At 40.3% G+C, this 243,944-nt stretch overlaps 1 protein-coding gene across 1 annotated transcript; it reads left to right on the top strand.

Annotated features, from left to right (window-relative positions):
• Positions 1-12,261: 12,261 nt before the first annotated feature.
• COL28A1 (collagen type XXVIII alpha 1 chain) lies at positions 12,262-166,414 on the top strand. The gene is made up of 35 exons (XM_080818277.1): positions 12,262-12,399; positions 13,547-14,103; positions 20,129-20,149; positions 21,865-21,921; positions 24,431-24,484; positions 26,372-26,413; positions 30,967-30,993; positions 35,065-35,109; positions 37,696-37,740; positions 38,815-38,868; positions 53,472-53,540; positions 54,688-54,756; positions 61,628-61,696; positions 64,099-64,167; positions 67,680-67,748; positions 71,525-71,593; positions 72,930-72,998; positions 82,357-82,428; positions 83,166-83,234; positions 85,902-85,973; positions 89,033-89,101; positions 89,752-89,820; positions 94,763-94,831; positions 95,069-95,137; positions 108,591-108,659; positions 112,809-112,877; positions 142,328-142,396; positions 142,938-143,018; positions 143,110-143,145; positions 148,337-148,373; positions 149,957-150,511; positions 152,238-152,395; positions 162,695-162,896; positions 164,612-164,784; positions 166,143-166,414. The coding sequence occupies exons 1-34, from the start codon at positions 12,276-12,278 to the stop codon at positions 164,782-164,784; spliced, it is 3,447 nt and encodes a 1,148-aa protein (XP_080674403.1). The 5' UTR covers positions 12,262-12,275; the 3' UTR covers positions 166,143-166,414.
• Positions 166,415-243,944: the final 77,530 nt, after the last annotated feature.

Here is a 243,944-nt window from a genome sequence, read left to right as displayed (position 1 = left end):
ATTCCTCTCCATGTAACATGCACAAAACTTCTGGAATATAAAAAAGAAAGTTATCAACATGAGGATGTCCCCATTCTGGTCCAATATGTTTTCCCACTTGATCCCTTAACCCATGCACAATAATATACTGTAATAATGCTATTACCTATTATATTGCAATATACTTATATGGTTTGTGAATTCCTCGAGGCTGGGATACGTGTTACAGTCATCATTGTTCTCCTCATTAGTGTTGAATCAAAGTAAGGAATGCACGAAAAAAATTACACAAATATATGAATGCTTCCATTCCAACTCAAAAATTCAAATATTATTGTGAAAACAACATTGAAGGAAATGTCTTAAAATTCAGGTACTCCTGGGGTGCCTGGGTGGCTCAGTGGGTTAAAGCCTCTGCCTTCAGCTCAGGTCATGATCCCAGGGTCCTGGGATCGAGCCCCGCATTGGGCTCTCTGCTCAGCGGGAGCCTGCTTCCCCCCCTCTCTCTGCCTGCCTCTCTGCCTGCTTGTGATCTCTGTCAAATAAATAAATAAAATCTTAAAAAAAAAAATTCAGGTACTCCTACCATGCACAACTGTTTTCATTTCTCTTCCTCTTTCAGGATTTATCCATGCTCATATTTGTTTGAGTAATAAGAGGTTTTTTATTTGTTTGAGTAATAAGAAGTTAAAAATAGAACTGACCATGTCTAACAACGGGCCAAAGCCCCACTAGACTGGAACAGGACAACAGGTGATGAATATTCCCATGTTCCAAAGTAAGAAGCTACCATCTGCAGAGCTGGAACAGACTTCGTAGCCTGAAGACCCCAAGCGCTCCTAGAGGGGGTTCTGAACTGAAGTATCTGAGAGGGATTTCTTTAGAGAAATTCATTTCCAGAGTCTTTTTTTTTTCTTTCTTCATTTCCAGAGAGTCTTACTCCTAATCCCCTAGGAGAGATCTAAGGGCACTGCTGTCCTGAAGAGCTTGATCTGTGCAAATGGGAACAGAAACGTGGGCAGAGAACTTGTTGGTCTGCTGTCTGAGCCGTGCCTGAAAACTTGAAAGGCCAGCTGGTTGTTTTGAAGGTCAAGAGGTGAGAGGTGCATCTGTTGGGAAAACCTTCACTCCTGGGGTTTGTCAGGATAAACGATGTCTGGGCATGCCCTGTGGACAGGAGGAGGCCACAAGGGTGAGAGGCAGCACAGCGTAGTCAAATAAGAAGATTTTCTGGCAGAGTGAGTTGACTGAGCTGAGAGACCCTGGTGGGGTTCCATTAGTAAGAGGCTGGGGTCAAAGAAGGTGGAGTTGGACACCCACCAGAGAAGAGACCTGGCTGGCTTAAAAAAAAAAACATGGGATGAGAGCTCCCCAGTGACGCAGTCTCCAAAGAACGAGAGAGAGCTCCAAGATGGAGAAAGAGATCACTTTAATACATTCCAAAACCAGAACAAGGCAGTTTACTTAAGTCGTTCTTTCCTGCTGGTCTACCTGGAAGAGTCAGACTACTCTTCATGAGTACGCGAAAGGTAGAGTGGCCTTTCCCCACTGCAGGAAATTCCAGCCTGAAGCAAGCCCCAGCTGCGGAGAGGAGAATCTTCAAGCTCAGAGTCCTGGCTGCTACATAAGAATAGACATTTTGATGGTAGGAAACACATAGTTTTTATGATTAAATTTGAAAAAAGTGATTTTTATGCAAAAGATTGATCCAAAGACTCATGGCACCTGCCTGAGATATCATCCAAGTGGAAAAAAAAAATCCTGCCCTCAAAAATTGAAACAAAAGGACAGTGGGGAGTAAAATAAAGTTTTATGATGCATCCTATGGGGTCCTGTGTTTTCAATGGATTGATGACATTCACATGAAATCAGAATGAGCAAAATATTGTATGTAACTGAAATTTCTAGCCATTAATAAGTTAATGCAAATAATAAAATGTAATAATGAATTACAAAAAAGATTTTGCAACCTTATACCAAAATGTTAACTGCATGAACAGTGTGATGTTACACAGGGCTGAAGCCGACAGTTCTGTGGGTTGTGCATTAAATGCCTGCAGAAGAGTCATCTGCGTTGTGATTATTCTAACAGTTGTCAGGCAGTAAGAGCCTTGAGAACAAGGCACTTTTATAATATGGAGTATGATAATGTATGTTACATGTGTAATACTGTAAAGGGAATGATGGTATATGTCATGAGAAGCATGCATGTATAACATGGTGTATAAATTAAGTAAATGCTCAGATTTAAAATATTATTTTGTGATGATGGGTGTTGAGACAGGAAACGTGGGCCAATTGTTGTTACACTATCATCCCCATCATTCAGGAGAGGAGGTGTGAATTATGGGAGGAAAGAGTTACCAAAAGTTATGCACTTACATAAGTACCATAGAGATATGAAAACAAGGGCATACTTGCTTGTTAAAGAAAATGGAAATATCAGTCAGCATTCCTGTCAGAACTCCAGTCACGTATCAACTGCAACAAGAGATTGAGTAAGGATACAAGGATTTGGCAAAAATAAATGAAAACATTCTGTGAGAATCAACTTGCTATGTGGAATTTATAATACAGAAAATTGTATGTATTGTTTTATCTGTAAATTGCATACCACACACTCTATCAGCACATTTGTAATAAACTTATATAAACCTGTGAACACACACACCTTCTTCCAGAGAACCAGTTGTTAAATACTCTTCAGCAAACCACTGGATACTGTGCTTCTTCATTTCCTTCCCTTTCCTAGGCCAGTTAGGTCCTAAGCTCTTTGATTCTGCTTCCTCAGTATTTTTCAGAATTGTTCACTTCTTTCCATCCCCACTGCTGGTACATGAGAGCCTTATCTCTCACTGGTATTTTGCTACATTTGCTAATAGGTCTCTCAGTCTCCAGGCTTGCTTCTCTGCAATTAATTCTCCACACAGCCACAGAGTGATTTTCCTAAAATAAAAACGTGATCATGTGACTCCTCTGCTTAAAACTGTTCAGTGGCTCCTTGTTTTTTTCAAGATAAAGTCTAAACCCTTTAACATGCATCAAAGAATGCCTACTTGTCTTGTGCTCCCTGCATTTCCAGCCACCATGTCACCGTCTGGACTGGGTACCCTCTTCACAGATCTCTTTTTTATAGATACTATGGCACTAGATTGTCATTACCTGTTTGTTTGTTTTTTTTTTTGGCCAATATTTTGTTATGAATTTTTCAAACATACAAAAAAGTTGACAGAATTATAAACTTACTACCTACCAACTAGATTCCACAGCTAACATTTGATCTATAACTGACATATTTGTTTTCTCATATATCTGTCCGTCTACTCATGCCTTTACCCATTTTTTTAATATATGCGTTTCTTTCTTTAAAAAAAAAAAAAGGATTTTTATTTATTTATTTATTTATTTATTTGCAAGAGAGAGACAGAGACAGAGATAGCACGAGAGCATGAGCAGGGAGAAGGGAGAAGCAGGCTCTCTTCTGAGCAGGGAGCCCTACAAAGGGCTGGATCCCAGGACCCCAGGACCATGACCCAAGCTGAAGGCAGACACTTAATCAACTGATCCACCCAGGTGTCCCTCATGTGATGCATTTCAAAGTAAGCTGCAGGTAACTACACTTTTCTTCCAAACACAACAGCACAGTATCATTAATTAGCATTTGTCATTTGATTACTTAAAAAAATATTTTTGGTAAAGTTTGTCATTGCCTTTTACTTCCTTATCTTTTTCACTGGGCTGAAGTGACTGGATCTCATTTGTTTTCTATCCAGTGCCTCACACATAATAGGAGCTATATGTGCGTTAATGCTTGTTAAATAAATGCATTTGAGATTTCATCAGATGTTTCTTGATTTGTATGTAAGAGTAATTTTGTCATCTCCTTTGTCTTATCCTCTTATTCCTCTACCCAGAAAATTTTGTAGAAAGAAATTTACTTTCTACTTGTTCAGAATCATAGGCAGTTAAGAATTTTAAACTGTTAATGATAGTAGACAAGCTCTCACAATGTGTCTTTCCACAAAGATCCACAAGGTGGTGCCAAAATATCTTTTTTCAACCAATAGTTCCTGAGGACCCAGGTCAGTCCTAATTTGTTTACTTGGCATTTCTGAATTTGGTCAATTAACATAACAGATATTATATAATTAAGTAAAAATTACTTACATTAAAAAGTGTATGCATGCAATTTCAGAAGCTATAGTTCTGGATATAAACAATAAATAATAATTATAATAAGTACCTTATATTTGTGTAGAGTTTTATATTATTAAAATATTTTTCATATAGATATGAAAAGATAGAAAAAATATTAACTCACCTCAGGTTTCTTTCACTGTAAACTTTGTCCATGAAGAGTTTACTTTTAGTAAAGAATTTGTAAAAGAGCAGAAGAAACAAATTATTGCCCAGGAGAAACTATATAATTTAGGTGTAACTCAAAAAGCAGATGACTCTCTTACCTCAATTAGGGACAATGTTGTATAAACCAGGGTTGTAATGGGCTGATATAATGTGGGATAATAAGTTACTTAATGTTCTTAAAAGCATTTTAGTTCCAGAAATTTGATAGTTATTTTAAAAATTTCTTTTGTAGATTCTTATTAAATCCCAAATGGACTGAATAGAACATTCAAATGGGTATTGAGTTTCTGAAACTTATTCACACAGATAATGATATCTTTTTATATTACCGGCTATATTTTGATCAGTTATCAATAATATGCACCATTGGCCACAGATATCTGTGTAATAATCCCCAGCTACCCAGGCAAACCAACCCAAACCTAGAGGAGAAATTTCTTCAACTCAAGGTCCTAGCAATTGGTGTACATTGCCTTTGATGGCCCAGGCATTACAGTGAGATGTGAGACTCTTGATGTGCAGGAATTTAGCCCGTGCCAATTTTCCTGAGCCATTTGTCCCTAAAGTAAATCCGTTTTTTTCAAGCATAAATTGTTGGCCATAGACCAGCCTCCTTTTTCTCTTGCTGTGCCACAAGCCCAGATGGTGTAAAGGCCAAGAATCCTCCTGGGGCTTCAGGGTTAAGGAAAGATGCCCAGTTGCCTCACGAAGATAAACTCTATTCCCTCACCGACTCATAGCCCGGCCTTCGGGTGGGCCTCAACACCGGCCCTCTAGTTTCTAATCTGAGAAATGGAAGAATCAAACAAAAGTATTGTCTAAGTTTTCTTTCAGTTCTGAGATTCCATTCTTTGCCCCCAATATAAGAAAAGCTTAAATACCATCTGGTGGGGAAATCAATTCACCCAAATACAGTACAACACTTTCTAATACCTGAACGTAAATTCAACTGAATGAAAAATATAAAATATTTTCCCTATTAAAACAAAAGTTTGGTCAAGGCTCATATAGGTCCAACCTTTCCTTTCTGGTGGACTCTGCATGAAAAGGTTAAGACTGCCCTATCCACTGACTAAAAGGAATAATTTTAAAAAGAAAAATCCCGAACATTCAAACTTCTTTAAAGAAACATTTTAGTGATCCTAAGATCGGTACAGCGAGCTGTCACCGTGGTCCAGGCCATTGCATGTTGCATTTGGGATACAGTTATTCAAGCTGGGGACCAAACGACAAACAATGAAGCAAGACAGGCAGTAAACAATACAAACACAAGTGAGAGAGGGAAGTGGAAGAATCAGCTCAATCAGAATTTGGCTAGCGGAGGTTCCCTGTAGTCACACTGCTCCAGACTGAAGCAATGCCACAGTGCCTACCTTTTATGACCAATGATGATTTTCACTCCCTCTTGTCTTTGAATGTTTTCAGTCCTTCCCTTAGTTGATAGATAGGGCCAAATCCATTTTGGCGCTCTTCTCATTTCCTGATGAATGACGAGAGAGAAGGTCCAAGTCATTCTCTTGGAGCCAAGAAGAGTGGTAAATACAGAACTTTGGAGCTTTGGGGAAGATGTTAGAAATTCTTTTAAAAAAAAATCTACTATATTAAGATTTTTTACTGAAAAAAATATATAAGGGGACTTTTTTTTTTTTTAAAGATTTTATTTATTTATTTGACACAGAGAGAGAGATCACAAGTAGGCAGAGAGGCAGGAAGAGAAAGATGAGGAAGCAGGCCCCCTGCTGAGCAGAGAGCCCAATGCGGGGCTTGATCTCAGAACCATGCGATCATGACCTGAGCTGAAGGCAGAGGCTTTAACCCACTGAGCCACCCAGGCGCCCCAAAGGGGACTTCTAATGACAGATACTTTCCAAGTTGGGTAAAAAAGGTCTTTGACTTCTTTCACAGTTGATAATGTTCTTTTCTACTCGGGTCAGCGGTGAGAAAGGGGGCCAAAATTGGGAGGGGAGTGTGAAACATCGCCTTCTACCTTGGTCTTGATCCAGGTGTATAACTTCCATTCAAGTTCGAGCTGATATGTTACTAGCATTTTAGTATTAAATGCTAGTATTTTTATAGTATTATTTCTATAGTATAGAAATTATTTAGTATTTCTATGCTAGTGTTTAGTATTTCTATAACCTCATGCAGATAAAACCTTGTGGTATATACAAATCATCCCAGACTTAGATTCCTTTTAAATGTCTCTAGACCCCCAAATACCTTCACTATTGAAATGAAGATCTTGGCACTGGTACCAAAACAAATAAAGCCAACATAGACTCTACTATGGTAGAGTAAAATTTTTGAAAAAGTCGAAAAACAGATTTCTTGTCTAGCAGTGCTTTGGAAGAGAGCAACCTAATGTATCACGGTTCTCAAGTGATTGATGAGTACTAAAAAATTACTTTGAATAATCACTCATTTCATAAATATCTATTGAGTGCTCACTCTAGGCCATTACAGTAATAATAGAAAAATAGCGTGCTTCTTTCTTCTATAAAGACCGTGCTACAGCCAGCACTGTGTACTGCAAGTAATAGAAACATTAGAGATATTAAGGTAGATATTGTCAAGTGGGTGTATAAAGGAAGTAGGGCCCCTATAAGCAATAATAAAGACAGTGAAACTCTAAGCAAAAAAACAAGACTTTGCTACAGAATAACTGTCAGAGGGCATGGACCCCAAGTTGACTTTTCTAGCCATCACTGTTCTCCATGCACTCTAATTCGGACTGTGTATGTCCAGCTGCACACTAATTCAAGACCATCCATTAGGATTAAGGCTGCAGTCTTTACCCACGGCATCCTGTTTCTCTGGGGGCAAAACAAATTGCCTTATGTAAATGGAGAGGACACAAGATTTTCTTTGGAGTCATCTATCCAATCAACTTAGTGCTGATGGCCACGTCTGGGAATGAAAGGCAGCAAACCCTGTGTTCGGGTTATTCTGTTTGATTTTGGGGGATGGAGGGACAGGGATGAACAGGCAGGACTCCAACCTGTCCCTGACTTCAGTCAGAACAGTTCTGAAGCAAGGGGGCTTTAGTCCCTATCTACTCCAGGAGTTATCTGTTTGTTGCTTATAGGTATATTATTCTGCAAGTAGGTTCTCTACTCCAGAAAAAAAGGAGGTGACCTTCTGAAAAAAATGCCACTTCCTTGTCCCCTGAGTCTCTTCTCATAAAAGTGACAAGGTGGCTGACATCCACAGACTATTTAAAGTATAGTTGTGGCTGCATCCTGGGAAATTCCATTTGTCCTTCTGCACGGTGCCCCCTGTTTCTTCTGTTACCAAAGCCTCACAAAATTTCTTCAGTTCTTCAAAAACTGCTTTGTGGTGCAGAGACAATGAAAACATGAACATTCACATGGGTGTGTAATTTAATGATGCAGTAGTTGGTATAAGTGAGGCTCTGGGGTCAGCTACATCTGAGTTGAGATATCATTCGGGGATTCTCTAGCACTGGTAAGACAACCTCTGCCCCAATGTCCTCATCCTCAAATGTGTAAAAAACATGTAAACGTGTAAAAATGTGTAAAAAAGTGTAAATGTGTAAAACTGTATAAACGTGTAAAAACATGTCAAAGTGTAAAATCTCTGCAAGTACTGTCCCTCAGTGGTGTCTCCTTGGCAGGGGTAGGTGCCGTAAGGTGTATGAAGCACGTAGCACAGGGCCCTGCACCTGGTAAAGTGTTCATGAAAGAGAAGCTATTATTGTTACAATAAGCAGATTTGTAAACACCAAAATACCTTTCTGAGAAAGCTAGCTGATTTTAAATTATTGGGACATGAACATTTATATTGCCATCTCTGGTCATCGTGATACTCTCTATCTCTGTGGCAGTTTGTTGAGAAGCCTGTCTGTTCATTGTCTAGGAGTCGAGCGGCTTCTTGGCAGTAGGTTTTGCACTTAAAATGGGTTGTAACCGCAAGGTAAAAACCAGGAAAAAAGAGAATGGACCCACTTGAGTAACTACCTTTTCTGGGACAGAGTGCTCAGAATATTGACCACTGTAAACCTAGCTCTTGTGTTACAGTTTGGATGGATCTCGATCGCTAATTAAATTTACTCCCTCATTTCATAAATGGGAAGCTGAGGTCCCCATATGAGAGCAAGAACCAGGACTAAACTCAGATCACTTTTCCACTGAAGATTATATTGACATTTTATTATGAAATTTTTCAAAAATCACAGATGTAGAAACGCTACTGTGATGAACTTCTCTCTACTCTTCATTCAGCTTCAATAATTATCAATCCATTGCCTCTCCTGAAAAGCCAGTTTTGGGTCTGAGTGTGTTGTCACTTATGCTGCCTGACAGGACTGTTCAGAACCAATAACACACAGAGCACACCCCAGGCAGAGAAAGTGGAAACAGAAGGAGGACATGGTATGAGAATCAGCAGGCTGTCCCTAAATGCCTAAAATGTAGAAAATCTGCTCAAGTGATTTTTATAACAGTCTGGAGAACACAGGCTTGTTCTGAGAGGACACTGTTCCTTTAAATTACTTACTGATCCCACCCAGATCTTGCCCCCTGGCCAAATGCCTGACCACTCTTGCTTTAACTTAGGCTAATAAACACGAATAAAAGATTGCAAAACTGCCAAGACCAAAGACAATTTTTATTCCCACAGAACAGAACAATATCAAATAGCCAACTCCATCCCCAGCCATGGTCCTTGCTGTTGGCATTTACTTAATCAGTCTTTAATTCCTGTTTCACAAACGTTCTAAGGTAAGACATAATTGTTTTATTTTAATCACTTGAAATCAGATGGGACCATCTAGGCACTGTGGAAGACTAAGGGGTTTGCCTATTTATTATGTGAAGAAAGCTTATCCAAATTTTCTATCCTCTGCCATGACTTTAAATTAATTAATAGAAAAATAAAAATAATTGTTAAAATGTCAACACTTAAAATCTATTTCAAAGTTTAAAATTGATTTTTAATTTGCAGTCTACTACCTAGCATTGCAATGATGTTAATACCTTTTGGGACCTCTTTTTCTTAACTTGGAACATATTTTTATAACTCAGTATTAATTACAGAATATTTTATAATTTGGCTGGTTTGACCATTTGAATAAAGTCTTCTTTTGGTATTTTTATCTTTCTGTGCAAAAAAGGAGCTACAAACACTCTGGATACAATTGGCAAACTGTGCTGAAAGTATTCATTTTTGAAATATCACAAAATATACAGTCTCTTGGATTTATTGATTCTGATATTTACCCAAAATAAATCTTAGGCAAAAAAGGCAAATGTATGGCATTTGGTTAAAGATAATCATTGTTTCTGCATTTATAAAATACAAATTATAGTGAACATACAGGTTTATGTTTCTTGTATTTAGTTAATGGCATTTCCCTCCGAAACCTATTTTACTTGTATTTGGTATCTAAATGAGAGAAAAGTAAAAATTATTTTTAAAAAATGAGGCAGAATAAAACATGGCAAAAATGGTTAGAAATGGGTGTACTCTTACGATGCCAAACTAATAAAAAAAGAGATTTTAGGAAGGTAGTGGCACTAAAAAACCAAACGTAGAAGTGTGTGCTCTGGTTAATGTCAGTAAAGAGAAGGGACTAGCAAGACTGCTTTGGGGGTGCTGGGTAAAAAATACCAGCACAAACAGTAATGAAATATGAGACATACTGATGAGTGGTAAGGAGTAAGTGTGATAGTGAACGGTGGATATACAAAGCTTCAGGTAAGCATTCATGATTATATCCCCGCCCCCCCCCCCCCCCAAGAACCTGTAGGAGCCAGTGCTTAGTTTTAGGAAAGACAAGTGTTTATTTATTTATTTTTTAAATTTTTTATAAAGGTTTTTTTTGTTTTGTTTTTTGTTTTTAAAGATTTTATTTATCTATTTGACAGACAGAGATCACAAGTAGGCAGAGATGCAGGCAGAGAGAGAGGGGGAAGCAGACTCCCTGCTGAGCAGAGAGCCCTATGCAGGGCCCCATCCCAGGACCCTGGGATCATGACCTGAGCAGAAGGCAGAGGCTTTAACCCACTGAGCCACCCAGGCGCCCCAACAAGTGTTCATTTAAAGACAGCATTTCTAAAGCCAAAAATGTGGCCTACAAATGAGGGGAATGTGGTTTTCTGCTCAGCATCCTTCAGGGGAATCACCTTCTTTAGATTTTTGAAGAGTTGATCATGGAGCTTGTAAAATCTCTCTTATTTTTAATGAAATTAAATTCTCAGTCTCTTATTTCCAGAACTGCTGAGACACTTTTTGTAGTATGGGCTCAACAGAAGAGACAGGTTATATGTAATACCAGGGACACGGTGGTATTCCGCCTGCCTCCCCTCACCCCCTAACCCCGAAAATGCTATATAGCAGCTGTGTTTTGCTACATGGCCTTATTCTTATGCTAGTCTTCAGAGTTAAATGTGTACGTCCTTCTGTATTCTTCTCTTCGGTTAACAAGGAATTACTTTGGGGAGGGATGTCCTTGATGCGTTTTACTTCCTCAGCGAACGCCTTGTTCTTTTGTAACACCCAGATGTCATCATGTCTCAGCACACCTGGTCTGAAGAACCGTTGACGTTGGTCAATTGCCCCTGATGCCCTTGCCTTGCCCAGAGGTGCTTGACCCTACTGATACAGAGTCAGCTTCATACATTTCCCGCTAGACGATGTCAGCTGAGGAGCAGATGATGGCGTGGAGCCATCCTTTGGTTCATCCTCAACCCAACAGCTTTGATTCCTTTTTGGTTTTCTCCATCTGGCACGTATGAAAGGAGCCAGTCATCCATTCCCTTTCTCACTGCCTGTGCATATATTTCTACCCCCTACTCGAGCCTGGAAAAATCGTGCTCATGATTTCCCAGTTCCCATTCCCTGAAGGCAAAGTGAAGGAAAATGTGATTTCCTTTTCCAGAACTTTTGAAGTCAGTATGGTTTAAGAAAGAAAGCATTTCCAAACCATGCAGAACATTGGTTCAGAAAAAGCTTTCTTGTTCCTTCTCAAGTATACTGGGCTAGCCCCACATGATTCTTCTCTTGCCAGGGAGGCCCGTGGGTCTAAAAGTCATTTAGTGTAGAGCTGGGCATATTGAGACATGAAGATGGCTGTAGATTTTAAGACAGGATTGGATTTTTCATTGTTAATCTACCCAGAAAAATAGTTTCACAGGAATGGTCAGAGGAAGTGCTTCCTGATTTAAAGTCTTGTTTCCGTCCATCAGTTTTTCACTAGAAGAACAGTGTTGCTGAGCAAATCTATTATTTTTGCTCTCATACTCTCTTGATTCACTGGATATGTATGCAGCCATAGTCCAGCTTGGATCTCGGCTGTAGATGAAGTTTCCAAGTAAGAGTACAAAAAAGAAATGGTGTTCTATGGGAATTGGAAGGGCGATTTCATTTTTGACTTGGCTTTTGAGCTAACTGAAGTTGTGCATGTATTATTAAGACTGAAATGATGGTGGTTCTCTACTATCCTGTAAAAATATTGAGATTATCAGGAATTAGTTATAATGAAACAACCAAGTAGCAATCTGATATCACCTTGAAGAATGTGACAATGTCAAAACATACCCTGTATTTGAGCCATTGTCGTCATATAGAGTAGGACTGAAGTGTTTTTAAATGGTTTTCCCTACTCTCTGCTCCCCATAATAAAATGGGAAATTCAGATTACTTGGATGTAATTCTTTGACTATATAGAAACATGCACTCATAAATGTTTGGTTGTGGTGCCATGATTTACTTGGATTTGAATCTTTTAAAATCTTGATATACATGTTTTTCTGTAAATATGAATGAAAATCCTTTGCTCCTGTCACAAGCCAGTTTTCAATTCTGCTGGCTTAAAATTAGAAATAGCAAACACTGTATTTTATGGAAGTATTTACAACTGATTTTTCTATTAAAGGTGTTACAAGACAGATGACTTTCCACCATCTACCATAATGTGGAACAGAAATTTTGTCTTCTATCTCCTGCTTTTGCCAGCTTTTATGAGTCAAACAATGTATGGACAAAGAAAGAAAGGATCAAAGTCTAACTCCCTTGCAAGGAAAAATGATCTCCAGGGTAAAAAAAAACATGTTTTGGTTTTGTTTTTAATGATTAGTTTTAGCCTGTTAAAACACTAATATGAATTTTTCCAAATAGCAGTTGATGTAAATAACAAACCATATATGTAAACATATATGTATCATCCTATTTTAATATACTTATATTATGATAGTAATATACCCTCTATACTTACAGAGCATACTTACAAAAACATCAGGTGTTTCAGAGCCCTCGTACATTTATTATCTCATTTGAGCCTCACAGTAGCTTTGTAAAATGGGAGTGACAGAGACTGCCACTGTCATAGATACAGAAATTGAGGCCCAGAGACTTTAAGTGGCACATCCAAGGCCATTGGCAAATTAACAAGTAAGAGCTAGAATTCAAACTTAAGTTCTCTGCTTTTACGTTTCTTTCTCCCTCATTGCTACAATGTGATGTGTATAGTCATTTTCTCCCTTGATTTTAAAAGAAGCTACAAACCAAAACCCACCCACCCAAAACAAGATAGGACCTCACCAATGTGACACACAACCTGAGAATCAGGCAGAGCATTATTTACTTCTAGAAACTTTGCCCAGTATTTGTTGAATTTTAGGGGTGCCTGGGTGGCTCAATTGGTTAAGCGTCTGACCCTTGATTTTGGTTCAGGTCATGATCTCAGGGTCGTGAGACTTGAGCCCCAATGTTGTAAGATCAAGCCCCATGTCTGGCTTCAGGTTCCATGTGGAATCTGCTTGAGATTCTCTCTCTCCCTCTGCCTCTGCCCCTTCCCCCCCCATCTCTCTTTAAATAAATAAATAAAATTTTGAAAGTATATATTTGTTGAATTTTTAAACAATTGGAAAATACTCAAAATAGAATTTTGTTTATTTGTTTGCTTCTGACTTGCATGATTTTACAAGAGGCAAAGAATTTATAGATTTGGAAAGAGATTTAGTACTTTACAACTTAAACCCTACCTGCAAGATGCCTCTTTTTCACTCCCCTGTCCTGTCAAAACAAAACAAAACAAAAACAAAAACCCCCAAACCCCAAAACCCAAAAAGCCAAAAAAACCCAGCAAACACATACACATCACACTACCCAAGGGCTTTCCTGATGCTAAGTCATTTCATGGGGAGGAACAAATATTTTGCCTAACTTCTTTGTTCTATTTCAGACTCCACTTGCTTCATAGATGTTGTCTTCATTGTGGACAGCTCCGAAAGTTCTAAAATTATTCTCTTTGATAAACAGAAAGATTTTGTGGCTAGCTTGAGTGATGAGGTTTTCCAGTTGACCCCAGTTGGCACCTTGAAATACGACATCAAACTGGCAGCGCTTCAGTTTAGCAGCTCTGTCCAAATCGATCCACCTTTTTCTTCTTGGAAGGATCTGCAGACGTTTAAACAGAGGGTCAAGTCTATGAATTTCATTGGGCAAGGCACCTTCTCTTACTATGCCATCTCCAATGCCACTGGGCTACTTAAGAGAGAAGGGCGTAAAGATGGTGTGAAGGTGGCTTTGCTGATGACCGATGGCATTGACCATCCAAAGAATCCAGATGTTCAGAGTCTTTCTGAAGATGCCAGAACTGCAGGAATATTATTTATCACCATTGGACTTTCCACTGTAGTCAATGAAGCCAAACTTCGTTTGATATCTGGGGATTCATCCCGTGAACCCATTCCACTGTTAAGTGATCCAGCTCTTGTAGATAAAATTCGAGATCGCCTGGTAGGTACCAAATGAATTGGTTACATGTATATATTCCTGATCATAATATTGATACCTTGATTACAAATTCTGTAAGGATAGATAGTGGGTCAGAAGGATGAAGGAAAAAGAATCCACCTGGGAAATCGGTAGGAGAATCTTTCCGAAGTCTCTCTTCACTTCCTTGATAGTTTAAACCAGATAAACTGGGAAAGAACAAGGCTCATGCTCTGGAATTGCATTCCTAACTTTATTGCTAGCCAATGCTGGGGATTTTGGAAGAATTACTTTCCAGTCATACACTTCAGGCTCCTGTTTATACGTCCTGGGATCATGAACACTGCTGACTTACATTCAATTTGTGGTCAACTTGTGGTCTGCTATATTTGTACTAAGTTGATTTTTTCCCATTTAACATCTGCAGAAATATTTTGACTTGATGTCTTATACTGCTATATTATTCTACTCAAGCAAAGTTCATAGACTTCCAATTTTTTTTATTATGTCCTTGTTCTTGGGTATTAGCAGGCTCACCCATTAAAAATCACCTGTGACTTGCAGTCACCCAGTGGTTTCCTCCCTGCAGATCAATGAGTACCATTTGTTTGGTCTGATTAGTTGTGTCAATGCTTTTCTTTGTTGATCAGCTGTGTGTGAGATTCTTCCCTTTCTGCTTGGGAAAACACAAGGCAAAGCCATCAAAATAAAATCCCTCTTCACAGCGTTTCTCAAGAAAACTCCCGGAGAAAAAGTGGTTAATTTGTTAAGTGTTAAAAATTGATTTTTTAAAAAAAATATTGATTTTTTTTCTTTAGCAGAGAGCAGGGCAAATTTGTCCTTTATGGACTGAACATTTCATGTGGTTGTTTTCTATGGGTTGCAAAAAACCCTCAGCCTTGTTTTAGAGATTGTTTTGGCCCTTTTGTCCCTTCCCACAATCCTTTTCCTAACATTATTCTTTTAACTTACAAGTCAATATAAACTATAAGATAATAGCTAATAAGTTATTATTATAACTGTTGTTTTCAGCACAAGACATTGACTTTTTAAAAAAATCTAAATAATAGTTACCACAACTTGAGTGCTCTGTGTATTAGGCATTTTTCTAAGCACTTTACAGATTTTATTTTATTCAATGATTACAACAATCTTATGATGTAGGTAATATTATCCTCATTTTAGAGTTGAAAATGTAAGGACAGGCGAAGGCCCTGGGGTCTTCCTGCTTAATCCTGTGAAGTTATATTGGAAGGGGAAAATGGTCACTGTGTTTTAAGGTTTTCTGAGTCAGAGCTGCCTTGAAACAGTTAAGCATCAACTCTCTTCCAAAGTTCTATTGTTTCTAGCCTCTTTTTGTTGGGCATTGGGAGAGCTCTGCCTAGGCTTGAGATGAAGAATTCGGCCCCCTGGGGACATAGAATGAGGGTTCATCCTGAGCATCTCTCTCTGTCTCTCTCTCTGACTCTGTCTCTGTCTCTCTCTCTTTCTCTCTCTCTTTTTTTTTTCTTAAGATTTTATTTATTTATTTGACAGGAGAGAGACAGCTAGAGAGGAAACACAAGCAGGGGGCGTGGGAGAGGGAGAAGCAGGCTTCACACTGAGTAGGGAGCCCGATGCGGGGCTCCATCCCAGGACTCTGGGATCATGACCCGAGCTGAAGGCAGAAGCTTAACGACTGAGCCACCCAGGTACCCCCTGAACATCACTTTTGCATAGAAGGGAAATGTGAAGGGGTGCCTGGTTACCTGCCTACCGCTGCCTATGCCGTAATTTAAGCAGTCCTGACCACCGAACCCAAAACGGAAGATTCCAGATGTGTAGGAGAGAACCTTGGAGTTGAGATAACGAGTTGCCAGTTGCTGACTGTGGAAGATACAGGACAGGCAGCTCCTTGTTTGGCCAGTGGTATAGGCTGAGGAGGTTCCTACTGCTTCCTGACACATCCTCCTCGCAGAGAGCTCCTGCCCAACCCAGAGCACAGGATCTTGGCAATACACGTGAAGCAGGACTATTTGTCCGTTTCTGAGGAAACCGGAGAATGACCAAGTGTCCCCACGACCCTGCTCTTCCTTAGCATCCTGTGATTTCAGCTTGTTTGTTCAGATGGAAGCTCTATGAACAAGCCACTTCTCAGGAGAGGCTGCTTTCTGAACACTTTCAACATCCAAAGGGCTTATTAGGCCCTTCAGAGAACAATATACTGTTTCAATGTTTCAAATCGTCTCTGTGTAGGAGGCAGAACTTGAATCCTGATCAGGCCATTGGAAAAATTCCTCATCTCATCTATTTCTTGTACATCTTTAGGTGAATTCCTAAACTTTTCATTTTGAAATAATTATGTAGTTGACTTTTAAAAATAAGTTCATTAGGTATAATTTAAGTACAAAACTGCATCTACTTAAGGTACACAGGTCTCTGAGTTTTGATAGACATATACATTCACGAACCCACCAACGCGGGTAGGATACGGAACATGTCCGTCACCCCCAAACCTCTTCATGCCTCTTTACCAGACATCTTTCCCTGGCCTCTTAGCTCCTGATCTGATTTTGGCCACTTCAGATTAGTGTACACATTCTAGGCTTGTATACAAATAAGCTTATGCAGTGTGTACTCTGTTTCTGTCGCTTCTTACTCCTGGCATAATGATTTTTGGAATTCAGCTGGGCTGTTTTTTGCATCAGCAGTTTATTTTTTGTTGTTGTGGAGTAGACTTTAGTTGAATTTTAATGGACATGAGTGCCTGCAATGAATAGATCTTGCAGGATCCAAGACAAATCAAGAAATCATTCCCAACTCCTTGGCATCTCTAGGAAAAAGAATCATTTAAGAACCCCATGAAAACACTTCAGTTCTGAATAGCCTCAGAGAGACTTGATGACTCCACACGGAAGAGGATATAGACAATGTTTTAATACTATGTTATTATGATTTACGTAACGCTGTTGAAACCAAAGAAACAGTTTCAACCCAATGTCCATATATGTTAGGTGGTCTTTTAGAGGAGATTTTATGGAAGCTATGTGGCTACTACACTAAGCTGCAAATATCTTTTTGTCAAAGAGTTTGTCATCCTCACCTGTTAAGTTCTTTATTCTCATCCCATTTGCTATTGTACCAATGACTTTGACACCTTCCTTACGTTTCCTCTGTCCCTTTCTCATAGCATTGACCTCATACTCATTCACAAAATCGGCAGTTCCATTCTAGCCTTCTGCTTTTAAATATACACCATCATAAAACTCTTCCTCCATTAATAACATGCACCTTCTTTTGCTTTGGGGAGGTCTTGTCTATTTGTTCTTTCCATTTAGACTGTGGTATCCACCTAGGTCCTCATTGAACGTGCCCTTCCCTATGCCTTTGACCATGTTCTCCCAGCTGTCCTCCACATAACCTGCCTCTCTGCTTAAGTGAAAGCACTCACTTCATCCCAAGGTGTCCGGCTATGTCCACATGGGCCCTTTTTGTCCATTCTTTTTAAATATCCCTCCTCACTGCTTCCTTTGTCTTCCTGCTCACACTGACCTTTATGATTTTTTCCCTCATGACCTTTGATATACAGAACTGCATTCCATCAATGAGTTGGTCCTTTGCATTCTGCTCTTGGAAATTATCCAGAAAACCCACCTATTTCAAGAAAATGTCTTGTTACCCACCTCCCCACCCAGTCTGGGATCTCCTTCCCACGCTGCTTGTTGTGTGCTGTTTTCTGTCACTGGAGCTTATAGACTATAAGTGCCCTTAGGGATAGAGTTTTTTTTTGTTTGTTTGAAACAATCTTATCTATTGTGAGTCTTGGGTCCGTTTTTGTTTCCATAGGAATACAAATTCCAGCAAACACAAAATCAAATGAGTTCCAGAATTAGTTATGTTGTTATGGCTTTAAGCCCCATGACACATGTTTTTAAAGAGTTAATATGGCAAAGCAGAAATTAAATTTTCAAAGGAAAGGCTGAAAAAAGTATCAAATTATACATCAGGCAAAATAGCTAAATTCATGAGTTTAAAAATCGATGTTGGGTAATAGAAAAGTGTTGCTTATTATAAAAGGTTGTAAGGTAATAAAACTTTGGATTTTTATTTCAGCAGCTTTTTTTCAAATATTACAGTTTGACTTGAATTATTAGTTGTTTATTGTCTCTTGAACTCTTTTCAAATTCCTTTCTCTCTCTCTCCCTCCTAGAGAAACTAAATGTGTTTAAAATATTTTTAAAATTTGGATCATATTCTACATATCCACCTGCAACTAGCTTTTTCACTCAGTATCTTTGGAAAATTTTTTGTGTTGAAATATGTAGATCCAATGCATTCACCAGAACCACTGAATAATATTTCATTTATTGATCCATTCTAATATTGATGGATATTATTTCCAAATTCCAAAATTATTTCCAAATTTTCACTATTAAAAATGATGAATGCTGAAATATACAGGATCTACAAGAATTTCCCTAAGACTTGTCTGCAAGGAATGTCAGAATAACAGGTGGGAGCAAGGACATGTCTTGAGCAGCCTAGAAGTAAAGCAAACACATCTTCAGGTTTCTAGGCACGGCCACATGTTCTGGAGAGGGTAAATGCTATTTTACACCAAAACTGTCAGTATATCTGAATTCCCACTTCTTCCCATGACCTGCTAGTTCACAAAGATACAAGTATCTCAACTGCTTTCTGCCTGGATTTACATTGGCTGGAACTTCTAAATCACTGGGGTGGGGAGTGGGTGGGGGGGATGGGAGGAAAGAGGGCCAGAGGTAAGACTCTGAATTTTGTAGATAGGCTCTGTAGCCAGAGTTTTACAACTCCTGAGACAACATAGTCAAACTTTCTTGTTTTTCATGTACGTGGAAAATGACCTTCATGGATTATGGGTCTTGCCCAAGGCCACACAGCTAGTTAACAGTGGACACAGGATGAAAACCCTGGATGACACTTAATTCCCAACCTAATTTTTCCTCCCATTGCATCACAAGGACCACTTAAAGCATTTTGTTAAATCTTCTTTCTGTATTATTAGTTTGTATGGAAATAAAGGTAAAGGAAAAATAAAACTAAAGGGATGTGAGGTCCTCCCTAAGGTACAATTCTGACTTATCTTTAACTTCCTCATTACAACTTTCATTTTTAGTATCTTGCAACAAATATTCTAGTGATTTTTCCTCCCACTTTTATTTTATCATATGCAAATTAACCCTTCGATTTCATCATAAGGCATCAATCTGATCCACAGGTTTTACGTTATGGAAGCAATAATTCTATCTGTAAGCCTAGGTTAATTTCTTTCCCATGTTTGGCTTCAGACACGGCCGTCAGGACACTTGTCAGAAAATGCCCCACTAAGCTGAAATAGGGTAGGGAGGCTGGCATGTTAGACAAAAACCAGATTGTGAGTTTCTAATTTAAAGGAGCTTTGAAAAAAAATTCTGCTTAATTCATTTCTGTGTAGGTATAAAGTAGCACTTGATCTTGGTTAGGTGGTTTGGCCAAGTGTATGACCTTGGGCAAGTCACAGCCTTGCAGACCCACGTTTCCCTAGGGCAAGATGAGAGGTTGGACCTGATTGACTTCAAAGATTTATTGATATTTCATAAAATGATCACTCTGAAATTAATGTTTAATGCTGAAAAACAAATGCATGCATGTATAGAGATGGAAAAGCAAAAGAAGAGAAAACACAATTTTGTATCCTGGCTAAGTCTTTGTGAGTAAACATAAGAAATTTTTATTATGGCTTATTAAGCTGATAGCCAAATTACGGAGTTTGGAGAGCTGATAGACAGAAAGATAGAACATAGGATGAAACAAGATGAAATTCCTAGAAAACAGAATAATTTTTAATGTTAGCGCCCTTCATGTCTCTTATTATATGGCTGTGTTCCTTGGGTGCTTGGCAGGTAGGCTCTATTGCTTTTACAAGGTTAAAAAGCTGAATTGCTATCCTTCTTGGAAATTGCATATCCCATAGGGAATGATTAAGACTAATAAGAAGCTGGAAGCAGAACTATGAATCGAGTTAATGTTTTACTCTTTTTTTCTCTCCTAGGATATCTTATTTGAAGAGAAGGTAAGCACCACATGCTTTGATTACTATGAATTAACTCTCAAAGTCTGCATAATCAAATCAGCATTATAATTCACATTAGAAGATAAGGTTTGTCTGCATAGAAATGCTTAATTCCTTTAAAAATGAACCACTCTATTCTGAGGGAGCCATCTGATTTCTTTATGTTGCTAAGTCTACTACAGGTTTCAAAATCTGGAAAAAATAGGAAATATTTTAATATGATTTCAAAGAGTAATTTTAGACATCATTGATAACCAAATAGCATAGTTGTTTTGTTTTTTAAGATTTTATTTTTAAGTAACCTCTACACCCAAGCAGGGCTCTAACTCACAACTCCGAGATCAAGAGCTGCACACTCCACTGACTGAGTCAGCCAGGCACCCCGCAAAAGGCGTCGTTTCTGCTTATTTTGATATGACTTCCTTTGTTCTAAGCATGTCTCTGACACCAGCTCCTAATAGGGGTCCTCCACTTCGGGAGGTGTGCCTGCGTTTGGCTGGGATCCCTGGCCAAGAGAGACAGCTCAGAGTCTCGTGCTACTGCCTGGTGATTGAGTTTAAGCTCATTCTCCTTGACGGTGGCAAGCAAACCAAGTAGCAGAGGAAGCTGGCCAGTATCTGCTGGATGGTGCTTAGCACAATAGATGACCACCAGGTTACCAAGAACTTCTATACTGGACGTGTGTTTCTTAAAACAGAGTTTGGAACATGCAAACATTGTTGGATCAGCTGCTGATTAAGCATCAGGAAATTTACAAGGAGTATTGCATAAAATAATAGGAGCCAACCAAACCCTGCAGAGCACCACGCTTCCTCAAATGGTCAGATGCAGTATTACTTTAAGTACCACTGAGACAGGAAAGGACCCTGCCAATTAAACTATGATATAGCACCTTCTTGTAAGTGACAATTCTTGATTTTATACTTATGGTAAGAGTCCCTTTCGATTTATTTAGATATAGATTGTTAAACCCTCTATCACTTCTGTGTATACATATACAGGACAACTGAGGCAAACTAAATTGGTCATTTCTAAAACATCTTCGCATTCAGAGTCTGAATCTTCTGAATCACTTTTTGGCTCTGACGCCCTTCCTCCCCCACCCCCCCCCCCACTGGCCCCCAATATCAGCTTCTGGGCCATCAAAAACACTGGTGCTACAGCTTTTCTTGAGTGTTCTCCAGGAGCGTCTCTGGAGTTTTCTTCCATTTCATTCTGTGAGTTTTGATGTACATGGGCAGAAAATAACAACGTCATTATGATCAGGCCTGATTCAAAAAAGACTCATTCTTGATTTTAGACATGTTAAAATAAGGACAAATATATGTCCTGGAATTGATAAGATGTGGTGTGTCACAATGTTTTCCTTTAGGATTAAAGGAGTAGTTGATATTCGTATATTGAGCTTTGATGTGCCATAGAGAAGAGAAAAAGCAGAAGTTCCCCAAATCCACTGAAAATAGTTACTTTCTTTTTTCACTGGCAACTAGATGTCATGCATGTATTTTCGATGGGAGGTCTGTTTTATAGAACCATGGCAATGTTGACTAGCTTAGATCTGAGGTAGCCTAGAAGAATTGAAAAGGGAGAACAAAATCTCCGTAATTTGAAGGTAAAATTTTGTTGAGGGACTGTTCTATCTAGTTACATACTGAATAAGATCTGAAATGCTGCATTTTATTGTGTGTTAATATGGGATTTCATTCTTCATGCAGTGTGAACACAAGATTTGTGAGTGTGAGAAGGGGGATCCAGGTGACCCAGGGCCTCCTGTGAGTATGTTTCCACTTTGAATGGAGGGTCAAGTCAGGAACCCTAGTCACGATTTTTCTATTTACCTTGGAAATGCCAGGGCTGGTTTGCGCAGCTCAACAGCAGTGGTGTGCAAATAGCAGCAAACAGGGAAATGCTGTTTCTTTCTTCTATTCCTAAAGGGATACACTCTGTCCTTAGAAATAAGCCTGGGATTTTGCTGACTGAACAGAGGGCAGATTTGGTTTAAAATGATGAAATTGTTTTCACAAAGGATGTTCCAGCATCCCTTCTGATGTGACAATTGGGGCCAGAATTTCTCAACACTGGAGAGAAAATATAGGAAAAGAGATTATACAAACCCTCGGTGCTTTAGGGAAAGCTTTAGCCTACTCCGCCTAGAAACAAGTGACACAGATCTCCTCCCTGGAAGTGTGTGTGTCTTCGCGTGTATCCAAGAACAACACCAGGTGGCCTCTCGGGGAGGAAGCTGGTGAGAAAAGCTTTGGGGATTAGAGTGAATTCTGTGAAATGGAACTTGGCAACTAAAGGTTAAAGGCAGGATTTATTACGATGACTCAACTCTTGATAAAATAATCCCCAAAGAAGCGCTTCCTTTATATTCTGGTCTAACATCTGGGAGGGGACATGTATGCACTGGGAAGGTATTTGCAACAACATTGCCATGACTGGAGATACTGTGTATTTCTCTAACACATATCATCAAAGGCATCCATGCTGCTTAGTCAGTATTCCATTTACTTATGTGGTTTCAAACCCTATAGGTCAAAAGCTCAGTGGACATATTTCACAAAAATTGTGGATACAGTTTTTGAACAAATGCTTGTATTTGGGCACAGGGAAGAGAATGTGTACTGTGAATTTCTTAGACTAAGCCACATTTTCTCTTGAGACTCAGGTCCAAAGACTATACTTTTCAAATCATTCTACCAATTAGGGCATTAGAAAGTGGGGATGTTTGTCTTTTTTTTCTTTTTCCTAAAATGTTAAGTTAGATACATTACAGAACAGTATGGCAGCCAGTTGAAGCTGATTTTGGCTAAATTAAAGTTTTAATGTTCCCTTCTTATAAAGTCTTAGTTTATATTTCTTACACCAAGAAATTGCTGGGTGGGAAGGTTTGCTTGGGATTGTGTTTACTTGGGAAGGTTTACTTGGGATTGTGTTCAATTGTGTTTTAGGATGAACAGTAAGAAAATTCACAGTTGCTGAGCTAATCTGACAATTTCAATCACTCAGTATTGTTTGAGATTAGCTTAGCACTTTCTAAAAAGTAATACATATATATATATTTTTTCAAGATTTTATATATTTATTTGAGAGAGAGAGAGCGAGCACAGTAGTGGGGAAGAGGGGTAGCAGGAGAAGGAAAGCAGGCTCCCTGCTTAGCAGGGAGCATAATGTGGGGCTCGATCGCAGGACCCTGGGATCATGACCAGAGCCGGAGGCAAACACTTAACTAACTGAGCCACCCGGGCACACCAAACGTATCATTTTTAAAAAAAAGATTTTATTTATTTATTCTAGAGAGAGACAGAGGGAGAGCCCAAGCATGGGGAGGGACTGAGGGAAAGAGAGAATCTCAAGCAGATGCCCCATTGAATAAGGAACCCAACACGAGGCTCAATCCCAGGACCCGGAGATCATGACCTCAGCTGAAATCAAGATTTGGTTGCTTAACCAACTGAGCCACCCAGGCATCCTGCCATATATTTTTTTTAAACCAAAGTATAGTGGACACACAGTGTTATATTAGTTTCAGGTGTTCAACATACTGACTATACAAGTTTATATGTTATGCTGTGTTCCCTCCCGAGTGGAGCTACCCTCTGTCACCGAGCAGTGCGATTACAATACCATTGACTCTATTCCCTATGCTGCACCATACCATGTTTGAACTGGGATAGACATAAAACTAGCATTTACTGGGGCGCCTGGGTAGCTCAGTGGATTAAGCTTCTGCCTTCAGCTCAGGTCATGATCCCAGGCTCCTGGGATCGAGCCCCGCATTGGGCTCCCTGCTCAGTGGGGAGCCTGCTTCCCTTCCTCTCTCTCTGCCTACCACTCTGCCTACTTGTGATCTCTATCTGTCAAATAAATAAATAAAAATCTTTAATAAAAAAACAAACAAACTAGCATTTACTGAGTGTCCCTAAAACCAGTTCTCAGAAAAGCCAGGTTCCTGGGGTCTGAGAGTTGGAAAACATAACACCTTTCCGGAACAGGACTGGAACACTCTCTTCTCTCATCTTTGAAATTATCCCTTGGATATCAGACAAAGACAGTATCCTCTTTTGTGCAAATCTGGAGAATTTACCTGTTCAAGACAGTGCAGTCTTCCTGGTGTGTAGTAAAGGAGAGAATACAGTTGATTCTCTGCTTGGCAGGTTAAGTCTGCTTATAGTCTTCACTCCTTTTATGGGATGAAGCTGATCAGAAATTATTGTAATGTGTAAAAAACCAATAGGATGTGAGCTCAATATAATCTTTTTTTCCCTTTGCCTTCAGGGTACACATGGAAACCCAGGTATCAAAGGTGAGCGAGGACCAAAAGGAAACCCGGTAAATGAATAAACAGCTTTCCTTATAAACCACTGTATCTCTTTGTAGATTTATTTAAAGAACAAAAATGAAGAAAACAAAGAGCACTTTAGTATGTGTCAAGGCCAAAAATATGATGATTTCTGTGAAGATTACAGGATGCTTACTTCCTGTATTTTCTAACTGGGTTGTTTTAGCTTGCAAATCCTAAGTAATACATGACCATTTTAGTCAATAAGTCTAGGAAACCTAGGGATACTGAACAAATTGCAATCATACTTACATAGCGTTGGCTCAAATTAATTGCTACAATGTTCCATGAATTACTAATACATAGTTCATATCAGATTGACAATGACACTTAATGTTTTTTATAGATCCATTTTATGGAAAGCTGACCATTTCCATAAAATGGAAACCATTTCCATTTTATGGAAAGCTACCAGACCATCTTCAGGCATTTTCCCAATTCTTTTCTTTGTGTACCCATAAAACAACAACAACAACAACAACAACAAAAAAACTAGATTAATTCTAAAAAATCAGGTAATATTTCAGATGATGATCTACCAAGTTCAAGAGTGACTAAAAGAATCTTAGGGGAGAGAGATGATTATGTGAAAATTTATGGCAGAATTCTATGTAATGAAAAATAATAATTAAAATAAAGAGGAAAACAGAAATATTTGCACCAAATACAATGGATATTGGGTTAATTTATATAGTATATAAAGACTTTATAAAATGGATGAGAAAATATCAAGCCTCTAATAATCAAATGGTCAAAGGACCCAAATAATTTTCAAGAGAGGAAATAAAACCAGTAAATAAAGAAATAGAAAAACATTTAATTTCACTAGATAATTAATGAAATTTAGATAAAGACAATGAGGTATCCTTCGGTACTAATTATTCACACTTTAGAAACTTTGTAGTCCAGGGTTGTTGGGTGGTTTTTTTGCATGGAGAGGGGAGCAGTTTTCTAGTTCACATAGGGTTTTTTGTGTATGTGTATGCTTCAGATTTTTAAAAAAAATGACTGTTTTTGGTAGCACTTAACACAGAAATAAAATGAAAGTAATAGTAACCAGTGAGAGCAATGAGGTGATGAAACTGGTTTGCTCTTCATTGTAAAGGTAACTTGGTGCAAACATTTTGGAAAGCAATTAGACATTACATAAGAAGTATTCAAATATTCAAATTTTAACCCAATAGCTTCTCCTCTGAAACTGTGCTTAGGGAGGTAATGAAAAACAGAATAAGTTAGATGCATGAAAGTATTTTAGATGCATGAACCCCAATTGCTTGCTTGTCAAAGAAAAGGAATATGATGCATCCTTGGGTGTCCTTACAATACAAACACACACAATCCTACCCACTCATTATTTAGGTCTGAACTGATGCCATCATGTCTTCTTTTTTGTTTTGTTAAATACCTGCTTTAAATCTATGTTTACGTTTCATTTATTTAGCTTCCAATTTTGGGCCACATAATATATTTTCCTAAGTCTTGCTGAAATCAAGCAATTATTCTTAAGAACATTTTGGAAAACATTCCAAAGCCCCTTGGAGGAAAGCCAAAATGGCTGGCTCCGATGGGGTACAAGGCTGTATTTGAGAACAATGGCGGTGTTGTTAAACTGGGATGCAAAACTTGTCCTAAGCTGAGCAAATATACCTGGATCATGTGCCCCACGCATCTGACTTCGCTCCAAAGGACAAAGGCTATCTGAGCTGCTATTTTCTTCTCTAGATGGCATGGTGGAATGTCAATGGTAAAGGTCAAAGATTTTTTTTCCCCATGGGGTTAACCTGTTAATCTGGGAATTCTGAATAATGCATTTTATTGCACAGTCACTGTGCAAGCTGTGGAATTGTGACTGAGTTTCATTTGTTTGTTTGTCACAGGGTGATGCTCAAAAAGGGGAACCTGGAGAAAGAGGCCCGGGGGTATGTATACAACTGGAATGTCTTCCCAAGGAAGTAATCCAAGATGCTAGGATTCTGTAATTGATCATTGTGACCCCTCTACCACGAGTGCAAAAATGATTTCTATGTATGTGTGCTCTCAATGGCTCAGACAGGCAATCAGACAGATAGGATCTTAGAACTGGAGATGTGGGGAGAGAATGCTCTGCGCAACAGGAGTGAGGACGGACCGGGTAGTCAACCACAGGACGTTCTCTGATACTTAAGTGAGATTTGTGGGAGACTCAAATAAGAAAAATATCTTGCTTTGTGTCTTGTGTTTTTTTTTTCCCAATAAAGAATGATTTAAAAATTCTGTGAGCACAGAATTATATAATCTAAACTATGCTTCTGTAAATTGGATCTACAGACCCCTCCCAAAAGCTATCTTTCTAGCTGATGTATTATTCCTAAAGTTAGAAGATGTTAGAGATTGTCTGAGAGATAGTCACAGTAAATTTCTTCTTTTGCATTTTTCTGGGCAGTTTCAGTAAAGCAGCAAAGAGCAGGGAAGCATGCACCGTGAATTAAAAAAAAAGGCCATGTCACATTGTTCCTCCTGGCTGTCCCCTCGGTGAAAGCCCGGGGGTTGGATCCAGAGGTTTTAAAAACTGATCTCTTGGTGTTTTTAATCAACTTTACGAACAATGGAAATTCATTCAGAAATGTTAGCTATTCATTTAGGAAATATTTCTTACAGGAAGCATATTATTATTATTTATTAAAATAAAATTAAGACAAAACGCTTATATTTTTCAAAAAGCTTACTATGGGAGAGATGAAGATATTTAAAATAGCTACAATATTGGTTGCCAGAAGGGAGGTGGGGGGGTAGGCAAAATGGGTGAAGGGGAGCGAGAGGTATAGGCATCCAGTTATGGAATGAGTAAGTCACTAGGATAAAAGGTACAGCATACAAACCATAAAAGACTCTTAATCTCACAAAACAAACTGAGGGTTGCCAGTGGGAGAGGGGTAGGGAGAGGGTGGTGGGATTATGGACACTGGGGAAAGTATGTGCTATGGTGAGTGCTCTGAAGTGTGTAAACCTGGTGATTCACAGACCTGTACCCCTGGGGCTAATAATACATTATATGTTAACACATAGAATTTTGAAAACTTGTATGTGTTATCATGAACTTTTTTGATGAGTCTGGTGGCGATATTATTGAATGTGCTTCTAAAAATAATATTGTATAATAAAATCTGTTAAAATTGGGGGAAAAAAAAGGTACAGCATAGGGACTATAGTCAATGGTATCGTAATAGGGCTGTGTGGAGACAGATTATAACTACACTTGTGGTGAGCAGAACATAATGTAGAGAGAAACTGAATCACTATGTTTATACCTGAAACGAATGTAACATTGTGTATCGAGTATACCTTAATTAAAAAATAGCTACGTTATGAGGCAGAATGTAAAAATATTATAAATATTGCATGCACAAATTATTATGGGCACTCAGAGGATAGTGAAACCAGGGTAGGTTTTACAGGATGACTCCTGGAGCGTGAAGGATCATGACAGGCAAGGACAGAACAGAAGGGTGGAAGGCGGCTGGCGTTGCAGCTAGAGGGTGCCACGAGCAGCGACCTGGGGGAAGGCGATGTGTTGGAAAACGGTGAGGGGGGATGCCTGAAGACGAGTGTTGCCAGAAACAGTTGAAGGTCAGAGTGGGTGCTCCATGCTCTGCTAGGTGAGCGATTTATATGAGATGAAGCTCACAACCCAAGAGCCGTGTACTTGGAAGATCAATCTGGCCTGACTCTAAAGCAGAAATCGAAGGGGGAATAAGCAGAAGAAAGGAGCACTTATAAGGTTTTCTGTTACAGTCTGTACAAGAACAGGGATACTGGCTAAGGCTGCTTTGGACACTATGAAAGTCTCTAGCCATATGTGCTCACTGAACGGCTAGCCTGAATGGGGGTGTGCTGTAGGAGTAAAATACACAATGAATTTTGATGACTTAGTGCCAAAGAAAATGTAAAATATTTCAGTAATAACTTTTATACTGGTCATATGTTGAAATGTATTTCAGACCTGTGGGAATCAGTAAAAAAAATTATTATTATTATTATTATTGTTATTATTTTAGAGAGAGTGCATATGCATGCAAGAGTGGGGGGAGGGGCAGGGGCAGAGGGAGAGAGGGAATCTTAAGTAGGGTCCATGCCCAGCACAGAGCTGGACGCGGGGCTCAACCTCACAACTCTGAGATCATGACCTGAGCAGAAATCAGGCGTCGGACACTTAACCCACTGAACCACCCAGGGGCCCCTCAGTAAAATATATTGTTAAAATTTTGTTTCCACCTGTTCATTGTTGCTTTTTTAATGTGGCTATTAGGGAATTAAATTACATACGAGGCTCACACTCTATTGGACAGAACTGGGCACAATGATGATAGAATAGAAAAGAAGAGACCATTGTAAGAACCATGAAAAGGCTTTGGGGACTGACTCTGATTCATATAGTCAGCAAACATTTACTGAGCACGTGCTATATGCTTGGCCCTCTGTGAGCAAAACAGTCCCTATTTCACACAGTCTTCTAGCAGGGGGAGCAATAAACATACGAACAAATGAGATTTCGTCAGTGAGATGTGTTCTGGAAACATAAAACAAGGTCATGAGAGTGTTCTAGGCCAAGAGAGCAGTAGGTACAAAGACTCTTGAGTGGGAATAAGCCTGGAAGCCTGGAGAAATGGAAAGAAAGCCAAGACTTGGCAGAGTGGTGGTAGACAGGTTATGGAGATAGGCAGGGGTGGGTTACAGAGGGCCCTGCTGACTGACAGGGGTAGGGAGGATGGATTTAAAACCAAATGCAGTGAAAGCTGGTAGAGAATTTAAACTGGTTGGATTAGAGGAATGCAAGGAGCAGGTAGAGAGAAAAGATAATTATAAACTTTTGATTCTGTGTGATTTGAAATACGATGGTACCATTAATAGAAACAGGAAAGTCAGAAGGAAATTTGGCAGACTGATGAGTTCAGTTTTGGATATTTTAAATTTGAATGGTTTAAAACTAGTAATTAAGATGTCCTGAAAGGAAGGAAGGAAGGAAGCTGATAGTCACCAAACAATAAATTGAACCAGAGATTTCAGAAAGAAAAACGGGGCAGGGGGGAAGAGGATGCTATAAAAAGTAAGGTTTCTAGGCATCCGAAGTCTATATTCTTTTTAAAGTTTTAAACTTGCCTCTATTGACTTAGAATGTTTAAAACCTGAAAAAAAAAAAAGTAAGGTTCCTATTCATAAGCTATGTTGTCTCCTTCCTACATACAGTCTTAACTCTTTTAACATAAAATAATGACAGGATTTTAATATGGTTTTGTGCCGTCAGGGGTAGAGTCCCCGAGGCGGGAAGTCTAGCATTTTGTAGTTGCTGCAAACGTAAGTTGTCTTCATAAAGAACCCCAATTTGGCTGTCTATACTGTGGCCTTTAATTTGAAGCCCAGGATGAAAACTCAAACCCTTTCTGCTAATAAATATTTCCAAGATGAATTAAATTATAGTGTAACAATATTTTTGACTGTAGTTCTATTTTTATGTCCCATTTCTCAGTGACCGCTCATTTGGAGAGACGTGTTATTTCCTTCCCCAAGGTTTTCCTTTTTTGCCTTTTGTAAGAAAAGTCATACAAAACAGAATTCTCTAGTCTGACACGTGTAACTGCGATAATAGCTTGTTTATCCCGTTGGTTTCTGCAGCTCACTTAAACTATGTCTTACAATTCTATTTTCATACTTAAAAGCTATTGTCGTAGGAAAAAGACATGAAGCCCTATTTGGAAAAGGCTTGCTGTTGCTGAAAGTTGGTAATTTCGCAGTTCACTTAATATTCAGTAGCGTATTATTTAGAGGGCTCTTGGGCAGGGACACAATGGAAGAGGCTGTGCGGGAGTCCCCGGAGTGACACAGAAGAGGAGCAGAGGCACCGGCCCTGTAGTTAGCGGGAGATAAAATATAGGAACTTAAAGGTCACTGTCTCATTAGCGTTGATAAAGGGACCATTTGTTTCGTTGATGCTCTATATTCCAGGCCGAATTTGAAAGGAGGACCATAATGGATATAAATATTTATATACATTGGAAAGGCCATTATCTTAGCTCATTTTCAAAGCCCATTTCTCCAACAGCCTCTGTGGAACATTCTCAGCTGGGATGGTTCGTAGTTTAAAAGTCAATACAACAATTCTGAAAGGAGTATTATGGGTTGTCCTTTCTGCAACAAGTTTCAGTGTCTAACCTCTCCTTCAGCTGTGGACCCAAGGGTAAGGAACTGGGTTCGAAAAAAATATGTGGAACTGAGAATAGAATGTAATTAAGGGAAAAGTAGGTCCTTTTTTTCTCCCTTGTCAGCGCACATTCCCTAAGCTCATAGAGAATTAACATCGCTTAACATTTCCGTATGTGGTCTTCGTTTCCTTGACTTAAAAATGTGCTTTGTTATACTTTGTAAATGAAAAATATCAAATACTCCCTCCAACAATGTCTTCTAATATGTTTTACTCTTTCTTTCTTTTTTCAACTAGGGAATTCCTGGGTACAAGGGTGAGAAGGTAAGTTGGTAACAACCAATAGGGAGACCAGGATTTCAGAAAGAAAAAAAAACCTAACTGTATTTATGTACTTAATGAAAGTCGTTTTCCTTTATTTTTGTAAGTCTGGATTCCCTAAGTCTTAGATGTACTCTTAACTCTGTTAATACAAAATAATAGTAGAACTTAAGGTACAGGACATGTTGTAGGGGTGAAAGGCACCCTAAGATTCTTGAGATCAGGGTCCAGCCTCTTTCAGCTCTGCAAACACGAGAACCCCAATGTAACAGGCGTGCAACACAGATATCCAGACTCCAAGTTTCTACATATACATGGATGCATCAACAAGATGGTTAGGTTTCTTCCGTGCTGCCTCACTTCCTACAACACATAGACACTGGACCCTCTCACAGAATCAAGAAGATTTATCCTGGTGAAGAAATTAGGAACCGCTTAGTTCATACAGTCAGACATCTGGGTAGAGCTGGGTAGGGGTCTTGTAGGCCAGGGGCATAATTTTGACAAACAAAAGTTATGGGCTGGTGTGTTATTCTAGGATTCTTTGGCAGTTACAGGTTTGGAAACTGGAGGGGAGCTCCAGAACCTTTGAGTGTGTTCAATGGTTCATTCATAGTTTCATGCTACTGTTCTGTTAGCAGATTGTTTATCTGAAAGCAGAGTGTGCCTCTCTCATTCAGTCTGTCTACAACTTCAGACCCGGGTCAGAGATCTCGCTCTGGGTCTCCTCCGGCCTGAACCCCACTGGAGCCAGGAAGTTGAAGAGCAAGAGCTTGTGCCCCCTCGAACCTAGATAACCTAGGTAACCAAGACCCCAGAAGTCCCTGCAAAATGGCCTGGGCCTTCTTTGAGGGCAGATACAAACTTCTTTCCTCTGTCCATCTTTTTCCTGGGCCTGAGTGCAAAAAAAATGCAAGTCGTTTGTTGAGGCTGGAGGGGGCCCTGGTGGGAGCTTTGTTGTGCTGCTGCCTGGGACACCTGCGTGTGCATCGGTTCCACCTGTGGTGGAAGGAACCAGAAGTGGGGCGGAGTCAAGTGGGGGCAGGGCTGCAGGCTGTGGGCAAGGGGCTCTACTTGCCCATGGACCTCTGAAGAATATCAAAACTCTTTCATTTTGTATTCCTTTTGAAGGTAAATTTGTTGAAAGGGAAGTTAGAACATTAATAGTATACTAGCTTCATATATAGCTTTCAACAGTTTTGATACAGGGTATGTAGGCCTCCCCTTGCACTCTTGCCCTGGGCCCTTCATATATTAGAGGGGGGTCTACATACAGGCAAATAAATACATTCCCAGTCACTGGACGGGTTAAGTGCCTGTTTCTTCATCTGCATAGAACTGGATTAATGTAGGCTTCCTTAGTTTACAAGGTGGTTGGAGAATCAAATGGAATTATGGATGCGACAATGTATTATAAACTCTTTTCTGGTCTATAAATGTAAGGTGCTACCATGAAGAGGCAGGGAACAAATGTTAATACAGGAGAGTCAAGAATGTTTCAGGACTGTAAAATTGTCCTATATACAGTTGGAGAAAATTATCCAGGCCCTCCCATCTTGATTTATAATGTGAGCTACCCACAAACACTATATATATTTACACACACACACACATACACACACACACACACACACACATATTCATGTATATTTGTATATATGAAAAAACTCATTTAACCTTCTGGGAAATTACAGAATCACTGGTGGAGTTCTCATTGGGATAATACAAGTGTCAGAGTAAAGTGACCCTGAACCACTGACATTCAAACCAGAATTTGACCAGGAACAGCAGCATCAGAAATCAGAGGCTGGAAACAGAGCTAATTTGTTCAGAGCTTTCTGAAGCACTTGCTCTCTGAAACTGTGTAATTGTGGCCATTCCACAGGGATTACTGAGCCCACCAAAAAAGAAAACGCCTTTGCAGAGGCAAATAACATGAGTACAATATTTTCATTGATGGAAGCCTGCCCCCAAAACAAATGCTGGTCCTCAGGACCCTATAGCTAACAAATCTGTCTGGACAAGTGGAATGTGAATCCAGGCCAAAAGAATTTTGAGTGTATTTATGGTACTTTTCTGTTTTATATTTTGGTGCTTGACTCATTTTATTCCCATCCAACATTATTAAATTAATTGCTTTCTAACGGATTCTTCAAGAGTGATTTTCCATTTGCATTCAGAAATAAATGTTCAACTTGTTCTAAGTGAAAGCTCAGGTTTTCCTGGATCAGATTGACTCAGTTTGATGTGCCGAGAGAGCAGATTGCTTTTGAACAGAGGCATAGCTGGGTCGAGGAATTGCACCTCCTTCTTTCCTGCTCCTGATGCCAGCAACACCCCATGTAGTACCCGAGGCTAGTGTAAAGTAACTTGCAGACCATGGCAGGGTGGTTGATGAACATGGACCTGGGAATCTAACAGACTCAAGCCTGTGGTCATGGGCAAGCTATTTAATCTCTCTGAACATCCTTTGCCTCTCTCTCTCTCTAATCTAAAATAATCTGTTATGGAGATTAGCAGTAATGTAAAGGCTTTGGACTTTGGACCCTGACTGGTGGTTACAATCGTTATTTCCCTTCTTTAGAGCAGTGCTATTCCAAGTGTGCTCTGCCCATGTGTTGTCGGTCTGTGAACTGCTTGCTGGTATTTTGTGATGAGATAAAGCTTGCATCAGAATAGAAATCCACTGTATCACTAAATACACTGTTCAGCTGACATTCATTTTTCACCGTGTGAATCCTTTAATGGAGGCAGGGCACTGATGTTCACTGAGCCCAAGCTTCTAATGTCACGGTGTGGTGGCGCTTTGCGTAGTGTGCCTTAACGGCTCGTGGATTATACAGCAGTGGCAGAAAGACAGTAGTGAGGGCACTAGACTAGGAGTCACTGGCTGGCATGTACATGTAAGTAACTCATTTAACCTCTCCAGCTGAGTTGCCAGAGCTTAAAGATATGAATTGCTTTTAGGCAACATGGCCAGTGATATTGTAATAGTGTCGTATGGTTACAGATAGTCACTACACGGGGATGAGCACCGTGTCATATATAGAGAAGTTGAATCACTGTGATGTACACCTGAAACCAATGTAACCTTGTGTGTCAGTTATGCTCAAATAAAAGAAAAATTTAAAAGGAATTGCTTTGAGGTTCAGAAAAAAAATATGAAAGCAGTTGAACATTCTAACTTTAGTTGTTTTTCTAACTGCCTTTTATACCTTTTAGTTCTAATTACTCAGTCTTAGAAGTCTGATACAATGGATTGGTATTCAGAGGTCCCAATTCTCATTCTACTTGAGCAAGTTACTTAACCTTTGGAATCGCAAATTCTCAGCTATAAACTTGGGCTAATAATAGCTACGTCAGACAGTTGATGGCAGCTGAACCGAGATAAGGTCTGCAAAATAACATTGATCATAAACTGCAAAGCATAATTTACATGTTAGTTCTTTTTTTCCATTGCTATTCTAGGAAAGGCAGGACTGGAGAGTGAGATGATGGGAAGTAACAGCGTGCTTGCCACGCGGCCCATCCCCTCTTGTTAATTCCTCATGGCTCCTTTTCTCACCAACCCATGGCATGGTCTCAGGACCTTGCTCCTACTACTAACTGATCAAAGTTGGTACTCAGGATGGAGTATCATGTTGTGGAAAAAAACAGAGACTGTGAGTCTGAGCTACTTGATAGAGGGAAGTCATCTTGTTGAGCCTAAGTTTTCTCATCTCCAAAACAAAAGTGTAAACTGATCTCACTTAGCTGGGATATGGACTCAATTAAATCACACACACAAAGAGCATATGTTAGATGCTCAGTAAACCTTAGTTTCTGTCCTTTTAATTTCATCCACCTCTCAGCAACATTAAGCCTCACTAGGTGGTGTCACGGATTTGATTCTGTGAGTTAAGGATGACTCCTGGGTAAAACTTTTCAGAGGGTGATGCCCAAACAACCCACAACTGAGGATAAACATGTGTATGACCCAGCAAAGTGCTTATGTCACAAGAAATCTTTTTAAAAAATCCTAACCCCAAATGACTGCAAATGTCCTCTTATTTATTTCATTTATTTATTTTTCAGGGGGAAAGTGGACAATGTGGCAAACCAGGAATAAAAGGCGACAAAGTAAGGAACATGTTTTTAAAATGCTAACAACTGTGATCCCTTTGGGTCTGAGTTTCCTTAAGAGGAAATTCCTGGGATTCATTACCTTGCTTTCACTACTGGAGTTGGAAAGCCATTGGCTCCATTTTCAAATCTGTAAAACGTGAAGCAGAAAACAAAGCCATACCTAACTTTAGCTAATGGAGCCCCCACATGCCTTTCCTATGGACTTTTAAGACCTTGCCTTGTGGCCCCCTAACCTTTGAGGCCAGACCTACAGAATGTTATGGGGAAAAGAATAATTTAACCTGCAAAGTCAACCCAAGCTCCAATCTGGTCGAAGTGGAATTGTTTTTCAGATGTAAACACCGACAGTAAGCACTTTCCAAAATAGAGAGAAGAACTCTATGGAATAAGTTAATGAAATAATTATAAATAATGTGGCAGAACTAGGTAGAGACAGGGGTTTGAAATTTTGAAACTGCAGCAAGCCACAAGCAATTGGAATGGTATTTACCTTTCACTAAAAAATGAATATGAATAAAGTATTTAAACTGGAGACAACATTAAATACGGTAAGCAGTTCCTTAATGGACCAGAAATATACAGAGAGCACTTTGAAACGTAATGACAAAGGATCCAAAAATGTACAGAGTAAAAATTTCATTATAGTTAAGAACTGTGAACAGCATGCTACCAAGACACTCAACTCTTTCAATATCTGTGTCTTAATTACGGGAGAGAGACAAGGGGAAAAAAATGGGCAAAAGGTGAAAAGCAGAGAATAAGATAATGACACTGGCCTATGTAACTAACCATTTTAAATAGCCTGAGACTTTGTGAAAGCTTTTAAAGTACTATGGAGTTAAAGGCCAGATGGATCTGAAAAATGTAGCCTTGGTAATTATCTCTGGGCAAAATGAAACTGTAGTAATGAATAGATTCTGCCCGGAGGATAATTGAAAATGGGAGACAGACACAGACTTGAAAGTATAAAAGGAGGGACACAGAAGAACAAAAATGAGAGTGAAACAGTAACTGTGAAAACTATTTGAAATGAAAATGGCTGAAAAAGAGTTAATATCATATTTCGTTGACTAAGATGTCAGGGATTGTTAAATGTCCTATTATTTTCTGTGCCAGAAAGAAAGAAAAAGTGCTGTCAATTATAAACAGAAGATGGAATTGATGGTAAGACACATCTTAGTGTCAGAGATGTAAAAATCTGAAAAAAAAAAAAAAAAAAAAAAAAAGGGCATGACTAGAGTCAGGGAAATAGTGTCCTTGACATGAGGAGTTCATATAAGTTCATAAGTCAAACATGCAAAGAACTTGAAGAGACACGAACGAGGGAATATAAATGGTTAGTAAATGAAAAAAAAATCCAAATATATTAGCCATCAAATAAGTGAAATTAACACATGAAAATATTATTTCACTTATCAAATTAGCCAACCCTGAGACAATACGTAATACTCAGCACTGATGGGGAGTGTGTAAGGTGAAGATGTACACTCTCTACTCAGGGAATAAGAATGGAAATCTGAACAAACTCTATGGAGGGAAGTTTTGCTTTATCTTTCCATGTGTGGTGCGAGACATAAAAGAGAGTGAGAGAGCCTTGAATGTGCTCATTGTCTCTGTGTCTGTCATCCTCTTCCAGACCATCATCTTTAGGAATCCATCAGAAGAGGGACATGACTTATATACAAGGATGTTCATTATAATATTATTTAAAATAGTAATCATCAGAAACAATTTTAATGTCAATACTAGGGAAATGAGTAAGTAAAGTGTGATAGGTTCATATTCTTGAATATTATTCCATTACGTTTTTAATGACATGGAAAAATAGTTTTGATACAGTGGAAGACCAGATAAGAACGACACAAAGTTGCATATGCCCTTCAATCAAATTATTTAAAGAAACGTAATTATTGCATATATGGCCTAAAATGTTAACGGCAGTTGCTTCTGTGTGATTTTTCCTCCCCTGTTTCTTTGCTTTTTTCTATAATTGCTAAGGTTCATCTGTTATGAACAGGTTATATTTTGGTGAGAAAAAAAAAGCGAGAAAAGAGATAATAGACTGTACTATATTCTCATAAAAATAAATTTTAAAGGGTTTCCTAGTTATGGAACATATTGAAATACTTTCCATTAAAAGAGGGTTGAGTATAAACACTGTTCTGTTAAGTTGCATGTCTTGAAGATGGGCAGAAGAGTGATCTTATGGGGAAACTCACTACACTCTTCGTTGAACTGACTTTGCCTTATTGGAAAGAAACAATATTCCACTAAGTGTACTGCTTTCTAAAGAATCAAGATATAAATTCTTTACTCTGATCAAATTTTCAATATACAGGTGAAGGACTTACATCTAAAATTGTGTTTTCATGGAGTTTACTAAAGGGAAACTTGACCTCAAGTTGGCTTAATAATTAGGATCATTTTGTTAACAAAGCATCTGCATCTGTTGGCTTTGCTGTTTGGTTAATCTGGGAAGATTGGCCATTACTGAGAACACATTCCCTTCTCCTCCACCTAAAATCATTGCAGTTTGATAATGGATATTTAGAGCAACTTGCCATTCATTTTATTCCACAGGGATCCTTAGGACCACATGGACCAAAGGGACCCAGAGGACTTCAGGTAAGTCTGTGTCTGATTAGATTAGATTAAAATAATAGGATTAGAACCACCAGGGAAGCTCTTAAAACCCACTGTGCCCGTTTGCTGTCTCTGATAATTCAATCAGAATGTCTAGGGATTGAAGCCAGACATCAGTAGTTTTAAAGATTCCCAGGTGATTCCCATGTGCAACAAAGTTTGGCAATCACTGCCCTAATGTGAATAACTAATTCAGGCTCTCCAAAGATAGTTACCAGCAGATGAGTTTACTTAGAGGGATAAAAGTTTAAAACTTTGGGTCTAGGAATACTGATAAATCCAAAGCAATTAAAAACAGGATGTAACTATTTTTGCCTTGCTGCTGTAATATAGTTGGAAGAACTATGCATTTTATCTACATTACAGTATTTGTACTGTTCCATCTTTGTAAGTACTTAATGCTCGATAACATGGAGTTATTATTTAAGGCATTTATTTAAGTTAAACATATTCCAAGGATTTCGAAAAATAGTTTAGATCAGGTTTTTTTTTTTTTTCCCCCAGTCTGGGGAGCGGCCTGCTCTAAAGTTTTGATGGGGGGAGGGTATGTGTTAATTGCAGTATTTCAAAAAGTCTACTAAAAATTATAACATGACCCAAAATTTTCTAGACAGCATCTAGTTAACCATCAACTCCTTTGCTTTGGCCTAGAATTGTCTTGGGGCAGGGCAATAACTCTGGTTATCATGGGGTCATTGAAACTCCAACTTTCAGTTATAAACTGAATTTTTATTTATGTTAAATATAAATATTTTAAAATATTTTTTAAAGTGTTCATTCAAAATTTTTTGAAAAGAGTGTCCAGTAAGGTTGGCAACACAGAAAGCAAACACCTCGTGAATAAATGTTTGCTCTGAGCTTAAGTACTATTTTAGAAACAGCCTATAAGACATGAGCAATTTTATCTCATTCCACTTCCCAGTCACATGCAACCCCAAGGTAACCAGATTTGTAGTCTGACTCTAACTTCAGCATTTCTAGGGACCCTAATGAACAATTCCTTCCTGGTTGGCTTTTTGTATACAGAACTAATTCTTGGTTTTCACCTTGGAGCAGGGCATTAGTGGACCTCCAGGGGATCCAGGCCCGAAAGGATTTCAAGGCAATAAGGTAATCATACCCTTTGATTAAAGACAGGCAGAGTTCCTTTCCCCTAGTGAGCTATAGCGGTGTGTGTTTTTATTAAGCAGAAGGTAGTGGGCTCTTTGAGGATGTATCTTTGGCAATTAGAATGACCTGTAGATGTAGACACAGAATTGGATTCAAGTACATGCAGAAAGTCAGTGGCATAGATTTATCTATTATTATGTTACTCAAGGGTGCATTTATTAAATACAAGTCATTATTAAGAATCTTTGCGGTATTTCCTTCTTACTCCTGCTTTTTAGTCATTTTATGGTTCAGTAGAAACTGAAAAGCAGTAACAAATAACCAGTTCAAATCACTGTTTTTCCTCATACGTGATGTCAACTCAATATGTAGTTTATAAAGGAAGGAAATTTGTAAGGGTCATGCCAACAAAAATCAAGCTTTTAGAAATCTTTACAGGAGTGTAACCTCAACCGTCAGTACCAGGCTTGTGATGTCATTCCACAGATAAGCAGGTGAGATAGCAGAAGGGGTTGAGGAAGAGCCAAATAGAACCCAAAGATGGTATGGCTGGGATATTTAACAGATCTAGATATAAGGCTCTGTTTTTTAATGAGGGTGGCCATTAATTTGCTGAAAACAAGCTTTTTAGTACCTTTTAAACTCTTCTCAGTGCTCAGTAAATTTCATGGATATAGTAAATATCCAATAGTGTTGTTAGTCACCAGAGATCTGTGGAATTTGTGGTAGCAAGAACAGCAGAAGGTGCCCTCCCCAGTGGACACTAGAGAGAGCCAGTCTTTTAAGGGGGCTGTCAGATCGAAGCTGTGGGGAGCAGTTGGGCTACGTGAGTGTTCTTTTTCCAGAGAGAGGAAAGACAGTGACAAGTATAGCATTTTTAATGAGATAACGACAATGTGTGATTTCCCAGGCCACTTTTAATTGGCAAATTAAAATAGAATGAGCTTCTCAGTGGGAGTGTGCTTAAGCTTCATCTGGGGAAACTGCCTTTTCCAGTCCTTGCCTATGATTAATTCTCTCTGGGGAAAAGAAATGTATCTCTTGAATACTGAGTAGAAGTTTTTATAAAATTGCTTTGGCTGTGGGTAAGATTCTGAAGCAAGAAAAAAAAATATTTTGACAATCAACACTTACTTCTAGGATTCTTTAGTTACCTAAGATGAAAATTTTCATGTTTGTGAAAAAGAGGTTTAAAATCAGGGATCGGGGTTGGAGTTTGCAACAGTGACAGAATTATAGAATGTTTGAGCCACCAAGGATGTTTGAGATCATCCTGGCCCAAAGTTTTCATTTTGGGAAACGAGAACTGAAGTCTGGAAATCACGTGGCTGGCCTGAGGCAGAGGCACAAGTGGACTCATCAGCTTTGGAGATCACCCGTGGAGGACTGGGAGCAGGGCGGGTAGCTTGGGAGATGGTTAGTAGCAGTCCATCAAAAGGTGCCATCATTTGCTCCCTTCTATTCATGTTCCATACTATTACTATTCAGGTTTTTCTTTTAACAAAAAATTACTAACTTACTTATTTATTTTTAAGATTTTATTTATTTTTATTTGAGAGTGGGAGTGAGAGAGAGAGAGCATACAGGGAGAAGGAGAATTAAACTCCTTGCTGAGCAGAGAGCCCAATCTGATGCTTGATCCCAGGGATCATGACCTGAGCTGAAGGCAGACACTTAACCGACTGAGCCTCCCAGGCACCCCACATACACTTATTTAAACAGAATTTAGCTTTTAATTCCAACACTGCGTTAAGTCTTAGAATAAATATAGTTGAGTGTTTAGGGGAAGTTACAATTTTCTGAGGTGATAACATTTCATGCTTGAAAATTTCATGCTTTCACATCATCCTAAGTATTTGAATACTTTTTGTGAATTTTCCAAGGTCTTCTTAAAAATTTTTTTTTTTTTAAATTGTGGTTAAGGGGGCACTAGGATGTCTCAGGTAGTTAAGTGTCCGACTCTTGGTTTCAGCTCAGGTCATGATCTCAGGGTCATGAGATTGAGCCCCAGTAGGGCTCCATGCTCAACCTGGAGTCTGCTTGGGATTCTTTCCCTCTGCCCCTCTCCCTGTTCTGTCTCTCAAATAAAATAAATAAATAATATCTTGAAAAAATAAAAACAAATAAATTGTGGTAAAGGATACATAATATAAAATTACCACTTGGGTTTTAATCACACAATTCACCACCAGGTGAATGCACAAAGCTCATTTTCAATTGAAAAGATGTCCATATCTAGATGTCCAAATCTAGAAAACATCTAGATGTGAATGCACAAAGCTCGTTGTCAATGAAAAGATGTCCTTATCTAGAAAATCTTCATTTGCTGGGAGCAGATGAAGTGGGAATGGCTTTTTCTTTTTCCTTTTAGTAATATTTCTGGTTTAAGGTCACAAATTAAGTAGTCTCTTGACACATACTTTAAGACTATTACTAATTTCTACCTTTCTTTGGATCTGTCAACAAGAGATGCATACTGCATTGATCATTAATTTTTAAAAAAATTTATACATTTATTAGTATATTATCTTAAAAGTCAGAATTCAGGGAATGATTTCATCTTGTGTCTCAGAATGTACTTCTACATCTTGAAGACTTAATATACTTTTTTTCTCAATCTGGAAATAATGTTATGTTTATAATGACATTTCTTTTTATGCATTACCATCTAATTATAAAATGTTTTAAAGAAATTGCTATTGTAGGGGCACCTGGGTGGCTCAGTGGGTTAAAGCCTCTGCCTTCAGCTCAGGTCATGATCTCAGGGTCCTGGGATCGAGACCCGCATCGGGCTCTCTGCTCAGCAGGGAGCCTGCTTCCTCCTCTCTCTCTGCCTTTCTGCCTACTTGTGATCTCTGTCTGTCAAATAAATAAATAAAATCTTTAAAAAGAAAAAAAGAAATTGCTAGTGAAATTGTGCAAAAAATTCTCTAAAACCTAGTAATTCTGCATTTTCTAGTGGGCATGGGAGGATTATTTATTTTGAAACTTCTATAATAATCAATAGCATTTATTATATATTTACTATGTACAGGTAAATAGTTCTAAATACTCACTTAACATAATACCACCTTTTGAAGCATGACCTAGTCTTATCCCCATGATACAGATTAGGCTACTCAAGGAAAGAGAGGTTAGGCAATGGGTTCTAATCTATATAGCTGATAAGGGATAGAGCCAGGATTCAAACCCAGCCAGTCTGCTCTTAACCACCATATAATATTTATCTTCTTAGGAATGTTGCTGAATCTTCTGAGTATTTGACCTGAGATAAATGCATTTCTTTTGGACAGTATGGAAATTGCTTCTGTCCCCTTTCTCTTGTACTCTGGCTGGAAACAACAGTCTGTTGAGAGGTGCATTTCTATTTGGTTATAATGTTTATCTGAAAATGCAGGAAGAGAAGGATGGGAATCGCATGGGAAAAAGAAACCAGTAATGTGCATTTCAAATATTTTGTTTCTTAGGAAACTTTCGAACAGAAAACCTTTAGACTTGTAACACTTGCAAAGATTCCATAAGAGTTTCTAGATGGGGCCTGTCTATGTCCTTGAATTTATGAATGGTTTCTCTCATGAGCTACAGTCCTATTCTATTGCTCTAGTAGTTGGGTTTTTCTCATCAAAGCGTTTGCAGAAAGGTGGTCAAAGAACAAAAGGAAAAAATAGCGTGTGATAAATCAAGGAAAAATGTGATGCTGGCCCAGGTTTGCAAATCATTTCTGTCATTAATATTTTCCACATGTAAAATAGCGCCTATTTTGTCCTGAATGACCTTGTTGTCCTAGAAACAAAACATAGATGTTTCTCAGAATGACGCTGTGGCTCTCAGGCCACTTCAGCCTCCCCCATAGAAGAAGGTCATGCAGTGGCACTCATAAGAAGATCATCCCATCAGTCTCTAAAATCAATTAGCATAATAATCACACAAGGGCCTTATCCCTAGGACCAAAGGGAAAATGCAGTAACTCTGGAGAGAGCACAGTGCTCTTTCTGAGGAAAAAATGAGTACCTAAGAACCCTACCGCCAACTTCCAAGGCTATTGTGATGGTTCAGTTGCAACCCCATTTGGTCCTAGAATGGGCCCTCTCATAATGAGAAAAAATGGCTCAAGATTGGTAGGGCTTTCATATCACAGAGAACAAGTTACAAAATTAGTTTTGTACAAGTGAACACAGTAGAATGCTGGGTGTGCCAAACCCACATTAGGTAATTTTTGCCATTTCTTAATGTCTTTCTGAGGTTATTTTGGAAGGGTATTTCCTTCTCAGATCTCATGCAAACTGGCTCTTTCCAAGACCCTCTTTGTGCTCCTGGGAAGAGGGCCTGCTCACTGTAGCATGAGCAGAAAATAGCTTGTGACATATTGGAGTATTCTAGTACTAGAGCTTTAGTGCTAGGGCCAAAGAGCACTAGGAAATATCCCTAATAGGCTTTCCCAAGTCAAAGAACCACATGTTAATCCTCCAACAATTAGAAAGTCCATGATATTATATTCTGTATTAACTCATCTTAATGAATGAATTACCTTGCTTCTCATAATCGTTTACATTGTTTTACTCCAGGACATTTATATATTTCTGCAGGGCTTTTATCCCCTAAGACTTTTCTTCTTGTACTACAACCAAGTGTGAGAAACTCAGAGTCCTTTTATGTATGAGACTTTGTCTTAACTCACTTTTACTTCTGAGGTGACAAAACAAACAAACAAAAACAACAACAACAAAATGAACAAACAAACAAAAAAACCCAACAGAGTAGTAGCACCAGTCTTGTCCGTTTTAATAAATGGATATAATGAGGGTAAAAAATCTCCAGTGAATCAAGCATTGATCCATCCATCCACAATGAACAAAGGACCTCATATCCATGAATAAATGGGATCCACGCTTCAAGAGGAGTGCGGGCACATCAGTTAGATCACTCCATGGCTCTGCACCACACCATGATTCTTGGACCCCTATTCCTCCTTCTCTAACTCTGTCAAGGTTTCACCTAATTTCTTGAGGTTCCAAGCACAGTATGTATTTTTCATGTAGCTGGTATTCTTCTGAAGAAGTTTAATAAATAAAAACTAAATGTACAAATCCTAAAATTAAAACTATAAACATAGTAAACACCTCTACACAACAACCTGTTTTCTTCAAAATGCCCCCATGAAAAGAGGTCAACTTTAAAAAGAGGGCTGGAAAAAAAATAAAAATAAAAAGAGGGCTGGTTGTCAACCTTTATAATAGCTACTGGGAGAGCCCATGCACATATTTTTGGTAGCCGGTAGTTTCCTGTTAGTTTCTATGCATTATTCCTTTAAACATTGCTAGCCTTCTTTCAAATATGAACCATTGACAGGAGAATTGGACAAATACGTGCAGTTCCTTCACTGTTTAAAAAAAAAATCCAAGGCAGAGGCTCCAGTGACAATGTGGGTCGGGAGCACCACTGTCACATCTGATAGAAAAAATTATTATATGCAACAAAGAAGTATTTGCTGAATGAATGAGTGAATGAGTATTTAAATGGAATGAGTTGTCAACAGTAACCTACTGTAGAGAAGTCAAACAGGCAAAAACCTAAAAGAGTCATTTAGTTTGTCACCTTGAAATTATTGGGAATCTTTAAGGGAGTGGTTTTGATAAGAGAGCTTGGGGAGGTGACAAAGGAGAAGGATACAATAGCTAGGAATTCTGACCATTTTTCCAAGATATTGGGATAATAAAGGGAAACAGAAAAGTGTTGACATACCCATTAAAACCTCCTTGAATCTAATAATCAAATGTTTTCTTATACTTCCACTTTTTAAAAAGGGTTTTGTTTATTTATTTGAGTTAGAGACAGAGACAGAGAGAGCCCGAGGGGTTGGAGGGGCAGGCAGAGGGAAAAACAGACTCCTCACTGAGCAGGGAGCCCAACACAGGGCTCAATCCCAGGACCCTGAGATCATGACCTGAGGCAAAGGCAGGTACTTCACCAATTGAGCCACCCAGGTGCCCCTATACTTCCACTTTTTTTTTTTTAAGAGAGGCAAGAAGACTTGGGACTTATTATTTATTTGTTTATTTATTTTTACAATTTCAAATATACCACTTAAAATCTCATGTTTTCTATAACATCACTATTTTTGCTGGAACAGAATTATCATTAATGAAGATTAAGTAGTTTTAAAAATATATTCTTGTTTTGTTCATTATTTAAATACTTGATTCGACTCAATACTAGTTTTGCAACTTTAGAAGGTCAGCTCACTAAATGTACCCAATATTTCAGTTATGGTTTGGAAATAGTTCAACACTACAGATATGAACAACTATGAAGAATTTTAAACCTCCTCTTCAAACAAACAGGCTGTGTAGTTTTATTTCAGCTTTCACACAATTCAGAAATCTAACAATCTCCTGACATCATGATGTTGCTTTCAACCATAAAAAAAAAAAACATGATTTGAAATAGGATATAATTCCTTTTAACTTGATGCGACGCAAACCAAATGAAACATACATAGGAATCAACAATTCCTAGTATAGAGTAATTAATCAAAGAGAAAAACTTTAAAGTTATAGATCTCTTCACAGAATGACGATTTTTTGCTTCACTAAAGCATTTCAAGTCCGAGTACTTGAACACGTCAGCTTTTCCAATTGTCTCAAACCAATGATGGGCCTTCTGGTTCCCCGGGCAGCTAACAACTTTGAACAAGGTTGTGACTGCTCAGTATTGATACCCTTGTAAAGGGAAGAGTCCCTTTACAATTTTAATTATACATATCTGTTGAATGAAGATTGGAGACAAGCTGCCAAACTATGTGAATGTTTTCTCTTTGGAGATGTCAAAGTTTAAGTGCTATTTCTGTCTTGGGCCTAATTAAAGGGAAAAAAATCATGAGTAATCCAGCAATTGTTTTTGTGGAAAGGGCTTTGACCTACATGCACATCTGCCCACCCGGACTCTAAATGAGCTTATTAACTCATTTGACATGAGAAAACTGATAGTGACAACTTGAAATGGCTGCCAGAACATGTGGGATGTCAGTCAATGGCTTCAAGGCAGATGATTTTCATTCCCAAATCTCTGATGCATATGGTTCTCAGCAGGAGGGGTACGCTGCTGTGTGTGTGCGTGCATGTGCACATGCATACATGCATGCATGTGCACAGAGACTGCCAAGGTAAAAACTCTGATCGATCAAGAAGCCCCAAATGCTGCTAACGTAAAGGTGCTGAGTCTAACCCACATGCCCAGTCAAGCTGGGCACTAACGTGGAACTGATTCAGTTACTGCAGGGTCTTCAGAGGGATGTCAGAACTAGAAAAAAAAAAAAATCACATGCATGTCCCCAATTCAAGTAAATTGCAAAAGCATCGCAACAGGGAATATTAAGTTTATTCCAAGGGTAAGGCTTTTTTATTGCGGTAAAAGTCCAAGGAGTGTCTACCAGAGCTGAGATTCTTAAAAACTCTCCTGATGGGCTGCTAAGCAGTCCTTCCTTTTAGGGACAATGACACACAGTTCCTTAGATTTTATTATATGTGAAGTATGACTTTCCTAATAGGCTGACCATATGAATATCATTTTTATGGGTTGATCATGGTTGAATGTTATCAACTTCATGTGGTTTAATCTAATAGCAATCAAGAAAATGAGTTGAGTTATTAAAATCTGGTATAATACTACAATTTTCATTACATTTCCACCTAGTTCCAGCTAGGACTATATCTTGGCCATACTCGAATCATTCTGCAACTATCCTTCAAATCTTATTTTAAGCAGCATGCTCATCCACCATTTTCCTCCATTTGGAAAGTATGAGAATATTTGTCACAAGACTTAAAATATTAAAGTTGGTGCTACACTTATTTGGGAAGGAATAAAAAAAGAAGTTGCTAAAGTGTCTTTCTAATGTTAAGACCCCAAAGTGTGATTACATTGTTCATAATTGTATTATTCAAGAAGAGGTAAATTCTGTCCTCAAAAAATTCAGAGTCTTGGACAACCATTATTTGTTATCTTAGGGCAAGGAAAGATGTTGACTTTGGTTAGAGCTGATGCCAGGAATAAGGCATGTTGTGTTCTCCTAGCTGACTTCCCATACAGTGTAACCTTAGGAATTTGTTATTCCTTCAGCTGAAAAGAAAATGTTTAATTTTATTTGGGTAAGTTTGCAGGAGACACTGTGTGTAATAGGTACTTGATATCACTATGTAATTTATATATAGCTACTTTTGGTTGAAAACCTAACTAAATCAGAGGGAACTCCAAAGGAGCATCTCCCCATTCCCAACCCCCTCAGCTGAGACCTGTTTTGTTTCCAGTTTCCTCCAGCAGCTAGCATGGCACCAGCTCCCAAGCTGCTGCTCAGTAAGTGTTTGCTGCCTGAACGGTGGAGGGAATGTTATCAATTAGCTAAGTATTGACAGTGCAAAACTGAGCAAAGTCACATGACATCCTCCCCGCAATCGAGGGGGAGTTGTAATTATAATGAATCCTTAGAAAAAGAGGAAAATGGTGCTATCAATACGTCTAGGATAGGAATTTCACCTGATCAGAGAGGCCCTCTCTGAAGCTGTGTTGCTTAAAATAAGATTTGAAGGATGCGTAAGGGTTGACCAGGAAAAAAGGAAGGTAAGAACACCCCATATAGATAGAATAGCATGGGCTATGACCCTAGGGCAGAAGGGAGCCTGGCAAGGACAATGAACTGAACAAAGGTTAATGCTGCTAGGGTAGTGAGTGAAGAAGCCACTAGTTAACAGAAGGGACGGGAAAGCCCATGGGACCACACCATGCAGGGGCTCACAAGTCTTATAAAGAGCTCTGTCTTTTCCCGGGAGCAAAGGGAAGGTCCTTGAATGGTTTCACTTGGATTAAAGATAAAACTAAAATTAAGGGTTGCCTGGTTGGCTCAGTGATTTAAGCGTCTGTCTTTGGCTCAGGTATGACCTCAGGGTCCTGGGATTGAGGCCTGCATCAGGAATAAAAAAAAGTTGCTAAAGTGTTTTTCTAATGTTAAGACCCCAAACTGTGATTACATTGTTCATAATTGTATTATTCAAGAAGAGGTAAATTCTGTCTCTGCTCAGCAGCGGAGGCTTCTTCTCCCTCTCCCCACTGCTCAGGCTCTCTCTCTCTCTGGCTCTCTCTCTGTCATATAAGTAAATAAAATATTTGTAAAAAATTAAAAAAAAAACTAAAATTAAAAGATAGCGTTGGCAGCAATGGGAGGAATAAATTAAAGTGTGCTATGATGGATGTGTGTAGGGTACTAAAGACTTTGTTGTAGTCTGAACAAGAGGTGATCTTACTTTGAGGTAGACTAAAGAGGCATGTTAGAGGATTACAGAGGTAGAAGGATTTGAGAGAGGTTTAGAAGACATATGGAAAAGCGGTGGCGATGCATTACACATGGTGGGTAAGGGAGTGAGAGGTGTCAAGAATGATTCCTTCTGGCTTGACTCATGGAGGGATTGTGCTCTTCACTGAGACAGAGAATGCTGGAAGATGATCAGGTCTGTGAGGGGAAGAGTAGGAGTTTGTCTTTGGAGATGATGAGTTCCTTTTGAAATTCTCTTTCCTGACTTCTGTCACACTATTTTTGGAGTTCCCATTTCTTTTTCTCAGCCACTGTCTTCCTTAACTCCCCACAAGACATTTCTGTGGTCTTCCACTCCCACCCCACTTAATTGTTGGTACTCTCCATGGTTCTGACCTGAGCCTCTGGCCTCCTCAAACACTATTTAATACAGTAGCCACATGTGGTTACTGAGTCCCTGAAATGTGGCTAGTCTAAATGGAAATATGCTATAATTGTTAAATACACATAGGATTTCAAAGACACGTGTTAAATGATAAATAAAATCACTAATAAGATTTTTATATTGTTTATATGCTGAAATGATAATATTTTGGATACATTAAGCTAAACAAAATGTTATTACTTCCTTAATGTGGATATTAGAAAATTTAAAATTACATATGGGGCTCATTGTATATTTCTAGTGGACAGTGCTACTCTAGACAGTGACCGTATTATTGCCTTATTTTTGTCCATTTGAGCCCACAGAGCTGCTTATTGTCCCCAGAAATTTTCACATCATTTTATGCCTCATACTCTTTCCTTTTCCTGAACTTCTGTTCCTCTTCTTTTCTACCAGATTAGATATGATTCCTACTTTTTTTGTTCAGAGCAAATATCTCCTCTACTATACGAAAATTTTCAATTCCTTAAGGTAGAATTAAACATTTGTGCCTCATAGTCTTACATTCTCTCTTAATATCTTTATTATAGCTAATTCACATGCTCGTATTTACTTCTATATTGATTTGTCTTTCCAGCCAGATTGTAAATGTCTGCAAAGTTCAGGTGTAATCTGATTTATGTCAATAATTATGTAACTGGGTACTCAGTACCAGGGTGATGCTCAATGAAAGTCTGGTGAATAACAATTGACTCTATACATATTAAACAACTATCATGTGATTAGTTATGACTTAGATGTTTTATAGACAATATCTCACATCCTCTCAGCAGCCCTGCAAGATAGATATAATTATCCTCATTTTGCATATGGGGATCTTGCAGAACTCAAACTGTTAGTAAATTATAGAGCCAGGATTCAACAAGTTTGAATGGAAAAAAAGCCATTTTTCCCCCTGTGATTCCATGCATGGTGAAAATGGATTAAAAAGTGATGATTAGGGGCACCTGGGTGGCTCAGTGGGTTAAAGCCTCTGCCTTCAGCTCAGGTCATGATCCCAGGGTCCTGGGATCGAGCCCTACATTGGGCTCTCTGCTCTGCGGGGAGCCTGCTTCCTCCTCTCTCTCTCTGCCTGCCTTTCTGCCTACTTGTGATCTCTGTCTGTTAAATAAATAAATAAAATCTTAAAAAAAAAGTGATGATGATATCCCACATCATAAAATAAGGAAACAAACTCATTTCCTAAGATTATTAGAAGATTGAGTGACATAATATACCCATAGTGTCAGGGCAGTGCTTGGAAATATTAGGTTTTATTAAACATTGGCTTCCTTCAATGTTAAGGCCCATCACACAGGCATCCTTAATTTCTGAGGAAATGGTGGTTTTCCTAACCTCCTCAATACCCCTATCTATGTTTACGCTCATATAGAGGTCTTGAGAAACAAACCCCCTCCAGGGCTATCCACTTTAACTCAGTCCTCTTTGGATATGCTTCTGATGGTTAAAGAAAGTGAAGTAGAGAAATAACAAGTAACACTGGGACCATTCAACCTCTCTCTGTGTGTTTGTACTTACTGGTGAAGGTTGGGGTATGAATAATGGGCAATGTGGCCTTGGTGAACTTCTAGAAAATCATTGTGAGTAGAGTGTGATTCTTTTCTTCCTGTTCTGTCTTACCAAGTGATGGTATGTTACAATCAGGACCATTTCCTTTATCACCTGGGGAATCTTTGTAGGAAAGGGAAGGGAGAAGTATGAATGGGATAAAGATTAATTGTAGGCCAATGCTGGTCTGTAGGCCTTATGTTGAGATGCTAAGCTCCTGAGAAAGAAATTTAACCAACTGAAAGGTGAAGATATGTTGCTACTGAGCTGTGCTGAGGTAGGGAAAGTGATCCCTCTATAACCCTTAGATCCCTATACCTTCTTTAAAAAAGCAGTATTGAAAAATCGTTCCATGGCTATTGGTGCTTGACCAAAGGTGAAGGAAGCTCATGGCCTTAAGAGCAAGACAGTTGCTTCTCCTACTGATTTTGTTGATTAACATATTTCAAGTTAACAAAAGAACCAGTTCCTTGTCCATATTTAGAGGAAAACTTCTCACCAACCTGTGCTCTTGTTTGTTTTAGATCAAGCATACTGAAAAGTACTAAGTAGGGCAGAGCTTCCACTACTTAAAAAACTCAAACTCTCCTCCAAATATATACTATGTATATATAATGTAATATAATATAATATAATATAATATAATATAATACTTAAAAGCCTCTGATCCATTACAGAACCAAACTAATATAAAAGGGACAGGGAATGAATACAATAAGGAACTTAAGGCCTTATGTTATTATTATTTTAATGGTGTGTTTTATCTCTTAAATTGGTCCTTTGAGGTTAGGGGTGATGTCATAAACTTCCCTGTATTAACTTCATTACTGATCACAGAGTAAGTGCTTGGTGTTCCTTGAGCGATGGAAACAGTCACCCACACGCAATATAACTGACAAGACTGTGGCACAGGAAATTATAAGGAAAAGTTTCTTTGAAGTGAAAATTTGGAATCTAAATTAGGAAACTAAATATTCTCTAGCACTTTAACTTTGAGATCAAGAAAATAGCATCACATTGGGGAGAATCTTTATGTCTGATATTATTTGTGGAGAAAGTCCACGGCCAAGAACCTGTGAAAAAGAAGGGCAACTATCTGGCTGCTCCAGAAAATCTAACATACATAGAAAAATAATTACAACTTTGAATTTTAAAAAGAAAATTCAAGTTGATTTATCTACCAGATTGACTTATACTTAAAAGAGTGAAATAAGTTAAGCAGAGAGAGTCAATTATCACATGGTTTCATTTATCTGTGGAGCATAACAAATAACATGGAGGACAAGGGGAGATGGAGAGGAGAAGGGAGTTGGGGGAAATTGGAAGGGGAGATGAACCATGAGAGACTATGGACTCTGAAAAACAACCTGAGGGTTTTGAAGGGGCGGGGGGTGGGAGGTTGGGGGAACCAGGTAGTGGGTATTAGGGAGGGCACGGATTGCATGGAGCACTGGGTGTGGTGCAAAAACAGTGAATACTGTTACGCTGAAAAGAAATAAAAAATTAAAAAAAAAAAAAAAAGAATGAACTGAAGGTAACTTTAGATCCAATTCACCCAAGTGCCAAGGTGTCCTAAACTCATAATCAACTGATTTTGAGACAGGTTTTCTCTGTTATAATTTTGAGCCTGGGCATATCTTTTGGGGAGCTGATTTGACTCTGACACTTCTCTTTCCCCTTTGCAACTGAATAAAGTCCACAGACCTCCTTAAAGTAATGCCCCTACCATATCAATAGGACATACTAAGAGTCCTCTTCAAAATCACAAGCCTCCAGGGAAAACTGAGGCTTTCACATTGGTGAAAATTCTTTTGTTCCCCTCAATCTGGAGAAGGTTTGTCTCAACTTCTCATCTCATTTTACTGTTGATTAATATAAGGATGAAGAGAAAGAAAAATCTCTAAGTTGGATGAAAATTTAAATACCAAGGATTTATTAACTCAAACAAGAGAGTATTCAGAAATCTTCCTTCACATAAATTAGAGGTATATGTGTACATAAAGAATTAGAAGGAAATGCACCAGAAATTAGTAGTAGTTATAGATAGATAATTTAAAATTTTCTCTGTGTGCATGTTTTTCAATATATGGCAAATTTTCTGTAATGAAGGTATATTATTTTGGTAAACAGGAAAAATTAAAAAAAAAAAAGAAACTGTAATCAATAGTCACTCTCCTTTCCCCTGTCAACATGCCACATGACTGGAAATTTGAGAAACCTGCCATGTACCTGTGGATGATATTGAGGTGTGAGTTTGGGCAGGCCACATAACCTCTCTGGGACTCAGGTTCCTCACCTGTGAAATGTAGAAGTTTGAGTGCTTCTGTCTCATTTAGTTCTGTGATGCTTGAATTCTAGGACGGGCCTGCCACATAGCAGACTATTAACTGAAAATGCTGCTTCTGGCTTCTCGTAACTGACATCTTCATTAATTGTGGCTTACACCGTAAGAATTCTTGTTGTTTAGTAAACAGAAGGTTTGAAGGCAGGTAGCTCAATAAGGTTTTGTTTGATCAAGTTCAGTGAGGTTTTCTGGAGCTAGGACACTTCAAAATGTTTTTCTGCATAGTCCTCTGCAATGGTTGGCAGTCGTCTGAGAGACTGTTATCTCGTGGTTACAAGACAGCTATCATATCTCTTTCTCTTTGTGCTGAATATCCCCATATCTCATTTGTTGGAACTGAGCCACAAGGCCAAACAGTGGCAAAGGAAAGGAGATTCTAGACTTCCATTGAACCAATTACCATTCATCCTACAGCCCTGAGTGTAAAGACCTTTCTGTGGATGTGAACAGGTCAGGTTTCTAATAGCAGGAAAAGAAAGAGGAGAGGGGATGGTCATTGGGTAGGAAACAAAGGTGTCTGTCAGAAGCACATAATAAAAACCTGTTGAGCAAACAAGTCAGGGCTGCAGGATCCTAAAACTTTTGTTTTTGGGGGCTTCTTTCTCCATAAAACAATGTTAAAAATTATATATCACAACTGAGTTGGGAGAAAGACAAATTTGATCCAGACTGGATTCATTGTTATATATTCATTATTATTTTTTTAATTTTTTATTCTGATTTTAAACATCAATATGGAAACATTTTCATGGACCCTAGATATTGTGCCCACTGTGTGTAGTGGTTAATTCAATCCTGGGTCTATATTGTCCTTCCAGCTGGATTGTAAGCAATTTGAGGGCAGTGACTATGTCCTAGATTTCACTGTTGCCCTCAAAGCTCCTACCGCATCACTATACATCTAAGAGCTGTTGAACAAATACTGTTGAGTTGACCTAATGTGTAACTGTTTCTTCCTCCAGGGTGAACCAGGTCCCCCTGGTCCTTATGGTCCTCCAGGAGCCCCTGGTGTTGGACAGCAAGGAATTAAGGTAACAATTCTTGTCTTTTTCCCCATTGATGAGTACTGAATTTATTGCAGGGGCTGGGGAAGCTGTGATGTGAACTCTGCTCAGCTTTGCCCTCTAGAGACAAGGAGGCTGCCTGTAGAAGGTATTTACAGTCTGGGTGGTTGGCTTGGACACTGGGGCAGTTACCAAAAGAATAATCAATGTAATTTTTTTATTGGATGGAAATGAAAAATTTGTCTTGTCTCCAAATGCCCACCCTCTTGCCAACGTACATCTAGTTCTGTTGAGTTTTCATGGAATTTAAATGTTAAATTTAAATGCAAAATGTAAATGCAAAAGTGATATTGGGATGTGAAATATCTTAACATATGAACTATCACCTGTTCATGTTAAAGAAGCAGAGAGGGGGCAGAAACCAGAAAGACATAACACTGAATAGGTAGGTGTTGATAGAAAGGTTTGTAGGGAACTAGAAAGTACTATGACACCCAACCCCCCGGAGTGCTCTGGGTGCATCATGCAGGATGTCACACAGTATAAGTGCTTACTTTAAATGGCTTTTCTACATCATTGGGACAGTAAGACTTTGGTGCAGGACTAAGACAGAGAGCAGTACAAAAAAGGCTATTCTGGTATCATCAAGTATCACCATGGATAGCGTTGAAACAATAAGCATGCTGAGACTCCAGGGAAGGTGGAGTTTGTATCGGCAGAGCAATTGGGCAAAGATTCTGAAGGAGATCAAGGGTGAAATGGAACTGAAAGGAGGGGTAAAATGGAACAGGGTGGGGACAAGGAGAGGTGGCAATCCAGAATGGTGGTGAGAGGAGCAGGGAGCAGCACAAGCTTTGTTAGCTTGGTCCTCTCAGTGAACTCAAAGGAATCTAATGCAGTCCAGCCTGCCAATTGCTACACACACAATAGTTTCTGAAAGCTAAAATTGGTGTGTTGCCCTTACACAAGAAGGGATGATGAGCATTTTAGAGTAATTTGTTCACTTAAATTCAAGCTATTTCTCCTCCTCCAGAATGTTTTTTTTTATCTTTATGAATGTGAAAAGCTTGAGTATTTTGGAATATATCTTTGTTGAAATCTCCAGAGTATCTTGTGCTATGTATATTCTTTATCTAAAAACTCAAACTTTCACTTGATTATTTCTTTCTCTTAGGGGGAAAGAGGTCAGGAAGGAAGAACAGGGGCTCCAGGACCGATTGGCATTGGGGAGCCAGGCCAGCCAGTAAGTAGCAAGAAACTCTAGACGGAATAAAAAGGACAAATATAATTCTTATGTGCCCTTTGTGCTTAGACTAAATGGTTAAATTAAGCCCATGTTGCATCTTTTGGGATAACAAAAGATAATAATTATGCAAGGGCCAGATCCGAGTGTTATTTTTCCATAACACTTGAAATAGAACCCCCCCCCCCACACATGATATGTACAACTGGCTGTCTCTTACTGAAATCTCTTACAAGATTAATCAGCTTGTCCAAGAAGAAAAGAGATCTCATGTGTCAAAATCTCCTGGGGGTAGGAGAACTGGATTTAGACCTAAGGTCTATACTTTGTACCAACTTTCCTGGAGCTATGAGAAAAACATTGAGAATAAGGACGTTGCTCATTACCTAGCTTATGAGTATACTCTCAAGCTAGGACTGGTAAAGGTAGACAGGTAATACCTGTGTTATTTGCAGCTTCTAGCCTATGTAGCTGTGAAGTTTACTATTTTTGCAGAAGAGAATAAAAGTGTTTCTATCAAAAGAGATCTGGAGAAGAAATGAATAAAACATGACTATCCTAGTATAGAAATGCTCTTAACTTTTCAAGTAATCATTATTCTCCCAGAAAATAACAGTAAGTTACCCCCTGAGATACATATAAAAACAACTGGATTGGATCAGAAAAATTAATATTGTTAAAATGTCCATGCTACCTGAAACAATCTACAGATTGTATGGAATTCCTTTCAAAATTCCAATGGCATTTTTCATGGGAACAGAACAAACAACCTTAAAATTTGTATAGAACCACAAAAGATCTTGAATACCCAAAGCAACCTTGAGAAAGAGGAACAAAGGTGGAGGCGTCATACTTCCTGATTTCTAAATATACTACAAAGCTATAGCAATCAGAAGAGTATTGTATTGGCACAAAAACAGACACAGACCAACGGAACAGAGAGCCCAGAAGTAAACTCATACACGTATTGTCAATTAATTTACAACCAAGAAGCCAAGAATATACAATGGGGAAAGGAGAGTCTTACTTTAATAAATGGTCTTGGGTAAACTGGACCACTATCTTATACCATATACAAAAATTAACTCAAAATAGATTTGAGTCTTGAATGTAAGACCTGAAACTATAAAATTCTTAAAAGAAAACTTAAGCAGTAAGCTCCTTGATATAAGTCTTAGCAATGATGTCTTAAATACCCAAAGTAAAAGGAATAAAATAAAAAATAAACAAGTTGGGACTATATCAAACTAAAAAGCTTCTGCACATCAAAGAAAACCCTCAATAAAATAGAAAGACAATCTACTGAATGGTAGAAAATATTTTCAAATCATATATCTGATAATATCCAAAATATATAAAGAACTCATACAACTCAATAATAACAACAACAAAATTCAATTAAAAATCGGGCAGAAGACTCAAATAGATATTTTGCAAAGGTGTACAGATGACCAACAGGTACATGAAAAGATGCTCAACATCATTAGTTACAGGAAAATGCAAAGCAAAATCAAAATGAGGTATCACTTCATACCTGTTAGAATGGCTATTGTCAAAAATACAAGAATAACAAGTGTTGTTGAGGATGTGAAGAAGAGAGACCCCTCATGCATTGTTGGTGGAAATGTAATTTTATAGCTACTGTGGAAAACAATATGGAGGTTCTTCAAAAATTAAAAATAGAATTACTATATGATCCAGCCATTCCACTTTTGGGTATTTATTCAAAGAAAATAAAAGCACTAACTTGGAAACATTTATGCGCTCCCATGTTCATTGCTATTCATAATAGCCAATATAGGGAATCAGACTAAATGTTCATTGATGGATAAGTGGATAAAGAAATATATATATATATATATAAAATATAATTGAATACTATTGGATATAGATATCATTTTTATATATATGTATATACATATATATATAAATATATAATGGTTTACTATTTAGTCATAAAAAAGAATGAAGTCTTGCCATTTGCAACATGATGGACTCTGAAGACATTATACTAACTAAAGGAAGTCAGAGAAAAGCAAATACTATTTGCTCTCTCTTATATGTGGAGCCTTAAAAACAAAAAAGCCAAACCAACTCCACAGATACAAAGAACAAACAAAATCAATTTTATTTCTATATTCTAGTAACAGACACTTAGAAATAAAAATTTTAAATGTAATAGCATTTATAGTCATTAAAAAATAGAAATACTTGGGTGAAAATCTAATAAAACATGTGTAGGACTTGTATCCTAAAAACTACAAAGCACTAATGAATAATATAAAGGAATATTTAATAAATTGAGAGACACACCATGTTCATGGATTGAATACGTGATATCATAAAGCTGTCAATCTCCTTAAATTGATATAAAGTTTAATGTAAGTCTTTTAAATATTCTAGTAAAATTTTGTATAGATACAGAAAAGGTTATTTTAAGATTTATATGGAAAGTCAAAGGAATTAGAATAGTTAAAAACACTTTGCAAAAAGAATAAATTTGAGGAAAGTATTTTATTCACATCACTGTAGTAATCAAGATTGTGCAGTTCTGGTAGATCATAGAAATATGATCGGTGGGATAGAATAGAGAATCCAGATACAGAGCACACACTGATTTTTTGATAAAGGTGCAAAAACAATTTGATGGAGGAAGGATAACTTTTTCAGCAAATAGTGCTGGGTCGATTGGATATCCATACACCAAGAAAATGAACCTCAATTTAAGTAAGTTTCACACACATTTTATAAAAAATTAACTCAAAATGGCTCACAGACTTAAATGTGAAATGTACAACTATAAAACTTTTGAATAAAACATAAGAGAAAATCTTTGGGACCTGCGGCTTGGTGGGTTTCTTGGGCATATTATGAAAAACATGATCCAAAAAAGAAAAAAGTTGATTAGTTGGACTCCTGGAAAGTGGGAAATGTTTGTTCTATGACTCTGTTAAAAGTTTGAGAAGACAAGCTACCAACCAGGAAAAAGTATTTGCAAACCACATATCTGATGAAGGATTTATATTGAGATTATATAAATAGCGCTCAAAAGTCAATATTTTAAAAATCTGATTAGAAAGCACATATGTATTATACATATGTGTGTATTTTTATATACACATGTATATATACATATATCTACATGTATGTATATATGGTTATTGAACTTTTTAAAAAAAGATATTTATTTATTGAGAGAGAGAGAGCACGTGTACACAAGGTGTGGGAGAGGCAGAGGGACAAGCAGACTCCCTGCTGAGTGCTGAGCCCACTGGGGGGCCAATGAAGCCCATGTGGGGCTTGATATGGCCCATGCGGGGCTGGATCCCAGGATCCTGAGATCATGACCTGAGCCAAAGTCAGATGCTTAACCAACAAAGCCACCCAGGTTATTGAACTTTTAACACATGTCTTCTTAGCTAACAAGCTTAAGATATCATCTGTATTGGCACCTAATCCTACGAATAATGCACTGATCATAGACTTTTTGAGAGAGAGAGAGAGAGAGAGCAAGCATGCGCATAGGAGTAGTATGGTACAGAGGGAGAGAGAGAATCTTAAGCAGGCTCTATGTCCAGCACAGAGCCTAGGTTTATGAGCTTTATCTCAGCTTTAAATCTTTCCTTACTTTCCATGGAGTGAGCCAAAATCCTTGTTCCTGGTTCTCCCTCTTAGATTTTCTCGATGTATTTCCGCCACACAACCACACTCTTCCACCCAGGGTAGCCCCAAGCATCAGCTTCTATGTGTACCACCCCAGGGTGCCTTTATTTATTTATTTATTTATTTATTTATTTATTTTTGGGCCTCCAGTATGCCTTTAAAATTCATGTTAAAGAAAAATTTGTATTACTCTCCTTTTTGTTTGTAGCTAGAGAGTTTTCACAATACTGCTAGAACATGGAGTTCTTGTTTACTTTCGAAGCCACAATTATACAACTCAGAGTGACACTGTGATGCCTGTGGTTTAATTGGGAACTGAAATCATAACAAGGGTGGGGCAGATCGCAAGTAATGTATGAAAATGTTTTGCACCAAACTGTCATAATAAAAACCTGACATTGCAAGTTTTTAATTACTTAGAAGTAACATAAAGAGGGGTGCCTGGGTGGCTCAGTGGGTTAAGCCTCTGCCTTCAGCTCAGGTCATGATCTCAGGGTCCTGGGATCGAGCCCCACATCGGGCTCTCTGCTCCACAGGGAGCCTACTTCCCCCACCCCCTCTGCCTGCCTCTCTGCCTACTTGAGATCTCTCTCTGTCCAATAAATAAATAAAATCTTAAAAAAAAAAAGAAGTAACATAAAGACTTACTTTGGGACTGAAAAAGGTTCTGCTGAAAGTTCTTTTTGTTTGTTTGAATGATTTCAAGTGGTTTCCAGGTCGTGTTTTTTGTTTTTTGCTTTTTGTTTATTAGAGGCATTCGGGAGTAGTCAGATAAGACTGCGATAATTATGATTGCTTCTCATGACTTTTGAAAAGGACACCATGAGTTTTTTATGGAAGCATTTCTGTCTTTTAAAAAGAATCCCTCAGTATCCACCCCAAGTACCTGCTTTTTCTCATCTTCCCTTCTGTTCAGCTGGAAAATATGAGAATGTACTGATGATGTGGGACATTAGTTCATAGTAATTAAACCTTGATTCACTGCTTTTTTTTTTTTTAATGCCTTTAAGTGATTGCTCATGAGCATTAGTTCTCTGTTCTCAACAGTGTGAAACACACGGCTCCTCAAAGCCACCATTGTCTTCTCTTACCTTGGCTAGTCGACTCTGCAAATGCAGGGATGGAGGGAGAGTTTGGTGTTGATGCTGTGCAGCGGCCCATTCTCCATGTTGCCATTTTGCTTCCCGTAAACCATTCACTCTGAGGCTACCCTATTCATAAACATGCCCTGAAAGGACATTCTTGGCAATCACAAGATTCAAGTAAAATAATTTTGACAGTGATAGCCGATATTTATTGAGTTCTCAGTATGTAAAAGCTTTAAGTCTCTCTGATCTACTCCTTGTATTAACACCTGTTAATATGAGGTAGGTGCTGTTGTTACCACCATTATCATGAGGATGCTGAACTTTAGAGAGATTTAATTCTTTGTTGGAGATCACGCTGCTAGCACACAACAGAGCTGGGACTTGAACCCTGGTCCATATGACACCATAATAATATGCTTTCAATTACCATGAACGACTGTAAGCTCTGTGAGACAAAGGAGCAGGTCTATCTGCCGTTCCTCGAACTTAGCACAGTGCCTTGCACCCACTAGGCATTTGCTGAATGAATGGGAAAAAAAATTGAGTGAACTGGAAAAATACTTCTTCGCATTTAATGTAAATTGTGTTATTTTCATTCATTTTATCATTGGGAAAGAGGAATAATTTGTCAATTTTTTGTTTGTTTGTTAAATTACATGATGTTAACTAGGCACTTGCCTTTTTAGTTTGCAATCTAGTTTTCCTGCTTTTATTTATTTTTCCGCTAGTTAATCGCTCTAACATTAGAGCAAGCTGTCACGGATATTAGTGCTTTGATGAAGGTCCTGGGTTGTTAAAAGCTACGTTTCCCATCAGCATAGCAATTTAAATGGAATTAAATGTCAGCTTTTTCCTTTAATTAAAGTTTTTATGAAATGGGTAATGTATAAATACTGAAGAAGACTGTCTTTAAAATATAATATTTAGGGAAAGGCAAAAAAATTAACATGGGATACAATTAGCTTTCTTGTTTACAGATCTAAAACTATGATCGTTCACTGATTAATAAATGTTGCATCCTACGTCTGCTACAAGGCTTCCTGAGAAATCACCTCTCAGATTACCCTGGATGATTGCATATTGAGCCCCAGATCGTTTAGAGTGTCGGCAGTGTGCTGGCTTTGGAGTTTCTGGGCAACTCAGTAGACTTTATATCATCTTAGGTTCACTTCCCTGCCAAGCAAACCCTAAATATCTTTTTAGATCCCTCAGAGGAAAAGCTCCAGTTTGTGCTTCTAAGATTCTTGTTAGTTTCTTCTTCTTCTTCTTCTTCTTTTTTTTTTTTTTTGCTTTGTGAACTTCTGGCCAAGAATAAAGAGAGGGAGAATTTGTAGCCTTTTAAAAATTCCTACTTCAAGTGAATATCTTGCTGTTGTCTTTTATTTTTCAACTAGTATGTTTCCTGCCTGTCCACTTCAAAGCCCAAGACTCTTGTTTTTCTTTCCTTCTGTGGGAAGCTGTCACCTTTCTGAGTGCCCTTCTGAGCAAGTTACCTGAACTTCTTAATTTGAATCACTGAGATCGAAAACTGTGCTGCCCCTGAATGATGCTATCAAGATTCCCATTTGCACATAAACCTCCAGCGGAGTCCAGCAGTCCTTGAAAGAATTCAAGTTTGAATCCAAATGTATCAGGATAGAAATTAAAGATGTGTAAACAGAATTCAGTGCTTTCAAGCAGCTGTGCACTGATTTCTTCACGGAGCTCCCCTGATAATTTTCAATTATTTAATCACTCTGCAACCTTGTCCAGACCACACAGCCCTAGATTTTTAGACTTTCCTCAGAGGATCTATCTCCTAATCCTTATTCTGAAGCATCGCTTAATTCCCATTTTCCTCTAATTTGAGGACACGAGAATAGAACATCTTGTGCTAATTAAGTGGAAAGAGCTATGCAATGGCAATATTATTCTTCACCACTCTACGATTCTACTAATCAGTGTGGAGTTTACTAGAAGGATTCCCACTAATAACTTAAGTAGGACTATATCACCGCATCCAGTGTGAACCAAAATATAACCACTTGTCTCTTCCTTCCTTCTCCCTTCTCTCGCCGCCCCTCCCCCCCCATTCTCTCTTCCTCTCTCTTTTCCTGCTCCTCATTCCCTCTTCTACACAGGGTCCCCGTGGTCCTGAGGGAGCACCAGGAGAGAGGGGCTTACCAGGAGAAGGATTTCCAGGGCCAAAGGTAACAATACCTTCTGTACTATGAAAAAAATGCTTTGCCTTGCATGGTCATGATTTCCAACTTTAAAAAAATGTGTCCTAGCCAATTATCAGAAGTAAGTATTTTCTTGACCATCTTCACCCCATTAAATAAAGGAATATGTACATTTCCCTTAGCATGAAACTCTAGTGAAATTTGCAGTTATAAATAACTATTTGGCAGATTTTTACCTCATATAATTATGGTGTATGAAAGAAGAAAGCTCTCTTACTTTGTAGTCCTTAAACCACAGTGATAAGCAGTGTCTTCGTGTCCAGAAGAGAAGTTATGGAGCATAGCAATGCCAGAAGTTTCCTCACTGCTTTGTTTTGTGAAACACAGATAAGAATCTAATAAACCAGTTTGTAATCATATTGCCATTAGTATAATAAGAAAGAAATACAGGTGGGAGGACAGAACAGGAATTACCTTGTTATCATAAGGGGCAAAATGCTGTGAGAAACATACCTTTTACCTGGCAATTGAGGATTTAAATGTTTCTACTGCTTCCCATGTATAATTCTGGGCACTCAAGTTCCTCTGGACAGGTTGGCAAACTTGTTCTGTAAAGGGCCAGATGATAAATATTTTAGGCCGTGTGAGCAGTGTGGTATCTGTAAGGGCTGTACTTTGCTGGACCTATGGTCTAGGCTGGTTCCCCGCATCTACCAAAGACCACACAGGAAATGATTTTCCAAGACACTTTGGGCAGCATCAACAACATTTCAGAGTAAGCAAGAATACATTTTGCGATCCTTTCCCCTTCTTTTCTAAATTCTTTCTCCCAAACACACGTGCATGTGAACACACACACTGCCCTGAGAGGCACATGCTATTTTCTAAGCGTCCAAGAACTTCTACTTCAGCCGTTTGGTCAGGTTACTAAGATCTGGCCTTCTCCCGCCATCCTCATGCTCTAAAATATCATCTCATTCTTATCCTCTTCAGCCATGATCCATATAGAATATGGATTCTGTGAGAAACCTGAATCTCGACTACAGGGAGATCAATTAGTTAAAACCTAATTTATACTAAGCTGTGAATGACTACGGGCTTGGATTTTAAAAGAGGCCCTTGTTAACTGAATAACTTTAATTTGTCAACATCAAAGGGAATAATAATCTGTAGGATAAAGGGGACAGTCCAAATGCCCTGACCTAGCCAGAGTATCACTATCAGAAGACAGGCCAGCAGTTAGTGCTACATTTCAGTAAGTTTTTTAATACATAATTTCTTGAGGGTGTGTGTGTGTGTGTGTGTGTGTGTGTGTGATATAATAAATTTCTGTTTATGTGTAGTCAAAACAACCCAGGAAATTCAAATAGCCAAGGTTATTTCTCTTTATAACCTGTGAGGATTTTTAACATAAATAAGTAAATGAGAAGTGAATAAGTGAAAGACTAAGAAGCAGACTGAGGGCGAGTCTTAGTGACAGGTTCAACTGTACATCATAATGACACAGTCTCACTCATAATAACCCACAGCACTGCACCGCCCTGCATCTCGTCACAGAAAGAATCCATTATATTCAGCGTTACTTTAGGGTCAACTTATGTGATTATACTCTGTGGTAATTATCAGAAGAACCCATTAGTCACAATTCTTCATTCCCCATCCAGCAGGGTCAATGGGCGTTTTCTCTATGTGCTATTTGGGTTTACTTTCCAATGATGTAGAGCTGAAGTAAATAAGTTATGAATAAAGAGGTACTTAAAGGTATATTTTCCATTTTCCTAGGTTTCTTGCAAGTGTTCTCTGATGTTCTCTAGGTTTAAATAAACTCATGAAATGAATGCTATTCCTAATTAGTTATATGGTTTATTTTTCACACAAATGCACAAAATGTCATGACTTCATCGAGATTACATTATAACCAGAGCTATTCACATAGATTGTGTGACTTAGGAGCACATCCAAGAAGATTTTCTATGAATTGTTTTAAAACCAAATTTCCAATGAACATTTATAAAGTATGATATAAAGCATTGAGTGAGTAACTCAATATTAGCAAGTATTAGTTCATATGCTAATATGAGAGAAAGTTTTCATTCTGTGATGAATCTAGTCAAACAATGTTAAGGAAATGGAGAATTGATTCAGTTTGTTGTACAATATGATTAGTTAGGGCCCCCATTTCCAGCTATTTCTATCAGGAATGGAGCTCTTTTCCAACTTTAGTGATGCTGTGTATGTATTCTGTTTGGACAGATTCTTTTCCGTATAGGAGTATTAAAACTATATACATTTTGCAAGTTACAAATGTTTGGGTCAGCTAGAATTATCCATTTGTAATGAGCAGTGCATTTGGATGCTTTTGATGCTTCAACTATTTTTTAAATCCTGACTTTTATTAATATGCTGATATTTTTCCCACACGCTTTCAGGGTGAAAAAGGCTCTGAAGGACCAATTGGCCCACAAGGATTACAAGGCCTGTCAATCAAAGGGGACAAGGTACTGCATATAGAGTACACAATAGGAAAGATGCCAATAAAATTATTTATGTCCATTGTTCTTTATGCATTTACATTTATGGACTGTATTCAGCCTAATGACCATATCCCGCAGGTATCCAGTTAATTATAAATCAAGTATATGCAAGGTATATTATTATGTAGGATGAATTATGATCAAAAATATTCCTTCATGTTTACTTACAGTAATGTCTCATTTATTTGGGTTTTTGACTCCCAGTAAAACTATCTTCAACTAAGCAGCTTTAAAGTCGAACAATAGCAAAACAGACCTCTTCTTAGTAAAGAAAGTAGTTTTTAAAAGTGTATTGGCTTGACCCCATTACAGAATGTGTATGTCCATCCTTAGATGTTTGCTCAAAAAATATTACCTTAAAATGGGACTAAAATAGGAGGACTTATTCAAGAAAACTAGCACTGATGCTCTCTAACAAGGACCAAAAGGGATCCACCTATAGTTGAACAAAGTTCAGTTTATAGCTTCATTGCTATGAGGGAGGCCATAGACTATGGGGAACCTATCACTACTCAGAAAGAAGATGAAAGATTTCTTTTATAGGATTTGGGCTTTTGTTAGGTGATTTGCGGACATGTCTAAGAAGGTAGGGGTTGACTTTGGATTGGATGCTGTTAGACCTCATATCCATTTGGAGTCATTTATATGTTAATCTCTAAGCATATCATCACATTACATTACATTAGAATAATGATTTATATTCATGATTATAGGTGTTGTGTATAGATTTTGAATTACTTATTTCTTTTATTTACTGGAAGCTGTCTCTCTTAGGCATCTGTACTTAAATAGCAGAGATACTGGTAAATAGTGAATTATACAAATTTTAGTAGTAATATAGTTCTTGATTCAAACAGTTCAGTTCCAGCTCAAAAATACCCTAAAAATACATAAGACTTTCTTTCTTCCTTTGGAGCAGTGAGAACCAAGTACAACAGATCTATTGTTTTATGAGTTTAGTCAATTAACTTTTTCAGGTGTTGTCGTCATGGCATTTTTGCTTTTACACCTGGAGCTTATGCAAAGAAAATACATTGAAATATTGGACATTATCACATAGTAATCACAAGGCTTTCATTTGCTGTTCCCTCACCAAATCCTTATCCTTCTCTCTCTCTTCCTTTCCCCTTCTTTTCTATATAATATTAGATTTAAGCACTTTGGTGTAATTCAAGTGATAAGATAAGGGCTCTTAAAATACGTAATTAGTAAAACACAAAGAAGTGGTTTTGATACAGATATTAAATGTATATAATAATGCACAAAAGAGGATCCTTCTTATGTGTTCATTGAATATTTGCAGAATAGTGGTTATGAGTGGGTTCTGGAGTCAGAGAGAGTGAACTTGAATCTTGCCCTTGTCATCTAACGGTTGTGTGATACAAGGTACTTAACCTCATCTGAAAGATAGGGATGCCTACTTTCAGAGGGTTCTTGTGAGGACTGAGTGAGATAAAGCATGAAAAACATTTAGCACAGGGCCTGCCATGTAACACACAATCCAATTCTGAATCAGAATAATCCAGCTCTGAACTAGAACTTGAGTCCGGTACATTTTTCCTTCTAAGATATTTATTTAGACTGGGAGTTGACACAAGGTAAAACACTAAGAAGCATATTCCAGGGCATGTCTTAATGATGGGATCAGCTTGCTTGCTTGCTCCTTCCTTCCTTTTTTTCTTCCTTCCTTCCTTTCTCTCTCTCTTTTTCTCTCTCTCTTTCTTCCTTTCTTTCCTTCTTTCTCTCTCTCTCCTTCCTTTATTTCTTTCCCTCTCTCTCTCTCTTTTTCTTTCTTTCCTCCAGATTCCACGCTAAGCAGAGAGCACAACACAGGGCTTAAACTCACGATCCTGAGATCAAGACATGAGCTGAGATTAAGAGTTGGATGCTTAACAGACTGAACCACCCAGGTTCCTCTAATATTATGTGAAGTATGATCTAATGATACGGTTTTGTTCATAAAAACATTTATTTAGCCCAGACATTGGCAAACCATGGGGCTGGTTTTTTTATTTTCAGAAATAGTGTTTTTAATTTTTATTTATTTTTTAAAAGATTTTATTTATTTATTTGACAGACAGAGATCACAAGTAGGCAGAGAGGCAGGCGGGGGTATGGGGGGGAGCAGACTCCCCGCTGAGCAGAGAGCCAGACACGGGGCTCGATACCAGGACCCTGGGATCATGACCTAAGCCGAAGGCAGAGGCTTAACCCACTGAGCCACTCAGGTGCCCCAGAAATAGTGTTTTTAGAACACAGGCACATCTGTGCATTTAGATATTGTCTGTGGTTGCTTTTGCTTGACCAAAGCAGCATTCTTGACTTATGATAGAGACCTTAGTATGGCCCTCAAGAATAAAATGTTTACTGTCCAGCTGTTTAAGAACAAGTTCATGGATCCTGATGGAGCCTAAATACAACTGACATTTAAATGTCTGGGATGCTTGGTTAGCTCAGTTGGTAGAGCACATGACTCTTAATCTCAGGGCTGTGAGTTCAAACCCCACATTGGGCATGGAACCTTCTTCAAAGTATAAAAAATAAAACATGCATCTCTTTGTATCTTCGCTGTTCCGAGATATGCTAGGTGTCGTTCTTGCACTGGATGTTAGATCTGCTTAAAGTGCTTTTTTCTGTGATTCTACCTGGTTCTTTCCCTCTCCTCAGTGAGGCCATCCCTGTCCAGCTTATGCAAAACTGTAGCTTTCTCCACTTTCCCTGGTTTATTGTTCTCCTTAGCACTTACCCTTATTCAACATATTACTTATTTTATCTATTTATCTTGTTTACTATCTTCTGATTTTTCCTATTAAAATGTAAGCTCTGTAAGAAGAGAGATTTTTGGCTGTTTAGGTCACTGTTGTTTCCCCAGCATTTGGAAGATTTCCTGGCACATAATGGGCACTCGCAAGTATTTGTTGAAAGACACAAAGAATGAATGAATGATAGTGTTCTTTTTACTGATAACTCACTTTGTTTCCCAAATTTACATGGAAGGAAAAGGTGAGATTCCTTAATTCTGTTGCATTTACCTTAGATAATTTCTTAATTTTTAAACTGTATCTTAGCAAGATGTGGAGAGGAAAAGGTATTCAGAAAACAGTCACACATTTCTCTCTCAAGTCCTGACTTTCTTGGACCCTATGAATATTAGACTTTTAAATATTTCTACTATAATCCTAATAGGAAGTGTTTGTGTCATTATAACAACCATTTGGGAATTTTTGGTCCTTGTGAGAAAAATGATTGATAAATATAAACTGGTCCTAATATTCACCAGTGAAGACTACACAGTGAAAATATCATTCACTCTTTTGGCAAATTTGAACTATAAACTGTAAAGAAATAGAGCTTTCTAACTTTTTATGTTGAATCCCTTTATGGTATAGATAGATTTTAATTCAGCATAATTCAAGATTAGAAAAATATGGAAGAATGAGGTTTATTGTTATATTTCTGATTTATTTGCTCTACAGGGGGATTTGGGACCTGTGGGACCCCAGGGACCAATGGGCATCCCTGGAATCGGGAGTCAAGGGGAACAGGTAATCAGAGCTTTCTCTCTTTCCATTTGGTACAGAGCACTCTGACCGAGTCCTGGTGTTCACTGAAAGCCAGTCCTGCAAACACCTATGAGTATATTTGATAGTCAAAGTACAATGGAATATACAACCAAAAGTGAATGTAGGGAAGGAAAAAATGATTCTGTGAGATTTTATTTTTTAGAACTTCCAAAGATTAAAAAAATAAAATGTGTGTTTCTTGGGGCCCTGACTTTTAACAGACATGCCTAATTAATAGGATAAGAGTTTGAGAGTGATTTTATATTTTTAGGTTTCCTTAGGAGCAGTGGTTTATTTATCTGTTGGTTTGTGTGTTTTCCCCTTAAGGCTTTGCGAATGATTAAATCTCACTCTCTTCCAATGGCAAGGGAGTAGTATTTCCCACCCCCTAGCCATGGACCAATCTAAAAAAAGTATTAAACTTAAAACAAGGACCAGAATCAGAGGTAACTATTGAACTTAAAGGGCACTGTTACTGAACGGAAGCAAATCAGAGATAAGGTTTATCAACGACAATTGGCTTCTCTTGGTCAGAAAGAAGGAAAGCTCTCTGAGGATGTCTCTACACTCATGACCATAACTTTTGGAAAAGGGCAATTTTCTTAGATCTAAATAATATAAAGATAATGTAACAGTACTATCTACCTACAGAATCTCGTTTAATCAAAGTGATGAACAAATCCAAATTTATGCTGACTGTCCTCCTACATAGAAAGTAGACAGTTTGACTAAGATTTATGATTAAGGTGTGAATTATTCTGTTGCCTAGAGAATGAATAGTGCTTCCTTTATCTAGGACAGTGGGAAAAGAAGATTAAAAAAAAAAGAGAGAGAGAGAGATAATTCCAAATCTCATTGTTGACATTAACTCTGACTTTATTTCTAACCATCTTGAAATTAATTAGTGTTGTTGTTGTTGTTAATCCAAGCAACAACAAAGTTGGATATTTCTCCTTTTTCTATTGCCTTTCTCTTGATAGAGATCCTAGTGGTAATACATTAGGAGGATTAAGATGCAGGAAAAGGCAAGATAAGTCTCTTTATAACTGTTTAGATAATAATTAAGAGCTGGATGTTTTGATTATGCAAGGACTGTGGTTTGGGTATAGCACCAGGCAGTCTCAGACTTTGCAGTTTTCTTGCTGGTTTCAGCCAGGCTTATGTTCTGATCCTGGAAGTGGCTGGACAGTCCTGGGTCTTGTGGTCCTGGTGCTGAGTCACCACTATAGGGCTGAAAATGAGGTTCAAAGAAAGCCAAATCTTTCCAGATGGTCTGCAAATTCTGGACCTCCCACCTGCAACTTCCTGTTGCCTTTAATGCTGGTTCTTGGTGGCGGTTGTTGTTTTTCAGCTTTAAAAAAAATCTCTTTGACTTCTTTTGTTTTCTTACTTCTTTCTCTCCAAATTTCCAGGAGAAAATAATTTTTAAGGTAGACGTGACCATAGGGAGCTGACCCCTACTGGATAGGAGACTGAATAGAATGCATCATTTCTAAACTACTCTGAACAAGAAAGGAATTTGTTTGCCCTTTTAAGACAAATGGTTTAATTCCTACTTAAATGTAACCTCTGTTTATATAGTTATTCATTTTTCTTATCCTTAATTTGACATGTTTACCCATTGAATTACTGTTGTTATTAGATCTTGCTAATTCTCTTACAGAAATGATTTCCCCCACTCATCTGTTTTGGGGGAGCTCCTGTTTTCAGGAACATGTTGTTAATATGCCTCGAGGGGCCTGCAGATTTTCATGAAATGTTTGGAGGCTTGACCACTTCAACTCTGTTATAAATTGGAGTGAAAATAAAAATAACCACATTTACATGTGTGCACACATATATGCATGGATCTCTGAATTTTTTTGGTTCCTTTTTGCATATCATATTACTTACAGGTGAATGTAAAAGATTTTTTCTAATAACAACATTATGATTCCTTCTCATAATAACCTTAGCTTTATTAAACTGTTTAGACAGGTTCATCTTCATTAACAAGAGAAAATGATATTTATAATTAAAAAGTAAACAAACAGTTGTATCTTTCAGCTGGAAAAAAGGGGATACCACTTGTAATAAAATAATCATGTATCTGTCACCATTATTTACACAATCATGGCTCGTGGGGTGTGAGCAAAACAAAATTTTAGTCTTTCCTCATCAACCCTTTAAATATTTTTCAGTGGGGAAAGCTTTTTCTTTTTCTTCCTGCAGGAAGAAAATACCAACAAGTTACAAACTTTTCCTATCACTTTTAGGAAATAAAAAGCTATAGTGTTACCTCTAAGTTGTAACTCACGGTTTCAATTATATAATGAAAATTATCTAATCAATATATTAATTTTCCTTTAAATCTTCATTTATCTGGTATGAGCTATAGGGAGAACCTGCGGTCCGTGGGAAGGAATGTGCTTCTCATCCCTGCCAGGTCGAATCAAGGATGAGAGTAGAGGGGGAGGCCACAGAGGTTCTTTCTTGGCTTATCTATTGTCACATGGCTTTGGATCCTCTAGTCTTGACAGATGTTTGACAGTGAGTTTCCTTGTGGGGCTCCTGCATTGCTCCTGTGACTGCCACTCTTGGGACATGGATGATGGACTCTCTTCCTCCAGCTGTTTCTCCCCATCAGCCTCTGTTTTTCTGGCAGTCTATTCTATACTGATTCTCTCTGTTGGAATTCCACTGCTCCTCCAGGTCCTCTCGGACAGGATTCCAACGATTCCAGGCCAACCCTGTCTCTCACCTAGAGTCTATCTAGTCCACAGAAAAAAAACCTTGCATGACCTTTGCCCTGACCAACCCTGGATAGATGGGCTGATTCAACCCCAGCCCTCTCTCGGCCATCACCATCCATTTTAGCTTTCGCAGGTGCGAGTCAGACGCAGGTCCCTTGTGTTGCCAAGGCAGAAATAAAGCCAACAAGTGGTTTCACCGAAGCTCTTTCTAGAATGCAGTAAAGAGAGAAGCAACCCAAACCCCTCCCACTTTCTTCAAAGAAAACACTTTATAAGATTACCTTCTCCAAAGAAGAACTTATTAATCCTATCTCCTTCCCCTTTTTATACCCACAATGTGGGAATTTAGTGTTTGGACATTCTTCAGTTCGGTGTCTACAGACTAGCTTCTTAGAGCCTAAGGTCAAACCTTTGATTTAACATCCTGGTATATTGTGATTGAGACAGGTAGACTATAGGTTTGTCTGCATGGGACTGAAATGTGAAATAGGTTAACGAGAAGGAATTTTGTCTGATTTGGAACTCCAAGTTGGCATGGTGTCCCTGTTCATCAGGGTCTTCAGAGGTTCCATCTTCGTTCTTGGGTGTCTGTCCTTCTCAGGGTGTTTTCCTCACCCACATGATCCAGAATAGCCACTGCGTCTTCACTTCAGCGAAGGGGAATAGGGGAGGGGAAGGCATGCCTCTTCCTTTATTATGAATCAGCAATTGTACACCTCACTTCCATTTGTATCCCATTGGCGCGAATCCAGTCCATACGGCAACACCTGGCTGCACCAGGAACTGGGAAACATGGTCATTATTCTAGGCAGCCACGCAGGTGAGCTGCAATTCTCTTACTATGGAAGAAGGGGAGAATGCATATTATGGTTCCACTAGCAGCCTCTGCCATGCCATTTAGCAAATACTGAGTATGACTAATATATGATGGATGTGAACTCCATTTTCACGTTAAAGGGTCTGAAACCACTTTTATCCAAATTTCTTAATTTCACTAATTTTATTTTTAAACATTTTATTTTAAAGGGAATCCAGGGTCCTATGGGTCCACCTGGTCCACAAGGACCTCCAGGACAAGGCTCGCCTGGTTCCAAGGTAAATTTCTGAATGGGAGCAGAGTTTAATATATTTATGGTCTAATTGCTATTTCCTGGTCAGTAGCTAGTGCATTGGGAAAACAGCAGATGAAATGAACTTAAAAATCAGATTTCTACTGAATGCAAAATGGTACTAATATTTCTGATGGTTTAGTTAATGTGATATGTACTCTTCATACTTTTAGAAGCATTTATTTAGACAAACTTAATTTATTGTTTTCTTTATTACTTTTTTTCAAGGGATCCTCTTCTCACAGTAGAGGCTACCTGTGGGCTGGCTAATCCATTCTCACCAACTGTCCCACAGTAGGCTTACCTCCTGACACATTTAATTGAAGAGATGGAATCAAAAATAAAGAAAAATCATCTCTGAATGTGGGAATCATTTTATGTCCTAAATTAAAACTGTTATTTATCCCTTAGGGAGAGGCATGGCCCTTCTTATTTAACAAACTGTCCTTAATGTTGCTTCCAATGATCACTAACCATTGTTAAATAAATACTGCTCTGACAGTAGTCACCTTCCAGCACACTCCTTAGAGATAGCCATGTAAGAAGCAGCTCAGCGGCAGAATGTTACTGTCGTTGAGATTTTTGTATTGGGCTCATCATTGGAAGCTCAGGTTTTTCTCTCTGCTTATGATAGTGCTCTTGATTCACACTCATTCTGGTTCTCATGTGTCAATTTCAGTTGTTGTGGGATATAACTGCCTATCTTCCAGGTGCCCTACACCTTTTGAGTATGCTACCTAGCCTATATATAACTTTTTAGATTTTATTTATTTATTTGAGAAAGAAAGAGAGTGAGTGAGGTGGGGGGAGAAAGCACAAGTCAGGGGAGGGGCAGAGAGAGAGAGGGAGAAGCAGTCTTCCCACTGAACAAGGATCCTGACATGGGGCTCCATCCCAGGACCCTGAGATCATGGGACCATGAGTTGAAGGCAGACGCTTAACTGACTGAGCCACCCAGGTGCCTCTACCTACCCTATATTTTAAGCCAGACCATTATATATTCAAATTTGATAAAACTCCATCCACCTGAAGGGATGTTAGGCAAATACATATATTTGAATTATAGACAAACATATACTGAAATAGTATATATTAAAAATATTTTTTCATGTTTTATATTACTATATATTGTATTAATGTCAATAATATAACATCTATCTATTATGTATATATTTGAACACATATATATGAATTGAACACATAAAGCTCTGTTTTATCTTATTTTGTTGATACAAGAGAGCGCTTAGCTCTTAAAGCAGGAATATATTATTTTTATTTTGCTGCTATAATGACATCCTCTTCAAATACTCTTTCCTCACTAGGGAGAAGTAGGCCAGACAGGAGCTACAGGTCCTAGAGGACCAGTGGGAGTTGGAGTACAAGGCCCAAAGGTGAGCTGAGCATACCGATCAGAAACAGTTAGATAACTTACGTTATATTATGTAAAGTTTCATTGGTATCCAAATGCAATACAGGTCATGCATGTGTCATCTGTTATTTCATCAGAGAAGAATATTTATTCAGAAAAGGGTTTGATGCTCTGTGTAACCCTTATTGTTTAAGAAGAACCAAAAGTCTTAGTTTATTTTGAGGACTGCTACTGGATTTTATTCATATATTTATTAGTATCAAAGGCCCTCTTTTGGCACAGAGCAATTCTTGAAGAACATTCTTGTCTGCATATTATAAAACAGAGCACCTCGCACAGTAGGATTTCAGCAACAGTGCTTCCTCTGTCTTGTTTTGCGGTGGGCTCACGTTTCAGGTCTCGGCTCAAAAGCTACCTACTCAGAAAGTTGTTCCCTAAACCTAAAGTACGTCTCCCCCATTCCCGCGATGCAGTGATTTTCTATCTGAGCGTGCTGTTGCCTTTGCTTTTCCCCGACTCACCTCAACTGGCATGTTTTCTGCAATACTTTTCGTCTTACTAATCACTCAAGAAATGCAGTGCCCAACATTGGAGCCAACAGCCACATGTGGTTACTGAATGCCGGGAACGTGACAAGGGTGAAGTGAGATGTGTGGTTAGCATGAAACACACACTTGATTATGGAGCTTGACACAAAGAATGTGAACTACATCCCTAGTCCATTCGCAGATTGGTTACATACTGAAATGACATGATTTCAGATATATTGAGGTAAGTAAAATACATTATTAGGATTATTTTTACCTGTGTCTTTTAACAGGTGTGGCTGTTAATGAAGAATAGACATGTTACATGTACATAAATATATAATTACAAATGTGCTAATATAAATAACAAATACTAATATAAATAGTCATAATAGCTGCCACTATTGGTTTTGATGTGCCATGTAATAGCTAACTATGACATATACATCACCATACATATATGCAGTGTACCTATACATATGCACACATATGTTGTCATATGTGTGCCGATTTCAGAGAAACAACATAGGATAGTAAGGCTCAGCAGTTAGACTACCTAAGGCTAAATCCCAGTTTTGCCGTTAACTAGATGTGTAATTGTAAGCTTCTCTGACTTTAGAAAACGAAATATTTCAAACATACTCAATAGCGTGGAGGAAAACACAAAACCCCCGTGTATTCCACAAGCTAGCTTTATCATATGTTGACATTTTGCCATGTGTATTCTAGTTATTTTTCTAAGAAACATTACAGATATAGCTAGAGGCTCTGCCTCTGCTCCTGCCTCCCGTGACCCTGCGCTCCCTCACCAGACAAAATTATTACCATGACTTGGGTATTTATCATTCTTTTGAAGTTTTTTATAGTTTTCCCATGTATGTTTTTATCCATAAGCTACATATAGCTTTTTTGTGTTAAAGTTCTTAAACTTTACATAATGCATCATTCTGCCTTATATTTATATTCAGCCTCATGTCTTGTTTTCATATACCTTTTTAAAAAAGATTTTATTTATTTTTTTAATTTTTTTTTTTTTAGATTTTATTTATTTATTTGACAGATAGAGATCACAAGTAGGCAGAGAGGCAGGCAGAGAGAGAGAGGAGGAAGCAGTCTCCCTGCCGAGCAGAGAGCCCGACTCAGGGCTCGATCCTAGGACCCTGGGATCATGACCTGAGCCGAAGGCAGAGGCTTTAACCCACTGAGCTACCCAGGCACCCCAAAAAGATTTTATTTATTTATTTGAGAGAGAAAATGAGAGAGGGAGAGAGAGTATGAGAAGAGAGAGGGTCAGAGGGAGAAGCAGACTACCCACTGAGCAGGGGAGCCCAATGCGGGACTCCATCCTGGGACTCGAGGATCATGACCTGAGCTGAAGGGAGTTGCTTAACCAACTGAGCCACCCAGGCACCCTTCATATACCTTTAATTCATTCATTTTCACTGCTCTATGGTAGTCTATTGTATAAAAACTCATTTAAAATTTATCCATTTTCCTATCGATGGACATTTAAATTGCTTCCCATTTTTTGCGTTTGCCAACAATGTTGCCATAAACATTCTATGAGTTTCCTTTTGTGTAAGTCAGACTACAAGTTTCTCTCACTAGTTGGTGATAGATGCTATAAGTAGAATTGAAAGATCATAGGGTATGGGCAAGTTTCCAATTTTGATACCATGAAAATCCTGTCCAAAGTGGACAATGGGTCAAATGGTTCTGCCCATCCATTGTCCTCCTAACAGTATGTTCCTTTCTCTACCTTCTTGCCAACATGAAGCATGTACAATACATGTCATTATTTTAATTTCTATTCCCTGGTAACTGAACGGTTTTTGGATGCTTAATGGACTTTCAGCTTTTCTCTTTTGCAAATTCCTGTAAATATTCATTCTTTTTTTAGGTTTGGTGTTCCTTTCTTATTAAAGTTCTTTCTATATCTGGGTATTAATCCTTTGTTACTTGGGTTGCAGATATCTCCTGGGCTATGGCTTGTCTTTTTTACTTAGGGTACCTTTTACTATACAAAAGGTTGTAAGTTCTGATGTATTTCTATCCCATTATGGTCTGAGCTTTTTAAATATTATTTAGAAACATTTGTTGGCTCCAAAGTCACAAAGATGCTCATGTATTTTCTTCTTAAAATTTGGGGTTTTTGCTTTTTAATGTTTAGGTCTTTAGTCCACTTACCGTTTCTTTTTTGCATTTGGTATAACATAGCAACCTTTTTTACCCAGATGGACAACCAGATGTCCCTGCGCGGGTTACTGAATAGTCGGTCTTTGCTGCACTGTTGTATGTCAAGCTTCTCTATGTGTGAGGATCCATGCCTGAGCTCTCTTTTCGGCTCCATTTTCTATTTATGTCTTTCAGTGCTATGACTTCTCTGTCTTGATTATGATAGATTTGTAATAAGTTTTATCATCAATAGGGAAAAATACTCTCAACTTCTTTCCTGGTTACTCTTGACTCTAACATACTGCTTTTAGGATTGAGTTGTCAAATCTGACAGAATATTGCATTAGGATATACTCTTGGGATTGCATTGAATCTTTAGATTAAATATTGAGTCTTTCAAACCACAGCATAAAACTAATTTTTCAGGAAAATATTTGTCATTTTATCCACAAAGATCTTCTAGTTTTTTGGTTAAAAAGGTACATTGGAGAAATCTTTTGCAATTGTCAGTTGCTTCTTTTTCTACATCTTTTAATTAGCTATTGCAGGTCTGTTAGGGGAAGTATTTTGTTTGTGGTGGGGTTTTGCTTTGTTTGGGTATATTGATTTTTGTATTCAGGTAGCTGATAATATCTCTTATTATTTATAATTGTTTGTAAAGTCTAGCTTTTTTATTCCCTGTGTACATAGTCATATTGTGTGAAAATAAAAAACTGTTTTCTTTTAGTTCTTTTTCTTATTTGTTTTTAAAAATTTTACAGTGCTAGGATCTCCAGAGCAATGCTTAAAAGAAGTGACTTCAAAGGAAGTGCTTCTGAAATTTCACTTTAAAAAATATATATATTTTATTTGAGAGAGTGAGAGAGAGAGAGCACATTCCGAGAGGAGGGGCAGGGTACAAGTAGATTCTCCGCTGAGCAGGAAGCCTGAAGCGGGGCTGGATCCCAGGACCCCAAGATCATGACCTGAGCTGAAGGCAGATGCTTAACCAAATGCGCCACCCAGGTGCTCCTAAAATTTCACTTTTAAGTGTAACATTTGCTGTAGGTTTTTGCTAGACAACCTCTATTAGGTTAAGATAATTACCTACTGTTTCAATTGGACCAAAAGTTTCTTATTACTTATAAATGAGTATTGGATTTTATCTGATACTGCATCCACTACGATAATTGTTTTATGTTTCCCTTTTAACCTGTTCATAATGGCATATTACATTTCCAGAATTTTTAGTTGTTGAACCTTCCTGGCATTCTTGAGATAAACCCAACTGATCATGATATATAACTTTTTTATGATAGCAACTTAATCGACCAATCTTTTATTCAGGATTTTTACATCCATTTTAAATAATGTTATTTATTATGTGGTTGACATACAATAAAAGCACATGGTTAAAGTGTACACTTTGAGAAAACATATATGTGTATATGTGTTCTTTAAACCATCACCAAAACCCAATAATTAAAGTATCCATCATCTCCCCCACAACAAATTATTATGTGTCCCTTTGTAATACCATCCTTCCATCTCTCCCTAACTTCTCCTACTGATCTGCTTTGCAATCTCTGGTAACTATTGGTCTGCTTTATGTCATTATAGATTCATTTGTATTTCCTAGAATTTTATGTAAATGGAATAATATGCCGAATAATTTTTTTTTTCTGTCTTCTCTTTTACTCAGCAAAATTACTTTGAGGCCCATGTTTAACATTTAGGAATAGCTTTTTTGTTATTGTTCTTTTTATTGCTGAATAGTATTCCACTGTAGGAACATTTGTTCATCCATTCCTATGTTGAGGGAAATTTGGTTGTTTCCAGCTTTGGGATATTATAAATCTATTTTGAACAATTATGTGCATGTCTTTGTATGGAAATAAGTTTTCATTTTTCGGGGTAAGTGCCTAGAAGTGAAATGGCTGGGTCATATGGTAGGTATCTATTTAGCTTTTCAAGAAATTGCCAAATTTGTTTCCAAAACACTCTTTATTTTGTCTGTATTTTCATTGGGTATGGAATTCTAGGCTGATGGCTGTTTTCGTTTTGTTTTGTTTTTTTTTTTTTCTTTCTTTTGTTTTTCCTGTTTCTTTTAGTATGTTTGAAATGTTGTTCCGCTTTCTTCTCACTTGCATTGTTTCTGATGAGAAATCCTTTAGAATCTGCACATTCATTTCTCTACATGTTTCTGTCTGGCTACCTTTGAGATTTTCTCTGTATCACTAGTTTTAAGCCATGTGATTATAATGTGCCTTACTTTTGTTTTCTTCATACTTCTTGTGCTCAGGGTTCATTGATTTTCTTGGATCTGTGGGTTATTGATTTCATCAAATTTGTAAATATTAGGCCATTGTTTCTTGAAATATTCCCCACTCTCTGCCTTCACCCAGACAATGCCATGTTATTTAAATTTGGCTGCTTCACTGATATTCTGCTCATTCTTTTTTGGTCTCTTTTCTCTCTGTTTCATTTTAAATTGTTTTTATTGCTGTGTTTTTTCAGTTCATTAATCTGCTATGATGTCTAATTTTCTTTTAATTTTATCCAGGGTATGGTTTATCTCATACTTTGCAATTTTCAACTCTAGAAGTTCAATTCGTATCTTCCTATAACTTCCTGTCTCTATTTAATATATCTCAACTTTCCTCTGGTTTCTTGAACGTATGGAACATATGAATGCAGTACAATAACATTTAGGGTTCTTTTCTGTTATTCTATCACCTGTAATTTTCTTGGTAATTTTTTTTCCAGTTTCATTGAATGCCTGATAATTTTGGCAAGATGCCAAATTTGTGGATTTTACCTTTTGGGGGGTTAAACATTTTGTATCGCTACACATAACTTTGTATTTCTTTACGTGTCTTTGTTCCTGGATTTTTTTAAGTCGCTTGAAAACAGTTTGCACCTCTTGGTCTTGCTTTTAATCTTCCTTAGGTAAGAGAATTTGGTCTTGGGTTAATTTTTCTTGACTACTGAAGTAAGACATTTCTTAGAACTCTAATCTACCCTCAGAATTGTGAGATTTCCTTTCTTGTCACTGGAAGCAGGCACTATTTCTGGCCTGTTGCCAGTTGGTTGTTTTCTGGGTATTGGGTAGTTTCTTTGCACTGTGCTGACAGTATTTACTTGACTACATGAGGGGATACTCATCAGATCTTCACCGTTCTCTCTGTGTACCTTCTTCATATCAGGTATTCTAGTCCGTGAATTTCTAATACCTGGCTTACCTAGACTCCTACCTTTGTCTCCTTAAATTGGAGAGATTTCTGAACTTTCCCTGGGTTCTCTCTCCCTGCACATGGCCGGGAAACTCTACCCAGTCAGTAAATTAGGGAAATTACAGTATTTACCTGATTTGTTTCCCTGTCCCCAGGTATTATTATCCTCCATTACTTGGTATCTAGTGTCTTGAAAGATATTGTTTCATGTATTTTGTTTGGTTTTTAGGTGTGTCAGGGAAGAAATTGAATCTGGTCCCCATTCCGCCACTTGACTAGAAACTTACATGATACCTACATTCATGGGTAGTCTGATCTACAATTTAGTTTCCTTGTCCTACTATTGTATGACTTTAATTGAAATAAATTGGGTAGACTTCCCTCTTTTACTGTTTTTTGGAACTATTGTATGATAGGGAATACCTGTTCTTCAAAGAATAAAGAATTTGTAAGGCTTGCCTGTGGAACCAGCAGAGCCTCTGATCTTGGAAGGAGAGGCAATTAGAGACTTTCGATTGCTGATTCAATTTTTTAATGCTTCTGGTTTATTTAGCTTGCCCATTTCTCCTTATGTCATTTAAGTAATTCACATTTTTCTTAAAAGTTATTTATTAATGTTCTCCAATTGAAATTGTCACAGAAATTTTCTATGAATTAAAAAAATCTTTACTATGTATATACTTATATTTCCCTTTAATTCTTAATAGCACTTATCTGGGACTTTTCTTTTTTAGTGTTAGTAATTCCTGTTAGAGGTGTATTTATTAGTTTTTAAAAGATACTACCCTTTAATTTTGTTACTTTTCTTATTTTCAATTTTCAAATTTATTACTGTCTGCTCTCATCTTTACCATATCCTTCTACTTATTTTTAGGTTTACTGTTCTTTTTATTTTCACTAGTTTTTCTCTCTCTCTTTTTTTAGTTGAGTTTAGGTGAAATGACTTTCACTTGTCTTTAATATTTTTGCTCTTAATAAATACAGTAAGGATACTCTGGCACTGTTAGAAAGTAGCACATGTCATCTCCGAACATTTTACAGGGCATATTCTTAAATACAAATGAACTTGAAAGCAAGTAGCATGACTGAGTATCCGATTTGACATTGCACTTCTATGTTAGTTTCTTGGGGTTGCTGTAACAAAGAACCACAAACTGTGGTGCAACACAGCAGAAATTCGTCAAGTCACAATTCCAGAGGAAGTGGAGAACCAAAGTATTTGCAGAGTCATGCTTTCTCTAAAACCTGTAGGGAAGAATCTTTCCTTGCCTCTTCCTAGCTTCTGGTGCTAGCTCCCCATGCTTGGCATTCCGTGGCTTGTACCCACTCTTCTGCCATCAAGTGGAGTCCCCCACTTCATGTGTCTGCCTTTACATGGCTTTTGCTTCTTCTTCTTCTTCTTCTTTTGTAACAAATGCATTTTTTTTAGACTTATTTATTCAACAGAGAGAGAAAGCACAAGTATGGGGAGCAGCAGGCAGAGGGAAAGGGAAAGGGAGAAGCAGACTTCCCCATGTGGGGCTTGATCCCAGGACTCTGGGATCATGATCTGCTCTGATGGCAGATACTTAACTAACTGAGCCACCCAGGTGCCCCAATGTTTGCTGCTGCTTCTTCTTCTTCTTCTTCTTCTTCTTCTTCTTCGTCTTTTTAAAAGATTTTATTTATTTATTTGACAGAGGGAGAGAGATCACAAGTAGGCAGAGAGGCAGGCAGAGAGAGAGGGAGAAGCAGGCTCCCTGCTGAGCAGAGAGCCCGATGTGGGGCTCCATCCCAGGACCCTGAGATCATGACCTGAACTGAAGGCAGAAGCTTAACCCACTTAGCCCCCTAAGCGCTCCTGTTTGCTTCTTTTTATTTTTATAAGGACAACAGTCATGTTGAATTAGAGTCTACTCTCATCATGTCATCTTGGTTATGTCTACAAAGACCCTATTTCCAAATGAGGTCACATTCACAGGTACCAGGGGTTAGAACTTCAACATCCCATTTTTGGAGGTTTCAGTTCAACCCGAAAGAACATAATCCAAAACTGAGATCCAAAGAGATTAAGTAACTTGCCCAAGGTCAAAGAATTTAACTACTACTAGCTACTACTCAGATTTCTCCACTAATAGGCTTGTCCAAATATCGTAAGATACACTCTATTGGCAAGTACCTCAAAACGGTGGTGCATAAGTATGAATTTAAATCACAATAAATATGATACTTATAGATAAATACGAATTTCTGGGAAATAAAATCTTTGCTTAGGCAGCAACCTCTTCGACCTCAGCCGCAGCAACTTCTTCCTAGGAACATTGCCAAAGGCAAGGGAAGCAAGGGCAAAAATGAACTATTGGGATTTCATCAAGATCAAAAGCTTTTGCACAGCAAAGGAAACAATTAACAAAACCAAAAGACAACTGGCAGAATGGGAGAAGATATTTGCAAACGACATATCAGATAAAGGGCTAGTATCCAAAATCTAGAAAGGACTTCTCAAACTCAACACCCAAAGAACAAATAATCCAATCAAGAAATGGGCAGAGGACATGAACAGACATTTCTGCAGAGAAGACATCCAGATGGTCAACAGACACATGAAAAAATGCTCCACATCTCTTGGCATCAGGGAAATACAAATCAAAGCCACAATAAGATACCACCTCACACCAGTCAGAATGGCTAAAATTAACAAGTCAGGCAATGACAGATGCTGGCGAGGATGCGGAGAAAGGGGAACCCTCCTACACTGTTGGTGGGAATGCAAGCTGGTGCAACCACTCTGGAAAACAGCATGGAGGTTCCTCAAAAAGTTGAAAATAGAGCTACCCTATGACCCAGCAATTGCACTACTGGGTATTTACCCTAAAGATACAAATGTAGTGACCCAAAGGGGCATGTGCATCCGGATGTTTATAGCCGCAATGTCCACAATAGCCAAACTATGGAAAGAACCTAGATGTCCATCAACAGATGAATGGATAAAGAAGATGTGGAGATATATATATATATATATATATATATATATATATATACATACAATGGACTACTATGCAGCCATCAATAGAAATGAAATCTTGCCATTCTCGATGACGTGGATGGAACTAGAGGGTATTATGCTTAGCGAAATAAGTCAACTGGAGAGAGACAACTATCATATGATCTCCCTGATATGAGGAAGTGGAGATGCAACGTGGGGGGTTTGGGGGTAGGAAAAGAATAAATGAAACAAGATGGGATCGGGAGGGAGACAAACCATCAGGGAGTCTTAATGTCAGAAAACAAACTGAGGGTTGCTGGGGGGAGGGGGGTCGGGAGAGGGGGGTGGGGTTATGGACATTGGGGAAGGTATGTGCTATGGTGAGTGCTGTGAGGTGTGTAAACCTGGCGATTCACAGACCCCTGGGGCTAAAAATACATTATATGTTTATAAAACAATTAAAAATTTTAAATTAAAAAAAAATCTTTGCTTATCCACCAGGGGGAGCCAGGCTCCATAGGGCTCCCAGGACAACCCGGAGTACCGGGAGAGGATGGAGCTGCGGGGAAGAAGGTAACACTTGTTTTTATGTTACTAGAGTAAAAACTGTGAAACCTCACTGATACCTTGGTCCCACAGGATTTCATATTAGACCATCCAGGACAAACTTAGTCATTTTTAAGCAAACATTTCACAATTCTAAATTTCCCTTTTCACTTATTTTAGAGAGAAAGAGCGCCAGTTTAATGGCTGAATAATGTCTCATGCTCTCTGCTTTCTCTCTGGCATTTCAACCACGGCATTCTCCAGTGACCTAGTCCCTTTGGGATTCCTAGAAAGCCCTTTAATTGAAACCTTGAGAAAAACACTTTTTCCCCTCCAAAAAGAGAGTCTGTAAATCCATTCAGGAAGTAATTATAATGATTTTTTGAAGTATTATGAGTTGACATTTGAAATACTCATTTTTCAAGATAAGTAGAGAAAAACAGCAGATGGAAAGGCTGAAGGTCTTTCTCATTTTTTATTTTTTTTTAAAAACCAAACCATCAAATGTGAATTACGAGCCAAAGGAAAGTGAGCTTATCCTTTGAAAATTGGCTGAGAAATTGGACTTTTTCCTATTTCAGCTGCTCTGGGCTCAACTGGAGTTTGATATGAATTTATTAAAGTTGGTTAACTCCAAAATTAATTTTAAGACATTATTCTGGAGGGGCTCAGCAGAGAATCCACTGGCCATAAAAGGAGGCAAGGTGGGCTTGTACAAACTGTCCGTGGAGGGTTCACTCCCACATTAGTGTCATTTCCTTTAGGGAGAAGCAGGTCTTCCAGGAACGAGAGGCCCAGAAGGACCACCGGGAAAAGGACAGCCTGGCCCCAAGGTATGGAACTGAGAAGGTGTTGGGGAAAGCAGACTGCCCAAGAGACAGTTTAGGAGAAATTTGATTGCTATCCCTGCTATGTCTAATACGTTTACTTTGGGCTTAAAATTATGGCTCCAGCTTGTGCATTTGCAGAAGACAGCAAGTATGTATTATTCATTTTTATTTTCCTAAGATCTATCATAAAATCTATCCTAAGACCCGGCGACTAGGAAGAGTTCAACACAGGTTTTCTCAATAAATGGTCAGACTGACATTTTAAAACACATAGAAAAGAAGCCTTGAGATATATCCTTGAGACTTGAAAGTCCATACATTTTCTTCAAACATTTATAGTATCTCACACAGTAATAAGAAATATCACCTTATCGAAGGGAGGTTTCATTTTTACAACTTGGCATACATCTATCTTATACATCATAGAAATGCTGGTTGAATAAGGTCTTTATAAAGATGAGAATATCCAAATTCATTAATAGATCACTAGTGACATAACCTGCGGCTTCTAAGATACCAGATGTTCCTGTAGTTTTCATGTACAGTCATCAGTGTCCATATAAAGATTCTGCAGAATTATATATGAGCAAAATAAAAATAAAATCTGCATACTTATTAGAGTTGTATTTATAATTGCATTAAAATGATCAGTGAAAGCTTAAGAAGTCTACGTCTCGAGCAAATATTGAGTCCTTAACCTTAAATGTAAGAATTTGACATTTAAATATATTTGCAGAATTTCAAACCCTTTATTGATTTATCAGACCATGAGATCTCCCTCTCTCTTTTCTTTGTGAAAGTGAACAGAGAATACCTTTTTTATGTCCACCAAAAATACTTTTAGAAATGCGTGTCTATTAACGTTCAGGAGAACTGATGTTTTCTAGAATATACTTTTGGAAACCAGACCCCTTGGAGTTAATCACTGAAGCCAAAAGAATGAATGATGTCTCTGAGAAAGAGAGCTGAGGTTTGAATCCCACATTGTACAGTAGTTGGAGAAAAAAATATTCAGAAGAGCATGAAGATAAGCAGAATAGTTACCATGTTAGGGAAACGAAGGTGAGAGGGTTTCAAGAAGAAAGCACTTGGTGTTGTCAGATGCGCTGGAAAGAGAGGGCACTGGATGTGTAGCTCTGAGGGGGTTTGTGGCTTGTGGATGGTTATGGAGAAGAGTGATAGGAAGACGTTATGTGGCCCAGATACGCTACAGTTCAGCACAGGCACTTTATTACCTTTAATTGGGTTCCTACTGTTGTCTTCTGGGTTATTTAGGTCAGTAAATTAAGTTTGGGAGTGAATGCAGGAAAATAACTAGTTGCAGTTAGGTTTTGCTTCTGCTGGCAAATGATAATGATACGATAAGTTAAGGATACAATAACATGTGAGTGTTGTGCTTTTTTTTTTTTTTATCACCTGTGTCACTGCTCTTCATTTGTTTGGACCTTGGGGAGTTGATTACAATCTATAGGTAGGAGTTCACCTCTTCTCAAGGGAGTGTCTGCTTTGCTGATGACCTTGGGAACATGTCAGAAGTGTGAATTCTTGGAACTCAATGCAGACCTACTAAATCAGAAACTGTGGATGTGGGGCTCAGCGATCTGTGGGCTAACAAGCCCTCCACATGATTCTGAAGCATGCTTAAGTTTGAAAATAGTATAATAGTCATTTATGTCATAAAGGTTTCAGTGGCCTCATCAGCAAACCTCCAAATGTTATTCCTTCTTTGAGCCACATTTGGATATACTACCTTGCAATTGAGCCCTGATTTAATGATAGTTTTGTAATGCTGTGAGGGCCCTGCTGGAACGTAAGAAAATTTCTTCAGGGAAATACTAGCTTACACAACCAGGCTGAGGAACAGCCAGGGGGCAGTTTCTAACTGAGCTCCAGGTTAATGTGCACGCATCTTTCTACCAATAGAATTATCGATCTCATTTGGGAGACAGAGCTAGATTCCTTATTGAGGAAGAAATGGGGCTGGATTTGAAAAATCTGGGGTTTTTTGGTAGTAACATTTAGTATAGCTAGCTCTTTCGTGCTTCCCTTCCTTGTTGCCATCTTTACAATCTATAGATGTATAATTAAAAATTTTTTTCTTATTCAAGTATAATTAACACGTCTTATTAATTTTGGAGGTACAATATAGCGATTCAACAATTTGACACATTTCTCAGTGCTCAAGATACATGTACTCTTCATGCCTCCCACCGAGTTCACCCATCCTGCCACCCACCTCCCCTCTGGCAAATGCCCATTTGTTCTCTCTCTTGGAAAATATCTCATTTTATGTCTTAAAACTCAAGCAGCATTAAAGCTGAAAAAGCACATGTAGCTAGCTGTCTTCTCTGAAACTGCGAACGTCTCAGAAGCATGTGTTAATAAACCAATGCTGCAAAAGAACTGGGAATTCCAATTCAATTCCTCAACGAGAGATACTGAACTTAGATTTAAAAAAAAATCAAATTATATTCAATAAGTGGTAAAGATTGAACAATTCTGAAGTCATCCAGTCTGCTCAAGAACATTGACAAATCCTGTACAGCTGAGCTGGACTTGGGACACATGGCTTGGAAATCAGTGTGAGTTGAGAACGTGGTCCTGACAGGGTTGCTGTAAGAGCAAGGAGGGCTTGTTCATACACCTGTATTTTTATCACTATTTTGTCAGGGTGATGAAGGAAAGAAGGGGAGCAAAGGAAATCAAGGACAGAGGGGATTTTCAGGGCCTGAAGGGCCAAAGGTATGTTTCTTATATTCTCATTTATGCTCTGGGGAGATTGTAATTGTGTCTCGTTTTAATAGAACATTAGATTTCCACCACAAATGGGGACTCCCCGGTTCCTTCTCAACAAATCCAAATTAAAAAAAGGCTTTAGAAAACATACAATTTTGGGCCAAACAGGCTGGAATAAAGAGCCCATAAAATACGTGATCTTCACTGAAGCCTTTATGATACGTAGAGACCTTCTGTATGTCCATTCTTTCAAGTGACCACCAAATATTCAGAAGTTGGTATAAAGTTAGGACTGTCACAGGTACCGATTCTCTTCCATTTTGTTTTGCGAAATAACAACACGGTTCCAGACTGAGAGGCAAGGTGGGGGTGGTGAAGGACAGGGCTTCAGATGCAGGAGAGTAGGATTCTCCTGCTCTACCTGGAACCTTTTGGGACCAGCCACTTCAATCATAGAAAGCAATAACAGTGTCTATTTCTCAGGATTGCTATAAAGGCCGGAAGAGTTAATAAAGCACTGAGCACTATTCCTGGCACATAGCAAGTGTTTGGTACATGGAGCTATTCAGAGAGGGAAAAAAAATCATGACTGTGCAGTGAAAAGTAGGGGATCTATGACCTGATAAACTGACCAGGACCAGACGCTGAGGATGAAGTAAAGGAAATTGCAAGACAGGCAATCAGGTGTGTGTCCTGACTTAGCCGAAGAGAATATTGAGGTCATCTGGATGTGTCAGGAAACAGAAATTGCAAACCTAAGAGAGTTCAGGCTTCTAGGAAGATGCTAATTGTAAGGAGACATGGAGTATGTTGAAGGACCAGACTATTAAAGATACAAACAAATGTACAAAAACAGTACCGGCAAGATAAGAGCAGGTAGAAAGCAAATCACCCCCTGTCGACAAGCCATTAAGCTTCAGTGTCTGTCAGTATCACCTGGGAGTTTGTTACAAATCGGTATTTCTTGGCACCATGCCCAGACAGTGGGATTTTTAGAAAGTGGGTGGGTTCTACGTTTCTTAAATAACTGTCCCTGCTACAGGTAATTCAAGGAGCACAAGATGAGAAATGCCATTATATAAGGAAAGTGTTATATCAGTATTAATAACAGTGGTTATTCCTTATATCTTACTCTCTTCTTCAAAGAGTATTTTCCTGTATTTTGAAATAAAGCCCTTTTGATGAAGGGCTGCCATATTTTAAAGCATAGTCACAATTAAATATAGGGTCTTTAAAAGAATTACATACTATCTATATATATAATTTCATATTTTTAAAAAGTAATTGACTTTAAAAAACAAAAGAAGAGTAGAATAGATGAAATCTAGAAGCAAAACTTTGGTTAACCTGGTTTAATGAGAGTTTTAACAGGTTGATGTTTTATTCCTTTGCCATAGGATTGAATTGGGTGGTCATCTGTTGCCAGAATCCTGGCTGTGTCATGTGCCAGTGCCTTATAGGTTTGGAATTAAAGATTTGGCACATACGTGTGTGGCTGGAGCTGAGCCCCAGTGGGCTGGGGTGCTCAGCCTGTGGGTCTTACTGGATAATCAACACAGTGGGAGGCCTCAGCTGTGAAGGTAACTGTGGTCCAGGGCAGGAGTTATTAGCGGAGAGTCTAATTGATGGAGTCCCTCTCAGAGGAAACAGGGGGCCAAGTGAGCAGCTCCCACCACAGAGGACAGTTCAGACTCTAAAGCAAGGGGAAGGCACATTTCTTGGAAAGGCACAGATAATATTTCAGGCCTTGTGGCCAAAGGGCCAAATTGGGGGTGTTATGTAGTCACTTAAATAACAATGATTTAAAAATGGGAAAATTGGGGCACCTGGCTGGCTCAGTAGGTAAAGTATGTGACTCTGGATCTTGAGGTCATGAATTCAAGCCTCACACTGGTGTGGAGCCTACTTAAAAAAACAAAACAAAATATGAAAACCATTTTTAGCCCAAGGCTGTGTGAAACCTGGCAGAGGGCCATATTCAGTCTGAGGGTGGCACTTTGTCACACCTGCCCTACATCAGTAGTTTCCAAACTGATTGATAACAAATCCCTAACTAAGTCAAAATAAATTCGACCACACTTCAACATAGGTTTATTCTTTAATTGTAGTTTTTACTCATAAACTATAATAATATGCTATGAAATTTACATAAATAGTTGAAAATTTAGAAGAGATAAAAATTTATAATGAAGCCCTAATATTTTCTTCTAGTACCCCAAATGAGTCATTTTGAACACCGGGTAGGGTGTGTGTACCCTTTTTTAATGACAATTGCTTTGGATAGTGTCTTTAAGTGAGATAATTGTACCTATATCAGAATTCCCAAAGGGGCCTCATAAAACTCATATTCCTGGGCCCAGCCCCTAGATCTATTGAATTAAAATCTCTGGGGCTGAGACCTGACCCTAAATTTTATCAAACTCCTCTGATGATTTGAGGATCACTGGTCCAGAACCAGATGGGACAGAGATATTGTCTGAGTCTTTCTTGAGACTATTGAGACACACACACACAAAAAAAAGAAAGGAAAAGAAAAGACATTTTTAAATTTGAAATTCCATTGTTTTTACCATAAACTCCCTAGTTCTAAAAAAGTGATATGAGCTAAATTACAATGGAAGACCATGAAAAATAAAATAACAAAGGAAAATGTTAGAAGGAACTACAGAAACATTATTTACCTACCAAGTATACCCAAGAACTTATGTTGAAGAAAAGTGTTGTAATTGAACAAACATTTCCCTCTGAGTTCTGACATGCAATACAAAAGGGAAGCACCATGAATTACATAATTTTATTAACTAATAAAAGAATACACAAGGGATAAAAATTTCCTAATATTCAGAAACTAATTGAGTGCATTTATTAAAGGCCCTGAAATGTTCATCATCAAAAACTTTAGCAGTGGTTTAGCAAAAATGTTCAAATATTTTCACATTGGTCTGTGAAACAGGTCATAATATTTTAAAATGCTGGAAATATATTTCTATGTTTTTCCTAATATAATTCCTATATATGGTTTCTTTGCTTGTAATGTAATGAGTATTTTGCTCTTTTCTTTTTAGGGTGAACCAGGAATTATGGGCCCTTTTGGGATGCCTGGAGCATCAATCCCTGGACCACCTGGGCCAAAGGTATGCATTTTTGGGGGGGTGAGTGAGTGAATGAATGAATGATTGATTGAGTTATAACTTGGATCTTTGGCAGTTGGCGTGGGGAAAAATTCATGATATCAGTAAACTAGAATTTTAGTTTTGGAAGAACCACAAGATATTATCTGGTTCAACCTTGACATTTCACAAGTAAGCAAACTAAAGGCTAGCAGGAAATTGAAGATTAGAAACCAGCTTCCTTGCTCCTGGTCTTGAAGTTGTCACTTCACCATGAACTACCTCTACTAAATTCTAGACCCTAATGCAGGTAAAAATTTATTGTGTTTATTCAGAAGAATCCAGCAGGATTAATAACCAGAGAGTCTGGCAGAAAAGAAAACCACTCAGATTTAAGAGCTTTCCTGGGTATTCGTATAGTCTAAATATTTGAGTCTAGATAGCCACTTATTTCAGTGGCCTTTCTATAAACAGCTGTCACAGTCCTCAATGACAGGTTTTATTTGCTTGGTATTTGAAATCCCCCTCAAATATATTAGAAGAAGCTACTACCTCAAGATCTGAGACTGATAGATTAAGCCCTTTATAAATTGGCTCACTCTTTTGTGTTTTACGCTATTATGGTTTCTCCCACCATTTAAAGCCTGAAACTGAACATTATTTGAAATGTGCAGGGAGATAGAGGAGGACCAGGGATGCCTGGATTTAAAGGAGAACCAGGAATTGCTGTTCGAGGACCAAAGGTAGGCTTTGTTTGTGTTCTTTTTTCCCCTCTATAAGAGAGAAGAGAGGGGCACCTGGGTGGCTCAGTGGTTAGGGCCGCTGCCTCCGGCTCAGGTCATGATCTCAGGGTCCTGGGATCGAGCCCCAAATCGGGCTCCCTGCTCAGCGGGGAGCCTGCTTCCCTCTTTCTCTCTGCCTGCCTCTCTGCCTACTTGTGATATTTGTGTGTCAAATAAATAAATAAAATCTTAAAAAATATATATATATATATATATATATGAAGAGAGAGAGAAGGGGAAGGGGAATTAATGCACAGAAAATTGATAGTTGAGACTTTTCTCCTCACTCCACAATGATGGACTCTAATGTAAAAGTACACTATCATTGTTTTTAAAAATCAAGCCATCAGACGATCCATTTTTCATGAATGTGGAGGGATGATAGCTCCTATGGTTAGATTTTAGATGACTAAACATTTGTTTGAAGATGCTTCTTTTGTAATGTCTGTGAAATAAGAGATTATATGACCCGTAGGTTCCTTATTTACATATTAACGGCCTAGGTATCTCTTTCGTAAAACATTGTCCAAGAAGTTCATGTTTGGGAGCTTTACTGAATTAAATTTCTCTGCTTTGTTTTCCATCTTTCAGAGTTATTTTAAATGAAAATGCAAATAATCATAGGAGATGACAGTTTTAAGTAATCATATCTATTTTCCATGGCAACAAAGCACCATTTCCCGGCTCACACAAAACTCAGCATGACAGCAAAATTTAACATTCCAAATGTCACAAACACATCCCATCCCTGCTTATGAGAATGGGCTTCAGGGCTCCATAATCAGCACTGTATCGAATTAGTAGCATGTTTTTATGTGGTTTTGAAACTGGCTTTCGTTCTATCAGATTGCCTCTTCTGGATAAAAAGGATCCAGTACTAACATCAGTGATTTTCAAAACTTCAGAAAAGAAAGCTTGGAATCCTCTTTGAAATATAATGTGAAATCTCCTATATACTGTTATTAAGTTGGAGAGCTCCTTTTAAAGATGGAGGGAGGATCCTGACCTTCGTTGTTCCTAATCACTTCTTTAAAAATTTTTATTTATTTTTAAATTTCTTTTCAGTGTTCCAGAATTCATTGTTTATGCACCAACCCAGTGTTCCATGCAATATGTGACCTCCATAATACCCATCATCAGGCTCACCCAACCTCCCACCGCCCGCCCCTCCAAAACCCTCAGATTGTTTCTGAGTCCACCGTCTCTCATGGTTTGTCTCCCCCTCCGATTTCCCTCAACTCACTTCTCCTCTCCATCTCCCCATGTCCTCCATGTTATTCCTTATACTCCACAAGTGAAACCATATGATACTTGACTCTCTCTGCTTGACTTATTCCTAATCACTTTAACAGTTGTCCTTGCTAGAGTGACAGTTTACTGGTTTACTGGGGACACAGAAGGTTCTGGGATGTGGGATTTTCAAGCTAAAACAGAGCCAGTCCAGGGCAAACTAGAACAAGATTGTTGTCCCACTCCCCCGACCCTTAGGCACATGGCAACCCAAGCTATGTACGAGGCAAGGAGAAAATTCCAAATTTCCTCATGCTAAAACTATAGATATGGCCTCAATCAAGAATGTTTGGATGGCAATTTTCATATAGTTTGATAACTTCCTGAATCTGTGTATTCCTAGTTCCATGATTTAAAGCTACTTCTCTCTACTTATACTTTTCTTTACAATAAAAATAAAATCCAGTTAAATGTGCAGCCTAGATTTATAAAGATCCCCACCCCGTTTTTTACTGATCATTATTGGCATTGTTGGTGATGTATTTAATTGATGTGTTCCAACTCCTTACTCCACAATTTTTCTAATCCCTTGGCCTCTAACGATACTCCTTCTGTCATTCTTCCCTAGTGCACTACTTTTCTTTTTTTTTTTTTAAAGATTTTATTTATTTAACAGAGAGAGAGATCACAAGTAGGCAGAAAGGCTGGCAGAGAGAGAGGGGGAAGCAGGCTCCCTTCTGAGCAGAGAGCCCGATGTGGGGCTCGATCCCAGGACCCTGGGATCATGACCTGAGCCGAAGACAGAGACTTAACCCACTGAGCCACCCAGGCGCTCCTAGTGCACTACTTTTTAAGCTTTTGAAAGGTTAAATGCCTGATGGAAGTCTTGGCACGTAATTCAGTTTTGCATATGACTTCAGGGAGCTCCCAAGTCCTCCCCTAAAGTCTGTTATGAAACACCAGATTAAGATTTCTACCTTAATTTCTGCTGAATGAGAGAGACGCTTCAAATCACTCTGCAGGGCATTTTCTTAAATCCAGTGCATCAAGGCCAAGTGACAAAAATTCTCCCTATAAAAATATTATGAGGAGTCCGGAATAAAAATCTGAGACAGAGCAGTGCCCCTCTCCCTGCCCCCGATATTTCCTATGAACATGAGAAGTAACAAGCTAACTGAAATTTTTACAGGACGCAGGACACAGATCTCTAGGAAAAAAATGTTTAGTTGTAAACTATAAATGTTTTAACATTTTTTTCCTCCCAGTGTGGGTGCCAGTGGATAAACAGTAACAGCTGCTGATAATCTGTTATAGTCTTGAAATTTAGGAATAAAAACTGAAAATGAATTTTGATTCTGGTTTTCTTTTCCTTCCAACTTAACCAGGGAGCAGTTCCTGCTTTGTTTGGTTGTGGGCCTGTTCCTTGTGTGAGCATGGAAAGGAAGGGGCATCTTATTTGGGGACATGTCCATATGGAATGTTTAGGGCTTTAATCTGAAATATGGTTGGAATAGCACAAGAAATCCTTCTGAGATGTGATTGGTTAGTTTGTTGTGGCTAAGGATATGCCAAAATTCACTGCTCCCAAAGAACTTTTTTTGCTCTCTGTCACTTAACTGGAAGGGATCATCCTGTGTTTTTGTTGATGATAAACAGTCCATTACGTTTTTATAAGTGGTCTCATGTTTTCTAAAGATCATTCTTAAGAAGGTTCATCACATAAAACCAGTCTCAGATTTAATAGGAAAAAAGCAGCTATCGTATTCCTGGTTTTCTAAATAAACTTTTCTTTTTAATTTAATTTTTTTTTTATTTTAAAGATTTTTATTTATTTATTTGACAGACAGAGATCACAAGCAGGCAGAGAGGCAGGCAGAGAGAGAGAGGAAGGGAAGCAGGCTCCCCGCTGAGCAGAGAGCCCAATGCGGGGCTTGATCCCAGGACCCTGGGATCATGACCTGAGCCGAAAGCAGAGGCTTTAACCCACTGAGCCTCCCAGGTGCCCCTAAATAAACTTAACTTTTTTATTGCTTAAGGAGTATGCAGGTTTCCTCACCACCTCCCCCCTGCCCCTGGCAGGCATTCATTCCCAAAAGTAGAGCTAGGAACAACTTTGGGGAGTTGGGTTTGGGGCTACATTTGGCTTGGAATACTGGCAGTGTGATCAGAATGTGAGCTCTTTGCATATGAGGAAAGCATGGAGAGTTCTGTTACTTTTTCCAAAACACAGGTCTGCCAATGATCAGTTTCTTCCCACCATAAATATTTAGCTATATGAACAGCCTTAAATCAAAATAATTTATATGTGTTGACAAGGGCCATTAGAAGAGTTATCACAGTAACAGAACCGAATGTGATACAGAAAGAATTACACGTTTTAAATATAGTATAATAGATTTATATTTTCTAAACCTGAGAGTCTTCTTCATTTTTTTCTTCCCCTCTCTCCATTTTACTTTAGTCAGAAATTTCTTTGATCTGTGGGGCACCTGGGTGGCTTGGTCAGTTAAGTGACCGAGCCTTGGTTTCTGCTCAGGTCATGATCTCAGGGTCATGAGATGGAGCCCCAAGTTGGGCTCTGAGCTCAGCAGGGAGTCTGATTGAGATTCTCCCTCCCTTCCTCTCTAACCCTCCCCACTTTGCCCCCAATTGCACTCTCAAAAAAAAAAAAAAAAGCCTTTGATTTCCATCTGAAGGAGAGTTACACATCTCAGAAAATTCTGTTATTCAAAAGGCAGTAATCACGCTTTCCAGTCCCCTGTATAGGAGGCTAATTATAGCTACTATAGTTTTTGATGCTAAAGGTTACATGTAAAGCAATATTTAGGACTTCTTTCTGTCTCAAGATATGAATCACAAACTGTGTGTCCTATCTATTTATAGCTTTTTAAAAAAATAATCTGTTTTTAATTTTCATATGGGCTTATTTATTCCCTGTGTGATTCAGGCCCCACTGGAGAGGAAATTAGATGTAACACAACAATAGGTAGTGTTAATTATCTTATTTGACATTCAAAATTTTACGCTTGAAGATTTTGCTACATATTCTTTCCTTCTCTTCTTCTCATGCTATACCTATTAAAATTTCTCATTTTAATACTTGTCTACAATTTATGATATGAAAAAGTGTAATTTTATTTTTTATATTTTTATTTTTTTTAAAGATTTTATTTATTTATTTGACACAGATCATAAGTAGGCAGAGAGGCAGGCAGAGAGAGAGAGGGGGAAGCAGGCATCCCGCTGAGCAGAGAGCCTGATGTGGGGCTCAATCCCAGGACCCTGGGATCGTGACCTGAGCCGAAGGCAGAGGCTTTAACCCACTGGGCCACCCAGGCGCCCCAGAAAAAAATGTAATTTTAAAAATTAAAATATCACTGATCAGTCATTTTTAATTCCTATGAATATATTTCCTATAGAGGATTTTGTAAGGTTCACATATACTCCCTATATTCATTCCACGCTTCCCACCAAACGCAAGTGGGTAAGACTTATGAAGAGATACTTAAAACAAGTTGCTATATGTGGTAGACTTCCCTTCTAAAATTTTAAAAATCATTCCTTTGCACTTATCAAGTGCATGTTTGCCATAGAGAGTTGGTATTATGCTTAAGTTTTGCCAGATGTTTCATAATTTAGTCTTGTGATGTCACCCAGTGTTCAATTTATGCAGGGGGCCCAAGGACCTCGAGGACCAGTGGGTGCTCCAGGACTCAAAGGGGATGGCTATCCTGGCGTGGCTGTAAGTGTGGACATCACTGCAATTTCCTTCATTCCCACCCTCCTTCCCTCCCTCCCTCCCTCCCTCCCTCCCTTTCTTTCTTTTTTTCTTTCTTTCTTCCTTTCTTCCTTTCTTTCTTCCCTCCACGCACTCCTTTCTTCATCCATCCCTTCCTCCCTTCCTCCCTTCCTTCCTTCCTTCTTGATAAATACTGCGCATGACAAGGATGTTCACTCTTTCCTTATTATATTATCTCAGGGACCTCGGGGACTACCAGGACCCCCTGGGCCCATGGGCTTACGTGGAGTGGGAGACACCGGAGCAAAGGTAAGATTTTAAAGTAGGCAACATAGTAGCTTCTAAGAAGATGTTTTGTAGGTAAGTGACTTTGGTAATGGTGAAATTTTTAAATCAGACATAATAGAGGAGCAGCCGCGTCTAAAAAATTGATAGTTATTTATCTTCACCTATGGACTTCCTAGGGGAATTTACACAAATTTGAACATGGATTAATTTTGTGGATTTTCTCCTTCTTCTCTGGTAGCAACTCTCAGGTTCCTTTGATGCTTTGTTTTCTGTACCAAAGGCAGAGTTACGTCCAGAGCCCTCCTTCTCCTTTAGACATCTCTTCCCTGAGGTAATCTCATCCAGCCCCATGGTTTTAACCACTACTCATGGCTGATGCCTTTCAGATTTCTGTCTTTCCCCCTAAGCTCTGGTTGTACACATCTAGTTTCTTACCATATAACTTCTCTTGGATTTCTCAGAGACATCTCTAACCTAAGGCCCAAAATTTAATTTAATTTTGATTTTTACCTCATAGGCCTATAAATGGCACCACCCACCTCATTCATGCCCAAGCCAGGAGACTTGAGTCATTTTTGCCCCTTCCTTTTCCTCTCCCTCCATGTCTCGTCTTTTGGTAAATGTTGTCAGTTCTCTTTTCAAAATACATTTTGATTCTAGCTGCTTTTCTCCTTCTGCTTCACCAGGGCAGACCACCATCATCACTTGTCTGGGCCATTAAAATATCCCCTTCATGGGCCTTCCCTCTTCTACCTTGGCCCTTCTGTTACCTGCCAGGCAGAGCTGTCTTTTAAAACCATGAATCAGATCATAATACTTTCCTTCTCAAAAAACACTCTGATGGATTCTCTCTGCACTTAAAACAAGATCCTACCGCTTCCTATGACCTAAGTATCCCTTCACGACCTGATTATAGTTCCTACCCCTTCTCCTTTTTGTCTTTTGTGGGCTACCCTGGCCCACCCTATTTCAGTTCATTCTTGCTTCTGGGTCTTGGCTCCGTCAAGATGGCTCATTCTTAACGGCCACAGCTCAAATCTTGCCTAACCTGAGCCTGATCACCTAAACAAAGGACAATCGTCTCTCCCTTCACTCATCACTCTCACATGCCCCTGTGTACGTCCTCCACAGCAAAACCACTTTTTCAAACCATCTTGCTCATTTACTGTTCTGTGTGTCCCACCAGAGTATATGTTTTCCTGAAGGTAGGCTCTTTGTCTTGATCCCTGCCAAATTCCTGGCACCAGAAGTAGTCGTGCCACCCAGTAGGGGCTGGATAACATGTTGAGTGAATGGAAAGTGAATGAACGATCACTACTACCCTAAAGAGCAAATATGTCTGTAGAAACATATCTACTTAGTTTTTCAAGTGCTTCTGGGTCATTAGAGAGAGATGTTCTAATTGCTCAATGTCAACTTCTTGTTTTGATATTTTGGTCTCTGACCCAGCCTGTGGGAGAGACATCACCTTGCCGATGCTTCTGTACAGTGAGACAGGGGCCCTTTTGCCTTCTCCTTGGGACAATGAAAGGTGGGAGACCCATGGTGCTAAATATTGTCTGTAAAGGACAGCTTGACTCCTCCGTCTCTGTTAGCATAATCACGAGAGCCCAGGGAGAGGCTGTGTCTGAAAGTACTGTGTAAACTATATGTAAACTATACAGAGGAGCACACGTGAGATACTTTTATCAAGGTCTGGCTTGGTCTGACTCAGAACTGAATCCAATCCTCTAACATACCTTGACAGTGTCAATAAACCATACTGAAGGTATGAGATAAGGAAGCATACTTGGGTATGGTAGTATTCTTTTTTTTTCCTTAAAGCATAGTCATCTGTCAAATGTTAAAATTTAAAAACTGGAAGATATTTCAATATGTAAACTTTGCTGTTTCCTGCTCTGAGTGGAGCATGGTAAAAACTTTTGTTATTATATAAATTATTATGTAAATATTCCTTTAGTGAGAAAAGTAGAAACTTATTCAATATATGGCATGAAGTAAAATGTATTAAATAAATTAAATTAAATGTATTAAATGTATATTGGAATGTGTTTGTATTCTAATGGAAACATGATCATTTATACTTCCACTGAATAGGTTATTATATTTTAGATAATATACATAGTGTATACCTATGATATATATCTATATAGATATATATAGATAGATAGTCAATATCTATATATTTAGATAAGTATACATAGTATATACATATACATATAAATTATACTATTAAGTTACTGCTCTACATTTAGCAATGATTATAAAGGCAGGCAATTATACACAGAAAACATTTTTTTTAATTTGCTTCTTGTGAATATTCTATTATGTCAGGTCATTTAACATACAAACTAAAACATTTAGTAAATGATTCCATATACTGGTTTTCTCTGAAAGTCCCCTATATTCGCTATCATGTACATTTTAGGCGGAGGGAAGTCAAGAAAAAGCTTGTTCCTTCAAAATTTTATATTGCCTATTTCACTTTTTGAAACAACCAACATGTTGCCATAGATGTGTATTAAGGGAGACTCATTATCTCTGTTGGCCCACACAGAAGGCTGAGGGGAGGCAGCATCGGACAGCTCATTCCTAGCTGAGGGGAGGAGAGAATATTGGCTAGGATCTGCCTCCCCCCTTCCCCCATCCACTCTCAGCTGCCTTTCCTTTTTCTCTTTGACCTCATCCTGTGGCTGCTGAGAAAATATTTTATCCTGGAAATCGTGCAAGCTGGTCTTAGAATTAAAGAACTTGGATCACAAACTTGGAAATAAAGGAAATCCTAAAAGCAAACACCAGCTTTTAAATAATTTTCAATATCATCTCTCATCTTTGATAGAGGCCTTAAAGTCTTTATGTCATCTTTTTCTCTGAAGAAAACTTTTGGAAACACACACACACACACACACACACACAGAAGTAAAGAAAGAGAGATATTTAGAAAAGTTTAATTCCACCTAACTTTGTTCTCCTGGTTTGGTAAAGTGCAGGTGAGACCCTCAAAGTACCTAAAGGTGTCAATGGTAGTGAAAGCAATGGTCTCAAACGTGTGCAAAATTCACCTCCTTTCATTCTGACTTAAAATACCAGAGAAGTTGTAAGTATGTGGGAGTGTGTCTGTGTGTGTGTATAATTGTATAGAGATACATATCAGAAATGTTTTTCATTTAAACTCTATGTAGTCACCTTAAAATTCTGGCCTAAAAGTGCATTAACTTACAAAACACATGTGTTTTGAAATGAGGAAACCATTAAGGTTGACAATTTATCGTTGGTTTTGGTGCTATTTAGTTAAGGGCACATGTGTTTAGCATATGACACAGACATTAGAATCAAAGCTTCTATGTTTCAAAACCTATCAGAAGCAGTCCCTGACATCTTGTACCCTTGTGGTGCTCTCTGGCTTTTTTCCAAGTGGAAGAATTCCATATGACATCAGTGGTTATAGTACTTCTATATACAGTTACCTTCAATTGCATCTGAATTTTGACAAGGGCTTCTGAAAGACTTCTAACATTCTTATAAAAGCTACATTTCTAAGTAGATAGGAGATACAGTTTTAAAATCTGCTTTTGAAACATGCCTGGAAGAGAAACTGACAACTTATTTTTTTGCTGAATGGGAAGCGCTCACCTAGCACCCAGTTCCCAGAACCCAGACTTGTTTGTTGATGGGGAAGACAAACTCAAGGATCTTATTTCATGCTGCCTGTACTTTTTCACTGAACCCCTACAGACAAAAAAGATGCTTTGTGATTTGGGGACCATCATTATGTGACCCTCACCTGCCTTTGAGAAGCTCACTTGACTCTTTGCTCCCATATTTTCACCTGCAAAGTCTCAAGAGGTACATGGGACCCAGGGGCTGAGCTACTGATATCTCTGAGTGTGAGAGTTTACCCTTGGCCTCCTAGAAGAGACATGCAAGGAGTGGCTCTCCTGAGCTCCCTAAGGGCAGGTACATCCACGTACCTCTCTCATGCCACGTACCTCTCTCAGCTCTTTTAGCCCCCTTCGGCGTGCTAGTTTATCAGAGAAGAAGCCATTTCTTCCCTAAAACTTTGGAGCAGGTGAGCTGGGGCCAGCAAAGACAGTAAGCACAGAGGGGCTCTAACCTGCCTGTTAGGGCCCTCAAGGCGCCTCTTCACCATCAAGTGGTTGGAATAAATCTGCAGGCAGGAAGCATATGTTAGGTTGTTGCTATTATTATTGCATACTATGTCAATAGACATTATATACTACCTAAATATTTCCAGGATATCATTGCATTTTAAACTACTCCCTTGTTTTGTAGGTAAGGAGATAAGGAAGCAGAAAGGCTGAACACCTTGGTCCTTACAAGAAAAACAGTGTTGATACTATATTGTGTTCATGTGTAAGAAGGAGACTATGAATATGGATGAATGAATGCAAATGAAATGAATGAATAAATCAGAGCAGAGAGACTGACTTGCCCTGATCTGCAGATGCTTCATTTTCAAAGCTATCTTCTAGATATCTCAGCATACAGTGAGATTGTTTTACCTTTCTAGCCAGCCAACCTTTCCCATCGTCCAAACTTAAATTACATAAACATTAATGAGAGGCACAAACCCAAACCCAGAAGAGTTAAACATTTTTTAAAAGCTTTAAATATTTGCGTATTGTAAATACATGCTTTATTTGACAAAACTGGTCCATAGTCATAAATTAAAATGCAAGGCTCTGTGAAATTCCACCGAGTGTCATTATTCTAAAAATGTTCCCAGCATTTGAATTGCCCCTCTGTTCTCTGCAATGGCTCACATATGTGCACACCACCAACAGGCCGTGGCAGAACAGAGGAGCGATTCACACAGAACTGCATTAGGAATTTGTGAATTCCATTGGTGGACATGGACTGGACAAGAAACTCCATTTTGAACAGTCTCTGACAAGGAGGGCTGGCCTCGGATACAGACTTCATGACAGTGACGTTAAGTGTCTGCAACTACAAGTTGGAGTGGGAGAAACCCACCTCCCATAACAGGACTGCAAAATTGTGACAGGCAAGATAATCAGCTCAATACCAGGACTAATTAGAGCCAGAGCCATATCAAGTTGAAATACCAAGCAACTTGACCTTTAGATTTCAGAAAAGGTCTCATTCAAGACCAGGAAAACCTGACTAGGTGACTTTTCAAGGTTATTCCCCAATTTACTTGCATGCATGTTCTTTAAAATCAGAGCTGTATTTGGTCTGTGTTGTGACCTTCAAGGCTGCTTTCATCTCTCCTTGCTGTTTCTGCATTTCTCTCCCCAGCAGTACATACATACCACCTTTCCCTTCAGCCCTGGAGACACACAATAAATCCTCCTAGCATTGGTCACCCATCAACACATTTTTATTTTCAGTCCTTCAGACTAGAGGAGCTCTCCCTCTGTGGGAAACTATATTGAATATCATTACGAGAGAGCCTTCTCTTCTCTCTGTCATTAGGAACAATATCGGTATATCTATTTTCAAGATTCCCAATGTAGCTAAATAAGAAAGACTCTCTACCTCCCCAATGAGATTCTCAGCACCTTGGCACAGGGGAATCTTTTGTTCGTCTTTGATGAGTTGATTTTGAGAAAAGAAACAATCAACAAATCCTCTTCCTCTTCCAACCACCCCCCCCCCCGCCCAACCATCCTAAAGCAAGTTTTTAAATTATCATGGACTTTGAGATAATTGGGGGTGAATATTAAAGTTCTAGGAGAGAAATTAATTGGAAGAATGGAAATTATTTAAAATATTTTGAAAACACACTGGAAAAATATGCTAAAGCAAATGTTATGATCTGAGTGCCTGTTTTCTAGCACCTTCTTCATTATTTTCACATCTCCCTGATAACTGGGCTGGTAACTGTTCCTGTTTCCCTTTTCACATTAAAGGGTGTCGGTGAGAAGTGACTGAGTGCTGTGACAAAGGCCAGTCAACAACCAATATGCATTCTCAGTATCAAGTTGTCTATTCAGAAGCTTACAAAAAGCTAAATTTCCATGGCTGTCCTGGCAGGTATGGCAGAGTTACCAGACCAGTGCCTAAGTTCATTACAGAATCCATTCCAGAGCAGTGCTTATGTTTGCAGTAACTGGAGCCTTTGTAGTTAGATCTTAATTTTATTTAGAAGCCAGAAATGATGGCACCTGGGTGGCTTAGTTGGGTAAGTGACTGACTGCCTTCATCTCAGGTCATGATCCTTGAGTCCTGGGATGGAGTCCTACATCAGGCTCCCTGCTCAGCAGGGAGTCTGCTTCTCCCTCTGACCCTCCCCCTTCTCATGTTCTCTCTCTCATTCTTTGTCTCTCAAATAAATAGATAAAATCTTAAAAAAATACAAAGCCAGAAAGGAAGAAACATGAGGCAGTTTTTAATCATCACTTCGACTTATGACTTATTTTGAAACTCAATCGTTCCCTGGTTTCATCATTTGGTAGAATCTTGAGTACTATTCCTGGGAATTTTTTAGCAGCTCATTCTTTTCATAGTGAATTCAATTTGCTTTTCATTGTCCCCCTAGTAGAAAAGCATGAAATCCCTTTTAGAACAACTGTAACCTGCTTCCACAGTCCTCCCAAAGAGTGACAAGGACCTAACAGGCATAGATCAAGGGCGAAGCAAGGATTAGAGCCTCGTCTATGCGTGTGGTGGGGGTGGGGAGAAGGCAGTCTCACTGGGCTGCTTTGTCTTGAAGAGCACGATCTTCTCAAACATTGTATTTAAATCTTATAAAATCCAGAAGGTATAATAGATTGTTTTCTTTTCACTGCTCTAAGGGGACCTCTGTTACTTACTAGCTGTGTGACCTCAGCAAGTTACTTACTCTCCCTGGGACTTAGCCTCCTCCTCTGTGGTCTGGATAATGATGCCTACCTCACAGGCTTATTCTGAGAAATTAAAGGAAGAATGTCTATAAAACATTTGAATGAATTCTAACACACTGATGGCATAGTAGTCATCACAGTGTGCCTTACTCTGCCAAATCAAGTATATTGCAGTATGGATACAGAAAGAAAAAAAGAATTGGTGTAGATAGAAGATCTGGAAAGAGATTAAGTAAAGACATTGGGGTAAACCACAAAACTGAGCAGTGGCAACGATGGGGAGAGGGAGAGGCTAGCCTTAGACAGCTGGGCACTGTACATGTGGTGAGGTCCTCTCAGGGATGTGGTTATGAGGATGCTTTCTTTCCTCTCCTTGAGAGAGTGTGCCAACTGAATGTAGGAAAAGGACTTTGGAAAAGAGGAAAAGGACTTAGGAAAAGACCCATGTTCTTTGCATTAAATGGTAGCTGGAAGAAAGTCTAGGGAGACGTTAGCATTTTGCCTCCACCAAGAAGGGAGGTGGGCCCTGGAGTCTGACCTGGGTTTGGATTGCTGCTGGCTGCATGGTTTCTAGGAAATCATGTATCCTTATCTGGAAGTCTCAGTTTCCTTTCTATAAAATGAAGTAAGCTGATGTTGGGATAATGAATGAAAAGTACCTGCCACATAATACATTTAATAAATGTTAATTATTATTTATTATTAATTATTGTAATTTTAATGTTGCCAAAGCAAATGTTTACCAATGAGAAAAAAAGAATGAATGTGATAGTGCGTTTGGTTTATTTTCCTTTCTATTAAAAAGTGAAGTTTGCGGTATTAATGGTTCCCAGGGCCATCATAAGATTATGTATGATTTTTAAAGGTGTTGAAATCAACCACTCTGCAAGGTTATGGTCTAGGGGAAACTTTCACTGAATCATTTGTTAAATTCACATGTACAAGTACTACAGGGAGTTAGTTCTAAAGTTGGCCATTTCCTGTGAAAACAGAAGAAGTATCTCAAGTCTAGAATTCCTTTTGTGGGCCGAGAGGAAGCTCTGGGCAATCTAAATAGTTTTGTTTGTTTGCTTGTTTGTTTTGTGGATGGTAGGGGTAGGACTTAGGCTATGTGGTCTTACAAAATTGGTGGATATAGTCAAAAAGGGTAACTCCAGAATTTGCTTTCAGGGCTGTTTATTATCTCCTGATGCAAGGGCTCCCTCTGCAGGCACCAGTAACTCTCAGCTCCTGCATGGGAAGCTAAGTCCAGCTGTGCAAGTGCCTGTCCTAATTCCTTTTATTTGCGATTGTCATGCCATCCACTGACAATAGAATCACACGTCTGAAAGTGTCATGGTGAATGTATTTTGTAGGTACCACTGGTGCTGCATTGTGGCAGACCGGGTGCTATCAAATGGTAAAGTGAGTCTGGACCATGGTCCTCTTGTAGGCCCTCACTTGGTGCTGTGGCCTTCTACGGGCACATGGCCAAATGAACCAAAGACAGAATACATCTTCAAGACCGCATCATAGTAGGGAGACACTGTTTCTGTGGTTCCCATAGCTCATTAAGTACTTGATATTCCCATCTATTAAAAAGTATGGTACCTGGGGCTCCTGCGCGTGGCTCAGTGGGTTAAGTCTCTGCCTTCAGCTCAGGTCATGATCCCAGGGTCCTGGGATTGAGCCCTGCATGGGGCTCTCTGCTCAGCAGGGAGCCTGCTTCCCTCTCTCTCTCTGCCTGCCTCTCTGCCTACTTGTGATCTCTGTCTGTCAAATAAATAAAATCTTTATTAAAAAAAAAATATGGTACAGAAACACCGAGGGACAACCCTAAACCATGTTACAGACCAACTGTAATGTCTGCAGAGTATGTTAAGCTAAGACTTGATTTAAAGTCTGTCAGATAAATCAATGCATATATCAGATTCTATTTACCTAGGTCAAAAGATCATAAAAGATAATTTGGATAGATAAAAACAGCTATATGTCAACAATTACATGGATAAAGATGGACAGCTTATTTGAGGGAGACACTGTAGCATCATAGATGATGTGAGAAACATGCTATCAAAGTTCATTGGCCAAGGTTCAAGGACAGAAAGGGCAGTAAGGAGTCCACAATGTCTGCACTCAGCCTTCAGGCACCCCTACATGATGAGAGTCAGGGAAACTGAGTAAGAGAGAGAATGAATAGCACTAATAAACGCAGACAAGGCTGGCTTAAAGTACACTCACTCACAACTTATTTCAACTGTTTTTCCCACCTGGGCTCAGTGTGTGTGTGTGTGTGTGTGTGTGTGTGTGTGTGTGTGTTAGTATGACTGATACTAATAGAGAATGAAGTTTTAACTAAAATCTTCACAAGAAAAATACCATGAATTGTAGAGTGTTGAATTCTTTCTTTCTTTTTTTTTTTTTTAAGATTTTACTTATTTATTTGACAGACAGAGATCACAAGTAGGCAGAGAGGCAGGCAGAGAGAGAGGAAGGGAAGCAGGCTCCCCGCTGAGCAGAGAGCCCGATGCGGGGCTCGATCCCAGGACCCTGGGATCATGACCCGAGCTGAAGGCAGAGGCTTTAACCCACTGAGCCACCCAGGCGCCCCTGCTGAATTCTTTCTTAAGAGAAATATTACTCAATAAAAAAATCTCCTACCCTGTCTCCATATTCTAAAATTTTAAAAGGTGTGTAACATTTGGGACATAACCAAGAATGCACGAAAGATATGTATGTTCTAATGATACTGAATCCGCCCATGTGCTTTCATCCTTTGCCCATATTTCTATCTCTAAAATCTTGTATTCTTCTCCTTATTAACGGTGAACATCATGGCAACCTTTCCTCACCTTTATTGGTGAGGTTTTTATTGGATGTCATTCATGGATCGAAAATAATACGGTTATAAACATTTTATTATGAAGATTATTATGTGCATGTAGAAGTAGAAAGGCTAGTAAAATGAACTCCCATTTACCTGTCACACTTGAGCTAATATCAGTGTGTGGTCAATCCTGTTCTACCATCCTCTTCCCCTTCGTCCACTGCATTCCTCCAAAGCAAATCCCAGACATCTCCCATATAAAGGTTTAGCATTTATCTCTCAAATATAAAAGCTCTTTTTTAAAAAAAATTGCTGCAGTACCATTAGCAAACTTAAAAAACATTAGTAATTCCTCAGTATCATCAAATATCCAGTGTTCAGATTTATCAGCTTGTCTTACAAATTTGTTACAGTTGGCTTGTCTGAATTGGGATCCAAATGATGTCCACACATTGCATTCGATTGAGATGCTTCTTAAATCTTTTTTAAGCAATGGTTAGTCATCCTGTTTTTCCCTTGTGCTTTCTGTGTGGATGAGCTCCTTGTCCTTGAGGGTCTTGTCGATGCTATTCCTATGGTGTCGACATGTTTCTATGTCCTGTGGTTGTCAGATTTAGAGACTTGCTCAGATACAGGTCCTAATTTTCTTAGCAGAAGGCTTTCCAGGTGGGGTTGTGGACTCCCCATTGTGCCATATCCACCATACCCCCTTGGGGCTCTGTGTTTCCAACCTCATCAGGCAAGGGCCAAGGTGAATAGCAACACAAGAGGGAGCCATTGTATCTGGGGTGGTGTTCACGGTAGCCAGGCAAAGAAGAATTACTTTTGACAAAACATCAAATGGTTCTCGGTAGACTCTATTGAACTATGTTTACCTGGGTTCTGTTTGGCTGGCGGGCGTCAAAATGCAGCAAGTGTGTGAATCAGTCAGGGATAACTGGAGACTCTCCCCCAGTGAACTTATGCTCCCTCTGAAGGTATGTATCTTGAGTAAAGAGACTCAAGAAAGGAGAGACCACAGAAATGTATGTACAGGACACATCATGTTCTCTACTTGGAGTTCTTGATGATAAGTGATCATTTCAGCTGGGAGAAACTTTGGGTCACTCAAAGTTGGGAATCAGAAGGAGAGAGGTGTTAGGGAGATAATTAGTACCTGCGGTCACAAAAGCAGCTATGGACTATGAGGGAGAGATGGAGACAGGTGACCAGAATCATAAAAGTGACTTGCGGGCACAAGGGAAATAGGTAGTTATGAAATTAGAGATTAGAAGCATTAAGTTGGCAATGAAGTTTACATCTTTTCCTTTTCTTTTAAGGCCTTGTTTTCTCTTTAGGATTTATAAGTAGAAAGCAAAGTTAAATGAGGATGGGCTGTTTTGCTAGATAAACAATTTAATCATTTCTTATAATCTATGATTTTGCACTGTTGCAATCTAGAAGCTATTTAGCTCCTAACAGAATATGGATGAAATGGGACCTCAGGCAAAGAGCTTGGGAGATTTACCTTCAAAGCCTGGCTGGCTTTGGCTTCTTTCTTCTTCTTTATAATTTTGTTGAGACATATTTTATATATTCTAGAACTCACACACTCCAAGTGTATGTTTCAATGATTTTTAAAGGAAATTTAGCAAGTTGTAGGCCTTACTATAAATCAGTTTTAGAACATTTTCTCCCCCCCAATAAAATCCTTTGTGCCCATTTACAGTTAATCTTGCCCTAGTTCCTGCTCCTCATCCCAGGCAATCATGGATTTACTTTCTGTTTCTATAGATTTTCCTTTTCTGGACATTTCATACAAATGGAATAAAATATGTGGTCTCATAGATCAGGCTTCTTCCACTGAGAATAATGTTTTTGAGGTTCATGCATGTTGTAGCTTATAGCTGTGGTCCATTCCTTTTAATTGCTGAATATATCACCTTTTATAGTTGATAGGCATTTAGGTTGTTTCTAGTTTTTAGCCATTATGAATAATTCTGCTAAGAGCATTCATATGTAAGTCTTTGTGTGGACTTATGTTTTCATTACCCTTGGGTACAGGAGTGAAATTACGAGTATATGGTAAATCGATGTTGAACTTTTTTTTTTAAAAGATTTTATTTATTTATTTATTTGACAGAGAGAGAGATCACAAGTAGGCAGAGCAGCAGGCAGAGAGAGAGAGGAGGAAGCAGGCTCCCTGCTGAGCAGAGAGCCCGATGTGGGGCTCCATCCCAGGACCCTGGGATCATGACCTGAGCCGAAGGCAGAGGCTTTAACCCACTGAGCCACCCAGGCGCCCGATGTTGAACTTTTTAAGAAATTGCCAAACTGTTTTCCAAAGTGGCTGTACCAGCAACTTGCAAGCGCTCCTCCTTCTCCACGTCCTCCTAGTTCTGCTTGTCAATAGCTGTGCAACTTTAGACTAACTTTAGTTTTCTCTTTAATAAAACAGCTGGGGTGGGGGGCCTGAGTGGCTCAGTCCATTGAGCGTCTGACTCTTGGTTTCAGCTTAGGTCATGATCTTAGGGTTCTGGGATCGAGCCCCACATTGGGCTCTGTTCTCAGCCTGGAGTGTGCTTGAGATTCTCTCTTCCCTCTGCCCCTCCCGCTCCTGCTCTCTTTCTTTCTCTAAAACAAATAAATAAATCCTTAAAACAACAACAACAACAACACACAGCTGGGGTGAGGCATTAATATTTCCCAAGTGCCTCCTCAGCTAGATAGGCACAGTGGCACAAAAGAGGGAGCCATTTTATCTGGGGTGGGCTTCACAGGACCCAGGCAAAGAAGACAGTTATTTCCGGTAAAACACTGAATGGTTCTGGGTAAAATCTATTGAACTGTGTTTACACATACTTCAGGAGATTTGTGTATTGTGTGTTATGTGGTCATGATACAATAGATTGTGTGTCTCTATCACAGTCTCTAGACATTGTGATCGAGACACTCATATTCTTTGTCTTACTTCCCTGTCATCCCCAGGAAACCTAAGTGTGATTTTGTATATATCTGATGAATGTACTGAGGTTCAGAAACGTTAGATGAGTTAGTCATCGCTATAACACAGGGTCGTCGGGAGTACTGAATTACATCCAGTAACCTGTACGAACATGTGGGGCAGAGTCCTGGGTACACAGAAGGTGGCTAATGAAGAGATTTTAATTTCTGTACTTCTTCCCGTCGTTCACATCTCACACAGATCCAACCACAGGGCCTGAGCTACCCTAATCAGGGCCCACCACTCTTCTGGGCTAGTTGCCTGTTCTAAAAGGCTTTAGGGAATCTGCAAAGCTTGTGTAGAACTTATCCTGTAACCACAACTGCTTCCAGGGCAGAAATATCTCAAAGCTCATCCTTGACCCCTAATAGCATAATTTTTGTTGCATAAAACACTAAAAGCAACTAGTTCAGGATGGGGTTACAGCTTTCAATGGTTTCTTTTTATTCTCCTCTCTTCTTTCTCCCTCCACTCACAATGGCGGCACTTCTCCAAATTCCAGTGAAGGGAGTTATGAAAAAGTACCTTTGAGGTTGTTAAAAGTTAACCAACTTGATTGCTTTGAAATGGACCCGTATCAGTTGGCTGGAAGGTTACTTAAATGGCAATAAGAAATGAAAACAAAAGGTAACAACACTCCCTTTGTCAAGTAGAGGAAAGTGATCTGCGAGAAAAGGCACAATATCTTAGTCAAATTCAAGGATTTGGGTTTTAAAATATATTTTTATATATGAAAGTTTGTACAAAATATTTTTCACATGAAATATAAAATTTTATATAAACTATACAACATAAAGGTTTTTTTGTTGTTGTTGTTTGTTTCAGATCAGTAACTTGTCATTCATTGTGTCTTTTCAGGGAGAGCCTGGTGTCAGAGGCCCCCCAGGCCCCTCTGGGCCTCGGGGCATAGGAACCCAAGGGCCAAAGGTGAGTCTTTAAGTCTGTGCTCTGTGTGAAGTTCAGGTACCATCCGTGCCAAACGAGTGAACATTAACTTCATAGCACATGTTTATTTTAGTGTTGACTTATTTTTTCTGGAGTGCTGATGAGAAGTCTTATTTTTCTCATATTATGTAGCTTTCAAGAAAATAGATTGTTTAAGTGTACAAAGCCATTTACTTCCCCAAAAGAAATTAGAAAGTGTCTCTTAAGAAAGTGGTTGCAAAACGCTCAAAATATTTCCAGTTTTCTTAGAGGCCGTGCCATCATTAAGGAGCACATTTTCCCTCTAGTCAGAGGGGCCTCAGCTGGCCCTTCAACAGAATGCCTGCTAATCTGTCTGTTGTGTCAAATATGCATAGTCCACTCTGTCAGGGCCGCAGGGCCAGGGTCTAGATTTACTGTCCCCGTGGAAGGTGCGAGAAACTTCCTCAGGCTCCCTTTGCTGTCCTTTGCTTTGTCGTCTCCAATCTGGTGGTTATTCATCCTTTCCTTCTCATAATCCAGTGTTTTTCAATGAGGGAGACCTTGCCCTCCCTGGTTTGCCCTAGGGGAACATTTGGCGATGTCTGGAATCATTTCTGGGTGTCACAGCAGGGGGAGGAGTGCTGCTGGCATCTAGTGGGGAGGGGTCAGAGATGCTGCTAAACATCCTAGAGCGCACAGGACAGCCCCCAGCTCAACGTGGGAATAGCGCAGAGGTCCAAGAGCTGTGTTAACTCTTGATTCACGTGCTCAACAAATAGTTCTTTGATTTGTTCAGAAACTAAAATGAAGAGGTATCAGGCATGTTCATAGGGAAAACAGGTGTCAATGAGCCACTCATTACAAATTCAAATTTCAAATATCTATGTTTGTGACCAGAATGCACAGAAGTGAATTAGAGCCCCACATCAGAGAGGGCAGGGCAAAGAAGGCCTTATGAATCAAAGATTTTACTGAGGATCCTAGAACTACCAAGATTCTTAGTTTATCTTTTTTTGTCCATCGACTTCATTTTGGCAGTTGGTTTCTTTTTATTCCTAACTTTCTGGATCACTTTACATGGATAAAGATGCTCCCAAGATGTTCATAGTTGTTATCACTGGGTGGTAGAAAGAAGGGTCTATTTTTTCTTTGTTGTTGTCCTCTTTATTTCTGTTTTTAATTTTTTTTTTCAATGAGCAGGTGTTCCTCTCACAATTAGAAAAAAATAAAGCTTTTTCTGTAGTGGAAAGAAAAAAAAGGCCGACTTATACAGTAACTTCTATGAACCCAGCAGTTCTCAAAGCTTGTTCCATCAAAATTTAACTAGCAAACTTCTGGAATAAAAAAAGTTAAGCTAATCTCTCTATTGTGGGACTTCCTAGAGGCTTTAATGTATTTCTATGGGCATACTTGGAGACATTGTAGGTTCAGGTCAAGACTACCACAATAAAGAGAGTCCAATGAATGTTTTGATTTTGCAGTACATATAAAAGTTATGTTGCCCTTATATTCTAGTCTATTAAGGGTGTAATAGCGTTATGTCTAAAAAAACCCCCAATGATTATATCTTCATTAAAAATGCTTTATTGCTAAAAATGCTAACCATCATCTGAGCTTTCAGCAAGTTGTCATCTTTTTGCCGATGGAGGGTCTTGCCTCCATGTTGATGGCTGCTGACTGATGAAGAGTGTGGTTGTTGGAGGTCGGGGCGGCTGTGACAATTTCTGAAAATAAGACCACGATGAAGTTTGCCACCTTGGTTGACTTTTCCTTTCACAAATGACTTCTTTGTGGCATGCATTTGACAGCATTTTACCCAGAATAAAACTTCTTTCAAAGTTGGAGTCGTTCCTCCCAAACCCTGCCACTGCTTTATCAACTAAGTTTATGTAATTCTAAATCCTTTGTTATCCTTTCAGTGAATCTTCACATTTCTTACAAAACGTATTTCTTAAGTAAGAACTTTAAAGTCAGATTTACTCCTTGATCCATGGGCTGCAGAATGGATGCTGGCTTAGCAGCCATGGAAACATTAATCTCATCGTCCTCCTCCACCAAGAACTCTTGAGTGACTAGGTGCGTTGTCGATATTCTGAAAGCAATCTTCCGAGCAGCAGGCCTCCACAAGGGCTTAAAATATTCAGTAAACGATACTGTAAACAGAGGTGCTACCATCAGGCTTTGTTGTTCATTTATAAAACATAGAGTAGACTTAGCATACTTTTTAAGGGCCCTGGGATTTATGAAATGGCAAATGAGCACAGGCTTCGACTTACGTCCCCAGCTGTATCAGCCCCTAACAAGATGGTCAGCCTGTACTTCGAAGTTTTGAAGCCAGCCACTGACCTCTTCCTAGCTATCAAAGTCCTAGATGGCATCTTCTTCCAATCCAAGGCCATTTCATCTACGCTGAAAGTCTGCTGTTTAGCGCAGTCGCCGTCACTTACTCTCTGAGCTTGACCCGTTCACCTTGCTGCAGCTTCGGCAGCACCGGCCGTTCACCTCGTACTTTCACGTTAGGGAGAGGACTTCCTTCCTCGTGAACCAAGCTCTGCTAGCTTCCAACCTTCTTCTGCAGCTTCCTCGCCTCTCCCAGCCTCCAGAAAATTAAGAGAGTGGGGGTCTTGCTCTGGATTAGGCTTTGGCTTAAGGGAAAGTTACGGCTGGTTTGATCTGCCCAGACCACTAGAACGTTCTCCATGTCAGCAGGGAGGCTGTTCTGCTTTCTCAAACCTCATGAGTTCACTGGAGGAGCACTTTTCATTTCCTTCAAGAACTTTTCCTTTGCATTCACAATTTTGCTAAATGTTCAGAGCAAGAGGCCTACCTTTGGCCCTATCTTGGCTTTCGACATGCCTTCCTCACGAAGCTTAATCACTTTTAATTAATTAATTAAAATTTTTTTAAAAAAAGATTTTTATTTATTTATTTGGCAGACAGAGATCACAAGGAGGCAGAAAGAGAAAGGAGGAAGCAAGCTTCCTGCTGAGCAGAGAACCCGATGTGGGGCTCCATCCCAGGACCCTGAGATCATGGCCCGAGCCAAAGGCAGAGGCTTTAACCCACTGAGCCACCCAGGCACCCCTCTAGCTTTTCATTTAACGTGAGAGATATGTGACTCTTCCTTTCGCTTGAACACTTAGAGGACACTGTAGGGTTATTAATTGGTCTTATTTCAGTATTGTTGGCCGTAAGGGTGTAGGGAGGCCTGAGGGGAGGGAGAGACAGAGGGGAACGCTATGGAACACAGGGGAACAGCTGGTGGAACGATCAGAACTGTACTATGTTTGTCATCAACTTAGATATCTTAAATGGGTACAGTTCGTGGTGCCATTATAATAATAGTACCATCAAAGATCACTGATCAGAGATCACCATAAGCAATATAATAACAACGAAAAAGTCTGAAATATTGTGAGAATTATCAAAATGTGACACGGGGACAGAAAGTGAGCAAATGCTGTTGGAAAAATAGCATGGCTAGACTTGCCGGACACAGCGTGGCTACAAACCTTCAGTCTGTAAAAAAGCAGTATGTGGGGAGCCAAATAGGGAAGCACCAGGAAACAAGGTAGGCCTCTATGCACTTGGGGTCTCCAAGGAGAGGCACACACATGGTACAGAACACTTTCCAATCTCATTTGACCACAGAAGTCTTTCCTCAAGAAGCATGGAGTTCACTTATGTTGTAGAAAACACGTACTGGGAAATGAGGTACTTTTGCTTCATTGACCTATTTTCCTATCCACTGAATCTTTAACTGCAACCTCAGGGAATAGCACTCCATATGGAAATGGAGAAACACAGGAGAGGCTACGCGGAATTATGTGTGAGCAGTCTTCACAGCCCCAGTGTTCTTGGGGTTGGTGGTAGGGCAGCGAGAGGAGCCCAAGGAGACAAGAATACTGGACCAATGCTTCTGCTTAGGCCAAGCAGCTCTGCTTTGCCTTTTTACTTGAATTTGGATTATGCATAAGATTTTTGCAAGGGTTCTGTGGCTTAAAATTGGGGGGAAAACACTGTTTTATATAAGATATGATATAGCTTCATGGGGCACATGGATGTAGGTCCTGATCTGACCAAAGTAAGAAGGAAGCCAAGAGCAGTAATACATTGTTTCTTCCTGAATCTTCTCATACTTGTCTTCAATTTCTCTTCATCTTCCAACAGGGAGACATCGGGCAGAAAGGCTTGCCTGGCCCTCCTGGTGCCCCCGGCTATGGATTACAAGGAATTAAAGTAAGTGGATGCGATCGCTTGAGTCACATCTCAGTTCACGAAAATGATGAGAGAAGAGGTTGTGGGTAATATCAAACGTGGCTACTATGAAATGAATTTAATATGATCTTAGCAGTTAAAATGGCCTCCAATACTTAGAGACACAATCCAGAAGTGTAAAAATGTTCTAAGTGCATTCGTTCCACGAACATGAGACATTACCTAAATTGCTTGGTGAGACATTTAGGGGTTACAGTGGGTTTTTCGTCCCTGCTGGTCTCTGAGCCGAGTGGAGAACACATGCCCAGCTGTGTGTTCGCTCCCTGTCTCTGTCTCCGTCGTCTCTCGCCTTCCTCGCCAGTATCTTCCATCCTTAGCCCAGGGCTTCCTCGTCTTAGCTCACAGTGGAACCGCCTAGGGAGCACTATGAATAATACAGACGACCTAGCCCAGAAAAATGAGATCTGAATCTCCAGCGCTAGTGCTTGGACACTGTGGGTGTTCCATACGGGTGAAAGCCCCCAGGTGATTCTCCTGCACATCCAGGGTGAGAACTCCGGCTCTGGGCGCCGAGTCTATGTCATTGGAATTCACAGCTCCCTGGGTTCCTCACTCTTCCTGTCTCAACAGCCATAAGCCCATCCAGCAGTGAGGGACCGCCGGGGTGGCCCAGACCTTTATAGACAAAATATGGCATCTGAAGGCTGCTATGCAACCTCAAACAATATCCTCTTCTACATATCCTGTGTTGATTTATTGATTTTTAATTTTTATTTCTCACTGGCTCATTCTCCTTCCATTTTCTCCCAAAGAAACTTCTATTGTTTTTTACCACGCGTAAGCTTCGAAAATGAGTAATTCGTTTGCTAGATAATTGATATTGACTCTTAAAAAGTGGAAACATTCACAGTCAATTCTTTTTCAAATAGAATGTCCTAGGAAGTAGGAGGCAGTAGGAGCTTGAGATAATAATTGTGAAAAATGCTGTGTTGAAAATAAATCACCTGTTCCTGCATAGAGAGTGAGCTTATCGAGAGCCAAAGTCATGGAATCTGTGTTAGATCTTTCCCTCTACCACACAGCGTCTAGGGCTTCTGAGGTTGGTCTTCTGAACAACAGCTGCCCATCTGTGGGGCTGAAGATCAAGGGAACGCTTGACAGTTAGCCGGTCTTTTCACCATTAGCTCAACTCACACATGCTGGTAGTTCCTTATCATAATTGTTCAATCCAGTGCCAGCGTTGTCCTTTTTATTATCAGGGGAAAATCTTCCTTATTCCACAAGCAGCACCGTGGGTGGCACTTAATCCTCACTAACTCTGACTCTGGTTCCCTCCCTTCCTCACCACTTGTCCTTTTTTTATGATCCTCCCCGCCCCCAGGGTATGCTATGTTCAATGCCTGTCTTGAGGGAGATTCTAGGGTGAAGCCTACCACAACAGGGAGAGGGCCAAAATTAAAACTGTCACATATCCAGGGCGAGCAGAAATGAGATCATCTTTTCTTCCACTGAGGGCTGTGACCGGATCCTACTTGGCAGGGAGCCCTGACCAAGCCTGTCTCATAAAACCTCTCTAGGCTTATTGGATCACTTGGCATCCTGTCAACAGAGGGCAAACCTATTTTACTCAAGACTGCCACCTCATTTTCTTGACCCTGGGTCATACCACTGCTGTAAAAGGGAGGGCACTGAAAGATCTAGTTGTTGGTGTTCCTCTGAGTCATTTTAAGTCTAAGTGATGAGGGAAATATCATTTCTTATGTTCATTTGTTGACCTATTTCCTACCTCTTTCTAAACCCATCTGAATTAGTAAAACACTTCCGTTGGTATGTCGGTTGCTAAGTCTCTGATGGAAGGCCTTGTTGCTGTTGACCTTTAACACTGGGGTCTGATCCATGCCCTGTCTCTCATGCTGTCCCAACCCTGAGGAAAATAAGGGCTTGGGCTACAATCACAGAAGTGATTTGTTCCAGCACTTGCCTAACTTTGCTGCTCAAATATTGTGTCTTCAGGCCATCACTCATCAACCAACCAACGAACCAACCAACCAACAACCAATACTGGTTGAGCACCATCTTTGTCAGGCAAATAGCCTAAATGCAATATAAAATGGTGAATGAAGAGACGTGAATTTAGTCATGGCATTTATGGACTATAGGATAATCATACTCTGAGCTCAGAGAGTATGGAGGGGAGGCACATAGAATAAACTGGGTTTATAGTAAGCCAAAGTCACGAGTGTAGTCTGAATCCTAAGAGCAACTGAAAGTCAAGGAAGGATGACATGACCAGACAGGTATTAGAAAAGACTCACTCTGTCTACCATCTGTGGAATGGATGTACATGACTGCAAGGAATGTGGGTGCTGCTCTTCCCATGACCCCATGTATTCTCCTGATTCTCCAAGCAGAAGAGGGTGACATTCTGGTAACCCTCTCTTCCCACCTCTCCTGAAGCTCTGGGACCATACATGGGGAACATGAGGGCATGATGGGCCCACTCTCCTTAGGCACCAGGGCAGTCTCCTGCCGTTTCTCCACAGTCCCCACTCTGACTCGGCGGGCTCTGCACTACAGGGAAGCTCTGGCTCCTTCAGGGACTTCAGTGCTTTCTTTTAACTACTGATGTCTGTTGATCGAATGGATGACTATGAGATTATGGCTCCTTGGCCTTGGTCTTTCAGGTTCATGGCATAGGCCGGGAGGTGATTTGATGCCACTATCTTGTCCCATTGTGAACACTGACCATTCCACTAAATATGGACTATAGATCTGCCAGGAATCCTCCATGTGAAGTCAGGAGGGAGAAGAAATGGGGTGGGGTCTCAAGGGATTCCTTGTTCTGTCAATGAGCCCTTCTAGGGGCCAGGTAGGATATAATGAGAGGGTGGGCCAGTTTCCCTCTCTCCAGCTTTGTTGAAGTCAGTTCTGGGGTCCTGCTCAGCCCTGACATTGCTGTGGTACTTCTTCTCAGAGGATCAAAGGGTGGTTATACAAATAAGATTCCTGGTGGCACTCCTTGACTTTAGGAGTTTCTGAGGTAGATTTGTGGATTGGGCTCTACTATAACTCCCTACCCATAAACCATCTATTTATTAAAAAAAAAAAACATGCTTCCATGCCTCTGGCTTCCATTCTGCATTTAGGCCTGAACATGACCGATCCAGCCCTGGCTAAAGGAACTATCCCTGTCGTCAGGCTGGGCGAGCGGATGGGCTAATGGGTGGGCTAATGGTTATTTAGGCCGTGCCAGTGTGAGAAATAACCTCAGTAACATGCTGGGGAAATCTGGTGAATGTTATCTGGCAGAAATGCCAGTATCTCCAAAGTGGATAAATAGTGATGATTAGAGTGGTCACATGGTGTTAGAGTAAAGGATTAACCTCTAAAATGACTGGAACCCAGAAACGGAGGGAAACTCAATCCAGATGACCTCTCCCCTCTATATGGTGATCTCAAGGCATGATGGAAAGAAAATGAGCTTTAGAGCCTCACAGACCTTGGCCTGAACCTTGCTAGTTGTGTTAAGCTTGGCTGAAGCCTTGAGCTTCGGCTTCTGCATCTTTAAAATGGAGATAAGACAGACTATTTGACAAGGCACTGTGAAGCTAGAATTGTACAAAGTTCCCAATACACGGTACGGAGTACACAACCAGAGCTGGAGCTATGGAGTCAACAGATTTGAATCATGGCTTCCTGAGTACTATTACCTGGCCTCAGTTTTCATATCTGAGTAATGGGGATAATAATAGTACTATTATCTAAAGTTGTCACGAGAAAGAAATGAAATTAAGTGAGACTGTATGTGTAACACCTTAACACGGGTCTCGGCACATGGTTCCATATGCAGTAAATGTTTGTATTATTCACATTATTGTCCCTTCCTGCTTCCCTCCATTTCCACTAGTCCCTCTTGTATTTTCCAGGATGAAGGCCCAGCATCCTGGCATACAAATGATTTATGCTCTAAAAACATGAAATACTGGTTGCATGACTTAGTGTAGGCCTGGCTTTAGTACTAAATAAACCCCCAAATGAATAATGGCTCAAAAACAGTAGAGGTTTTTGCTCACTTAACGGGACAATGTAGGTGTTTCTTTTGGTGGGCAATTTTCCTTCATGTAGAATTTCAGAGAATTTCACCCTCCATTTATGCTTCCTCCTTGTGCTGGGCCCCTTTACCACTTAGACCCAGCAGGCAGACAAGGAGAGTGTGAAAGAGGCACACCTGCTTCTCCAAAGTCTTGATCAGGTGTTGACAACCTGTCACCTCTGTTCCATCTTATTGGCTGGAACCAGCGTCATGGAAAGGCCGTTCAGCTGTGAGCCCAGGAAGAAGAACCAGAGGTCTGGTGAAGAGCTGGCATTAATACCACACATAATTTAATGTTTCTAGGGAGGATGGCAACTTTAAAAGTATTTGTTGTTCTGAAGCATATTGCTGCTTCCAGAAGTGAACAGAAGACAAGAGTGGTCTCCATGGCAACTTCCAGAATGCTTTGTCACTGTCCTGAAACTGTGGGGGTACTGTTACCCGGGCTTCCAAAGACTGGGTTCAGCTTCATCATTCCTTTCATCCTAACTTCAAAAGAAAACCTTAGAGCCTTGATATTGTCTTGCTTATTTCATGTAGCCTCAGGAGCACCAAAGAATGATTTAGAAATTTGTCTTAAGCAGACAGACTGAGTACCAGCCACAGAGCTGGAGGAGGCTGGGGGTTTTCGGGACCAGGAAAGGAACAGAGAGAGCTCATTCCTGTCTGTGACAAAGCCAGGGCGAGAGGACAAGGGCCACCTGGAAGCTGGTAGCAGAGCCATGGTTCCAAAGTTGGGAGAGATGGTTCCATCAGAGGAGGGAGGCAGAGGTGGCACGAAGAGCTGATGTGAGGAATAAAGAAGAACCAGCAGCATAAGGCAGAGGTCCGAGCCTTAGGTGATTATCCAGGATACAATAGCATCTGAAACTCAGCTTGGGTGTGGTGGTGGCTGAGTTAGCAAAGCTTGCAGGACCCAGCGTGGGGACAGCCAGAAAGGAAATGGCTTCTTCCTCCAAAGCTCTCTGATTAGAAATTCAGGGTACAACCCAGAACTTTGTAAGATTCTTCCTTCCATGTTTAGGGTTAATGTCGTTTCTTAGGTACGTTTTTGTTTGTTTCGGCTGCATCAAAGTAACTGTGGTTCTCTAAACTCCCAGAGCCATTAACTGCAGCAAGTACTTTCGCCACCTTCTGAGATCCCTTCACCAGAAGGCTAAAGCTTGAAAGAATGTGAGTGTACTGTGGTGGAAGTCTCACACAACCTGGCAGCCTTCTGGTGGGCTCCTACCTATACCCGCCCGATCACTTTGAAAGTGTTTCCAAAACCTATTTGACTAGATTTTTGGTTAGAGTGGACCTGTTATTGCATGGAAAACTGCCCCCACTCAAAGGCCAAATAGAAATGATTTGTTGAAATGAAATTGACTTAAGGAGTAAAAAAATGAGACCTAATAAAAGTCAGGGGTAGATTCAATACACACCAAAGTTGCAAATTATCTGCGGAAAGGTTAAGAGGTATCGACATTTAGTCTTCCAAACTCATATGTGTGTGACGGTGTTAATACTACAAAAAGAGCAGTAGGCTTGGGTGGCTCAGCCGGTTAAGCGTCTGCCTTCAGCTCAGGTCATGATCCTAGGGTCCTGTTCCGCAGGAAGCCTGACTCTCCCTCTGCCTTCTGCTCCCCCTGCTTGTGCTCTTTCTCTCTCTCTCTCTCTGATAAATAAATTAATTAATTAATAAATAAACAAACAAATAAATAAATAAAATCTTTATGGAGAAAGATTATATTCCATGTATTATGCACAGAGATGTTAAGTAACGTATCCAATGTCACTCACCCGGGCTCCTCATGCGCCTCCCTGAGGTAATTGCGTGATGTGTAATAATCAAGTCAGGTTAGGTATCCAAAGGAGGAAAATGACTGGTTTGAGACTTTCAGAAGTGTCATTCAAAATTTCTATTTGCATCTTGAAATTAAAAGTTGGCCCTTCAAGATGGGAGACAGAGGTAGTGAGGTTACTTGTCCTGATAATCTAAATTTTTTAAAAGCGAGAGGGATTACAAAACATTTCTTTCCCCCTGAGAGCAGTTCTGTCAGAAGCGGGGGATTGGACTTAGTGAACTTCTGAGATCAGCGGCCAGACCTCCGACTAGGAATTCCAGCAGGCTCTGGGCTGGCAGGGTGGCGGCCGCGAAGGCTCTAATGACCGGCCCTGCCCCACACACAGTCAGAGGCTGACGGAGTCCCACCCAGCTGGCTCGTTGGGTGGGCGGACGTACTCCTTCCTTCTGCAAATCTCTGTGACAAATCAGTGAGGGCCAACTGGTATGTAATTTAAACTGTCTTTATGGTTTTACAAACATCTAAAGGACTTCACAATTATTGACTTTTTATTATCAGCAAATTTGCTTGTCTAGTTGTAGATAGGACTATCTCATTTTAAATATAAGATGTAACAGGAAATGAGGCGATTACCTGTTCAAGACCGGAAAAGCTCTAACAAAGCCAAGAGTACAGTTGGTGGCTCAAACAGATAGGCAATAAAGTTAGCCCCCAAATAATCTTTCTTTCATCTGAAGAGCAATTCTTCCATCAGCGATTCTTCAAAACTGCTTCTCACATCAGAAGGGTGGGAATCTATGTTCCTTTCTAAAAATCCTTTCCCCTTTTTAAGATTTACTCATTTTTAACTATTGTGTTTTCCCTTTACTTTTTTGGAATCTACTCATTTTTATCGCTCTTTTTCAGTATTTACTTTTGAAAAATACTCACTTTTACCTCAGAAAATACCCTTATTAACTTTTCTGATTCCTACAATAATTTCAAACACTAATTCCATCTCCTCTACCATATCATTATTTCTTCTCAGACCGGAATCACTCTCCTTCTGCCTGATGTGGATTCTTCAGAATTTCCTTTGGTTAAGGAGCCGCTACAGCAACCTCTCCATTCTTTTTGCCTGACACTAACTTCCTTTCTTTCTATCAATTTATTGATTTAAAGATTTATTTATTTATTTGAGAGAGAGGGTGTGATAGGGAGGGGCAAGAAGTAGGGGGAGAGAGAATGTCAAGCAGACTCCATGCTGAGCTCAGACCCCCAAGACAGGGCTCGATTCCACAACACTGAGATCAGGACCTGAGCCGATATTGAGAGACAGACGCTTAACCAACTGAGCCACCCAGGCGCCCCAAATCTATATCTATTTCTCCTTAATCTCTTCTTAAAAGATACTTTTCTGAGTATAGAACTCTAGGTACATAGCACTTCCTCTCAATGCAGGGAAGATTTTCCCATCAGTTGGTCCCCATTGTTGCTCTTGAGAAGTTACCTGTCATTCTAACTATTCCTTTGATGATAATTTGTCCCTGTGTCTATGACTTTTAATGCTTTCTCTTTTTATTTGGTGTTATCCAGTTTCACTATGATGTATCTAGTTGTAGATTTTTCTTTATGTATCTTGCTTAATCTTAATTTGTTAGAATTTTTGATTTTGTGGACTAGCGTTGTTGTTTTTTTTATCATTTCTGGGAAGCTCTCATCATCCCATTCTCAATCATTCTATAACATTATCCCTTTATATTGTTTTCATAGCACTATCAACATCTGAAAATATTTGTGATTTTTTTTTTGGTTTATTATCTGTCTTCTTTTGGTTAAAAAAATTTATTTTTTGAGAGCAGGGACTTTGTTTCTTTCATCCATGCCTAATTTCCCAGCACCTAGCAGAGTGTCTGGCATATAGGAGGCACTTAATAAATATTTATTTAATGAATGAACAAGGTAATAAATAGTTGAATGGATATATGAAGGTTATATGGTGGATGACGGTAAAGTTCCACCTGTAATCATACTGTTGACCCACAAAATGACTCATTTATATATCCTTTAACTCAATAAGCAATTACTAAATTCCATTATTAAGAGAACTCTAAACTTGTAAAATGAGAAATTCTTTTTAAAATCCTCGTGTTTAGCAGTGAGAGTACCTTACACTTACAGGCTGGTGTACTTGATTGGCCTAACAGATAGAAGAAGTTTACTTGAAATGCTGTATTTGGCTTTCTTGAAAATACATCTTTGTGACCAGATTATCTATTACTACAGTACAACAGGATCAGAGGGAATGATATCAAAGTAAAAGTATTCGTTTGATACAAAGGAACCTGAGGTGTTGTATCTGGTGGTTCTTCTATATACTCAGTGGGTTCTGCCTAGTGGGTAATCAGAGTATATATTCAGTAAGTCTTGATTGATCTGATCTAGGTTCTACTTTAAAGACCCTGACTAATAGATTAAGGAGATAAAGAGGAGGAAATTTAATTCATCATTACCTGTCACCAGACCAGACAATCTTGGTCCTCTTTTTTTTTTTTAAAGATTTTATTTATTTATTTGACAGAGATCACAAGTAGGCAGAGAGGCAGGCAGAGAGAGAGAGGAGGAAGCAGGCTCCCCGCAGAGCAGAGAGCCTGATGAGTGGGATCATGACCTGAGCCAAAGGCAGAGGCTTTAACCCACTGAGCCACCCAGGCACCCCTCCCATGATCCTCTTAAGATAATAATCAAGTCAGAAATAAACAAGGGACCCAGGGCCATCCAGTTGTTATATTTTCACAACTTTACCAGGAAGTAATTTTTACCAGGAAGTTTTAGCCTTGAAAATGGACAGATTTTCCTATGAGCTCATAGTCATAGAGATGACATTTCAAGAATACTAATACATTCATTATCAATTCCTATTCATCAGTGTAAGGACAGTGAGCTTTTTTGGAAAACTATTTATTGGGCATATGCAATTATGCCTTTAAATAGTAGCTCTTATATTGCAAAGGAGAAAATAGATTTTTAAGTTATTAGAATATTGGCCTTCTGAAAATTCTCCAGTTGGAGTCTGTCGGTTTTGAAAAGTGAAATCTGATGAGTCAGTAGTTCCCGCTGTGATTATTATGCCAATTTTAGAAAGAAATAAATCTTCCAGAGACCTCGGTCTGTCCTTTCCTCTTAAAATACCTTGCTGAGGTAATTTTGTGAAGTCAACACGTTTGCTGTGTTTTCCCGCTACACAGAAAATATATGCTAACACATATACTTAAATAATAGTGCACATACACTCTTTGCCAGGATTGTGAGATGAGTAACACTAACATGTCCTTCAAATAGGATCTCTTTTTATTCTGCATCTAAGTTTTAAAATCAGATGTTCTTTCTGCTCAAACTTAAGGATATTAACTCCAATATTTAGTCCTAGCTAGTTATACAAAATTCTATTTTCACAGTTCATTCAATAAAAATCTATTAAGCATATCTAAATATGCCAGACTCTGTTCTAGGTGGTTGGGGTGTATCATGAGCAAAAGAGACAAAGATTCTTGACTCATGGAAATTGCATTCTATTGCCAATAAATACAATAAATAAGTTCTATAGTATGTTTGAAGATGAAACTGGCATGGCAAAGAAAGGGAGAGCAGGGTGGGGGGATGTGATAAAGTTTTAAGTGGGATGAACTCATGAGAAGGTAACATTTGGACAAAGATCTGAAGGAGGTGAGGGAGGGGCTCTTGAGGATTTCTGAGGAAAGAGCATTCCAGGCAAAGAGAATAGCTTGTGTAAAGGCCCTGTTCTTGTGGGAAGGTGCCAGGCAGGTTCAAAAGAAGAGTGAAAGGACCTGTGTGGCTGGAGGTGAGGTCAGGAAGGTAACGACAGGAGGGCTGGAGTGGGCCAATTCATATCTAGCCAGGTAGGCCTTTGTAAGGACTTTGACTCTTATTCAGAGTCTTGTGGGGAGTTGTTTCTGGGTTCCAGCCAACACTGTGATTTGGTCTGACTTATTTTGTAAAAGAATGACTGTGACTGGTAGGCTGAGAATAGACTGTCTGAGGACCAAGACTGAACTAGGGAGGCTATTTAGGAATCCAGGCAATTACAAATGATATTTGAAAATCTGGGTTTTATAATCTAGTTCACATAAATTTAACTTCCTTGGAAAGGATTTATATCTAGTTGCCTGTATCTGAAAGTAGAAACATGTGACAAGAAACATTCTGGCACAATTGATGCCACACATATAAATCAGGTTGCAGATCTACCAACTGAGTTTAAGCTACTGAACCAAACTGAACTGCATTTTATATCTGGACTGTGTGCAAATGTAAGGAATCTTAACCCTAGAGATGTGTTTTCATTACACTTCTGGAGAAAACAAAGGTGGAATTTTCCTCTTGCCTTTTGACTCTCTCCCTTCCCTTTTTTTCTTTCTCCTCAGTCTATGATAACCATCTGCTGAAAACATGAGTGGTGAAATTACGAGGTTTAGGTCGTGGATGTGACAGAAATACCACTTGTTGCCTGACTTCCCTGCCAAATTCCAGTAAAAGAGAGTTCTGTCTTCTATTGGCTATTGGAAAACATTCTAGAATATACTTCTTAATAAACAAAACCCTCATCCATAGTAAAGATCTATAATTTTTTTCTATGAAGATTCTATAATTTTACTATATATATACTATTTTACTATATATATAATTTTACTATAAAGAATTTCTATAAAGATTCTGTAATTTTACTATTTTAAAAGATTTTATTTATTTGAGGGCAAAAGAGAGAGAGAGAGAGAGAGAGAGAGCGAGCACAGGCGGGGGAAGGGCAGAGAAAGAGAGAATCAGACTCTCCACTGAGCAGAGAGCCCGATGTGGGGCTCGATTCCAGGACCCTGGGATCATGACCTGAACTGAAGGCAGACATTTAACCAACTGAGCCACCCAGGCACCCCCGTTCTATAATTTTAAAAACCTTCACATAATTATATATCAAGAAAATTAATCTAAAGAGTTTTTAATGTATACCTAAAGACATAGCTTCAAAAGTTAGAAAGACTAAATAATAATAATAATAATAAGTTAGCAAGACTGTATAATCTGGGCATCCAATCTTAAGTCTTCTCAACCCCTCAGTTCTGGAAGTCTTTCAGTTCCTGTGTACCCTGGCCCCAGTGCTTCTGTGTATGCTCTCTCTCTTCCTGGAGAGATCCCTTTCACTCCCTACCTAATTAAAGAAGCTCATGCTTTTTTTTTTTTTTTTTTTTAACGTTGAAAGTATACAGCATAATGACTTTACCTACATACGTGATTACCGCAATTACTGTACTTAAAATCCGTATCTCATATAGATAAAAAATATAAAGTAAACGAAAAAGACATAAAAGATTTTCCCTTGTGATGAGAATGCTAAGGATTTACCTCTCAAATACATCATAAAACAGTATTAACTGTGATCATGTTGTATATTATATCCCTGATTCTTATCTCTCTTACAGCTGGATCTTTACACCTTTTGACCACATTTATTCACTCTCCTTACCTTTACTCCTTGCCTCTGTTGACCACAAATCTGCTTTCTTTTTCCATGAGTTTTTTTTTCTATTTTTTTGAAGATTCCATATAAAATGAAAAAAATACAGTATTTTTCTCTTTCTGAATTATTTCACTTAGCACAGTGCCCTCCAAATCCATCACTGTTGTCACAAATGGCAGGCTTTCCTTTTTTATGGCTGATTAATATTCCCATGTATATAACACAACTTCCTTATTCATTTATCAGTTGGTGGGCGTTCAGGTTTTCTGTCTTGCCTGTTAAAAATCATGCCTCCATGAACATGGAGTGCAGATATCTCTTTGACATTTTGTTTTCTATGGATATGTTCCTAGAAGTAGAATTTCTGGATCGTGTAATTGTATTTTTTAATTTTTAAAGGAAACTCCATACTGCTTTTCATAGTGACTGTACCAATCTGCAATCCTACCGACAATGGATGAGGTGTCCCTTTGCCCTAGCTCCTTGCCAGGATTTGTTATCACTTGTCTTTTTGATGATAGCTTTCTAACCAAGGTCAGGTGATACCTTATTGTGGTTTTTATTTGCATTTCCCTGATAAGCACTGAGTAATGTATAGAATTGTTGAATCATTATATTGTATACCTGAAACCAATAGAACACTGTATGTTAACTATATTGGAATTAAAATTAAGAACTGAGTAAAAAAATTACCATTGACTAAACAATAATAAATAAATCTAAAAATGTATTGATTTTCAGAGGTAAAGAAATGATCAACAAGATGCAAGGACATCCTACAGAACTAAAAAAAATTGTAAACCATACATTTGATAATTGGTTAATATCATAAATATAGAAAGAATTTATACAATTCAATAGCAAAGAACAAAACCAAATAATGGAATTAAACAATAAGCAAAAGTACTGAATGGACATTTTCCCAAAGAACATATGTGAACAGCTAGAGGGTAGAGGAAAAGATGCTGGACATTACTAACCATCAGGGAAAGAGGCTCACTCTTATTTCCATTTCAAGGTTCATATTAGGTAGCACTTCTCCCAGAAGCCTTCCCTTACACACCAAAATGAGCTCATTCCTTCTGAGCCATAGAATAAATATATTTATAATTTACCACTTCTCATTGTATGAGATAATGGCATTGCAACCAGACTTGACAAGAAACAGCAAAATATCCTCAGGGTTAACTCTATTTGCTTTGTTGATGATATCATACACTGGAAGTAAATCTTTTTTTTTTAGATTTTATTTATTTAATTGTCAGAGAGAGAGAGCACAAGCAGGCAGAGTGGCAGGCAAAGGTAGAGGGAGAAGCGGGCTCCCCACTGAACAAGGAGCCCAATGGGGACTTGATCCCAGGACCCTGGGATCCTGACCTGAGCCAAAGGCAGTCACTTGACTGACTGAGCCAGCCAGGCCCTGGGCATCCCTGGAAGTAAATCTTAATAATGTCAGCCAAGGTGGAAAACAAATAGTTCTCCAGATTATCCAGCTGTATTAATAGTAGATTCTGAAGTATGAATGAAAGGAACGGAGGGCTCAGGGCAATATGTCTCCCACTGGGAGAATCTCTTTACCACCTGTTTTTGCTTATTTTGTCAAAAACACTTTTTTGGGGCCATGTCCTTTGTCCTTCTTCACTCTGCATTTCTAGCCCATGACATTTCATCCTCCATGTTAAAAAGTGGGGTAGGAGGCACCTGGGTGGCTCAGTCAGTTAAATGACCAACTCTTCATCTTGGCTTGGGTCATGATCTCGGTTCCTGGGATCAGGCCCTCCTTTGCACACCATGCTCAGTGGGACATCTGCTTGATGATTCTCTCCCACTCTCCCTCTCCCTGCTTGTGTGCTCTCTTTCTAAAATAAATAAATAAGTCTTAAAAAAATAAGTGGGATAGAAGCTTAGGCAGTGGGTAGGAGGAATCGGGCATTCTTAATTAGGGATTTGTAATAAGAATCCAGGCCTGGCACACTCAAGGAGCATCAGTGACAGAATGACCAGACTACAGTGGGTCATGAACGAGATTATATTTGCATAGCGGAGCAACCTGATATAAGTCATGTTTTAAAAGGATGGTTCCAGCAGCATGTGGCAAATAGACTGTGGGGGTACAAAGACAAAGAGTTGAGATAGGAAGATATCACCAAAGTGCACGTGAGGGCTGGTGGTGGTTCAGCCGAACATGGTAATGGTAGAAATGGGAAGGGGTGGCTGGATTCTTGCCTGGATTTAAGGTATAAGATAAAGGAGTCAAGAATGACTAAGATTTTTGACCTGAGCCATTGAAAGGATAGGCTTGCCATTTTCTGAGCTGGGAGAGACTATAAGAAAATGGGGATGACTAAGTATGGAGAAAAATCAATTCACATCATCTGAAATTTAACTTTGAACATGTGAAGCTAAATCTTTAGTGGAGCTGTTAAATAATTATCTGGGGATAGAAATCTAGAGTTCAGAGGAGAGATCATCAACACAGGAGATATAAATTTGGTTTAACAATCTATTGATAGTGAAGTCTTGAGCATGGATGGGAACATGTGGGGAGTGATTGTAGAGAGATAGAGAAGAAAAGAGATCCAAGGAGCGGGCATGGGCCCTCAAGCCCTTGGCAGTTTGTATGATGAAGAGGACACAACAAAGGAGACTGAGAAGTAGTAGGCAGAGAACCAAGAGGAAGTGGGTCCTGGAAGCCAAGTGAGGAAGTATCTCAAGGAGCACATGGTCATCTAGTTTCAATGCTGCTGATTGTTTGAGAGGTGAAAAGTGGTCATTAGATTTGACAACACGGAAGTCATTAGTAACCTTGACAAGAGCCATGTGTACGCACACGCACACACACACACACACATACCCCATACTCACAGAGTAAAACATGGAAAAAATCTTAACAATTGAAGAGTTGGGGTGAAGGGAATATGGGATATCTTTGTATTATTATTGTAATTTTTCTGTAGTTTGAATTCAAATAAAAAACATAAAAATGAGACAATGGTAAGAGTAAAGGAAGGCAGAGCACGTCGGCAAGACTTTGAAAATAATGTCCCTAAAGATGGAATAGTAGAGTGATATGTGTGATTAAAGAAGTTTCTTTTTAAAGAATTATTTATTTATTTGAGAGAGAAGGGGCACCGAGGTGGCTCAGTTCATGATCTCAGGGTCCTGGGATTGAGTCCTGGCATCAGGCTCCCTGCTCAGTGGGGTGTCTGCTTCTCTCTCTCCCTCTGCCTGCCACACCACCTGCTTGTGCACTTTCTCTCTCTGACAAATAAATAGATAAATATTTATTTGAGGGGGGAGGAGAAGAGGAAGAGAGAGAGAAAAACTTAAGCAGACTCTGCTCACAAGGAACAAGATCTCATGACCCTGAGATGATGACCTGAGCTGAAACCAGGAATTGGACACTCAATGACTGTGCCACTCAGGTGTCCTAAGGAATTTTTTCTTAAAGATGGGAGAGATTGTATGTATGTATGTATGTATGTACATACATTGCAAGCTGATGGAAAAGATGTAATGAACAGGGCAATATTCATGATGCCAAAGAGAAAGCAGGTGCTAGAGGCATGCCTGTGATTTTTTTAAACTAGAAGAGGCTTCTATTAATTCCTCCCCCATCTCAAACAAGAATCTATTCTACAACGTTGTAAAGGGCATCTGGCCATTCACAATCTGCTTGGACACTCCAAGGATGGAAGGTTTGTACCTCTCTTATGTTTCCCAATGGACCTGTAACAAATTCAAGAAGCTTTGTTACTTTTTAAAAAAGAAAATAATTCAGACTGTATCTTTTTAAAATTAATGTAATTTTCTTTATTTTACTTAAAAATATGCTTGGATATCTTTGTCCTTCATTTTTTGAAAAAAAATTCATTATTTTCATCTATTGTTTTAATTTTTGATTGTGGTAAGAATACTTAGTATGAGATCTACCTACTTAAAAAATTTCTGCATGCACGGTATGGTATTGTTACCTGTAGGCATTATGTTGCGCAGCCCATCTTTAGAACTTACTCATCTTGCATAACTGAGACTTTTATGTCCATCAAACGATAGCCCATTCTCGCCCTCATCCTTGCTCCTGGCAACTACCATTCTACTCTGAGCGACTTGGACCATTGGGTCAGCTCACGTTGTGCAATCATGCAGTGTTTGTCCTTCTGTGACCAGCTTATTTCACTTAGCACTCCCCTGCTCACTGTGGCTCTATTCACAGTAGCCAAGATATGAGAACAACGTAAATGCCCATCGAGGCACAAATGGATGGAGAAGATGTGGTATATCCACACAATAGAGCATTATTCAGTCTCCCCAGAAGAAGGAAATTCTGCCGTATGCGGCCACATGAATCAACCTGGAGGACATTATGAGAAGTGAAATAAGCTTACCCTACTTTTACTCAAAGAATTTATGGGTCTCTAAATACTATTTCTTCAATCCCCATAGCCTATCCAGAAAGAGACTCATAGAAGAGCCCACCTGTTATGAATCCTTCGGTGAAAGATATTCTCTGAGAGGGTGATTAGTTGTTAGTCCTTTTTGTGCTTTTAATTCCTGGTAGAGGAAATCAGTTTCCAGAATGCCACTTGTCTCTCACTAGCTATAATCCTTTCTACAGGTAATAAAACTAGGAGGACAACACAGAGGTGTAAGTCCTGTAATTCACTTCTCAAACACAAGCATTTAAGAGCAGAATTTCCATTATGGCTTTTTGATGTCAGTATTGCCTCCAGCATTTCTCCACTGGAGGAAGAGTGATGGTAGAGCTGGGATGGCTGGGGCCCTGGGCAGGAGGGGTCTTAACATAGCAGACACTCTGCTTACGGTGACTTGGGCATCCCTGGTGTGGCCGCAGGAGACTGTGGGATAAAGTGTGGGGCCCATTCACCTTTAGGTCTGTTCTTCGGTGCACCACACAAGTTAACAGTTGTCACCAAACCTACTGATAGGAAATATAAGGACCTATGGGCCTATATGGGCCTAAGGACACACCTGACTGAATGTCACATCGGTATCTTCTTTTTGATATAAATAAACATGTCACATATAGTCTGAATAAGTTTCCCTTTCCCCAGAATCATACAGTGATGATATAAAGTAAACATCTTTACCAGCCTTCACACCTAAAAGTGTGACAGTCTAGACACATTCCTTGTGACAGCTGGAGCTGCTACCTTCTGCTTATGTATAAGGCTGCCTACTGTACTTTTAAAAAAAAAAAAAGATTTATCCATTTGATGAGAGAGAGAGAGAGAGACAGAAGGAGAGAGAGAGAGCACAAGCAGGGGGACCAACAGAGGGGGAAGGAGAAGCAGGCTCCCACTGGGCAGGGAGCCTGATGCAGGGCTCAACCCCAGGACCCTGGGATCATGACCTGCACTGAAGGCAGATGCTTAACCAACTGAGCCACCCAGGTGCCCCCCTACTGTACTTTTCTATTCATCTCAAGTACATACTGGACTCTCACCATGCATTTCCACTTGATGTTTCTTTTTCTTTTTTCTTTTTTAAAAAAGATTTTACTTATTTATTTGAGAGAGAGCATGAGTGGTGGGGAAGGGCAGAGGGAGAGGGAGAAACAGGCTCCCTGCTGAGCAGAGAGCCCGATGTGGGGCTTGATCCCAGGACTCTGGGAACATGACCTGAGTCGAAGGCAGACACCTAGTGGATTGAACCACGTAGGTGCCCCTCCACTTGGTGTTTCTAAAGTCCATGAACACCGAGGCCAGTTAACTCTAATTAGAATCTTCCCTTTGGCTACACGCCCAAGGATCATGGCTTGTACATTTTGGAATATTTGGAATTTTAAGGTTCATACCTCATGAGTATTGTTTGGCTTTTTATGGTCTCTATCCCAGGGGATTTCAACAAGGGGGTAGCACTGGCTTTAGAAAGAGGTAATTACCTGTTCATGTGAGATGATAGGATACTGGGGTGGTCTGGGACCCATCACTGGTTCAAAAACATTAACTGAACATTTACTATGTGCCAGGCATTGGGCTTAATCTTAGGATGAATCGACGCCCAGCGTCTAATAGATGGCCAGAGTGCAGTGAAGAACAAAGAACTACATCTTTATGAATTAAAGTTAAGAGGCCTACAGAGGAATGAAACTGGAAAAACACGCAGGGCCAGACTGTGAAGGATCGTGAGCACTAAGCTAAAGGGCTTCACCTGGGGCCTGTCAGTGACTCCCAGAGAGCGGCCCCGCCAGCTCTATCAGCATCGCCCAAAAAGCTATCGAAAATGCAAGTTCTTGGGCCCCACTTAGACCTAACGAATCAGTAACTCTTAGGGTGAAGATCAGTAAACCTTGTTTTCACACACTCTACAGATATTTTTGATAGATACCAAAGTTTAAGAACCATTGCTGATGATAGAAAACCCTGAAAGTGTTTATTTTAAAAACCCAGTGTTACCGTGACATAATTCACACACAAGTCACCTGTTTAAAGTACACGAGTCAGGGCACCTGGGTGGCTCAGTGGGTTAAAGCCTCTGCCTTCAGCTCAGGTCATGATCTCAGGGTCCTGGGATCGAGCCCTACATCAGGCTCTCTGCTCAACAGGGAGCCTGCTTCCTCCCTCTCTCTCTCTGCCTGCCTCTCTGCCTACTTGTGATCTCTGTCTGTCAAATAAATAAATAAAATCTTTTAAAAAATTAAAAAAAATAAATAAAGGGGCGCCTGGGTGGCTCAGTTGGTTGAGCGACTGCCTTTGGCTCAGGTCATGATCCCGGCTTCCAGGATCGAGTCCCGCATCGGGCTCCCAGCTCTTTGGGGAGTCTGCTTCTCCCTCTGATCCTCTCTCTCATGCTCTCTCTCACTCATTCTCTCTCAAATAAATAAATAAAATTTAAAAAATAAATAAATAAATAAAGTACCCGAGTCAATAATGTTTAGTGTTTTCACAGGTTGTGCAACTATCAACACCACCTAATTTCAGGACATTGTCATCACCCCCAAAAGAAACCCCTTATCCCATAATAGTCACCCACCCTCTAGTCCTTGACAACCATGAATCTACTTTCTGTCTCCGTGGACTTGCCAATTCAGGACATTTCATATAAACAGAATCGCACAACATGTAGTCTTTCTTGACTGGCATTTTTCCCCTTAACATTGTTGTCAAGGGTCATCCATGCTGATGGGGATGAAGGAGGCACATGTGATGGGCACTGGGTATTGTATGTAAATATCGAATCATGAAATTCTACACCCAAAGCTAATATTACACTGCTGGTTAACTAACTGGAAGTTAAATAAAAACTTAAATAAAAAGGGGTCCATCCATGTTGCATCCTTTGTATGGTCAAATAATATTCCATTGTGGAGTTATACCACATTTGTTTATCCATCTGTCCACTGATAATTATTTCTACTTTTTGGCTTTCATAAATACTGCTGTTATGAACATCCATGTGTAAGTTTTGTGTGGACACATGTTTTATTTGTCTCGGGTATATACCTCACCCTTTTTAAGGACAGGGGTGACTTGGTCAGCTGAGGGTTTCAGTATATGACAGCTTGGGACAGTGCTTCTCATCCCCCCGCCTCCACACCATTCCCATGTCCAGAACACCCATCATCAACTGTACTCATGATTCCCCTTTTAAATAGTGGTGTGGGGGTAAGAGGTGGGCTGTGCAGTTTGAAATACTCTCTTCCTTGCATGATAGCATCTCTTTCTCTTGTACCACAATTAAGAATCTTTGCTAGAGATGGATAGGAGCTGAAGTAAAGACGTGAATTAAACTATTATAACAGTTTAGCCCACAGGGGAGGAGAATCAGAACCAGGGAAAATTTAGAAGGGATGGACTTGTTGATTCTGAACCATTATCCTTAGTATCTCATAATCTTTTTCTGCCAGTCTCCAACTACACTGCAGAAGCAAAGTAATATATACCTTTGGTGTGAAATGTTATTTTTCTTTTTTTTAAAAGATTTTATTTATTTGAGACAGAGAGAGAGAGAGAGAGTGTACAAGTATGGAGGAGGGTCAGAAGGAGAGAGAGAAGCAGACTCCCTGCTGAGCAGAGAGCCCATGTGGGGCTCTATCCCAGGACCCTGAGCTCATGACCCAAGCCAAAGGCAGACATTCAACCAACTGAGCCACCCAGGTGCCCTGAAATATTATTTTTCAACATTGATTGTCTGCTAAAGGGAGAAAAGCTACAGAAAAGCACAGCTTCTCAAACTTTTTCTGCAAAACACAAAACCACCCTGAAAATAGCTCATGGCCCCCTCATTTTAACATTAAAATTTTCACTTTGTGACACTTGAAATACAAATGATTTCTGAGACAAATTATTTTTTGGTAATTTAATGCAAAATGACACGTGTTGTGGTCTGATCTGACAGAAGTGGAAGAAATGAGAACATTGGTGTCTATGTTAGTTTCCTGTGGCTGTTGTAGCAAATTAACGCACTCTTGGTTTAATACAACACAAGTGTATTCTTTTGTAGCTCTGGAGCCCAGAGGTCTAAAATGAAGCTCATGGGGCAAAAATCAAAATGTTGACAGGGAGGCTAGGAGATAATCTATTGCCTTGCCCACCCAGTGTCTAAAACCACACTATTGCGTTCTTTGGCTCATGTCTCCTTCCTCTGTCTGCCAAGCCAGTGATACGCATGTTTTCTCACCGACTCTGCTCTTTTCTGTTTCTCTCACGTGACCTTCTTCTCTTCTGTCTACCAAGTCTCCCTTTGTCGCCCTCCTGTAAGGATATCTATGATTGCATTTAGAGCCTAGGACCTGTATAATCTAGCATTATCTCCCCCTGGAGATCCTTAACTTAATCCCATCTGGCCAAACTTTTTTTTTTCCTTTCCCTATATGACATTCTCAGGTTCTGGGCATTAGGACTTGCATATCCTTGGGGACAATTATGCAGCTGGACCCAGTATCAAATCAGCAGAAAGGAGGCTTTGCCCTTTTCATGACTTCTGGATCAGTTCTTGTGTGTTAATGAACAGATCTATGGAAAAGAGAAGCATACTTGGAAAAGCATATACTTCATGGCATCCTTTCATTGGGCAGACTTGAACACTTGGTCCACTGGGCTAGGAGGCCCCGAAGCAGGAAGGCCCCAGTCCTGCTGCTGTAACCGCTGCCTCGGCCATACAGCTCAGCCTCTCCTGCTGTCCCCACACCTGGTCAGCTCTGCCCAAATGGCCGGGATGCAGCTCCGGAGGCCAGGTCAGCCATCTTGCTTCCAAGCACCTCCTTCAGCTGCCCCACGTCGTGAAATCTCTGCCAGCACTTCCACACATCTCTGTTTTGTTCTCTCTTTTCCATATTGATCCCCAAATGCTGCTCATGGAATTGGCCTTATATTAACCTAAGAGGCACCTATTCTGTGTGTGTGTTGGGTGGGGGTGGGGGGTTGTGAACCTAAACAAGACAGAATTTAGTGTGCATAGTGTCTAGACAACTTCTACCAAAAAGGTGGCCAGCTCCCACATCCACGCCATCTAGCTCAGTTTGATAAGCAGAGCCCTGAAATCGGTACCTCAGGAGGTAGAAACACGAATAAGATGAAGTACCTCTACTTTGAGAGTTTCAGGACAGAAAGATGTACACACCCAAACCTGTGAGGTGACGTATGCCACACGAGAGGTGTGGGCTGATGTGGGGCTATTACTTGTGGTTGGGGTGAGCGTGGGTCAGGCAAGACTCCTTGGATGTGTTTGGTGGGCTAGAATTGGCCCACAGATGGGATGAGGGTGTTTGGGGAAGACAGAGAAGGTCAGGACACAAAGAAAATCCCAAGTCTGGGAGCTGGGAGATGAGTCAGAGAGGAAAAGGCAGAAAGCAGAGCAGGCTTGCCTAACTAGCATTTCCCTATTTGATGGATTTGGTTCTGAAATGGCTAGCAGGTGGAAAGCAGATATAAAGTTCGGCCCAGAGCCCAGGTGATTAGGTGAGACCAGGGATTAGGGAAATGGAGATTGTCCTCAGAGGGTCACCCCGATGCATGGATGGGAACAATATTAAAGGAGATAATACCAAAACCAAAGTAAAGTAAGGACCATGGCAGACATCTACCTTGAGGGTACAGAGGGCACTGACAGAGACACTGGAGAAGTGAAAAAAACAGGCTGACAACAGCAGGAGGGAAACCAGGAGCCCGCACTGTGCAGGTGGCCAGCCAAGGGAGCATTCCAGAGTCCCCTGTCTCTAGCAGAGGCAACTGCCATAAAGCCAACCTTGTCTCTTCGCCTCTACTCTTTGTGCTGCAAGCATATCCTCAGGTCACACAAGATTGCCGCCAAACGTGGCAGGTTTTACAGAGGGCTATTTGGAAAGAAAAAGTAAACATGTACAACTGAGTTGAGCTGGCAAAGCCCCTTAAAGCCATGATGTTCTTGGCACTGTGACCTATCAATGTATATAGTTCCAACGTTTATACTAAGAACAACCTTATTATTGGAAAACAGGACCAGATCCTGCAGTCAGACAGCAGATCAGAACAGCGGGCCCGTGTGTCTGGGAAGCAATCATAGTCCGGTTAAGTGGCTTTTCTGTTGCTGAGATGATCTGTAAATCTTCACACGTTCATTGTTCAACCATGTTGACATCTGCCAGCAGATATAGACTGAAAAATGGAAGCAGAGACTAAAAGTTTAAGGAAAATGATTTGGGGGGGGGGGTCGGAAATAGGCCCAACTTGAGCACATTTGGCCATGACTGGTGACTAGAGGAAAGCCAAGTCTGACATTTAGATTTTTCCGATTCTTTCTGGTGACTATCTCATCTCCGAAGATGAGAAGTTGGTAGGAGTTACTTGCTTCCTCCTAGGCAGCCTTGCTCTCAGGTGTCATCTTTTAATTGAAGCAAATTTCAGACCGAAGTCTGCCAGATGTTCAGCTACTCATTAACAAGAAGGCACAAAAACAGGCACTGAATCATGGTCCAAGTTCCAATGTTCTGGGATTTTTAAATGGACTTTGATAAGCGCTTTGCATAAAATGATTTCTCTGGGACAGACAACCATATTCTTGTGATTAGACCAACTGACTTTTAGACCAGTGAAGGGACTTTTCATTATAGGATGAGGGGAGGAGGCACCTGTTCTGAATGAGTTCTAGAATTAGGGTGCTCTACCAAAGGTACTCAGCTGACCCTTATACCCCCTTCATGCAAGGGGTGAAGTACCGGCATGACATTTCTGGCTATGACAGGTCTCGAATACCTTTTATGTCCCCAAGGGTAAGTTGTTCTTGTCATCCTTCTGGAGTGAATTCAGATGGCAAGAATTGAAGCATAAGTCTTTGAAGTATGGACCCTGATCACAGTATTTCAGATGTTACCTCAGCATCCCCAGAATATAAACTAAATTGCATATACACATCTTCCAGTTTACTTCTAAACTAAAGCATATGAAGGTAAACTACAGAAAATAAAACAATTACCTTAGTTTTTGCATGTATAGGTTGTAAAAGCCAATGTGGTAGATTGAATAATGCCTCCAAAGATGTTAATGTCCCAAACCCCAGAGCCCATGAATATTGCCTTCTATGGCTGAAGAAACTCTGCAGATGTGATTAAATTAAACATTTGAAGATAGGGACATTATCCTGAATTCTCTGGGTGGGCCCTGAGGGTGATCACAAACGTCCTTCTAAGGGGGGCGGGGGCAGAAGGAGAAGAGACTACGGAAGAGGTGATGTTATGGTGGAAACAGGGATAGAGTGGAAGAAGATGGTGGAAGAGGTCAGAAGCCAATAAATACAGGTGACTCCTAGAAGCCGAAAATTCAAAGAAACAGATGCTCCCTTCGGAGGCTCCAGGGAAAACCAGCCCTGCCAATACCTTGACTTTAGTCCAGTGAAACAGATTTTGTACTTCTGATTTCCAGAACAGTAAGAGAACAAATTTATGTTGTTTTAAGCCAATAAATTTGTGGTACTCCATTACAGTGGCATTAGGGAATGAATATAGCCCTCAGTATTAATGTCAGCAGCATTTTGGTCCAGCTCATGGAAGTTTCCATCGGAGCCATTCTGAAAACCCTTGGCATATATGGCTGACGCTTCTTAGGTTATTAAAAAAGACTCTGTGTTACAGGCCATGGAGAGGAGGAGAGGAACAAATGGTGCAGGTTTCAAACCATTTTTAGGAACAGACTCAAAATCCGTCCCTGCATCTGTAAAAAGTAAACCATTCCTCCACCTCTCACTGGGCACAATGGGACTAGATCACCATGGGAATGAAAATCAAGTATAATGAAGCCATGTTGTTCCACTTCAGCCCATTAGGACCGTATCCTGGCCAGGTACCAAGCGAGCCTGGGCTGCACTCCAGCGGAAGGCTCGCCTGCTGACACATACCTTACACGTTGATTCTACTCCCAGCCGAATGGGCTGCTTTACTGAACAAGCATTAATTACACAGCCCTAGTCATGTGAGAGAAGGCTAATATGTCAAAATGGGACATTAAATTAGAGGAATTCAATTCCACAAAGGAAAGGATTTTAAGAAACTGGAGGCTCCTTATTGGATTAAAAAAAAAAAAAAGTCAATGCTATTGGATTAAAAAAAAATAAAAGTCAATGCTATTGGATTAAAAAAAAATAAAAGTCAATGCTATTGGATTTAAAAAAAAAAAAAAAGAAAGAAACTGGAGGCTCCTGATTTTCAGGCTAGAGATGGAGAAACTGCCTGGCTTCTTCTCTGTGCCAAGACAGAACTGAGGAAAGAAAATCAGCAGAGGCTTCAAGATCATGAGAGTCCATACTCTGTCTTTGGAGAGAATTATTGTTGAAAGCATCGCTGTGAAATCAAATATAATCTGAGGAGTTGGGGAAGGTTTGCAAAAGCCTCCATTTTATCATTTACGTACTTGCCCCCAGGTTATTCTAGCAATTTCTTTAAAGTATGTCTAGCTCTCTCATTACCTGTCTCAGTCCTTCACACAAGGGCACATCATCAAAGACAGTTGCTAGTTATAACAGGAGAATGTGACGATAGGGATTCAGGAGGAAGGGGATAGGCACCAATGCCAGACCATTGCATTGTTCTAGGGGTCTCTGGGTAAGCACTTTCCATCTGCATGAATAATTATATGTACTCCATAAGTCACAAGCAAAATGCCTTTTCCTTCCAAAGTGAATTAGCTATATCTGTGAAGCCTAAGAAAAGAATTCCTTTCAATACAGAATGGTTCCTGGATTTGAGGCCAAATACTTAGATAACTATTCAGCAGGTCACCGTATCTTTTTTTTTTTTTTTTTTTTTTTTATCTTGCGGACTCTGCCGTTTACCCACTAACTCAACATCTTTTTTTTTTTTTTAAGATTTTATTTATTTATTTGACAGACAGAGATCACAAGTAGGCAGAGAGGCAGGCAGAGAGGGAGAGGGGAGGAAGCAGGCTCACCGCCGAGCAGAGAGCCCGATGTGGGGCTCGATCCCAGGACCCTGGGATCATGACCTGAGCCGAAGGCAGAGGCTTTAACCCACTGAGCCACCCAGGTGCCCCCTAACTCAACATCTTAATATAGCTCCGGCTTCTTTCTTCGAGTTGCTTTTCATTTGAAGGCCTACTTCAGTAATCTTGTACTCTCTACTTTCAAAATTTATCAACATTTGTATTCTCTTACATGACACCATAAAATTATCAACTTCAGAAAGTTATCATTGCTATACTACTGTTTATTCTGTAGACCCTGTTCATTTTACCAAACATTCTATTTATTCTTTGTGCTTTTTAAAATACTTATTTTATTCTTTAGTCAAAGATTATTTATATACAGCAAAATTCACCCTTTTAAGTGTACAGTGTTACGTGTTCCAGCAAACAAATAGGAGGCCTCTACTGGTCTGGGCTAAGGAAGTTTTCCTGACCCTTCCCCAGTAGGGGGACATCTCCTTTCCCGAGTAGTGGGACATCTCTAACGGTCTGGGATCCATGCCTGCAAGTTTATTCTGTTTCCTTTCCCCAGCTCCCATGGGTCGTCTTTGTCCTAAAGGTGACAGTGCTTGCTATACCTCTCTAGCAGCTTAAGACTTTTGTCGTACAGGAGGCTTTGTCCCTTTCCCTGGGGTCCACCGCGTCCCTCCCCGGGGCCTGAACCGTTAGGGACGCTTTGGGACTCACCTTGTCCCTAGGCTTTCTTATGACCACTGGTGAGGTCCCCAAAGGGTCTGTGAGTGGGTATAAATTCCCCTGTGTCTGAAGCTCCCAGGGGTCCTGTCCTCTCCCACGAGCCCACACTCAGCCTTTAGCAACTGATCAAGAATTTTAGCTGAATTCTTCCAGCTTGTCTGACATTGGTGTTTCCAGCATATAAGTGCCGATGTCCTGTCTCTCCTTAGAGGATCCTCTGTTTCCTTAGATTTTAAATCACAGGGTTGCCCCACAGCCACAGTTCTATGATGCGCTCAAAAAAAAGCTGGACTTCCCTAGATTGTTCAGCATTTTTTGTTGTGGATTTAAGAGTGAAAGCAGCCTTTTCTAGTTTCTACACCCTAAAGGGAAGGGAGAAGTTCACTTTATAGTTTTGGATCATCATGAATCATGAATTTGATTTCTTTCCTTACTGTACCTGAATTATCTGGAAAATGAAAATGATCACATCTGCGGCAGGATGGATCTAAGGGGAAGATAGAGTGGTGGAGAAGCTGGGCTTGAAGTGTGGATTTAATTATACCTTCAGATAGACACGTTCTTTCCTGTAGCAGCTTCTGATCCAGGCTGAAATAATTGCGTCTCATCTTCCTGAGACTTGTAAGGAAGAGTATGTTGGGCTAGCATTTGGTTCTGCCAAATTAAGGGGTTTGCTTGCTATTAGCCAGGTAGCGCACTCTGAAAGTTAGAGGAAGACTTCCAAGTAGTTTGAAGGGAAGCTGACAATTAAAAAGGAAAAAAAAAGGCTTTTGTATAGGGAAACACAGCTGCCTGGAATAGCTACATGTCGAACAATTATATAGAAAATGTCTATAATGTGAAGTGGTGCCAAATAAATTCCTGACCCTGGAGATGATCCTAACATGCCGAGTGGCTACTTGGAGGTTTTTCCCTCAGGGCATAGCAGTGAAGCCACAGTAGCTTTTAAGTTTGCTAGGAAATTGTGTAATTTCTTAAAGGAAGCTAGTTAGTCACAAACATTTACTGGACATCTATATTAGCTGTTGCAGGGCTTGTAAAAGAGATTATTATTCTGAATAATTGTCAGAAAGGTGTCAAGTTCTTTCTGGACCCACTTTGTTTGAGGGTATGGTTCTCAGGGACCATTCCCCATCACGCCCCAGGCCCAGCTGCGGTATGCCCCACAGATGGGTCCTGTGGGCGGGGACAAAGCCAGTTATACAGCCGCTCCTAGTGCTCTCTCCTGAACCTTTAATCCCCTTCCACTTGGCTTCAAAACCTCCTGACACCACCCCCACCCCCCAAGCTCAGGTCCCAGGCATCTCAAGGATCTCCCTGACAACCTCGCACCACCTTTCAACCAGGTACCTGGTCCAATAAAGATGTCCTACTTTGTTTCTGTAAACAAAACAAAACAAAAACCTGAGAAAACGAATTTATGCCAAAATGTCATTTACAGACACATCTTTCTTAAGAGGATACCTTTCTTATAATTTTGGGATTTTATTTTCTTTTTAATTAGAACAGAGAATGGCTGATTCTCAGACAGGTGTCTCGCCACCGTCCTCCATACAACTCTGGGAGCTGACCACCCAGTCTGTATGTAGACAGACCCCTCTAGACTTTATTTTCTCGATGAGGCTGCATATCCACTCTCAGAGCATGGTTTTCAGCAAGCGTAATGGGGTTGGTCTGTGTCCACATATTCTTGTCTGTTTCTCTTCACACCCGTGTTAGCTGGGCCATCTTTGGAAACAGAACAGGTTTTTGTCTCCTCTCCGTTCTCCTGCTTGAATCTCTAGCTTGCACAAGCTGCAGGTTGATGTACCGTCTCTGGCATATTCCACAGACACCAATCCCTATCCAGGGTTCTGGGGCTCTCTGTACCACCATGTTTCCTGGTGGGAAAAAACTGTTCTCTCTTGACTGTGAACTGAATGGGGAAGACCACTGATCCCTGCCTATCTCCCATTACCACTGAGGCAAATAACAGAGGCGGTACTTTTTTGGCAGTGAGTCTCCTCAGATGGGCCTGAGACATCTATGTACAATGCCGCAGAAACCCTCACCGTGGGCCCACTATGCCACGGCCCTGTGCCCACCTCAAGAGTCACCAAGGTGAAAAAGACTGTCTGCAAATGAGTTCTCAGCAGTCTGATCTTTGTAAGAAACTTGGTCTGAGCCAAATTGAGGAAGCAAAACTGTAACCCCATACCTGCCTTCCATTTAGAAGTACAACATGGCAGAGATGGAAAGTACCTAAAAGTTCAGCTGAGTCAGCTTACTGAGAGGGGCTAGTGATGGGTCCAGCAAGAGCTGAACACTTCATTTCAACAAGAGTCTCCAATTATATTCATCCTATGTTGTACCCATCTGTGTGAGATTTGTTTTAAGGAAATGTTCCCCCCTAGGGAGGTATGCAAGTGTGCAAAGATATGTAACAGTCTTCACTGAAGCATTATTTGTAATTGGGAAATACTGGAAACAACCTAAATGTCCATCACTAGGATAATGAATAAATCATTGTCTAGTTATTTAATAGCATACTGTACAGCAGAGAAAATTAACAAACCAGAACTATGTATATGTACCCAGATCTACTTCAAATAGATAATGCTGAGGTTTCAAATACAAGTTGGATGCAGAGATATATCACTTACTTGAAGTCTGAACTATTAAATATTGTCCATAATCTTAGATTTTATATATGTAGTTATAGAATAAAAACATGGATATGGGGAGTGATGCATGTCAATTTCAGAAAGAAATTTCCCCTCCTTAGGGGAAGGGCATTGGGTACATCAGGGATTTCAGGGGTATCTGCACCATTTCATTTTTAAATATGGTGGTATATAGGTGAGTGTCTGCCTTTTTCAGTATACATTTTATGTGTCTGAAATATTTCATCATAACACTTTGAAAAAGAAAGGATTTTGTTGTTTTTTTAAAGTTTGAAAGCCAGTGAGCTAGGAAGGGGGGCTGAGGAACACTGATACTCTAAGTTACAGTGGTCTCCAAGGAAGCCTCTGTGACTCCCTCAAGATTCCCTTCTAAAGCCTATCCTCCCTTCTGGAATAGTGGTTCTCAAGCCCTAGCAGGCCTAGGGCAAAATGAATATTTTACCCCAACCCCCATCCTGGATTCTCATTTCACTGTCTGAGGTTTTCATTAAGCATACCAGTGAATCTAGTAGGTGTGATCAGGGTCCCTTTGAGAAAGATGTTCAAGGTAAGCAAATGAAGTCTCAGCAGCTCATGGTCCCATAAACCTTTGTCATAGACTTATTACTAACAATGACTTAGAGGTAAGTAGCATCAGAACTATGACTTTGTATACCCAAGGGATTATTTCTGTTTCAAGCTTAACATGGTTTGGGGGGTTGGGGAGCTGGAGAAAAAGTTAAGGTAAGGGAGGGAGCAGTTAAAAACAATGCAATGAAAAACATTTTTATTTTCTGAATTAGGGAATTGCTAAATCAATAGACTCATGGTACCAATTATCAGGGCTGGAACTAACAGTATATGGTAATTATATAAACAGCTCCTTGGCATTCATTGGGGAGAGATGCTGTTATATCCTCTTTTCCTCCATTATTACGACAACACATGCTTTTAGCATATCAAAAAATATAGAAAAATGTAGAGGAGATTATAAAAATCACCATTAATATCACAACTGAAATAACAGTTGGTTGTCATTTGTGAAATGGTTGACATAGTGTTCATAGTTTGAAAATTGGCCAAGGTGGGAGTAATTATACCACAGAAATAGGCAAATGCTATAAACCAGCTCCTTCACTTCTACCCCAGACTCAGAAGTTCAACTTTTACTAGCAAAGCATCTAGCCCCTCTGACATATACATTTCCCCCCAAATTTAGATAATGCTACAGTGCAGTTTTGGAACCACAAATATATATCTGACTCAAAGAATTTTCTGAGTTACCTTGGAAAATTAATGGGCTGATCCCTTTTTTGTATTGTGTAGGGGGAGCAAGGACCTCAAGGCTTTCCAGGGCCAAAGGGCATGACAGGCCGTGGCATCCCTGGCCAGAAGGTAAGTTATTTTAGGACTTTAGAAAAATGCTTGGGTTTAGGTTTTCAATAGGTTTTTGTGAGTTTTGGAAGAGCTCTCATACTGGTCATTCATCCTCTCGGAGGAAAAAATCCATTTAGAAGCAAATCCTTATGGATTTCCTTTCCTAACTAGAAACATGCTTACTTTATAAATCTTGTTTTCTTCATCCTCGAAAGCCAGCTGCTAAAGGAATGAATCCTCACAACATACCATGTAGAAGACACCAGAGAACTCTGCTATAAAATTTTATAATAATTGAGCTTCCTGAAAGCAGCGAGCTGTTCTTATCGTATCTCAAGGTCTCCTCACCTTGAGATCTCTGGTTCGTCATGAATTAGATTATGGTAACTGTGGGGGAAGGGAAATATAATGCCCCTGGTTTTTTCCCTGTAGTATATTTTTATCAACCAGAACCACAGGTCTTCAAAAGAAACCACTGGCAAATGAACTAAATTTAGAGTTTTTCTTCTTTGACCTCAATATTTACATTCTAAACTTCTCTTTTCACTATATTCTAAAGGGAGAACATGGAGAACAGGGCGCTATGGGCAAGAAAGGCGATAAAGGGGAAATTGGGGAGCCCGGATCTCCAGGAAGACAGGCAAGGAGTGATTTTTTAAAGTCTTATTGTAATTTTTATACATTAACTAGCTCCAACCTATATTGACTGTTATTCTTCTTCCATTAAGTAGGGGTTACAAGGACCAAAGGGAGACATAGGACTTACAGTGAGTATCCATCCTAGAGGGTAATTGAGGGTTGGTGCTTGCAAAATTACTACATTCATGTTTTAGCTTCAGAAATATGAATTCTTTGACCCAGTTCCAGGTGCTATATAGTGAAAGCACAGCTATAAGCCCAGTGTTGACTTAGATGCATGAGGTAATTGATCTGAACCTGAAGGAAGAGGAACGTCAGGCAGCCTTCACCCAGCCCAGTGGTGGGGTGTGACCACTCCCCTCTGACCCCTGGTAGACAGGGTAACAAGGAGGTGAGCTGTTTAACAAATGATTTCTAATTTACATGATCTTCCACATTTTCAAACAGGGAGAGGGTTCTGTTTCCTGGAACTAGCTCCTTTAGGAAGTGACTCTGAGAACAGCCATCACAGAATGGAGATTAATGTACTAATTCGCTTATTCAACAAAACTTGTGAGGCATCGGCAATCTTTTCCCTATGTTCCCTACACCGCTACAAATAAAGAGCTGACTCTATAAAGCCTTACAGGGTGGGAAAGTTCTAGAATTTCTATAGCAAAGTCTATTTCTTCCTTTCTTGCTGGAAGGCACTACATCTCCTAGAGTGGAGAAGCAATAGGAACCTTCTCGTTTTTCCCCCTTTTGATTTTTCAGTGGGTCATGGTCTGGGGATGCTGATCCTATGTGCTGTGCTAAGCAAATCCAGGCATAAGGGGTGGGAGTTCAGGTAGTGAAGGTAAGACACAAGAGCTGGGCATATAACAAACACTTTTTTTTATGTCCTGTTTGCCTTTTCGTCTTTGTTCTTCCTCACCACAAGTCAGATACCTCCAGATGCCTGTGGAGTATGAAATAGCTACATATACATTAATTCCTCCTCCAAAGTAGCAGGGAGAGTGTCTGTAAAATGCTCAGAGAAGAAATCCCATAGGTTTATACCCTCCCTCCTACCCCAGCATGTGGAGAGGGCCTGCCTTCTTCCATCCATTAATTTGTTCACTCATTTCACCAACATTTTTGGGGTGCATATTCTGGGTCAGGCTCTGAGACAGACAGGGGAGCAGTAGAGATTAAGAGACCGTGTCTGTGGCCTCAAGGAGCTCACAGCCCATTAGAAAGAAAGACAAACTAAGGATGTTCACCCGTCATTTGATAAATGCTATGATAGGAGTTAGATATGTGGACCCAGAACAGACAAAAGGATGTATGATGATGTTTGGGGCCAAGTTAGGCTTTTATCGCTTGAGCAAAAGATTTTTAACCCAGAGGCAGAGATCTTAGAAATGAGGATGTCATTCTGCTGACCTAGGCTTTCTAGATTCTAGAAGAGGGACTAGCAGGGAAGGACCAGTGAAGGAAGAGCGAATTTGCCTTCAATGAGAATCTAGTCTGTGACTGGTTCTGTGTTAGGCTCCTTCACCTCATACCACCCTTACTTAGTACTGCTGGGTGCCCGAGGGCTCAAGTTTTAGAGCGCCCACACAGGACCCTTAATGCTTCTTCTGCCTCACCCCTTCCCCTGGGTGAGGAGTCCTCAGGGCCAAGGAGACTGAGCATCCTGAGCACATGCCTGCTCTATGCTACACGCTGGATACACAGGATCCCCAGATTGCCTGCCTAGGTGACAGCACTGGCCTGCGTGCTTGGGTCCCCCAGAAGGTGGAAAAGGGGCAGCTGTTTTCAGGGAATCTGGACAGAGCTCAGAAGTGAGGACTGTTCACCCCACGAATGATGGCCCAGTCTCTACACAGTGTAGCAATGGTAGGGACAGGTGCGATGAGAAGAGGACAGGCTAGAGGCCATAGCCCTCTCTTGCCCAAGACTCCATGCTAATCTACGTGATAGCTCCGTGAGGTAGGTACTATTATCTCTGCTTCCAGAAAGACATGCTAAATCAGAAAAGCTTGAGCAATACACCTGAAGTCACCTTGTTAGCAAGTAACAGAGCCCTTGTAGCCAGAGTTGGCCTGTCTGGGACCAAATCCTAGCTACTCCCCCATGAATGCTGTTCTTAGAAGGCCTCTCTCCTCTCCCTACTCACATTCTCTCCCTGGTCAAATATATCCCCAAACGACTATCAGTTGTAGTTTCATTCCAGACTAGCAAACTACTCTTTTAGGAAATACCATTGACAGAGTTCAGTGTCACAATAATTCATGCCAAACTGCTTCCAAAAGGCTGTTCCTCCACCTGTCCCTTACATGTTGGCATTTCTCAGCGTCCACCCTCAGTCTTCTTTCTCCTGGTCTTCCAACTCTGAGGCAGGGACAGCCATGAAAGGGGGGATGTACAGTTTGAAAAGGCTAATTTAATATCATAGCAAAGCTGTATGGAGAATGAAAACATACACCTTTATGTCATAAACGTGGAAAGGAATATGTTTAACCAGTGGAGGTGCAGGGACACACAAGTTTCCAAAGACTGAGAAGCTCTGCTCTAGGCAATCTCATCTGCCACTGCTGTTTCCGCAGCCGACTGTAGGCTGGCCTTCCTGACGTCCACCTCCAGTCTGCACTGCTCTCTTGAGCACCAAACCCTATGTCTTACTGCCTACTGGACATCCCTAGCTGGATGTCCCATCAATGCATCAGATTCAGCCACACCCAAGCAGAGCCTAGTGATCTTCATCAGTGCCCGCCCTGCTCCTGTTCCACTCCTCCCTATCTCAGAGAGTGGGCCGCCAACATCTGCCTCCTCTGAAACTCTTTCCTCCCCCATCCTTCCAATCACTCACCAACCCCCTTCATTTTCTCTCTGAAAGTTCCCTCCAGACCAGTCCTTCCTCTCCAACACTACCACCACTCCTTTCTGGTGTCACTTTCCCCCCTGAACTATTTAGAAACCTCAAACCCCTCCATTGGCAGCCATGATCACCTTTTTAAAGTAAAAGTGTGATCAGATCTCTTCTCGGCTTAGGGACTATGCCTCTTCTCACCACGAGGATAAAGTTCACACTCTTCAACATGACACAAAGACCTTCTAGAGTTCATCTGTCTTCCACATTTCCTGTCATTCTCTCTGCCATGTACCCTGTGTCCTAAGTTTATTCAAGTACTATAAGGCACTGTGTTTGTGTACTTTGTGCCCTGCCTGGAATGCTCCTCCCTTTCCCGCTCTGTCCTCCCCAACCTGCTCATAATCCACCTTCTGGGACCACGGCCCCACCCTCAGGCTCTCACACCTGGAATTCCCAGCAGACCAGTGTGGTTCCTTGGCACCGATCCAATAGTATAGCCCTGACAAAGTATTTATTTGTCTACTGCTTACTAGACTATGAATCTTTTGATAGGTATAAATATGATGCCTTCATCATTGGCAAAAATAGCCAAAGTAGTCATTGAGCAATTTGGGAGGGAAAAATAAAACTATTTTAGTCAAGTAAAAGCAAAGAAGAGGAGGAAAAGATTAATATATGTGAGTACTTAAAGCATTTTAGACCTGGTTAGACCATAAAAGCACATTAAAAAGAATTTAAATGCAACTTTGATATATAAATTATTCTTAACAAGTCAATGAAAGATAAACATCTTAATAGAAAAAAATGGACCAAGGACATACAAAGAATTTGCACGTTAGGATACAACGTGGAAATGTGCATGTGAAATAAAATTTAGCCTCACTAAGAATTACATAAGTCTAATTTAAAACAATGTGATATCTTGTTCTATCAAAAGGCAAAGATTATATAATAATAATAACCAGCATTGTGTGTCTAAAATAAAAGAGGTTTTCTTATACACTGCTGTTAGAAGTGTCAGTTACAACCTTTCTGAAGGTCACTTTGGCAATAACGCATCAAGAACCTTAAAACAGCCATGCATCCGACTTCAGCAATCAAGTTTTGCAGAATACTGAATCATACGGGAAATTCATTATGATACAGGGTTAAGTGAAAAACTATAACCATAAACTTGGTGTCTAGTATTTTCTCCTTTCTAAAAACATGATGTAAATATATGAATATATACATTTTCCCTTTCTAGACACATCCTAGTTTCCGATTTATTAAATGCCTCTCTAAATGTGGAAAAACATGACAAGGTGCCCCCCCTCCAAAAGATGACTGTTGACTTCCTCCTTTTATATAATTGTATTGTTTTGAGAGTTCTTTTTATTTTTATTTAATTTTTTAAAGATTTTATTTATTTATTAGAGAGAGAGAGAGGATGCACGAGAGAGAGAGAGAGAGGAGAGGCAAAGGGAGAGGAAGAAGGAAACTCCTCACTGAGCACGGAGCCCAATGCGGGACTTGATCCCAGGACCCTGGGATCATGACCCAAGCTGAAGGCAAATGCTTAACCAATTAAGCCAGGCACCCTGAGAGAGTCCTTTTTAAGTAGCCACTTGGAATCAGTGGCTTTTTCTCGGTTTACAAAACATACAATTTAATTAAAATGCCCTGAGTATTTTCTGTATATGCTTCTGTTAAGGCACATCACCAGCAATGTCATCTTTACCCTAATTCTATCATTATGGATATTTTTTCTTTAAAACCTTACCTTTGCAACTGCTAACTTTTATCTTTTTAGATCTTCTTTAGTTTTGCCTCCTTCCTGTTGAGATTTTCTGGGCTTCTACTAAGTTCATCATTCCGGTCAGCCTCCTGTCTTCGGCAAATACAGAATTCTGTTTCCCAACGTCGCATCCCGGTTATTTGTGAACAGGCTGCCCAGGGCAGGGGCGTATTAGGAACCTGGGGAGAGGACTTGCAAAACTAGATGTCAGTAGAGAAAAGGAGGGAATACAGCACAGAATGAAATCTCTTTTGGCCCTGGTACCTGTCTTGGTTGCTCAGTGCATGTGGGTTAAATTGTGTTAATGTGGGTTAAGCTGATGGCATGCATTGCCCACACTTCTGTATGTAGTACTTTATGGAGTTGGACCCTATCCTAAGAGTTTTGTGTGCGTAGCCTCATTTGGCCTGCACCCCTGCCCTGAGACACAGATACTATTAGGTCATCTAATGCCAAGGTCACACAGCTGATAGGTGCTGGAGCCACAGTTTGAACCCTGGAAATCCGAGCTCTGACATTTCACAACTCAAACACATTTCGGTTATGATACATTCTAGCCACCTTTTAACTTCTGTGCCTTCTATTTTCCTCAGCCAAAGAATAAAAGCAAATGGCTCCACCCTGATTGTAATAAGACATAGCTTTTGTGATGATGGGAAAAAATATTACGGTCATATAAATAATACATTTTCCTTTTGTCCTCCAGAGAGAAGAAATTATCAAAATTATTTTTGAAATATGTGGTAAGACTTGACCGTCAAGAAAAGAACCATTGCTTCAAAATACCACAGCCACTGTGTTGTGTTGGTCGAGATAAATGTGGTCACCCAGGGATACATGGGAGAGCGCTCATGAGAAAGTCTGAAGCTCGTTTGGAAAGTCAATGGGAAACTGAAAGATGTGGAGAGAGGGGCTGTGGGAATCCTGATTTTAAGAAAAGAAGTCCTCTTCCCAGGGTGGTTAGGAGGAGTGAAGATACAGGCCCTGGAGTCTGTGGGCAGCCAGGCCTTTTGTGAGCACAGAGCTCATTTGTATTCAGTGACATTTACCTGAGCTTGGGAAGGAAAAAAACAACAAAGGAAATATGACCACAGGTGCCTAACTGGCATTTGAATCCAGGCTGGCTGGTGATTATGTCTGTGTTTCTTCTGAAGGAAGAAGTCTTTCTGAATTGAGTTTTGAGCACAATTTCTAGAGTGCATTTCAAAGAAAGGAAGACACAGTCAGGAGGTCATTGTGCTTCGTAGTTCTATCTAAATGCTTCTGTGGCTAAATCCGCTAGACTTAAAATAGAGCTAGCAGAAAGAGGGAAAAAAAGAGATTAGCCCAAAGGCAAGAGATTAATAGAATAATGGCGATAAGAGAACCATGGCAGAAACATCACTGTTCTGAACTGGCTTGTCCCCCAAAAGACCTCTGGACTTTAAGAACCCATCTGGGACTCTGCACAGTGACAGGCCAGTTTAGATGTGGCTTCTGAGTTCTGGAAGCCTGGTAAAAATAGCACAAAGTTTCCTCATGATTTTTTCAGGGAAGGCTGTTGGGCAACATGAAGATAAGAATAAACCGATGGAGCCCGGATAAGTCTTATTTCCTGGTAGCTTGAATGATTGCACTGAATAGTAAACCTTACACAGAAGTTGTTTATTAACCAGCATTCTGAGCTCATTCTCCTGAAGAGATGTCATAGTATGGAGGGACTGCTAGCCTCACTGAGCCACCTTCGTCATTGTTGTGAGCAACTGGGCACACAAACTAGAGTTTGGGGCAGCTGTATAGTATATTCTTCTGTATAGTTATGGGCCGTCATCCTTTCCCTACAATTAACCATTCCCAATCCATGGTCATTCTAATGAGCAAATATCAATTTTCACATAAGGATATGGTAGAAGACTAGAAGGTTAGCATTCAGATTCAGATTAAATACAAATGCTGGAAGGATAAAGAGCAAATTGAGGCTAGGGTTTTGGGGACAGGGAAAGCCATGGAATCAGGAAGGCACACATAGGGATGCTGACCCTTCTAAAAATATATTTTTCCTAATCTGAGAAATTGGCACATGGGTGTTTGTTATTTTATCCTCTACAGTGTTTTGGTGGGTCTGTGTGCGTGTGTGGGGGGGTATTTTTGCAATATATTATTTTTTAAAAAGTCAGATATAGAAACCAAAAGAGGGATAGCTGTTAGCTATTAACACTCCCAGAAAGGGAAGGTTACAATTTAGGTCTCTGGTGGTTTGCTGCCCCTTCCACACCAATCTGACACCAATCAGTGACGTTCTGATTTTCATTCGTGCAATGTTTCTGTCTCAACATTCATCTTTCAGGGTGTGGGCCCAAATGCAAAGAGACTCCTCTGGAACTACTGTTTGTGATTGACAGCTCCGAAAGTGTGGGACCAGAGAACTTTGAGATCATCAAAAGTCTTGTGAAGACTCTGTCCGACCAGGTTGCTCTGGACCTCGCTACAGCCCGCATTGGCATAATCAATTACAGCCATAAGGTGGAGAAGGTGGCTCGTCTGACTCAGTTCTCCAACAAGGATGACTTCAAGCTGGCTGTGGACAATATGCAGTACCTGGGGGAAGGCACCTACACTGCCTTAGCTCTCCATGAGGCCAACCACATGTTTGAAGCCGCAAGGCCAGGTGTGAAGAAGGTGGCCTTGGTCATCACTGACGGGCAGACTGATACCCGAGATGAAAAGAATCTGACTGAAGTGGTGAAGAAAGCCAGTGACATCAATGTGGAAATATTTGTGATTGGGGTAGTGAAGAGAAATGATCCCAACTTCGAAATGTTCCACAAAGAAATCAATCTCATCGCTACTGACCCAGATAGCGAGCATGTTTATCTGTTTGATGACTTCATTACCCTGCAAGGTAAGACTCAGCGCCAGGAGAAAGGAATTTATGTTATTCTTCCAAGAACTGCCTCACTGGATTATTTGGCCAAAAATAGAAATCGGGAAGAGGCTAATGAGGCTTATGCCAACACTAAATTGAACACATAAACTCCAGAAGGCAAAAAACATTCAGCATGTATCCAGTTTAGAGAGTACAATCTCTTGTCTTTATTCATTTGCAATAAGTGCTGAGTTAGCCTTGGAGATGATTAACTGGACCATCTCTGGTCAAGAACATGGTTAAAAAGAAAGTGTAGGATCTGGGGTATTGCTAAGCCTAGTTAAAGCTCAGAAAGTGACCTAACCTGCATAAGAGGTGCAGGAAGCCAGCAGCAAGGCAGAAAATAAATCAATAAAAATAAATATAATAAATAAATAATAAATAAATAAATAAATAAAAATTAAATAAATAATAATAATAAATAATAATTAAATAAATAATAAATAAATTAAATAAATCAAAGTGCATTAAGAAGTACATAATGAATGAAAAAAAGTTATGGTATGATTCACAGACCTGTACCCCTGGGGATAAAAATACATTATATGTTTATTAAAATAAATAAAAAAAATTTTTAAAAAAAAGTTACGGTAATCTAAAGCAAGGAGAAACACAGGTAATGGGGATTACTCTGTTCCCGTCTCTGTTCTATTCTCCATTAGCTGCTCTTACAAAATATGAGGCTAATGAAGAATAAACAGGTTGACATTGGGAGTTTATCTTATAGTCCCACATTGTGAATATTCATCTACAGTCAGTGCTAACCGTCCCTTTGCTACTTTGCCGTGTCACATGAGCTGATGTTTCCCAGGGAGGCATTCTAAGACACTGACTCCTCTGTAATTAAAGTGTGGTCAGTATCGCTTCCTAGTGAAACATATTCCAATTCTTTGGCAACTGAGAACTCATTCTGGCAGGGGCCACCCACATCCAGCGAGCTTGGAAAGTAGGTGAAATGTATGCTTCACGTGATTGCAGGCTTCCATTTGGCTCCATCATTCCTTGTCCATCCCTCTGGGAGTAGGGGTTGATGTGGCCTAGCACAGCCCCTCCTTGCCCTCATGCTGCTCACTGCTGGCTGCCAGCCCTTCTGGCTTGAAGAGTAGCATGCCCCGCCCAGAACCTTCTCACTTGCCATTTCCTCTTTCTCCAGGCCTTTCTAATCTGGGATTTCATTTGCTGAACACCCCGCAGGATGACTGGTAGACTTATCAGACAAACCCTATGTCACTGGGCTGTTACCGTGTTACGATGGCCAGAAATATTACACATTTCAGAGACATTATACTTTAATAATTAAACAGCTTTATCATCTTAACCAAAGAAGTTAGTAATTCATCCCAGCTAATGAGGGATATATTTTTGAACTCGTTGGCCTTTGGCTCCCTCTGGAACCAGAGGTAAAGACCCATTATTCTCCTCTTGGGTGGGACCTGCCCCTTCCACGGAGTAGTTCAGTTAGTGGACACTCTGGATGACAAGGATTTAAGTAGTTCTTTTGCCTCCATAGGCTGTTGTACATGATTAAATTCAACTGAATTATTTAAGATGGCCTCTTCTAGATGATCCCCAAAATGCTTTAAAACTTAGTTCACCGAGTGGTTGACCTCAAGTGATGGGAAAATGCTTAAGAAGAGCATGGAAGAGCTCTCAAAACAGGTTTTGCCCCTACTATTTTCCGTTTCTATTTTTCTTTTAAAAGACACCCTGAAGAAAAAATTGTTTAAAAAAACATGTGAGGATTTTGATTCCTACCTCATTCAAGTTTTGGGTTCACCGGCACTTCAACCTGGATTTGGGATATCAGGGGGAAAACTTGATGAATCCACTCCAGAGCCTCAGAAAGAGATTTCGGAGTCTGTAAGTAACTGTCTTGCTTAATTTGTGAGCTTAAAATTATGTATTCTGTCTAATGTCAAAGACCATCTTGGCCTGCCCTGTCGAGAACCAACTGAGAGGAGTGTATTTTCAAGTCCTTGACTATAAATAGTGGTGTTTTTGTCTTCAGATTTCTAGTTCTGAAATAGTACTGGGGCTAGTGAGCATGAATATGAGATTTTTCAATATTTTCATATTTTATAAGTAATCATTTATTGAACATTCCAAATAATATTTTTTATAGTATGCCCTGGCTACCACCGAACAAATTACATACACTAAAATGGATTAACACGACACTATTTGAATCACTCCCTTGCCATGCTCTACAGATCCTTTCATTACTAGGTCACAACTCCCCCTCATCCATCTGGGCCGATGCTCCCTACTTTGCACCCTCTCAAGTTTCTTCAAAGTGTGCACGTGCTCAACCTGCCATTTTCCATGTTCCAAGCCATGGTCTTCCTCATTTAGCTTCCACCTCCTGTGCTCAGAGTGGAGACCGGGTGGGAGGCTCTGCATATGCATATGGTACAAGGTAGATTGCTCGGTTTCAGAGCTCCTCAAGCACACGTGCGTGAGGAAACTACCTCCCAAAGGCATCGAGACGAATGTGACTGTCCCCATAGCAAGCTTCTGGGCACTGACCTCAGGTCAAGGGCAACAAGTATTAGGTTCTTTCAGGTGAAAATTGGAAAGCCTCCCATAATTCCTGGTAAGGGAGTGCCGTGGTCTCTTCCCCACCAATTACAACCCGAGCAGGTCTAGACTGATCTCAACCACGCATATGGAAATCCTCTAGCAAGCAGGCACACAGGAGCCATGGCCTTATTCTGTAAGCTCAGTGAAGTCCCTGTGCTGTCCTTTTATGAAAGAACATGAAAGATTCCTTATGAGCAAGAGCAATAATATTCTAGCATCAGGATTCAGTTAACTGTATAGCTGGACTAAGGCCCTGAGAAACCTCCAGGTGGGTAGCTGGACACAGGACCACTCAGGCATCGGGCCTAGGTTGCCATTCCTAAGGGAATAGACTGTAGGACTCACTGGATTTTGTTATTCTGTCCAAAAGAGGGTAATAAAGTACTATTTGGATTTGATTAAATACTAATTCCAGTTAGAGCAACAGAGTGCCCCTGGATTATACATTGAAATTCACATATACATTCATACCACATGGTCTATTTATATCATGGGTCAGGAAACTCTTTCTGAAAAGGGCCACATAGTACCTTTTTGGGGGGGGTGGGGTGGGGTTTGCAGGTCGTTTCATCTCTGTTGCAGTTACTCAGCTCTGCCTTTGAACTACAAAAGCAGCCACAGCCAACACTTACCTGAACAAACATGGCTACATTCAGATACAACTTATTTCTAGAAACAGATGAAAGCTTGGATTTGGCCCATGGGGTTTGCCGATCCTGGTTATCACTGAGCATTTAAAAGTAATTACAGACAATGAAGTACACAGTTTATTTCCTCCCGAGTATGGAGTGCTCGTGGGTCCTTGCCTGTTTGTGTGACTTATCCCTCTGTCCCTCTCCTACTTGACCTGTCACTTCCTGAAGATTTCCTAGACAAGAGCAGACTCAGGTTCCATCCAACAAGTGGCACTTCAACTCTGAACTCTCCCTATAATCAGTGCATTCCATACAATTGACTAGTATACTAGGGGGTGGTTCTTAGGACACAGTCCCTGTCCAGGAGAAGTCCAGGGCCTCTCAGGAAGATGGATGCACACAAGAATTATTAAGAACTTTAACAGAGCTGTGGACGAAGCACGGGAGATATTGCAATTAATTTCAGAGTCAAGGAAGGCTTTCCAGAAGAGGTGGCATTGAGCTGAGTTTTAAGAGTAAGTAGGAGTTTCTCACGACAAAAATAAGGAGAAGGGTATTTCTAGCAGAGGGAACATGTAGGCAAAGGGGGATTCCAAAAGGGATGGCATTTCAAGACACTAGGAAAAGTTCAGTCTCACTGGAGCCTAAGGTGTGTGCGGCAGGATGGTGAGGGTCACGGCTGGACGGACAGTCGGCGGACTAACTATACATGCTTCCCAGGCCGTGTAAAGGGGCTTGAACTTCATGTGTAGGCCAGGCAGCCGGGAGGAAGCAGGAGTTTCTAAAGCGAGGGTCATATGGTCATATTTGGTTTGTGGGAGGAGTAACCCTGTAGTAGGGTAAAGGATACATAGGAGAAAGACAGGAGACTGGGGCTGAGCTGTGAGGTCTTGCAATAGTCTGGGTAGTCAGAACGAAAGCAGGTGTGGACTGGAAGCCACTTCCGGGGTAGAATGAACAGGGTTTCGTGACGGGATGGGTTGGAGGTTAGGGAGAGGTCAGCTAGCCGGGTTTCTAACTCAGATTTGGAGTGAACTGAAACACCATCTGCTGAGATGGAGATTAGAGGAGGCAGGGAGGCATTATTTTGAAGGAAAATAATGAGTTTGGTTTACACCAGGTAAAGTGAGGGTGCCAGGGACCTCCATGGCGCTCATGACACGGCATGAGAAGAAGCCTTGCCTCTGGTATCATGACACATGAAGTTAGATAGCGCCGGGAAACGAGCGATGTTAACAGATTATGACAGATGGAGCATTCTAGGAGCTTTGGAGGGGAGGGCACAAGAAAAGTACATCCAAAATAGTTTGGATTTAGAACACCAAGAGCCACATAGAGGGAAACTGAGCCCCCGCTAGGTCTCCTCGGGTGCCTCTGAGATGGCAAAGCTTACAATGGACTTGAGCTTCCTGGATAACCCTCATCTCCAGAAGTTCTCACCCCGGCTCTCTCTGCAGAAGCGCCAAGGCAAGATTGAATTTTAAACAGCGAGTGTTCCTGACAGATTTTAGTCTGAACAAACATATATGCACCGATAGTCACAGTTATCTCTGTCATATGTATGACAGAGTGTCTACAATGTAGACACACAAATACAAAAACATACTTACATACACACCTTTATCTAGAAGTATGATTACAGTTTCCAAACACATTAAGTGAATCTCTCCAAACTTTTCAATTCTCAGTTTTTCCCCAAGCCCACCCTAGGCAGTACTGTAAAACAAATCATCTCAGAAGTCCTAGGAGTCCTATTTCCCTTACTGTGTCTCCCTTTCCTTTCTCTGTTGCCTCTGTCACTCCTTATGGCATCTAGCGCTGGCCTTCCTTCTTCGTCATCTTTCTATGAAATCTGTTCTTAGAGAAAAATCTAGTTATTTATACTTTTGTGTGAAATCTAAGTCTGTGGGTTTCCACCTCCAAGGACTTACATATTAAGCATTTTAGTTTATCGTAGAATGAACTTGAGGTTCACTAAACATCTGTGCATGGGTATGTTGGGAAATACAGAAAGCAGATGGATTTCCCAGCTTCTACTAAATTCATAACTCCTTGGTAACCCCCTCCTCTATTACTCTTCCAGGCCAGTCTTGGGAAGCTAAATATGCACATCCATTCTACTCTGTTCTTCTCCTGAAATCTCAGGACCAGTAGTACTTGCTTTGGGATTTGTAACATTCTACATTGTTACTAATTTATGTATATACCTCAACTCTCCTAATGAATTCCCTGAGAACGTGATCTGTGTCTAATTAAATTGGTGTCCCACTCATGACTTAAAATGTGTTTCATCTTTCACACAGTAGATGCTCAGTAAATACTTAGTGACCCAATGAGTCCTATACCAAATGATAGGCTAAAAGAGAAAATTTTCCTCGGTGAAAGGCATCAATTATACTGTTTTAAAAAAAATCCTTCTCCTTCTGGGTTTAGCCAGTTAGGTTAAGATTTCTAAGATATAAATGGGAGTGGGGCAATAAAATCAAGTAAACACCATTTAGTCAGACTAATTGGTTATATCCATTAATGGTCCATTAAGCAAATAAACATATCAATTTCCTACTCAAAATAACTTTTTGTCATTCTAAATACATTAATAAAGTCATGGCAGCACACAGGTGGTTTGTTCACTGGAACTTGTTTCTTGTAACAACATTCTAGATTTCTTTTTCCAGTTGAAAGAATAGGAAGGAAAGAGGCCCTGTCTACCTTTTCCATAAACTTCTTTTTGTATTATGAAAATTTGTTCTCTGATTGCAAGTAACTTAGATAATTGGCCTCAGAGACATATTCCTCTTGGTGGAAAGGAGGCTGTGGGGTTTCTGTGCAGTGATTCCACAACAAGCCAGTGAAGGGGAGAGTGAAGTGAGTATGGGAAGGGTCCCTGTGGGCAGCTCTGCACCAGGTGGAGAAGGTGGTGGAGGAAGTGGGAAGTTGTGAGTCTTCTCCTTACCTGTGTTATTATCAGGATGGAGGAAATGTACACCTTATTGATGTAAATGACAGGAATCGAACACAGCAGGCTGTCTGCTGGCGTCCCACCCTCTCTATGTCCCTCTTCTCAGTTGGTAAGACCCTAACCCTGGTCCCCATGCCACCTGCCTCATTTCTCCCCTCCTGTCATTATCACATAGCTGCTGCAAGTTCTTTATCTCATTTTCACTCTTGCTGGCTCTCCCATGTCTCACCCTCCTTTCCCTGCAATATCTACTCATTCTTACTTCACTCCGAGATCTGTCTAGAGAAGCCCATTTCTGAAATGGGTTCCCCTGGCAAGGTTTTAAAAAAACGAGAGCCCCAGACAAGCTCTGCCTTGATACTGGAACTGGATGTGTCCCTTGTGTCCCTTCATCCTAAAATATGACCATAGGCTCTATCCTCAGTTCTGTTGTGGTAACTTTTAGTCTCCCGCCTGTGCTCTGAGGCCCGTTCTTCTCTTCTGCCTCTTCCAAAACTCGGACCTTGCTTCGTTGTCATGCCAATATTTCCTTTCCTGCCAATATTTCTGACTCCTTCCCTATAGCTAGTAAATAAGCTTCAGATCTAAAAAGATCCTTTAACCCTCTCTTAGTTCGTGTCCCTCTTGCTACTATCCTTTCTCTATCTTTTTATAATAAAATTATTCCATAGGCCAGTCTCTGCTGTCTCTGCCTCTTTGTCAAACACACACACACACACACACACACACACGCACACACACACACATACACACACTTTCCTTTCTTCCCTCTCAACTTCCTCAGTTCCCTTCACTTGGGAAAACCTCTGACGTTAGGCTACTGCCTCTGATATGCCACTGAAACTCTGCTGGAAGAATGACCAACAATACCCTAATTGCCACATCCTTATTGCTGTCCTCTTATTTTCTCTTTTAATCAAACACCACGCCACTCCTTTCTCTGGTTTCGAGAGTCCTCTTTCTCCTTGTTCCCCTCCCAACCACCTTAGCATTCTTTCTCATTTGTTTCTGGTGTTTCACTTTCTCTGTTTACTCCTTAAATATTAAACTCTTTACTTTTCTAAGGTTGGCCCTTAGCCTTCTTCTCTTCCCTATGTTAACAACTCTCCAATCTGCCTCCCCAGTTCAGACTTTTCTCCTGGACCCCACATTGGCATTTTTGATCATGCGGATCTTATTCTGGGTGTTTCGCAGGCATTCAACATGAAATGTGTTCACAATGCAACTTCTCCTGATCGCCTTCTGTAGAGGTAGAGTCCCACCAGGCACCTGGCAAGAAACCTGGAACCTAGAACCTGTAGTTCTAGTGTTACTTTGTCTTCCACACTTGTTGGTATTGTCGTCTTTGGTCTGTTTTTATCATCTCTCTATCCATGCCATTAACTCTTTTCTCCTCATCCATCTCCATCCTCTACTATCTGAGACTGAGGTTTGATCATTTCTTGTCTATATTAATAATATGGTCTCAAAACTCTTGTCCTATCTCACTTTTCTACAAGCTTTCCTGTTTATTCATTTCTTGTTGATAGCATCATTTCATTTCATTTATTTTTTTACTCTTAAAAATAACATCATTGAATTATTTCTCCTATATATAATTCCATTTTGTCCGAATTACCTTTAAAAAACCTGTGTATAATACAATGGCATATATTTTAACTAGGTATTAAGCCTCCATGACAGTACATTAGGAAAAATAACAAAAACATTTGAGTACATCTGTACTTTCTCCTAATATCCTGTTGAAGTAAAATTCTATGAGTTGTCCAGTCATACTCTACTCATTCTTAAAGGAAATATCCTATTCACATTTGCTCACTCACTCTTGCTGAGATAAAATTCAAGTCCGCGTTTTTGTGTCTTCAATCTGATGCTCCTCCCCCTTCTCTTCTCTCCAGAGGCAGTGACTGTGGTGTGCATTCTGCCAGTCAAGTTTGGGACTGCTTAGATCCCACTTTTAGAGATAGAAGTCATGTTAGGGTCTAGTTTTTTATTTTAAAACGATGACATAAAACCTAAAGGAATGGAATAATTAATCCAAATTCCCCTCTTATAAGCCATAAGAGACTCTTAATCTCAGGAAACAACCTGAGGGTTGCTGGAGGGGAAGGGGGGAAAGGGGATGGGGTGGTTGGGGGATGGACATTGGGGAGGGTATATGCTATGGTGAGTGCTGTGAATTGTGTAAGACTGATGAATCACAGACCTGTACCCCTGAAACAAATAATACATTATATGTTAATAAAAATTATTTAAAAAGTAATAATAAGTAAATGACACAACCATACTGTGCAACTACTAAAAAAACAAAACAAAAAAAAAATTAAAAAAACAAAGTCCCCTCTTTCCTTCTCTCTCCCTCTAGTCCTTTCTGAATTTATCTAGTGGCTACTATTTGCTGGTCTATGCTATAAAGATTTTTAGAAAGAAGACAGAAAGGAAGGTAAAAAGGAGAGAAAAAAAGGAAAGAGATGAAAATGGAAACTGTGGCACAGTTTAACTTCTTTTATCAGGGAGGTGATAGTTAACATGTATGAAACTGGAAATGATAGACAAATAGTGCCGGAGTAAAGGCTAACTTCTCTATGATTGCGGGCCAAACAGAGCCTTAGGACGTGCTGTGCACTAACTGGAAGGAGAACCTAAGTACTGACTGGGTTACAGGGCAAAGTCTCGCCCTGGGGGGATGGTTGACTTTGAGGGTCTGAGGCAGAATGAAGAGGAAGGAATGAAAGGTCATCACCTGGTGTGCCGGGAATCACCCGGTGTACCGGGAATCACCCGGTGTGCGGGGAGGTTGTTCATGTGTATAGGAGACAGATGGTGGATGGCCTTTGTACCCGCATTGAAGAATTTCTCACCTTTCAAACTAGTACTATCCCTCTTTGCATTCAAAATAGCTAGTAAATGTCTTTTAAGAAAAGACACTTAACTGGTGAGAGTGGAAATTGTAAGATTTTTCTGGAGAAGACAATGTCTTCAGAAGCCTCAAATATGTGTGTTCCTTAATCCAGCCATCAGCCCAGTGGTTTCCAACAGGAAAAAAAGAGCAAAGAAATTGAATGTTTAAAAAAGGGTATTGTTGTTATATATTTAAATATAGTTATGTAATTACATGGTATTTTATGGTCACAGTAAAATATATGAAACCATAAATCTGAACACTACAGCATATTTTTCATTTAAAAATTTAAATGAATATTTAAATTTAAATTTAAATTTAAATAAAAAAATTTTCATTTAAAAATCTGAACACTACAGCATATTTTTCATTTAAAAAAATGCATGTAGGAAACAAATTGAGGTAAAACAGATAAAGTTGAATATCAACAATGATTATTTCTGGGAGATGGGATCCCTTGTGATTTTTATTTTCTTCTTGTTGCTTGTCCAAATTTTCTAAATTCCCTTAATGAATGTTTTTGTATTAAGAAAATTATAAAAATGGCAAATCATGGTAATTATACCTTTGTTTAAATAATCTGAGATCTCATGTAACCAAAAGATAAAATTGTTCTCCTTTATGAAAAAAAAAATTTTCACTTGTGCTAAAACCTGAGGTAGCAATAGTAGTTAAAATTCTCAAATGCCATGATCGAGAAAGCAAACACACACTCCTAAACTTACAAGAGGTCAAGAGTAGCTTATGAGGCCTTAAGGCTTGAACAAGGCAATTTTTTTTTTAAGATTTTATTTATTTATTTGACAGAGATCACAAGTGGGCAGAGAGGCAGGCAGAGACGAGGAGGGGGGCAGGCTCCCTGCCGAGCAGGGAGCCCAATGTGGGGCTCAATCCCAGGACCCTGAGATCATGACCTGAGCCAAAGGCAGAGGCTTTAACCCACTGAGCCACTCAGGGGCACCAAGGTAATGGTTTTAAGGCCAAGGTAATTCCTTGAAGAAAACAGCTGTCTGGTACACTTCCTCAAAGGAATCTTCTCACCTGACAGGGTACCTAAATTGTAGCCTCATAGCTGTTGGCTTTTTTATGTTTGATAAACTACTCCTTAGTCAAGCTTTTTTTTTTTTTTTTTAGATTTTTTTTTTTTATTTATTTATTTGACAGAGAGAGATCACAAGTAGGCAGAGAGGCAGGCAGAGAGAGAGGAGGAAGCAGGCTCCCCACTGAGCAGAGAGCCCGACGCGGGGCTCGATCCCAGGACCCTGAGATCACGACCGGAGCCGAAGGCAGTGGCTTAACCCACTGAGCCACCCAGGCGCCCCTCCTTAGTCAAGCTTTTAACTTATTTTTTCCTTAACAAAATATGTGCAAGCAAATGAAACAACACCAAAAAAACCTGTATTTCTTTCTTGAAACAGGCATTTCTAAAATTTCACCGATAGCTTACCAATGATTTGGGACAAGTTCTTCAATCATTTGGAGCTTTAGATTCCCCTATAGGAAATGAAGTACTCACAAAACTTTCCTTTAGCCTTCAACTTCTTTTGTTCAATGATGATTACAAAAGCTCACATTCAAATCGATATACAGTACACACAAGGTCATTCTCAAAGAACGAGAAATGCCAAGTGGCCCACAGTTTTACCTCCATTTGTCCCAAAAGTTGAGTTTTGGGGCTAGTGAAAAGTCACGACTGTATTTGAATGAAGTGCCTTTCTATCAGGTTGATGACCGGACTAGTACCAACAGAAATGTTTACTTTTATTTACCTGGTAGTACTTTAATCATTGTAAAAATCTGCACACATGAGTGACAGAATTGATTAGCCCTTCCTCACGCATGCATGCACGTGTGTGTGTGTGTGCGTGTAGAGAATCAAAAGCACAGTAGCTTAGCAGATCCCGAAATAATCATTGTTGATATTCAAGTGTGGTTTTACCTCAATTTGTTTCCTATGTGCATTTTTTAAATGAAAAATATGCTGTGGTGTTGGGGGTTTTATTTATTTTTTAAATTTAATATATTATGGTTCCATATATTTTACTGTACCATAAAATACCGTGGTGACAGCTGGCTCTGGTCACAGGATGATAGGATGATAGGAACTACAGGCAAGAAGGCATCAAAGATGACTTTACATAGTTCACAGATTTGCCTATTTAAATAATTAAACAAAAAGGAAAAAAAAAAAGAGGGTCTTGAAAGGATAAATGACCATCCTGTGCCAAGACCAAGATAAACGATTGATTCCATTCCCTGTAGCTTGATTCCATTCCTTGTAGGGAGCCAAGGGAAAAAAGGTAAAAGAACTTAATTGGCCCCATGAAAGATTGACCTTGTCCCTGGCAGCGGTAGATAAGAATAACTGACTCGACTTTTTTTTTTTTTTTTGAAGTAAAATACCTTTTTTTCCCTTGTCTCATTAGGTATCATAAATTTTGATAAAACATGGAAACTTGAGTCCAGAAAACTTGCTTTTGAAACTATATCCCTTTGTTCCTTAGCTAACACACGTTTCTAGAACTTCTTAGGAGCCAAGCATCCTGCACCATTGACATTTGCTGGAGTCCAGATAGTAGAATGAGATGAAAAGTGATTGCTACTGTTTTTATTTCAGCTGTCTCTGCTGCCCCCATTCCCAAGCTCAAAATCAACTGAGAGTTTGTTGTAGATATTTTGGACTATATTGTTAATTTCTCTAGTGTTAATAAATGGAGAAGGAAGGGCTATTTTTTAAAAAAGGTCAAAGAAGCTAGTGGCTATTTCCCCTTCCTCATGCCAGCGACTATGAAAAAAAGATTAACTACTCCTGAGCTCATACCTTTCATGCCCTGCATGTGGATCTCTCTGGAAGGCCCAGCACAAAAGCATCGGTGCCTGGCAGTGGGAGGGTCCATAACTTGGGTACTCGGCAATGCATGATGTAGAAGAGGGGCATCATTTCCTGAGCTTTGATTGAAATAATATTGGAGATTTGGGGAGAAGAAGCAGTGCTGAATTTTTCCTTAAATGTTCCCTAAAGCAAACTACCTTTTCTGACTTGATATCACCAGAAACAAAAATGTGATTTTTTTTCCCCGTAGGTCAGTGTCTCTGGAGCCCAGGACAAAGAGAGCGAGTCTCCAGAGCCCATCTGGGCTGACAGCCAGATCACCAGCCCTTCACCTGAGGCCACTACCACCGAGGGGCCATTTCTTGGTCTCCCTGAGAATAGGGCAGAGGGTCTGGAAACTAGAATTCTGAGCCCCATCTTGGACTTCCAGCTAGAAAAGTTGGTGCGCAAAGGTAAGAGACACCTGCCAATCAGCTGCTGTGTCTACAATGTCAAGGCCCAGAAAGGGCGGGCTCTTATATCTCATTCAGAAGGAACATGCTTTGACTTTAAAGAGGGAGGACAAAAAACACTTTTCATTTTATTATATGTCAAATTAAAACACTGGCTATAGAACAAATTTGGTCAATAAAAAATTTTAAAGTTCTTATAATGTTTATTGTTTTTTAAAATGTAAATGCCTTTAGATAGGCTTGTGTTCTCATTTTCCCATAGCCTACCACTCCTTGTTGTCTTACACGTGGCCTTGACACATGCCAACATTTGAATTTTTTGACCTCTAGATTGTAGAAGAGAAAAAAGCTAGAATCTAGATTCCCTCTCCTCAACATATGGTCTATGGAGTTACTATCTATAGATATTAATCACTATATACAGAGTCTCTGAAGGACATGCCAGAGAGACAAGATCCTTGCCCAAAAGAAGTTCAGAGATCAGCTTGACAAGTTACACAATATACATTATTTAGTTATTATTTTTAAGAGTGGAGATAGTGAAAGTCTACTGCTTTCCATTTGGTCTAAGGAGTCTTCAGAGGAGAAGTGGACTTGAAGGTTAGTTTTAGAAAACAAAGGAATTGAGATATGCTCCCTGTCTCGGGAAGCGAATCTGGGAGATGGAGAGAGGACTTGTTTTGTTTGAGAAATGAAGCTTGCAGCACATAAACTCTCACAGAACACAAGTCTCGGGCAGCAAGTACCTATTTGGTTTTTGTGGCTTTTTTCACCTTGGAATTACTTCTTCAGGTAAGGAATACTAATCAAAGCACAAGGAGGACCACGAAATAAAAAGGGATTTAATGAATGGCTTTATTATTGTAGTTCTCCTTTTTGTTATTTTTCTTTACAGTGGAAGTATTTCTTAGATTTATTCATAAATAGACATTAAAAGCTCATTTTTTAGTGTCCTGTAGGAACAGCTCTTTTTAAAGAATTTTTTTTTTTTAATTTAGAGAGAGAGTGGGGAGAGTGACAGAGGGAGAGGGAGAGAGAGAATCTGAAGCAGACTCCCTGCTGAGCATAGAGCCCAACACGGGGCTTCATCTCACACCCTGAGATCATGACTTGAGCTGAAATCAAGAGTTGGACCCTTAACCGAATGAGTCACTCAGGCACCCCAAGAACTCATCTTTTAAAAAGAGGATTGCGATATAAAGAGAGCCCTTCATTTTATTTATTTATATTTTGGTAACATAAAAGGGTTTTCCTTTTTCAGTAGGCACAATTACATGTGATCACAGTGGCACTTCCTATGAACATACTGGGAATGAATGTGTACAGAAGGCTGGGATCATCTTTATTCCAAATGTTGATCTGGTTTTAAATCAAGTCCAAAGTAAATGAAGAAATTCTATTTTTCTCTTGACTAATTCCCTCAAGAGTATTAGCTAATGAAGGCTCACCGTACTATGCTTCCAGGGAAATAAGCACTTTTAATAAGGTTTCATGAAGATCAAAAACCTTTATGTTTTCAAAGGAGCACTTAATGGTGACGTGGCAGGTGGTGGAGGAAGAATTTTAGGTATCAGGGAACCTGTTTTAACTTGGAACCACATTTTCTTCGTTGGTGCATTAGGGTGCATGGGGAATAAACTTCATGAAACTCTCACTTTTCATCTTTTCAGGGAAAGAGAAACCTATAATAATATGTTACCCTTTTCTCACTCTAGATCCTAGATGCTTGGAAGCCCTGAAGCCAGGAAACTGTGGCGAATATGTGGTTCGGTGGTATTATGACAAACAGGTCAACTCCTGTGCCCGCTTTTGGTTCAGTGGCTGTAATGGCTCAGGAAACAGATTCAACAGTGAACACGAATGTCAAGAAATCTGCGTTGAAGGATGAGTAAGTGACCCAACCCCTAATGAGTCAAGGCTGCATCTCTATCAGCAAACCTAAAAAGAACCTCTATAATTTCAACATATTCACCCAATACAAATAAAACAGCATATTTGAGTCTATACTGAGTACTTATAATTTATAAGCATAGTTGTATCCTTATAACTACCCTAGGATATAGGTAATAACTATTGTTATCAGCAAAGAAGCTGAGGTTCTGAGAAGTCCAGGGACTCCTGAACAGTTACCCACCTAACAAGGAGCATAAGAGGGGGATTTGAGTCAGGGATGTATAACCTCAACACACAAGGTCTAGCTACATCACAGCCTGTGATGTGGTTCTGACGGCCATTAATTCTTATTCGATGCATTATGTTGGATTAAACTCTTGTCCTGTCCTAACCTCCTCATCCTGGCCAACCTCCAGTCCCTCTCACTGGCCTCAGGCCGCACCCACTTACAGCCCTGCCTATAGCAAAGGAGACGGTAGGGAAGCATTTGAGTTTGGGAATTAGAAGGGATGGGAGCATGTCTGTGCATAGCAGGTGGTGAGATAAGAAAGACATCCTACTTGGGGGAATCCCAGCAAGATGGTGACTCTGGGAGATGAGAGGCACTGGAATGGGAGTGAGGTGCTGAGGGTAGTTAGATTTTTGCCCTGCCAGCTGTGAAAGGGATAGAGAAACCAATCTGAACGAAAATTACTTAACTCAAATTTATTAACAATTATTACTCCCCGTTCCTCCAACATGTTTGGTAACAAAGGCTTTGTTGTGTGTTTAAACTCCATATGTAAAACAAAACTTGTAATTTAAATATAGGAATTCTTTCCACCCTTCCTTTAAAATATGTAAGTGAGACTTTCAATGTTAGGGGGCAGAATGAGAAGGCACTTGATAGCCAGGCACTCCTTGAAGCCCACATCCACTCTTAAACAGGGTATTTTTTAAGAAATATTTTATTTATTTATTTGACAGAGAGAGAGAGATCACAAGTAGGCAGAGAGGCAAGGAGAGAGAAAGCGGGGGAGCAGGGTCCCTACCGAGCAGAGAGCCTGATGTGGGGCTCAATCCCAGGACCCTGAGATCATGACCTGAGCCGAAGGCAGAGGCTTTAACCCACTGAGCCACCCAAGTGCCCTAAACAGGGTATTTTAAAGACAAGACTTCCAATGGAAAATGATATTTCCATTCCAAATATATTTCCACCATATTGAAATACAATCCAACAGAGTAACAGAGAATTGGCTCTGTCACTTTATAACAATTTTGCAACATCCAGCCAGGGAAGATCATTAGCTCTGAGATGTGCTGAGATAGCATTTGTGTATATGACAGCTTCAACACACTTTTTTCTTCTTTCAGGCCTATGACCCTCATTCAACTTTGACAGTACAAAACAGGGCACTCAAGGAAGAGGGAGCTGGAAGAACAGCCATCTGACCAAACCAATTTTGTGTGGCTTAAGATTTTATTAGGTAATATTTGGTACCACAAAAGAATATATGCAATATACTTGTAAGTTACCAAAATGATAATAAAATTAAACATCAGCGAACATATCACAGCGACAGTGAACCAAACACATTCAATTCTGTTGAAGTTTCCTGTGTGGACTTTTCCAATCCCAGTCCCCCGTTTACTACCAGGGATAACCCTTCTTGAATTTTGTGTTTACCATTTCACTTTGCTATTGGGTTTTTATATATTGGATTTTTACATGGAAAATCACATACATCTCTATGTTGCTCTCCACAATACATAATCTTGCTTATTTTAGACCTTTATAAAAATGGGGTCATATTCTAGTCTTCTGCAACTTGCTATTATCATTCAATGTTATCATTAATCCATATGTTCTACCATATCTAAATGTATTCCTAAATAAGTTATATCATTTAGCTTTTTTTGAACTTTAGAAAATTTGTTTCATAAAATTCTTTGCAACTTGGTGTGTCATTACATTATAATTCACACATGTCCATTTACTTTCAAAGTTGTTTCATATTCATGTGACTATATCACAACATATTTAACCATTGCCTTGTGTATGATTTAATTGTTTCTATTTAATTTTTCCCCCTAGTCCATCAGTGTTGCTGTGAATGCTCTTAGATAGTTTTGGGTGCATGTGTACTAGTGTTTGTCCAGAATATATACCCTAAGGTGGAATTGTAGGGTTGCAGGACATATAAACATTCAAAACTAGTATATTATACCAATTTTTTCCCAGACTGTTTAAACCAGTTCATTACAAAGTCCCACCAGTTGTATATAAGAATTTCTATTATTTGATATTCTTGTCAACACTTAGTATTGTCAGACTTCTTCATTTTGCTAATAGTGGGTATAAAATAGTATTTTATTTTAAACTGACTTTCTCTGGAGGCATCTTAGCATATTTGTTTACTCTCTGTACTAAGGCTTCTGTGAAGTGTTTATTGGTATTTGGAGAAGATTTTTCTCTTCTTTTTCTTTTTTTAAGATTTTATTTATTTATTTGACAGAGAGAGATCACAAGTAGACAGGGAGGCAGGCAGAGGGGGGGGGGGAAGCAGGCTCCCCACTGAGCAGAGAGCCCGACGCGGGGCTCCATCCCAGGACCCTGAGATCATAACCTGAGCTGAAGGCAGAGACTTTAACCCACTGAGCCACCCAGGCACCCCTGGAGAAGATTTTTCTATTGGATTGTTTGTCTTTTTCTTATTGAACTTCTGGTGTTCCTTATAGATTTCTGAAATTGAATTCCTTGATTATTATTTGTGTCCTCCTATCTTTGGGATTGATCTTTTTATCTTACCTTTCTTTTTCTTAAATGAGCAGAACTCCTCAATTTTAATGCAGTCAAATTGACCCATCTTTTCTCTTGGGGTTAGCACACTTTTTTTCTTGTTTATGCTGCTCAGCTTCTTAAGCCCCTTTCTTGGGTAGGAAACTCCCCCAGGGCAGAAGAAACTCCTCTGGGTACTGGGTGTATGTCTCTGGATTTCCATCTGCATGCATGATAATTCCTTATGATCCTATTAGCACTGTGGTTATTTTAGGTGGTGGTTTTTCCTTCATCTTTTTTAGCTGTCCTCAGCATGAAAGTGGCTCTGAGCCATCCTGAGCTACATGGATGGCCATTAACATATTTATTTGTTGTGGGATGGAGGGTTTCAGGTATATTCTTCTTTCCTGGAAGCTCAGCAGTGTATTAGGGCGCCTGGGTGGCTCAGTGGGTTAAGACTTTGCCTTCAGCTCAGGTCATGATCTCAGGGTCCTGGGATCGAGCCCCGCATCGGGCTCTCTGCTCAGTGGGGAGCCTGCTTCCCCCTCTCAATCTCTGCCTGCCTCTCTGCCTACTTGTGATTTCTGTCAAATAAATAAATAAAATTTTTTAAAAAATAAAAGGCAGGTATTAGTCACTATATGGGTGTTGGAAAGTAGAAAGACCCTTTAGAATGTCCAGCCTGCTCTTTTGTCAGAAGCAGAAGTATTTACATTCCTTCTCCAAGCGCTTCACAACTTTGCCCAGTTAGAAAATTGATACGCGAACATGTTGTAATGTTGACTTGGGTGTTTATCCCATTGTCTGAAATGTCTTTCTCCCCTTTCATGACTGACTGACTCCTATCACTTCAAGGACAATTGGCAGGTCTCCTTTGCACTCCTTGCTCATCTTTATCAGGTGGGCTACGCTCAATACTGAGTGCCCAAAGCCCTTGACTTACACCTCCATTCTGAACTTCCTCCTGACTGCAGTATGATCTGCCTTGCACTTAGAGCACCTGCATTAATTTGCTTTCGCTGCTCTTACAGATTACCATAAATGTGGTCACATAATCATCACAAATGTATTATCCTATAGTTCCACAGGTTAGAAGCCCAATGGGCTAAAATCATGGTATCAGTGGGGCTGAGTTTCTTCTGGGGGATCTAGGGAAGAATCTGTTTCCTTATCTTTTCCAATTTCTAGAGGCTACCCATAATCCTTGGCTGGTGGCCCCTTCCTCTGTTTTCAAAGCCAACAACAGCAGGTTGAATTCTTCTCATGCTGCTATCTCTCTGGATCTCTGAGTACAGCTGGGAAAGTTCTCTACTTTAAGGACTCATGTGATTAGAATGGGTCCACCTGGATGACCCAAGATATTTTCCCCTTCTCGAGGTCCCTAACCTTAACCACATTTACAAAGTCCCTTTCGTCATGTAAAGCAATAGTCACAGGTTCTGGGGATCAGGGAAAAGGCATGGTTGGGGTCATTATTCCATGGACCATAGCACCTATATCCTTTACTGGTTTCCCAAGCTTAAGAGCAATGCAGGCCTTGTTTAACTCTGTGTCCCTAGTTCCTGGTACATAGGAAGAACTCAACACATTTGAAAACAGTATTAGAACTCACTTTTATAAAAGTCATTACAGAAATAATTAAATACTAGGGAGAAAAGGGATACAAAAATACCAAAGGAGAATTAGACGGGTGTCTGGGTGTCTCAGTTGGTTAAATGTCCCGACTCTTGATTTCAGCTCAGGTCAGGATCTCAGGGTCGTCAGATCAAGCTCTGAGTCAGGTTCCATACCTTAAGATTCTCTCTCCCTCTCCCTCTGCCCCCCAACCACTGGACACATGCTCTCTCTCTTAAAAAAAAAAAAAAAGAATAGGGACGTGCTAGTTTTCACCTCTCTCCATCATCCCAGGCTCAAGGACATGCTCAAAATTAGAGCATAGAATGATGAAAGAGCCATGGAAATAGGGCAAGCTACTGGAAGCAACTAGAATGAAAAAGGACATATTGACTATTTTAAAATAATAACACAACCATTCTGAAAGGCTCCACAAGGTCAGAGTAAGAGTCACTAGGACAGAAGCCACAGAAGACACCCAGGTCAAGTTGCATCAGTGGGAGTCAGTGTTGTCTAAAGAATGGGCTGCCTCGGAAGGAGATAATTGTCCTACCAGAAATGTTCAGCCACGACTGCTCAGGTACTTAGCGTAATTGTCTAAAGTATATAAGCAATTGAGGAGACACAAAACTAGAAGACTCTAAGGATCCTTGGCAATTTTGAGAGCCTGATTAAAGCAGGATTTCAAATTTCCTAAATTTCAGAGTCTGATGTGACTTTAGTTTAAATGAAGAATTTTTCAAAGATATTAATTTATATAAATTATATAAATTTATATAATTTATATAAATTTATATCTTATATAAATTTATATCTTATATAAATTTATATAATTTATATAATATATAATATAATATAATATATAATATATAATAAATATAATTTATATAATATATAATATAATTATATAATTTATATAAATTTATATAATTTATATAAATATATAAATTATATAAATAAATTATATAAATTATATAATTTATATAAATTTATATAAAATTTATATAAAATGATGAAAAATAATGAATTCTTTAAAAAAATCCAAATGCCATAAATACGTGTATGAAATGATTTGGGACTATTCTTATTTTGATGATCACATACACACGTAGTATTCTAAAATGTCTTATTTTAGTGACATTTTGCAAAAAGGTACAGGAGGGGGGAAAATCTTGCACACCAAGAGTATTAATCCACCTTTTCATTGCTATTCCCGACAAGACATTGAATTATAGTTTTGCAGAGAAAAAAGGCATAAATAGTTGAACATCTAAAAATCCCAAGTCAGATAGTAGACTTTCTCCTAAAATTGACATAATCTAGATGTCCCCTCACTTCTCAGCCAGAACTGCCGAGCAGTATCACCTGTGGGTGCCCAGCCTCCTCCTCAATAAAGCTGAGTATCTTGGGGTACCTGGGTGGCTCAGTCATTAAGCATTCCACTCGTGGTTTCAGCTTGGGTCATGATCTCAGGGTCCTGAGATCCAGCTCCTCATCAGCTTGTGCCAAGTCTGCTTGTCCCTCTCCCTCCCTCTCTGAGCCTCCCCATTTGCTCCTTTCCTTCTGCCCCTTCCCTCCCCTCCTCTCTCAATAAATAAATAAAATCTTTAAATAAAGCTGGGCATCTCTTCATGTTCATTGGCCATCTTCTTTGAATTACCAATCTCTATCATTTTCCTATTTTTTTCCTTTTTTATTCTTTTTGACTTATTACAGCTGTGACAATTCTCTTACAGGTTGCATATAGGTTACATACACAGGCGAATCTTTTTCTCTCATTGTATTATTTACTTTTTGTTTAGGATAAACACTGAGACTGAAATTGCCAGTCATCAAAAACATGATTAGGGCATTTCTTGCAGTTAGCAAAGCTGAGGTTTCAAATGAATGAGAATGACAGAAATGATCTAACATATTTCAACATTTTGATAGGGTTTTTTTTTATTGTTAAAATTCTTGAACAGCATTGTTCTTAATAAAATACTAAAAATTTCTTAATGTCTTAATTTAAAATAAAGACTTTTTAAGATACACATATATAGCCTATGAACTTTTCATTTGAGAATGGAGAAACAGAATGTCCTATATTATCTCCATCCCTACTGGCTTCCTAACTAGCTTAAAATGAGAACGTAAATCATCATTTTTTCCCCAGAATTCTCAGATCCTTAAATTCAGCCTCTTCAATCCTTAGCTAGACAACACTCTCTCTGACTTTACCCTTTGTTTTGCTGATCATGGGAGGAGGTCCTGAATCTCAAAGTGGATGAGAGAGTGATATTTTTCACTCATTGACATGTTCATGTTTCTCCAATTCTCATTTTTATTTATTTGGGAGGGGGCAGAGGGAGAGAGCATCCTAAGCCACCCAGGCACCCCTAGCACATCCCTATTCTAAATATTCTATCGCTGTGGAATATGACAAACCTAAGATGACTATCATGTCAAGAGGAGACATGGGAAAATGTCCTTCTACTTTGGAAGCAAAAAGAAACAAGAATTACCTTGTAGGAATTCTAAATAGCAAATAGGACTTTAGATTGCAAAGACAGAAAAATTAAAAACTTGTTCCCCTTTTTCTCTCTACAATAGAGAACAGAGGCTATTATTTTCACATCCTTCAGATTTGCCCTTAAACTCCATACTCACAGTTTCTTGACATCATTTTTAAGAACTGAAGGAATTTTCCAGTTATTTGCTCCTTAGCATATTAGTTGGTGCTACCTTAAATTTATCATTTGGCTGTTTTCCCTCTCCTGCATTTTAATGAAGAATGCTATGGTTTTATCAGTATCTGCAGCTTGGTTGGAATTTTTCTCAAATTGATTCTGCTCTGAATAATTTGTTGCTCAAACTTATTTTCAGTTGTTTAAAACACATCTCCGATGGGAAAAAAACAAAAACCCAACAACCGCTGCCTGTATGTGATTGTCTCATCTCTAGTCTTCCAAGAAATAAGTATTGGAATTTGTATAGATTTTTTCTGTGGTATATGACATACTTTACTATTAAAAAAAATAGTGACAAATGCAGCAAAATGGACTACAATTGTGCCTATTCCAACGTTAGAATGATACTCACATTTGTTCCCATATAGAAAGTTAGAAGCCAAGTCTATTAAATTTACTTCTTAGGACCCTCGACCTTCACCACAAACCAGGAGTCCCTCTACTCCATGTCTCTGTGAATATTGCAATCACACAGTCAGTGACCTTGTCTGGCCTCTGAAAAACATCCCAGCTCTTTCCTCTCCCATACTCCCCAGATCCAGTTGGCCGTGCATGTGGCGCATCTTCCTCCTTGCTCTCTCCACCATGAGTCTGTCGTTGCTTCCACGCTGGCCTCCCTCCTATCCCTCATCTCTGGTCTTTGCCCCCCTCCCCCCCCCAGTGCTATGGAGTCCCAGGGAGTCAGACCCACTCATTCTTCTCCTTCAAATGCCTTAGCAGCTCTCCATCTTCTTCAAGACACACAGCAAACATGTCAGCATAGTATTCGAGGGCCCTCGGGACGTTTCTGTTGTTTACATTTCTAGCTTATTTCCCTCTAGGTCCTTATACACGTTCTTCAAATCAGCTACACTCAAACATTTGCTTCGCTTCGAGAACACCATCTATTTCCCTGTGGAGTTTCCGCTTCTTCATTGCCTCCCTGCCTGCCTCCCTCTCCCCCTTCTTCACGTGGCATTATGGAATTCATCCCGTATCAGTAGAGAAAGAGCTACTTTATGTTCAAGAACTTCACAGCTGCTCATTTTATTTAATCAATCCATCTTTGCTGAGCCTTTAAACATTCCCAATCTTTTATTATTATGATCAAAACCTCATTAAATATCCTTGTATACAGTATTAGTTTTTGTGTGAGTATATCCATAGAATAGATTCACAGGGCAAAATTGTAAGGAAAATTATAAGGACAAAGAGAATGTACTTTTGATAAGTATGTCAAAGTGCCCTCCTTCAAGATTGTGCCAATTTATATTCCTCTGACATATGAGTGTGCCTGCTCTCATCTCCTTGCCATCATCAAGTGCTAGCCATTATTTGATTTTTACTCATCTGATGGCTAAAACTGGAACCTCACTTTTGTTTTAATCTGTATTTCTCTTTCATGTGGGGGGTGGGTGTTGTTCCTAACCGCAGCACCCCATGCCCACAAGAATATGTATAGAGAACAATAGCAAAGGAAAGCAAAACTCAACATCATTTTCTATACTTTGAGCCAAGTGCCAGGAATGGCTGAACCATGTGGCATCATTTGGTCCTAGGTTAACTCGTCCTAAACAGTTTGTAACCAAGTGCCATCTAGCATCTAGCATATTTTTGAATGCTTTGGGGAAGTAAGCAGAGAAAGACATTCATTCATTCATTCATTCATTCACTCAACAGCTACTTACTATGCACCAGGAACCATCTCTGCATTTGTGAAGCTTATTTTCCAGGGGAAGAGAGAGAAAAGAGTCACATAAATGCTAAATTGAACCTACTCTGTGAAATACTATAATGTGCTCAGTACAAGTGCTAGGACACTTGGTAATTACAATAAGAGAGCAAGTCTTCAATGTATGGAAGATTATAATTGTTCACAATTATTCTTTCTTTCTTTATCAATGCCATGCTTCCTGTGGGCAGGTCTACTTTCCCATACATTTATCTGTGGGCTTTGGTATTGACTTGCTTTGGTCTACGGAATGTGTACAGATGTGAGGTAGGCCAGGACTGAGCAAAAGCTTTAAATGTGTTGCATGCTTTGGCCTTGAATCTCTTGCTCTGGACCTTCACCAAGGAAATATCATGCCTTCACCTTGGGTTCTGGAATAACAAGATGCATAGAGCCAAAATGAGTCCAGACAACCCAGTGGGACCAAGCAATGCTAGCTGAGCCCAGCAGAGCTGCAGCCAACTGCAGCCCTCACGTCATGTAAGCAAAAAAGAAATGTTTGCTGTTATCAGCTATTTAGATTTTGGACTGTTACAACTGTAACAGTGGACAAAAACAAATTCCGATTCCCAGGCTTGTCCTCACATGTATGTGTATGGAAGGCTGTAGCTTCTGACCTGGCTGACCTGAGTGAGGAGAGTGAATCTATAGGAGATGGCAGGGTCTCTTTCCTTGTAGGAAGAGGTTCTGACATGTCTATGGTTGCAGCTTCTTGGAATAAGAAAGAAAAAGAGAGGGACAATTTTGCTTCCAACCAAGATAAAGTGACAGTTTTATCCTTATTTATAGATTTATCCTTATTTCTCCCACAACCACCCAAATCAGAAAATACATAGGAAACAAGAGTTTGCAGAACACTGTAAATCAGTCAAGGAAGAGCAGAGTCCCCAGAGGCAGGAAAGAAAAATGAAGTGAGCCATGCGACTGCCACAGCCTACTGCTCTAAGATCATTTCCAAGCCACAGTGCAAAGAAGATGAACAAAAGTGAAACTGGCAGACTCCCTGGTTGAGCGAATGAGCTGAGTCCAGGTAGGTCAAGGTGACTAGAATTCTGAGGAGAATTTTCCTAGAATTCTAAGGAGAAGTTCTCACTCTGTGAACTTCTTTCTTTCTGAGGCTTCTGTCAAGGCTGGAAAAGAGAGAAGTTCACAGAGTGAGAACTTGGAAAATATATGGATGGTTCCACTTGAGTATTCAGCTAGGTACTAATGACTGCATAGGAAGAAGCTACCTAAAGCTGGAAACAAAACCAACTGAAGGATCTGAGGTAGAGTGCCAGGTGCTAATGCTGGGCCAGGAACAGTGCCTGTCACTCACACCAGCCACACTGGAAAACCTCAAGGTTCACAAAATATTGGACAGAGTACATGTTCTGAGCCATAAAATAAGTGCCACTAAACTGAAAAGAATCCAGATCATATAAAGTACATTCTTTTATCACAATGAATTATAATGGTTATAAATTATAATCCAGTAACAAAAATATATTTTGAAAAATCTCAAATTTGAAGTATCTCAAAATATTTCCAAACCACATAAAACACATCTAGATCCAGGGGCGCCCGGGTGGCTCAGTGGGTTAAAGCCACTGCCTTCGGCTCAGGTCATGATCCCATCATCCTGGGATCGAGACCCGCATTGGGCTCTCTGCTCAGCAGGGAGCCTGCTTCCTCCCTTCTCTCTCTGCCTGCCTCTATGCCTACTTGTGATCTGTCTGTCAAATAAATAAATAAAATCTTTAAAAAACAAAAAACAAAAAAAAAAAAACAAAAAAAAAACACATCTAGATCCATAGGTCAAAAAAGAAAGGAAAGAGGAAATTAGGAAGTGTTTTGAATTGAATGAAAAAAATATACAATATATCATAATTTGTGGGATGCTACTAAAGCAGTGCTTAAGGGGAAATTCATAGCACTAAATGACCACCACAAAAAAATCTCAAATGAATGACTTAAATATCCACCTTAAGAAAATAGAAAGGAAGAGTAAATTAAACTTAAAATAAGTAGAAGAAAGGAAATAATAAAGACCAGAATGGAAACTAATGAAAGAGAAAGCAGAAAATAAATGGGTATGTAATATTATAAAACTTATCAAATTCCGTAATTTAAATAGATACAGTTTACTGTATGTCAGTTATACCTCAAAAAAGCTGTTAAGTATTTTTACAGTGTCTTGTAGGGAGAACAAGAGAATAAAGGAGATGACCCTTCTGCAGCCTAAGTGTGAGAGAGAAAACTCTCCAGAGTCTAGAAATTCCTATGTACCTGGTGTTTTAATATTTTAATAAACATTGCCCTTGTCTAGAGGTAAATGTAGCTACTTTGGTGACCTGTGATCAATCAAGTTTACATCCCCTATTCTGTTTTTATTTGAGAGAGAGAGAGAACGTGTGAGTGCAAGTGGGAGGGGAAGAGGGAAAGAGAGAATCCTAAGCAGGCTCCATGCTCAGTGTGAGCCTGACGCCACACTCCATCTCAAAACCTTGAGTTCATGATTTGAGCCAAAATCAAGAGTCAGGATGCTTAACTGACTGAGGCACCCAGGCAACCTGCACATTCCTTATTTTTAAGGGGAGAAGCCAAGGGTTTGAGAGGAGGGTAGAGATCCTGACCTCCATGTATACTACTTAATACATAAATGACCTGGCATAGTTCCCATGACAACTCAAGTCCTTCTGAACCCCAGCTTTACTCCTGTTGTCCCCATCTCTGTTAACAGCATCACCATGTCACCAATCTTGCACATTTATTTTCAATACTTACTTTCCTTTCACATTCCATAAATCATTGAGTCCTCCCAATCAGACCTCAGAAATTTCTCTCAAATCTATCCCCTTTTCTAAGTGTTAACTTCTATTATCTTTAAGTGTTCTCCTTACTGTTTTTAGTTGCCATGTCAATTAACATTTCATAGAATCATCAGAACTATTCTAAGATACAAATCAGATTATTTTCAAAGTACTACTCCCCATTACCTACATGATGAGGTCCAACGTTATAAACCTTAAATTCCCTTCACAATCCAGCCTTCATGCTCTTCCATCATTCCCTCCCACCTTCTGCCCCAGCCATTCTGCTTAATAATCTCAAGAATACTAGGTAGGGTTTGTTTTCAGTATTTTTGACTTTGTGCCTTCATACCTACTGTTTCCTCTATTTCTTCTCTGCATGGCACACTCCTACATATCCTGTAAGACTTAGTTTAAACATTATATCTGATGAAATCTTCCTCAACTTCTCATAAAAATGGTCCCCTTTTTTTGACCTCCAAATAAAATGATTACTAACTGTAACCTGGGGACTTGGATTTCCACAGTGGTCTGGGATGGGAGCTATCACAGAAATGCTATCATTAAGAAGGAACTAAAAGGAAGAAAGAGGGACTAAAGAGGTCAGAGTTTGCAGTACTGCCTTTCTTGGAATCAGTTAGAGACAAAGACTATTTTTAGAAATACAGCAATAAAAAATGAAGAATTTTTTTTTTTCTTAGAATAGACATTAGAAGAGGAAAGATCTGTGTTATGGGCATTTAGAAACTTGCACTTACTAACTCCATCCACCTGAAAAAGAAATAATTTACTTACTGACAAAGGGACATGTGTCATTCCAGTGGAAACTATAAAGAAGCATTTTATATGGGACTGATCCACCAGGAACAAGAAGGAGAGTGGCCATTTCCTTCCATTGGCCAGTGTGGCCAAATTCTAATTGAAAGCCCATGTACATGCTTGTCCGTTAGTGTGAATATTAGAATTGATTTTAATAAATATCCATCACTGTGAGAAAAGCAACATGGTGTAAGAAGTGGAAGTCAGGAGACAAGTATCTTAATTCATCTCTGTGCCTGATTTATCTGTTTGATAAAGGAAAAAAAAACCTTATATATTTTAAGATAATGAAGCTTTGAAACTCAACTCTATATATAATATTTATATTTCCAGTATCAAAAGGCTCTGGCAAATGATTTTTAAGTAGAGTTTTGGCACAAAGAAATGGAAAGTTTTTCCGTGATATGTTCATTATCTGCACTTTCCTAGAACTGTTAGTTCCCAATGAATGACAATCCCTCATGAAACTCTTTTCCAGTACAAATCCTACCCTTCCTCTGGTCCTTCTGTTTTACATAAAGCTAAAGTGAGTTTCCAAAATAAATGCATTTTCCATTATTTTATTTTGAGAAAAGCCTCCCAAATTAATTACTACAGGATATTGAATGATGCAGTTTGATTTCCTGAGGCATAAAATATAACATAGTCATGAGCACATTAAAAGCCTTGAGTAGGCTTCCGGTACTTTCTGTACACTTTCTTTAGTTTCCACTTCCTATAATGGGAAATATTTGTTTTTTTTTTTCCAATTCAAACAACATTGTACAGCCTTTGATAGGAAGAGCTTTTTTATTCTCTAGATTCTCACCATTTTAGAAAGAATCCATGTCTTTCCAGGAGAGTTTCTTAGTAAATATATGTTCTTTTTTTAAAAATCAAAAAATGTTTGAACCTTTCTAAAATTAGAGAATTTTATTCCTGGTAATAGTAGGGGCTACTTTGGTTGGACAAATCTGCTTGCTGGAAATAATGAAATTGTTTGAAAGAGTAGAAGAAATTTCTTGAAAGCTTTAAACTGCTAATGAGATATTGAGGGATACCAAAGTTAAAATCTAAGCAGAAATTAGAAACATTAATAAAACACTGGAGGTGGTTTTGCCATACAACACTTATTTCAGAATATCATAAGCCTTAGCTTTGGTAGATTCTGAGAATGAAAGGGACATTTTTAGATCTGGAACACATGAGATAGAGAATTTAATAGAAAGGGGATAATTACTGTAAAGGGATATGAAGAAGATTTAAAGGTGATGAAAATATTCTGTATTTGAAGATAAAGTAGTAATCTCAAATTAGGTCAAAAAACCCTCAAAAGACAAAAACACACACAGAGTAACTTAGAGAGCCAATAAGCCAATCCCTAGTGGGATAAATACAAAGAAAAACACACTCAGCCACAACAGAGTCAAACTGATGAAAGCCAAAAATGGAAGGAAAATCTTGAAAGCAATAGGAGAAAAATGTCACATTACATACAGAACAATAATATGATTAATAACTAACTTCTCCACAAAAATAATGGAGGTCGGAAGACATTGTCACAACATTTTCAAAATGCTAAAATATCTGTCCATATAGATATGATAGAAACAATCTACAAGATTAAAGATGTATCTAATTTCAACAAGCCAAGAAAAAATTCAGTTTTCTTATATTAAATATGCCACTTCTTAACCACCTATAATGTAGTTAAATTTGGTGAGCAAAATAGCAGGGTAATTCTCATGTGGTTTTTAAATAATGTACTTAGAACATTTTTTTTATTAGAAATAAAATTATAAAAGAAGTAACAGTTCTATGAAAGAAAATGAGTGCATGAGATCTTCAGGCAGGATTATAAGGTAGGAAGTGTAGAACCCTAAGACACACTTCTCAAGTAACAGCAATGTTTGAGAGCTGGAAATCAAAGAGAATTATGCTGAGGATACCCAGAAGAAGAGACCTGAGAGTCACAAGTGAGATGTCTAAGCAGAAAAGACAGAGCATGAGAGACACTGATAATAACTGCCTTTAAAAAAGTTTGGTAAGATTTACATCAAGTGTCCACTATATTTAGCAATAAGACAGTCATGGACATCTTGGCAAAAATATCCGCAGGAGAGCAAATGTTAGGGTTGAAGTAAGACTGGGGTGCCTAAAGGAGAGAATGGGAAGGAAGTAAGACAGGAAATGTAGTTAGGTGGGAATTCAGAGGAAAAAGACTAGATGGCAGTTGAAAGGGGACACAGGCTGTATTAGTTAGCTGCTGCTTTGTAACAAATAGCCCTAAAACTCAGTATCTTAAAACAAGGATTTATTATCACCTCTAGGTCTATAAGTGAATTGGATGGTTCTTCTGGCTGGGCCTGGCTAGACCCACTCATGCATCTGGGGTCAGCTAAGGGCTGACAGATCTAGAATGGTCTTACTCACAGTTTAGAAAGTTGGTTTTCTGTTATCTGGGGCAGAGGAGGAGGTTTTCTATTATCCAGGAGGTTTGCCTGGACTACGTTTCAGAACTCAGCATGCTAGCTCACATGGTGATGACAGAGTTCTAAGACAGAGCATGAGCCTGCAAGATCTCTTGAGGTCTAGTCATGAATTGGCACTCCATTCTGCCACATTGGACTATCCAAAGTGAGTCACAAAATCAACCAAGATTCAAGATACAGGGAAAGAGATCTACTTCTTGATAAGAGGATTTGCAAAGTTCCATTACAAAGCTCACTGGTAGGGGTAAAGAATTGGGTCCATTTTTGGAAATCAGAACCAATGAAGGTTGGTTCATGGGATGAAGGTTTTGTTTTTAACAGAACAGACTTGATTACATTTAAATGATGTTGGGAAAGAGCTATATAGAGGGAGAAGTCGAATATATGAGAGCAAAGATAAAATTAAAAGAAGGAAGTTTTTGAGGTTACATGGACACCACATGATCTACAGTAAAGTAGAAGGATTAGTCAGAGACACCAGTTCCATTGCAACATGTAGGAAAGTGGAAAAGATGTTTGCAGATAGATTGATTTGATGGTAGAAAGTTGAGGAAATTATTGTCTTGTGGCTCCTTTCAAATGAGAAGAAGGGTGCAAAATAATTTATCAAGAGTAAGAGGAGAGGTGGAAAGCTTTCATGTCTATAGATATAAAAGGGAAACTAGGGTAATAGTACCTCTGGTTGAGACTGAGACCATGGCTTTGAAGTTTCACCAGTTCACACGGTGGTGTGATTCTCTCCAATCACATTAAGGTGCCTAGGTGCAGGCATTCATGGGGCAGACTATTACATTCATCCAGGGCTGACATTCTGCTAGGCCAAAGAACTGGAAGGACAATGGAGCAAAGATGTAGAAAGAGAATGGTGGATGGCTCATGAGATCAAATCAGACTGAGAGAAAAGCAAATGTGGTAGGTGACTGTATTAGTTTGCTAGGGCTGCCATGACAATACTATAACGTGGGTGTCTTAAATAAGGAAATTAATTTTCTCCTAGTACTGGAGGCTTGAAGTCCAGGATCAAGGTGTCAGGAGATTTGGTTTCTTCTGAGGCTTCCCTCATTGGCTTGCAAATGGCTGCCTTCTCACCATTTCTCACATGGCCTTTTCTCTGTGCATACTCATGTCTGTGTCCCAGTCTCTTCTTCTGATAAATACTCCAGTCATTTGGGATTAGGGCCCATCTATAGGACCTCATTTTACCTCTTTGAAAGCCCTATCTCCAAACAGAGCTGCATGTTGAGCTATTGGGGGTAGCACATGAATTTGTAGGAACAGAATTCATCTGGAAACAGTGGTGATAGTTGGAAAATGAAGAGATTCAATGACTGGCGCCCTTGTTGAAGTCAAAGAGCTAGTGTCATTGGGATGGATAAGAAAGAACTGGAAGAACATAGTTTTGTGTTTAAAGAGTAGCATGCCTGAATTTATAACTTCAAGTTATATGGTCATGAACTCAAGAGGCCAGGATTCTGAAGGGATTTTCCTCATGAAAATGGAAGTCACTTGGGTCAACTTGAGGTAGAGAGTAGGTACCAGTAACAGGGGTACAGCTTATGGGGACAGCAAGACTGTGAGAAAATGAGTCCTCAAAGCCCTTTGGTAGATGTGGGGACAGAGTCCCACCTTCCAGAAGGCCTTAAGAGAGATCAGACACAAAGTAATGGGGAGACTCTGGTCCTTCTGGAGGTTCGGACTGCCTTGAGTATGAGGACTCAGGGGAGAGACCCTGAACTCAGGATTTTTAGATGGGAGACTTTGTGAGGCTTGGAGGTACTCCAGGAATGACAGGTCTGTGAGATGGTTGTGATGTCCATGGAAGGGGTGGGGGAGGGGAAGCATGCTTTACTCCTTGAGCTGAATTAGATTAAACATTACTGCTCACTTTATACCTTTCCCATCGGCGCACAGCAATAGAAAGCAGTGAGTAAATCCTGAAACACCAGGAAAATAAATATTCCTCTCCATGGTTGTCAAATCATTTATTTTGAATCCTAGTCTATAGATTTACTTTTCTAGTGCCTTATTACTATGGTTACCATGTTTGTCAAACCAAAACCTGAGACCCTCAGGCTGGCAACAGACAGAAATGCAAAACAGGAGAGTCCTGAACCTTTGTTCAGATTCATAATAAAAATAATAGCATATGGGAAGTGAATGTATATTATGAGCCAAATTCTTCTCTAAACCTATATTAATATGTTTAATTATCATAACAATCTGTTTTTTCAAATTGACTTTTAGGTGCTCTGTATTTTGATTGGAGTCATCCTTATGTTTTGCACAAATCTTTTTCTTCTCTACTGTGGGTTACCTATTCTCTCTCTTAATAGTGTCTTATATCCTGTTTGTAACACTTTTCGTGTTGTGCTTAAGAAATCTTTGCTTTAAAAAAATAAAGATGTTCTATTATTATAAAAATTTTAACCCACTTGAAATTGACTTTGAGACATAGTGTGAAGTAGAGACCAAGCTTTCCCCCCCATATTTCTACCCAGTTAACTGAGCCCCATTTAATGATGTGATGATCTCTTCTGCAGTGCCCCTTTTGTCATCTGTGAGCTGACCTGGGTGAAAGGATTGTTTATTCCGTTCCATTGCTTTATTTGTTGTTGTGAGGTTACATTAACCTAATTTTACAGATGAGGAAATGTATGCACAGGAAGGTGAAGTAACATTAGGCCCTAGGTCATATCATTCAGTAAGTCCACCCTGTGAATCATATTATATGTGCACTGTATGACCCTCAATTGATTCTTCAAAGACTACTCCCCCACCTTGGGAACTGGTATTAGGAATTAATGGAAGGTTCAAGTCAGAGACGTGGGTTTGCAAAACCATTACAACATTCATTACAGTTGAACTCTGAAATGTTTTTACATCTGTAAAATGAGAACATGATACTTATTGAGCAAGTTTGGACAAAACCCAAATCAGACCGTGGATAATCTAGCACGCAGTTACTCGTTTCCTAGTCTCTTGACAATAATGCCTAAACCCGTAGAAATCTATAGATGAGTTTTCTGGCATTCTATGTTCCCAGAAATTTTGGTGTGTTTCATTGGTTAGTGTTTGGTTTGCTTTGGACGTTGTCTCTACAGCTAAATAGGGGGGTGCCAATACTTCAAGGCAAAGAAAGACAAGAGGGACACAGCTGAGAAAGGCAACCAGCAGTTTGGCCAGACACCATCACGGCCAGCCATGTCTCTACTTTCATTTCACTTCCCAAGTGTTAGTTATCTTGAGATTACATTGAAAAATACACAGAAAAGTAGCAACTTGCCTAAGGCATTCATGTTAGATCAACCTGGGATTAGGATGGTGGTTTGTTCTTCAGCTCATATTGATGGAGCCTGAGCTGCTGGAAGGGAATCGCAATTCCTGGAGCAATTTTTAAAGGAGATTTCTATCTGCCACAAAAACAGGTCCTTCTACAAAATATTTCTTCTCCCCTTTCCCGCCTCTCTCCTTCTTACCTTTTCTCATTCTACTTTCTCCCATCTCAGTATTTCCCACTTCATCTTTGTCTCCTTCATACAGTGTAGACCTACCTGATAGGGTAACCCTGTGCCATTTCCCTGAAGCCTGATGAGATGCTGCTCCCTCTTGCACCAGCATCAAGAGCAATTAGGGTGAATTAATCGCTGACCGGAGAGAGGGACTCACATAGCAGCCTTTAGTCCTGCTGGGTGCAGCTGCTGAAGAACCTCGATGCATAAGATTGCTTCTGAAATGCTTCAGATATTTGCAGAACGAACGTATTTTAAATTTACCTTGAAACTGCACATGGTGGTGCCCAGCCTGCCCCGTTAGATGAGGTGGGGATATGCCTGCTCCAGGTCCTGTCTGGGGCCCAGACTCACCCCCGTCCCCTGTGAACAGGTGCCTCAAGCTGCCACACACTAGCATTAGCAGACATCTGCATCCCACTAAGGCTCCTTGTTCTGATTCAAAGCTCCTGAAGCATCTCCCTAATTATGATTCCCCTGAGATGGGCCCATGGGGAGAAATGGAACTGAACGTGCATTTATTTGCCCAGTGTAGAATACGACATGTCTTAATTTCAGTAATTTCTTTTTAATGACGTGAGCTAATGCAATTCCTCTGAAGAGCTGGGATAACAAAATGTAGACAAAAAACAAAAAAACAACAACAGAAATAGCACAATGGATTGGCCCTGGAGTCACATGTCAAATGCATGGTTAATGTGCACAAGTCATCTAAATGGAATAATCAACATTTAATTCCAGAATGTGTAAAGAATGTGTGAAGACCATTTAGGAAAAAACCAGAGCACAAGTCTTACATTAACCATTTTCCCCCCTACTTGCAGAATCTGAGGCTGTTCTGTAGCTTTATTAAATGGTATATGCCTCAGGCTCTGCTTTTAATAATTCCATTTTCTTTTAATAAGAATTCCCTGGAATTCTCACACGGAGCCATTCTAGGATCTAATCGTACACTGGCATTTTAAGCACATGATGAGGAGGACTGAGAAGCTTTGGCTCTGTTTGCTTCCCTCCAAAACCTCAGAAAGCAATTATAGACATATCTGGCACCATCTAAAACCCAGAGCCTTCCACACTTTGAGCAGAATGCAGGATTTCTTAACCTTTGTGTTGTGGCCACAGACCATAAATAGGATGTGTATCTCGGAGCAAAGAAAAATATGAAAAGAGAAATGGAAGGGATGATAGCTTTCTTCAATCTCTTGGAGGGGTCTAGAACACAGAGCTAGGGAAACAAAGATGCCATCTGTGGTCTAGAACTGGACATCTCTGAAAGGTTCTGGTCTCCATCCATGAGCCCATATGCCCCTTCAGCCTCTCTGTCCCTGCCCTCCCAGTGACGTCAATGAGGCCAAGGGAAGCCTGCCCAAACCATTCTCAGGTGCTCATAGTTCCAGGATGTGTGTTGGCTACCATGCCAGTCTCTAGAATACTTCCTGTTGGCTGTGGCTCCAGGCAAAGCCTTGAGGATAAAGGCTCATTCAAAGTCTGGGCTTATTTAACTCCCTGCTGGCTCTGAGCTGCATCATCAAAATCCCAGTGCCCCTGTGGGGAAAGGAAATTTGCCTTGGACTCAGTGACCTAGGCCTGCACATCATCCCCTCTAGCCCCAGACACAGCCTCATTGACTCCGCATGTCATTCTACAGCCTATTTCAAAATTTGGAGTTTAATTACAGTCACAAAAAGAGAAATACTCTTTTATTCCACTTAGATGACAGAGTGGTCAAAATCTTAAAGACAGAAGGGAGCTGGGACTGAGAGAAGGGAGGAGGCTGGGGAGGGAAAGAGACTGGGGGAAAGGAGACTGGGGAGTTGTTTCTTGAGAGAGTTTCAGATTTACAAGATGAAAAGAGTCCCCGGCATGATTGCGAAATATGAGTGAACCATACAGTTTGAAAAGGTGTTCCGTGTATTTTAACACAATGAAAAAAAAAAATCTGGAGCTTAATTAACATAAAGTTGGGAGTGAAAATTAAAGTTGCAAGTGGAACTGAAGAGAGACTGCCACCCAGGTAATGCCCTTTCTTCAGACAACAAGTTCTACTGAGAGAATAAATTTATTTAGTTGAACGTGTCCTAGAGAAATGAGAAATGAACGAGTTTACAAAACTTTTTGGGTCACATGCCCTCAGACTCAGCTCCAGGGGAAATCCAATTTTGAACCATTATACAGGGAGAAGGCACGTAGCATCTGAGAGAAAACAACAGGACTTAGATATTCGAGCACCGTCAACATGTGAATATACTTATTAAATTCTTCCTTCCTCTCCTGCCCGTGGGTAACTCAGAGCAGCAAGTAGATAGCCGGCAATAGTCTGTACACTCTTCTCTTCTCAGACTATAACTCCATGAAGGTTGGAAATCATGCTCTTTCTTCCATGTATCCTGAGCACTCGTGGATGATAATTACGGAGGCTATGAACACAATTTGAAATAGGATTCAGTGGAAAGAAGCAATTAAAGACCTGAAAAAAATTTTTCCTTCTAAAATTAAAAAAAAAAAAAGGCACCAACATAAGAACTATTCATTATTTGTGAACTATTTTAAATAATGAAAGAAATTAGTGAACTTTTAAAAGATAACTGCAAGAGGCCCAAATCCTTTCTTCTGCTTTCATGTGTGTGATGGTTAATTTTGTGTGTCAGTTTAGTTTGGCTTTGGAGCTCAGATGTTTGGTCAAACACCAATTTAGGTGTTGTTGCAAAAGGTTGTTTTTTTTTTTAGATGTGATTAATATTTAATTAATTAAATCAATAGACTTTAAGGGAAACATTACTCTCGATAATGTGGGTGAGCCTCATCTAATCAGTTGAATACCTTAAGAGAAAAGATTGAGGTGGCCTGAGGAAGAAAGAATTTACCTCCAGACTTGAGCTGCAACTCCTCCCTGGGCTATCTGGTCCACCTTGCAAATTTTGGATTTACCAGCCCCCACAATCAGTGAGTCAATTCTTGAAAATAAATCTATGTATATACACCCTATTGGTTCTGTTTCTCTGAAGGACCCTAATACAAGACGAACCTTTTGCAAACATCATTGGGAAGTGACAATGAATGTATTGGTGCTACTCTTGAAATGTTGAGACTGTAAGAACAAGTTCTAAGGGGAATCATGGGAGGCACCTGGACATTTAATCTCCTTAATGGAGTACACATGAAAATCCTTCTAATATGATGGTGCTGGATCTCATTTTCAGCCACGACCTTCTCTTAGGGAGAAGGTCAAATGTGCACCACACTTAGTTAACTGACTGATTAGCTAGAAAGGCAAAAGTGGCATTTAATCAGAGAGGCATGTCCAAACAAGGAGCAAAGTCCTTCCCTACCCCCCGCACCCCCGACAGCCTAGATTCAGTCAATAATTAAATTCTTATTGAATGTGGACTATATTTAGAGTATTGAATTTGGTGTTGCTGGGTCGGGAAAAGAAGTAAAAGATGTTGCACTCTCCTTGAGCCTATGTACTAAAGGAGTAAGTTTAAGCCCACGTGTAGACAGCAAGTCAATTACAATAATATTTCAGAAAACTGTCATTATTAGGGAATGTCAGGTGCTACCCTAAAGAAATTTTTGTATAGTGTAAACTTTTCTATCCAATACCAAATTTTATTCTAACTTTTTAAAAAATGGAGGTTTTAAGTGTGTACATGACCCATTATTAAGGAAATCTGAAAAGGCTTCTCTATCAGTTAAACACCTCTATTTTTAACCCCAAGACTGATTTAATTGCATCATTTGAGAAATATGAGTTCCAGATGAACCGGGCCTAGACTTTTCTTCTTAAGACTTATATCTTAGCTTATATAAAATTCATATTTCTTGGGACGCCTGGGTGGCTCAGTTGGTTGAGCAGCTGCCTTCGGCTCGGGTCATGATCCCAGCGTCCTGGGATCGAGTCCCACATCAGGCTCCTTGCTCCGCGGGGAGCCTGCTTCTCCCTCTGCCTCTGCCTACCACTCTGTCTGCCTGTGCTCGCTCGCTCTCTCTCTAACAAATAAATAAAAAAAATTAAAAAAAAAATTCATATTTCTTATCATAATAGAAGTTTATTATCTACTGGACACTGAGTTCCCAGCCTTCATTTTATAAATGCCAGACTCAGTTCCTGGAGGTGAAATGATTTGCTCACAGTCACTCAGTTAGTTATTTTAGCCAGTTATGTGGTACACTTACTACTACCCAATTCTTCTAACTCCAAGAAATGTGTTCTGTTGTTGGAATTGCCCCAGCTTGTCCCTCAGGGCGCCTAGAAATGGGGTGAGTTGCCTGGGAGTCGTCCTTCACACAGCCCGTTCCCAAAGGCTGGCCCAGCTCAGGGTGTAGGCCATTGTGGGGCTCGGTAAGGCCTTAGAGTCTGATAGTGAAGAAACAGTCATTTCCAGCCTCTCTGGCTCTGGGTCTTCTTAGGTTACAGATATTCAGAAGGGTGGGATCAGCTACAAGTCAGACCCGTGGGCTTAATTGACTTTGGGCAACCCAATTACCATAACAGAAACTCAACCTCTTTTTTGCACAGTGTAAATAGGAAATGCGTGTGAGAAATATGAGTCAGACAGCAGTAGCTGCTTGCAAAACTGCCTGTGGGCTGGTAATAGAGTGTCACTTAAAGCTCAGTCAACATTGAAGAGCTGTGAGAGGAGCTCTCAAACCAAGTATCTCCAAATTTTAAATCCACACTTGATCAAACTTTTATCTGTTTTCCCCACAATCTCAGTTGAGAGCCACAGAGGCCCTTTTCCAGTCCTCTGTGCTCCGGAAGCAGACTGTAAACTTCAGAGGAGCCTGGGGCAAGTTTCATTAGGCTTTATACCCATTTCCATGCACAATGTTATAAATATTGTTAACAATTACCACTGGCTATTATCTATAAAGTATTAAATCTCTCCTGTAAGTTGCAAAACACAATTTCTTCTAATTCAGCAGTAACTCCAGACCCCTGAGGAATTAGCCTAGAGGCACACACTGCCATGTCAGGGAGGGACACTGATACATCTCAGCAGGGAACTCAAAGGCCCTGGTGGGCATTAACACAGTCAGTGAGCACAGGCAAGGGTGGCCCTGGAAGCATTTCCCATCCCCCGCACAGGATATAGAATGAAGGGCCAAAACCCTGCTCTGTGTGGACATAGGTTGGATGGTCCCTGAGAAAGCATATCCTAGAAGAAACAAGGGGTTCCGTGGAACAGACCAGACTGAGTCCCGTCTGTCACACTTGTTACCAGTGTTTCTGTCTGAATGGGACTGATTTTTTTTTTTTTTAAGATTTTGCTTATTTATTTGACACAGAGGGAAAAAGAGAGCACAGGCAGGGGGAGGAGCAGAGGGAGAGGGAGAAGCAGGCTCCCCCCTGAGCAGAGAGCCTGACGTGGGGCTCCATCCCAGGCCCCCAGGACCGCGACTCAAGTTGAAGGCAGATGTTTAATCGACTAAGCCACCCAGGGGCTAAACTTCAAGTGAGTGCAGCACTGCTGGCCCTGATCAGGTCATTGCTCTGGGCGCTACCCGGCCCCTGTTGCTCAGTCTGCCTCCAGGGCAGCCCCTCCTACGGAGGTCCGAGCTGCCTTCTGTCCTCACGAGACAGAACCCAGGTGTCCTTGACCTCAGCCCAGTGTTCTTTCCACGCTGCCTCAATGCACCATGCTGACAGTCACCATTCCCTCAGTGACCCAAACGAGAAGGGAATGCCACGACTCCTAGCATACAAATGTGTCTGTTCAACAACACACAGACATAATTATAATGGTATAATTTAGGTGACGGTATCCAAAGGGAGGCGAGGGCAGGTATGCAGGAAGCCCAGCATGTGCTCCCATCCCAGCACTCCTGAGACCCAGATGTCCAGAAAGCCAGAGAGAGAGAACAGCAACTTCATCATTTACGATACACTGGGTGTGCAAGGGATTCCAAGGTGGTACTCTCTGCTCACCTATTTCAATAGCTGTCTGAGTAATGTCTTGTGTTGAAGTTGAAAGTATAAGGCAATTCGTGGTATTTGAAAAATGATGGTGAAGACATTAGGCTGCTTTCACAAGCCATGGGTCCTCACACATTCTTTTTACACGTGTGAGATGAAGGTTACAGCTTAGATCAAGTTAGGATGCCTGCCATGGGAATTTTAGAACACCAGGGCCAGCTGTGAGTGTAATTTGTCAGAAGACATACATGGGCTCCTGTGAGGAAATTCCCGGGGGGTGGAGGGTTTCAGCGGGACAGAGGATTCAACCAGGTAGCCCCCAGGCCTCTCTCGTGCAGAACCGGGGAGATGGGGGGAGGTCAGGTAAACAGCTGGGGCTACCTGGAGTTTCCAGAATGGCAAAGAAGTGGAAGAACAAACCAGGTCAGGGGTCAGGAGGAAAAGCCGAGGGTGAAAAGCCGAGGATGAAAAGCTGAGAACACCATCCACCAATGGTCCTTATCAAGGACAACAGGCATACAGAGTCTAGGGTTAGAATTCTACTAGATAAGATTGAGAGCAGGATGGGACTAGGCAAGGAGATCATGATGGTCGCCCATGTAACTCTGGAGTATTGGTTTTTAGCAGGAAGGTAGAAAATGGCTTGGTTGGAACCACTCAAAGAACCAGATACAGGACAGCTCAACAGCAGAACACTGAAAGGTCTGTTCTATATGGCAGCTGGTAATGACCTTCAAATACCCTCTGACCTGATTTTTTTTTTCCCCTGCACATTGCAGCCAAGTGGAACTTCTCTAATCCTGAGGCAACGTTTCCAGCACTCCCTGTCCATGAATAGTTTCTGCCGCAGCAGGACAGCAAGTGGTAGCAAAACTAGAAGGGAAAATACAGGTGCACAGATGGCTGCAGAAGTTGATAGGTGATCAGGAAACAATGATGAGGATGTGGCCATGATCCCTCCAGCCCCAAAGACACAATAGTTACTAAGGAAAACCAAACAAACCTGAAAAGAACTGGGGACTGCATTCAGATGGGAATGAAAAACATGCATGCGGGCCTGAGCATAGACACTTAGGTACCACAGCCCTGTGAAGGCCCAGCGGGACCTCCTTGCACTCGTACAATCCTGGGACACCCCCTCCCCTCCAGCTCCAGCACACAATACAGTTGACCCTTGAACCCTATGGAGGATAGGGGCACTGATCCTTGGCACCATAAAAAAAAATCTATATATGACTTTTGGTTCCCTTGAAACTTTACTATCAGTTTACTATCGACCAGAAGCCATAATGAGAACATAAACAGTCCATTAGTCCGTATTTTATGTGTCACATGTATTATATACAATATTTCTTATGATAAAGTAAGGTAGAGAAAAGAGTTAGTAAGAAAATCTGAAGGCACAGGCTTTGGGAAGATGGCTGAGGAGTAGCACACTGAAATGACATCAGATCCCAGAAGTTCAGCTAGAGAGGTATCAAACCATTCCAAACACCTACAAACTCAATGGGAGATAGAAGAGAAGAAGAGCAGAAATTCTAGGAACAGAAAATCGACCACTTTCTGAAAGGTAGGACGTGCGGAGAAGTGAATCCGAAGCGACAGGAAGATAGACTGGGGGTGGGGAGGGGCCAGCTCCTGCTAAGCGGTAGAGCAGTGGAGCACAAAATCAGAAATTTTAGAAGTCTGCTCCACTGAGAAACATCACCCCAGAAAGATATGAGACCTGGCAGGTCAGAAAGAACTGGCATGATATATTCAGAGCACTAAATGAGAAAAATATGCAGTCAAGAATACTATATCAGTGATATATCAGTGATATAGAATACTATATCAGTGATAGCTAGGCTATCATTGAAAATGATAGCAAATTGATTTTGATTTTGAAAATGACTGCAAACACCAAACCAGCCCTACAGGAAATATTGAAAGGAGTCCTCTAAGCAAAGAGAGAGCCTAAAAGTAGTAGACCAGAAAGGAACAGAGACAATATACAGTGACAGTTGCCTTACAGGCAATACAATGACACTAAATTCATATCTTTCAATTGTTACTCTGAATGTAAATGGGCTGAATGCCCCAATCAAAAGAATGGATAAAAAACCAAAACCTATCAATATTCTGCCTATAAGAAACTCATTTTAGACCCAAAGACACCTCCAGATTTAAAGTGAGGGGGATGGAAAACAATCTACCATGCTAATGGACATCAGAAGAAAGCTGGGGTGGTGATCCTTATATCAGATAAATTAAATTAGATTTTAAGCCAAAGACTATAAGATATGAGGAAAGATACTATATCACACTTAAAGGGTCTGTTCAACAAGAAGATTTAACTATTTTATTTTTAAAGATTTTACTTATTTATTTGACAGACAGAGATTAGAAGTAGGCAGAGACGCAGGCAGAGAGAGAGAGGAGGAAGCAAGCTCCCTGCTGAGCAGAGAGCCTGATGCGGGACTCGATCCCAGGACCCTGGGATCATGACCTGAGCCGAAGGCAGAGGCTTTAACCCACTGAGCCACCCAGGCTCCCCAGATTTAACAATTTTAAATAACTATTCCCTTAACATGGGAGCAGCCAACTACATAAACCATTTAATAACAAAATTAAAGAAACACACTGACAATAATACAATAATAGTAAGGGACTTTAGCACCCCCTCAATGAAACGGACAGAACACCCAAGCAAAAGAGCAACAAGGAAATAAAGGCCTTAAATGACACACTGGACCAGATGGACATCACAGATATATTCAGAACATCCCATCCCAAAGCAACAGAATACACATTCTTCTCTAGTGCACATGGAACATTCTCCAGAATAGATCACATCCCGGGTCACAAATCAGGTCTCAACCAGTATCAAAAGACTGGGATCATTCCCTGCATATTTTCAGACCACAATACTCTGAAGCTAGAACTCAATCACAAGAGAAAAGTTGGAAAGAACTCAAATACATGGAGGCTAAAGAGCATCCTACTAAAGAATGAATAGGTCAACCAGGAAATTAAAGAAGAATTGAAAAAATTCATTGAAACAAATGAAAATGAAAACACAACTGTTCAAAATCTGTGGGACACAGCAAAGGCAGTCCTGAGAGGAAAATATATAGTGATAAAAGCCTTTTTCAAGAAACAAGAAAGGTCTCAAGTACACAACTTAACCCTACACCTAAAGGAGCCAGAGAAAGAACAGCAAAGGAAGCCTAAACCCAGCAGGAGAAGAGAAATAATAAGGATCAGAGCAGAAATCAATGAAATAGAAACCAAAAGAATAGTAGAACAGATCAACAAAACTAGGAGCTGGTTTTTGAAAGAATTAATAAGATTGATAAACCCCTGGCCAGACTTATCAAAAAGAAAAGAGAAAGAACCCAAATAAATAAAATCATGAATGAAAAAGGAGAGATCACAACCAACACCAAAGAAATATAAACAATTATAAGAACATATTAAGAGCAACTATACGCCAGCAAATTTGACAATCTGGAAGAAATGGATGCATTCCTAGAGATGTATCAACTACCAAAACTGAACCGGGAAAAATTACAAAACCTGAACAGACCCATAACCAATAAGGATATTGAAATAGTCATCAAAAATCTACCAACAAACAAGGCCAGACAGCTTCCCAGGGGAATTCTACCAAACATTTAAAGAAGAATTAATACCTCTTCTCCTGAAACTGTTCGCAAAAATAGAAATGGAAGGAAAACTTCCAAACTCATTTTATGAGGCCAGCATTACTGTGATCCCAAAACCCGACAATGACCCCACCAAAAAGGAGAATTACAGACCAATATCCTTGATGAACACAGATACAAAAATTCTCACCAAAATACTAGCCAATAGGATCCAATAGTACATTAAAAGGATTGTTCTCCACAATCAAGTGGGATTTATTCCTGGGCTGCAAGTTTGGTTCAACATCCGCAAATCAATCAATGTGATACAATACATTAATAAAAGAAAGAACAAGAACCATATGATACTCTCAATAGATGCTGAAAAAGCATTTCACAAAGTACAGTATCCTTTCTTGATCAAAATTCTTCAAAGTGTAGGGATGGAGCGTACATACCTCAACATCATCAAAGCCATCTATGAAAAACCCACAGTGTATATCATCTCAATGGGGAAAAACTGAGAGCTTTTCCCCTAAGATCAGGGACACGGCAGAGATGTCCACTATCACCATTGCTATTCAACATAGTACTAGAAGTCCTAGCCCCAGCAATTAGACAACGAAAAGAAATAAAGGCATCTGAATTGGCAAAGAAGAAGTCAAACTCTCACTCTTTGCAGATGATATGATACTTTATGAGGAAAACCCAAAAAACTCTACTCCCAAACTGCTAGAACTCATATAGGAATTCATAAAGTGTCAGGATATAAAATCAATGCACAGAAATCAGTTGCATTTCTATACACCAACAGCAAGACAGAAGAAAGAGAAATTAAGGAATCAATCCCATTTATAATTGCACTCAAAACCATAAGATACCTAGGAATAAACCTAACCAAAGAGGCAAAGGTACTCAGAAAACTATAAAGTACTCATGAAAGAAAAAGACACAAAGAAATGGAAAAACCTTCCATGCTCATGGATTAGAAGAACAAATACTGTGAAATGTCTATACTACCTAAAGCAATCCACACATTTAATGCAATCCCTATCAAAATACCATCAACTTTTTTCAAAGAAATGGAACATATAATCCTAAAATTTATATGGAACCAGAAAAGACCCTGAATAGCCAGAGGAATGTTGAAAAAGAAAGCCAAAGTTGGTGGCATCACAATTCTGTACTTCAAGCTCTATTACAAAGCTGTCATCATCAAGACAGTATGGTATTGCACAAAAACAGACACACAGATCAGTGGAACAGAATAGAGAGCCCAGAAATGGACCCTCAACTCCATGGTCAACTAATCTTTGACAAAGCAGGAAAGAATGTCCAATGGAAAAAAGACAGTCTCTTTAACAAATGGTGTTGGGAAAATTGGACAGCCACATACAGAAGAATGAAACTGGGCCATTTCCTTACACCGTGTGCAAAAATAGACTCAAAATGGATGAAAGACCTCAATGTGAGTCAGGAATCCATCAAAATCCTTGAGGAGAACACAGGCAGGAACCTCTGTGACCTCGGCTTCAGCAACTTCTTGCTGGACGTGTCTCCAAAGGCAAGGGAAACAAAGACAAAAATGAACTATTGGGACTTCATCAAGATCAAAAGCTTTTGCACAGCAAAGGAAACAGTTAACAAAACCAAAAGACAACTGGCAGAATGGGAGAAGATATTTGCAAACGACATATCAGATAAAGGGCTAGTATCCAAAAGCTATAAAGGACTTCTCAAACTCAATACCCAAAGAACAAATAATCCAATCAAGAAATGGGCAGAAGACGTGAACAGACATTTATGCAAAGAAGACAGTCAGATGGCCAACAGACACATGAAAAAGTACTCCACATCACTTGGCATCAGGGAAATATAAATCAAAACCACAATGAGATACCACCTCATACCAGCCAGAATGGCTAAAATTAACAAGTCAGGAAATGACAGATGTTGGCGAGGATGCGGAGAAAGGGGAACCCTCCTACACTGTTGGTGGGAATGCAAGCTGGTGCAGCCACTCTGGAAAACAGCATGGAGGTTCCTCAAAAAATTGAAAATAGAGTTACCCTATGACCCAGAAATCACACTACTGGGTATTTACCCTAAAGATACAAATGTAGTGATGCAAGGAGGCATGTGCACCTGAATGTTTATAGCAGCAATGTCCACAATAGCCCAACTATGGAAAGAACCTAAATGTCCATCAACAGATGAATGGATAAAGAAGAGGTGGTGTATATATACAATGGAATACTATGCAGCCATTGAAAGAAATGAAATCTTGCCATTTGCAACAACATGGATGGAACTAGAGGGTATTGTGCTGAGAGAAATAAGGCAATCAGAGGAAGACAATTATCATATGATCTCCCTGATATGAGGAATTTGAGAGGCAGAGTCGGGGGTTTGGGGGGTAGGGATGGATAAAATGAAACAAGGTGGGATCGGGAGGGAGACAAACCATAAGAGACTCTTAATCTCACAAAACAAACTGAGGTTTGCTGGGGGAAAGGGGGTAGGGAGAGGGTGGTTGGGTTATGGACATTGGGGAGGGTATGTGATATGGTGGGTGCTGTGAAGTGTGTAAGCCTGAAAACTCACAGACCTATACCCTGGGGCAAATAATACATTATATGTTAATAAAAATAGTTAATTAAAAAAAATCTGAAGACAGAGAAGATACGTGTGCAGTACTGTGTTGTGTTTATGGAAAACATCCTCATAGAAGGGGACCGGCGCAGTTCAAACCAAGACCCTCAGCTGCCCCTGGGGTCTTGGCTCATAGACATGACATGGAGCTACTCTCCCACCACAAATCACTCAGCGGGTTCTCTCAATCTACACCACAAAGTCCAGCAGACTTGGGCTCCTGCCCCCCTACCTGGGCCATTTCCCCCTCTTCCTGGTCACTTCCTGGCACTGCAGCCACATGGACCCCCTTCCTGGGCCCCCACAAACAAGATTCATCCCTGTCGCAGGCCCTCTGTGCGGGCTGCCCCACCAAGGGAAGTTCCTCTCACCAGTTCCTTGGGTGGCCCCTTTAGCCTCCATCTCGGGTCTGGCTCAGCGGTGGCCCTTGACCTGTGTTCACCCTCCCCCACTGAGTCCGTATTACATTTGGCCACCTTTCCCACAAGGTCTGTTTACTTTCTTTGATCTCTTCTGATTGTGTATGCCTTGCATGTCGGCTCACGATATCGCCAGAACCCGGTGTGGGGTCTTGTGCATAACAGGTACTCAGATAAATTTGTGTATGTGAATGGATAAATGGAAGAATTCTCAGGAGGTGGGGGACAGGATGGGAAGAGGACCAGCACGTCTCTGCTTTGTTCAGGGGATTCTGAGCCATCAACTCTTCATTCTTCATCTCCTTAGGCCATCCCTCCTTCACCTCCCCCCCCAACCCCGACCCTTAACTCGACACCCTTTTCCTAGTATCTGAGATGATCGAGTTACCAAGAGGTCACAGACAGCCACGCAGTCTTGGAGCATACATGGAGCAGTTCCGAGGTGCTGGGTTAGAGAGGGATTGGCAAGTGTTCTCTGACCCAAAAATATCTCTTCCATCTTCTTGCCATGTTGTCTTTTTTTAAAAAATTGAAATGTAATTGACATCACATTGTCTGAAATCCTTCCCATTAGCATCACAGTCCCACTTTTCACCTTTTAGCTAAGACATTGCCTCCCGAGTCTTCCTTTTTCCAAATGAGAACGGCTCCAGGCTGGGCAACACAAAAAGTTGTCACCACCTCCTTACCATTCATGTCACAGAACCTTGTCTAGAGCTGCCCATCCCGCCTGCTCCCGCCTGGGAATGAAGCAGAGTCAGGTGTCTCTCCTTTGCCTGATTAAAAAAAAAACAAACGAAACAGTCCCAAGAGACCTCCACCTCTGCCCTAACAACAAGCCTGATAAACGTGGTACAAAATGATTGTTTACAAAGAAAACATTTGAAGGAAGTGGAGAATGGACTCCAACTGAAGCCCGGGAAAGCCCAGCACCAGCCTAACTACAGTTCAGACTGATGGGCCTCCCCATGGTGAGGCCCCCTCGAAAGCAGTTAACCAGCTGTGAGAGTGTAGCCTCCTCAAACTTCCTCTGGAGGCCTCCTCCTCTACAAGGGTAAGAAGGACAGCACTGGGCCAGATAACAGCCCTGAAGCTGCCCAACCTGCCTCACAAGGTCATTATGAAGATAGACTATGATAAAGGCTGTAATCTGTCCTGAGTTGTAAGCATTGACATTGACTTGAGCAGCTCTGGCCCCCGGGGCTGTTCCTTCCTCTCTCAAATTACTTTGAAGTGTTTCCAACAAGGAAAAAAAACAACAACACACAAAACCTCGACCCAGATGGACACCACTCTTGCAATCAGCATGGGGTAGGCTGGCCCTTTAGGTTTGTGACCATCAGTGTTTGTACGCGGATTTGAAAATCACTCTTTGGAAGAGGTAACGCTTTTCCCGTCCTGCTCTTGGGCTTCTCATTTCTCCTTCACCCCACCCCCACACCCCTCTCCCGTTCTCTCCCCTCTCTGTTGGGTTCCAGAGTCAGCCCCACTGACCTGAAGAAGCATCAGTCTTGAGCATGAAGCCAGTTCCCATCCAGGCTGACCTCCGGGCACCTCCCCATGCCCTGGGGCACTGGGCTTCTGCCAGCACCTCTAGGAGTTCTTACTGCCCTCTTCAGCAAGCCCAGGCCTGTGCGAACCAGCCAGCCCTTCCACACAGGTTTTTTCAGTCTGTGATACAAACGAGTCCTTAAAGTGCATCAAGCCTGGCTTTCATTTATGCCTGAAGTTTTTTGTTCTTGCTTTTCTTGCTTTATCAGGCTTGGTTTTCAAGCCACTAAAAAACACGAAGCTTTCTTTCGTAGTGAAGCTCTGTGAGAGTTTATTTTATTTTATTTTTTGTAGCCCATGGATTCTCTCCCACACCCTTGATGAAATCCGAGTCCTGGAGATGGACTGCATTCACGGTTACTTTAAGCAGCATCACCTGCACACATCACTGATGAGAAATAGTTAACTCTGAATTAAAAACTACAAAGTCATAAAACGAGGGCAGGGACTGGCTCTTCTAATGTGCCCATTTTACAGATGAGGAAGGTGAAGTGTGAAGATTGCTCCAGTGATTTGCACACGGGCTCGCCGTATAGAAGATTGGCAGAGATGGTTCTAGAACCATGACCTGTGCCTCTGGCCCCATGTTGTTTCCACTGTGTGAGGTGACAGGCTGCTTCCACAGGGAGGGCCAAGGTGACTGCTACACAACTAGCGTATCACTATGGATTGAGTTCAGTTGTCAAATAACAGAAAATAAGCGCAAGACAGTAAACCTATATATTTCAAAAAAAGGAAAGCAATAGGTAAAAAGTCCGAGATTGGTGTGGAGGCTCCGTAATGTCCTTAGACAAACTGGGGCTCTGTCCAGCTCCTCTGTCCACCTTCTTCAGAGTGTGTTCATAGTCCTTTTGCTGTCAGGATGGCTGCCAGCTTTCCAGCCATCATATCCATGCTTCAGGCAAGAAGAGAGACGACAACAAAGGGAAACTGATGTTCATGCTAATGGAGCACAGTCGGAGAAAGGCAGGAAGGGGCAAGGGCTGAGCCTGCTCCCCACCGCCCCCCCTAAGATGAAAGTACCCTTAAAAGGCAAAAGAGGAAAAGGATCCCATCCTGTTTTTCTATACGACCCTGAAAGGAGCCCTCCACACTTTCCCACGTGAACAACTATCTGGGAGGTAGATGAGCATCTAGACAAAAACCTGACTGGGTTAAAACAGCCCTCCAACAAGCCTGTAGAACCCCCTAGACTTAGAAACTCCAATGGTAACGCTCTTGGGTCCTCTCCCCCTTCAGGAGCTTTGTACAGTCGCTCAGTGAGGTTTGCTTAGCTGCCCATCAGTCTTCATCTGGTCTCCCTCTTCATTCTTCCCAGAGATGTGACCAAACGTCACGGGCACTAAAGGATGAGAAATCCTGCAACAGTGTTGGCTGAGTTAGTCCACTTTAAAGGACTCTCCAAAAACGTCCGTTCCATGCCTTCTATTTGCCCTTAATTGACTAGTCCTGTGCCACATGACTATTTCTAGTCTCAGACGAGGTAGACAAATTATGACCTTGGATAAAACTGGGGTTCTGTGAGTAAGGAATGGGAAACCATCTTTAAGAGGCAACTAGCAGTCTCCCTGAACTGGGACAGTTGGCTTTAGGTGCCAGGAGGGATCAATCCGATTCTATCACCTGGGAAGAAATGTGGAGGAAGGAGCCAAAACCAGTGGAAAACCTCCAGACCTTGTTTTACTTAATCTCTTGGCAGACTTTCAAACACTTGATCACTCGCTCCTTGTTAAGCCCCTATTTTTCCTTTGGTTTCCAGAAAATCAGGTTTCCTCCTCTGACACTGGCCATTTCTTCTTGGTGTCCTTGGCTAGATCTTTTCTCTTCCTGACCTCTGATACTGGAGACACCCAGGGCTCAGACCTTAGATGGCTTCTCCATCTAGTCTTCTCCTTGGAGGTCTCTTCCAGCCCCTGATTATATTCTCTTGATATGCCATAGACTCCCTGATTCTTATTTCTAACCCTATCCTCGACCTTCTAGTCTCATCTTTCTGGTGGCTTGAAATCTCCACTTAGATGCTAGTAGGTTTCTCAATACTAATAGGCCCAAAGCCAAATTGTGTATTCAGCTCCCCAAACTGATGTCTTCCCCAGTGTTCTCCACCTCTGTAACACCACCACCATTTACGTGTGCATGCCTAAACCTCAGAGTCACCCTTTTGCCCCCAATGCCAGACCTTCAAAGTCCATCCAAAATCTGACCAACTCTCACCAAGTTCAGTGCTGCATTCCTGGTCCAAGATCCTATCCCATCATCTCTAGCCAGGTCTATGCAATCGCCGCTCAACTGGTCTCCTTGTGTGGTGGTTAATTTTGTGTCCTCTTGACTGGGCTATGGGGCCCAGGTATTTGGTTAAACATTTTTCTAGGTTTGTCTGTGACAGTAATTCTGAATGAGATTTATATTTAAATCATAAACTGAATACAGCACATTTTTCTCCACAGTGTGGGTAGGCCTCATCCAATCCACTGGAGGCCGGAATAGAACAAAAGAGGCTGAGTAAGGGAGAGTTCATGCTCTCTGCCTGACTGCCACTGAGCAGGTCTTTGGTCTTCTCTTGACTGTGGACTTGGAATTGGGGCTTCCGGCCTGAGGCTATGGATTGGGGGCTTCTCAACTTCCATAACTGTGTGTGAGCCAAGTCCTTAAATAAATACATAAATGAATAAATAAGTAAATTACAAATAAATAAATAAATTCGATTTTTTCTGTTTCTCTGAGGAACCAGACTAACACACCTTGCTTCCATCCTGCCTCTTCTGTAGTCTGTTCTAAACACAGCAGCCAGAGTGAGACTTGCTAAGTAACAAAAATTCAACTGAGTAAATTTTAAAGATCTAATTGGCTTTATTAATTGATTCACATTTCGAGCAGCACCTCACCTAGCAAGTAGAGGGGAGCTCCATCAAGCTGCAGGAAAGGGAAAGGTGTTTTTTGTTTTTTTTTTTAAAGATTTTATTTATTTATTTATTTATTTATTTATTTATTTATTTATTTGACAGAGAAAGAGAGATCACAAGTAGGCAGAGAGAGAGGAGGAAGCAGGCTCCCCGCCGAGCAGAGAGCCCGACGCGGGGCTCGATCCCAGGACCCCAAGATCATGACCTGAGCCGAAGGCAGCGGCTTAATCCACTGAGCCACCCAGGCACCCCGGGAAAGGTGTTTAAAGGTAGAAAGGGAGTGGGAAAAAGGAAATGATTAGCAAGGAATCCACTGTTTTAGGCATGGTTGCCCTCCTAAGGGGGGATGGAAGGGGTCCAGCAGGAAACTTCCTAGTGCTGAGCAGGAAATCCCCAGGGTGACTGGTTAGATGTTACATTCCTGAGAAACTGAAACTGCAGTTAGATTTGGGATTAAGTCTTGGTTTACTGACTTGGGGCCTAACCTAAGTGACACCATTTTGGGCCTGTGGTTTTCCTCTTAACAGCCTTAATGTCAATCAGGCTATGGCCTTTTGTTCAGTACTAGTCAATGGCTTATGGCATCTTCATTATCTTCTCTAACCGTATCTTGGTTCTTCTTCTCACTACTGCTTCTCCAGCCTCACTTGTCCTCATTGCTGTTTCTTATACACACCAAGCATATTCCTGCTGAAAATTCTTTGCACCTGCGAAGTTTCTTCCACCTGCTGGCCGATTCTTATGCTTCATCCTCTTACTCTGCCTCATTTTATTTTCATAACATCTACCACTACCTAATACTATGGTACATATTGATTTACTTACTTGGTCTTTCTTTTCTTTCTTTCTCCCTCGCTTCTCCCTCCCTGCCTTCCTTTCTCTTCCTTCCTCCCTCCTCCCCTCTTTCTTTTTTTCTTCCTTCCTTCCTTTTCTTTTCTTTTCCTTCTTTCTTTCTTTCTTTCTCTCTCTCTCTCTCTTTCTCTCTTTCTTTCTTTCTTTCTCTTCTCCATGAGAATGTATCCTATGTGTAAGTAGTGATTTGGTTTTGTTCAACACTACTTTATCCCCAGTGCCTTGTTACACAGTAGGTTGTAATGAATGGAATGTTCGTGTCCCCCACCCCTCCAAGGTCATATGCTGAAGCCATAATGTCTAATGTGATGAATGGTTAGGAGGTGGAATCTTCAGTATTACAAGGGTGGAGCTCCCATGAATGGGATTAGTGCTCTTATGAAAGGGAGAGACCCAGAGCTGTCTCTCATCCTTTCTGCCATCCACGGATACAAGAAGATGGCTGTCTGTGAACCAGGAAGCAGGCTTTCATCAGAACCCAACCCTGTTAGCACTCTGATCTTAGACTCCTACTCTCCAGAACTGTGAGAAATAAATGTTTATTCTTTAAGCCATCCAGGCTCTGGTAATTTGTTATAACAGCCTAAACTCACTAAGACATAGGCACTCGATGAAGATTCCTGGAATGAGTGAGTGAGTTTATACTAGGGGGAAAAAAATAACTGTTCAGGAAACACTAATCATAATATGGCTTTTGAGTCTTTCTTAGGGAGACTTATCTAGGGCTTTAGAACATCATTCTTTAACCTACACAGAAATCCCAAGAGACAGGTGAATCAAGTAGGCAAAAACCTAGGAATCCTCTGAAGAAAGATATAATGTGCCCTATTTACATTAATACTAATTCCTTCCATCTTATAATAAGCACTGCTGCCTTTTGACAATATAATCCCTAAGCTGCAGGCACTGGAAATTCTGGAAAGTAGAATGCAAAGGTGTTGCTTTATCCTTCCAGTGGCATTGAAAGCATAACCCAAGTATAAGCCCAAGAAACTTGAGAGAGGGTTATGTTCAAATCCACTGAGGCTGTTGCTGATCTTCAATTTTAGGAACTGACTGGGTTCATAACGTCAAACTCCCTCTAGCAGAAGGGATAAGGATACCACTGTGCTTCTGATCAAGCTGCTTCTTGAACGGAGATTTAGGGTAATTGTCAGAAAGGGTACCATATGTAGAGTAGGAATCGGTCTTCATGTGGCAATTAGCCTGATGTGGCATGTGCAGAGCAAGCAGCTTGATGGTCATCGTTCTAGAAAGGTCAATAAACCACAGGATCTGAATCACAGTGAAAAGCATACACAAGCATGAGCAGAAAAGTGCTAGGGAAAAAAAAAGTCACAAAAGATTCATTGTTGTCAGAGCAATAACGAGTGCTCTCTTTTAAAGGCTAGTTCACATTTCTCAAAATGGCATTTATAAACATGAGAAGAAAGTACTAGAAGAAATAATAAATGCCTTTTTTTTTTTTTACTATTATCTTAGGGTGAGGAATGCTCTTCTTAGAAAGATACAAATCCCAGAATCTACAAAGGAAAATAATGACAAAAAAATACTATAAGAAGAAAACTTGTTAAAAGGTATAACACAAATCACAAACTGGGAAAAAAACTTTTGTCCACCCTATGACCAAACATGAATTTCCTTAGTGTATAATAGATACATACTAATTAATTAATAGATAAAGAGAACAGCCCATAGAAAAACAGACCAAGGACAAAAAATTAAACCTAATAAACCATAATTATTTTTAATAAGCAAGCTCAATTCTCAGGTGTATAAACAAAATATAATTTTTATTTTTCCAACAGCTGTGAATTATACTGTCTTGATCACATCCCCCTTCCCTTGTCTGCCACCCTACCTGTTCATAGTTGGGCTAACTTAGCAATATCTCAATTTAAATCCACAACTTCTCTGGCATTAAAACAATGTCATTAGACTTCTTATATTTTGGTCATGTTCATTTAACAAACTTCAATCTCTTATGCAATGAAAATCTTGAGTGCCCTGTTCAACCTGCCCCTCCCCCTTGGGGGCAGGCTGAGTGGAGGCTGGTAAGGGAGGAGGGTGTGACCTGCTCTCTCCTACACCCTGCTCCCAGACTTCTGCTCTGTGACTGGATGGAGGCAGACAGGAATTCTTCTGCCCAGGGCAGGGTTGTCCCTTCCTCTGGATAGCTACTGCCTACCACTGATTGGCTTTGTTTCCATAAAAGGGGAAGATGGCTAGAGCTGGACCTCAAGGGAACAATCATTTAATTCTTCTAAGGAGACCCCTGTCAGGGGCCTCCTCTAAGAGTCAGGGCTCTAGGAGTTCTAGGGAAGGCCTGACCTCTTTCTCATGTACACACCCTCACATCACCCTTGAAGGAGGACTTTGACTGCCTCCATTTTAACCTCGGGCTTTCGAGTTGGGTTCTCTCTAGCTTGTCTCTCAGCTCTGGAGGAAGACCCCACCGGTATAATGTTGCCTGGTTGGAAGAGAAACGACCCCCTCAAGCAGTAAGGACTGCCCTGAGCCTGTGTGATTGACTCCAAGACAATGATGGCTTTGACGTTCACCACGCACCTGCAGGGACCCACTGGCCTTTGTCACATATTTTCCTTATATAAATCTCGAAGTATTTGCCTCACTCGGGAGGCAATCTTTGAGACGTTAGTTCACTGTCTTTCCAGTGTGGGCCTCACCGAACTACATTCCTTTCTTGTTTTACCACCACTGCTGCATTCTGTCAGCAGCAATTGGCCAATCCTGGTCTGTTTGGGTCCCCAGGAGCCACATGCTCTTGAAGTCCTGTGCCCTGGTGACAGTCTCGGGTACACTAGGTCCACCTCAACTACCCTTCCTGATAAGGCTTCCTATGCTGCACCTTCCTCCTCCTGTTCCAAGGGAACTTTCAGAGAGATGAGACGATAGAAAATCCTACCCACTCTGGTGAGGATCATTTTAGTAAATTTTTATTTTGAAATTTAGTTTTTGAAAGCTTGAAATCAAGAACAAAATGTATTAACTATTCATTAGCAGTCAGGAAATGGCACAGGTAATGTTCTGGAAAGGAGCTCTCCCTCCTCCCATGTATCCTTCCAGTCAAGTGTGGCTGGGCCACTCCCTACTCCAAAAGAAAAAAAAAAAACAAAAACAAAAACAAAAAAAACCCTAAAATGAAGTGGTTTTTTTTTTTTTTTAGTTGACCAGTCAGTAGTCTTGAAAACAATTCTCTGATTGTAACCTGCTTTCTTTCCTTACCTCTATCAGAAATTTTTATAGTAAGACCCCTACCATACTCCCAAAGCCTCAAGCTTTCCATTTGTATCTAGAGAAGAATATACCTGTACATTGACATAAACCTCAGTTCACAAAGTTTATGGGAAATCTCATCTCTGGATTAAAACTGTATTAATTTAGTTTTCCTTCTGAGTCCTTGTGAAGCTAACCGGGCAATAAAGTCAAGCTTGGCCCTTCTCTTTACTTCCATCCTGCTCCTAGGCTGTAGGAGTCTTTTTCATGCTTCTGTCTCTCTCCCTACGATGGACTTGCTCCCACTCCTCAAGCCCTAATCACCTCAACTGATAAAATCTTCTCAGAGACAAACCCAAGAAGTCCCCAAGCTTCCACAGGCCTCTGTTTTCCATGCTTCTTCCTGTCCCTTTGGAGGCACTGAACACAGAGCCTGTTAGGAGAGGGATGGAGATGGAGAAGATAAGAAAAAAGGAAAGGGTGGAGTAAATTACAAGTCACCCAAATATAACAAGGCTCCAACCAAGATGGTAAAAAGGACCCCATTTATTTATTTATGTTTAAAGATTTTATTTATTTGACACACACACACGGAGATCACAAGTAGGCAGAGAAGCAGGCGGGGGGTGGGGAGGAAGAAGGCGCCCCACTGAGCAGAGAGTCCGATGCGGGACCCGATCCCAGGACCCTGGGATCATGACCTGAGCCGAAGGCAGAGACTTAACCCACTGAGCCACCCAGGCACCCCGGAAGGACCCCATTTTAAATAACCTTTACTTCTGAGGTCTGTGACTAAAACCACTAATGTACCTACTTTGAAGCTTTCTCTTTGGTTGGATGCACAAGCATTTAATAGTGAAATAACTAGATATGGGTAGATTGTCTAAGTGCTCAGTTAATGGAGTTTAAATACTTCTTTTACATTCTCTCTTCAGCTTGCCTGATTAGCTGCCATTCTTGGCTCAGGACAGGACTTATTTATGAATAAGCAAGTTATAGCATCATCTATTTGTGTGATCTAAGGAGTTCAAAAGTTTCCCCCCAAAGAAAAAATGATCTACCATCATTGCTGTTTGAAATTCTCCTAGTTAACCATCTATTTCTTTGTAATAAGCAATGTCTCTGGGAGAGCTAAAGTGTCCTTTAAAAATGCTGTTATTAACCTTGGGAAAGAGCACACTTTTATGTGATGTGATTTTATCTGATTACTTTTAATTTGAAAGGAGCAGCTAATACCCTAATTCCACTGGCGCCCTGGGAAATGTAGATAGTGATTATTGGAAAGATGGCGTGTAACTAATATGTCCCGTCTTGACGTGCCTGAGGTTATCAAATAGGGCCACTTTTTTTTTTTTTTTTTTAGGTACACATAACTCAAAGACATAGAATCTTCATCCCTTAGATTCTAGAAATTTCTTCCTTTTTTTTTTTTTTCCAGCCTTGATCCTAGAGAGAGGGTGACTTAAATTAGAGCCCTCCAGGTGACTTAGGGTGAAAATGTTACGTGAGTAAAAAACTTTTGGATTTGTTACTGGGCCCTAAATCTAATCTATTCTTTTTTTTTTTTTTCTCTCAAGTTTCCCTTCCTAAATGAATTTTTGGAAATCATTGAGGAATGCTTACATGGTCCACAGACTCTGACTGTTGCTTGCCACCTTTGCTGTACCCTGTACCAAGGTTACCTCTTGATATCTTGTAAGTTCTGCTGTTCTGCCTCTGTGGGTTACTGCTTCTCCTTCTCTTGTTCTTCACCACTTTTCTTCATGCCCCTTCATTAGCTCTCCACAATACAGCTAAAACAGGATGAAGGTTTCAAAAAATTTACTGAAGATGGAGGACAACAGTAAAGAATTACTGTCCAAAAAGAAAACTTAAAATTGTATGTGGGCTATTGCTCCTATAGTGTGAGACCATATGGCTGGGCCACAAGGAGTGTCCTCCTAGTGACTGTCTCTCTCCTCAGCTTCCTCCAATGTTAAAGTAGCAATTTTATCTTCCACCAAGAGAAGGGCCATACAGCATGTCTAAACACTGCTAGACCCCATCATCAACAAAAAATCATCTCCAGATGTTCAGCTCTGCCCTTCTTTAAACTGTTCAGCATCTCATCTTTTAGATGAGATAGACAAATGTGTAGAAAGATACAAATTACCCAATCTGACACAAGAAGAAATAAAATCTGGGGGCACCTGGGTGGCTCAGTGGGTTAAGCCTCTACCTCCAGCTCAGGTCATGATCTCAAGGTCCTGGAATCAAGCCCTGTATCAGGCTCTCTGCTCAGCAGGGAACCTGTTTCCCTCCTCTCTCTCTGCCTCTCTGCCTACTTGTGATCTCTCTCTCTGTCAAATAAATAAATAAAATCTTTTAAAAAAATCTGAATAGACCTGTAACAAGCAAAAAAATCAAACCAAACCAAAACAAAAAAACCCCAAAAGTTAAATTAACAAAAGTGTTTTCCACAAAGAAAAGTATAGGCCCATTTGGGCTATACTGGTGAATTCTATTAAATATTTAAGGGAGAAATAATACCAACACCAACAAACTCTTAGAAAATAGGTGAGGATAGAACAATTCTCAATTCATTTTAACAGATAAGTATTAGCCTGATACCAAAGCCAGGTTAAAGGCATCACAAGAAAAGAAAACTAGGCTCACAAACACACATGCAAAAAATCTTTAATAAAATATGAACAAAACAAAGGAAAATATAAAAAAATTATATGCTATGAATAAGTGAGGTGTATCCCAGAGTGCAAGGTTGGTTTAACATTCAAAAATCAATTAATGTAATATACTATGTAAACAGAAGAAAAGAGAGAAAACAAGATCATCACAATGAAGCAGAAAAATCACTTGACGAACTCCAATACTCATTCATGACTAAAAACTTTTAACACACTAGGAATAGAAAAAAACCTCCTTAATCTGATAAAGGGCATCTATAAAAAACCTACAAGTAACAACATTCTTAATGTGAAAGGTTGAACGTTTTTCCCCTAAGATTAGGAAGACAAGGACATCCACTGCAACCACATGTGGCAGTTAATTTTATGTCAACTTGACTGGGTCACAAGGTGTCAAAATTAAACATTATTTTGGGGTGTGTCTGTGAGGGTCTTTCCAGAAGAGATCAACATTTGAATTGGTGGAATGTATATTGTGTGTCCCTCCCCACAAGGTGGGTGGGCATCATCCAATCTGCTGAGTGCCCGAACAGAACAAAAAGTGGAGGAAGGGAGGTGTCATTCATTTCTTGCCTACCTGCTTGAGCTGGGACATAGGTCTTTTCCTGCCCTGCAGCTGGGATTTACATCATCAGTTCCTCTGGTTCTCAAGCCTTTGGACTCAGGAATGACATTCTTGGCTTTCCCAGGTCTTCAGTTTACAGATGGCAGATCATAGGACTTTTCAGCCTCCATAATCATGGGAAGCAATTCTTTATAATAAATCATCTAACTATATTTATATTTCTTTTATCTATATATCTTCTATCTATATGTCTTCTCTCTACATATCCAAATGTATGGCAAGAAGGCAAGAAAACGGGACACCTGGGTGGCTCAGTGGGTTAAAGCCTCTGCCTTCGGCTCAGGTCATGATCCCAGGGTCCTGGGATTGAGCCCTACATCGGGCTCTCTGCTTGGCAGGGCCTCCCCCTCTCTCTGTGCCTGCCTCTCTGCCTACTTGTGATTTCTGTCTGTGAAATAAACAAATAAAATCTTAAAAAAAAAAAAGAAGGCAAGAAAACTAATGTAAAGAGCATATATATTGAAAGGTAAAAGCATACAGATTGGAAAAAAGAGGTAAATTATAGGTATTTGCAGATGACATGATCTTTTGTGTAGAAAGCCACAAAGAACCCATAAAATCCATTAGATCTATTAAGTGAGCTCAGCAATGTCATAGGACTACAAGATTCGTATACAAAAAAACAATTATATTTCTATTTACTAGCGACCAACAATCTGAAAATGAAATTAAGAAAACAAGAATACTCATAATGGCATCAAAAAGAATAAAATCCCTAGGAATCAATTTAACAAAAGAAATGGAAGACCTAAGGAAAACAAAATAACATTATTTAAAAACTTTAAAAGATCTATATAAATGGGAAGATAGATCATGCTCATGGAATAGAAGATTCCATATTATGAGGATTGCAATTCTCCTTAAATTGATCTGTACATTCAACACAATCTCCATCAAAATCCCAGCAAGTTTTTTTTTCTTTCCTTCTATCTTTCTTTCTTTTTTCTGATAAATTGACAAGCTGATTCTAAACTGTGTATTTAAATGCAAAGGCTCTAGAATAGCCAAATTTTTTTTTTGTAAAAGGAACAAATTTCAAACTCAATGTAAAGCTACAGTCATCAAGGCAATGTGGTATTGGTGAAAGTATGAGCATATTAGGAATATAATAGAGAGTTCAAAAATGAGGTCACACATTTATGGTAAATTAATAATTGGCAAAGGTGTCATGGCAACTCCATGTTGAAAAGATAATATTTTTAGCTCTCTGTACTGCACAATGGGATATACATACCCCCCCCAAAAAAAACCCCAAAGAGGACCAAGAAAGAGCCATACCTGAGACCTTTACCACACACACTATACACAAAAATTAACTAACTATGAATTATAGACCTAAATATAAGAGCCGGAACTAGCAAACTCCTGGAAGATAATGGGAAAAACCTACGTTATCCTGGGATAGACAAGGGTTTCTTAGATATTAAAAACATGATCTATAAAAGAAGAAAAAAGGGATTAAATGAATTCCATCAAAATGGAAAACTTAGTTTTCATAGGATACCATTAAGAGAATGAAGAGATAGCCAAGACTGGGAGACCTATTTATAAATCATATAATGATTTATATGACTATATGTGTATATATTTATATATATTTATATGTGACTAAGGACTTGCTTCTAATAAAGAGAATTTTTCAGTTCTATAATAAAATAACAATCTATTTTTAAAAACGAGCAAAATATTGGAAAACGCATTTCACCAAAGAAAAAATCCATATATCTAATAAGCACATGAGAATATTCTCCATGTCATTAGTCATTAGGTAATGTGAATTAAAATCAGGAGATACCACTACACACCCATTAGATCTGCTAGAGTAAAAAGAACTTTCAATACTCAGTGTCAGTGAGGTTATGGAGAAATTGGAGCTGGTTAGAATGTAAATGGGCACAGCCACTTTGGAAAATAGTCTGACAGTTTCTTAAAAAGTTAAACATAGACATATCATTTGACTCTGTAATTCCATTTCTAGGTATTGACCGAAGGGAGATTAGAACATATGTCTACACAAAAACTTGTATGTGAATGTTGACAATGACATTATTCATAATAGCCCCAAAGTGGAAGGAATCAGTCCTGGCATCTGGCAAATAAATAGACAAATGGTGGAACACCCATGCATGGAATACCAATTACTCAGCAGTAAAAATGAAACAAACAAACAAACAAACAAACAAAAAAACCAACCAGACTGCTTATACTTGTGGCAACATGGATGAACCTCAAAAACATTATGATAAGTAAAAAAACCCAACACAAATTGTGCATGATTCCATTTACCTGAAATTTATAGAGATGGCAAAATGGTAGAGATAGAAAGTAGATGGGAGTAAGAATGAGACTGCCATGAGCATGACGGAAATTTTTAGGGTGATGGAAATATTCTAAAACACAATTTTTTAAAAAAGATTTTATTTATTTATTTGACAGAGAGAGATCACAAGTAGGCAGAGAGGCAGGCAGAGAGAGGAGGAAACAGGCTCCCTGCTGAGCAGAGAGCCCGATGCGGGGCTCGATCCCAGGACCCTGGGATCATGACCTGAGCCGAAGGCAGAGGCTTTAACTCACTGAGCCACCCAGGCGCCCCTCTAAAACACAACTTTATGGAGCACAACTGGATACATTTACTAACACTCAGGGATTCTATGACACCTGTGCGAGTGGGGCATAGTTTGTGGCACCACTCACTGGCCTTGACAGAAGATTCTACCCAGCTGTTCCCCACCTCCCCACCACATCTGGGTCCCCTAGAAGGCCTCCTACTCTGACATGTTAAATGGTCACATTGCTCAGACTTTCATGACCCTGTAAGTAAAGACAGTGAAGTCTTGCATGAAAAGACAAAGTTTGTTACTGTCCAGTGCCCTTCAAGGTAAAGAAAGAGAGGCCTCTCCAGATCCCAGCAAGCTGCTGTAGGACAACTTGTGTCTACTTGGTCATAGATAGCTTTACCAGCAGATTTGAGTCTGAGATTTGTCTTCATTAATTTTTACTACCCGATGGTGAGATTTCTTACTTAATGGTTGACTTCATGCCTCTGAACTACCTCCACCTGGTTGTCTGATTCTATAGTAGGTCTAAAAAAGAAACTGACATCTGCCAAGTGACCAAATTGACCTAGGGGTGTTCTGCCTAGGCAGCATGTGAAGACTCACCCCACCCTGGAGAGCTGCTGGCAGGGGTCCCAAGGCCAGATCACCTCTAAGAGGCATTTGCCCCTCCTCATTAAGTGTTACTTCTTCTGTTTCCTCTGTTCCTTTCTCTTCTTAGACAGATCTTGTGGACTCCTAGATTAACCTCTTACTTTACCTATCTTTTTCCTCCTATTTTCATTTCTTTGTCTGTTTCTCCTTCTCTCCTGGGGATTTCCTGAATTCCCCCCAACTTTTAACCCTCCTTGTTAATTTTGAACTATAGAGGAAAATATAGAAGTTTTCCCCCACCCTTGCCAATGAATCATCCTTGAGACATATCTTAGAATTCAATAGAAATTTTTCTATATCGCAATTATTTCTAATGCAGCAAAAGGAAACAATTATTAATTTATGATCAATATACTGATCAATAATCTTGGTGAAGCATGGCGCAGAAGACTAGGAGTGAAAATACTGGTGAGAAACCAATTTCATTCTCCCACGCCAAAGGGAATGAATGCTAAAACAAATGTAAGCAACCTTTCAAAGGGGGAGGATTCAGGAACTCTGGAATAGGGAGGAAGAAAAAAAATATCTCTAGTCACCATCAAACTAGGAAAGCCCACAGTAGCATCTTGAGTAACAGTGGAAGATGGGAGTAGTAAGATATGGGCTTAATGGTAGATTCAGTTTTAAGTTTGTCCAGTTTGAATGACCAGGAAAACATCAGGGAAGAGCTTTCTCATGGGCAGATGGAAATGCAAATCTGAAGTTCAGAAGAGGGGTCAATACTGACTTACTTATGAATAAATCAAAACCACACAAACACATGAACAGAGCCTAATAAAGGAAAAGGGAAAGGGGGGAAAATAACAGGAGTAGAACTCAGACGATGAGAAATTAATACAGGTGGGTAGAGAGGCTATGAATTATCTTTTCAATAAGGGTGATGATGAAAAGAAAGTACATTGGTATGGTGGCTCACTAGGATAGAAGTCAGAAAGGATTACACCAGAAAAGGAGAACTCAATTGTGTAAATGGAGAGGGAAAGACTGAGCATACAAAAAAGATAAAGAATGACTAATGGGATGTTATGTGATCAAGGTCATAGGCCAAAGAATCATTCTTACAAAGAAACTGTGTCACTTCTTTCTTCCAAGAATGATGAATGAAGATAGGGTAAAGGTAAGGTGTGGGAGGCCTTGGGCAAACATTTTCTTCAAGGTCTCTGTCTACATAAGCATTCTGATTGAGAAATGTCTTACAAAATTCATGAATCCATGTAAGGTATCATTATTAATCTATCAATGAAGATTTAGAATAATGGTAAAGAAGTATTTATCTGTTCATTTGTTATTCAATCAGTGCACATGAAGATTCTTTGTACTATCTCTCCCTGTTTAGATCCAGGAATCATTCCTTTGTGCTCTTTACAGTCAAATGCACAATTCCTGGCCAATTTCTTACAATGCTATAACTCTTCAAAACCTCTCAGTATTGAAACAATATAGCTGTTCTGGCCCGTGCAGTTCTCTGATACCAATGATTTAATGTTTGCATCATTACTCATGATGTAGCATCATCCATCATACCTGAATACCGTCTTCCAATAGCTCTCTCAAAGGTTGTTACCATGCTTTGCTAATGATGACCACAAATGCAAGTCTCAGGCAGAGTATGAAGGAAAATGTGAGCGATAAACTCATTTTCTGGTCATATTAAATTTATCATTTGGAATTTTATAGCACAAGTGTAGAACATGACTTCCAACTACATCTTCTCTTGAACTTTTTCAGGCTATAATCACTACATTTCTAGAATATGAGCTTTTTCAGCGTTGACTTCACCATTTCTTTCCATACACTACCACCAACAAGAAGGATAGGAGAAGGACCTATGGGCAAAGCTGGAAAGGTAGTCCCATTCACGCAAAGAATGTCCTTCACTTACCTGATCAACTCAGTAGAGTATGATGTCACCACATTAATGGAAGACAAGAAAGGACCTTAATTAGAAAGACTCTTTGGGAAGGTGGGCAAAAATCTCAGAAGCCCTTGGAGGAGACAGTTGTAGCCATCCCTAGAGTTGACTGGCACAGGGTGCGAAACCCTGTAGAGGGGATAGGGTGACTATCCTGGGTGCACTTGGAGAACATACACAGGAAAAGAAGAACTGCCACCACCACCTACCCTCAGCTTTGGAGCCTGGAGGCCGAATCACAGTCACAACGTCATAACACTGATGGACAGGAGCCTACATGTGGGCTCATATAAGTGGCTCAAGATGATCAGATTTTCACAACCCCAAGGATCCCAGTTGTCCACCAGCTACAGCCATGCCTCTGTGGGAGTAAATAAGTGACTGGAGGAAAAGGTCAGAGTGAAAAATACTACAATCTTCTTATTACCTTCACCAGGGCCATGATGATAAAAATCTCTTGCATTATATGAGGCATTGTATAGACAGTTTTTCCTCTATTTTTAAGTGAAAACATTAAAAGTAAGCAAGGACTATTCCTAAAAAAGAGGGACTCTCATGCTGTAAATTTGCAGCATGACATTTTCTCTCTTTCACAGAAATGCAGTCATGTCTAAGAGGTGGCCCACTGATCTTGTTGTACCTTGCCTAAGAACCAGAGATAAATAATCGGAGTCTAGGGTGCCTGGGTGGCTCAATGGGTTAAGCCTCTGCCTTCGGCTCGGGTCGTGATCTCAGGGTCCTGGGATCGAGTCCCGCATCGGGCTCTCTGCTTGGCAGGGAGCCTGCTTCCTCCTCTCTCTCTCTCTGCCTGCCTCTCTGCCTACTTGTGATTTCTCTCTGTCAAATAAATAAATAAAATCTTAAAAAAAAAATCAGAGTCTACTAATGCTATCTACTTTCCAGAAAACAGGAAGCATGGCTATGGGGTCAACTCCATATGGGAATCTTTCCCAAGGTTCTTCATAAGAGGTATGCAAAGACAATGTAAGATATTCCTATAAGTTGACAGATTTTGCTAGAAGTTGTCTTAGCAGAGGAACTAGGATCAGTAAAAACAGTGCTTTCTAGGGCAGGGGTGGGGGGTGGGGGGATAATACTAAGTTTTGAGCAAAGCTTGAGTTTCAGGGAGTGAAAAGAAAGAAACACTAACAGGGACACGCCCTAAGCAGAGATCTGGTTGGAAGAACCATTTCTAAATCACTTCTGGCATCAGACCCTAAACCTTTTCTAAAACAAGTTTCTATCATAAATCTCTACAGTGAATAGGTGTAACTTTCACATTCATGAAAACAAGTTATATATAGCAGATCATATCTAGATAAGTGGCAAAGCTAAGCTCTAGTCAACCCTGTCAGTAACTTACAGTCTCTGCTATTGTTCTTAAATTAAGAACTGGTTTTTTGAACAGATATTCAGGGCAATCGTCATAAATACAGAGTCCTAATATGTCAAAATGGCTTATTCATGAGAACAAAAGTTAACTTCATAGAAAAAGCATTTTTTAAGAGTAGAGAGTCTTACACTGTCTACTCTGGGCTAAGATACCACATCCACCCTGGGCTACGTGCTGGTTAAGCAGGAAAGAGAAAATCCTGTATATGCTCATCCTTCATGCTCTTGGTTTTAAATTGCTTTCTTCCTCATTCTTGTCACCTGGGTCCATCAAGCTTTCAAGCCCTTAGGCTTTGGACAATCCTTCTTGCTTTTCTTTATCTCACTTGACATGACTGTTGGCACTATTCAATTATCTGGGTCAGATCCTTAGTTCTCCTTAAGACAGTAACTACCTCTGGCTATACCAGCTAAACATGCCTTCAAGGTTGGCCTAGAACTGTTCTGCTTCAACGCTGGCCAGAGTGGGTGGCACTGCACTGGGCTCACCTGGGACCAAGAGCAGGTCTAGACAGTCATCGATATACCTTCTGTTGGAAGAAACTCTCCGTTGGGAGTTGCAGATGGGAAAATAATTTATATTAAAAACACTGCTTTGGCAAACAAAGACAATAACAGAAATAACCCTTGGGCTGGACTATAGCCAGAGGAGGCATGCAGTCCAGGCAGTGTGTGCCTTTAGAAAGGCAGATTCACTTAAAAGCCACCTAGTTGGTACTGGAGAGGCCACACGAGCATACCCCTATCCATGCCTCCTTCTCCAGGATACTACTCTGTCCACAGCCTTGCTGCCTAGGTGGCCACAATTTGATGACATCACCCTGACTCTCTGGCCACGGCTGACTAGGCAAAGGGTGAATATCCCCTCCGAGATGGCCACATCCTGAGGTTGGTCAGGTACCCAAACCCAGGCTGAATGTATAAGTTTCCCAGGGCTGCTTTAACAACTTACCACAAACTGGGTGGCTTAAAATAACAGAAATGTATTCTTTTATTGTTCTGAGGCTGGATGTCTGAAATCAAGCTCCAAAGGCTCTAGGGAAGGTTCTGTCCTTGCCTCTTGTGTTTTTGGGTCCAAAAATCCTTTTTCTTGGCTCTTAGGTGCATCACTTCGGTCCCTGTCTCTGTTGTCACATGGGGCTCTCCCCGAGCGTCTTTTCTCCTGTGTCCAAATATGACTTCTTCTTTTAAGGACACCAGTCATATTAGCCTTAGGATCCACTCTAATCAGTGTGATGTCCTCTTAACTTGATTACATCTGCAAAGATCCTATTTCCAAATAAGGGCTGGGACCTGAGTATATCTTTTGTTGAAGGTGGGGGACACAATTCAACCCCCAAACACTGGGTCCATCAAAGTGCTTGTCTTGGGCCTAAGAATGAAGAGACACATAGAACTAAGCAGCATGTAGTGGAGGTCACAGTGAAACGATGTGATGAGCTGGAATCCAGGCCAAGATGCCTGAAAGCCATGTGCCAGCAGCTGTCATCTGGGTGGAAGCCAAGTCAGCGAGAAGGAGAGAGGAGCCTGGAGCCGCCACAGAGAGAGGGGGCCAGGGGTGTCCAGACCTGCCTTGCACTCCTGACTTTTACCTCCAGAACGCCTCTGGCTATCTATTACCCTCCTCTTCTTCAAATGGTTGCTTTAACAATTTGTTCCACAAAACTACAAGAACTAAGGTAAAAGAGTCCAGGGAGAATGTTCTTTTGGTGGTGAGAAAACAGGCCAGCCCAGGAGGCACAAGGATGGCACCGTCACTGCCTGCTTCTCTCCCAGATTCCTGGCCGTCCCAGGAGGCACAAAGATGGCACCGTCACTGCCTGCTTCTCTCCCGGATTCCTGGCCGTTACCGGGGAGCATGTGCAGATAGGCTAGGATATGCTAGCGGCTGCTCACCTCGTCCATCAGTCTCTTGCATAAACAGGAAGCTGGCACAGGGTCTGGAAGGGTCCAGAATGACTGGATCAAGAAGTGCCCTTTTCACCTTCAACCTGGGATTCCCCTGACCTCGTCTCTCCCTCAGCTGGCACAGAACAGCCTACTGCCTCATTTCTTACCACAAGTGGAGATGCAATTAGCAGAGCCCATGAAAGAAGGGGGTGGGCGGGGAAGAAATTTATTCTGGGATTATATGATGCTCTACCCCACTTGTTCCCTATTTCTGCCACCCCCAACCAAAAAATGTTGTCTACGTGCAAAACAACTCCTCAGTTCCAGAGATCATAGAATAGATGCTTATCAAGAATTTCCTTATAAAGCTCTCAACTGTGAATATCTGAATGACTGATAAATTCATTTTCATTTCAATTTAAATGCCAGAGAAGAGGAGAAGTCCCAGTTGGAAGTCAGAGCAGTGGCTCCGCAAAGCCCGGTTTTGACCTGACCAGCAAGAAGGGGACGTGAAAGGTCTTGGAGGTTGTCATGAGCATGGTAGGAAGGCGCACACACGAGCCGTGTCTTTCCACAACGTCAGCTATAGTCAATCATAAAGCAAAGTGAAATCACAATTAGAAAGCAGGTTCAGGGTCCCCAACTCAAGGACATCTCCCCATGGAATTAAACTTGGCGTCTTTCACAGCACACAGAGCAGGAGAGAAGACAAACCACACGACAAACAAGATAACAGAAGGGGGCAGGAAGTGAACGAACCACACACGAAGTCAGTCTGGGGGTGCGCGGCTGAGGAAAGGCCTCGGTCTGGTCAAGGTCCACTCTGGGCACTCGCTGCTTCTGATGTTCAAGCAGGGGAGGCTCTCGGTTCTGTTCAGAGACCCAGGGGTGGAGCCTTCGTGCCAGTTGCCTTCTCTAAGTGGTCGATGTAGAAGGGTCAGGTCTGAGGACTCGGACAGTTTGCTGCCCAAATCCTCCCCTTTGTAAAGGGATTTAATGGCTCTCAGGCCCCCGCAGACCTCCTCTGCTTCTGCTCAGTAGCAGCTCTGGGTGTCAGCTGACGCTGGTGCCGGGTATGTCTCCTAGCTGCAGTACCTTAACTTCTTGTGTCATTGCTTGACACGGGCCCCTGCATGACATAAGAGACTCCCTACAGAGGTCCCTTGTGTACTTACTGCTCTCTGTCCCCTGGGCACGGCCCTGGTTACAGAGAAGGAACAGAGAGTTCCCCGATTTGAGTGCGGGCCATCTTCAGGAATGTATAGGAATCTGCTGCTGCTGATCTCATTTAACCTTCAAAACTACATTAAGAAATGGGTTTAATAAATGAAGAACTAGAGAATCGGAGAGACTAAGGAGATTTCTGGTACTTGAATTTCTGGTTGAGCAGGAAATACTGGGAAATAAATATCACCCTGAACTTTTTATTTTCATCAGCCTTTTTCCTTGGGTAGGAACCAGGAAGTAAAGAAGACAGTGCAGGGGGTGCCTGGGTGGCTCAGTCAGTTGAGTGGCTGCCTTTGGCTCAGATCATGATCCCAGGACCCTGGGATCAAACCCTACATCTGGCTCCCTGCTCAGTGGGGAGCCTGCTTCTCTCTCTCCCTCTGTCTGCCATTCCCCCTGCTTCTGCACTCTCCTCTCTCTCTCTCTCTGTCAAATAAAAAATAAATAAAATCTTTTGAAAAAAAAAGAAGACAGCATAGACATGAGATGCAAAAAAGCTCAATATCAGCCATAAAATGCTTACCAACAGTTTATATCCAAGTTGGAATGTTTATATTAAGACATTACATCAAAAAAAAACCAGATGTGAAATGATAAATATAACATCATCTCTGTCTTATAGTCCTCTCTAAAGTAGCAAACTTGAAAAACAACAACAACAACAACAAACAAAACAAAACAAAACAAAAAACCAGAATTACCTTCCAAAATCTGGAGACAAATGCACCAAAATTTTAAACAGGGATATAAGTAGTCTTTCTGGTTTTTCTGTTTTCCTAATTTTCTATAATAAACAATTAGTATCTCTATAATAATTTTTTTTTTTAAAAAGCACACTGTAATTATCTTAAGGGACACAACCAGCCAGAGCTGTGGGGGTAGACACTGGTGTCTGGGGCTGGATCAAGGCCACACACCGTGGATATGCTGATTCACCCTCCACTGCTGGAGTCCCAGGAGCTGAGTGCACGGGGACCGTCTCCAATTCTCCCTAGTGCTGCCCCACAGGAAATGTAGGCACCATTGCTACTTCCTTGGTGGGAACCAAGGAAGCAGCTGGGAGGTTACTACTCCCTTCGCAGGCATCTAACCCTAAGAAATACTGACTTTGACCCAGGCGCTATGAACACAAGGACAAACAGGTCCAGATGACTGCTCTCAAGGGGCCTCAGTCTCCTGGAGGAGACAGTTTCCGAAAGACGTGAGGAGGGCTGGTAGTAACAGGCACAGGGTGTTGTGCCCACACGTGCATGTGGCAGCTGTAAGGAAACTGGCTTTTGGAGGGGGAGGGTTTCCCAGAACAGGGGTGATCCAGCCTGGCAAGGTGCACACAATGATCCTGGAACCTTGGACCAACTCACAGGATGATGGTCTATCTGGGCATACTGTGCTGGTCATCCAAATTGCCCCTCTCCCTTGACACCTACAGGGCAAAGCTGCTCATGATGAGTAGATAGGAGTTCGGTGGGGGTGCGGGGGCGTGGGGGGAGGAAGCAAACCCCAGGCTGATGGAGCAGTGTGTGCAGGGGTGTGGTGACAGCATGCACTCGCAGTATTCAGGGAAACCGTGAGGAGTCTGTGTGGTTAGAACTTGACAGGATGACATTCAGGAGGCTCTGAGAAGCCCCTGACAGGTTCAAACCAGAGTGACATTGAAGTCAGATTTGATTTCTTTAGGAAGATCACTTAGGATATTGTGTGGAATGAGTGGGGAAGCCAGGAGATCAGGGATAGGAGGGCTTTGTGGTGGTTATTAAAACACATGGGGTGTGAATTTAACTCTGGCCAAGGAGCCAGGCTTTCTCTTCCTGTCACCATCATACTGTCAGTGTCCCAGAGCCTTACCTCCAATCCAGGGTCACAGTACAGTAGATTTTGCTGTATGTGTGAAAGTATGGTGTGTGTGTGGGGGGGGGGGGTATGGTGTGTGTGTGGGGGGGTTGTGATATGTATGTGGTGTGTGTGGTGTGTGGGGGCACGGAGGTGGGAAATGTGTGTGTGTCTGCTCTGTGTGTGCGGCATATGTGTGGTGTGTGTGTGTGTGTGTCTGAATGTGATCCCGCAGGGTTTCCAGAGCAGGGATGAAGACCCGCCTACATAGTCTGCTGCTTCCTCAGTAGGAGATGCTGCTAGTGGCCGTTGGCTCTCGCTGAGTTGGCCTCCGTGCGCTGTCTCCTGTTCCTCCTTCCAGGACTGAGGTTTCTCTACTTTGTGTTCTCCACTCCCCCACCATTCTCATTCACCCGGTCGGTGGGAAAGAAAATAAACAAAACAAAACTGGTCTGTCAGTGTATGTCTCAGTCTTTCAGAAGCATTCTCAGCCTTATTGTTTGGAGGTTGGTTGGTGAATGCTGAGTAAAGAGGAGAAGGAAGGCTGTGTTGGAGAAACACTTTGTCATGGTGGTGGCTGAGTGGTGCTCCACACCTCTCCTCCCACAGAAAGATCCATCCAAGTCCTAACCCTAGTAGTTGTGAATGTGACCTTATTTGGAAATAGGGTCTTTGCAGACCTAAGTAGGTGAAGGATCTCGAAATGATACAGTTTTTAGAGACTTATCTCGAGACTTAGATAGCGGGTCCAAATCCAATGACCGGTGTCCTCAGAAGAGCAAGAAGAAGATTTGAGACAGAGACTCACAGAGAAAGCCATGTGAAGACGGAGACAGAGGTTGAAATGATGTCTCTACCAGCCACCGAATGCCAAAGCTTGCTGGAGCCAGTAGCAGCTAGGAGAGAGGCAAGGGGTGGTTTCTTCCTCAGAGCCTCCAGAAGGAAGTAAATCTGAGGATACCCTGATGTTGGCCTCTGGGCTCTAGGACCACGAGACAATGAAGTTCTTTTGTTTAGAGCCACCATCTTTGTGGTCATTTGTTTCTGCAACCCTAGGAAACAAATACAGTCATATGTTAGGAACACTTGGGTGAGGGCAGAGGAAGGGATACACACTGTCACTCAGATTACTAAGTGGAGGGATTATCCCCCACACAGGCACGAGAGAATGGTCTAAAGCTAAGGTGAGCATCGAGGGTGGAGATAAGCAGAAAGATGTAAGAAATATGCATTTTCTGTACTTAAGGGCAGACTCTTCCCTCTTAGCCTCTGAGATCCTGAAATGGAGGAACATCTTGTCAGTCATGCACACAGCACAGTGCTGCTTTTCTCTTCCCGGTCACTCAAAACTCTTACTCCATTAAAAAAAAAAAAAAAAAAAAAAAAAAAGAATTGTTCAGAGAACTTCCGGCTGTTGAGTAATAGTAAAATGAACAAAACAAAACAAAACAACCAAACAAAAAACTAACTACATAGAGAGCGTTACAAAAGATGTCATCTAAGAATTGAGAACACAAAGTATAACAAGGTGTTAAAACCAATTCTTCTTTTTGTCTTGAGATCTAGACAGCGGGCAGAGGGCCCAATTTGGGAGGAAAATAGACATAAGCGCCAAGTACTCCCTTGTTCCAAAGCAAGGTAGTGGATTGCCTACACACCACCAGGGAAGAGATTGTGAAATAGTTTTACCAGCATTAGCCCATCCCCCACTTCCAGGCTATAAAAGGGTCACTGTGAGGTTGAAGAGCTTCCTGTGAGGATTTTCTTGCAGAGAGGTACTGTGTTCCTCAAAACAGGGTGTGGTGGTGCTTTCCAACTCACTTTAAGCTAATAAGAGGAGCTTAGAGAACACCACATTAAGAGACTTGAACTTGTTGCCTTGACTGTTGAGAGTCACTGGAATTTGTGCTGGGTCACATGCCTGGGAAGCTCACGCCAGGAGGGTGTGGATCTGCCTGGGCACAGTGGTGGGAGGAGAGGGGGTTGAAAGCCTACACTTTAACAGTGTGGCAGGGCAAGGGTGACTCAGGGTGTCCTGTGGGCCAGGCACACGGGGAGGCAGCAGGATTGGGTCCTTTTGCGAGGAACCCCCATCCAAACAGGCAAGCTGAGGGAAGGCTGTGGAAGTCATTCCGATGACTGATGAGCCTCCCTCTGGGAACCTGGAACTTAGCGGGGACTCACAAAGAGATACCTGGAAAAGGTATTACTTGTCCTCTAAAACAGGTGAGCCAGCAGTGATAGGGGGATCTCCAAAGGCCCTGGGAGTGCCAGTGAAATAGGGTTGGTTTGAGTTTTCATCATGCCCCAGGGACAACTCGAAAGCTTACAGCTGGCCCTTTCAGTTTAACTGTTTCGTGCCTCTTCCCTCCAACTGCCAATCTTTGGGTGCTTTATACCCGGGGGGTGCCCAACACAGTGTCCAAGTTGTGGGAAGGAGGTAGCACAAATACTCCAGAAGACTCCGGAAGCTAAATTACTCCACTACACATTTCTTAGCCCTGAGTAAGCCTGATACAGGCAAGGGGAAAGTTCTAAATTGGTAGAGAATTTTGAGTTTCACTACTACCTTGGACTGGACTTTTTTTTTTTTTTTTCCTTTTTAGACAGTTTTTAGTCATGCCTTTATTCACCCTAGTTCATTAAAAATGTAATTGTTTTAAAGATCCCATACATAAAGTGACTGCCCACTAATACAGGATATAGGTCACCCTTCTCAGTATGGTATTTTTTTAAGACTTTTTTTTTATTAGAAGCTTATTGCTCACACAGTAGTTATAAGAAGGTCAAATATAATGATGTATACAATCTAAATAAGACAGGCTGATTAAGAAGTTACCTAGTCTAAACAATATACATAATAAATATTAGCCATGTGGACAGGTGCATGGAGTAGGAAGAGCTGTGTAAGAGGAGGTGGGTGATCCCTGTGTGACACGCCAAGTGCTCATACATGGGGCCATTGCCCTTCCCCCTGTATGACAGTAAACAACCCACTCACAGACAGGAGTTTTCTACACACACCTAAACACATAAGATCAGTTTTGACTGGCTATGGATACAGTCTAATGTGACAATACTGTGAATTTTCTCTGATACTCCCATTAAAAGAGTCAAGAGAAACCCAGCAAAGAGCAGAAAGCATCAAGTTCTTTACTTGGGTTGAACCTAAAGGATCCTCAGCTCTTGCCGTTCACATAAAGAACGTATGTCTCCTTTTTCAGCCTTTACTTTACTAAGGACATGCTCTTGGGGTGAGGGGATTTGGGCGGCTGGTTCATCAAATGGTAATTACTGAAATACACTGAAATATGTGACACGGTTTCAGTAACATATTTTAGTCACTCACTTAACATATGAATCATGTACAGCTTTCATGCAAAAGGGAAATGGGAGTGCATCTGAATTGTAATGCTTTTAGTTTTGGTAATCTGTAGTTTCTACTACTGATGACACTGATAAAACTGCTTGTTTACTTACCAAATCAGGCAGTAGTCTTGAGTTCTTAGGAAAATGCAAAAGCAGAACAAATCCTATTCCCTTTATCTCTAGGACTTTTTAGAAGCTAGACAAAAATTATAAATTTCTTAAGGTTTCTCTCAAGCAGTGCATTTGTTTTATTTATTTATTTAAGATTTATTTTAGAGAGAGATAGAGAGCATGAGCAGGGAGAGGGAGAACGAGAATCCCAAGCAGACTCCACACTGAGCACGGAGCCAGATGCAGGGCTCAATCCCAGCACCCTGAGATCAAGGCCTAAGCCTAAACCGAGAGGCAGAGGCTTAACCCATGGAGAGACCCAGGCACCCCTGTTGTTTCTTGTTTTTTTTTTTGTTTGTTTGTTTTGTTTTCTGTGTGTTATCATTTCGGAGAACAAACTAGATAAGAACTTGCTAACACTGTGAGAAGCTTAACTTCTGGTAAACTTCCTATAAGGAATCAGGAATCTTGAACAGCCACTCAGAGTCAGGATTTTTTTTTTTTTTTTAAGATTTTATTTATTTATTTGACAGAGGGAGATCACAAGTAGGCAGAGAAGCAGGCAGAGAGAGAGAGGAGGAAGCAGGCTCCCTGCTGAGCAGAGAGCCCGATGTGGGGCTCCATCCCAGGACCCTGGGATCATGACCTCAGCTGAAAGCAGAGGCTTTAACCCACTGAGCCACCCAGGTGCCCCAGGATTTTTTTTTTATTCCCTATATATCCTGCTTTGTGCTAACTACTATGGCAAATGAGTTTAGGGTGTCATGCTTGACAACTTAAATGTTTAAAGATCTTCTTAGGGAGGTTTCTCTAGTTAAATAGAAACCCTTCTACAAAGTCAGCAGTTTCTGTGAGCCTAAAAACAATGTCTTTGTGAATGCATCTAATTTACTGCTTGCATTGCATATTCCTATTTGGGGAAAAAAAGCATTAAAGTAACTCTAAGTTCTAAATACTGTGAAAATGTCTATGCTACCTAGAGCCATCTACACATTTAATGCAGTCCCTATCAAAATACCATCAACTTTTTTCAAAGAAATGGAACATATAATCCTAAAATTTATATGGAACCAGAAAAGACCCTGAATAGCCAGGGGAATGTTGAAAAAGAAAAACAAAGCTGGTGGCATCACAATTCTGTACTTCAAGCTCTATTACAAAGCTGTCATCATCAAGACAGTATGGTACTGCACAAAAACAGACACACAGATCAGTGGAACAGAATAGAGAGCCCAGAAATGGACCCTCAACTCTATGGTCAACTAATCTTTGACAAAGCAGGGAAGAATGTCCAATGGAAAAAAGACAGTCTCTTCAACAAATGGTGTTGGGAAATTTGGACAGCCACATACAGAAGAATGAAACTGGGCCATTTCCTTACACCGTGTGCAAAAATAGACTCAAAATGGATGAAAGACCTCAATGTGAGTCAGGAATCCATCAAAATCCTTGAGGAGAACACAGGCAGGAACCTCTGTGACCTTGGCTTCAGCAACTTCTTGCTGGACGTGTCTCCAAAGGCAAGGGAAACAAAGACAAAAATGAACTATTGGGACTTCATCAAGATCAAAAGCTTTTGCACAGCAAAGGAAACAGTTAACAAAACCAAAAGACAACTGGCAGAATGGGAGAAGATATTTGTAAATGACATATCAGATAAAGGGCTAGTATCCAAAAGCTATAAAGGACTTCTCAAACTTAATACCCAAAGAACAAATAATCCAATCAAGAAATGGGCAGAAGACATGAACAGACATTTATGCAAAGAAGACAGCCAGATGGCCAACAGACACATGAAAAAGTACTCCACATCACTTGGCATCAGGGAAATATAAATCAAAACCACAATGAGATACCACCTCATACCAGCCAGAAAGGCTAAAGTTAACAAGTCAGGAAACGACATATGTTGGTGAGGATTCGGAGAGAGGGGAACCCTCCCAACACTGTTGGTGGGAATGCAAGCTGGTGCAGCCACTCTGGAAAACAGCATGGAGGTTCCTCAGAAAGTTGAAAATAGAGCTACCCTATGACCCAGCAATTGCATTACTGGGTATTTACCCCCAAGATAGAAATGTAGTGATCCAAAGGGGCGTGTGCACCCTGATGTTTATAGCAGCAATGTCTACAATATTCAAACTATGGAAAGAGCCTAGATGTCCATCAACAGATGAATGGATAAAGATGTGGTATACATACACAACAGAATATTATGCAGCCATTAAAAAAAATCTTGCCATTTGCAACAATGTGGATGGAACTAGAGGGTATTATGCTAAGCAAAATAAGTCAATCAGAGAGGGACAATGAACATATGATCTCACTGATCTGAGAAATAAGACAAAAGATCATAGTGAAAGGGAAGTAAAAATGAAACAAGATGAAACCAGAGAGGGAGACAAACCTTAAGAGTCTCTTGGTCTCGGGAAAAGAACTGAAGGTTGCTGGAATGGAGAGGAGGGGGAGAGATGGGGTGGTTGGGGGATGGACATTGGGGAGGGTATATGCTATGGTGAGTGCTGTGAATTGTGTAAGACTGATGAATCACAGACCTATACCTCTGAAACAAATAATACATCATATGTTAATTTTAAAAAGTAACTCTAGGGGTGCCTGGGTAGCTCAGTGAATTAAAGCCTCTGCCTTAGGCTCAGGTCATGATCCCAGGGTCCTGGGATTGAGCCCAGCATCCAGCATAGGGCTTCCTGCTCAGCGGGGAGCCTGCTTCCCTTCCTGTCTCTCTGCCTGCCTCTCTGCCTCCTTGTGATCTCTGTCTGTCAAATAAAAAAATAAAATCTTAAAAAAAAAAAGTAGCTCTAAGTTCTATTTTATTGGCAACTTAAAATGTAAAGTATTTTATTTTTAAACTTTTAAAATTTGAAAGCAAGAGAGACCAGGCTAAATATATAGTTTCTCCAAAGCTGAATGTGCTTATTTGGAACACAATTGTTCCGCTTGAAATACCAAAGCAACTTACGAAGAAAACTCTTAGGTGGGAACACTATACTTTGATAACCTGTGATTAGGCAAATTGATCAGTCACTGTTGGTAGCATCCCTGTTATCTTTGGCAAGGGTTTAAAACATTCTAGAATAGTTTTATTTTGCTAGGTTTACATGAGCCTTTTCTTTCTGAATGTCTCCTGAGAGGCACGTATCACATATAGGAATCCTTCTTTATTCTTCTCACTTTGGTGGGCTTCAGGAGCCCAAAGGGAAATGCTCCCCACTCAGTGTCTGTTACCAGAATGAAGTGGTTAATATTGATTAACATTCAGCTGTACACACTTCAGCTATTCTGATTAATCACTCCTGTTGACATGATCTGGTCCATGGTGCTTGTTTTTATCCAGTCCAGGAAGTTGCTTCTCACACTTGTTGTCTTCTTATTACCCCCCAGGATTTTGGTAGGATGCTGCTTTTGGGTCAGTCCATCACCTTCTACTCTCTGTTGGAAGGTGTGGAGCTGCTTGAAAGACTTGCCACCATGGGGAGTTGGAGGAGGGTAGCAACAGCAACTTCCATTGTGTCTCCCCAGCCCTGCAGCTAGGTCAGCCGGAGTGGATTTTTATTACATGATAGTCACCAGAAAGATGACAGAACTTGCCTGAGATTTCATCCAGAGCTTGCCTAGAATGGATCAACAGGGTAGGAAGGGGACAGGTGAGAAGGAGAAACACTGTGCTCTGCTTGTACTTACCAAGTCCAACTCATTCAAAAACCAACTTGGCATAAAGAGGATTTGGGGACTGATTGGTCACCTGTCATGCAAGATGGGTCTTTTTGTGGTAACCCCTTATCTCATGTCAAGGTTCAGGAGAAATTCCACAATGCCACACAGCATGGGTTAGGCAAGAGGCATTACTGGGGGGAATTTTACTGAGATCATCAAGGGAAGAACAGGAGGCTTCCGTTCTCCTATCAGCCCACAGGGAGGAATTGTGGGCAGGGTGCTCTGCTGGGTTATGATGGAACCACCCCCTGAGGCTGCATGGGAAGAAAATATTTTCCTCAGTGCTTCTGGGTCCCTGGTTGGATCTGAAAGTTCAACTGACAAAGACAGATTAGCGGCATAAAAGCCGACAAATTCATTTAATATAAGTTTTATGTAGCACAGGAGCCTTCACAAGGAACTGAAAACCTGAAGAAACAGCTAGACCTGAGTATTTTTATTCTAGGTCTGATGAAGAGTGAGCCATCATGAAGAAATATGGTAGACTGAGGAGTGAGGTAAGTGTCGTGAGCAAGGAGAAACTTAGCAAGGCCTGTTTGTTAGGATCCTTCTCGGAGTCCCTCGTTCTTCTGGGATAAGGAGCCCCTTTCCTCAATGTATAGGACAGGCCCCTCCCACAGGAGGGTTTGGTGTGGCTTCAGGGGGAAAAGGAGGGTTAGGAAGGTCAGAGTGACCTTCCTGCTTCTGCCATTTTCTCAAACTCCTTCAGTTTAAAATAGTCAGTATGACACTGTGGAGGCCAAGAAAAACAAGGCTGTACCCACCTCGAGTCTAGCCCTGACATAAGTACAGCCATCTTGGCAAAGCAAAAGCTGGCACCTTGCACCCCCTCTCCACCCGCTCCCCTCCCCTCAGTAGTATGTAGTATGTGTGACATTCCTCAGCCACCCCTGGCTGCCCTAAAAGAAAAACAAATAGTTAACTTGCAGAGATCACAATCCTACAAGACAGGAGTCTCCCTTGGTTTACAAATATCCTAGTGATTTACAACAAAGAAGCTATCTTCTCAATAGCCCAATTTCAAGAGACAAATAACTCAGGTCCTTAAGCCCTAATGTCGCCCTCCCCACCATAAAACTGAAGGAGGCTGAGCAGAAGGAAATGTAAATAAAGTTAAATTTCTTCTAAACCTAAATCTCACTAACAAGGACACTTGATAGGAGAAATGTGAAACTTTATCTCTAAACCTCCAAGATAGTGTCAGCGATCATTCCCAAGCTTATGACCCAGTGATATACACCTAAAGGGTCTCACAAGAAGATTTTTATTATTGGTAATGAATAACCTTTTCCCCAGACAACAGCTAGCCCCTCAAGGTCCTGGAGACCTCGCTTCCAAAATTCCTTAGAGACTCACATCATCCATAACCCCCTTTGTCCTCACCCACTGTCGAGTCCACCCCTACTCTGCCTTTAAAAACTCTGACTGTAATCTGGTTTGGGGACCAAGTCCCTACTCCGCTGTGTCAGGTATACTTGGGCCCAAGCTTAAGCTTGTCAAACAAACCCTCGTGTGACTGCATCGGTGCTTGGCTCCTTGGTGGTCTCTCGGATGCGAAAACTCGGGCATAACAACACAGTGCCATGCTTTGGGGCAGTATGTCCTGAACCCCATCAATACCCTTCCTTTTTATCGGGCCGATGTGCGGAAGCAGCCCGCTGCAAGGTGCTGGGGAAATAACACCGTGGGAGGCTGCTGTTCGGAGATCCTGCCTGGGAATGCTGGTTGTCCCTCACGGGAGGGAAACCTTGGGCCCACGGGAAGCAGCTAGGAGTGCTTGGGAGGTGGGAGAAGGGGACCGTGCCCTTGAGCAGCCTCTTTTAGCAAGAAGGAGCCTCCAGGCCTGGCGGGCCACTGTCCTGGCAACCAAGAATGAGCGTGCAGGTCACTTCCAGCTCTTCCGACCATTGCACCACAATGCAGGGGTGAGAAAGAAGGCAGAAGCGGGGATGAATCCTAGCTTTCAGGCCTGGACCATTGGACATCTAAAGGAGGAGGAGGAAGTGAGTGGGCGGAAAGAGGGCAGGGAGGAAGGGGGGAGTTTGAAGAAAAGACTTAAAGGCATTTATATAAGAAAGCATCCACTATATCCGTAGTGCACAGACAAATGAAAATACGTTGAGTACCCAAACTGGTAAGTCTGCCAAGTTTAAATCATCTTCTCGCTATTTTCTGCTATGGTGGGTTAGAGGATAAATACGTATGCATTTATTTAAGATGAAAAAAAATTCTGCTCCTTTGCTCTTACCCCATTCCCCAAGTAATAGAAAAGGAAAACAAAAGTTTCAGTGCCCATCACAGTTTTACCTCTGAGCTGTAAGGTAGTTTAGTCCATAATGCCCTTGGGCTGACCCTTCTACAAGTCAGGGCAGTGAGGTGGGCTCTGGTGCTGGGAACCTGCATCTAGAAATGGCAGGTGGACACAGGTATTCATCACAGCATTGTTTTTTAAACAAGAAAGGAGGGCGCCTGGGTGGCTCGGTCAGCTGAGTGTTTCGCTCTTGACCTTGGCTCAGGTATTGATCTCACGGTGGTGGGTTTGGGCTCTGCATTGCACTCCAGGCTGGATGTGGAGCCCACTTTAAAAAAATTAAATAAGAAAGGATTGGAAATAATGAAAATGATTATCAAAAAGAGTATTCATTACAATACATCCTGTTACACAGGTCACTGGAATATAATGCAGCTATAAAAACAATGCTTTCTTAATGTACTGATACTTAATGACATCTACAATTCATTGTTAGGTAAATAAAAAAATAAAGTGCCAAACAGTATCTAGTCTATGCTATCATTTGTATTAAAAAATGCCAGTGGTAAGAGTATATGTACATATGGTACAAGCATAGAGTATTTCTGGAAAGATAGGCAGGAAATCAGCAATGGTGGTTGCCTTTAAGCAGGGGCAGCAAGTGGCTGGGAACTGGGGTGAGAGAGAGATTTCACTGAAATATGTTTCATGTCTTTGGAACCATGTGATGTTTACACATGCTGAAAAAATATGTGGTAAAAACAGCATGTAAAACCTTAGGTTTACAATCTCTTTCAGACAGAGTCTTTCTGCATTTGCTCATGGCCTTTTGCCAAAATTTCTGTTATATCATTTTTCTGGATTCTTTTTGCAAAGCAGTAGAACGCGCTTCTGTTCTTTTAAGAGTGTGGGTCTCGAGTCAGACAGACACAGTCTTGAGAGCTGACTCCTCCACCACCTGCCCGGCCGTGGGAATTTAGGCAAATGGCTTCACAGAATCTCGGATGCCTTGTTTACGAAATGCTCACAACATGGCAGCCAGCCTTGCCCAGAGCGAGTGATCCAAAAGAGAGTGAGGGGCAAGCGCCTTTATCCTCCACACTGAAGTCAACACACCATCGCTTCTGGCCTCATGCTGTTTCTTGGAAGCCAGTCACTAATCTAGCCCACGATCAAGAGGCGGGAAATTAGGTTCCACATCTTAAAGGGAGGAATAGCAAAGAATTTGTGGGCATACTTTAAAGCCACCACAGAAGGGTAACTATAATTTATCTTTCAGATTCAGGCACTTTAAAGAGTAAAAGGTGGTGTTATTAATATCAAGGCTGGGTTGTAAGTGTAAACTGGGGCTCTCCCCGGCAAACCAGGATGTATGGTCACGTGGCTACTGCTGTTTCCGTAACCTCTCATGGAAATAAATCTCAGACCGGGACATCTGTGCAAATATCTATTACAAACTGACTCTTGAACACTCATCCGTCTTGCTCTGGAAGCTCAGTGGAAGTCTAGCTCCCTCACTGGCTAGGAACTCCAAAGAGCACTTTGTCTGAAAGGCTGGTTCCCAGGAAAATGGGAACATGTTCTGACTGAAGATCAGCTGACTTTCTAATTGGACCCAACAAGAGAATTCTCCATTAAAAGAAGGCATTCAGGGGGCGCCTGCGTGGCTCAGTTGGTTAAGCATCTGTGTTCAGCTCAGGTCATGATCCCAGGGTGTTGGGATCGAGCCCCACATCAGGCTCCCTGCTCAGGGGGGAGTCTGCTTCCCCATCTCCCTCTGCCCCTCCCCCCAGCTTGGGCTCCCTCCCTCTCTCTCTCAAATAAATCTTTTTAAAAAAAGAATGATAAGAAGAAGCCATGCAGGACAGAATTCTAAGTGTAGGAGTTTCTTCCCAAGGTGTTAGCTGCCAGGCTCCTCCCCCGGCATGTCACTTCACCCTTATGCTGTCCCTTTCAGTCCCCTTAGGTGCAGGTGCAGACACCAATTTTTGAACTTCTTGCAGAAATGTCATCCAAAGTACAGCATCTTTCATGTTACCCACTTTTCAAGTATGGATATACGATTAGAATACTTTAGGTATTAACAAATACCTCCTTGGATATGGATTAAAACTAATTTAAACAGACACCTACACATCACACTATCTATTCTGAAGGACTTCGGGTAAATTTCACTTGGTGTAAAACCTCAGTAACTGGGTCCCTAAGCAACCTTCAGTTTTCAATAATTCCATTAAAAACTATCATTTCAAGGGGAAAAGGAAGTTACAGTCTAGAGAGATTTAGTCTAGTAGTAACAGATGTTTTTCCCACAGAAATTTCAGTGATGAAGTATTTTTCGTAAAATTGAAACAGAGCAAATCTGGTACTGGATTACCTCTAGTTTCTCTTGAGAGTTACTGCCTCTCCTTTTACTGTCACAGCAGCAATATTAGCACCTTTATCATTTATTTCTATTACAAATAAAACCCCAGACCACCTACTGAAAGAGAACAAATACAGCAGCTGCTTTTCCAGCCCTGTTCCAACTCTCGGCATCCTTCATGATATCATCATAACAGCAGCATGTGCCCTACCTCACTGATGGTATCGTATCTACTTCACATTGCCAAAATCTGGTGCTGGGAGAGAAACACTTTCAAATACTTTGTCTGATATTCAAGGTATACCATAATTTGGCCAAGCATTATCCTATAGAAAAATAATATGTGTAACTTCAAATTTTCTAGTGGTCACATCTAGAAAGTAAAAAGAAATATATGGAGTTAATTTTAATATTATATTTTATTTAATCCAATATATCCTGGAGGGGTTCAGAGCATGCCACCCCAAAATATGCCATTTTGACATAAGGATAATTGTTGCCGAAGGCCTTTGGAAAAAAGCAAACATAAGAACAACTCTCTGTCCCTGCCTTTCTCTTAGAAAGGGAAGGATGATTCTTAATCATTGGAGACAAGTCTAAACTCTTAACAGCCTAGAAGTGGCACCAAAGGAATCAATACAAACACTGCTGAAAAAAAAATCCTTAGCTTCCATTAGTTTCTTTATATATTTGCCTTCCCACGATTTGCCAACTCGGGAAACTCAAAGACCCTTTCCTTTGTCTTGTCACTTCTCCACCAAGTAGTTGTTCTTTGTTAAGATGCTATATAAGTTTAAATTCCTTGTCTTCATCTTGTTAATACTCTCTAATTTTCAGAGCCCCAGCTAATGGACCAAGGTGACTAGAGGAAAAAGAAAAAGAAAAAAAAAATGTTCTCTGTTATAATCCAATGCCTTGTATTTTAAGAGGCAGTATTTTCTTTTCTTGAACATTCTTTCCTCTATCTCAGGTTTTGGAATCTTGCTTATCTTCCAGGTCATCTCAAAGGCAAAACAAAGCTTTTCCACCTGGACCAGACATTCTCACTCGTTTATTCTACCATGGATTGTCATCATATATGCACACATATTGTTCCTCTTTATTGTCTTCTTGAGAGAAGTACCGAGACTTATTTTTGCTTCTCTTCTTAGGCTTATCAGATTGCCTTGTACATAGTAGGTAGTCATTAAGTATTTGTTGGGTTACAGTGAATTGCACTGAATTCCCTGCAAAGGAAAGGAACCTCTCTATTGAAAATCGAGCTACTGATAGCTCATGAAACACCTGTCATGGCAACATGTTTTCTACCTACAGGAAAACCAGAAGCTTGCTGACTTAGTCACTCTATATCCAAAACAACTGTTTATTGGATGAAAATTGCTCACATTGTGTGGTAATTCAAAAAAAGTCCTCATCATTAAGTTGATGATTATATTTTATTTCACTCTTATCACTGTGAGGCTGTGCAGGGTTCCCATCCCCTTTGGTATATTGTCTATTAACTTGGCTAGAATATTCTCTGTCATTTCTTAGAAAACTGCCAGTTAGTCTGTATCAGGCAGTGTGGATGTTGAAAGGGATGGAAAGAAATAATAACTACTCTGACTACATATTTTATAACGTGCTCACATCTCCTAGGTCCCGTTCTATCTAAAAAGAGAATTTGTCTGTGCTTGGAAGAATAGTGAGGTAGCACTAGGGCACCGCATTTCCTCTTTCTGAATTCTGTCTTCTCCGACTAGGCTTATTTCTGTCTGCCCTGAGGCTGCAAAAACACCAACCCGCTTTCCTCATGGAGGTCCCAGAGCTGAGGGACCTTTCTTCCTGGCAAAACGGGAAAAATTACCTCATACCAATGACTCTTTACTATTAGTATTTAGAATATTACTTTCCATAGGTATTTGCACTGTATTTATTTGACAATAGAAATGAAGCCCTTGTGGGTCTCTGGCATAAAACTTGAGTCACAGTCTTCAGACTTTCTTATGTTGTAAAGGGACCAGTTTCTCATTCACTGGTAGCACTGGACTTTGCAGAATGTAGGATCTCCCCAGGAAGAGGCAATTACTCCATGTTAAGAACTTGGGATCTGACATGACAACCTCTGAGCTTTGTTTCTTGTGGATAATACTATTAATATTATCTATTATGTATATAGTATAATATTATACTATATAATATACTATTAATACTAACAATATTATAATAGTATAATAATATTATACTATTAATACTATTTTGTGGATAATACTATTGAGCCCATAAAACCACTATGAGGTTTATATAATGTACATCAAGTACCTGATGCATAGCAAATGCTCAATAAGCATGAGATATTATCTTCCTTTGAGAAAAGACACCCATTTACAAAATAGTAAGTGCCATGCATTTTAATGCCTCCAATACCATAGACCCTATGTTGACTTTTTACATATGACCTTTCAGGTTATGACACACATACAAAATGGTAATTATGGCAGTACAATGGGCTGAGCCGCTAGGGTTGCCCAAAGCCAAAGGCGAGCAGCCAAGGGGCTCCAGCCAATACCTTGGCATTTTGTAATGCATTTGTGAAAGGTAGCAGAATGCACTACCTCAAAACATACCTTTTTGGCAAAAGGATTATATTGACCTGATAATTTTGAGAAACTGCAGACACAGAAGAAGCTCTGAGAGCAGAATAAAACTTACCCTTTTGTTAAAGGAAATTTAGGTTAGAAAGGGTGTCTGTATCAGGAAAAGGGCTATTACCAGAGAGGACTTTTTCACCCAGAGACTTACTTGCATGCAGGGCAACCGTTGTTTATCCAGTATTTCCTCTTCTCACCTTCCTTTGACTTGCCTTCCCCACCTGCGAAGCCCCAGAACACTTTTTCTCTAGCCTCACAGCCTTTTGAGTCTCATTTCTTTGTGGGACTCCATAATTAATTAATTTAATTAAAATTTTAAATTATTTAAAATTAATGTAATTAACTGCATAATTAATTTTAATTAAAATGAATTATACACTTAATTAAAATTGGTTTTTTCCTTCTGTTAATCTGTTTTTTTATTACAGGGGCCTCAACCAAGAACCTTGAGGAGTAAAGGGAAAATTATCATCCCCACATTTTATTATTTCTACATTTGGGATAACATGGTGTCTCAGAACACCAGTTGGAAGTTTTGCCATGAAGGATTATTGTTCCCCCCTATACACAAGAGGGGAAATTGAGACTTGGGAAAGCTAAAGCTACATATAGCTCCTGAGTACCCAATAAATAGTGGGACTATTGTTAATAAACAGTGGTGCTGAAAGTTGGTCTTCAATAACCTTGGAAATATTTAGTCAAATCAACATATACTGATTAAAATGTTTCCATCAGCTACTTTTTCATTAGACTTTTTGTTTTGAGACAATGGTAGATTCATATACAAATATAGGACAACATCAGAATAAAGAGGATGAGCTCAGTTTTCAAATACTCATTTCAACGTAGCTGAGGGATGACTGTGTACAATGAGTAGGAGGATATGTGGGACAGGAGCTCTACAGAGAGGTCGAAGCTGCAGATAAGGATTCATCAGTCTTCCTCCCACGTGTTAGATGTAACAGGACCCCGGGGACAGAAGGGTTCCCACAGAGACCAGGGACACAGAGAGCAAGACAAATCACTTCTCTTTTCTTTTTTTTTTTTTTTTTTTTTTAAATTTCTTTATTTGTTAGAGAGAGAACGAGCGAGCACAGGCAGACAGAGTGGTAGGCAGAGGCAGAGGGAGAAGCAGGCTCCCCGCCGAGCAAGGAGCCCGATGCGGGACTCGATCCCAGGACGCTGGGATCATGACCTGAGCCGAAGGCAGCCGCTTAACCAACTGAGCCACCCAGGCGTCCCTCACTTCTCTTTTCTTAACCGCAAGTTGTGTGTAATGAAAAATCTCCAGCCCACCTCATATGTCTGGGGGCCGGGGGGGATGGGTAGTATGCACCACAAAGGTTAAAACATTACAGAATTTGTAAATTCAGAGTATTGATACTGGGATAAAGACAACCTTAAGACAGAACTACAGTGAAACACTAGCAAGTTTTCAGTGCTTTTTATTTTTCCTTTAGCCCTAAGCCCTTTTTTAACCTTCTCCAAACACGTAAGTCATGCTCCCATTTCTGAAGAAGTCAGAAAGGCAGACATGCAATTACAGCGATATTCTGAGCAGTTGTTCAGGCATAAACAGCAGCTTCTATAGCACAGAATCTTGTAATTAGGGCACGTCCTCAACCACAGCTCCAGAAAAAGTGGGAAGGGACCATGTAAAGCACCAAAGGATCATCACTGAAAAAATGAAAAAAGCAACATCCAAATGTAACTTTTCTTCCTCTAGCCCATTCATCTTAGAATTTTCCATTTGCATATTGCTCTACCTTCTACCAAGACAAAGGTGACAGGATTGGAGGATATCCACATGTGAGAGAGCCCTCCTGCAAATCCAAACCTAACTAGTTGTATCTGTTAGTCTCTCCTCCCCTCCATTTCTACCACCATCCCCTGGCCTCACCACAGAGGTGACTTAGTTCCTTTGTTTTCTTTAAAATGCTCGTTTCAGAAAAAAAAAAAATAATAATAGGATTCATGAATACTATAGAGAAAGCCCGGAGAAAAGGACAGCAAATTGGTTAGTAAAGAAAATGCCCTAAAGTATCTAACTACACAAAAAATTCCATGATAAACCATAATATACTCTGGGTCTGGGAAATGAAATCACTGATTTCCAAATATTCAAGAGAACTCACGAATTCTATCAAAGTTACACATATTTATTGAGCTGTTTCCCTTTTGTTAGATTGGAGGGAAATAAGAATTATTTATTCAAATTCTTGCAGTCATATTGATTAATGAGTTCTCTCTTTAATCTGGCCAGTATCAATCTGCTGAGGACCATGAACTTGTCCCCATGTTAAGCTCTGGGTGAGGTCTAGGACATGGGGAAATGGGACTAGCTCACAAAATTTAGTCTGGTGGCCCTTAGTGATATAATAGAATCCTGATTGTGATGGCATCAACATGTCTCTTACCTTTTTAAAGAATTCCACATTGACCAAGGGACCTCAGGAAACCAGTAGAGTACATAATGTGGATTCTCCACGTTTGCTAATTCTTTTTTTTGGATAAAGCTATCTATAGCAGATTATCTTATGTATCACTATTTTCAAAGAGATTGTGAGCTAGCAGCTAAGCATCCTCAGTAAAGATCTGAATAAGAGACCTGTACAGGTGTAGTAAAGAATCCAACATCCCCAGACAATGTGCCAAATACTGCAGGAAGTCACTCGGTGCTATTCTGAAGTGTTGCTAAATATAGTTGGGCAGCAAGCCTTTGCATTAAATCAGCAGGTCTGGTTCATGACTTAATAATGGATGAAATTCAGGAAGATATAAAGTGTCCTCCAGAAATACCTCATCTACCTCTAGCCCATGTCTCTGCTTTTCATCTAGGCTTTTTCTGCATTGGGAAGAATCACCTCCACTGACCAGCAAACTTAGCGGTGCTGAGAAAAGTTCCTGGTATGGAGGAGCAGAGTGATGCCCCAACATGTGGTAAAATAGTGTTGGGTGGGAGGGAGGGCATCATGTTGAGGGCTGGTGTTGGGACTCAATATAGACAGAAAAGGTCCTTTGCTCATCAGGGGCAGCAGAGGGGAGTGTTGGGGACAGGGAAAGGTACAGAATGGAAGAAACACAAGAGCAATTCTCTGCTTTTACTGGAATGCATGGCTTCATATTGCTTCTAAGTCCAGAATGGGTTTTGTAGGCTGGTTGGCTCTTCGTCTCTCCACAAATGGGACTGAGAAGGAATACCAGCCAGTTTCATTCATCATGCATTCAAGAAATATTTACTGCACACCTGCTATGTGTCAGGGGAGCTGGGGAGACAGAAGTGAACAAGTCAAGGAGTTCATATTCTGAGTTGGGTGGGGTGGGGGATAAACATTCTAAAGAGTAAAAAGCCAACATCCTGGTAGCACTGATCCCTCCGGTGACCTTGACCCAAGTCATCACCATTTGATATGTGTGCATGTCCTTGGCTTCCCATCCCCATGCTCTGCCAAGAGTATAACAAGCCCCTCATTCTTGACTCCCTGTGCACTCAGGGTCAGCCAAGCTGTTCTCATTCTTATTCATCCTCAAGGTCTCACTCTCGGCCCCATTCCCTCCTACGCATTGACTGCGACAGAACTTTGTAGGACTTAACCAAGAACTGAGGCTTGAGGCTCCACTCTCTGCTTCCAATTTGGATGGAATTCCTGGCATGACCAGGCCACCTGCTCAGCCCTTGTTTTGCTTCAAGCCCTCACCTTTTGCATGCATACCTCTCAGTGTTTACTTGTGTATACACTTCTCTGCCAGCTGTCATGAGTAACCAGTAGACTAACCACTCTGGTGCCCACCACCAGTGCCAGTGCTGAGACCCCACACGAACCTTCCTCCTTCCCACGCACAGCAAGCTGCAATACCCTTGTCAGCCCTGGTAGGTGTGGTGCCCCCAGACAACACTCAGCTCTTTTGGAACTATTCTTGTGGACACTGCCCTTTTTTAAAAAACAGAATGACCAGCTTTCTGAGACTTGGGCTTAGACACCCCAAGGAGGATAGAGGAGAGGAAGTGAAAGCCTCCAGCCCCTGCCCTTGCCATGAGCCCCCTGGATAAGCTTGAGGGTGCACCTGGAGTTGGGGCATTGGTCAAGTACTTCCCTGACATATCTCTAATTTGTCACTACTATCTGATGATGTTGTTCAGGCATCATATGTCATTATAAGAATCATCACTATTTGCATACAAGATACTTTTATCCCAGGTAAAAGCAAGTGCTTGGTGTTGGTCGATGACCAGCTCTGTGCAGTGTTGTCTAACAAATGATAACATCTGAGAGGAAAAGGTTTCCTATCAGAGGCAGGTTTGAGACTTGTCTCAGGTCTCACCTCTTCCCACTCTCTTCCTTCTCTTCTCCACTCAATAATTTGATCATTTCCTGATCTGCAAGACAGTTAGGGTAGAAACCATGTCTTAAAGGGTCATAAATTAAATCAGAGGCATGACCTCTGAGAATCAGACCTTCCAGTCACTTTGATGTCATGGGGAGATCAGGCACAGATTCATGAAAAGGAGTCATATAAAGCAATGTAACAAAGGAATGCAAATTAAAATCATACTAGCTTGCCTATAAATTCTAGAGTGACCTGGACTAGAGATGACAGTAAAAGGCTTGCTGGAAACAAGACTCCTCCCAAGATTGTGCGTATGGTACCTGTTGGCAGTCTGCACCACAGTGGCCGCCAGACAGAGGGAACACTGGTCAGGGATGATAGGGGGGAAAAAATCCAATGTCTGTGATAAGCTGTCAGACAGTCATTAGCATTCTCTTGACCAAAGAGGAGTTTAGATTTGAAGGTCTCGCCTGATCAAACACACTTTCTGTGTAATGAAGTATTGAGCTAACCCTTGGAATAAAAACCTAAAGGTCTCCTTGAAATTACATTGCTATTTGGAACACGTTCATCTTCTGCTTATGGGATCATATGGCCATCGGGTCCATTTCTTTCTTAAATTTCAGTTATTAAAATAGAAGAAAATGACTTTCTTTATTTAAGGTAGAACTGATATCTGATCCATGTTGTTTCTTCCAAACGTGGTAACAAGAGTGTTGGTAGTTCTGTTGTAATAAATAGTACTTAAGTTGACCTAATACATTTCTGAATAACAAACTAATAGAAGGGGCACATGGGTGGCTCAGTCATTAAGCATCTGCCTTTGCTCAGGTCATGATCCCAGGGTCCTGGGTTGGAGCCCCACATCAGGCTCTCTGCTCAGTGGGGAGCCTGCTTCTCCCTCTCTCTCTGCCTACTTGTGATCTCTCTCTCTGTCAAATAAATAAAATCTTAAAAAAAAAAAAAAACAGTGTAAGTCTGAAACAGATAGTTTAAATAGAATTTTTTTTCTTCTAATGTTTCTTTTTCCTACTTATACTCTATACGTTTAAGTATATAGTATATATAGTATATATTTTATATATACACACACACACACATATATACACTTTAAATGAGTTTACTTTTTATTCAAAGAAAAGAAATAACACTTTTTCAGTTTGTTGCCCAAATTTTAGAAGGCATAATCTTTTTACTACATATTAGTGTTAACACATACCTACTCAAATTTCTAAAGAAAGTCACTTCGAAGTGTGTCCTATGTTCATACTTGCTGCATTATAAAAAATAAACACCAAATTTACCTAAGGTAGGTTGAATGAATCTATGCAACGGCATGATTCAGGGATCAGAATAACTGGGCTGCCATCCCATTCTTAGATTCTCAGGAGTCTGTAATTAATTCTCTGTAACTCATCTTGGGTATATATCACAGAGAGTTTAAGGAACCCTCAGGGTGAATCGCATTTTTGGAGATGTTTGTTTCTTATTCAGCTAAGAGCTTCATTTCTGAGAGGTTACACCCGAACTCCAAAAGCTGCAATGAGAAGAGACCCTAATTTTGGAGACTGTGATTGCTGGGAAGTGTATATTCCCTGGGCTAAAAGTCCTAGGAGTGACACCTGGTTGGCTCAGTCAGTTAAGCATCACACTCTTTGATTTTGGCTCAGGTCATGATCTCAGGGTCTGGAGATAGAGCTCCAGGTCAGGGTCCGCTCTCAGCGGGGAGTCCACTTGGGATTCTCTCCCTCTCTCTCTCCCTCTGCCCCTCCTCCCATTCTGACTCTCTCTCTCCCCTCACCTTTAAAATAAATAAATAAATAGATAGATAGATAGATAGATAGATAGATAAAGAAATAATTCTGGGGGAAAAAAAAGTTCCAGAGGATTATCATGCAATAGATCTTCTCCATGCAGACTTAGGTTCCTCAAAAAACACTCAAGAAAGTACTATTCAAGGGGAAGAACTTAAAACCTTGTACTGAAAAAGCAGGAAACCCTCGTAGGCTCTGGTTGTATGCAAAATTTTGGCAGCAAAACCAACTTTGAATCCAGATAATCTTCCCAATTGCATAACTCTAGCCAGTGTATGCTTTAGGAACATACTAGACATATGAGTATTTTCCACACTCCCTGCATCTTCTCATGGTAGAGACCTTGAAAATGGCTCTGGTGCTCCAGTGGCACATGAGAAGTTACAATAACTGGAGAAGAAGAGGGATAGAAAAGGAGAGAGAGAGGCTGGGGTGCCAGGTATAGGTTCCACCATTTTCACTTGAGCCCCATTACTACTGAAGAAGGGAAAGGAGCTGCCCTGGGCAGATGGATGTACAAGGAATGCCAAGTGGAAATACACTGGCAGGAAGGGGAAACAATACTGACCTCATACATTAGATGTGGAAAGCTCAATAAAAGCTCAGACACATTGAGCTTTCAAGATCTAATAGCTCATGATAAGGATGACTACTTGAAATGATTTTATATTCAATGTGTACTCAACTATTTACACTGTCATTACATTTGTTTTATATCAATCAGAGTGATTATGCAATGCCCAGCTTTTCAAGTTGCTCCTTAATACACATAACATTGTATCGAATCATATAAGACATGGTTTAAAATGAAAGGCAAGTGGATGTCTTCATTAAGTTTCAGTTACATTTAGATCAGGGCATTGGGCTTTGAAATGACTTGCTGCTATTGGAATATAAGTTCCAGATCTTTGGAAACTTGTACTTTTATATTGAACCCTTGTCCTTAACTTGATGGCAACTGGCACCCTTTTGCTCTCAGATTATGTTCTTATACCATGTATTACAAACCTCTGAAAGATGATATATGTTTTAGATAATTATAACTATAGAATGAAATGTAATTAGTGACATCATCTTAAATTAATAAGAACACACTAACATTTTGGTCCTATAAAAACAATATATTCTCCTATAGCTTTAAGAAATAAAGATTTTTTACTTAAAAATAACTATATTGGTGTCATTATCAGTTTCTAGACTTCTGTGAATGGAAGGTACATGCAAAAGGACCTCCAAAGGCTGAAGGAATTGTAAGGTTGGAAAAAAGGTCAAGTCCAGCTTGACAAGAAATGGTTTATTAAGGTGACATATACAGAAGCACGTCTTAGGCTGCCACAAAACAAGTGGATCTCCACAACCCCACCTCTGGTAAGACCTGCTTTTATAGCGCTATAGGCTGGAGAGTACATGCTAGGAGATCATCCAGGAAGGGAATGTTTGAGAACAGGTGTGTGTCATAGTTCTATCTCCAGGGCAGACCAAAGATGTTATGCCCTGAGGATGTACTTACGAAGAATGTGTTCAAAAAGGCTCCGGGTCACAGAGTGATTATCATGGTAGATTTGTCTAAGATGGTATGATTCACACAAGACCTTTTCTGATGTATAAAAGTAGAAAAATCTCTCACATAATCTCTACTGCTGCTCTTGCCATTTGTAGGATATCACCAGAAATTAGCTTTTTTTGGCTAAAACATATTCATTGTGTCATATTGCAATAAGATTATGGTTTATATAGACAATTATCATTGATGGAATTGAGGGTTGTTTTTCTTAAATGGCCCCAGATATCCTTCTTTTCTTGTTTTTCTTTTTTCTACAAAAATCTCCAGTGGAAAAATATCCATGGAAAAAGTCATTCACTTGTTGCAAATATGTTGTCACATTAGTTGTGATGGTCAATTCTTCATTTTCTAAAATGGTCCAAGAAAAAGAAAGTCATTTTGACACGCTTTATCCCAACCAGTAATTTCCTATGAAAGCAAATAATTTCTGGCTACACCATTTTCTTGTTAGATCATTATTTAGAGGAATTATTTGTTTTCATTTTCATGTTTGAGTACTGTTGCTATATATGCTAGGTGAAGGATAAACTTTCTGTTTTTTTAAATTGTCAACTAAAGTATTATTTGGTGCACATAAACACATATTTCTCATGGCTTTCAAAAGCAAATATAGCAGGGTTGCAGATTTAACTTTAAGTTAAATCTACTACAACTGAGATTTGTTCCTTTATTTCTATTTATTTTTTAAATTTTATTTTTAAAAAAAATTATTTATTTATTTATTTCACACACACAGATAAAGAGAGAGAGAGAGAGAGAGAGCAAGCACAAGCAGGAGAGCATCAGAGGGAGAAGCAGGCTCCCTACTGACCAGGGAGCCAGATGCGGTGCTCCATCCCAGGACCCCAGGATCATGACCTGAGCTGAAAGCAGAAGCTTAACTGACTGAGCCACCCAGGCACCCCATGTTCCTTTATTTTTATCCATAAATATTGTGGGCTTCCCCTGACTTCTAGTAGTGGTGGTGGTGGTTGTTGGGAGGGGAAAACCATTAACTTTTAGCCCTTATCTGTGTGAAATCTTAGTTGAAATGAATAAAGGAAACAATCCCTTTAAATAATGCTCAGCTTTGGGGGAAAAAGAAAAAAAAAAAAAGAGTCTCTGTGATCACTTTGTGTGTCCCCCTAAATCCTCTCCGAAATGGCTTCTGTTGATATGGATGTGGTTTTCATGATCCTGGGACAGTAGTCTTTGGGGTGATGTACCCATTTCCCTGGTTGGTTCTTGCCCAGTTGATACTTGTGGCTCAATTGTGGGGCTATGGAACAGCATAGAGTGCCCCCAAAGTTCTTATGGGTGCCGATCTGGCATTATCTCCATGCTCCTCTCCGCTCCCCACACAAGTTTTCACTTTTTCATATTCTTCTGGGCCTCTTCTTCAATGCCGATGGTTGGGAATGATTAGAGCAGTCCCCAAGGTCTTCATGTGGTTAGAGCTCATCTGAAGGATCCATGGCCACTCTCTCATCTCATCTCCCCTTTACTGACTCAGTCCCACTTTGGGTTTCTCAGGGCCTACCAACACTTCTGAGTCCCTGGCCTGGAGATTTGCTCTGTAACCCTCTCTACAGAACACCCAACCCCATGAGAGCAACCCCCACTGAGACTCTCTCCACCCCCGTCTCCGCAACTGCAGGATCTTATATATACACCACATGGGAATCAAGGCTTCTTGGGGAAACCACAACATCCTCCTGACCTTCTGCACAGCTAAATGATATGGGTTCTCTCCAGGTTGATACAGAACAGTCTGCAAGGCAATCCCTCTCAGAGTTTCAAGTGAAGAGTTGGGGCAAGAATCCCTCTGCCCTCCTCCTTCTGAGTTTTCCTCGCTCATCAAGCTGGGGTAGGGGACATATGTCAGCTGTACTTTGCTGTCTTAGTTCCCTACTTCCTACTTCCCTCTTTCCACCATCCCCTGGGAAGAAGGATGGTGGGCTGCCTTCCACTTCGTGATGTTGTATCTTCTTTTGTGTAGCAGCAGGTTTTGGAGCTTTGCTGTCAGGAAGCAAAGGTTTCTTCTCTAGCCCACAGAACTCTATGAACTGGATCGTCCAGGCTGAGACGATGATATGTTAAAGAGGAGAGATAATAGTATTTGGAAAATCCTCTCTCAAGGCAATAACCTAACTTGGAAGTCCTTTTTACTTTAATTTTTTCTGCAAAATCTTATTTCTTGTGCCAGAATCTAAATAATAATTTTTTTTGCATTCTTTCTTACTATAAATCCCAATTTCCACCCCGCTGCACCCTACCCGTCCCCACCCCCTTAAATTAGATGGACATTCAGGCCAGCTGGATGAAGACCACCCTCTCAGAGAGACAAAGAAAGAAACACATTACTAATTTTCACAATTTTACCCTGTTACAAAATAAACATGCTACCATTGGTAGTCACATCCTACACAGAAAGAGATGATGTGTCAGCTACCAATTCCTTAACAAAAATCATGGAAGACACAAAGATTTGGTTTTTATCTCCCGGTGGAGATTTTGTTACTATATAAAGACTGAGCATTTTTTGTTTTTGTAAACAAATTTCTTGCAGCAACTGCATGATAGTGTATTATACAAATAGCTACTCCCTTCTGTGACTAGGCAGAAAAGCTTGACAGTTTACCAAGCTTAGGAAGGGGAACTATCAGTGCAAATTGATCCACA

Source organism: Martes martes (genome assembly GCF_963455335.1).
Source record: "Martes martes genome assembly, chromosome: 11".
NCBI lineage: Eukaryota > Metazoa > Chordata > Mammalia > Carnivora > Mustelidae > Martes > Martes martes.
Note: the sequence above shows the minus strand (reverse complement) of the source record. Positions and strands in the feature narration are given on the sequence as shown.

What these genes read in the sequence shown, in the direction of transcription:
- COL28A1 (XM_080818277.1), top strand. Translation starts at nt 12,276, where the DNA reads ATGTGGAACAGAAATTTTGTCTTCTATCTCCTGCTTTTGCCAGCTTTT. An exon ending in CTGGGTACAAGGGTGAGAAG is followed by an intron (nt 30,994 to 35,064) that starts GTAAGTTGGTAA and finishes TTTATTTTTCAG; the next exon opens with GGGGAAAGTGGACAATGTGG. An exon ending in CAGGGCCTGAAGGGCCAAAG is followed by an intron (nt 85,974 to 89,032) that starts GTATGTTTCTTA and finishes TTTTCTTTTTAG; the next exon opens with GGTGAACCAGGAATTATGGG.